The sequence below is a fragment of the Heptranchias perlo genome, chromosome 28 (assembly GCF_035084215.1).
Source record: "Heptranchias perlo isolate sHepPer1 chromosome 28, sHepPer1.hap1, whole genome shotgun sequence".
NCBI lineage: Eukaryota > Metazoa > Chordata > Chondrichthyes > Hexanchiformes > Hexanchidae > Heptranchias > Heptranchias perlo.
In genome coordinates this window covers 20,772,553-21,049,160 of record NC_090352.1, presented here as the reverse complement: position 1 = coordinate 21,049,160, position 276,608 = coordinate 20,772,553, and the positions used below count along the sequence as shown (strand labels likewise).

The following is a 276,608-nucleotide window of genomic DNA, read 5'->3' as shown; positions in this document are numbered from 1 at the left end:
AAACTCTATCAAGTTAGTTACACATGATTTGCTTTTAACAAATCCGTGCTGGCTTTCCCTAATCAAACCGCACTCATCCAAGTGACTGTTAATTCTGTCCCGGATTATCATTTCTAAAAGTTTCCCCATCACGGAGGTTAAACTTACTGGCCTATAGTTGCTGGGTTTATCCTTACACCCTCTTTTGAACAAGGGTCTAAAATTTGCAATTCTCCAGTCCTCTGGCACCACCCCCGTATCTACGGATGTTTGGCAGATTATGGCCACTTCACTTAACACTAGTCTTACTGTTGCTTAGTGCATGTCTGCCCCCTCCCTTCTCTTCTACGAAGCTCTTTGGGACATTTACTAAGTTCTAAGCACTATAGAAATCCAAGTTGTTGTTTATGTTGTTCATTTTCCTTTTGATAGGGAAATCTGTTGACCTCTTTTATTCAATATGTCTACAGACTCCACTTTCAGTACAATTGGAGTAGTTTATTCCATGGCCTGGAGTTTCTGCTTTGGACGCAAATTGCACCCGAAAATTGCGCCAGTTAGGTCACAGTTTGTGTTTCCGCTAAAATGTATTTGCATAATCACAAATGTAAAATCTTCCATGAACCAGCAAAATTCGGCAGCTTAATAGAGGGTAATCATTTATTTATTTTTTCTTTGCAATAAAAAATGTTCATTGATGTATTTAAGAGCGGTAACCTGGTGCAGTTTTATTAATACAACTGAAAATGAGTTTACCACAAAAAATGAGCATTGTTAGTAAGAGTGTCTAGGCCTCCACCTGTGAGTGACCTGATTTTAAATCACTGAAAATTACTTTAAAAAACTATAATGACCCATTCGATACTTTCATTGGTGTACACAAGTCAGTTTCTTAGTAAATTAAATATTTTTTAACATGTTAAAACGTGCCTACTAGTACCTTTGCACCTAAGAAATCGAGCTTAATTTATAGACCTCCTCGAACGGGTGCAATCAGCGGAAACTTGCCATCCTTGTTATTTTGATCGGGGGCGGGGCTAGCTTCAGCGCAATGATTTTTGAACCAGTGCAAAAGGTCGCAAAAACTCGAATTACACTGGACGTGCGTCCTGCGTAAACAGAGTTCCCGTGATCTTTTGCGCTGGTTCGGCTGGATTATGCTGATAAAAATAGCGCGTTCTAGTGGAAATTCTTCCCCCATATGTTTAACAATCCTCTGCTGTTAATTTCTTAGTTTAAAAATTATGCTTTAGTTTAAATTTATGCAAGAAATCTAGGGGTAGATTTTCACTGGTGCCGCTGGGAGGAACAGGGCCGTAGCACCCCTAAAATGGTGGGGAAAAGCTTAACGCCCTGTTCTCACTCCTAATCTATCTGATTCTAACTTCGGAAGGGCCTACCGCAAAACGGCAGGAGTGCTTGCCTGAGTCAGGTGGTAGACTCTTTTAATTTGCGGATCGAGGTCTTATGACATACCTAGGACCTGGATTGCCATTTTAGGACACTGGCGGGCAGAGCGATACATCCAAAGAGGAGCACAACAGGTAAGTTTTAATTTATTTTGGGGGGCTAGGAGGAGTAGGCATGCTTCTCTGGTCTCCACAAAAACAACCTGGGCTTCTGCTGCACCAGGTTCGTCCCCTCCCCAGAATGGACTCCACTCTCCCCATGCTTCACCAGTTGGCTGCCCGATAGTTAAAATCTACCCCGTACAATACTCATTACATTAAATATTTGAATCAAGCCTCGCTTTGTCAATTTCTTTTCTGAGAAAAGGGACAATGGAACAGACTAAGGTTCGTTCTTCTTATCTCACTGAAATGGCTTTTCAGATTTTCTATTTCTTGCCTCTAAGAAGACGAAATTGAATGACCAGAGTGAAGCTTCTATTTGTAAACATCTCGTTGCTACAAGGCGTACAAAAGTCTCTCTGCAAACCTGCTGGTGTAATCTATTGTTTGTTCAAAAATCGGGTTCCAAGTTTTTCAACAGGGCTGACCGAAACATTTGAACTTAGTTGAGCACAGGGTACCCAGAAGCCATGATAATCTTTGCACGGCCCATCACATCTATGTGGTCAATGTTATTTAACACCAGATGAGACGATTGAGACTAATTCTTCATATTTGCATTCCCAAATAAGGGATCACATGATGGAATTCAAAATTTGTGCTTGAATTTGTGTTACTGTTGTTACCACATTGTCAGAAGGTATCGGTGCAACTAGGAAGAAAAGAGACAGTAACCACAATTTCTGCAAAATAGAACAAACCTCATTCATCCTTAAAAAAAATCTATCCATCCTTGTTTGTACCCTGCGGATCTACAAAACACATTAGCAAGTAAATCTAAGCCATACACACTTGTGTATGGTGATGTTTCCTTTCTGTACTATAAATGCTTCTATAAATGAAAAAGTATTTATAATATTATTAAAATGGCCTATGTCTCTAAGTTATATGGCCGGTTGAGAAGTATATGGGAAACTAATAGCATTCAAAGGGATGGACTAAAGAATGACCTGCAGTACACATTGGAACAGGAAGCATGAAAATGATATAAAGAGGTGTTCATTAACAAAGGCAAAAATGGAAATGATTTGGATGTGGTAATACCTGTTGAAAGTATCCAAAGAATGCGATGCTGTTATTAACGAGGCTAATTAAGTACTGCGAGGCATCTTAAGGGTATTTAATTATATGCCAAATCTAGTTACTCTAGGCTTCAATAAACCATTGTGTGAAATTTTGAGCATTATGGGCGCTAAATCCTGCACAATATGAAGGAACTAATGGGGACATTTGTTTTAAGTCTAAATGGTTAAGAACTGATGATAATCTTTCCAGAATAGTAAAATGCTAATTGAACTCAAATTTCACAGGGAGCTCATTTGCATAATTGTTCACAAATTCCAGATGCACATCTGGCTGAGTGTAGAAAGCACACAAGTGATTGGAACAGATAATTGCATGTAAATTAAACTTAAAGGAATGGGACAACTAAAGAGAAGTGTCACAATACGGGACAAAAATTCTGAAAGCCTTTACAACACTGAGTGAAGTGTAACTCATGCTTGCCAGACTCATCAAAGACAGAGTAGGACACAGAAATGTATTAACTAACAGTACTTTATTAACAGCTATGGTAACATGATTAGTACCATCTTGAGGTTAAACTCTGTAAAGTAAATGCATATTTAATACCAGTCAACAGAACTTAAATCACCATAGGTACAACAGTAAATTAAGTGGTCAGCATTAGCTGTTGTTTGTTTAGTAGCAGCATAACAAAGTTATGTTTGATGTTTAAGATTACAGTACAAGCTTAGCGAAGTTAAACAATACTGTTTCCAGTATTACGGATGTCTTTCTTGATACTAGCATAAGATACGCATCCTCTCTGGTTGTAGAAGGTTGGTTGCTGTGGGGTTGGGAGTTCTATCTTTCCCAGCAGGAGAAATGTATTGTGTTAATTGACTGCCATAGTCTCCAGATCCTGTAGTCACAATCTGACAGCATTCATGGAAAGGGTGGTAATAGATGTAGGTGGGAGCAAGCTCCTAGGATATGATACTTCAAGGTGACAGCAGCCACTGTAGGATGTGAGATAATTGACATGAGTTAAATTGCTTCTGTAACAAGGAACAAGGTGTCATGTAATACTCCAAATGGCAAGTTTTGGGCCGGGATACCTGTTTTGGCTCTCGGTGTTTCAGCAAACTGTCCTGTTATTCAGCTGATCACACACTTTCCACTGCAAACCTTGAGTTCATTAAACTTCTTTTGGCACTGTAAAAGGGTCCTTGGGGTTATGGAGGCCCCACTCACAGCCACAGCCACCTCTTTCCACATGTGCCAGGCTGCTGCATTTGATGGCTTCTTCCCAGCTCTTCCAGCAACTACTTCCCTCCTTTCTCTGATTTCTGACAGCAGACTTCAACATCAGCCTCTGAAAAGTTAGATGCTTTCCTTTTTCCTTCTTTTGCAGCTGCCACTGCATTCCCTATCACCAGAGCTGTGTTACAACCCTTCAAATAAGGAAGTTGTGCCTCTGCTCTGCCCTTTCCTAAATTTTCCACCCTCTCCCTCCCACCAACTTTATGGAAATTAGCTGACCATGGGATTTCTGATGGGGTCAGCATCCTAGGATATCAACAGGTTTAAGTCTCGCCCCGACCTGGCCTTCCCCACCTCACTTTCGCTGCCACATCAGGGACCCAGAATTGCAGAGCTTTGCTTCGGAAATTAAATAGGTTGAACCCATGGTCGGGTTGGCAATTGAAAAGCCTGCAATAACACTGTAAGCTTATTTGAACTTGTGTTTCCTTGTATCTTTGAATTGCTCCTGGGGCCCCGCAGACCCCTCTAGTCCATGGAGTATCCTGGCAGAAGCCCCACAATCAAGAATTTTGGGATGCTTCTCCGTTCAATAGGCAAAGTCAGAGGAAAGGGAGCCTGGGGAAGGCTCCTCTCACCTCATTTGCATTGGTATTTTCTGTGCCTACTCCAGATGCCAGCTTAATTATATGAAATTAAAGAACCCTGAAAATCCCAGGGCAGCACTGTGAGGATGGTGACCTGACACAATGGATCACTGCCCCATCTCCTCTTCGCTATGTCCAGCACAACGAAGAGGAAATTCTCATACCTTTTGTAAGAGTTGAATGGCCTTTTCTTCCATTTGCAGTTGTAATCTTGTAGTAATGTAAACAGTAATAGAACATAGATGAGGTACCCATCATATAATTGACACTTTCCTTATATCCACCCTTGAAGTAACATCATATATTTTTTTCCCCTGCTTTATATGACACCAAAAAAGACTATTTAGGCCTGTCTAACCAGCCCCAGTGTTGTCTTTAATTGTACTCCTTCTGGGTTGGGAGAGTAGAACAACTAGGATTTGAACATAGAATATCCTGGTTACCAAGCTATTGCTTTAGCCCACTCTGTCACATATCAAAGCTGTATGATAGTGTTGAAATTATTAGTCTCCCACAGTTTTTTCAGCTTCCAATGAGCTTGCTCACTGGTGTGATAGAGAGCAAATTTCAATTGATTTATCTTTTTCTGCTCCTCTTTTCATATGTCAAGTTTCTTTCCATCTGCTTATCTGTTTGTCACTCCATTATTCTTAATGTGGAGATGCCGGTGATGGACTGGGGTTGACAATTGTAAACAATTTTACAACACCAAGTTATAGTCCAACAAATTTATTTTAAATTCCACAAGCTTTCGGAGGCTTCCTCCTTCCTCAGGTGAACGGTCACCTGAGGAAGGAGGAAGCCTCCGAAAGCTTGTGGAATTTAAAATAAATTTGTTGGACTATAACTTGGTGTTGTAAAATTGTTTACCGTTATTCTTAAATAGCATTACAGCTTGTGCCTGGAAGGTATGGGTCTCTAATGTGAAAAATTTAAATTGTTTAGAGAGATGTTATTTTATACATTTCAACATATAAAATATTGACAACTGTATTTCCAAGTAATATTGTGAATTCTGCTTATACAAATTGATGGTGTGTATTACCTGCACAAACACCATTGCATTCGCTAGGATACAAATCGAAAGCTGATCCAAACTTAGTCCAGCCGGATAGAGCAAAAATCTGTATTTTCAAGGCTCAGGCTCCGATAACACAAACTTTCAGCTTTTGTGGCTAAAATGTGCTTTTGTTGATTAAAGCATAAAGTTAAAATGATCAACTCAGGCTTGTACTTCAGGTGCAGTTTGTTTGTAGCACGTGGAAAGTGGCATTTTGCCACAGTGACACGAGTCTTCAGAGAAAGAGTATATCATGCTTAAGCTCTGATTATTATTGTGTGTCTTTTGAACAATTCCCTCCCCCCTTTCTTCTGCATGGCCTTTGAGAACCTACCATCCTAGGGATGATTGGATAGATCCACAGCCCAACAATTCATTTGATTTTCATTATGGTGATTACAATCTGCAGTACAAAATAACAGAGAAAAGTTAAACACACTTTTTAGTTGCTTTGATGTTCTTTCAGTTTTACATTTCCAAAAGAGTACCTTTCTGCAATCTGCCAATAACCAGTTCTGGGTTACAGCGATTGTTATGAATTATTTTTATCAGCAAGCTACCAAGTCTAGTTTCCCTTCTATTTTCATTTTACCTGGTGGGAGTGAAAATCGTCAAAAAAAAGTGTTCATGTATCATCCAGCATCCTGGATCTTGTGAAACACGAGCTTTTGAATTCTTCACAAGATTATTACAGATGAGAAGGATATTCAGTTTATCTATCCTGAAGCACCCTACAGTACCCTCTTGTGGAATCTAATTGTTTCTTAAATCCAAGGAGTTTTGCCTCCACCACTCTACTGCAAAGTCCATTCAAGTGTTGATCTCTGTATGAAGAAAAACTACCTGATGTCAGTCCTAAAGAATATTAGTCTGAGAGAGTAATTTTGGTAATACTCTTGTTAGAAGTGAGGAGTGTTATAATATGGCTAGTTGACAAATACATTTTAAAGCAGGGAATTGGCAAAAATTGGATCAGTAGTGGAAATAATGTAGCAATATAATGAAGAATCAGTCACAAGAGTTTGAAAGAAAAAAGACAATCAGTTCCATGTCAATTGAATTTGAGAACAGCGAACTGTAGTTGAAGACCTGACTGAGTTGCTGACGCTATTTAAAAAATCCACTCAGAAGATGAGCTACAGATCCATTTCCTAATCCAAGTCAACCTAGTTCTACAGATAATGCAGTGCTTGACAGACAGCCTTGGATTAAAACTGCCCATATCTCTGCTGAGATCGCTAGCTCTTTCTATAAAACCTTCTGGACCCTTTTAAGATGATTTAAAAGAATATTTCAGAGCAGGCTTAAAAAAATCCAACAATTTCTGAGAACAAATGTTAATTTTAAATATGTATCTATTTTTTAACTTACCAATAGTAGTCATGTGTATCAAGATGGCTATTTCAAACCCCCAGTCCAATTCTTATGATTTGAGTATTGCAAAATGTCAAAGGGTGTAAAACATATTACTGAGTGTTCTTCATATTTCAGCACTGACTGAGCCAGGTGATGACTAAATAAAATGTTATTTTATCAATAAACACCTCTCCCAGCAGTCATTCTTTTTATTTTTTTCATGAAATGCATGCTTAATGACTATTACAATTGATATTAGATGAGCATTTCTAAACAATGTCTATTTATAGCTGCATCTCAATCTATCATGTTATAAAAACATGCATTTCCTGGTTTAAACTATTTCTTATGGATGATTGAATAAAATTTTAAGGAGGTAATTTCAACTTCGCTGCTTGGGAGGTAACCTGGTGGAGCAGATCACCACCTCTTTATAAAAACCCATTTGATTTTCATTTCATTGAGTTCAAGGAACAAAACCTGGGCAGGTTCTACAACAGGCGGGCGATCTGCTCTGCCAGGTTGTCAACCAGGTGGTGAGGTTGAAAATTATTCCCAATATTTTTTTAAAAAAGCAGTGAGGAAAATCTACCAATAATAAACAGAGACTAATCCAATGAAATCAATCAATTCTCACAAGTAATCTGTGCAACACCTCGAAGCATATCTTTCCTCAGGCAAATGATGCTTTTGGGTGTGCTCGCCAATAAAAGAAGTTACCTTTACCCTGTGCATGCTAGTGAAAATTTTGGACAGACGTTGCCAAGATAGCAATTGATAAAATAAACTCTCAGCAGCCCTTTTGCAACAGTACAACCTCTGACTCTCTCTGATCTATGTCAAGGGATATCTGCTGGTATTCATAAACTACTGAAAAAAACCCAATGTATTGCAAAAAGATGAGATATTGAGGCCACTTTTCAACGTGGTGATTGAACATATTTGGAGTGTGTACATGTACACAGCAATTTCAGCCTATTCACACTAGTACTTTGTAAACATGCATGCTCATCACCCCTCCATGACCTACCTATATTCAGTGGTGACAAATGCAGGCCATTTACTTATGTGCCAAAAGTTTCTATTGATTTTAGTCCACAGATGGCGTACTGTTATGCTTGGCTCACCCAATTCTTACGTGCGCACAATACATTGTCACTTTACAAAAAAAGGTGAAATCCAGTGGAAGCTCCTAACTCTATTGAGACAGGAGTTTGGCAGGGGAGCAAGGACTGAAATCTCTTTTTCTTAGATTAATTCTACCTTTTGTCAACTATTGTAATATGAGAATTGATTCATGCTTCCCCTCTTACTGCCAATACTGACAACTAATCACGCTCCAACATTTCATTTATATGAGTGAATAATGTGCATGAAAATGTTGGAGGTTTAGGTACATGTTTTAGGTACGGCCCATTTGCTCACATTTTTGCATTGATGTATACTTATGCAGCCTGGGGGAGGGAGGGGGCACAGATGTTGCCAAGATAGCTATTGATAAAGTAAACTGAATGCAAATTAAAGATAAAGCTATATTTTTGAGAGCATGCATGTAATTACAATTCAGGTTTCGAAGCACAAAAACCCCATCAATAGTTCACGCTCTTTTGGGCACGTGTAGAGGTTAAGAAAAAATGTCAAGTTTACACCTGTGTTTCAAGAATGTTTTTGACTGCTCTGGTAAACATGCCTTCTGGCAATGATTGTAATCAGTTATTATAATTTATCCAAAATTAATTGCAGTTAATTACTCACCAATAGTTCCTGGGGTTTTGGGGGGGGGTGGGGAGATGGTACAAACATAATTGCTCTTTACTAGGCTTGAATTTGTGAAAGTGCTTTGAAGGAACATTTTTTATGTGATCAATATGTAATCACACCTTCGGCAGCTAACATTTGTGTAGGCTCAGATTTGTTCTACAACTGAGTTTAAAAAGATTCGTAACAAAGCTCTCTAAGGTGCATTTATTCTACAGGTTTAGTGTCTGTATAAAGCAGTTTTGCCTTTGTGCCAATACTAAACTTGTGTAGGCCAAATCCATTATTCAAGACCAAACTGATTCCAGAGTGATGCAGAATGAGACTCCCTCCTGCAGGAGTGTGACTCCACTTTTTCCATGTAAGGTTGGGCCTTGACTCTGGATTTAGGGTGCATGTACCGATTAGATAAATTTTACGAATACAAGCTCCCAGCACAGAGTCTCGTCCATGGATATTGGGAAATTGTGTGAGACCGCCCCCCCACCCCCATGTTTTTTATGATGTTAAAAATAATGTGGAAAAACCATGGAGAGTGTCTGCACAAATTCCCATTATCTCCTTCCTGCAGGCTGGGCCTGGGCCCTGGCATGAAGATCTCATTTGTAAAACTTACCCTTATAACTGTAATGTTGATGCACAGTGAAACTGTAGAGTCAGTGCAAAAGAGTTGTAGTGTTAATGCACCCTACGTGCACTAGATTAAATATAAGAAGCATGTTGGTATTGCTTCATAGTAAACATATGATTCTATGTAATATTGCACTATGGAATGCTGATGGTCTACTCAGGAATGTTTTTGCATGTTTGTGCAGCATTCTATTTCAAAATAAAATACAGGACAGTTATTTGAATATTAAATGAAATTAGGGCTGTCAACTAATTTTTAAAAAAAATCTCGTGATTAAAAATTTTAATCTCAGTTAATCTTAATTTTAATTGCATATTTAATTGATACCATTGTCACCGGCGTCACAAAGTATTTACGTGCCACCTTGACGATTATCGTTTCTGGTGGCCGTGTTTGTTATATTGGTGCCTATTTTGGCCTGTGTGCCGATATGTCAGCCTTGTCTTTACTGTTAGCAAGAGGGTGATTATAAGATGGATAAATTAGTGCAAGGAGTACTTGTGGTTATACAGAGACAGTCAAAGGTACTCAGCAATCTTTTAGCTGAATATTAAAGAAAAAGTAATAGAAAATTACTTTTCAAGTCATTCCCATGCTTTGGTAAAGGTAATGAGTTCCTGAGTAGAATGTTTGGTTTAACTGAGTGGACGGCATCTACTCAATCCTGAACTCTTCATTACATTTCCTGCATTACAACCATGACTGCACTTCAAAAGTACTTCATTGGCTGTTAAGCGCTTTGGGATGTCCTGAGGTCGTGAAAGGTGCTTTAAATGCAAGTCTTTCTCTTCTTCCAAATGGCAGTGGTTTTCCTGTTCTTGCCCTCGCCCTGCTGCCTCCTCTCTCAGGGTTTCTTTCCTTCCCCATATCGCGTCCCCACCTGCTGCCTCCTCTCCACTGAAGTTAACTGCGATTAATTGGCAGCCCTAAATGAAATCCTACATTATTTTCTCATATAGTCACAGAATCCTCTTTGGGATGCCTGTGAAGGGTCTTTAATGTCTGATGCTTTAATTAGCCTTTCTGACCCTGATCTCTGACAGCTTGCTACATATTTTGTTAAATGCGAGTTGAATTTTGACAGCACCACTCACCCAGAATGACGTTCTGTATAACGTACATTGTTATGTTTAAATTCTAATTTTGACTTTAGAATCTTTCCATTGTTAGTGATGAAAATTGTTATGGCAACAATTTAATGATCAGAAGTCTGAGGTTTCAAAAGGTGTGTATGCCAATAAAAGAAATGACCTTTACCCTGTGCATACTAGTAATCATTTTGCAGCTGTTGGAAGTATTAGCGAGACAAGCTTGAAGTCGTTATCCCTGCTTCGGGCCAGGGGAGTGGGGGCCAAAGCTGGTGGCGAATCATCCGGCCCCCTGGAGCGTGAGGCCTGGAAGATTTTAACTCCTGGGCCTCACTTGCATGCCCGGCCACTGACTCCCCCCTGAAGCCGGCAGGAATGACTCCACCACTGAGCGGAAGTCAAAATTCGTGGGGGTCTGGCCACCACTAGAGGCCTAAGAAAACAGTCCCCAGCAAAGTGTGGGATCAGAAAGTCCGCAATCGGGGGGAGGGGTGGGGGTAGGTTGTGGTAGGAGAGGCCCAAGGAGCCTTTAAAAATTAACAAAAAATATCACTTATTTGGGCCTCCTGTGGTCAGGTTCCTGGTGGGTTTGAGAATATGTAGGCCTTAGATAAACCCACGGTTAAAATAGTGTGCGCCTCCCGATGACATCCTCGAGATATGACTTTGTCGATGGAATTAAGCCCTTGCTTCTCTGGGGTGGGTGGTCTTTCTGTGCCTGAACTCAGGCTAGTTGAAATGGTCGCAGGAGGGAGGGGTGCGGGATTGTATCAGGAACGCAGCATTAAACCCCGCCGCACTGTTCCCTCTGGGCAGGCTGGGTTAAAATTGACCCTGTTGTCTCTGTGCCAGGAATGAGGATTCTAGACGCAGAGTCTTTCGCTTATAGATTTATTGGAGGAAATGATACTCACAGACAACACAAACAATGATGCGAAAGCTGCAGAAGACCTCACATTACAGTTACCGAGCTCAGTGGCCAACCCTCGATCTTTCCTTTGCATTACAATGTTATGGTTATTATACCTTCAGCTACAGGCCATTATATCATACGCCTTCCATGACCTTTACCCTTAGTTCACAATAACTTCCATTAGCTCAGCATTTCAGAGAATGGCTGTCTCTCTGGTAGAGATCCACAGCCTTCACTTGTAAGTTGCCCATCCAACTATATCCAGGGGATGGTTAAAAGCAACTCCTTATCTACCAGAAGGTCAGCACTACACAAAGAACAAACAACTACCTTTATGACTCCAGCTTGTACCAGCCGCGAAGGAACCTTAAGGGTCTGAGCTGATCCGGACATGTTCTAAATACTGCCTGCTGCAGCAGTTTTCTACAGACACAGTCTTTTAATCACAAAATGGACTCCTCAGCACAAAATGGAACTCAAACACAATCTCACAGTATAGGTTCTCTAATTCAGCCCATGTATGTGAGAAATAATTGAAGTGAAATAATAAAATCTAACTACGGTTAGTTTTTACCCTCTACTTTCCACTGCATAATGGATTTCAGAACAAGTTTTAAAGAAAACTATCGAACAAATACAATGTTGTTTAATAACTTCCATATATCTGGGGTGTCTTGCTTATTAAATACTTCCTGCCCTATGATTAAGTGGTCATGCCTGCAGCTTCAGTGTTTACTAAGCCTGGGAGCTATTTATTGGCACCTAAGCTCTTGACAAACATAAAGAAATCCTAAAAGACTGCCTTAAGTCACTCTGTGCCACTCATGATTTATCTGGTCTTTTGAACTCGTGAATAAAAAATCAATAATGTATCACCACTGGTGCAATACCATTATCACTAATAGAATATCTTATTTTTCTATAAATATGAAAATACTTTTGCTGGTAGTTTATTTGCAGTTATTAAAACTTTGTAAGTCTGGTAAGAAAAAGTTACGTAATATGAAATATAGTTGATTCCTTTTAAATTGATTATTTCTGTTGTCACATGTTAGGGCCTATTTTGTCTTTGTTACATCCTGGAAGTGGATGCAGGTAAAGCATGATGAAGCATGAAACCGAGCGAGATTGGTGTCAGCAGATCTCCACCCATTTTTCACATCGTTCATGTTTTTACAGGGATTTGTGGCAGGCAGCAGAATCCCCCCTCCCCCCCTCTGCAATAGGTGGGAGCTTCATAATCATATTAAAGATGAGCAAGTATTGACATAATTTAAATATTGATGTGATTTGGTGATGCTTACGATGAGGTAACACGAGTTCCTTATTGTGCGCAAATAACTTAAGCATCCACAAATCCAAGGCTTGCCATTTGAGTGCAAAAGCATTCAAAGGGACATGATGTTATTGGAATTTGCAGTTTTGTTCTTATTAAATTGTAGTTATTCTACAGTCTGTGTGCAAATTCAGGAATTTTGATGACCCCATTTTTGAAAACTATTGTAGCCCTTTGAGTCATGAGTGGCCCTATAGGGATCCTTCTTTATTTGGCTTACTTTGAGGAAGACAGAAGGCAGAATGGTGGTACAAGAGTAGGACTGCTCCTATCTGCTATTACCCTCCCAGCCGACTGTACAAGCCATGGGGCACATCCCAGGGTTTACCCAAACAGCAACGCACACAGAAGCTGCGCCTCCCCGGGGGACGCAGTAATAGAATTCTGTTGCTTGTTGCAAGAAGACCTCTGTCGATCTCCGGTGCAAACTCAGCACTGCCTGCCTGCAGTAAAGGTACTGCAGCCCTTAATTATTTTGGCCTCCAGTTGATTCCAGACTGACACAGTAGCATCAGCTGATGTGCAGTCTGTACAAGTATAAAGCATGTGATTAGCATGTTGTTTGCCAGAGAAAATAACTTCTTCACCTTTCCAACGGTCAATCAGAAATACAGGTTGAATGCAGATTGCACAAATGTTACCTTACATTTTGTTTCATAATCGCTCCAGTGAAGTGGCTTGGGACATTTTACTACATTAAAGGCGCTATATAAATGCAAGTTGTTGTTGCATTATCCCATCACAACAGTGAATTCTTCCTGAACTGCAAGGGCTTCCATTCATTGTTCAGCTAGCTGGTGACCACCTGCGCAAGATCCTGCTTTCCTGGCTGTAGTCGTGATGCCTTCATTTTACAATAATTCACCACTGCTCCATTATTTGATACTGGACAACAAGTGCAATATTAGCTCCTTGGAGACTAAGGCCATCTGCAGACCGTCCGACACCTGTGCGGCATCTACAAGCACTTGCCAAACACGGGTATAATGAGGTCCATGATGAACAAAAGCCATCATCAAACACACCATAGGAATGCTGAAGTAGAGATTCCATTGCCTTGATGAGAAAATCGGCCTTAAAGTTTGTACAATTCTCCAGTTTGTTTCAAAGTCTTTTGCAAAAAAATAGTACTCTCAAATTCTCCCAGGATGAGGGGACATGCTGTTCTACACTTTAACTCATCTAGCTGCACAGATTGCATGCTGTGAAATTCTGCAAACTACACATGCTCACAATGCACACATGTGGTTAGAAATGAGGTAAAAATATCCAGTCAAAGCCCAGCCTTTTGAGATGGGCTGAAGCCTTGAAGTAAAAACTTTAACAAACTGTAAAATACACAAAGGATAATTCAATGGGTAAATTTAATTGTTATTGTGAATATGATTTTTTAATTGTTTTACTTTGTTTATAAATTTATTTTGGATATTAGAAGTTTCAGTTCCTGAAAAAATGGCAGATAAATTCTGTTTCCATAAAGCATTTTGTTACTCAATTGGTTCATCAATAAATCATGACAAATTCCCATTTTTAAATACAGTTTTCCCCTTGTAAATATTTACATTGTTTTTCCATTGTGAAATGTTGATATACAGATTATCTATTATAACAGCATGACACAGGGGTAAGGGTAACGTGTACGGGAAGAGCACAGATTTTGCAATATTTTTACATATTTGTGTGTATGTATGTGTGCGTGTGTGTCTAAGACCAATCTTGGTCTTAGACAAGGCTATTTATTGTAAACAAATACTTCAGATGAGAAACTGGGAGGCAGAGCAAGTAATGCAATTCAGTGCATCCAGATTTAAAAGATTTTCATATTTTACTTAACTGGTCCAATAGATACAAAGATGGATAAGTTTAAAGCAATTAGTATAAGAACTAGAAACTAAAAGAGTTTACAGGTTTTTAATGCATAAACTGTAGAGCGTGTTGGTCAGGATAGAGATTTCAGGGTTACTGTGGATAAATCTCCGAATATGTCAGCCCAGTGCTTGGCTGTTGTAAAAAGGCAAATAACTTATTGGGTTGCTTTAGCAAGGAAATGGGCTGCAAATCACAATCACCTTTGCTGTATTGGTCAGACCCCATCTTCAATTAGTATGTGCTTAATTGTGATTATCTAATTGCAAGAAGGATATTCTTATCCTGGAGAAGGTACAGAGGCAACTCAATAAGATAATTACAGGTCTCAGACATTTAAGTTAGGAGAAAAGCTTAAGAAATTAGGCTTATTCTCTTTGGAAAAAAGGAGACTTCAAGATGATCTAATTGAACCATTCAAGATTATGAAGGAGACTGACAAAGTTGATTCTGTCAAATTGTTCTTGGTAAACAAGGGTTCAAATAAAAGTTAGAAATTAAATTAAGCTTAGAAAGGTATGTCAGACTGAACTTTTTTTTTGCACAAAGTGTAATAAATTTGTGGAATAAGTCATCAGGGAAGGCCATGAAAGTGAATTGAGTAAATAGGGTTAACTGTTGTCTTTATTGAAGAGGGAGGAAAATGAGAGACGGAAGGTGGTTTGGTGGAATTGAGATTAGCTAAAAATGAATGGGTTTGTTCGTCCTAAAGGCCTTTCCTGTTCCTAAAACGCCTTACATAACTTTTAGGATCTTTAAATACCCTAAACTCTTTAAGAACTAGAATTTCAAGTATGGTGTTGAAAGTAACTAGTTTTGGAAAAGTTAGGATTGAAAAGGTGGAAGTTGGGGATTGTGGTGGATTAGTAGTTTGGTCTTTCACCTCTGGAACCCAGATTCTGATCCAGTCCAGGTTAAATCTTACTTGGGATTCAGATGACTGGTAGTTGGAGGGGGAAGAAAGGAAAAATAAGGTAAGGAAATAGTAAAACTAAGAAGAGGAATGACGTAAAATGTGGTGGAGGGATGGTTGGTGGGGGAGTAGTGGCATTTGACATCACGTCACATGTTCCATTGATAGGACTCATTGTTGGCAAGCTGCCAAGTAATGAATTAAGAGCAGTGGTGTTAACTCATTATGGAGTTGGTTGAGAACTAATATACTTACAGCACACATAAAAACTGATTTTTTTTTTAAAGCTCCCATTATAATTTGGACTTGTGATTATATTGGAATGGGGACCTAGGAATAATATGAAAAATCTTTATCTTTCTGATGTTTTCTAAACCACAAAAAAAGAACATTTTCGATGTTGAGTAAGTGTTTAGTCTTTCAAAAAGGGTTTTGTTTCACCTACAATATGTTTTGCCCCTATAAGCTGTGCTTTTTGTGTGTTGCATGTTTAAATGGATTTGGATGTATTTTTGGTGATTGTTTCCTGACAGCCTTCCCTGCCCTACTATAAGCCATATAGCAGCGAGTTATAATGAAGCATCACCCATTAGTGTCACTGACATTTTCTCTCTTACTCTGCACATTTGATGTTTGTGCTATGTAACCTTAATAAATAATGAAGCCAATTGGAATGTCTCGGTTTTGTTTTGCTCAAGTTCTGCATAATTTGTTTGCTCATGCTTAATTTCTGATCTTGAGGTCAGAGAAATAGAAGACCTATTGTGACCTGTTTGTGATTGTAACAAAGTTAAAAGGACATGTAACAAGTTTATTGTAGCATGGTTTCTCTTATTAAAGCATTGACTTATGTACGTCAGGAATTTTCACAGCAATAAATAGTTTCAGGGCTAATTAAATGTTGAGGCTGAAGATATTCCCAATAAATGGAAGCTATATGAAATACTGGATACATTTGTCTTAAGAGTATGGCTACTATGAGGAAATCATTGGCCCATTGCAACCAGATCATGCTACACGATTCACTGCCTTAAGTCCATGGAAATCTAGGAATTTGGGACATTTTCCGCCCACTAGTCCTTTCTAACTAGGTAATAATGTGGAAACTCTTCTTCTACGTGGCCACCAGCATAAACTTGTTTATTCAATATCTTTGAATTTAAAAAAAACTTCTAGATTGAAGTTTGTCTTTGATCAAAGCAAATTTTCACTGGTAAAGGATTCAAGTGCCAGGGCACAAGTTTAAAAACTTTAAAAAAAAAAGGATGGCAGGCAGAAATCCTTTTATAGAAAGGGTGATGGACTTGTGGAATGTTACTGGGAAAGGGCATTGAAAAAGATAATACAAATGATTTCAACTACGTCTGTCTCTGGAGATGGAGGGTAAGATGTATAGGTGGGATTAAGATCAAACGCAAAAAGATGGTAAAGAACAGAGCAGCAAATGGGCTTGTTAGGCCTAATCACCTTTTCTTCTTAACAATACTTGTGTTCCTCAAGGGACTTTAACCAGCGGAAGCAGGAACTGAGGCAAAGGAACAATTGTCCCAAGGCAGTTAGTAAAGCTATCAATAAGAGTGATGAGCAGGAAATTTAAACATCTTTTTTTAGTCATTCATTCATGGGATGTGGGCGTCACTGGCAAAGCCAGCATTTTTTATTGCCTTTGTGAAGATGGTGGTGAGCCACCTTCTTGAACCGCTGCAGTCCATATGGTGAAGGTTCTTTCACGGTGCTGTTAGGTAGGGAGTTCCAGGATTTTGACCCAGCAACGATGAAGGAACAGCGATATATTTCCTAGTTTGGATGGTGTGTGACTTGAAGGGGAACGTGCAGGTGGTGGTGTTCCCATGCGTCTGTTGCCCTTGTCCTTCTAGGTGACAGAGGTCGTGGGTTTAGGAGGTGCTGTCGAAGAAGCCTTGGCGAGTTGCTGCAGTGCATCTTGTAGATGGTACACACTGCAGCCACAGTGCTCCAGTGGTTGAGGGAGTGAGTGTTTAGGGTGGTGGATGGGGTGCCACTCAAGAGGGCTGCTTTGTCCTGGATGGTGTCGAGCTTCTTGGGTGATGTTGGAGTTGCACTCATCTAGGCAAGTGGACTAAATTTACCAGCATTATATTATTATTACCAGATCTCCTGTGATATTGCTCATAGTGTCAGAGGATACATTGTTTTAGACCAGGGTATCAAACTCATTTTATACGGTGGGTCTGATCAAATATCCTGGCACATGTCAAGAGCCACATTCAGCAAAAGTTATTAAAAAAGAAATATGCGGCCCATGCTTCTGACACCCTTTTTTTTAGTCTTTGTAACGTACACCATGTTATCAGGGTCACTGATTTAATGTGATTCAATAAATCAAATTGTGTTTTTATTAGAGTATTGTAGATGTGTTAATAATATTTTCAAGTGCAAATTCCAGAAAATGTGTTTATTTACATAAAAACTGCTAATTTGTGGCCTTGATGCTACTAAAAATTAGTTTAACTTAGTAGGAGTATGATATTGTTGCTGTCACAGAGACATGGTTGAGGGAGGGGCAAGACTGGCAGCTCAACATTCCGGGGTACAGAATCTTCAGGCGAGACAGAAGGGGAGGTATAAGAGGAGGGGGGGTCGCAATATTAATTAAAGAATCAATTACTGCCATAAGGAGGGATGATATATTAGCAGGTTCCTCTAATGAGGCCATATGGGTGGAGCTTAAAAACAAAAAGGGGGCAAGCACTTTGATGGGAGTGTACCATAGGCCCCCAAACAGTCAGGGGGAGATAGAGGAACAGATATGTAGGCAAATCTCAGAAAATTGTGCAAATAATAGGGTAATAATAGTGGGATACTCAGAGTGTAAAAGGCTTAGAGGGTACAAAATTCTTAACGTGCATCCAGGAGAGCTTTTTGAGCCAGCATGTAGAAAGTCCTACAAGAGAGGGGGCGGTACTGGACCTAATTCGAGTGAATGTGGCCGGCCAAGTGGAAGAAGTGCTAGTAGGTGAGCACTTTGGTGACAGTGACCATAATTCGGTGAGATTTAAGGTGGTCATGGAAAAGGACAGGGAGGGGCCGGAAATAAAGGTTCTAAATTGGGGGAAGGCCGATTTTAATAGGATAAGGCAGGATCTGGCCAAAATGGACTGGGATCAGCTGCTTGTAGGAAAATCCGCATCGGAGCAATGGGAGTCTTTCAGAAGGGAGATTGAAACCATACAATGGCAACATGTTCCCGTAAAGGTCAAGGGTGGTTCCAAGAACTCCAGGGAACCTTGGATGTCAGGGGATATACGAGAATGGATTAGGAAAAAAAGGAGGGCTTTTGGCAGATACAAAAGGCTAAAGACGGAGGAAGCCCTAGAGGAGTACAAAAAGTGCAGGGGGATACTTAAAAAAGAAATTAGGAGATCAAGGAGGGGCCATGAAATAACACTGGCGAGCAAAATAAAGGAAAATCCTAAGATGTTTTATAAGTATATTAAGGGTAAGAGGATAACTAGGGAAAAAATAAGGCCCATTAGGGACAAAAATGGCAATCTGTGTGTGGAGCCGGCAGATGTAGGAGGGGTTCTAAATGAATTTTTTGCATCTGTTTTCACTATGGAGAAGGACGATGTAGACATAGAAATACGGCAGGGGGACTGTGATATACTCGAACATATTAACATCGAGCGGGAGGAGGTATTGGCGGTTTTAGCAGGCCTAAAAATGGACAAATCCCCAGGCCCGGACGAAATGTATCCCAGGCTACTGTGTGAGGCAAAGGAGGAGATTGCGGGGGCTCTAACACATATATTCAGAACCTCTCTGGCCACAGGGGATGTGCCAGAGGACTGGAGAACCGCTAATGTAGTACCATTATTCAAGAAGGGGAGTAGGGAAAAACCGGGGAACTACAGGCCAGTGAGCCTAACATCAGTGGTAGGAAAATTATTGGAAAAAATTCTGAAGGACAAAATTAGTCTCCACTTGGAGAAGCAAGGATTAATCAGGGATAGTCAACATGGCTTTGTCAAGGGAAGATCATGTCTGACTAATTTGATTGAATTTTTTGAGGGGGTGACTAGGCGTGTGGATGAGGGTAACGCAGTGGATGTGGTATACATGGATTTCAGTAAGGCCTTCGATAAAGTCCCGCACAGGAGACTGGTCAAGAAGGTACGAGCCCATGGAATCCAGGGTGCCTTGGCACTTTGGATACAAAACTGGCTTAGTGGCAGAAGGCAGAGGGTGATGGTCGAAGGTTGTTTTTGTGACTGGAAGCCTGTGGCCAGTGGGGTACCACAGGGATCGGTGCTGGGTCCCTTGCTGTTTGTGTTCTACATTAACGACTTGGATATGAATGTAAAAGGTATGATCAGTAAGTTCGCTGATGATACAAAAATTGGTAGGGTGGTAAATAGCGAGGAGGATAGCCTCAGTCTGCAGGACGATATAGATGGGTTGGTCAGATGGGCGGAACAGTGGCAAATGGAATTTAACCCGGAAAAGTGCGAGGTGATGCACTTTGGAGGGACTAACAAGGCAAGGGAATACACAATGAATGGGAGGACCCGAGGCAAGACAGAGGGTCAGAGGGATCTTGGTGTGCAAGTTCACAGATCCCTGAAGGCGGCGGAACAGGTAGATAAGGTGGTAAAGAAGGCATATGGGATACTTGCCTTTATTAGCCGAGGCATAGAATATAAGAGCAAGGAGGTTATGATGGAGCTGTATAAAACACTGGTTAGGCCACAGCTGGAGTACTGTGTGCAGTTCTGGTCGCCACACTACAGGAAGGATGTGATCGCTTTGGAGAGGGTGCAGAGGAGATTCACCAGGATGTTACCAGGGCTGGAGCGCTTCAGCTATGAAGAGAGACTGGGAAGATTGGGTTTGTTTTCCTTGGAGCAGAGGAGGCTGAGGGGGGACATGATTGAGGTGTACAAAATTATGAGGGGCACAGATAGGATGGATACTAAGGAGCTTTTTCCCTTCGTTGAGGGTTCTATAACAAGGGGGCATAGATTCAAGGTAAAAGGCGGGAGGTTTAGAGGGGATTTGAGAAAGAACTTTTTCACCCAGAGGGTGGTTGGAGTCTGGAACTCACTGCCTGAAAGGGTTGTGGAGGCAGGAACCCTCACAACATTCAAGAAGCATTTGGATGAGCACTTGAAATGCCATAGCATACAAGGCTACGGACCAAATGCTGGAATATGGGATTAGATTAGACAGGGCTTGATGGCCGGCGCGGACACGATGGGCCGAAGGGCCTCTATCCGTGCTGTATAACTCTATGACTCTATGACTCTAGTTAATTTTATCACTTACCATTTTCTCAAAGCCCAGGATAGAGAGAAAGATGATAGGGAAGATGTTCCAGTTTGCATGCAGGTAGGAGATAGGTTGTAGGAACTACATGCAATAGTAGTGAGGATTTGTGAGCTGTGTGGGTTGGTGATCATGGAGGTTTGGCAGCATTAGGGGCTACAAGGGTTTTGGAGAACTGGAAAGGGGAATTATTGGATGTGGAAGCACTGGGAGGCTGATCATGGTATTTGGGAACATTGGGAATGAGGTCTGGTAGGTGTGGGAGAAGAGGGGTGTTAGGATGTGACAGCAGTAAAGAGAGTCCTAAGATGTGGGGGAAGGGTCCCAAGGTATGGAAGCATTGGGAAGAGGAGTTGCTGGGTGTGGGAAACCAGAGGGCGGTCGGGGGTTGGGAGGGGGAGGTGGGTGGAGGCTGCAGACTGCTGCTGATGAGGACGTAGTGTAGGAGTTTTGTTGGGGGAAGATTGGCGGGGGAAGTAAAGACATGGGTCATCAGCATTGGGGAGTTGGGGGTGGGGGGAGAATCTGCTCATCGTGGACAGCCAGCAATAATGAGGGTTTCTAATCCTGGTAGGTGGGGGGAGTTTTGAAGAAGATTTTCCCAACAATAACTTGTGGAAATATGTAGGTACGGTGAGAGATTTGAAAAAGCTATAAATGTATTCACTAGAGCAGAGAAAGGGGTGAATTGAATAAATGTTCAAAGGGTTTGAGAGAGTGAATTGTGAAAGATTATGTCCACTGATCAGTGACTAGGGGACATAATTAGTACTGGAAACATAAAAAGGAAGGTTAGAAGATTTTTAACATTTATGTAAAGGGCTATTAGAATATGAAATATGTTAGATGTCATGATTCAGCCACTTCTAAGAGGCAATTAGAAAAAACACTTGAAGAAAAATATTATAAGATATAAGGAAAACGTAGGGAAATGGGATTAGAATAGATAGTTCCTGTGTGGAACGAGCACTGGCACAGGCATGGTGGACTGAACCCTACTCTGTTGAAATTTCTATGATTCCGTATGCATAAGCACAATGTCTAGAGCATGTGTCTGATCAGAATATGTCCACATATCTATCAGACTGTTCACACCCTTAATGCTACTGTCAATGTTAAATTTACTGGGCTTAACAGAGTTAACTTTGGATCCTGGTGTGCGGAAGGTTTGTAGTGCAGTAGCAGACTTTTTTTTGAGAAAAACATAATAGACGAGAGTGGCTTGGCTACAAGCACAACGGTTCTGTTACGCTTCATTGTTCTCACTACCGAGGGTAGAAATGTTCTGATGGAATTCAAAGAGCTCAGTGTGAAATACAGTTTTTTTTCTTCAGTGTTGGCACTGCACTGCTGCTTTCCAATTCTCACTCCACTGTGTTCTGCTGATTAAATGTGAAGCGGGATGGAGAGCCCAGTGAATTAGCTTTCTCACCCCGTTTCACAGCAGGTGTGCAGTAAGTAAATTATGCATCTACTCTAACGAGCTTAATAAGGCTGGAGTGACTTTTGGCAAGTAGGCCATTTTCTGTACAGTTTGCAAAGTGGATTTGTAGTAAGCCGATCAGAATAAGCCAGACTTTCATTGGCAAACTTGCTGGTGGCTGAAAGGACGAGCAGCAATAATCGCCAGGGTTACAACTCTGGAAATGTCACATGTCCGTTTGATGAGCATCCAATTATTAATTTGTGAACAGCTCAAAGTGGATTGTTTTGGGCATCTAGCTCACTGACATCTCAAGTGTATGTAGAAATCAGGAAAATTAGACAGCTGAGTTTAAAATAATTATGGAGAAATACAATAATTGGTTGTACTGATGGTGGTGGTGAAGGCTGTTGTAATCAAATGTCTCAAAGATCTGCAGTACCTTCAATCAACTTTGTATGTTTTTTTTAACAGAAGTTGGTACCAATATCACTATATATGGAAAGGTAGCAAACAGCAGATGGCCTGATGGCAAACGTCACCACCATGCAGTATGGGATTACTAAGCCATACAGAGCAGGTTCAATTGGAAAGAATATAGATACGAGTTATTTTAAAATGTGCTTTTAAATTAAAGCTTGCTTTAAAGGGATTAAATTCAGAAACCAGCAGGTGTGCGTCTGTTTCAGGTTGGGGTTTGAAACCAGCATTCTGGAGACAACGAAAGATAATTTGACGTTTCAGCTGTGACAGCCCTATTCATTTGAACCCAGCAGGGGTCATTGCCAAGTTAGGCTGGTGGACTCCACCCTTAGGGTGGGTTAGGGGTCGTCAGTTTTGACTAAAAGTTGACTCTGTAGACTGCTTTTTTAAAAAAAAAAGAGACCAACACCAGAAGTCAGTCTGGCTATTCGACACAGGACGCTGCACAGCGAGGCAGCAAAAGGCTGCAAAGCGAGGAAGTTATGTAGAGAGGTTATTTCGTTTAGGTTGAGTAAGATGTCAGCCTTGGCTCAGTGGTAGCACTCTCACCTCTGAGTCAGAAAATTGTAGGTTCAAACCCCACTCCAGGGAAATGAGCACATAATCTAGGCCGACACTTCAGTGCATTAATGAGGGAGTGCTACACTGTCAAAGGTGCCATCTTTTGGATGAGACGTTAAAATGAGGCCTCGTCTGCTCCCCCAGATGGATGCAAAAGATCCTACGGCACTATTCAAAAAGAGCAGGCAAGTTCGCCCGGTGTCCTGACCACCATTTATCCCACAACTGGCATCATCTTTTTAAAAAACGGATTATCTGGTCATTTATTTATTGCTGTTTGTGGGACCTTGCTGTGCACAAGTTGGCTGCTGTGTTTCTCTACATTACAAAAGTGAGTACATTTCAAAAGTACTTCATTGCCTGTGAAGCACTTTGGGACAGCCTAAGGATGTGAAAGGTGCTATATAAATGCAAGTTATTTCTTTCTAAGACGGCCCACAAAATTGGGATAGCCTCACGTGATGCCAAGTAGTATTGCTTGAACTAAGCAAATCTAAACATTACTGTTGATCTGTACATTTGCCTTTCTGTGGAATAATGATTCAAACAAAGGTTCCCTTCACCTAGTTTAATTCAGATAACCTTCAGAGAGATTGAAGAAATATATATGGATGTCCAGTCCAGATCGCAAGGCGGGGTTCTATTTTTACTCCCCTGGGTATCTCTACCATATAAGTAGATATAAGGCATTGTGAGTTAATTCAGACCACTGATGGGAATGACTGACTCCATTAAACCCGAGAAGGTAGCCATCCATAGCAGATCCAAATTTGTAACCACAAATCATGCAGACACTGTATTTGGTAATTGTTTGTATTCTCCACTTAGACCGGTAGTGTACTAGTGCTTTGTTAATGAACCATTTTGTAATCGGGTATTCTATTGATCATTAAAATGATAAATATTTGGACAAAGGACATTAAGCCATGATAAAACAATAACTACCATTGCCATTTCTCAGAAGATATGTGCTTGCACAAGAATTTGATGTTAATGTGATGCCGTCCCAACTCATTCTGAATACAGGTTTATTTCTTATGTTGAACAGTTACCCAGTAGCTTTTAAAGAATAATGAATGTACTGAATCAAAACAGAAATGCAGTGACTTTAACAACTAACTATTAATTTAAATAAACAATAAAATCACTTTGTATCTACACTGTCTCTCATTGTTTATGTCCAAAGCATTAGGTCTGTAACACCTCTTTTTGAAGTACAATGCTCCCATTCAGTCACTAATACAGTCACACGCCCTCTCTTTGACATGCTTTATCACCCACTGGAGCAGTTACTCTGCCTACCACTTATTAATTGTAGACAATTTTACAACACCAAGTTATAGTCCAACAATTTTATTTTTAATCCCACAAGCTTTCGGGGGCTTTCCCCTTCCTCAGGCGGTGTGGAAATGACATTTTCGAATCCTTCGCATTTTAAGATCACATAACAATGCCTGGTGATTACTGCCCGTTGCCAAGGCAATCACAGTGAGCAGACAGAAAGGTGTCACCTAAAAAGGCCACCGAATATACAAACCCCCCAAAAAAAAGAGAGAGAGAGAGAGAGAGATAAGGAAGACAGTCAATGACCCGTTATATTAAAAACAGATAACATTTGTTCGCTGGTGGGGTTACGTGTAGTGTGACATGAACCCAAGATCCCGGTTGAGGCCGTCCTCAACCGGGATCTTGGGTTCATGTCACACTACACGTAACCCCACCAGCGAACAAATGTTATCTGTTTTTAATATAACGGGTCATTGACTGTCTTCCTTATCTCTCTCTCTCTTTTTTTGGGGGGTTTGTATATTCGGTGGCCTTTTTAGGTGACACCTTTCTGTCTGCTCACTGTGATTGCCTTGGCAACGGGCAGTAATCACCAGGCATTGTTATGTGATCTTAAAATGCGAAGGATTCGAAAATGTCATTTCCACACCGCCTGAGGAAGGGGAAAGCCTCCGAAAGCTTGTGGCATTAAAAATAAAATTGTTGGACTATAACTTGGTGTTGTAAAATTGTTTACAATTGTCAACCCCAGTCCATCACCGGCATCTCCACATCATACCACTTATTAACCACTGGCAGAATCACTCCGCTTATTCATGTGTGACTGACTTGCTTTGATTTTTTGACACATTTTTAGACATTGTCATGGAAGCATCCACTTACATTATTGCTTGTTTTCACACCCACACTTGTATATGCTAACTATCTTGCCCATTCTTGTTAGCCCTAGAATAGTGGATCATTGTTTGAAACACTTGAAGCTGAAAGTTTTGGCCCCTAAGGGATGTTTCAGTATTTGTCTTCGTAACATAGTAAGGTGAATATTTTGCAGCATGGGATCTGAATGACCAGATGAAACGTAGCAACAGTGCTGCAGTCCCTCCATGGTCTCTCTGCTCCCTATCTCTGTAACCTCCTCCAGCCCTAAAACCCTCCGAGATCTCTGCACTCCTCCAATTCTTGTCTCTTGTGCATCCCCAATTTTAATCGCTCCACCATTGGTGGCCTTGCCTTCAGCTGCCTAGGTCCTAAGCTCTAGAATTCCCTCCCTAAACCCCTCCACATCTCTACCTCTCTCTCCTCCTTTAAGACGCTCCTTAAAACCTACCTCTTTGACCAAGCTTTTGGTCAGCTGTCCTAATATCTCCTCATATGGCTTGGTGTCAAATTTTATTTGCTAATCGCTCCTGTGAAGCGCCTTGGGACATTTTACTACATTAAAGGCGCTATATAAATGCAAGTTGTTGTTGCATTATGCACATACCAACATTGTGGTCAACAAGATAATTGATTTTTTTTTTTGGCAATTAAAATGTTGTATTGATTATGACTGGCTGTATTATAGTAGGCTATTAACTTTTAAATCCATGAAAGTAGTATCAGATGTCAGAAGTTTGTAATATTCCCACTGAGAAACACTCAATTGTCTATTCATCGTTTCTATAGCAAGTGTGGTCAGACATGTGTGGTGTAATATTCGCATCGACTATATAATGGATTACACGGGAAATATTATGGCTTTTAAAAAATATTTGATAGGTTACATTTATAATGTGGGCTGTTTAGTACATCATGATGACTTATGGGAAAAAGTATGTTACACAGAAGCTGCATTCATTAAAAAAATTAAGGAATAGAGCTATTTTTGAGAAAATAAAACCTGACATCTCTTAGTAGTGATTCTGCGTTTGAGTTTCTGGCTTTTGGCCCTGGAGATTTACTGTTAATGAGATTGAAATCGGCTTATAAAAGTTATTTGTAGTTGAAGGCAGCATAATCTGTTTACTATGGTCATATCGATATTTTCAGACATCTCATAGTCATTACTTGTCTATAAATGCTGGAAGTTGTACAACGGGTTTCACTAAATTATCTCTGCTCATCCAGAATGATTGGAAATTTCTCAGTCCTTCTGGCGCACACTTGCCTTACTTTGACAGAGGTGTGGCATAAGAGCCACAAATTAGGATAGTATCCAGATACACTAGCTTCTGGCCTGTCCTGCAGTATCCTGATGGCTTTGCAAGGGGCGGAGCTTCTGCCACCTCAAACTAAGTCATCAATGCAGGGGTGAACAGTTTTGGGGGCAGGGACCCTGAACATCAGAATGTCCATGTCCCTGGCCTCTCAGAGGCTTGACAGATATTCAGAGGCATGTATGCAGAGAAGAAAGAGTGATATCGGCCTCTTCAATGGTGGCTGTTGGGCACACCTTTGGGGAGGACTCCAGGCTTGGGTACTGCTCCAAAAATCCCTCTTCAGTCTGACTGGAGCTCAGCACCCCACTCAGACTCCTCCCTCCCCACGCCCAGATCCTAGAACACCCCCCTTCAGAAGCACCTAGACTACATTCCCAGTGCTCCTGATATCAGGACAATCTCCATGCTCCATGACCTTGAGACCTCCCTCCCTAATGCTTTGAAATCCCAGGACCCCCTCCAAAAATTTGCTTTTTTCAATAACTGAAATTTCTAATGTCCAAAAGAATATTTTAAACAAAATTTAAAAATTACTTATTTCACAGCATAATTAAATGTATCTATCAAATTGTGTTTCTGTATCTTTTAAAACCTATATTAAAGTTTTTAGTTGGAGGCCACAGCCTCTACTAAAAGCTTGGACTTGATCTTGATCATTTTTGCCCAGAGTTGTGATGCTGTTAGCTGAAGGGAGATCCTGCAGTCTGAACATGTGCAGTGTGCACAATTTCCCAGGATGCATCAGAAGCATTTACGCTCACCAAATGATAGAATTCTTTTTTATTAGTCTCCATTTGATTGATCTTCAAAATTATTTGAAGAAATGCTAGAGGACAAATTTCAAAAGCTTTATTCAGGTAAAAATGATCACAGAGTGGGTGACTGTATGTGTGTGTGTTTATGTGTCTGTGAGAGAGAAAGAAATATGATCGACTGTACTGATTACACATCTATTACAGAATTTGTTGTTTTTTAATTATAAATTCTCTCACTATGAAGGACACCTCCATCCACTTAGCCTGGCCCAGTGTCTATAGGGGCCTCCTTCCCTCTGTGCCCAAAAGCTGGGGTTTCCTTTGCTGAATTTTAGCCCATGGCACCACAATCAAAGAGTCTGTAAAATTGTGGGCTTGGAGCCCGGATGAAGCACCAACCTCAGACATTGTAGTGTCTTCAAATTTTTCCTGACAGAAAATGGCTGTTTCAGTTCTTCAAGCTGCTGCAGCAATTTAAATTTTGAACAGCACCGGATTCCTCTCCTCTTAGAGACCGCAAAGAAAGCCTGCCCATTGTATTCAAATAAGGTTGATGGGATCATGGCAGAGTCACATTGGCAGATGGAAGTTTCTCTTATGCTCTTGGAAGAAAAGGTTACATTATTGTTAAGGAATTACGGGATTGGTATGAAAATAGTTGCAGTGTTTGAAACCAAAAGAGGGTAACCAAGGATATGATTATAAGCTAAAGAAGTCATGAGCTGAACATAATTTGAGTAAAATATGCAGGTTTGTTAGTTTATAGACTAGATTTTCATTTGGCATGGGGCAGTGCTGACTTGGTTGTAACATTCAGAAGGAAATGGGCAGATGCATGATTCAACAGAGTAGAGAAAAATTGCATTGATGCCAGGACAGGAAGGAGATTAAAATGAACTGCATGGGTCCTAAGAGAGAACCTAACTAATAGGAGAAGTTGACTGGCTTTTTCTTGTTTCTCCTTATATTCTTATATTGAACATATGTTAAGTATCATACCTCGCCTGTTGTCCTGAGTTCCCGTTTTGAAACAGTTCCTTTCCTACATGTCAGGACTGCATATATTGATCATCTTGTATTCCTGTTGGAACATGAAACAACCAATGCAAAGCTGATCTTATCTATGTGGAAAATCTCTTTAAAATGGATTGCTACAGATAATTATTTCTGACTTACAGTGAACTATAAATTGTGTTGTTTTTCCTGATGTACAATTTATGCAAATAAATGCAGTCCAGCAACTGATTAAAATGATACATTCAACAGACTTGTTGAGATTGATTTTATGAGACCTTCATTATGATTTTTAAAAATTGTGTTTTGAAAACTAATGAGAATATTAGAATGCAAATGCACAATTTTACACTTGGCTCGAAATGCATTCAAACGACATAATTTAAGTCACTAGGTGAGAGGTATCTTTGTGGCACAGGCAATCATTGTTTCAATGGTCATTTAAAAATATATATGAATTCATCAATGTAAAAATTCTAATTTATACTGAGACAAGTACTTTCCGAACAATTTGAGATTTTACCATTTGAAAATAGTTTGAAAACTTGTCCTCAAGGTGGGAAAATTTTGCCCTCCAATTCACCAAATGTGAACTAGCATATATCACCGCAGAGACAGACTGCGACGGTGCAAGTGATTGCCAGAGTGTTTGTTGCATAGACGCTGGTAAATCAGTTGCATATGTAAGTGGCTTTATTTTAGCACAGTAAGGTGGATTTAGGGACATGCCTAATTTGTACCCGATCTTGTCTCATCTCAGAAATCTGTATCATAGGAGGTAATTGTTATGTTATCCAAGAATAGAGTAACTGGAGGTGAAATTTGTCTTGAGGGTGGTAGTGGAAAACTGACAATACCAAATCAGCAGCCCGTTTAACATTCCGTAAGATTTTCTTTTCCATTTCCTTATATTTTCTCCCTCTGGCAATGAAAGCATAGAGAAAATATAGCTGTTATCACAGTTAGGTTGTTGATTTTAATGCAGAATGAATTAATGCTGCTGAAAAACATTAAGGGTGTTCAAAATTCAGTTGAATGCTAAAATAGGAAAGCTAAGGTACCAGAGGGAAAAGCATGGATCGATTGAATGGCCTTTTTGATCCTTGACTTTTCTTATAGAATCATGGAATGATACAGCACAGGATTACAAAGAATGCACAGCACAGAAACAGGCCATTCAGCCCAACAGGTCCATGCCAGTGTTCATGCTCCACGTGAGCCGAAGGAGGACATTCAGCCCATTGTGTCTGTGCCGGCTCTTTGCAAGAGCTATCCAATTAGTGCCACTCCCTTGCCCTTTCCCCATAGCCCTGCAAATTTTTCCTCTTCAAGTATTTATTCAATTCCCTTTTGAAAGTTATTATTGAATCTGTTTCCACCACCTTTTCAGGCGCTGCATTCCAGATCATAACAACTCGCTGCGTAAAAAAAATTCTCCTCATCTTGCCTCTGGTAGTTTTGCCAATTACCTTAAATCTTATGCCACTGGAAACAGTTATTCCTTATTTACTCTATCAAAATCTTTCATGATTTTGAACACCTCTATTAAATCTCCCCTTAACCCTCTCTAAGGAGAACAATTCCAGCTTCTCCAGTCTCTCCACGTAACTGAAGACCTACATCCCTGGCACAATTCTAGTTAATCTCTTCTGGACCTTCTCTAAGATCTTAACATCCTTCCTAAAGTGTGGTGCACAGAATTGGATACAATACTCCAGCTGGGCCCCATATAGTGATTTATAAAGTTTTAGCACAACTTCCTTGCTTTTGTACTCTATACCTCTATTTATAAAGCCAAGGATCCCGTATGCTTTTTTAACAGCCCTTTCAACTTATTCTGCCACCTACATAGATTTGTATACGTACACCCGCAGGCTCTCTGTTTTTATGTCCCCTTTAAAATTATCATGGGAGTGTGTTGCATTGCCAATGTCCATACCATATACTGGAATATATCCACAGTGTCCCCTTGCTCCTACAGTTTGCAGGTTTTTAAAAACCATTTCATATTCTTTTTCTTAACCTTGGTGATGTCCTACATTATATCACATCACCTTGGTTTTTCAATAAGTAATGGTACATATAGGTAGTTTGTTGTTATGTCAAAATATCCTTAACACAATGCTTTTCTAGTCCAATGAAAAATCACTTCAATAAATGTCACATGCAGTGTTCTTATTTCATAATTCTGTTTCTATTAAACTGCACAGTATAATTTAAACACTTTAATTGCCGTTCATATTTACTTTGTGCTTGAGCGTTCTTCAGGTGGAAATGAAATGAGTTATATTTAATGTTACTTATTTAGTATTTGAACAGTTGCTTAGCTGCCCGTTTGAAGCGGTTTTATTCTAAACTAAGTAACCGCTTTTTAAACTGACAGCACACATTCAGCTCTGCAAAGGTTAAATTGTGGTAGCCTTCTGAAGGTAGTTCCACCTTCAATTGGTTTGTTGTATGCATTCACCAAATTTCTGAAGTGTTTGTATTGTGGTAGGTGACAGCTTGTTGAAATTTTAACAACAGTTAAGTAAATTGTTGAAATAATAGGCATGTTTGTATAGTGTTATTTGTTTACTCCATCTCACATTAGGTAGGCGGGGAACAAGACAGCAACCTGTACTCGAGTATCATGGATATTGGTTCTAAATACTATAGTTAATTATGTGCCTTTGCTTTGAATTTGTTTAAAATAGTCGATATTCCTGAAGAACCAGCCCAGTGCAGTATAATAAGTAGATATATTTCTTATAATTAAGAGAAAGAGAAGATTGATGCATCAACATCTATCTTCAGTGTAGATGTGGAGAACTCAGTCTGACATTTTCAAAATCAAACTTTGCCTGGATTTTGGTCAAAATTCAAAAAAAAAGTTGCTATTCCTTTTTATGTTAACTATAAAAAAGAATAATGTGCGATGCCCTGAGCGTCTGATTTTCAGCAACTCCACTCACCTACATACTAGCAAAACAATAGAATTTGATCATTATTGATTTCCTAAATAGTTGAGTAGAAGTGTTGAACTGACCCCTACTTGGGCAGTAATTGTAGCTTTTGCACAGCTTCTACCATAATTTTCCATTTTTGTTGCAGTCATAGAGTACTGCTGCCTTTAAAAATTCAAAGGCACATGACAAATTAGAATAAAATATTGGATAATATACAAACAATTATCAGGGTACAGTTCATTTCTTAGTTTATCTCTTAGTTATTTTGTCTTTCCATTTTTTTTGTTTTGTCTGTTTCTTGCTTCATTCTGTGTCTCCATTCCTCTTCCTGCAATCACTTTCTCTTCATTTTCATTCCTCTATTCTTTGCTACTCTTCTCTCTCTTCCAGGCTGTGACGATGTTTTCCAGGATATCATAGAAAGTTTACAGCACAGAAGGAGGCCATTTGGCCCATCGAGTCAATGCCGACTCTATGCAAGAACAATCCAGCCCTATCCCTGTAGCCCTGAAAATTTTTTCCTTTCAAGTACTTATCCAGTTCCCTCTTGAAAGCGACAATTGAATCTGCCTCCACCACCCCCTCGGGCAGTGCATTCCAGATCCTAACCACCCACTGCATAAAAAAGTTTTTCCTCATGTCACCTTTGGTTCTTTTGCCAATCACCTTAAATCTACGTCCTCTGGTTTTTGACCCTTCCACCAATGGGAACAATTTCTCACTATTCTGTCTAGATCCTTCATGATTTTAAATACTTCCATCAAATCTCCTCTCAACCTTCTCTGTTCCAAGAAGAACAATCCTAGCTTCTCCAGTCTATCCACGTAACTGAAATCCCTCATCCCTGGAATCATTCTAGTAAATCTTTTCTGTGCCCTCTCTAAGGCCTTCACATCTTTCCTAAAGAGCGGTGCCCAGAACTGGACACAATACTCCAGTTGTGGCCGAACCAGTGTTTTATAAAGGTTCATCATGACTTCCTTGCTTTTGTACTCTAAGGTTCTATTTATAAAGCCCAGGATCCCGTATGCTTTTTTAACTGCTTTCTCAACCTGCCCTGCCACTTTCAACAATTTGTGCACATATACCCCCAGATCGCTCTGTTCCTGTACCCCTTTTAGAATTGTGCTCTCTAGTTTATTTTGCCTCTCCTCGTTCTTCCTACCAAAACGTATCACTTCATATTTTTCTGCGTTAAATTTCATCTGCCACGTGTCCGCCCAGTCCACCAGCCTGTCTACGCCCTCTTGAAGTCTATCACTATCCTCCTCACTGCTCATTACACTTCCAAGTTTTATGCCATATAAGCGTGATATTTAATGATAGTGCCATTACAGTGCCCTGAAGAGGGTCAAAAAGTAAGTTTTTAAAAAAAAAATCTTAACATGACGTAATCCTTGTGGACCACTATACCTCCAGGGCCCTCTGTGAGTATATACCTGCTGCTTCATCATAAGCCAGTAAGATGCATGTTTGAAGTGTGGTGAGTTGGTTTACCACAGTTTGGCTGTCTCGTGAGCTTCTGGTGGCTCAGGTGGGAATTGATCAAACTCATCCATCTAAGGAAGGTGAATGGAGCTAATAGAAAATCCTGGTTTGAGAAGAAGGTATTCATCACACTTGAGCTACTAGTCTTCCCTTCAGTTCTACGGTATTTCAAATGTACATGCCTTGCCTGTTTTGCCCTATATGTACATACAATTGGAAATGGTGTCTCAAAGTTCAGGCACCAAAAATTTCCAAAAGTCTCGTGTGTGCTTTAGCAGAAAGATGCATGGAATCCAAAATCTATTAACATTTTCAAAATAATGCCACTAAAAGTTTTTCCCCCAATAAGTTGATCCTTCTTTGATTCATTGCTTATACCAGTGTTAAGTAGCAATGCTAGTCAGACACAGTGGGGTCAATTTTCGGATGGCCGAGCGGGTGCGTTCGTGACGGGGGGGCTCCTAAAATTGGGGATTCCTGGGGCTCTATTTTAGCACCCGCTATCGGGTGCGGTCCTGGCGGGGGGGCTCCGAAAATCGGGGAATCCCGGAGCAGGTTGGGAGCCCGGCTCCAGCCCACCCACTTCCGGGTCCCCCACACATGCGCCGACGTGCACGTGCAGCCCCCACATGTGGGACTCCCGCAGGCAATTAAAGCCAGCGGGGTGCCACTTGACAGTATTTATTTAGGTATTTCAGGTCATTAACAGACCTGATTAAGGGAATATGTCAGGAGGGGTGGGATTTTAGAGACAACTGGGACTGTTTCCCGTACTGGGGGAAACACTCCCAGTTGAAATGGACGTGTTGCAGCTATCAGCCTGTGGCAGCTGCAAAGGTCTATTTGACAGGTGTGGGGGGGAGATCCTCACTCATTGCAGGAGGCCACTCTGTCACTTGGGACAAAGTTTGGCCTCCACAAGAAAATTCACCAACTTGCACACTTACCCCGGGGTCCAGAGACATGTACCTACCTTGCAGACCCCCTCAGACGTACGTCTTCCGGATGGGGGCCGCCGTAGCTGCAGTCATGACCTCCTCGGAAGGCGAACAGCATCACCAGCCTCGCCGGCCACACCATCCACCTCTGACACGTGGAGCTCCACAACAGAGTGCTGTGACACATCCACCTGCACAGCAGGAGGGAGGGCTACCGCAGAGAGATGCGTCGCAGAGGGCACTACCCTCGCCACAGGGTCCACAGACCGAGGCTCAGCTTCCTGGACCTCTCTGAGCAGCAGTGCACACGGAGGCTCAGAGTCACTCGACATGTAGTCGTGGACATCTGCAGCCTCCTTCATGCCAAGCTGCTCCTGGCTGGCCCGAGCACCATCTACTTACCTGTCGCTGTCAAAGTCACCACTGCCCTCAACAACTTCTCCTCCGCATCCTTCCAGGGTGCCACCGGGGACATCGCCGACATCTCTCAGTCGTCTGCACAAAAGAGCCCTGCAAATACACCTACACCCACTCTGCAGTAACACAATGGGTGGCATCAGGAAAGGGCATTATTGCACAAACCAGACAAGATTCGCAAAGACGTGGCAGTAGTGGTGCCAATATAATATGTAATGTGAGTTGGTCAGAAATTCAATATAAGTAAAAACCATGACAAACCCTCAAACACCCTTGTGCATCCCCTTCATGCTCACGACACGTTTGCCTTACGCTGCCTACTGCACATATGTGATGCATGCCCTGTGGCTGCAGCACTGGTAGTGGCAGGTTGAGTGAGGCTGACTGTGAAAGAGATGCATGAGAGGGTGAGTATGAGATCGAGCCATGAGATTGTATGAGGATTGGTTTGAGTGGTAGTGGCGGGATGAGTACTGGTGAGGTGAGTAAGTGCAGGTAAGATGAGGATGAGCTTTGAGTGGATGTGAGGGGTGATGTGATCGGGTAGTATTGGCAGTGCAGAAGGAGATGCGGGGTGGGGACGGTGATGTGGCAGACGGAGTGTAGGGGAATGAGTAAGTGTACTCACTTTGGCTGACCTACTGAGGTCATTGGAGCGCCTCCTGCACTGTATGCAGGTGGGCGATATGTTGGTGGTGCAGGTGACTTCCTCTGCCACCTCGAGCCAGGCCTTCCTGGTGGCAGAGGCAGGCCGCTTCCTCCCATCCGCCAGGGGGAAGATCTCTGTCCTCCCCCTCCTCCTCACCCCATCCAGTAGGACCTGGAGTGAGGCCTCATTAAACCTGGGAGCAGCCTTCCCCCTGGGCTGCTCCATGCTGTAATTTTTTCTGTTTGTTGTCGCATCTGTCAGTGGAGGACTGCCCCTTTAAATAGAGCTCCTCCAGCTGACAGACCTTGCTGCCCATGCGCAGCCCGCCCGACGCGCAGATCAGCAGTGGGGAACCCGGAAGACTAGGTAAGTGGATCCAATTAGGCTGCAATCGCGCGGGGGGGCAGACTGATTTCACCGGGCGCGTTACCCACGCGCCCAATAGCCCCCCCCGCCGCGAACCCGCAGCCCTGGTAACATCGAGCCCCTGGAGTTGGTCCGGAGCCCGGCTCCAACCCGCCCACTTCCGGGTTCCCCAATGACACGAATCGGTGCGCGCGCAACCCCCGCATGCGGGACTCCCACCGGCAAATAAAGCCGGCGGGATCCCACTTAAGATTATTATCTGGGTACTTGAGGTCGTTGACACACCTCATCAGTTGGAGATTTTAGTAGGATTCGGATTTTGGACTACCCAGAGCGTGTTTCCCATGCTGGGGGAAACACTCCCTGTTTAAACAGACGTGTTGCAACCAGCAGCCCAGTGGCAGCTGCAAAGGTTCATTTGACAGATGCGGGGTAAACCCTCTTTCATTGCAGTAGGGCACTCTGTCACCTCAGACAAAGTTTTGCCCGCCACACCGTTGTCTCCACGCTCCAAATTATTAAATCAGACCCTAAACTCTGCTTTCCAAACACATTTACCTACTTTGTGGACCCCCTCACACTCACACCGTCAGGATTGGGGGGGGGGGTCCATTGCTGCATTCATCACTCCATTGGAAGACGAGCAACATCACCAGCCTCGCCAGGCACGTTGTCCACCTCCGCCACGTAGAGCTGCACAACAGTGTTGCACAACAGGCACCTGCACAAAGTAGTTGTGCGATTACACATACACCCACTGTAGGGTGACCCAATGGGTGGCATCAAGGGTGTTCATGGAGAACCTCATGAAAGGGCATTATTGCACAAGCCAGTCAAGAATGGCCAAGACGTGGCAGTAGTGGTGACAATATAAAATGTAATGAGTTGATCAGAAATCAATATAAGTAAAAACTTATATATGATAAACCCTCAAACACCCTTGTGCATCCCCTTCATGCTCACGACACGTTTGCCTTACACTTCCTACTACATATATGTGATGCATGCCCTGTGGCTGCAGCACAGGTAGTGGCAGGAGGGGTAAGGCTGACCGTGAAAGAGATGCATGAGAGGGTTAGTATGAGACAGAGCCATGAGACTGTATGGGGATTGGGTTGAGTGGTAGTGATGGGATGAGTACTGGGGAGGTGAGTAAATGCAGGTAAGATGAGGATGAGCTTTGAGTGGGTGTGAGGAGTGATGTGATAGAGTAGTGTTGGCAGTGCAGAAGGAGATGTGGGGTGGGGGCAGTGATGTGGCAAATGGAGTGTAGGGGAATGAGTAAGTGTACTCACTTTGGCTGACCTCCTTAGGTCATTGAAGCGCCTCCTGCACTGCATGCAGGTGCGTGATATGTTGGTGGTGCTGGTGACCTCCTCTGCCACCTCGAGCCAGGCCTTCATGGTAGCAGAGGCAGGCCGTTTCCTCCCGTCCGCCGGGGAGAAGATCCGGTCGGACTTGGAGTGAGGCATCATTAAACCTGGGAGCAGCCTTCCCCCTGGGCTGCTCCATGCTGTAATTTTGGCTCCTTTCCGCAGCATCAGTCAATGGAGGACTTCCCCTTTAAATAGGGCTCCTCCAGCTGTCAGCCTATGCTGCGGGTGCGCAGTCCGCCCGCTGCGCAGCATTCCAGCGCGAAACCCGGAAGCCAAGGTAAGAGGCTTCAATTTACTTGCGATCGCATCGGGAACCCACTGATTTTACTGGGCGGGTTACCCACGCGTCCAGTCGACCCCCCGCTGCCAACCCGCCTCCCTCCTAATATTGGGCCCAGTATGTCTGTTTTCATTGATATTGAACCATGTTACTGCTAAGAGTTCCAGTGCTGTTAGATGCCCTCCGAATGATCAACATTAATGGGTTTAAATTGAACTGTGCACTATTTTAGATCACCCATTAATGCATTTGCATAAATGTCTGTCTGCTTAATGCTGACGCAGATGTTAGCCCATTTAAAATAAACAGGTTAACATTCAGTTTAAAATAAGCAGACAGGAATATAGGTAGATGTGTGATGAGTGTATTAAATGCCTTTCAAATATAATTACTGCAGTCCTTTTGTACTTGAAAACAAGAAATCAATAGACAGAATCATAAACAGGAAGAAATGACCATAATAAAGACATCATTTTCAATTGTATGTATGTATAGGACAGAATAGGCAAGACAAATGACCAATATTCTTTTAAGAGCAACATTGAACATTACCTGACAAATTTGTATATTTTATCATTTTTCTTTTTCTTTTGTCAATTTTCTCCATATTTCTGATTTCCCTCTGCTAGAGGCCATTCAGAATATTCATTATGGACTCTATACTTGAGTTTAGATCCACAGCCAAAGGATACTCTACTATAAGAGTGCTCTGGAGTGGCCATGCTCTCCATGGTAACTCTACCAAGTGGTCACGTAGCACTACACTGATGGACTCCTGCTAAGTGCTTCCTCCTGCAACTCACCAGCTGAATCCCCCTGGAATGCATGCATGTGTGCTGGTGTTTGCCAATGTAGGAGTGAGTACTGAACGATTTTGTGAGGTGCTCACTTCAGGGCAGACATTGGGCTTGTATCACCTCCTCCTCTTGGGCACCTATAAAATATTGAAGAATAACATAATATAGATGACTAGCAGTAGGACTCCCCTTCAATCTAAGCTTACATGGCAAGACATTATGGTGTGGAGCATGTGCCTGTGTGTGAAAGAGTGCATGAGCGAGTAGAAAGACAAAGAATAAAAAGCAATGGCTGGTAGCCATGAACTTCTGGGAAGACAATATGCTTTCTCTCCCCATTTTCGCAGACCAAGAATTTGGAGGGCTCTACCCACAAGGAGTCAAAATGCCCATATTTGGAGAGCCACATCTGATAATGTATCTGGTTACATCTGTTATGTGTGACCTTCTTCTATAGGCAGATACAAAAATGACATATGTTGGAATTAGGAAGAGCAGTGACAGCGTCACCCAAGTACCCAGCCTAACATCCATTGTATATGAGTTCATGTGCATGGAGCATTCATGTAGCTTGTGTTGGCAATTTATTTGTTGTTCATAGCTTGCAAGATTTATGTGTGACAGTGCAAGTGTGATTGGCAAAAGAACCGGGGCGACATGAGGAAACATTTTTTTTCGCAGCGAGTTGTAATGATCTGGAATGCACTGCCTGGAAGCAGATTCAATAATAGCTTTCAAAAGGGAATTGGATAAATACTTGAAAGGAAAAAATTTACAGGGCTATGGGGGAAGAGCAGGGGCGTGGGACTAATCGGATAGCTCTTTCAAAGAGCTGGTACAGGTATGATGGACCGAATGGCCGCCTCCTATGCTGTAACATACTATGATACTAAGTGCATTTGTATTGCAGCAGTACAGAGTTCCCTGCAGAGACATGGACGTGCCTGTGAATTTGCGAAGTAGGTGAATTATTAGAACAGTGCTGGATACGTTTCCTCTGTAATGCTCCATTAACCTTATGGAGAAGTGCTGTTAGCATGATTGTAAGGCACGATTGTAAAAGTAGACAAACTGTGAGCACACTTAACTTGGCAACCTTTTGGAGCCAGGCAAATTTCTTCCTTATCTGATCCCAGGAATAATTCATATATAACACTACATTCATTTTTTTTCAGCAACTTCACTGCAGGTTGCTCTGATGCTGCTCTCCACTCCAAATAGGAGCACCCTTCTGTCGAGGACCTCCAATAGCCTCCTCAAACGCTGCAGTTCATCATCATAAGAGTGCCGACTGTGATTTCATCCTTCACATATCAAGGCAGCTTTACGGGTAACCAGCAGCCCTTGAAGAGCTGCTAGTGCTGGATGCCTTTCCCCTTGACGTTGGTGCGCTCTCAAGCATCATCATCCATGTGCCAGAGTGCACAACATCATGTAAACTAGCTGTCCTCTCTTTATACCAGGAATTCAGTGTGTAGTGCTGCAGGTGGGCACAGCCTCAAAGAGCAATGGTCCCACTACAGTTGTGAGGGGCCATGTATTAAAACCCTGAATTCTCACCAAAACTGTAAATAAATAAATGTCAATTCCTTCATTCTTATCTGAACTGGTTTCTATGAAGTCCTGTATTTTTTTTTCAATCAGGTACCTTGACAAGGAAACCCTCCCAAAGCAGTGTGTTGAGCCACAAGTATACCTCATTGAACTCCGATCCTGTTCAAGTACAGTAAATGGCTTTATTTGTAATGTGGAAATGTAAATTTAACAATGTCCCAGTTGATTTACTCAACTGGAAATATGGTTAATTGGATATGTTGGAAATTTCAGATTTGTCAAAACATACATTTAATACTTTTTCTTACTGACTGCAACATACAAATTGGAAATTAACGATAGGCATACTCAACTAATTATTTTTTGAATAATTATTTTCTTGCTATTAGGTGAAAATGGAAAGATTTGTGATTAACTAAAAAATTTCACTGATTTCAGGATGTTGCAAAGACTGCAGGGATATGTTATTAGGTAATACTGTTAGAGCAAATATGAAGTTATTATTTGTGATTTTCCTTTCAGATACTGAAACAGTGAGGGTCAATGTGTTGAAAAGTAATCCTGGATAATTTGCATGCAGTAAAGCTCCTGTAATAAAACCATGAGCGAGCTGGTGGAATTACATTTCCACATCCTAAATTGCCACAAATTAACTTTCCCCTGACAGACATAATATCTTGGAGGCTGCCAGAATCAATCAATGCCAGACCTTAATCAACCAATCACACATTACTTTTTCCCATGGTTTTCACATGAATTGGAGGCAGAAAAGTTTTAAGATGAGCTGATGGTTTCTGAGAACTGCAGTGATAGGTTTGTTTATTTCATATTTGCCTGAAATTATATATGACAAATAAGCTGCTAAGATGCATCTCTTAACAACTTTATTTTCCTCAATGGAACTTTAACCATTGTCGGCCGTGCCTTCAGCTGTCTAGCCCCTAAGCTCTGGAATTCCCTCCCCTAAGCCTCTCCATATCTCTACCTCTCCTCCATTAAGATGCTCCTTAAAACCTACCTCTTTGAACAAGCTTTTGGTCACTTGTCCTATGTCTCCTTATAAGGCTCGGTGTCAAATTTTGTTTGATAATGCTCCTGTGAAGCGCCTTGGGATGTTTTACAAAGATAAAGGCACTATATAAATGCAAGTTGTAGTTGTTTACAGGAATGACTGGCTGTTGTCTTATGAGATGGTTATTTTCTATAAGACTAGTTGCAGCCACATTTTGAAATAAAGAGCATATTTCCTAGTGTGCGTGCATTAACTAATTTTATTTGAACTTTCCTGTCTCTACACTTGCAAATAAAATAGAGTTGAGTTGAAGTGGTGAAAAGTTTTATTTAATTAAAAAAATATACACTGATGTTCTCATATTTGGGATGTTACTATTGTGATATAAAATGTGGATCATTGGCTTGTTTGTATGTGAATGGTTTACCTGTGTATGTTTTGTAACTTTGAACATTGTTTTCAGTTTATTTGAATATGTGTGGTGAAGATCCCATACTCCACCACTCTATCTGAAAGTCAATTCCATGTGTTGATCAGTCTCGTTATGAAGAATAACTTCCTGATATCAGACTTAAATTCACCTTTTACTGGTTTTAACCTGTGCAATACTATGTGCAGTATTTTAAACTCATAAGCATTAAATATCATCCATCACTGTTCTGCACACTGAAGGTCTTTCTGAAGTCAGTGGAAAAGAAAATCAAAGGGGTTGCTGATTTGCTATGCATTTTGATTTGCATTTTGCAATACTAGCATAAACCAATTTCACCCCTATGCAGTCTGCGGCTAATCCGAAATCCCCATTCTTTTAACTGTATAAAATCATCACTACTGTCTCCTGTGTGAAACACATTCAAACAGACACACAAATATAATACTTAGTGCTTTACTTTAACACAGTCAGTGTTATTACAAGATGCCTTATGTGGCCATGGCCTCCTTGTCTTGGCTTGGTCACATTAAGGATGCTGTTAGAAGGAAGACTTGCATTTATATAGCGGCTTTCACCACCTCATCCGAAAGATGGCACCTCTGACAGTGCAGTGCTCCCTCAGCACTGCATTGGAGTGTCATTCTAGATTTTGTGCTCAAGTCTCTGGAGTGGGGCTTGAACCCACAACCATCTGGCTCAAAGATGAGAGTATTACCACTGAGTCAAGGCTGATAATGTTATACTAAGTATAAGATCAGTATGTGGTTGGACAGAACAGAGTTAAACTGTTTCACTGCTAGGGTGAATTTATTTTATCTACTAACAATCACGCGATTCTTGTACATATGCATAGGTGTCTGAATAATTATATTTTCTTGCATGAATGTTTATGTGTACATCAAATTTACCAAAATATGATACAATACAAAGTGTAATGGATAAAAGTAACAGTTTGCAATAAACACAGTGGCTCTTTAGGGAAAATACTTCTCCCATGCTGGCTGTTGCTTATGTGGCTCCTGATGTCATGAAGCAGCGTGTTCCCAAAACATTCTGCTCTGCACCCAAAGTCAAGCAGGCTGCATTTATTCTACAGCTCAACTGACAGCGGTAGGGTTGTGAAGTCACCTAATGGAGGTGTCTTACATCTTCTTGCTATAATGGGTTGGAAATTGCTTTAAAAAGAAGTGAGCTCAACAGCGCTCACCGTTAATGGCCGAATGAAAGAGCAAGTTTCACATTTGCACATGCGCAGACAAACGTGGAAATCTGGAACTTGCCCTCCTAGTTTGCCAGTGATCTGTCAGCTTCGCGTTAAAGGGATATCGCCGACTGTAATCAACAGACCAGCGCCAACTTGCCCTTCTGCCTAGCTGGAAACTAACTAATACCAAAACAGGTACGCTTAAATATGCCAGGTCTAACCTAAGTTTTAACAGCGCAGTAGGTCTTAATAACTGCCAAACAACTAAAAATTAACTTTTAAAAATGTGGCATCTCATTGCTCCTTATTTTAATAGTTTTTGGTCATTAAAAAAATTGTTTCTGTCTCTTTTATTTAATTTGATTATTTCTTGCCCTGTTTTTTGCTGCCTATAACTTTTTACACACAATTTTATTGTTGTAGCTTTCACTTCCTGGTTTTTACATTGCAGCTTGCACTTCCAACAGTTTTGACTCTGAACGGCTTTTCAAGGATGCTGCAATCTGATTGGTCGAGGAGAGTGAACGATCCTCTCACTTCTTGCACGGGTCCTAACTTTGCTGGAGCTAACGCTGGACTCTTCCCAGCGTCCTATTAGAGGAAGTTCCCGCATTAAAGACAACAGTAAGTTAGTGGGTTAGTATAAATCTACGGTTTACGGGTCAACGTGTTCAGGAGTCAGAATGCTTTTTTGATTCTCGAGATGTCCTTCTGCTTTGGTGCTACTGAGATGTGTAAACTATGTTGAACCTGTATAAAAATGGTAGTGTAACTTCAGTGTGGCACTGAATTTCAACATTTAAAGGTATAAAATAAGTTAAAATAAGTTTTGGCCACTGAGCTACAGGGGAGACGTGGAAAAGGTGCAGAGCAGAGCCACGAGGCTGATTCCCATCACCAGAAGGTTGAGTTATGAGGAAAGACTTGGGCTCCTCAGCCTTGAAATGAGGCTACTAACCTCATTGCACTAGATCAAATAATAAACAGTACAAGAAGAAAAATCCCCACCATCACATCAAATTAAACCATGGCAGTAGGCCAGGATTCAAGCTGGTAAAAGGCAAATTTAGGAATGATATCAAGTAATTCTTCTGCACACAAATACTGTAATCAAATGACAAAATGAACCTTCGGGTAGAATAGTGCAGGAAAAAGCCTTAGATCATTTAAGAAACAGTTGGGTACTGCGATGAATGGACCCTTTCTGGATGGATGAGCTGGGTTTGGCTGTGTAGTCTTCCTTATCTATCTTGTGAAAAACAATCTTGACAATGGGATAAAGTCTAAAAACCAACAAGACTTAAATTCTAGTCTGAAAGCAAAGCACTGGCAATCTAGATTAGTATAAAAAAAACCTTGGAAAACCTGTAGTCATAAAATATAAGATTTGTTTTTAGATAATGCATACTGTGACTTCGATGCCACAGGCTCTTTTAGTACTTTTCCACTGCATGCTGGTATTATCATCACACCCTCAGCATGTGAATTTTGAAGCTTTGCTTTTCATTCGTGTCAACAGGAAGCAAGGATCATAAAAACTGTCTGTCTGGCTCTTTGCAGCATTTGTAGTTTGTCTTACACACTGCATAGAAAAAGTGAAATGATAGGCAGCTTCATTTAAAATTAAAAAACCTCCAGATCCTATTAAAAAGGGAAGGTAGAACTGTGCACTATGCTACATGCTGGCAAATGGGATTGCTATTACCAGTATACATGTAGGTTAGATCTGGGTCAGACGTCAAACATGATAAGAAAACTATCTTTGCCCACAAGCTTTATTATGGACTGTTCCATGCATTACCTTTGTAACATACATTGCTTTTCTCTCAAGTCTGAATGGTAGCTTTTTTTGATGTTCAACCTGACAATGTGACACATGCCAACTTTTTAGTCCATACAATAATTGCAGAATGAGTTCTTTCTCCCATTCCTGATGCTCAGGGGTTAGAATCTGTTGTTTTCTTGCATTATAGGAGCTAAAAGGTTTTGCATTCATGAATAGTAAAGTATGAAGTTAACCGTTTGACTCTTCAATGGTCAATGATGTGATTATCCATCTCATCACTGAAGTGAGATAGAAGAAGATCTTACATTTGTTAAAAAAAAAATCCAGATAATAGTCTGCAAATTGTCAATTCTTTTCCTCCTATCTTTAGTTTGGAGACCTTAAAATTTGGGTGTATTTGAAGCTGGAGTTGAAATCTGACCTGAGTAACAGTGGACCTGAGCTTAAGTATCTCTTCACTGTATCAGGGAACACCAACACATCCCCCTAGTGGGCCACCAGAGAATATAAACACAGACTTCTCCCATCAGTCTTCAGAAAGGAACATCTGCATCTGAAAGTGGTATTAATTAGGTTAAATCTGAGTCATTTTGGATTTCCAGTTCAGCCTGTACTCTTTAAAATACATGCATAAATAATAGAAAATGGAAGGTCAGAGATAACTAGTCAATAATATGAGCTACAGAAGGCCACCTGTATAAAGGTTGCATTTAAGATGTGGACTAAAGGAAATTATTAGAAATGGCCTGTGTTATGGAGAAGGTATTTTATTATGGTTTCTGTACAGCTTCACTTGTGTGATTGTTGTGGCTCTGACCACAACCAGACCTCCAATGTACAGTATGACCCACCTGAATTACATGTACTGATATGGCACTGCTTCATTCTGGCTCCAAATCAAGCAAGTATAGTATTTACCCGATGTAATTAGACCAGCTTCAGTTGTCCGCATTGAGCTTTTACACATGTAAAGCTTGGATTGTGGCACCAGGTCAGCATGTATCTGAGGCAACACAACTCCTTTGATGCTTCAGTCTTTCTATTCATTGCAACATTATGTAATGCATTTATTCAGTTTAGGATGATGCTGGGTTCAATCCCTAGTCTGTTTTGAACTAAGTAATTCTGGGGCAGCAGTAGTAGAGGTTCTGCAATTAGCCAGTCTCCAAATAGGTAAAAATCACCATCTAGTAAACCATGCTGAAGTGCATTTGTGGGCCAATTGAGAAGAAAGCTGGGCTTGACTGTGACAGCCCATCAGATCTCACTGTGGCTCACAAGTGAAGAATAGCCATTTGGATGAGATTCCATAGGGCCACTGCCATGTGCATGTGAGGACTCAGTAACAGTTCTGACCTGCTTTATAACCTTAGTTACATCTCCACTTGAACAGAAGTCTAAACTAGAAATTCATTTACAGATCAGAAATTTACTGGCACTCTGGTTATATTATGTGTGCAGGTATAGAAGCTATCTGGCACAGAATGATGCATGCTTCTCATAAATAGCAATAAAGTTGAATACCTTTTTTAAATAACAGCAGGAAAAGAATCAGTAAACATTTTGTCTTGGTGTTACACTGATGAAGTAAATGTGACATGTCTACTTTTAAGGAACTGTCTTAGAACAAATGACACTGTTTTATTGTGACTCTCTTTAAAACTGTATCCACTGAGATTTTATGTTACAGTTCAGCTGGCATTTTATAAAATAAATGTCTGGTTGATACCTAATTACAATATTCCAGCATTTTCTGAATAGCAACAAGAGGGGGGATATTTTTTGGGTGCTATTGCTCTTCAAATTAGTCAATCAAAACAGTCTTTACTATTTAGAATCATATACAAGTTTTATCGTTGCCCCTGAAGATATTTCTTGATCTATTTGTTTAATATATTATAAACCAATCTTTAAGCAATATAATGTATAAATAATTTGAACAAATTCATCACCATAATAAACATTTCACATGCCACGTGTTATTGTCTCAGTCTGAGAGTCTGTAACAGACCCTGATGTTAAATTAATTTTTTTTTGTTCAGTTCTGTTTTTTTTACCTATCAAAGTCCTACCAAGTTATCTTACAGCCTCTGTAAACATCCATTTCTAAAACCACTATAGAAAGACAACTTTACAAGCAATAATACAAATTGCCTCAGTATGGTGAGACTTTGTCAAATAACTCTAGCAAGGCCCCTAGTAACAGTTTCATTGCTTGGACAGAGTAGATATAATCTGTGATGTTGCTCCTACATTAGGAGCTGGTGGCACAGGTATATATGTGTATATTGAGCTCAGCACCTCCTCGGTTTGGGCAACTGGAGAAGCAGGAGAAGAAGATACTCTCCAATGCTGCAATAAGACATTCAATGCCATCCAAAAATCCATTTGTGCAAGGTCAGCTTCTTGTCTCCACCCCCCCCCCCACCCCACTGTATGCAGAGCACCTGATGCACAGTGGTTCCATGTTGTTGCACCAGAACTGCATTATTGGCCAAATAATGCACTGTGTTTTCTGTATCTCGTGAAAGGTGTGGTTAATGTTGACAATATTATACATTATTTATTATATATTATTTAGAAATATCTAGATTTCAGTAAACAGTTCCAGCCCTGGGAAATTGGTCATTTTTGCTCCAGTTTTCCGTCTGGAAAACAGGCACACAATGGTCAATTTCTACTCCGAAGTCTTTGAAATCTGCAATTCACAATGAACTGATTTGAATTGATTTATCTCATTCATTCATAATTTGTGCTGAAAATCTATTTAAAGCACTGACTACTTTATCAAACTAATCCTTTAGGATTCTGTTCATATAGAATGTTCTTTATTAAAAATCTGACATTAAACGCTCTGTCCTACAGTTGTGACATCCAATGTGCAACAGTGGATGACGGAGCTGTTCAAAGTACAGTATTTACTGTGTACAGAAGCCATTATTTACTTTCAGTGGCATGGCTCTCCGTGTAAACAGTGACTTTTGATTTTATAAGCAGGGACTGTTTTATCCCTGAATTCTTCCACAAACAAATTTAGAATGGCTATTTACAGGCTTATATTCAACACGAATACTATTTTATTAAAAAATAATAGAACATAAGAATTTTTATAAATCACACCTAGACTATCAGGCCAACAAGCCCAACCCTTGTTCAGAGATCAAATTGTCTACCAACAATCATGACATTAATGAGCCCTAATATTATTTCCAAATAGTTTGGATAGAATGTGACATGTTAGCCCTGTGTTTAGTCCATTAGTCAATAGCAACAGTATAGATTAAATATTAGTGCGGATGACACATTACCTCTTGGCTGCTTTGCATCATTGACCTTTCAAGAACAAATGCATTGTCTGTGTCATTTACAACATTTGTATTTTAATTAATGATTTTCTCCTGTAAATAATTGTGTACCTACCTCAAACACACCACCCCTCAACCAGACAATGTAAGACACAAACCTTCAAATGGCGGGGAAAGTTGGGCAGCGGATCACCCAATAAAGGTCACTTGTTTTTAACTGTGCGTTGAATCTTATTTAAATATCGTTTGTAGGCTTCTGCTCCAATCAACTTTCTGTTGATACAAACTGAATTATTCAATTCCAGCATAGTGTGGATTTATCTTAATAGATTCTAATAGATTCTAATAAATATGAGACAGTACAAAGACAGATAGTCTGAATGTGCAATACTCCACCAAATGTGAAACAGTTCAGAGACAGATATCCTGAATGTTTGGTATCCTAAAATGCATCCTAAGACAGTAAAGAGGCAAAGAGCCTTTATGTGTAATATCCAATCAAATGTGCAACAAGTGAGAAGTATAATTAGGTAATTGTAAGAAAATTCAAATCTGACACCAAATATGGTTGCAACTAGCCCATTTATTGTGTGACAACAAGTCTTAACATTGATCTTAGTATACACAATGTTCGAGCAACAGCATAAAAGAAAAGAAACGACAATTACCCCTTTATTTCCACGGGTAGAGGGAAATAATCTCATGGATTCATGTCCTGAACCTCTACAAGAATTCAAGAGTTAAAACACACTCCCTTATAGTAAGCCTGTCACGTATGCTGGAGTTGTTGTCCACAGCTGTCTGCTTCTTATCTCACTTGTTCCAGACTATGGAACGTGTAGCCCTCCTTTATCAATGTCCGAACTCCCTAAGAGACTTGTTTCTCAACCTTGAAACAGACTGCTGTAAAAACAAGTTTCAGAAGCATCCTTTGTTAGCTATTGGCTAAGGTAGATTGGGAAATTAGATTAAAAGATATGACGGTAGATAAGCAATGGCAAACAATTAAAGAAATAATTCATAATTTTCAACGAATATACACTCCCTTGAGGAATAAAAACACCATGGAAAAAGTGATCCAACTGTGGCTAACTAGAGTAATTAAAGATAGTATTAGATTAAAAGAAGAGGCTTACAATGTTGCCAAAAAGAGTAGTAAGCCTGAGGATTGGGAGGGTTTTAGAAATCAGCAAAGGATGACTAAGAAATTGATAAAGAAGGAGAAAATTGAATATGAGAGTAAACCCGCAAGAAATATAAAAACAAATTATAAGAGCTTCTACAAGTATGCAAAAAGGAAGAGAGTAGCAAAAGTAAACGTGGCTCCCTTAGAGGCAGAGACAGGAGAAATTAAAATGGGGAATAAAGGAAATGGCAGAGACGTCAAACAAATATTTTCACAGTAGAAGACACAAAAAGCATACTGGAAATAATGGGTCTAATGAGAGTGAGGAACTTAAAGTAATTAAAATTAGTTAAGAAAAAGTACTGGAGAAATTAATGGGACTAAAAGCTAACAAGTCCCCAGGACCTGATGGGCTACATCCTAAGGTTTTAAAAGAGGTGGCTGCAGAGATAGTGGATGCATTGGTTTTGGTCTTCCAGAATTCCCACGATTCCAGAATGATCCACATGGAATGGAAAGGTAGCAAATGTAATTCCACTATTTAAGAAAGGAGGGAGAGAAAAAACAGGGAACTATAGGCCAGTTAGCCTTACATCAGTGGTAGGGAAAATGGTAGAATCTATTATTAAGGACGTAGTAACAGGGCACTTAGAAAATCATAATATGATTAGGCAGAGTCAATATGGTTTTATGAAAGGGAAATCATGTTTGACAAATCTATTAGAGTTTTTTGAGTGTGTAACTAGCAGGATGGATAAGGGGGAACCAGTGGATGTAGTATATTTGGATTTTCAAAAGGCATTTGATAAGGTGTTACACAAGATTAGATCTCATGGGATTGGGGGTAATATATTAGCATGGATTGGGGATTGGTTAATGGACAGAAAACAGAGGGTAGGAACAAACAGGTCATTTTCACGTTGGCAGGCTGTAACTAGTGGGGTGCCGCAAGGATCAGTGCTTGGGCCTCAGCTGTTTACAAAATATATCAATGACTTAGATGAGGGGACTGAGTGTGACATATCCAAATTTGCTGATGATACAAAGCTAGATGGGAAAGTAAGCTGTGAAGAGGACGCCAAGAGCCTGCAAAGGGATATAGACAGATTAAGTGAGTGGGTGAGAATGTGGCAGATGGAGTATAATGTGGGGATATGTGAAATTATCCACTTTGGTAGGAAGAATAGAAAAGCAGAATTTTTTTTAAAAGTTAAGAGACTAAGAAATGTTGGTGGTCAGAGGGATTTGGGTGTCCTTGTACACGAATCACAGAAAGTTAACATGCAGGTACAGCAAACAATTAGGAAGGCAAATAGTATGTTAGCCTTTATTGCAAGGGGGTTGGAGTATAAGAGAAAGGAGGTCTTGCTGAAATTATATAGGGCTCTGATGAAACCACACCTGGAGTACTGTGTACAGTTTTGGTCTCCTTACCTAAGTTGGACATACTTGCCATTAGAGGGGGTGCAATGAAGGTTCACTAGATTGATTCTTGGGATGAGAGGGTTGTCCTATGAGGAGAGATTGAATAGAATGGATCTGTATTCTCTGGAGTTCAGAAGAATGAGAGGTGGTCTCGTTGAAACGTAAAAAATTCTTTGACAGGGGAGATGCTGAGAGGCTGTTTCCCATGGCTGGAGAGTCTAGAACTAGGGGTCATAGTCTCAAGATAAGAGGTCAGCCATTGAGGACCGAGATGAGGAAAATTTTCTAAACTGAGGTTGTGAATCTTTAGAATTCTCTACCCCAGAGGTCTGTGGATGTTCAGTCGTTGAGTATATTCAAGATTGAGATCGATAGATTTTTGGACACTAAAGGAATCAAAGGATATGGGGATAGGGGAGGAAAGTGGAGTTGAGGTAGAAGATCAGTCATGATCTGATTGAATGGCGGAGCAGGTGCGATGGGCCGTATGGCCTACTCCTGCTTCTATTTCTTATGTTCTAAGTCATGGACTTAAAAGATTCTCCAGCTCTCCTTTTACCATTATCCATCTTGTGGATACTCTTGCTAAGTATTATTTCTCCCCAGCCCTCCAATTTCATTGTTAGCTTAAAGGAACCCAACCCTGAATTTTGGAAATCCAAATTCTATGTCCCTCTTTACTTTAATTTCAATCCCTCTGATAAATACTAGTGTGTTTATTTCTATCTGATTCATTCATTAATAGTGGTTTCACTATGTGCCAGTGCCTTGATTAGAAGGTTTCTCACTCTCCTGAGCCACATTAACCATTTCATGTAGTGCTGTTGTCAAATAACTGACCGTGTCTGAGACCTGTTCTTCTGTATCTCTTCTTCATGCATTCTGCATATTATTTGCCTCACGCGCAGCATATCACATTTGCACACACACTGGTATCCCAAGATCATGCTTCACGTGACATCAGATACAAGCCATTCCTGGGCTTTCAGGTTCAAAAGATTGGTGGGGGCGGGGCTGTCTCTCCCTACATGGTCCCAATGTCTTGGATAGTGGCCAGGCTATCAAATGCAATGTTCTTGTTGTTCAGTATGGATAACGATACAAACATCTCCAAGAGAAAGCTATTAATTAACTATTCTCACCTACACTTTCCTGGAATGTACATTGATACCAGATTGAATTTGGTGAATTGTGCTCAGGTGATTTATGCTTCTCGTGGATGCACTCACACATCTTTCCCTAACCCCTTTTGGGTTAGTTCCTGAAATTCACCCATAACCACCTAAGAAAATGATCGTAGAAAATTCCCATTTGGTGGTGTAATTTTCTTGTTTCTATCTTGTATCCTGAATCACTTTCTCTCATCCAATTTTACACATCCCATTATATTACCATTTCATCTCATTCATGAGCCCTGGAGGAACATAACTGTCCAATAAACTATTCACAGTTTGGTCCAATATCTCAATATATTTTAGTTTATGATATATTTAGTTCACTCTTCTTGGACCTCTTTTTTTTCTCTCTCTCAAAATGACCTGCAATATTATGCCTGAGTCCATTTTAATCTTTTCAAAATTATCCTAATTCCAGAGGGCAGTATTGTTGGCATTACAGGACTTGTCAATGTTTCATTTTATTTCCAAAAATAACTTTCTTCCTTGATACACAGCATTGGATAGCAAAAATGTGATTATTCCTTTAAACATCAGGTAAATGATCCTTTCTCGAATGCTTGAACAGCAATTCATATCACTGTATCATTTCAATTTCAGAAACAAATTATGCCCAGGCTTGGTGGTATACAGTAAAGACAGAAGTGCTTGCAATTAATTTTGGATGTAACCCTCATATCTCCGCCCTTGAATACTTTGGGCTCGATATTAGGAGGGAGGTGGGTTGGCAGCGGGGGGTCGACTGGGCGTGTGGGTAACGCACCCAGTGAATTCGGGGTGCTCCGCATGTGGTCACAGCCTAATTGAAGGCACTTACCTTGGCTTCCAGGTTTCGCGCTGGAAAGCTGCGCAGCGGGCGGACTGCGCACCCGCGTCACAGGCTGTCAGCTGGAGGAGCCCTATTTAAAGGGGCAGTCCTTCACTGACTGACGCTGCAGAAAGGAGCCAAAATTACAGCATGGAGCAGCCCATGGGATAGGTTGCTCCCAGGTTCAATGATGCCTCACTCCAGGTCCTACTGGATGGGGTGAGGAGGAGGGGGAGGACAGAGATCTTCTCCCCGGTGGACGGGAGGAAGTGGCCTGCCTCATCCACCATGAAGGCCTGGCTCGAGGTGGCAGAGGAGGTCACCAGCACCAGCAATACTTGCACTTACTCACCTCCCCAGTCATCATCCCACCACCACTCAACTCAACTCTCATACAATCTCATGGCTCTATCTCATACTCACCCTCTGATGCATCTCTTTCATGGTCTCATCCAACCTGCCACTACCTGTGCTGCAGCCACAGGGCATGCATCACATATGTGCAGTAGGCAGCGTAAGGCAACCATGTTGTGAGCATGAAGGGAATGCTCAAGGGTGTTTGAGGGTTTGTCATGGTTTTTACTTATATTTGATTTCTGATCAACTCACATAACATATTGTATTGTCGCCATTACTGCCACGTCTTTGCAAATCTTGTCTGGTTTGTGCAATAATGCCCTTTCCTGAAGACCCACAACCGATGCCACCCATTGTGTCACTGCAGAGTGGGTGTAGGTATATTTGCAGGGCTCTTTTGTGCAGACGACTGAGAGACGTCGGCGATGTCCCTGGTGGCACCCTGGAAGATGTGGAGGAGAAGTTGTTGAGGGCAGTGGTGACTTTGACAGCGACAGGTAAGAAGATGGTGCTCGGGCCAACCGGGAGCAGCTCGGCATGAAGAAGGCTGCAGATGTCCACGACTACATGTCGAGTGACTCTGAGCCTCCGTGTGCACTGCTGCTCAGAGAGGTCCAGGAAGCTGAGCCTCGGTCTGTAGACCCTGTGGCGAGGGTAGTGTCTTTTACGACGCATCTCTCTCTGCGGTTGCCCTCCCTCCTGCTGTGCAGGTGGATGCGTCACAGCACTGTGTTGTGGAACTTCACGTGTCAGAGGTGGATGGCGAGGCCGGTGATTCTGTTCGTCCTCCGAGGAGGTCATGACTGCAGCTATAGCAGCCCCCATCTGGAAGATATACGTTTGAGGGGGTCCGCAAGGTAGGTAAATGTGTCCGCACACCGGGGTAAGTGTGCAAGTTTGTGAATTTTGTTGTTTGGAGGAGGGTGGTGGAGGCCAAATTTTGTCCAAAGTGACGGAGTGGCCTCCTGCAATGAGTGGGGGTCTCCCCCCCCCCCCCCCCCCACAACCCCCCACACCTGTCAAATGGACCTTTGCAGCTGCCACAGGCTGGTGGCTGCAACATGTCCATTTCAACTGGGAGTGTTTCCCCCAGTAGGGGGGATACGCTCTGTTGAGATGAAAATCCTACCCCTCCTAAAATATCCTACAAATCAGGTCTGCTAACGACCTGAACTATCACATTAATTGCCTTAAGTGGGATCTCGCCGGCTTTAATTGCTGACGGGAGTCCCGCATGCGGGGGCTGCGCGCACATCTAAGTGCGTCACTGGGGAATCCGGAAGTGGGTGGGTTGGAGCCGGGCTCCTGACCCGCCGCGGGAATCCCCAATTTTTGGAGCCCTCCTGACACGAACCCGCCGGCTCGGACGTCCAAAAATCAAGGCCCTTGACTCAGATGATAACAAATAACCTTGAATGGGTTATAGCTGAGCCTTTTAAAGGCAAAGTCTTAGTCCAAATCATCACCAGGCTGTGACATTTTTTATCTGCCAATATCTGCGCCATCAACAATCACGCTGTCCTGAAAACCATGGTAACCTGTTAAAAACGCAAAGAAAATTCATTGTGGCTCTTCTTGAGAGCCCAAGAGGTTAATTCCATAAAATGCATTCATCAATTCCTGATTTCCTTCTGTTACCGTGGGAAAATATCCACTCAAATTAAGAAACTTAAAAATGCAACAATATATGTTTACATTCAGCAATGTAAAAGTTATTGCTTCGTGAATATTTAAGCAGAGTTAATCCGATGCTAAAAAAAATTAAAATCAGTTGTCTGTGGAAGGGGTTAACTTCTCTGCAGTGAAAAGAAGGCAGATCCAGATATCGTCAGACTCGCGCGGCTTGCGTCACACAGGTTTCGCATACACTTAAAAAAACTTTGCCGAATGAAAAAAACCAAACTGCATTTTACTCTTTTTTTAATAAAGTCTCTGTGCCATTAAACAGTGATGCCTTGCACAAAGATTGTAGTACAATGAAATTCTGGAAAACACATTCCAGCTTCTCTGACTTCCAATTTTCAAAACATGAGCTGTGAAGGCACAAGCATTTTCCCAAACATTTTTTTTCATCCTTAGGAATTGAAAGTCTGTTAAAACAAGTAGAAATCATTCGTAACATCACTATTAACTTTAAACACATTCTTGTCAGGGAAGACAGCATTTTAGTTCGTTCATCTCATTTTGAAAAGAACAGGTTGTGCCTGGCCTTGTACCTACAAATGTTTCAGATTAAACTCCATTTTTTAAAAATTGATTTAGCATTTGTTTAAACGATACCACAGTTGTCACAGAGATAGCAGTAGATCCTGAGATCTTTTTTCCCCTGTCACTTTGCTTTGACCACAGTTATTCACAAGATCAAAGGGTGCTGTTAGTTTGCTCACAACTATCACATTCCGGGTACCACGAAGATGATTAAACAAGCAGAATCACCTCAAATCTCCCAAAATTTTAGAGGCACCAAGCCGAGTCAAAATTGATGCCCTGCATTGAACCAGCTTCCCCAGACAACAACTGTATTCACACTCTCCGATATTCAACACAACTCCAAACAGATCAATTACGCTCAACGTTAATTCCTTATCCACATCAAATCATTGAATCCTTGGCATGGGTGAGAAATTCAAAAATGCCAATTTTTTTAATGTGATAATCTCATGTCCGGTACTGCAGACTCTCACATAATTTACAATAACCAGAATTTTACCGTGCCCACAATATAAGTCTGGTTTTCCTAGTTTAATAGGTTAGTTAACCTTAATAACTCTAATTTAACTCAGCAATATCTTACACTTAACACAATACAGAACAGCGAAAATTATCAAAATAGCACATGCTTACAAAAACCCATTAAATTACGATATCTTTTTGTTTTTCAGTCGCCTTTCCAAATGAATGTAAAAATACTGAATATAACTGAAGAAAAAGTTAGCTTTCACAGTTAAACAAAACCTATGTAACAGTCTTACACAAAATGGATTGACGCATAATAAGCATTGAAGAAGAAAAAGAGGGCAAAGCTACAACAGTGGCACTGAAATATTCACACAGGCTTTTTAAAGAGATAGAACACTGAAATATTGCAGCCTCGTGCATTTTATCCTTTTTCCCTCAAACCAATTTTCAATTTCTGATATTTGCTACTTAACCCCATTCTGTACTGATTCAAAACCTCAAGCTCACCGTCCATGTTCTCCCCCAAGCCTGTTACCTCCTGCACAATTCTTAACACTCTTCTCTATTGGTATATGGGAGGGGTGTACTGACAAAGAGTGAAGGGGGAAGGGGATATTGAGGATCCAGTCGCGAGTCCCAGTCTTTTTCTCAGTTCACCCTCTGGAACCAATATGACTGCCTCTCTCTCTGCTGGTTTCATCATTCCAACTCCGATTCCACATCCTTTTAGACCATGTTTACAACTCCCACATTTTTGCTCAAGTTGGTCTTGTTTATCCTTGACTTCCTTTATCGATTTCATGAACAACACCTAAGATTGTTCTTAGGTTTCATGAACAACACCTAAGACTGAGCACCCACTTTGGCCACACTTCTCTGTGTACAGAAGTGAGCCACATTGCCGGTTTCTTTTTCATCCCAGGGATCAGCTCCTGTATACTGACTACGTCAGTCAGCTTCTTGTCTAAAGCTTTCATTGCTGTACCTATTATGTTTGAGGGAATTAACCCCACACCCCTCCCGAAATGGTTTCCTACCGAAACAAATTCAGTTTTTGTACAAGTCCCGATCGGCCCAGGTGCTTGGTGTCACTCAAGCAGGAGTGTTGCCAGTAAGGTCCTGCCGTGGTTGCCAATTCTAAGAAAATTCGAATCTGACACTAAATATGGTTGCAACTAGTCCGTTTATTGTGTGACAACACATCTTAACATTAGTCTTAATATACATAATGTTCGAGCAATAGAATGCAAGAAAATAAACGACGATTACCCTGTTCTTTCCTCGGGTAGAGGGAAGTAACCTCATGGATCCATGTCCTCAACCTCTACAAGAATTCAAAAGTTTAAACACACTGTCTTATAGTATGCCTGTCACGTACGCTTGAATTGTTGACCACAGCTGCCTCTTCTTATCTTACTTGTTCCAGACTATGGAATGTGTAGGCCTCCCTTATCTGTCCAAACTCCCTAAGAGACTTGTTTCTCATCATTGAAACAGACTGCTGTAAAAACAAGTTTCAGAAGCATCCTTTTTTAGCTATATCCCTCTGCCTTATGGCAAGTTTAATTTGACCATTTCTGTCTCTTTAGTTGTTTGTGTTAATGCTTAATCTAATTTCTATTAGCATGAGCTGGTTATATGTATTAGAATGCCGAACCCAAAAGTGAGTAGTTTATATGTTGAAAACACCTAATCTAAATGTTAGTTTTATATGCTGAAAATAATGACACGAAATAGGCTTAATCTTACATAATGATCTGAGCACTTCCCGTGTACCACTTTATGTCTATCTTCAAATCCAGCCCACCCAGTATGAAAAGCTTTCTCTTTTATGGCTGTCTTGATGTTGTGCATTAACAAAACTAATTTCCAACGAACACATTCCCACAGTATAAGGGGACCTGCACAGTCACAGCTGGCATAGACAGTACCAGGGAACCAATTCAAAGGTTATCTAATTAGCAAATGAATTTAGAACAGGGAGAATGATAGAGACAGAGGATGGAGGTATTCAGAGGATTTTGAGGAGTTATGTAGCTGGACAGACCAATGAACTTGACGATCCGGATTCTTTCCCCTCAGTCTGGTTCAGTAATAACTGAAGTCGAATACATTTTAAAGTCCAACACATCTTTAATAGCAGGGTTCTTAGTCTGCAGCATTGATTTGGACTCCTGATAGAGTCCCTCTATGCTGGCAGAGCAAGAACAAAAACATACAGAAATCCACACGTTTTTATACAGATGAATAGGGTTGGAACATACTTAACGAGGGTCAACACCAATCATAAGCCGGGCACAGGTTGCCATGCGAGGTTACATTATTTCCGGCCAATCATAAATCGTCCATGTGCTGATCATGCTGCTGTTAGACATCAAAGGGGATAACTTCCTCACTTTCCAACTTGGAATGTTCTTCCCTGTTCCTTCTGTTCCTTATCTCCCAACCTGGAATGTCTTCCAACTTTGGCTAAGCTCGTTACCTATATTGATCTGCCATAAACATGGAGACATTCAGACCAGTCCTTGACTCACATCAAAGACCTATCATTGATAAGACAATGCAGGCCTGCTGACTAAGCAAACATATGGCCCAGCAGGAGGGCCAGGCCACTTGTATCAATCTCAGTTACTAACTAATTAACCCTTTCTAACCATTTTGCATTCTGCTTCTTTGCCACGTAGACATTTTAATATTTTACCGAAAACTGACCATGTAAGGATTCTCAAACTGATAAAGTATTGCACATTGATTGAAAAACAATTGGATTAGAATTAGCACAGGAGGTCTTAGAAAGGGATGTGGGAATATCAGTGGAGTTGTCACTTTCATTATTAAAAAAAAAACAAATATTGTTGATCATCCCATAAAAAGGCCATGGAGAGGGTACACAGCATGCAACAAGAATAATCCCAAATTTAAAGAGAATGGGTAATTGGAAAATATTAGAGAAGTTCAAATTGTACAGTTTAGAGAAGAAGGTTAAAGAGAAATCTCATGGAGGGATATAAATATTAAATGATATAAATAAGGTAAACCCAGAATATTACTTCATAGTAACTCAGGCTAGAAGGACCAGAGGACATGAATTTAAATCAACGAGAAATATATTATAAAATTGATATTATTAAGAATTCTTTTACTCAAAGGTTGATTAATCTTCCAGGCAGGATCTTAGAGACAAAAAACATTCGGAGTGTTCAAAATGCAGTTGAATGCTAGGCTGGGGGAGTTAGGGTACTAAAGGGATGAGCTTCAATGAACCAAATGGCTTCCTTTCTTCATCCTTGATTGTTCTTATGTGTGAGCAAATAAAAGCTGACAGTTTTAATAAACCCCTGAATAAGTACAGAGGGAATGAAAGACTGCGCAAATTGAATTGCTTGACTTGGGGTTTTCTTTTCCAGCGTCTACCTGGAAACTTAATTTCTGTTTTTCAAGACATGATAACTCCAGAGGTAAACCAAATGCCATCTGTTCCCTCGAAAAAATCATCAGTGTCTGATCTTTGCGCTGAGCCACTGATAAATTCACGGGGAATTCAGAAGGGGCAGACTGGTGTTAGCAGGAAATGATGACTGCATTCAGCTGCTCACACATTTTTAGAGCCCTAACAGCTTGTGACATTGACCTACAGGAGCAATGGGCTGTAAATAGATTAGAATACACGTCGGGCATACTGTCTGCTTCAACAAGAGAGTGCAACTTAGCTTGTTACACAAAGGCCAAATTTCATATTCATAATCAATTCATATTTATATTCACATTCATTACCATCATTTTGAAGTTTTTGGATGAGAAATTTCACATGTGAAGCTAATGCAATAAAGGATGTTTCTGATTTAAAATCTTAAATTAAGGATCAATGGCCTTTTGCTTAATTTTTCAGCCAAGTTTTACTGTCGCGAGGGAATTAGTAACATTTGTTTGTGTTAATGGTTCTTTACTAAAAACCAGCTCACGGTATTGTCCACACACAAGTTTAATGTTTCTGAACTTAGTTGTAGAAAACGTTAATTCTGTGAAAGGATGGTTTATGGTCATACTCTGGATATACTATGTGTGCAATTGGTTGCTGAAATTCTTTTTGGACCTACATATTAAATATTAAATGGTGCTTAAAATTCAAGAAATTATATATTAAAAAAATGCAAGATTCTGATCTTATGTAGGTAGTGTACATTTTAAAGGATCAAATTTTAACAGAAAATGGCCTAACTTTAGTAACTGTTAAGTCATTTAATGCACCACACTAAAGATTAATATCAACAATACAATGTTGAGTTTACTAATTTAACCTCGTCTTAAAAATGAAAGAATAACAATTATGGCACCAACAACAACTTGCATTTACACAGAGCCTTTAACGTAGTAAAACGTCCCAAGGCGCTTCACAGGAGCATTTTCAAACAAAATTTGACATCGAGCACCTTAGGATATTAGGCCTCAGTTACCCTGAGACCCTGAAGCCATAACCTGGGCTTGGTAAATGAAGCAAGTGGGGTAGAAATTTTATGAATTGCGTCCTTTTTTGGGCATAAAACGGGTGCAGAGCATAACAATTTAGCAGTGGGCCCGGCCTGTGTCCAATCTGCACAGGTGTTGGTCCCACTGCTAAATTTGTGGGGCCAATTTTCAGGTGTTCTGGGTGGATGCCTAAAACAGGAGTTAGGTGTCCTGAATATATAAATAAGGAGCCTGACTCCTTTTGAGGACCCCTTTTTACGTGTCTTTGATGAGTGGGGCAGGTGTTGAGGCTCAGGAATTTTCAGCGGTCTTGGCAGCCGCCAACCAAAGATAGATTGTGAAAAAAAATTATTAAAAAAACAAATGGTCCTGTGGAGTCAGAGAAGCAGGTGTGCTCCACAGGAATCGCAATCGTCCCCCCTCTCCCCCTGCCCCCACCGTAGCCCGCACCAACACCCCCCCAACCAAGGGGCACTGCTGGCGAGGCAGGCGGTCCGAAATTGAAGATTTGCCTCAGTCGAGTTGCATACATCGGATTATAGGAACAGGAGTGGACCATTCAGCCCCTCGAGCCTGTTCCACCATTCAGTTAGGTCATGGCTAAAGGCACATGCTGGCAGCTCGCACTGGGTATGCTGATGAGACCCAAGGATCAATTTCTGTCAATCATCGGTCCTCTTGCTTTGGGCGTGTGCTGGTTGTGCAGTGCCACATCTCAGGCCCGAAAAGAATTAGAAAAGTAATCTAACTTTCACTGATAATTCTCAGAAGCGTACATGATGCGGATTAATATCTCCTTGTGACAACATATAAGGGTAAATCTTTCAGTCCCCCAGGCCAGTGGTGCAAGACTGGAATAGGCATTGGGGATCTGGAAAATATTTGCAGCTTTTTAGGGCATGCTGGAGCAAATTTTAACCCCATATGCAAATGTTTAAGTGACTGCATTTATTTAAATTTTCTCAACGGAGGGCTGCTGATTCAGCAATTTTTCACCCCACTCACGTTGATGAATTCCAAGTGCCAGGCCCAATATTCATGTCTGACTATTTTATTTAGGGATGATCAAAGAAAATCTCATGAGCATCGCCCAGTTTCAAATTCTTGAGCCTTAGCTTGCTGCTCTGTTTAACACCATTTTTGTCCATATTGGAAAGTGTAACCTGGAATGCTGTACCAAGATTTGTTTTGGGAATGTCATAGGTTAATGTCATTTGTATATGCCATTAATTTTCATAGAAGTAGAAAATATGCCTTTAAAACATTCCTGAAAACAAATTAGTATAAATAATGTATTATTTCAATTGCCTTTACTATTGGGAGTATAACCAGGAATTTCAGACCTCCCTTATGACTGTCATTTGCAAATGATGATGATGACATGGTCACTTTTGTTTCCCACATGGACCCAAGGAATATTTTGGATATTTTTCTCCCCTTCATTTTCAGTCCTGTATTTGTCCTGTTGACTATTGCTGTTTCGCTACTTGGTATTGATCAAGTAGCTTTTTTCAGATGATAACACTAGCTAGTTATGTCAGAGGTCATTCTGTACTGTTGCTGTCTTGTATTTTCCTGGCCACCTTTTCAACTAACATTAGGTTTTGGTTGTATGGTAGTAGCCTGTAAATGGCACTAGCTCCCTGGCAACAGCCATGCCCTATTCATCTATGCATTCCTGTGAAGCAGCAACCCTGAATTGTTTTTCAAACTTAACAGGGATGTATGATAATATGTTATATTCCTATTTCTATTTTCTGGAATATTTCAACACGTTCTGAATCTCTCAGGTTGGATAATTCCTTTTGAAGTTCTGGTTCTTTAAAGCTCACTGCTCATGACAGATTTTAAATCCTCTTGCACTTTCTACATTAAAGTTTGATTGACTGACTGCAACATAAAAAAATCCCCCTTTATTTAAAAACGTTAACATTGAACCTTGTGTTGGCCATTTAAAATTAACAATATAATCGATGTTGCATTTTAACACTGGTTTTATAAGACACCTCCTGGAAGTGTATCGGTCTGGAGCAATCTTTTGATGTTCAACTGCCCACCATCAGTAACTTTTTGAAAATTACATTTTTCAGAATATTAATTTGAATTATGTACTGGTGCAGTTATGCATTTTGTTTTAAGCTCATTTTGATCACTTGAGAATCAAAATGTTTTGTTGACACTGCACACGAGGGTGGGGGTTGGTTATGATCTGGAGCATCTATAAGGTTCTGTCCAATTTCGGTTGATCCCTATAACTTTTGCCACCCTGAGCTGTTCCCAATTTGAGGTAAACTAGAACAAAGGAAATCAATGTTTCTTTCTGTGATGTTGATTGTTTTGTTTGCTAATTTTGTGGTCTATGGGGTGTAATAATAGCATGTAGCCAAAGAGTACAAAAAAGAATTGATATCTTTTGAAGCTGACCCAGTGGAGTTTTCATTAAACTATTGGAAATCTATGATGTGTATGTAAACTGGTATCACAATACAATTTCTCCAAGTGATTGTGTATTGGGATACCAGCCTGTGTACAAATCATAGTTCGATGCAAACTTCAACCATCTTGCTTCATGTGGTGATTTTCGACAGTGTATTTTTAATATAAGCATACAGAGGACAAAGTCCCATGTGACAGCACCATTTGGAGAAAGTTCCATAGGCCCAAGGAAAATGATGTCCAAATGTTAGCATTTTGCCATTCTGTGTGGAGGGGAGTTGAGGAGAATTTTTTTCATCTAGAGGGTGGTGGGGGTCTGGAACTCAGTGCCTGAAAGAGTGGTAGAGGTAGAAACCCTCATCGCATTTAAGAAGTACTAGGATATGCACTTGAAGTGCTGTAACCTTACGGACCAAGAGCTGGAAAGTGGGATTAGGCTGGATAGCTCTTTTTCAGCTGGCAAAGACACGATGTGCCGAATGGCCTCCTTCTGTGCCGTAAATTTCTATGATTCTACAATTGTAACTGAAGAAAGTTTTCAACCTTTGTAGTATAGAGGTTATCAACTTGATCTTCTCAGTATAGCATTTGTCTATCCATTATTCATACAAACATATGAAAATGATGGGCAGGAAAAGACTATCTGATTCATTTAGGTCTGCCCACAGAGTCGCGATCCCTGAAACCTTGTGATTAGACACCCCTAACCCACCAGCAGCCATATAATCTTCTGGCAGAGGCAAAAATGCAGATAAAAACCTAAGGCCAATTAGGGGAAAAAATCTGGAAAATTCCTCTCCAGCCTCCTTAGGCAGTCGAACATTAGTGCAGGTGACCACGTTGACCATGCTTTTTTACCTGGTATTCCACCTATAAGACGTGATCTCCGTCCCAGCCAGGGACTGGTCCACCTCTCTTTTGAAGGTTTACAGAGGGTCAGCACTCATGCACGAGCTGGCAACTTGTTCCAAAGGTCTACTATCCTCTGGAAAATGAATTGCCCAACATCTAACCTATCTCTACCCTGACGTAACTTATACGCATGACCCTTGGTCTTCCGCAATCTATCAGTAGGAGCACAATACAGTCCTTTAACTATTTTATGTATCTCTATCAAATCACCCTGAGGTCTATGCATTTCAAAAGGGAATGAACCCAGTTTTTTAAGCCTGTCTGAGTGAGTAACGATTTTTGAGCTGGGAATCATTCTCAGAACATTTTCCATAGCCTCCATATCATCCATTATATGAAGGGACCAAAATTAGATGCAGTATTCTAAATGCGGTCTAACCAAGGTCTTGTACAAGGACAAAATGATGTGCTTTCTTTTATATTGAATAGTTGTATTAATACAACTTAATACCCTATTTGCTTTGGCTTCTCAGCATTGATCATGAAGCTTTAGATAATTATGAACTATAATACCAAGATCCTTTTCTCTCTCAACTGATTTCAGTCTGTTCCATGTAAAGAGTAAGCATAATTAGCATTGCCCCTGCCCAAATCCATAATACTGCACTTATTTAGATTAAATACCATTTGCCAGAGTTTGGCCCATTCCCTTAATGCATCTAAATCTGTTTGTAGAGATTTGTTCTCCTCCACAGTCCTAACACTCTCACAATGATTCAGTCATCTGAGCTGTTCCTAGTCTAGTGACAAACTGAAACAACGAAAATGAAATTTTCTTGGTTGTTACTTTCTTTATTGTATGTTATTTGCTTGCTTGTTTTGTATATTCAGATTTGGAGTTAATAACTCTGTAGAGGGTTTGTGTCATCAACAATAACTGTACATTGCTTTTCATGGCATACAGCAGATTATTGGTGATGATGAGAAACATGAGTTACGTCACATTCACTTGTCTTAGGGACCTTTGCTGAACTGTGAACTATTGTGATGGGAAGATGAGCAGACATTTATCATGGATCAATGGAGTAAATCCACCATTTTCAAATGGAGCATTGGTCGGAGAATCTGCGTTGTGAGTTTATCTCCAACTTTTGCTTCTTTTCTGGGAACATACGCGTGCGGAATTTACCGTCACTGTTTGGGTTACCTGAGATCAGTTATGCAGCTCAGTGGCTCTTATGATTGGAACAAAAGACAGGCTTCTCAAAGAGGCTGGGATGCCATTCCCCTTTGAAAGTTCTCTAAATGCCAAGACCTACTGCTCCAACATGACGCTGATGGTAGAAAGCTGAAATATATATTTGCCTTTGGTACAACTGGAATAAAATTGAAATATTCTGGCTGTGGGTACCAAAACATATGACCTTGATTCGTATAGTTAATACAAAGAGGTCTTCTACAATAGCTACACCCCGGCACTTGGATTTTAGATTTCACTAGTGTAGTGGAATGAAGTAAATGTTTTCAATTTACGAAGCAGCAACATATATTCATGATGTGTCATGCTGAAACATGCAGAAAATTGCTCTATTTAACGGCTATTCTAGCAGTTATCGTTTTCCAACATTTTAACCGGTCAGTAGTGTGGCATCCTCATCTGGTGACAAAAGTCTGTTAATAGCAGGCATTAAATGTGGGGAAACATTTGATTTTAAATGAACTGCCGTGTCTCCCTGCATTGCAACCACAAATGATCTAGTTAAAACATACTGGAGACTTTGGAGGAGTGCTGTGTGCATTAAATTGAAGATGTGTGGAGGCTGTAGCTTGGCTTTAAGATGTCACCTCTAATTGCCCTGACTGTATCTAATTTGCATAACAGTAATTTTGCTAATTAGAGTAGGTGACTGCAGTTGCTACATTAGGCGCGAACAATTTAAGAGTATGATTATTGATTTTGAGTGACAGCAATGTACCTTTTAAGTGCCCAAGAACTAATCTCATTAATCCATTTGTAACAGGTTTATATTAGATGGTGAGTGGGTGTAAAACTGGTTGTTTCAGCCCCGAAGAGTTGGGCCTATTGTGTATCAAATGCAGGAGATCATACAAAATATATTCAAACATTCCTGCCCAGTTATAGCTATAGGTCAGACAGTTTTGAAAAACTAATTTGCACACATCACATTAATTACAGTACACGTTATCGAGATACAAATAAAACTCCAACTTGCTTTGTTAGGTATACCCACATCAAGCTAATGCAATAATGGATCAGTTAAAGTACTACTTAAGAATTGTGCCTATTAACCAGCAAACACATTCCAAACTGTTCCGTGAACCCAAATATGAACACACAATGATGAAAATGTTGATTAGCATTTGAAAAAGATAATATCAGCTAATGTATCGGTTGTGACCCTTCATCATGGTTTATAAATGCATTTTTAAAAATCTCAGTAATGGTTATAGAAACCAGCAGTATTTTTCCTTATGGAGAATAATTCTATGCCTGTGTAAATGTTCCTTTTAATCAAATTCCTCCAATACATGCCCATTGAATGTAGTGATATGCATTCTGCAAAATAAAATGATTTTGAGGACACAAGTAATTTTTGCAGTCTCTATGAGGTCAGGTTACAGCCAGAGATTCCTTCTAATTTTGCCATTTTATTAGCAAACTCTGGGCAAATTATTGGAAACAATTCTGAGGTACAGTATTAATCATCATTTAGAAAGGCACAGATTAATCAAGGACAGTCAGCACGGGTTTGTTAAGGGAAGGTCGTGTCTGACTAATGTGATTTAATTTTTTGAGGAGGTAACAAGGAGGGTCGATGAGGGTAGCGAATTTGATGTAGCATGCATGGATTTTAGCAATGCTTTAGACACGATCCCACATGGCAGACAGGTCAGGAAAGTAAAAGCCCATGGGATCCAAGGGAAAGTGGCAAGTTGGATCCAATATTGGTTCAGTGGCAGGAAGCAAAGGGTAATGGCCGAGGGATGTTTTTGTGACTGGAAGGCTGTTTCCAGTGGGGTTCCGCAGGGCTCAGTACTAAATCCCTTGCTTTTTGTGGTATATATAAATGATTTAGACTTAAATATAGGGGGCATGATTAAGAAGTTTGCAGATGTTACAAAAATTGGCCGTGTGGTTGATAGTGAGGAGGAAAGCTGTAGACTGCAGGAAGATATCAATGGACTGGTCAGGTGGGCAGAAGAGTGGCAAATGGAATTCAATCCGGAAAAGTGTGAGGTAATGCATTGGAGAGGGCAAACAAGACAAGGGAATGCACAATTAATGGGAGGATATTGAGAGGTGTAGACGAACAGTGGGACCTTGGCGTGCATGTCCACAGATCCCTGAAGGTAGCAGGACAGGTAGATAAGGTGGTTAAGAAGGCATACGGGATACTTTCCTTTATTAGCCGAGGCATGGAATATAAGAGCAGGGAGGTTATGCTAGAACTGTATAAAACACTACTTAGGCCACAGCTAGAGTACTGTGTACAGTTCTGGTCACCACATTACAGGAAAGATGTGATTGCACTAGAGAGGGTACAGAGGAGATTTACAAGGATGTTGCCAGGACTGGAGAATTTTAGCTGTGAGAAAAGATTGGATAGGCTGGGGTTGTTCTCTTTGGAACAGAGGAGGGTGAGGGGAAATTTAATTAAGGTGCATAAAATTATGAGGGGCCTAGATAGAATGGATAGGAAGGGGCACAGATAGGATGGGGCACAGATAGGATGGATACTAAGGAGCTTTTTCCCTTCGTTGAGGGTTCTATAACAAGGGGACATAGATTCAAGGTAAAAGGCGGGAGGTTTAGAGGGGATTTGAGAAAGAACTTTTTCACCCAGAGGGTGGTTGGAGTCTGGAACTCAATGCCTGAAAGGGTTGTGGAGGCAGGAACCCTCACAACATTCAAGAAGCATTTGGATGAGCACTTGAAATGCCATAGCATACAAGGCTACGGACCAAATGCTGGAATATGGGATTAGAGTAGACAGGGCTGATGGCCGGCGCGGACACGATGGGCCGAAGGGCCTCTATCCGTGCTGTATAACTCTATGACTCTATGACCTATTTCCCTTAGCAGAGAGGTCAATAACCAGGGGGCATAGATTTAAAGTAATTGGTAGAAGGATTAGAGGGGAGCTGAGGAGAAATTTTTTCACCCAGAGGGTGGTGGGGGTCTAGAAGTACTTGGATGTGCACTTGAAGTGCCGTAACCTACAAGGCTACAGACCAAGAGCTGGAAAGTGGGATTAAGCTGGGTAGCTCTTTTTCAGCCGGCACAGACATGATGGGCCGAATGGCCTCCTTCTGTCCTGTAAATTTTTATGATTCTCCCCATTCAAAAGAAAAGGCTGCAAATGCTGGAAACTTAAAGTATAAACAGAAAAGGCTGGAAATACACAGCAGGTTTGTTAGCATCTGTTTCGAGAAAGGATGGGTTAAAATTTCAGGTATTGACCCTTTCTGTCAGTATTGCCTTTGTGAGGGGTTTACATCTGAAATGTTAACTCATCTTTCCCATTGCTGTTGCTAACAGTTCTGACGGGGTTGATTTAATTTTTCCCGCCGGGGGGGATTTTTCTTTCTATTAACTTCAATGGAAAGGAAATTTGGACGGGGTGTAAAACGGGCAGCCGACGAGCTGCTGCCACCTTCCACCCTGCGGGAACAATTAAAATCAACCCCGAGATGTATTTCTGTTTTTACTTTGAGTCAGTGGTGTCCAGAGGTCTTTGTCAAAAGTCATGTCCTCCTTGATCTTGCTGGTGCAGAGATTTTGCAGACAAAAGTAATGATCCTTTCTCTGCTAAGGACAAATGTGCAGCAATTACCATGAATGGTTTCTGTACGTGCATAAGGATTATCAGGCCAGGACTTCAAAAGGTAAAAATGCAGTAAATGCTGGGTATGTCTGAAGGGTCAGCAGTTAAATGCATTGTGTGGAGTGGTATTGAGATATACAGACCAATCCCTGGTCTGTACTGATTAAGTTGAGCAGTAGTGCGTTTACAGTAATTGGCCTCAGTGTCTACAGGATAAGGAGGGAGAAAAAAATCATCTAGTGTTCCTGCTGCTGATCGCTATCCAGTGATGGCTGATGTCAATGCTGAGTAAAGGCAGAATCGGACACAGCTGCAATAAACCCTGCTGACAATTTCTAGACTCATGTACAAAGAAAAGCCACTTGGATGAGGCACTTTTAGGTTGCTGCCACTAATAGAACATTACTGCAACAAAAGACACTACCTTGAAGAAAGGAAAAGAGAGAAGTGAAGGAAAAAAAGCAGCAAATATTTTACTTAATATTATCATTGATAATATTGCTATCAGTAAATCACAAAATTATTTTTAAAACAACAGAGGCCAGATTTTCCTGACTCTTGCCCCAGGCAACATCCTTTTCACCAGACACAAAGGTCAGGAAAATGGGGTGGAGACCAGGGTCTTGGGTTCTCTACTCCTCTGGGGATTTCACCCTCTGGGGGGTGGAGCTTAGCCTGGGCCCAAAGTAGGCAAAGGCCAGTTGGTGTCACTTTAATGAGGCGGGAGGGGTCGTTCTCAGATTTCCACCTCATTTTACTGATCACATGTCAGCTGGATGTTCCACTGCAGGAATGCCCAGAAAACATGGCACAGTGGGCTGCTCCCTGGATCCTTGCCAACTGGAGGGTCCAAGAGGGTTCCTTGGGCAGGCTGAAGCATTGTCTTTGTTCTTCACTGCTCACAGCCCCAATGTTGCACTCGATTCGGAACCTTCTGGCTGCTGATCTCCACCAGCAGTTAGAAGGCCCCAATCCTGAAGCCCGTGCATCACTTTGCTGCTCCCCCCATGTCGATGCTAAGCCATGCCAAGGGGGTATGTCTGTGTCAGGTGGTATCTCCAGGCCATGTAAATAGCCGGGAGTAGGAAATCCCAGCAATCTGCCGATTTGCTATCACCCGTTTTACACTACCTCACAAAGTCAAGATCTACCCCAACATTTTTTCCTCTACATGACTTAGTTGCCACATAGGGCTGGCTGAGGAAATCTAGGTTCAACCTCAGTTGTTGGTTTTTATTTTTTTAATTCTCAATTTATTAAACTCAGGATATCTTTACCCGTTCCTTACACAACAAGTAAGGTAAAGGGCAGAAGCAGGTATAGATTCCTGTACAGGGATGTAAGTCATAGAAGGGCAGAACTTGTTGGAGGAAATTAGTGGCCATATTTTACCCTACTAGACATGTTTGAAGAGCACCCTAGTTTAATTGATGTTTTTTTAAACATGAACATCAGATTTATTTATAAATTTTACCAAGTCAGACATCAGTTTATACACAAAATGAGATGTAAGAATGCTCATGTTATCCAGATCAGGAGTGCCCATTCTGCAGGACACATGCGGTCCTCAAGCCTTAGCAATCCACCTCTTAAATTTCTGGTAACTCGGTTCTATTTGTGCTTATATTTCTTATTTGCTGGTTTGTGCTATTGAATTTTGTGAGCCTGAAGGTTTGAAGAGAGCAGTTCTTAGCTCTCTTGCTTCATTGGTGGACAAAGTATAGATAAGAACACCAAGGCTTGTTAGCATCAGCAGATTGAGATATATGCAAGTTAATAGGAGCGTGGATTTAACTATTCATGCTCCATGGTACCTATGTGGCTCTTGAAGACAAAAGCTTGGATATTTCAGACAATCTAACGGGACCATCTCCCACTTCTCTCATCTGCCGCAAAAGGTATAGGTTAGTAATGGGGAGCGCAGAATGATTTGCTTACAATTGGGTTGGTATGGTGCGGAATAACAGTAAGGTATAAAAAACTGACAGAAGTTCAAAGTGCCAGAACTATTTAAGGAACCAGCTCTGAAATGTATTTTGATTGAAATGCTAATTAGATGGACAATTGACATGTCAGCTAACTCAAATGTCCTGTAATGTGCATATGATTACCAGGTTTCTGTGTCCCTCCCCATTAATGTTTCGAAAGCTTTATGAACCAAGCCAATCTCCCAATAATAAATTATGATACATTGCTCAAGCTTACCAGATTTTCTACAATCTTTTCTAATGTAAGGTATGCTATCAACATACCATACTGGTTAAGGATACAGTCACAATGTGAGGATGCAGTATAGTGCTTCTCATTTATCCAATTTTATTACTCAACAGTGAAATCAATTTGCAAAAATAAAATCCTTCATATGCATTTTCATAGCTTTGCTGATAGTTGAAAGATTTTGGGGTTAATAAAAGGAGAGTGATGAAGTATGACGAGGGCATTCCATTGTTCAGCCTAGTGCTCAGCAAACACTGGTGCATGGAAGAGATATATTTGGAAGCAAAATGGAAAAATATTTATTTGTAAATATGAGAAGGCAAAGTGGATTAATCTACTGCTGAAGTGTGCATTATCTTTAGAGACTAGAAAATTATACATTTAAACAGAATGGCTTTCATTACTAAACACTTAAAACATGCATTTCTACCTAAATCAGATCTGTGCACTTAACTCTTGAGATACTGAAAAACTATTCCAGATTTTTTACTTTACAAACAAAGGGTTAAAGTTCCTCCTTTACAAAGGGTGTCTATGCATAACGTGTTGTTTCTTCTGACCAGCGGTGACTTAAATGAAGATACATTAATATTCTGATTTTTTTTTTCCCCTTACTAACATTCTTAGATTTTTAACATAGTCTCGATTTGGACAACATGCTTTGATAGGACCTGTTCTAGTCGCATATGTTACAGTGCAAAACAGGTAAAAGCGATGCAGCCAGATAATGGCCTAAAATACTGCCATCCAAACTATAATCAGCAGATGCTAATAATTTAACACCAGGACATACGTCTGTTAGTTTTTCCATACTTTAGTTGAAGACTTCAGCTGCATGTGAATGAGGGTGATTCATAAATCACTCGGATGATGATGCAGCTGACTCCCTTTACTGGCAGGGTAAATAGTGAAAAACACTTAACGTAGTGCTTTGATGTGTGAGGGATTGGTTTTGTTGTATTAGTTAAGTAGCTTTGAGCAGGAGATTTACATAATCAGCAGGATGAAGCAATTTCATGTTTCCTTGTTATTTCTAGTAGAAGTGTCCTTTTTTTACACTGTGTTCGTCACAAAATAGTCGTGACAAGACAGTCACCAGATGTAGATGTGAGTAATTACATGATTACGTATACTGCATTATCCAATAAACTGGATACGACGAGTTAACATTTTAAATTTCCATCACCTGCCTATTGTCATAGCTGCAAGGAATATAGTGAGTGGCAATGGAAAACCATTAATGCTATTTTGAGATGCGTTGCTATTGCCTGCCTAAGGTTTCTAACGATGATATATTCACATAGTTATAAATTGCTACCAAAAGTGTATTTATTACGTAGCATTGTGTCTTAGACTAAAATATTGTCTGACTGTTTAAAAAATCACTTTGCCAAGTATTTGCATTTTATGCAACCAACTGATTTCATAATACAGTAAATGAGCACATATGGCTTTGTGATTACATTCATCAAAAAGATTAGCTCAGTAGGCATGTTCATTTCAAATCCTCCACCCTAGCCCCACCACCCCCTCCCAAAGGTAATAATGTATTTGTGTTTTTCCCGAGATTAAGTTACAGGTAGCACTAAAAATAAAGGAATGTGCAGATTTCTTGGAAAGGATATTGATACAAAGCACAGCTCACTGAGAGATTAATAAATTGGTAAAGCTGAATTGCTGGCCCAGTTTTTTTTTGATTGGACAAAAAATTGAGATAATTATATACCACATTCTAGATATGATATAGCAGCTGCTTAGTTTCATTTGAAATTATAATTATTAAAATCATTACATAAATATAATTTAATCTTTGCTGTTAAAACTGTTTAATGTACAAAAATAATTTTATTTTATTTTATTCTTCCATCTTTTTATGCTGTTTTTTCTCTCTCCTCACTCCTGTCCTGAAGATGTTGATTCCTTGATACTTGCTAGTGTAGGGATTTATGAATACCAGGTGCTGTTGTTTAACTCACCTAAGTGCCCTGACTATGAGTGTTAGCAGGCTGTTTGACTGCAGACGGTATCACAGCTCAACCAGATCCTGCCCTCACGCATGCACACTTTACAGTAGCAGTCGCAGGAAAGGGATCGAGAGTGGGAACCTTGACTGATTTGTCCCTCCCTAACCCAGGGACACCAAGGTGAATCATTATGCCCTTACTGCCAACACCCAGCTGTGATTAGTAAATTCAGCACAGATGCAGGATTGAGCCTGGCATCTTACTGATTTCTGTGGCTCAACTCTCACTGCCACAACCCGCTGAGCCATTGACTGAATTATTTAAAAATATTGAATAATAAAATCTAAATTGCATAATTTGGATAAAAGAAAGATCCTTACTTCACAGTATGGATGATACAGAAAGGTATTATTTTAGGCAGTCATAACATTCAGAAATGGTCATTTCAATGACACCCTGGTAGCTCAGATGTTTTAAAAACTTAGCCTGCCCAACTTTCAGACCTGTCTGCCCTCATCGGGTGAGCTTCATGAGTTCTCAGTCGGGGTACGAGGTGGAGCACAGCCCAGTATCTCGGCCAGAAACTAATATGGCTGGGAGAAGCTGCACTCTGAAGCAATACACCTTCCTGTCAGGTGCTATGTGGCAGCACTGCCGATGACCACGGAGAAGTCTGAAGCCCACAATGTCTCGCACCATCTGATGCAGCCTCCCAGCTGAAGGAGAACACAGGGTGACAGGATGCAGGGGTAGCGGCCCTAAAATGAGTGGAGACATAAAGAAAATGTTTTAATTATCGGGGTGCCCTAGTAGTTTTTCTTTGATTCTTTTAAAAGGTATTTTTGGTTTCTCTGCAGCAAACACCAGTCTCTGACCAGAAAGTAACCTGCACCTAAGTGTGGCATTGCTGCCTCTTAACACATTCCATAGATGCAGCACAGCAGTTCAGAATGAATTAATGTCGAGATTTCCTCTCTCAAGCATCGAGCTTGTGCTCAGCAGCTCCCCCTGACAACTCAGCTTAGATCATGAACTCGCTATACAAGAAATCGTGGGCACAGATCCATGCTCTAACTACTCTGTGGCAACCACATTGCAGGATCATTGCACTTCACCACAACCCTCCTGAGGTTTCCCTCATATAATGTTCACTAGTCTCTTCATAATCAGATAGCATTTATTGCCACAACTAGATTTTTTTGCGAAGCTGTGCATGAAAATCAAATGTTTACTTTTTGACTGATAATTATATTTCCTTTAAGATTTTAAACAAATTTGATGGAATTGTACTCTAACTTGGGGCCAAAATTCCTCAGGTTGCGATCCCAACAATTACAATGGGATTGCACCTGCCAGTGCCCCCCAGAGCTGACCCCACTGGAGTTTCACAGTCAGTGTGACTGCACCTAATTAACAAGGGCAGGTAGGCGCAAGCATCACTATGGGTGCATCTCTGTCACTTCCCTGCTCCATGCAGCTGGAGACTGGCATCCGTCCACCATGGAGGGGCGAGGGTGGGAGTGCGGGTGTAGTGTCCAGAGCCCTCTTCCCAATCATTTTCTTTGGCTCACTGAGCAAGGGGGCTAATCCAGAACATTTTTTTTTAAACGTGTTTCTTCGATGGTCCAGGCTACTTTCCCTGGCCTGGGCCCAACCAGTGGGGCCCACACTTGCCCACGTGAAGGCCGGTATGCCTCACCTTGCTGGTCATAGCATCCTGTAGAGATATGCTGGGTCTCAACTGAATCAAAGGATTGGGAACTCCAGCATAGGAAGTCCCTGCCCCCGCACCCTTGGCATCATTTGTCTTGTAAAGGCAGTGGAGGTTCTGCTCCTTCCAAGGCAAATCAGAAATTCCAGGGAATAGCGGAGAACCAGCGCAACTGGATGTCAGCCATTTTCCAGACGGTTCCATGCCAGCCATTTTCCAGGATGTTCCATCAGTTTCTTACTGAAGTTACAGCAACTAGTGGAAGACAAAGGAATGTCAGCCTCCTTGTATTTAAATGTAGAATATTGCACAAATATAAAACATCATTGGTAAATGTAAAACAAAATGCATTTGTGGGAAAGCATTTAATACCTTCAACAATTCAAATTTAGAAATTGTAGATGTCTAATTGCGAAATTTTTAATTGATACATTCTGTAAATATGCGATATTTCCCCTCTTCTCATTTGTGTTTATTGCTTGTTGGCTTCTAGGTCTTTCAACCTCATCACTCACTCAGCAGTGCACCAAGCTCTGGCAGGCTTTACCCTAGCTCAGCAGCCCAACAACAGCAGGCATATTAAAATTATATTCTGACCATACACATTTAAGTTACTTTAGGAATCATGTGAATGGTTACAAGTGATTCGGTGTTGCATATTTTTAACTGAGTTGTGGATATGTATGCATTTTAAAAAATGGCTACATAAACTCTTTGATAATTATGGTCTGAGTTTTGAATTAATATAGACAGCAATTTTTGCAGTTATATAGAAAATAATAGAAGTCTATGAGTAAAGTCGCAAGGCTGTCAAAACCTGCAAGAATGAGGTTCACGTGGTTTATGAACATTTCTCAAACCTTTTGAGTATAATAAAGTTTTGTACAGTCTCTGGTTTCTAGTATTTACGAACTTTTCCCATTTTTCTTCAGTAATTTTGTCTGTTTTAGTTCAAGGCTTTTCTTAATGTTGTCAGTTTTCTCCTAGTTGCTTTTAACTACTACCATCATGCCTGCTAAGGTGCATCCTGTTCTATAAGATGATGACATGAGAAATGTATTGGAAGAAACAGGAAGAAAGTAGTTTTGCAGACAAATAATAGATTGCATTGTATTCAGTTGTAACTCTGCTGTGTGTATTATGTATAAAGTAGTGACTGGCTGAGAGCGATTACAAGGAAATTATTTAATTGAGAAATTCAGATCATAGAATGATACAGCACAGAAGGAGGCCATTTAGCCCATCATACCTATGCCGGCTCTTTGAAAGAACTGTCCAATTAGTCCCACTCCCTTGCCCTTTCCCCATAGACCTGCAAAATTTTCCCCTTCAAGTATTTACTCAATTCCTTTTTGAAAGTTATTATTGAATCTGCTTCCACCACCCTTTCAGGCACTGCATTCCAGATCATAACTCGTTGCGTAAAAAAATTTCTCCTCATCTCGCCTCTGGTTCTTTTGCCAATTACCTTGAATCTGTGGTCTCTGGTTACAGACTCTTCTGCTACTGGAAACAGTTTCTCCTTATTTACCCTATCAAAACCCTTCATGATTTTGAACACCTGTATTAAATCTCCCCTTCTTCATAAATTACAAAAGTGAAGTTCAAGCTGCTTATTGGCAGTTGACTTCAATGATTGGATCATTTCTTTTGTAAAACTTGTCGTTTTTTCATAAGTAATGCCTGGAGTTGTTGGGGCACTTTTATTCATTGCATTTGTTTTCATGGTGGTGGTGTTATAACTAATGGCCAGGACACACAGTTGATGTGTGATAGCATGTTGAAGGGTTAAAATTACAATGCAATCACTAGAGTTTATCATAAATTAACCTGCAGGGAATAACAAGTTACATCATGTTTGATAAATAATATGGATCCATTTTTTCCCAATTGTGCTTTTATAATTAACATTAGAAATTTACAGAAATGTATTTCTTCAGCGTCTGGGTGATGGTAAAGTGTGTAATGTGAAGCTGTTTTGAAGAATAAGAACTGAAATAGTTAAAGATATGCTGCTGCATTCTCTCTGTCTTCCTTCTGTTTATTATTTCAAAATATATTTGTCTTCTTTACAATATGTTGCTTTTAGCATATCATTCGTTTTGTTCTGCTGTCTCCTATATTCATCACTACTGCCATCCTTCCTTCTCTCCTTATGTTTCTCCACGCCATCTGATAGGAGCTACTATGAGTTTAATCCTGGTTTACAGTACTGTGTGAAGTGCCTCATCTTAATTGAGCCTATAATCTGTAGTCAGGTCATTCAACACAATCCAAGGTGGCAATAAGCAGAAGGGAATTTTATTTAGGTGATGAATTTCAGTATTTGGGGGATCTATTGGAGTCAGTTACCTGCTCTAGGCCGACTCTTGTCTTTTTCTCTCTTCACTCTCACACCTGATTTTCTCTTCATTCCAGTGCTTCCTGTTTACTGCTTGGTTGCTAGCCACTGACATCATAGTCTCCACCTCTCCCAATCAATCTCTTGTACAGAGCGAGAGAGACACACACACGCACACATTCATAGGCTGAACAGCAGTATTAGAGAGATAAGGAGTGTCCGTGGCAGTGAGGCAGCATGCACAGGGTTTCTACAACTCAAAGTACATAAGCATCCTAGCTAACGCTGGAGATTGAGTTCTGCTGTGTGTCAGATAGGCTTCTCACTCTTGTTGCTTTTTGCCCAATTCAAAATTCAGGGTGGCTTTTTTTTTTCTTTCTTTTACTGTCTGCTGTGTTAAAAAGGGTTGCATGCATGACAGTCCGAAAAGGAGAAAAAATGGCCATAAGCATTCAGGAGCATATGGCTATTGATGTCTGCCCAGGTCCTATTAAACCTATTAAACAAATCTCTGATTACTTCCCTCGTTTTCCTCGTGGTCTTCCTGCAGCTGTGAGCCGCAACAACTCTGTGCGTTCCACTGTCAGCCAGCCCTCTGTCACCCCATCAGAGGCTTCAAAGGATGAGGACGATGTGGACAAATTATTTGGGGCTTACGGAGCTGCATCTGCTGCACCTACCAAACATGAAGAGGAGACGGAGGCTGAAGGCTATGAATCTGATGACTCCAGTAAGTCCATTACTTTACATTTTAACTAATTGTTGTGTTTGTGGTGGCATGCTATTGCTGTAAACCTTTTTTTTTTAACCAGCTAAAATATAAATGTACAACTGATTAGATTTAGTGCATTTCAGTAAATTCCAAAACTGTCTTTTAACCCTTTAAATTCTGTTGTGGTATTTCAAGCAACAATACAAATTTCAGTTAAAGGAGGTTGGAATGCAAAGTGTTAAAGCGAAACTTCACTAATGATAACTTAATTGAAGAAGCCATCTGCCATTAACCACTCCTTTCTCCAATCGCATTGATTTCTCTTTTTAATGAGCCTGGATTAGAAAACTACCTTGACATAAACCAAATCAGTTAATCAATATGGAAAATATTTTGCACTTTTCTTTTCATCAGAGATAACTGGAAAGTGAGTTACATTTTAATGAACCTGACCTTGAATGTTTAACCAGTGTGAACATTTTCAAGTTAAGATAATATCCATTTTGCACCCTAGACTGTTGACATTTCAGAGTTTGACTGCTGCAGGGCAATGGATTTTCTGGTTCTCCAGTCTTCAACTCTGGAAAATGCAATAAGATGATTATAAAACTGGGTGTATTTATTTATTTAAATACAAGAGTGCTGCATTTAATTATTTGAATTCCAGTGCCATTAATTTGAGAACCGTCAGACTTTCAAAAGGGAATGTAGAAATGCAGGTACTTTCACCTGAAATGACAGAGTAGCATAAAAACCTCTTCTGTTCAAATTATTTCAGAAAGCTGCGGGTTATACACCTGTCTTGCACACACCATGAAGAAAGAGAATGATAAAGAGAATGAGTGTTCATTTATATCTCAGGCAAACCAGAGCCATTAATATTGATTTTTTTTAAGTTGCATATAACACGGATTTGGATATATGCAATAGATCAAGCTGTGGTCCAGTATTGTGAAAATAGTAATTAATTGGGAATCATCGTAAGAGTGATGTTTTCCAGTCCTGGGGTTCTTTTAGCTATGTAGCTACAATATTTCTAATATAATATATTCCGTAACATTAAATTGCTGCAGGATAACAATGTATGTAATTGTCTCTCAAAATGTTAAGACTATTATTAAATACATTAATTATATTCCCAGTATTGATATGTAACAAGTGATTTAAAAATGTACTCTTGAAAAATACCACATCCAGATTTATTTATTACATAGAATTATATAGAATCTACAGCATAAAAACAAGCCATTCGGCGCAACTGGTCTATGCCAGTGTTTATGTTTCACGAGCCTCCTCCCACCCTACTTTATCTAACCCTATCAGCATAACCTTCTAATATGCCTCACTGTAAGCCTCAGCCCCCAGTTGCACCAGTGTGAATTTTTCCATTTCCCTCATCTTGTGATTTCTCTGAGTGGGTTTGCCAAATGAGTGACAAATTAGAGGCAGTTTTGTCTTTTGAACCCATGCCCACTAGGAACTGAGTTGAGGCTGCCCAAAATAATTTCATGTAGTACCTTTACAGCCAACAGAGAGAGAGAGAGAGAGAAAGAACTTTCAATCCATCAGTCCATGCAGAATTTTCACCCAGGCCCCAGCAGTTTCTAATCCACCCTGTTATCTTCACCCCCGCCTCCCCCCACCAACAAGTTTTTAAACTTCATTTTTCATCTTTGTATTATTTTTTGTGTTTTTGGACAGGATGTCTTCAGTTTGTTTATTACAAATGTATCATTGCTCTTTGAACGACAATGACCTACACAGACAACCTAGGATACGCTGAGAAAGCCTTATCCAGCCAGTTCCCATTAGGTAGCAATTCGGTGTGCTTCTTGATATGTTTGGCACAAAATCTGAGGAGCAGATTCTGCAGGGTGGATTGTAATACTGATGAGAGAAGGGACACAAATCTCCAAGAATCTTTTTTAATTAGTCCCAAGGAGTTAAAAAATCCAACTAATATTGATTCTAAACAACATTATGGAAAATATAAATTGCCGATACTTATTTTTACGTAGTCGTCATCCAATTTGAAGAATTACGCAGGTTGGAAATAGCAGACAGATTAGCACATCTGGTATTGGGTTGGGTCACTAAAGCTGTGTTAAGCTTGAATTTTCTCTAAAAGAAAAAAATTCTCTGCTCTTCAAGTCAGCTCTGAATGAATAGCAGACTGGGAAAGACCCAAGTTTCCATTTAAACTTTGATAGGAATGTTAGAGATTTATATCTAGCCTTGATTTCAGTGAGCTGGGATCAATTCTGTTTGAACAAAAACTTGCAATTATATAGTACCTTCAGTGTAATAAAAAGTCTCAGAGCATTGCACAGCGGCAGAAATAACGGGACATCAAGCAGCGATAGGAGAAAGGTTAGGGATGGATACCAAAGGCAGGATCAAAGAGGTCAATTTTGAGGAACCTTTTGAAGATGGGGAGATAGGTAGCAAGGTGAGGGATTTAGGCAGAACATTCCAGGATGGGGCCGAGGTGGCTAAAAGCTGTGCTTCTGGTGGTGGAAAGGAGGGAACGGGGAATGCAAAGGGGACCAGAGTTAGAATAATGGAAGGCAAACACTGGAATAGATGGCTAAAGGAGTTTGCAGAGGTAGAGAGGGGCAAGGCCATGGGGGAACTTTTAGATGGAGACATAGATTTTGATTTTGGAGGATGGGGAGCCAACAAGGTTGGCGAGAGCATGGGTAATCAAGGCACAGGATTTTGTGTTGGATACGATGTGGGCACTGGAGTTTTGTATGAGTTGCAATTTGTGAAGGATGGAATTGGGAAGCTGAAAATAAAGTGTCGGAATAAGTGAATTGAGGTGACAAAGGCAGCATTAGGGTTGAGATGGGCAACGTTGTGAACATGGAAAATAAGTGATCTTGGAGATGGCCAGAATGTGGCCACCCATCCTAACTGCTCAGCTACCTGGTCCGTTGTTTCACATACATTACTATAAAAGAAAACTGCATATCCATAATCAAGAAAAATAGTCTTGTCAGTTTTTAGTCATGCTGGGATATCCCATTAGAGTGTAGATTGGGGCACTGCATTATAAAAAGGACATCAAAGTCATCGACAGCACACAGTGTGGAATCACCAGGATGATGCAAGGGATGGGAAACTATAGTTAGGAGAAAAAACTTGAGGTACGGGTACTGCTTCCACTGGAGCAAAGAAAACTAAATGGTGACTAAATGGAGGTTTTTAACATTACAAAGAGTTTTGATAGAGTGCATTGGGAAAGAATCAGGGATAAGGGGCCATCAGTTTAAAATAATCACAAAGAGATTGAGGAGTGAGGTTAAGAGGAATTTCTTTACATAGAAAGTTGTTGAATGCTTTGTAACAGGAGGGAAATTTTGAGGCCTCCCACCTGGCAGAAATGGGGCAGTCGCTCCCCGAATAAGATGGGTATGACTTACTGCCTTGTTACCGCCAAAGATGTGGCTGATGTTATATTCTCAAGGCCCTACCACTGGACGGCCGGAGCTCCTGCCTGAATTAGGCCCTTTTAATGTGCAAAACAGTGTTCTATGATGTAATAGGACCCCAATTGCCATTTTAGGACTCGATGGGGTGGGGGAGTGGCGAGTGTACACGGCATATGCTCCGCCTAATTTCAGTTGGCGGTCCAGCCGAAGAGAAGCCCAGAAGGTGAGTTTTTATTTATCAGGAAGAGCAGGAATGCTCTGTTGGGCTCCACAAAAACTTGGACCACTGTCACCCCGCTTTCCCAACCTCCCCTCCCAGGCTGCCCAATATTACGATGGCCTGGAGCCAGTGGGCTGCCCCAGGATGTCCATTTTCCGGTCTCCCACCAGCACCATCAGACAGCCTGGGCAACCGAAAATCACATGGAGAAAAAACCTACCCCTGGGGAATGGTTGCAGCTTTTGCACCATTGCATCTTTTAAAAGAAAATTGGATAAATATTTGTAGTGTAGGAAGTTATAGGCTATGGGGAGAGAACAGGTTAGTAGGATTAGATTTGAATTGCTCCAGCAAAGAGCTGGCGCATACATCCTAAGCTGAATGGCCTCTTTCTGTTCCGTATACTCCTATGGTTCTACTGTAGACTGAGGATGGGTGAAATTTATCATGTGAAAATGTAGTTTGCCTGGGAACTTAAATGCCTAACTGTACAATTTCCAAACATGTACCTTTACCTGAGCACTGATCCTCTGTGTCTCATGGGAGTTAGCTGGTGTCCTATCAGAGATTATGATTAGATGACCATAGGTGGTTAATAACATTATTTGTGACTGAGTTGGACTGCCCAATTAGAAACAAATTAGATAATTCTGTCTTGAGCTGCCTGGGAGCTGGATTGAGATTTAGGATCCAATTTAGGTTCATTTTTCAGAGAGTAAGAGGCTTTCAATTCCAAGTGTCTAGACAGGATTCAAATCAGACTGATCAAGTGTAAAGTCTGCCCTAACAAAGTACCTCAATCGGAATTTCAGATGAGTTCTAGTGTAACATTACCAATTTCAATATTAACTATCTAATGATATTTTGGAGACAAACTGTCCAGTTAATCCTGAATTATAGACAGTCCTTTGTTGTGGATTGAAAGCTGAGTTGAGATTTACCATTACTCATTCTGTTTAGGATCAGCTATCAGAAAGGAGACTTCCATTCCATCTGTTTGGGTAGAATTCAAACTCAGTGCCCATTGACAGGGGGGTAATCTTACAATCACTGTGCAGTCTCTCGTCCCCTACCAAACCATGTCAAAAGATAATTCACCAGGGTACGACTTAATTTAATGAAACCTTGAATTCTGCTATTGGGCATGTTTGTAGGATATCCCCATGAAACAAGTGGGAACGGTAATTTTTCTGAAGCATGTTATTAATTTCAGAAATTTGAATTCAGCCAATAGTCTCAGCCACAAATCTGATCTATAGTTGAGGTTGGTAATAAATTGAATTTCCAAAATAAAAATCTTTGCTTGTGAGTTATGTTATCTGTTTTCATCTTGCTGGTGGGATTGCTAATGAAATAATTTGTTGAGCTGTAGGCAGTCTCTGACTTGAGGAAACCATGTCAAAGATTGACCTTTCATGTCAATGGGGCAAATACATTGACCTTTACATGTGCAGGCCTTGATTGGCTGGAAAAACAACTTCTATAGCTAATTTGCAGCCAATCAGGGCCAGCTCTTTTGGTATGGCTTCACCTCCAAATGGGCAATGGGATCCTGGTGGCTCAGGAAATTAGGTAAATAAACATCTAAAGCTAATGGCCCAGAAATTAGATGGCGATGCACCAGTTTTTCAGGTGCAAAATGGGTGTTTGGTGAAACAAGCGTTCGGCCCTTTGGATATGCAAACCTGGGCTGGACGCTGGTCACTCCCCCCACCTCCCGATCGCTGACACCCCCTTCGATCGATGACCCCCTACTCTCTCGATCGATGACCCCCTACTCTCTCGATCGATGACCCCCTACTCTCTCGATCGATGACCCCCTCCTCTCCCGGTCGATGACCCCCCTCCTCTCTCGATCGATGACCCCCTCCTCTCCCGGTCGATGAACCCCTCCTCTCCCGGTCGATGACCCCCCTCCTCTCCCGGTCGATGACCCCCCTCCTCTCCCGGTCGATGACCCCCCTCCTCTCCCGGTCGATGACCCCCCTCCTCTCCCGGTCGATGACCCCCCTCCTCTCCTGGTCGATGACCCCCCTCCTCTCCCGGTCGATGACCCCCCTCCTCTCCCGGTCGATGACCCCCCTCCTCTCCCGGTCGATGACCCCCCTCCTCTCCCGGTCGATGACCCCCCTCCTCTCCCGGTCGATGACCCCCCTCCTCTCCCGGTCGATGACCCCCCTCCTCTCCCGGTCGATGACCCCCCTCCTCTCCCGGTCGCCGCCCCCCTCCTCTCCCGGTCGCCGCCCCCCTCCTCTTCCGGTCGCCGCCCCCCTCCTCTCCCGGTCCTTGCCCCCTCCCCCCCCCCCCATCCTGATCGCTGCCCGTCAGGAGGGAATGGCCCTGGGAGTCCTCAACATTGACTCCGGACCCCATGAAATCTCATGGCATCAGGTCAAACGTGGGCAAGGAAACCTTCTGCTGGTTACCACTTACCGCCCTCCCTCAGCTGATGAATCAGTCCTCCTCCATGTTGAGCACCACCTGGAGGAACCACTGAGGGAAGCAAGGGCACAGAATGTACTTTGGGTGGGGGACTTCAATGTCCATCACCAAGAGTGGCTCGGTAGCACCACTCCTGACTGAGCTGGCCAAGTCTGAAGGATATAGCTGCCAGACTGGGCCTGCGACAGGTGGTAAGCGAACCAACACGAGGGAAAAACCTACTTGACCTCGTCCTCACCAATCTACCTGTCACTGATGCATCTGTCCATGACAGTATTGGTAGGAGTGACCACCGCACAGTCCTTGTGGAGACAAAGTCCTGTCTTCACAATGAGGACACCATCCAACGTGTTGTGTGGCACTACCACTGTACTAAATGGGATAGATTCAGAACAGATCTAGCAGCTCAAAACTGGGCATCCATGAGGCGCTGTGGGCCATCAGCAGCAGCAGAATTATATTCCAGCGCAATCTGTAACCTCATGGCCCGGCATATTCCTCACTCTACCATTACCAACAAGCCAGGGGATCAACCCTGGTTCAATGAGGAGTGTAGAAGAGCATGCCAGGAGCAGCACCAGGTGTACCTAAAAATGAGGTGCCAACCTGGTGAAGCTACAACACAGGACTACATGCATGCTAAACAGCGGTAGCAACATGCTATAGACAGAGCTAAGCGATTCCACAACCAACGGATCAGATCAAAACTCTGCAGTCCTGCCACATCCAGTCGCAAATGGTGGTGGACAATTAAGCAACTAACGGGAGGCGGAGGCTCGGTGAACATCCCTATCCTCAATGATAGCAGAGTCCAACATGTGAGTGCAAAAGACAAGGCTGAAGTGTTTGCAACCATCTTCAGCCAGAAGTGCCGAGTGGATGATACATCTCGGCCTCCTCCCGATACCCCCACCATCACAGAAGCCAGTCTTCAGCCAATTCGATTCAATCCACGTGCTAGCAAGAAACGGCTGAGTGCACTGGATACAGCAAAGGCTATGGACCCCGACCACATCCCGGCTGTAGTACTGAAGACTTGTGCTCCCGAACTAGCTGCGCCTCTAGCCAAGCTGTTCTAGTACAGCTACAACACTGGCATCTACCGGACAATGTGGAAAATTGCCCAGGTATGCCCTGTCCACAAAAAGCAGGACAAATCCAATCCGGCCAATTACCACCCCATCAGTCTACTCTCCATCATTAGCAAAGTGATAGCACTGTCGATGACACCTTCTATCAAACGGCACTTACTCGCCAATAACCTGCTCACCGATGCTCAGTTTGGGTTCTGCTAGAACCACTCGGCTCCCGACCTCATTACAGCCTTGGTCCAAACATGGACAAAACAGCTGAATTCCAGAGGTGAGGTGAGAGTGACTGCCCTTGACATCAAGGCAGCATTTGACCGAGTATGGCACCGAGGAGCCCTGGTAAAATTGTAGTCAATGGGAATCAGGGGGAAAACTCTCCAGTGGCTGGAGTCATAACTAGCACAAAGGAAGATGGTAGTGGTTGTTGGAGGCCAATCATCTTAGCCCCAGGACATTGCTGCAGGAGTTCCTCAGGGCAGTGTCCTTGGCCCAATCATCTTCAGTTGCTGCATCAATGACCTTCCCTCCATCATAAGGTCAGAAATGGGGATGTTTGCTGGTGATTGTACGGTGTTCAGTTCCATTTGCAACCCCTCAGATAATGAAGCAGTCCGTGCCTGCATGCAGTAAGACCTGGACAATATCCAGGCTTGGGATGATAAATGGCAAGTAACATTCGTGCCAGGCAATGACCATCTCCAAAAAGAGAGAGTCTAACCACCTCCCCGTGACATTCAACGGCATTACCATCGCCAAATCCCCCACCATCAACATCCTGGGGGTCACCATTGACCAGAAACTTAATTGTACGAGCCACATAAATACTGTGGCTAAAAGAGCAGGTCAGAGGCTGGGTATTTTGCGATGAGTGACTCTCCTCCTGACTCCCCAAAGCCTTTTCACCATCTATTAGGCACAAGTCAGGAGTCTGATGGAATATTCTCCACTTGCCTGGATGAGTGCAGCTCCAACAACACTCGAGAAGCTCGACACCATCCAGGACAAAGCAGCCCGCTTGATTGGCACCCCATCCATCACCCTAAAGATTCACTCCCTTCACCACCGGCACACCTTGGCTGCAGTGTGTACCGTCTACAGGATGCACTGCAGCAACTCGCCAAGGCTTCTTCGACAGCACCTCCCAAACCCGCGACCTCTACCACCTCGAAGGACAAGAGCAGCAGGCACATGGGAACACCACCACCTGCACGTTCCCCTCCAAGTCACACATCATTCCGACTTGGAAATATATCGCCGTTCCTTCATTGTCGCTGGGTCAAAATCCTGGAACTCCCTACCTAACAGCACTGTGGGAGAACCTTCACCACACGGACTGCAGTGGTTCAAGAAGGCGGCTCACCACCACCTTCTCAAGGGCAATTAGGGATGGGCAATAAATGCTGGCCTTGCCAGCGGCGCCCACATCCCATGAACGAATAAAAAAACTCCTCTCCCGGTTGCTGCCCCTCCGCTCCGGATCGGTGGCCCTCCTCTCCGGATCGGTGGCCCTCCTCTCCGGATCGCTGCCCCCCACCTCCTGATCGCTGTCCTATCTTTCCCAATCGCCTGACCCCTACCTTGGTCACCCTCCTCCCTCCCGTTCGCTTCCCCCCCCCCCACCACTCCCAGGACCTATCTGAGGGCACTGCTGGCCACGCAACAGCCCAAAATTGAAATCCTCTTTGCTACAAGCTGCCTTAGGTGGGCCTTGGGATAAGCTGTTTCCGTGCAGGGACCTGCGCCCAGTTTGCGCCGGCAGACTGACACAAACCAATTTCTAGATCAGCGTCTTTTAAAAAATAATGTTAGAATATAATGTATCAGTTATAAATAAATAAAAACATTGTTAACTTTAAAAAAGAGAGATTGGGAGAATTAAAGTGTAGAGATTAAAATAGTATTTCAAATGTTTTAGTTAATATTACAGTATTAAAGTTACTCTTGACTTTTCAACAGCTTTATTCCTATAATAGTAAGGAACATAAGAAATAGCAGCAGGAGTAGGCCATATGGCCCCTCAAGCCTGCTCCGCCATTCAATAAGATCATGGCTGATCTTCAACCTCAAAACTTTCCCGCCCGAATCCCATATCCCTTGATTCCCTTAGAGTCCAAAAATCTATTGATCTCAATCTTGAATATACTCAACGACTGAACATCTACAGTCCTCTGGGGTAGAGAATTCCAAAGATTCACAACCCTCTGAGCGAAGAAATTTTTCCTCATCTTGGTCCCAAATACAATCGGTCCCTTCATCTAAGTCATTAATATAGATTGTAAGTAGCTGAGGCCCAAGCACTGATCGTTGCAGCACCCCACTAATTACAGCCTGCCAACCTGAAAATGACCCGTTTATTCCTACTCTCTGTTTTCTGTCCTTTAACCAATCCTCTATCTGTGCTAATATATTATTCCCAATCCCATGAACCCTTATCTTGTGTAACAACCTTTCGTGTGGCACCTTATTGAATGCTTTTTGAAAATCCAAATATACTACATCCACTGGTTCCTCTCTCTACCCTGCTAATTACATCCTCAAAAAACTCTAATAGATTTGTGAAACACGATTTTCCTTTCCTAAAACTATGTTGATAATGTTAATATTGTTTGTTTCAGTGTCATGGTGTGTGTGATGTCAGTCTAGGAATTCTGTGAAGCTGCTGTCAGTCTAATATTGCACATTTGTGGAGAAATGAATTGAAGAAGAAATATAAATCAATTTAAAGTTTTGCTATAAAAACCATTCCACAACATAGTACATATTGTAAAGCTACTGCACCATTAGTTAGTTTAGAATTCAGATATGATCACTGACCACAGACTAAAGTATTCCCTAAGGGCTAGGTGGGTGAGTTTTTTTTAATATATATATCTATATCTATCTATCTATCTATTATTTATATATATATATATATATATATATATATATAAAATTACGCACGTATTGATTTTAAAAAGGAAAAAGTATTCTCTGCTTTTCAATCTAGTCAATTATCTTGTTAAAATAAAGACTTCATAATGTACATAGTATTTGAGGAGTTAAATCGCATGATTCTGCATCTGGGCCAATTTACCACCTCTCATGCATTGCTTTTGGAAACTTTTTGAAACTGATAGTTTCTTTTTCGATCAGCTAGGGATGATATGTAAAACCTATTCGTTATTGCCTTATATATCTTATAAGGCAATATATTCCAGTGGAGACATGCCATTAGGTTTTTCAATTGCTTGTAATGAAACATTGGCAATGTCAACAGTGTTTGTCAACATTAAAAACTAGCAAAGATTTTGTATTTTCTGTTGTATCTGGAACCCATTTGTGGGATTTTAGAATTTTAGCTATGTGTGTAATGGGAAAACCAGTCTCAGTTAAGAAGGTTGAATCTATTTGAGTCAAAACTGAATTGTTAATTAAGGGGGGATTGTAACTCCATCCACCTGGTGGAAACAGAGCAGCAACTAAGTTAAAATTGAGATGATCAACTTACTGCTCCACCGCCATATTTCCTGGGTCCTTCTGCTGGGTGGCCCAGGCACCTGCCTAAACCAGGCGGGAACCTCATCACTCAGTGCAAATTGGGGTCCTATGATGTACATAAGACCCCGTTGCAATTTTAATGGCCTACTCGGAGGTGTGTGCACGTGGACGCTCCTCTCAGTAAAGGCTGGCAGGTAAGAGGAAGAGGCCTGAAAAGATAAGTGTTAAAATTATTTTTGTGGGGGCAGGAGGAGCAGGGTTCCACAAGAATAATGCAGGCTTCTTAGGCTCCACCCCCAATCGTCCCCAACCCCCTTCCCGGACCTACATTTCTGTTGGCTGGCTCGGCCCCTGAGACTCCACATCTGGCGCCAGGCTGCTTGTCTGATACGCTGATGACGCATGCTATTCTGACTGGCTTCTCTGAAAGGGATGAAAATGAAGGTGATTTTGAAAAGTGGAGAGTGGAAAATTCATGGGAAGAGGAAAGTGGGAACAAAGGTTTACCTGGTTTTATCGGATGATTGGGGTGTGCCGCTCATCGGGTGTATGTGTATATGGCCCGGCTTTCAAAATAAATGGAGTCTCCCACTGCTGTTATCCAGTGGCCAGCTCACCCATTCTGCCAGCCAGTTGTCCAATCGTTAAAATTCCCCCTTTAGTATCTCTTTCCCCCACTTTATCTCACACACACACTACACACATACAATGGTCTCATCTTACTTTCATCCCACTAGCAAAAATATTATAAATCATATTATCTGTATTATTGCCCCAACACACAGCTCACTTCCCACACAATGTTTATGTCCCTTTAGTCCAAATTAATTAATTCAAAATCCCGCTCTCTGCCTTTCTTGGTTCCTTGATGCCCTATAATCCATGAGCCAGCCACCTTAGTCAGTTGCACATGAAAGGGCTGGATATATATTATGAAATGAAAGCAGTCTATATTTGATGACTCTTCCTAATGAGCAACTTGACCATGAAAAACCAGATGGAGTGAAAATGACAGCAGTACCAGAACAAAGAGGTTCTGTGGCAGATTTTTCTTTCTCTTCTTTTGTGGCAAGAATTACGTTATTACATTGATATTTCTTTTCATGGGAAAATAGTCCCATATTGTTCCAACATGCATCATTCACCATACCAAGGAAGGCTCTACTTCCAGTTTGGTTTCACTATAGGACATTGAATCTTGGAACATTTTGCTTAAAAGTTGCCCAGATATCACGTTGCAAAAATATAGCCGCAAGTTAAAATCCTCTATAATTCATATAATCGGAAATGACACCGTTTGTTCGCAATGAGTAAGACACTGGACAAAATTGCAGACTATAGAGCATAGTGCTGGGGAAAGCCCAGAGGAAACCAGAAATCTATTGGGAAATTCTCTGCTACTACAAAGGTAGTTTGTATGTCCTGAGTCTACCAACCTGTGGGTGTTTTGAGAGAAAGACAAATATATGAAAGGCCAGAAGATATTGAGCTTACTAGTGAAGTATTTTGAGGTTTGTCCTGATGAATCGTCGAGAATTGCAGCCAAGGAACAAGTTGCAATTAAAGTTGCCATCATTTCCAGAGATCTAGTTGTAGAAGAGGGATATTATCATAGTTCGTGTTTTCGTGACTATACCAGGAAAGGACAAGGACACACTAACTAAAAGTATCTGTGACTTGGATGAAGGAGACCCCAAAACACATTACGCATGTCAGGTATACAGAAACAATGATGTGATTGACTGGATCTTTGGAGACCCCGCACCTGAAGCTATCCTGGAATAACTAACATGCAACTATTGCAAGAACATGTATTAAGCCTATCCTGACATGTTTGATATGTAATAACCTTCGCACATTGCAAAGCTGCAGTAATCGGGCAACTGAGGATGACTCTGATGATGAGTTAACAGATGTTTTTGATGTGCAGGAGCATGATGAAGCTAGCACTTTTGTACCTCCTCACAACATTAATTATGCAAATAACAGTTGCAAAATCTTGCTTTCTGTGCACTTGCAAGTGCTACTGCTCCAATATTTGTCGACAAGAAAAACTTGAATTTATATAGTGCCTTTAACATAGAAAATGACTCGATGCTTTATTATAATATAATGTGACTTTTAAAAGTATAATGTAGCAAGGCTGGTGGATTATAAGCACCAATTAGAGAAAGATGAACTTGTTGCTGCCACCAATCTGTGAATATCTATTTTATTTGTAGATATTTCACTCATTTTGATGATGCCTAAAGCAACTTATACCATTATAAAGAGGGTCAAAGTCCATGTAAGGTGTGCTGCATGTACATGGGAACCTTTAATAAAGTTATGGGGGAGGGGTCAATTTTTGTGTGGAGCGTACATTGGGTGGGTGGTGCTGGGGTGCCTGCCTGATGCAGTTGGCGGGAGGCTTGATCAATTTTGATGGTTGGGCCTCATTAACATGGAATCGGAGAACTGCCAGGACTATTCGCAATCCCTTCTAGGCAGCTCACCAATTGGGAGGGCGGAAAATCTACCAGGGCAACTGCTACTCAAGGGCAACCAGCAACCCCTTAGAGGGGAGGTGCATTTTTCAATGGTGGTTGGTGGAAAGTGATTTTCTGAAGCAGTAGGCAACATGACTTTGTCCAGGATCCCTGGATTCTCTGATGCAGCCAGGGAGGTGCTTTTAGAGTGAGTGAGCAGCAAGAAGGAGGTCCTCTTCCCTTTCGGATGGTTGATGAGTACCCAGACAAATGAGTCAGCGGCAATGGAGAGAGGTGGCAGAGAAATTCAATGCCACCAGCATTGCTCCCAGGACATGGCTACAGTGCAGGAAGAAATGTAAAGACCTTAATTAGAACTGCCAAGGTAAGACTCCTTTTCAGCACTATCCGTCCTTTCTTCTCCCACTTCCCATGCCTCCCCTCCAATCACTATGGAATGATTCACTGCATCTCCTGCTTGCACTCACAGCTTCAGGATCTGCTATTGCCCTCACAACTAGTTCCCTCTCTTGGCCACACTTGCTGCTTCTTCCTCTCATAATGGACACTATACGAAGCTGCCTCAGACAGCTTCAAAACCATTCAGTATCATGGAATCATAGAATGGTTACAGCACAGAAGGAGGCCATTTGGCCCATAAAGCCCATGCCAGCTCTTTATATGAGCAATCCAGTTAGCCCCATTCCCCCGCTCTTTCCCCGTAGCCCTGCAATTTTTTTCCCTTCAAGTATTTATCCAATTCTTTTTTGAAAGCCACAATTAAACCTGCCTCCACCACCCTTTCAGGCCTTCACATCCTTCCTAAGGTGTGGTGCCCAGAATTGGACACAATACTTGTAGGGCATACGCTAGCCCATTTCCATTCTTCTTTCAAGAGAAGCTGGTATACAACAGAAGGGAATGTCCAAGAACAGGAGGAGGTCCTGTCTCTGTACACATCTGACACCAATGGAACAGGTGGCCATCAACATCATTGGCAGAGCGAGGACACGTAACATTGGAGATGGCCAGGCTGGAGGCCACACACAGCAGAGTATTTGGGCATTCTCCTTTCCTTTTCCCTTTCCACTTAACTCTCTGACTTACACAGTCAGAAGGACAACCTGGTGGGGCATTACACTGCCACTCATCTGCTACTGCTTACCCTTGTCATTGCGTGCTAACCCTTGTGCTTCTCCAGTATTTATAGGTCCATCAGATGTCTTGGACCTTGCTGGATCACAGACTAAGGGGAAGAACCCTTCCAAAGATGCACTGTCACTTGCTCTCACCCTTCCAAGCACTAACACAGATACTAGCACCCAGCATAATATAGATAGTGAAAGGGGTCTGCACTGGGTGCAGAATAAGCTACAGGAGGATTTGAATATACTTCAAAAGTGAAAGTGACCGTATCCCCTTCAGGCAATGCCACCTCCGTGGTGCTGGTCGCAACAGATAGCATAAGTTCATCGCTGCCTAATCAAGTGCCTCTTCTAGGAACTTCCGCAGATGGCTAACTGCTTGGTGTCTGCAGGAACCTCTTGTAATTAAGGTGGTCCTGTAACTCCTTTTGCTGTTTCATGAGATGGCTCTGCAAATGCTGCTGTCACAGCTGCTACAGTAGCTGGCTGGTCGGTCCTGCCCACATTCTGGCACATCTGTATTTAAGCAGAGGAGGGGTGGGCATGGGGAGGAGGCTGGATGTAATGGATGTGACATTACCCTGAGACACAACAATCTCATCCACGCCTAATTGAGCTATGCCCCAGCTCCTGGACAATCCCTCATCATGCCTGCAAAAGATTTCTTTCACTGCGAACTCATCTGCTGATGTCCATCGATGTGCCATGCACGCTATGGTGAACTGCAGTTCTGATAAGCCATCATGTACAATTGCATAGATGCATGCAAACTCCCACATAGATACCACCAACACCAGATGTAGCCGGGCATTGCACACAACTTCAAATGACTCTAGAATATGACTGAGCTACGTGAGAGTGAGAAGACAAAATAACAATAAATGGATGGTACTGGCTGTTATCTGATGGAGGCCATTGGCTTTACCCAGCCCACTGTCTCAATGGTCTTACCAACAACAGTTTTGACAGCTGACTCCTCAAAGGCACTCAATGAATTCAAATTGGGGTTGATCCATCTGCGCACTTACGTTTCTTTCTATAATGTACCAACTTATTTTACAAGCAGAAAAGTACTGTTGAGCTATTGGAGGTTTGAAGAATACATAAAGTGACAACCAAGTGACACATTGTGCATTCCACTGTGTGTTTGTGAGTGAAGGAATATGCATCATGCAGCTAGGTTTTGTTGGAAGAATTTATTTTTAAGGCACATCTTTAAAGATACAAGTGTGATAAGATTTCCAGTTGTAATTTGCAGCTGGAAAGTCTACCATGGTGCATTATGGACATTCATGTTAAGCAGCAGGCAACTGCAATGTTTGAGAGGTTAAGAGGACATTTTTTGTGGCAAAATTGCTTTGCCCATCTACTTGGTAAAGGGAAATATTAAATGCTTGTCTTCCTTTTGCATCAGCCTCCATGTGCACAGTGTGGTGTTGTTCGCATTAACAGTGGCCACCACCTCCTCCCAGGCACCCTTCACTCCTCCTGTAAAGGGGGGGGTGGGGGGGTGCTACCCTGGACTTCTGAACAAGACAGTCCTCCTTTAGTGCACCTTGTGCAGCTATTGTCCCACTTCTGGCATAGCCTGATAACTATGCAGTTTTTGCTTGTTTGCAGCTCCATCGTAGCTTCACTTTAAGTTTCAGCCTGTATATCCCTTTAGTAGTGACTGAAGAGTAATTACCTTTAAATGGCTGCTGCTGCCCTTTAAAGAACTGAAGTAGTGCAAGAAATGCCCACTCCCCTCTGTCTCACTGTGGACTGAATTCACTCTTTGATCTTAGCCTGCCTATGTAACGAATCCTAACCTAGAGGTTGGTATGTGATCGGAAATGCTGACTTTGGGCAGCCACAAACCATGCACACCACTGTTTGTGCTGCCTCTGCACACATTGCTGAAATACCACCCCAGCCAATCCTAAACGTGCAGCTTATAGCTTCTCAAAAATGGGCAATTTACCGGCAGAAGTTGTACTAATAGGTCAAATTTCAGGCCAGGGTTCAAGGACTGAAGGTGCTCAGCTGTAACACTGTAGGTGACAAGTAGTAGATAAACAAGGATCATAAAATGAAAAGTAGTACACTTTGGATGTAAGAATAGCAGATGGGGAAGCGCTGGGAGATGTAGGTGAACAAAAGGAGATAGGTGTCCAGGCACGTAAGTCATTAAAAACTAGCTTACATAAGCAAAAATTGATCGTAAAGACTAAGTGGATGCTAGGCTTCATCGCAGGAGCTTAGAATATAAATGCAAGGGAATACTACTGCAATAATACATGCAGAATACAACTCCTTTATTCTGCCGCATTATCTGCAGTTAGAGAGAGGCTGAGGCCCAGATCAGCTTTCCACATATAAGTAAGAGGTCAAAGGTGGAAGTTAATTCAGCATCACAGTATTTCAAACTCCATTTTTATCCATAAGATAACAACCTACAGTATAACATTTCCTAACAAGCCAGGATGATTTTGATCCCTATCACATCTGTGTCTGAATTCCATACTTTTTCTTTCTCGCTCTCTGTAAGGAAACCCCATTTCTTCCCACTCTATTGTTCTGTGCCCTTTCTCATCATCTGCATTTAATCCTTCCTTTTCCTTTTTTCTACATAAGATTCTTTTCTTGCTTTTTCTCTCTCACAGTTTCTCCTCTTGATTTCAATCCCACTTTTTCTTTCTTGCTTTCACATTTTTTTATTTTTAAGTCTCTGACCTTTCAGTTTATTTGTTATCTTTACTTCTTTTTCTCCTTCTCTGCTTCTCTCTTTACCGATGTTTCTGGTTTAATCTTGCTTTTTGTCCTTTGTACTCTTCTAACTATCTTTCTCCACTCCTCCCTCCCAAAGTTTGTGCGTTGTGCTTTAATTGTTTTTTAATCACATGTTCCATTATAAAACAATACTGCATTCATTACCACCACAGTGAAATCCACTTGAATACAGCTTTGATGTGTGCAAATCTCTGTTGTATAAACTTTCCCATGTGCTCTGAATAATATGTAGTCACTCGCTACTTGAGGAACATATTAAGTTGGCACAGAAGTTTTGTGAGAAGGCAAAACAGCCTTTATTCACTGTTTAGGAGGGAGGTAGGAAATGTTTAGTCATGATGCTCTGGCCGTCATGGTGTGGGGCAGGTTTTAGGGACCAGTTGGTCTTTTCCTGTCTGTCAACTTTGTACGTTCACATGTTCAGAAACTAAACTTTGATTATTAACGTTACTGATACTCTTACACAAAATGTGCAGCCATTCACACAAAGGGTAATTGACCCATTACAGACGTTCTCATTGTATGTATGTTTGTTTTGTTCTCTATTAATGCATCGCCCGTGGTGTTGGTCATGGGTAATCTGGTTCTGGAAGATTGTGATGTTCCGCTGCTAACCTGGCCTGTCCCTTTAAGGACAATGCTCAAGTATTCCCTATGGGGAAATGGAAGATCAAAATCATTTCCTATGGTAATCCAGATAATTGCTTGGAAATTCTTTGGGTCAATTAGAGGTCAGTAAATTGCTTGTAAATTCCAGGCTCCAGGTTAGAAATGCCTGGCTTTCTCTTTTTTTAAAAAAGATTGTTTTACATCTGTAATGATGTGTGACATATGGAGTGTGATGGATGCCAAGCAGATACAAGGCTTTTATATTTATGGTACAGCTTCTGGATTGTAGGGGAAAGATCTGATTATGGGAACTGCTGTTACATTGTTGAGAGAGAGATGGTTTTATAAAAAAAAGAAAATCATAATTATTTATCATTTTTATGTCATCTGCGCTTATATTTTTCCTGAGATAATAACATCATGATCTAGTGGCTGTCAATGGAACAGGAATAACAGGGGCAAAACAAGTGTGATGTTTATTTACTTACTGTGGATAACTAGGTTGTTCACTCTATGGTATATGTAATAAATCACCAACTTATGTTACACAATATTGCACATGCATGCCCAGCTACAAAATGAGAAGATGATAGCCATTTGTCAATTATTTCTTAATTTTTCCATTTAATACATTTCCTCATCACCGTTCCTAGTTATTAAACAGTGGCATTGTGCTGAGATTCCTCCTGATATCCAGCACCTTACTACTTTTTTAATACTGTAGATTTATATATTGTGTCAGAAGCAGCTTTCTGTTTATTTTGTGCAAGTGCTGTTCTCTATAAAGAACACAAACACTGGAGGAAGGCATTCTGGTGGTGTGTTTCACCTGATAAAACAATCTGTTTGTTCTGTTGATGCTATTACGTGTAGTGACTGCTAAACAAAAAAAACTGTGGTTCAGAGAGACCATGGTAACACGATCCTGAGCAGCCACATACCATTTGTAGATTGGATTTAATGTTTAGACATTGTGTGGACGTCTGGTGAGGACAGGATCAGGCTCAGCTGCCACCTTTGAATAGCCTGCCAACGCTCTCAGTCCAGTCTCACATATGAAGAGTGGCCGTGTGCCTGAGGTACTAGAGTGCTGTGGCTACTGCCTGTGGAACTTTGGGGGGAAAATGTCCTCTTTATTATTTACACTGAAGTTGTAAATTCAAATGTAAGAAATGCGATTACAATTTCACTACAAGTGTAGAACAGAGGAAACCTCCCCCCTATATATCCCAGCTTGAGTCACTACCTTCAAGGGAGGAGAGATGAGGGATGAAGGGAGGGCATTGGAGAAGGAAAAAAAAACCCAAATCTAGAACGGTTTTTCAGTCCTCCTGGCCATGTATAATTCATCTTATATTAAGTCCCATGTAACATAAACAACAACACCTTGCATTTATATAGTGCCTTTAGTGTAGAAAAAAACATCCCAAGGCGCTTTGCAGAGGTGTAAAGAAAATATGAGTGTCAAGACAATGAGTGAGGTAACAGTTAATATTGCCAAATCTGGTTGGACGTATTCTTGGAGGTTTCATCACATGACCTCTGGCCTCCAACTGCCCCGGCCAGTCAAACAGCCTTTTTTACCATCTCCAATATTTTTATAATGGATAAACTAAAGTATTCATAGAATATGAGGAAAATACATTTTTTAATGCCCTATGATCTTTCTCCTGTGTTGCTCGCAGCAGTGACCAGGAGATTAATACTTAGTCCCTGGAGACTCCAAGATAATCCAGGAGGAGGGGTGACCAAATGTTTGATAGAAGTAGTGGGTTTTAAGGAGAGTGTTAAAGGAGAAGAGGGAGGTGAAGAGGCAGAGGGAATTCCAGTGTGTGGGGTCTAGGCAGTCAAAGACATAGCTGCCAATGGTTGGGCAAAGAGGGGGGATGCACAAGAGGCCAGAGTCAGAGCTGTGGTAGGTGGGGAGGGGTGTTGGGCTGGAGGAGGTTACAGAGATAGGGAGGGATGATGTCATGAAGGGATTTAAACACAACAATGAGAATTTTAAATTTGTTGCATTGAGGGGTGAGGAGCCAATGTAGGTCTTTCCTGTTACTCCAGGTGCCTTGTATTGGATGGATAGCAATTATTGACAGAATCAGTGATTATCCCCACCCCAATATGGATATAAGCCAGTCATGCCATTCAAAGTACCTTAGCAACCAAATTGGATGGCTGTAGGTAATGCAACTATTTTCAATTTTTATTTAAACTGACTCTTATTTTGAGTTTTCAAACCTGGCTATATGGGATTTATCTTTAAGAATTTGGAGAAAAAATGTCAAACTTTTTAGATGAATTATTTATGACCTACAAATATATTTTCTTATATAATAATTCATTGTCAGGGGAAATAAGTAATTTAAAAAAAAATTAAGACAGACTTTATGAAATTCTTTAGAGTCTTTCTTTCATTCTGACCTGGGGTTCTCAGCAACTTTTGAATGAAAGCCATAATCTCAAATAACGGCTTGCTTGGGAGCTGCTATCATAAGTGCGGGCCACAAAATAACCCCACGTGCTTTTTTAAAACAATAACATATGCACCATATGTACATACTTAAAATGCCAACAGAAATCAAGCAGCATCGAATTATGAGCACGGATTTTCCTCAGCTTTGGCTTCGGTTTCGGTACACTGAGTTTGTTTAATTACTTTCCAGATTGTCAACATTTGCTTCCACACTCTAGTTATCTAGTTGTAAATTAAATATGGCAGGTCTCCCCAATCCTATGCACCTTCTCCATCCTAGTCCCAAAAGGAGGAATTTGGGGTTCTGCCTTCAAAGAAGCACCTTCGCTATGGATTTCTGGCTGTAGTGGGTTCCATGACTTTCCAAGTCGGCCTGCATCTTTTTCAGTCTCATTCCCAATCCCAACCAGGAGCATATGAAACTGGAACATTCTGTAGCTGGTGGGTACAGAGTTTTTCAGTCTCAGACAGCTTCTGATTGGGATCAAAGACCAAAAAGGCAGCTTAGTTTGCATGGAAACCAATGGAACAACTTACTGCTGGGACCCTGCAACAAAGTTATGGTTCTGTGAAATTAGGTGTTCTACTCATTAAGCAACAGGGGAAGATGACACTAGACAAAATAAGGGACACAGTACATATCCCCCCAAATAAATTATATATACAACAATAGATTATAAATTTTATACATTATCTAATATCCTTCCTGCTCATTCAGCCGACGTGATTGCAGTTTTCACTGAACACACTTTTTTTTATTCGTTCATGGGATATGGGCGTCGCTGGCGAGGCTGGCGTTTATTGCACATCCCTAATTGCCCTTGAGAAGGTGGTGGTGAGCCACCTTCTTGAACCGCTGCAGTCCATGTGGTGAAGGTTCTCCCACAGTGCTGTTAGGTAGGGAGTTCCAGGATTTTCACCCAGTGACGATGAAGGAACGGCGATATATTTCCAAGTCGGGATGGTGTGTGACTTGGAGGGGAACGTGCAGGTGGTGTTGTTCCCATGCGCCTGCTGCCCTTGTCCTTCTAGGTGGTAGAGGTTGAGGGTTTGGGAGGTGCTGTCGATGAAGAAGTCTCTCAGCTTTATGTACTGTTCTCTTCAGGTATTTCATTAAAAAAATTCTACAGATTTGGTGGCATGACTGAGAAGCAGCAGCACTGAGGCAGAATTATAAGTGACAAAACATTGGGTGGGATGTAAAGTGTGCAACATGACCAAGCTCACAAGTGCTGCAGTTGCCCTATGAGCATGAGTACTATGAGCACCCCTGTTGTAGACAGTGAACTATTGACAGTCTATAGACGTACCACAAGATTTTCAAAACATCTAAATGTACTTAAAAATAAAAACAATAGAACATGACTGATAAGATTATATATAAAGTAAATATTATGTGACAATCATCTAGGTTAATGGAACAACGGGGTCGTGTTTGCGCTCGTTCAGTGCAATCCAGGCGGAATTGGCCGAACCAGTGAAAAAGATCGGGGGATTTTAAACCATTTACTTTTGGGTTTTCCGTGATATTTCACGCTGGTTTAAGATTTAATTCACCCGCAACAGGCCCCGCCCACAAAACTGGCCACGCTCCCAGGTCGACATTGCGAGATTCAGCCGATTGCGTTGGTTCAGGAAGGCTCTTCAAATTGCGCTCGTTTTCGTAGGTGCACAGGCACTAGTGGGCATGCTTTAAAAGTTTTTACATATCAAAAAATATTTAGTTTACTAAGAAACTTACTAGTGTACACCAATGAAACTAGTAAATGGTTCAGTATAGTTTTTTAAAGTCATTTTCGGGGATTTTAAATCAGGTTATTCACTGGTGGAGGACTGGACACTTATTAAAAATGCTTATTTTTTGTGATGGACCCATTTTCAGCTGTAATAATAAAACTGCAGCAGGTTACCACTCTTAAATACATCAATGAATATTTTTTAATGGAAAGAAAAGAAAGAAACAATTACGTCCTATTACGCTGCCAAATTGTGCTGGTTCATGGATGATTTTACATTTGTGATTATGCAAATGTATTTTTGCAGAAACTTGAACTGTAACCTAACCAGCGCAATTTGGGTGCAACTTCCCGAAATCATAGAATCATAGAAAGGTTACAGCACGGAAGGAGGCCATTCAGCCCATCGAGTCCGTGCAATTCTCCAGTCCTCTGGCACCACCCCTGTATCTATGGATGTTTGGAAGATTATGGCCAGTACCTCCGCAACTTCGACCCTTACGTCCCTCAGCAACCTAGGATGCATTCCATTCGGAACGGGTGATTTATCTACTTTGAGTACAGCTAGTCTTTCTAGTACCTCCTCTTTATCAATTTTTAGCCCATCCAGTATCTCAACTACATCTTCCTTTACTGAGACTCAAAGCGGAAACTCTAGGGCAATGTGTGCAAGCATAGCAGTGAAACTTTTTAAATAATGGACTGCAGTGTTGTTCCTTAAAGTACAGTGAATGTATTTTGTCTCTTGTAGCCATGGTAGTATGAAGTTGGCAGGTCTTTACCAATGGCAGCTCAAAGTTGGCATGCCTATGTCAATGGCAGTGTGAGGTTGGAGTACCCACAGCAATGGCAGCTCGACATTGGCATATCTATGCCAATGATGGCATGAGGCTGGAGTACCTACGTCTTAGTTACGCAAGATTCCAGTATTTACAGCAATGGCAACATTAGATTGAAGTGCCTACAGTAATAGAAGCACAGACTTGGCATATCAGGTTATTTGGCAGTGCCCGGCATGCATGACAAAACCAGTATGAGAATGAAGTGAGCATTTTAAAAATCTATTTTCCATGTAGCTTAGTTTATTGCAATGAGTGGTTTGAATGTCTATCTGTGTTAGTGGTATTGTGTGCTTTTGTAAAAAAAAACTATTTAGCAATTTCAAAATTACAGTTTATATCAGTATCAATGTTTAATAGATTGATTTATAAATATATGCATAATCTTCATATGCAGTAATTATTAATAAGAAATAAAAGCTCAGATTTCATAATGAACAACTTTAAAGCTCTTGCTGCTTATAATTCTAAGTAAATTGGTAATTTCTTTGAAATGGGTAAAAATTAATTAATTCACATTTTTAACAAATCTCATAAGCCTTGAAATGACTCTATGTGAATATTAGCATAGGGATACTTAATCGGTGTCCATATGAGATTTCTTTGTCTGCAATTTAAATTGTAGGCATTAATACATTGAGAATAAATAGGTTAATGCCTCCATTAAAATAAAGAACAAAGCAATTTCATATAAACGTTTTACGCATTCATGCGTTAATATCTGCACAGTGCAACTTGAAGACCATAGGACTGAGAATAAAGAAATTCAGCACATAAAAGATTTGCACATTCAACTTTTTCCTACTGGTATGAAGTAAATACCATATTCATACTCATGAGTAATATTAGCAATATGCTCAGCACACAATTTCAGCATAAATAAATAATATTAGTTGTAATAGTGTCACCTAACACCTATCAAGTATTTCAGTATATTCTGCAATATGTTCAAAATGCTTGGACCAACTTATTACAAGACCTTGATTAAACCTCATTTAGAATACTGGGGTTGAATTTAACTTATCCTCTCCCCTCCCCCCCCCCCAAGCAGAAACCAGGCCGGGGTGAGGGGGGGTGGGGGTGGGGGTGGAGGGTGGGACAGTTGAATTGGAATGGGATTTTACCCACTCCTTCCCCTCAATCAGGCCGACGGCAATTTTAAATTGTAGGTGGCAAGGACCACCCACCCCAAGCTGATGGTGTCATCTTGAAATATGCAGATGAGGATCCAATGATGTCACGGGGCCCGATCTGCCAATTTAACCTGAGGCCCGAGCGGGGGAGCAGTGATGGCTTCCCCGCAAGGCCAAAGCCGATGACAACAGGAGCTAGCACCAGAAGAGGGCCCAGCAAGGTAAGGGTTTTAAATTTTTGTTTTAGTTTCCTTGTGGACTGACCAGAAGGAGCAGGAGTGCTCGTCCAGGCTCCACGAGGAAACCTGGGGCCTCGCCTGGGCTTTACCCCCTCCGCTGACTGGGATTCCCCTCCCAGAGCACTTACCCTGTGCCAGGGACCGTTACCCTAGTTCCCCAGCGGTTCTGCCACCCAATTTTAACTGCTGATCAGCTACTTCCCACCGACATTCCGGCCGTTTGGCAGGACGCTGGGAAAGAAGCATGTTACTGAGGCATGGCTGTTAAAATCGGCTGAGCTCCCTGCTGCTTCAGGGAATCAGATTGATAGTATTCCATAGCACCGGTTTGATTCTCTATTTTCAATGTTCTGGGCAGTGTCATTCCTGAGAATGCTACAGTATTTTTAGCAGCCGTTAGGAAAGTCAGCTGAAAAGATCTGTCAAATATATTGAATTTAAAAGCTCCTTGATGCCTTTAGAAATTGATTTAATGTCCACAATGCACTACTTGTAACTGAGTTAGTGAAAATATTAACTAAATCTGTCTTCACTGAGCTCTTAAATAGGCTGCTATTTTAATGTTCTGATCCGAGTTTCCATGTCTGCCAGTGTTATTTACTGGTCATATGTACAACAGTATATCGATTCATTTTGTCAAACTTGTGCAGACTGTTCTGTCTTGCTTCACTATTTATTAAAATGTCAACACCCAATGACTTTCAGGGGCTCAGTTTTGTCTGCTGTTGTGAATCTAGAAAGTAATAGTCATAAATCTATGGACTCTGATGCATCTGATTTCCAATTATTTTGACATCGTGTATCCTCTAGTGGCTGTATATTATGACTAACACATACAGATGGGACCACTATGAACGAGACTGTAAGCTTATTATCATTTTATTTTGGATAGGTTGGGTCGAGCTCATTTCGATTTGGAACTTGAAGAATATTTTTGGTCGGAAAAGATGACATTCCAGAACAGCATGCAAAGTTTCTCATTATAGACCAAATCGTTCTTATAATAGAATTTTTAGTCAAGCCATTCAAAATAATGAACTGATACTAATGGATCCATAAATATTTGAGTCCTAATAAAGCGTAAGACTGTAATTGCTTCCCTGCTGTTAAACCTGTTAAGTAGAGTTTAACACATTGTCCAATGCACATATAAAGTGACAGCATAGGAACAGGAGTAGGCCATACAGCCCCTCGAGCCTGCTCCGCCATTCAATTAGATCATGGCTGATCTGTACCTCAACTCCATTTACCTGCCTTAGCTCCATATCCCTTAATACCCTTACCTAATCTATCGCTCTCAGTCCCAGCATCCACAGCCTTTTTGGGGGGTTGAATTCCAGATTTCAACTACCCATTGTGTGAAAAAGTGCTTTCTGATTTCCCTCCTAAATGGCCTAGCTCTAATTTTAAGATTATGTCCCCTCGTTCTTGATTCCCCCACCAAGGGAAATAGTTTCTCTATATCTAACTTATCGAATCCTTTTAACGTTTTAAACACCTCGATCAGATCACCCCTCAATCATCTTCACTCAAGGGAATGCAAGCCAAGTTTATGCAACCTATCCTCATAATTGTACACTCTAAACCCCGGTATCATTCTGGTGAATCTGCGCTGCACCCCCTCCAAGGCCAATATATCTTTCCTGATATGCGGTGCCCAAATCTGAACGCTGTATTCCAGGTGGGGTCTGACTAAGGCTCTGTACAACTGAAGCATAATTTCCTCCCCTTTGTAATCCAGCCCCCTTGAGATAAAGAAAGCACACAACAGCAGAAGCTGTATGACAAACAAATTTAATCGAGCTTTTTGAAGAAGTGGTCGATTGGATTGATAAAAGGAATGCAGTAGATGTAGTGTATATGGATTTTCGCATTCAACAATGTGTTTCGCAAGAGGCTTGTTGAAAAAAAAACTTCAGGTATACTCTATAAGAAGAAATGTAACTGCATGGATAGAAAGTTGGTTAATGGACAGGAGGCAAAGAGTTAGGGTAAATGGATGTTGCTTGGACTGGAGAAGGGTTGAAAGTGGTGTACTGCAGGTGTCAGTGCTGGGTCCACTTGTGTTTTCTCTATATATAAGTGATTTCGATATGGGTACATGGAAAATAATCTTGAAATTTGCTGATGGCACAAAAGTAATAGGTTTGGAAAATAGTGAGGAGGACTGTAAAAGATTTCAGGAAGACATAGACAAGTTAGCAGAATGGGCAGACAGATAGCAGGTGTAATTTATTGTGGGTAAGCGTGAGCTAATGCCTTTGGCCAGGAAAAACAAGGAATTGGTGAATACACTCGATGGAAAGATACTGAAGGATGTGGATGAACAGAGAGACCTAGGGGTTCAAATACATAATTTCCTGAAAGTACAAGTGCAGGTAGATGAAGCCATCAAAAAAGTCAATAACATTTTGAGTTTTATAGATAGCGCATGGAGTGCAGGAGCAAAGAAGTAGCGATAAGGCTGTGCATGGCAATGTTTAGGCATTAGATAGAGTACTGTGTGCAGTTTTGGGCACCCCATTATAGAAATGACATTAAAGCCGTAGAGAGCGTACAACACAGTTTCGTTGGATGATGCCAGGGATAAGAAACTATAGTTGTGAGAAAGAAAGAAAGAACTTTCATTTATATAGCGCTTTTCATGACCTCAGGACATCCCAAAGCGATTTACAGCCAATGAAGTACTTTTGAAGTGTAGTCACTGTTGTAATGTCGGAAACACGGCAACCAACTTGCACACAGCAAGATCCCATAAACAGCAATGTGATAATCTGTTTTAGTGATGTTGGTTGAGGGATAAATATTGGCCAAGACTCCGGGGGAAGGGGGCTGGCAGTATTGCTCAAAGATACTGTTACAGCCCTAGAAAGGGATGATGTACTTGAGGGTTCAAAGACAGAATCTATTTGGTTAGAATTAAGGAACAATAGAGGAGTTATCATGCTGCTAGGTGTATACTATAGGCCACCAAATAATAAGAAGGAGATAGAGGAGCAAATTGCAGAAAGGTACAAGAACTATAGAGTAGTGATAATGGGAGACTTCACTATCCTAATATAGACTGGGAAAATAACAGTGTAAAGGACAAAGAGGGGGAGGAATTCCTGAAATGTGTGCAAGAGAACTTTCTTGATCAGTATGTTTCCAGCGCAATGAGGAAAGAAGCAATGCTGGATCTAGTTCTGGGGAATGAAATGGGGCAAGTGGAGCATGTTTCATTGAGGGAGCATTTGGGGAACAGTGATCACAATATCATTAGGTTTAGAGTAGTTATGGAAAAGGACAAGGAAAAATCAAATGTGAAAATATTCAACTGGAGGAGAACTAATTACAGTGGGTTGAAAAGGGATCTGACCCAGGTGGGTTGGAATTAAAGATTGGCAGGCAAGACAATAAATGACCAATGGGAGGCCTTCAAAGAGGAGATGGTTCGGGTACTGAGTAGACACATTCCAACAAGGGGGAAAGGAAGAGCATCAAAAACTAGAGCTCCCTGATGACTAAAGATATAGAGATTAAAATGAAACAGAAAAAGGAAGCTTATGATAATTGTTGGCTTTATACTTCACTAGAGAACCAAACTGAATACAAAAAATATAGGGGAGAACTGAGAAAGGAAATAAGAGGGGCAAAGAGAGTGTATGAAAATAGAGAAGGTAACATAAAAATGAACCCAAAAGTCTTTTATAAACATATAAATAGTGAAAGGGTAGTCAAAGGAAGGATGGGGCCAATTAGGGACCAAAAAGGAGATCTTCATGTGGAGGCAGAGGATATGGTTGAGGTACTAAATGAATTCTTTGCATTTATCTTCACTGAAGAAGAGGATGCTGCCAATTTCACAGTAAAAGATGAGGTAGTAGAGAAATTAGATAGGACAAAAATAGATAAAGAGGAGGTACTTAAAAGGTTGGCAGTGCTCAAAGTAGAAAACTTTGGTCCAGATGGGATGCATCCTAGGTTGCTGAGGGAAGTAAAGGTGGAAATTGCGGAGGGTCTCGCCACAATCTTCCAATCCTCCTTAGATATGGGAATGGTTCCAGTGGACTGGAGGATTGCAATTATTACATCCCTGTTCAAAAAAGGGAACGAGGGATAAACCTGGCAACTACAGGCCAGTCAGGCTAATGTCGGTGGTGGGGAAACTTTTAGTGACATTAACCTGGGACAAAATTAATCGGCACTTGGAAAAATATGGATTAATAAATGAAAGCCAACATGGATTTATTAAAGGCAAAACGTGTTTGACTAACTTGATTGAATTCTTTGATGAAGTAGCGGAGAGGGTTGATGAGGGTAGTGCGGTTGATGTTGCGTAAATGGACTTTCAAAAAGCATTTGATAAGGTACCACATAATAGCCTTGTTAGCAAAATTGAAGCCCATGGGATTAAAGGGGCAGTGGCAGTGTGGATATGAAATTGGCTAACGAACAGAAAGCAGAGGGTAGTGATGAACTCTTGTCTTTCAGACTGGGGGGGAAGTGTACATTGGTGTCCCCCAGGGGTTGATGTTGGTCTTTTTGATATATATTAATGACCTGGACTTAGGTATACAGGGTATAATTTCAAAGTTTGCAAATGACTCAAAACTTGGTAATATAGTAAATAGCGAGGAGTATAGTAACAGACTTCAGGAGTACATAGAAAGACTGATGAAATGGGCAGACATGTGGCAGATAAAATTTAATGTAGAGAAGTATGAAGTGATTAATTTTAGTGGGAAGAATGAGGAGAGGCAATAATAAACTAAATGGTATAATTTTAAAGAAGGTGCAGGAACAGAGAAACCAGGGGGTGTACGTACACAAGTCTTTGAAGGTGGCAGGACAAGTTGAGAAGGCTGTTATGGGATCCTTGGCTTTATAAATAGAGGCATAGAGTACAAAAGCAAGGAAGTTTTGCTAAACCTTTATCAACACTGGTTAGGCTCCAGCTGTAGTATTGTGTCCAATTCTGGGCACTACACTTTAGGAAGGATGTCGAGGCCTTAGAGAGGATACAGAAGAGATTTACTAGAATGGTGCCAGGGATGAAAGACTTCAGTTACGTGGAGACACTAGAGAAACAAAGAAACATAGAAAAATTTACGGCACAGAAGGAGGCCATTCAGCCCATTGTGTCAGTGCCAGTCGAAAAAAAGCTACCCAGCCTAATCCCACTTTCCAGCACTTGGTCCGTAGCCTTGTAGGTTATGACACTTCAAGTGCATATCCAAGTACTTTTTAAATGTGATGAGGGTTTCTGCCTCCACCAACCTTTCAGGTGGTGAGTTCCAGATCCCTATCACCCTCTGGGTGAAAATATTTTTCCTCAGCTTCCCTCTAATCCTTCTACCAATTACTTTAAATCTATGCCCCCTGGTTATTGACCTCCCCAAGGGAAATAGGTCCTTCCTATCCACTCTATCTGGGCCCATCACAATTTTATACACCCCAATTAAATCACCCCTCAGCCTCCTCTTCCGAAGAAAACAACCCCAGCCTATCCAATCTTTCTTCATAGCTAAAATACTGCAGTCCTGGCAACACCCTTGTAAATCTCCTCTGTACCCTCTCTAGTGCAATCACATCTTTCCTGTAATGTGGTGACCAGAACTGTATGCAGTACTCAAGCTGTGGCCTAACTAGTGTTTTATACAGTTCTAGCATAACCTCCCTGCTCTTATAGTCTATGCTTCGGCTAATAAAGGAAAGTATTCCATATGCCTTCTTAACCACCTTATCTACCTGTTCTGCAAGCCCCTCTCTTCCTCTTCACCTCTCAGTATTCTCCCATTTATTGTGTATTCTCTTGCCTTGTTTGACCTCCCCAAATGCATTACCTCACACTTCTCTGGATTGAATCCCATTTGCCACTTTTCTGCTCACCTGACCAGTCCATTGATATCTTCCTGCAGTCTACAGCTTTCCTCCTCACTATCAACAACACGGCAAATTTTTGTATCATCTGTAGATTTCTTAATTATGCCCCCTACATTTAAGTCTAAGTCATTAATATATACCACAAAAAGCAAGAGACCTAGTACAGAACTCTGCGGAACTCCACTGGAAACAGCCTTCCAGTCACAAAAACACCTGTCAACCATTACCCTTTTGCTTCCTGCCATTGAGCCAATTTTGGATCCAATTTGCCACTTTCCCTTGAATCCCATGGGCTTTTAATTTTTTGAGCAGTCTGCCATGTGAGACCTTGTCAAAAGCCTTACTAAAATCCATGTAGACTACATCAAACTCACTACTCTCATCAACCCTCCTTGTTACCTCCTCAGAAAATTCAATCAAGTTAGTCAGACACGACCTTCCCCTAACAAATCCATGTTGACTGTCTTTGATTAATCCATGCCTTTCCAAATGATGGTTTATACTGTCCCTCAGAATTGATTCCAATAATATGTCCACCACCAAGGTTAGACTGACTGGCCTATAATTACTCGGTCTATCCTTTTCTCCCTTTTTAAACAACGGTACAATGTTAGCAGTCCTCCAATCCTCGGGCACCATGCCTGTAGTCAGGGAGGATTGGAAAATAATTTTCAGAGCCTCCGCTATTTCCTCCCTTGCTTCTCTTAACAGCCTGGGATACATTTTATCTGGGCCTGGCGATTTATCTACTTTCAAAGATGCTAAACCCCTTAATACTTCCTCTCTCACTATGCTTATTCCATCCAATATTTCACGCTCTTCCTTAACTACAACCTCTGCATTGCCCCCTCCTTTGTGAAGACAGACGAAAAGTATTCATAAAGAACCATATCCACATTTTCCACCTCCACACATAGGTTACCTTTTTGGTCTCTAATAGGCCCTACTTAGTTATCCTCTTGCTCTTTATGTATTTATAAAACATTTTTGGGTTTTCCCTAATTTTACTTGCCAGTATTTTATCATGCCCTTTCTTTGCTCTCCTAATTTTCTTTTTAATTTCACCCCTGCACGTTCTATACTTCTCTAGACTTTCTGCAGTATTGAGCTCTCGGTGTCTGAGCTTCCCTTTTTTGCCTCATCCTACTCCGTATGCTTCTTTTCATCCAGGGGGCTCTAGATTGGTGAGTCCCACATTTTTTCTTTGTAGGAACATGTTTGTTCTGAACCCTCACTATCTCTCCCTTGAATGCCTCCCACTGCTCTGACACTGATTTACCTTCAAGTAGCTGTTTCCAGTCCACTTTTGCTAAATCACTTCTCAGCTTAGTAAAATTGGCCTTTCCCCAATTTAGAACTTCTACTCCTTTTCTACCTTTGTCCTTTTCCATAACTATGCTAAATCTAAGGAGTTGCACAACACCAGGTTATAGTCCAACAGCTTTATTTGAAATCACAAGCTTTCGGAGCTTTGCTCCTTCGTCAGGTGAGGAAGGAGCAAAGCTCCGAAAGCTTGTGATTTCAAATAAAGCTGTTGGACTATATCCTGGTGTTGTGCGACTCCTTACATTTGTCCACCCTAGTCCATCACCGGCATCTCCACATCTATGCTAAATCTAACTGACTTATGATCAATACCACCAAAGTGCTTTCCCACTGATACTCCTTCCACCTGCCCAGCTTCATTCCCTAAAATTAAATCCAGAACTGCCCCCTGCTCTTGTTCGGCTTGCTACATACTGGCTAAAAAAAATTTCCTGAATGCAATTTAAGAATTCTGCACCCTCTATACCTTTTACACTGATTGTATCCCAGTTGAAATCCCCTACTATTACTACCCTATTGTTTTTGCACTTCTCAGAAATTTGCCTTCATATTTGCTGTTCTATCTCCCTCTGACTGTTTAGGGGTGTATAGTACACTCCCAGCAGTGTGATTGCCCTGTTTTTGTTCTTTAGATCAAGCCATATGGCTTAATTTGATGATCCTTCTATCATACCATCCCTCCTCACTGCCGTAATTGTTTCTTTAAGCAATATTGCCGCTCCCCCCCTCCTTTTTTATCCCCCTCTCTATCTCGTCTGAAAACCCTGTAACCAGGAACGCTGAGCTGCCATTCCTGCCCCTCTATAAGCTATGTTTCAGTAATAGCTAAGATATCATACTTCCATGTGTCTATCTGTGCCCTCAGCTCATCTGTCTTATTCACTATATTGCGTGCATTGAGGTATATACCATTAAGCACTGCCAAACTCCTTTGTTGTCTATTTACTAACCTTTGTTTCCTCTGCCTTCCAAACTCACTTTCTAATTTTCTGCCTTCCATTTCCAGCTCTGCTTCTCTCCATCCTGAACTTACGCTAAGGTTCTCATCCCCCTGCCAAGCTAGTTTAAACCCTCCCCAACAGCACTAGCAAACCTCCCCGCAAGGATATTGGTCCCAGCCTTGTTGAGGTGCAACCAGTTCTGCTTGTACAGGTTCCACCTCCCCCAGAACTGGTCCCAATGCCCGAGGAATCTAAAGCCCTCCCTACTGCACAATCTCTCCAGCCATGCATCATCTGCACTAACCTCCTATTTCTATACTCACTAGCACGAGGCACCAGGAGTAATCTGGAGATTACTACCTTTGAGGTCCTGCTTATTCATTTCTTTCCTAGCTCCTTAAAATCTGCTTGCAGGACCTCATCCCTCTTTTTACCTATGTCATTGGTACCGATATGGACCATGACCTCTGGTTGTTCACACCCCCCCAAAGAATGTTTTGCAGCCTCTCAGTAACATCCTTGACCCTGAGACCAGGGAGGCAACATACCATCCTGGAATCACGTCTGCGGCCGCAGAAACACCTGTCTGTTCCCCTAACTATTGAATCCCCTATCACTATTGCCCTCCTGATCTTTCTCCTCCCCACCCCCTGCCATCCCGTACAGCTGAGCCACCCATGGTGCTGTGGACTTGACTCTGGCTGCACTCCCCAAAGGAACCCTCTCCCTCACTGGTTAGAGAGTGAGATGCACTCAGGGGACTCCTGCATTGTCTACCTGGCGTTCACCCATCCCCTCTTTGCCTGCACTCTCTTAAGCTACGGGGTGAGCACCTCCAGAAACGTAGCTGTCAGCCTCGCGGATACACTGCAGCGACGCCAGCTGTCGCTCACGCTCCGAAACCTGGAGTTCGAGCTCATCCAGCTGACGACACTTCCTGCACCTGTGGTTGTCCAGGTCACGGGAAGCGTCCTGGAGTTTCCACATGGCACAAGATGTGTATTCTGCAGGGACTGAGCTGCCCTGCCATGCCTCTATTTATTATATTATTAACTAAACTTAAGAGAAATAAACTTAAAGACTTAAAAAAAATTCACTAGAAAATGAAACACTCACCAGCTACTCACCAGTCAGCTCCTTGTCTTGTGCTGACGTCACTTTAGTTGTTTTTTCACCTCTCTCCCCGATCCCGTGCTCCGCTCTCTCTCTCCTCTCTCGCTCCTCCTTTTATCGCTGATCCCGCACTCCGCTCTCTGTCCTCTCTCGCTCCTCCTTTTATCGCTGATCCTGTGCTCCGCGCTCTCTCCTCTCTCGCTCCTCCTTTTATCGCTGATCCTGTGCTCCGCGCTCTCTCCTCTCTCGCTCCTCCTTTTATCGCTGATCCCGCACTCCGCGCTCTCTCCTCTCTCGCTCCTCCTTTTATCACTGATCCCGCACTCCGCGCTCTCTCTCTCTCCTCTCTCGCTCCTCCTTTTATCACTGATCCCACACTCTGCTCTCTCTCTCCTCTCTCGCTCCTCCTTTTATCGCTGATCCTGTGCTCCGCTCTCTCTCTCCTCTCTCGCTCCTCCTTTTATCACTGATCCCACACTCTGCTCTTTCTCTCCTCTCTCGCTCCTCCTTTTATCGCTGATCCCGCACTCTGCTCCCTCTCTCCTCTCCCTCTCTCCTCTCTCGCTCCTCCTTTTATCGCTGATCCCGCACTCCGCGCTCTCTCCTCTCTCGCTCCTCCTTTTATCGCTGATCCCACGCTCCGGTTCCTCTCTCGCTCCTTCTTTTATCGCTGATCCCATGCTCTGCTCTTTCTCTCCTCCTTTTATCGCTGATCCCGCACTCCGCTCCCTCTCTCCTCTCCCTCTCTCCTCTCTCGCTCCTCCTTTTATCGCTGATCCCGCACTCCGCGCTCTCTCCTCTCTCGCTCCTCCTTTTATCGCTGATCCTGCGTTCCGCCCTCTCTCTCCTCTCTCGCTCCTCCTTTTATCGCTGATCCCACGCTCCGGTTCCTCTCTCGCTCCTTCTTTTATCGCTGATCCCATGCTCTGCTCTTTCTCTCCTCCTTTTATCGCTGATCCCACGCTCCGCTCCCTCTCTCGCTCCTCCTTTTATCACTGATCCCACACTCTGCTCTTTCTCTCCTCTCTCGCTCCTCCTTTTATCGCTGATCCCGCACTCCGCGCTCTCTCCTCGCTGCTTTTATCGCCGATACCGCATTCTGCTCTCTCTTTCTCTCTTCTCTCGCTCCTCCGTTTATCGCTGTGAAACTGGGGTTGTTTTCCTTGGAGCAGAGACGGTTAAGGAGAGATTTGATAGAGGTGTTCAAAATCATGAATGGTTTTGATGGGGTAAATAAGGAGAAACTGATTCCAGTGGCAGAATGGTCAGGAACCAAAGGACACAGAGTTAAGGTGTTCGGCAAAAAAACCAGAGGCAACATGAGGAAAAAATTTTTCCGCAGCAGAATTGTTATGATCTGGAATGCATTGCCTGAAAGTGTGGTGGAAGCGGATTCAACAGTAACTTTCAAAAGGGAATTGGATGCATGCTTGAAGAGGAAAAATTTGCAGAGGAATGGGGAAAAAGCAGGGGAGTGGGACTAATTGGATGGCTCTTTCAAAGAGCTGGCACCGGTACATTGGGCCGAATGGCGTCCTTCTGTGCTGTCTCATTCTATGATTCTAAAGCAGAGTCTGCTCACCTTAAGATAATTGGTACAATAAATGGAGGGTGTTTTCTCAATAGGTAAGAAATGTTTCACTAATAATCAGGTAATTGTTCAAATGCCAATTAAGTCATAACAAAATAGCTACCACCTGTACTCCAGGTGACTTGCACAGTAAAAGGTGCTGAGTTTGATAAGAAATGGGCAATACTGACTCTTCATGTTGGTGTGAATTCTAATGCAAAGGATGTCTGTTTACTGGCAGCAGTGCACATTTCTTTCTGCTATTGTTCTATCAGATAAAGATATAAAGATACTGCGACAGAGCAGGGCAGTGGGGTTAGTTTTGGATTGTTGTGGTAATGAGCAGAATGGCCTCCTTCCGTGCTGTAAATTTGTGCCTACAATGGTGTACTCGCCTCTCCCAATCTCTGTAACCTCCTCCAGCCCCGCAACACTCCAAGATCTTTGCGCTTCTCCAATTCTGGCCTCGTGCGCATCCCAGATTTTAATTGCTCCACCATTGGTGGTCATGCCTTAAGCTTCCTAGGCCCTAAGCTCTGGAATTCCCTCCTTAAACCTTTCTGCCTCTCTTCCTCTCCTCCTTTAAGACACTCCTTAAAACCTACCTCTTTGACCAAGATTTTGCTCACATATCCTAATATCTCCTTATATGGCTTGGTGTCAAATTTTGTTTGATAACGCTCCTGTGAAGCACCTAGGGACTACGTTGAAGACACTATATAATTGCAAGTTGTTGTTGGTTCTTCTCTGGTTAGGGGCAGCTGTTGCTTCCCAACTAAAACCTTTCTCTTCCTAGGACACCAGCTACCAATTTTTTTTTTTAACAGTTCCTGATGCAGCATCTAAGTGAAAACACAGTGTAGCAGGCTCAGAAGGAAATGTAAGTGACTGCCATGAATCTTTTCAAAGCCAGCATGCAAAAAATCTCAGAACCTTACAGCGTTAATCTTTGAACACTATGGATAAACTGAGTGGGGGCAGTACCAGCAGATCTTCATAGGAAAAGCCGACATTGAAAAAAACTGAACTGCTGGGAACAATGCAAATAAGGGAAGCAACGCATCAGAAAAAGTAATCTATAAATACAGATACATTGAGACCAGAGGGGTGAAACAATGGGAGGGAAGAAGAAGGAAGACAGAGCTTCAGGGCAAGAGTTGGTTTGTGGGAATCTCCCTTTGAGTATAGCAACGGAGCTAAGTCCAAGTCTGAAGGCAGGCTAGGGAACAGACCTTCAGGCATGAATCTAAGCCAGAGAATATTGTTGCAGTTTTAACGTTTATTGATGCAATGGATCCCCTGTATTCGACATCCCAGGTAAATTAAACAGATCACCTGAGGTTACAATGACACTTAATAGGCTGAGTCACTCTGAAATTGTCTTACATTATGATGTTCAATATATATAGTGCCAAATCAATGAAAATACTAAGAACATATCTTGCTTCTTGTCTACTTGTTAATATGTGGTGCTATTTCTCAGGGTCTGATACTTTTCTGAAACATTAAATTAAGATAAGCTTCATTTCCTGCACTGAAAAAACCTCATGAAGGAAAACAAAAGCCATTTAATGTGAGGACCAGGTTGAAATTTGATTGGTGTTAGTTGGTCTGACAATGAAGTTGATTCTCACTGAATCACATTCTCAGTGTTAAACCACTTCTACCCATGGGTTCATCTACTTGGTGCATAGAGATAAAAATTAGTTGTACCATTTAAAACATACAGTGAAATCTAAAGCAGAAGTGTGTGCATGTGTGTTTGTTTGAATTACAAAGACGTGTGAAGGATGGATTAAGGATTGTGCTATTGAAAAACAGTCTGTTCAAATTTCACAGCTAATGGTTATTAAACTGAGTGCTTGTAGTCTGAACACTAGAATGTTTTTTTATAATTAAGTTAAGCAGTATTTTGCAGTTGAACAGATCTTGGAGAGCAAAAATAGGAGGGCAATCATATTTCTTTACAGACTAGTGAAGCAGAAAAAATATATAAATTTTAGTAATAAGGCTGTCCTGGTAAATTTATACACAGACACCAGCATCGCTGCACTAATCTGTTGTTCAGTTAAATTTCCAATAAACTCGGTTTTAAATTTTATATTAGTTATGCCTGCCCATTTTTTGCCTATTAATAAAAGTGCCCTCCACCCTTATGAATCTGAATGTTTAAGATACTATAATAACCAAATACCTATTAACTGTTACAAGTGTTCTATAATGGAACAGAATGTACCATTTTTAATATAAAATTCATTTTTGGCAGAGGGAGGGGAAATACCCATGGATCCTATTAAGAATGTGTGCACCAGCACAGCATTTAGAAGAAGTGTGTATGATTTTAAATTTGCTGTCTACACCCTTGTTTTCTGATTAATTGGCTACACTGAGAGTGACATACATCTTGAGAAGTTGATTAAAAGCCTACAATATGTGTGTGTGTGTGTGTGTGTGTGTGTGTGTGCGCGTGCACACATGTGCATGTGCACTGATATTCTTTTAACATTGATCTTTTTTTCTATAGACCATGAGTTAGTTTAATTTACTATAATACATCCATCCTGAGGGATATTGGTTTTTGGAAGCTCCAATATTATTGTGGTCAGGAAGCTTCAACAGAAAAAAAATATCCTAATAAACCAAGTCAGTGTGTGATCCTCCCTAGATTATCAAAGGTCACTAGTGCATGACTGGTGCAGGGTCAGACATTATTGGACACATTCCTATCCTCCCAGCTACCAAGGCCTTTAGAGAACACATTATAGGAAGGATATTGATGCTTTGGAGAGGGTACAACACAGATTCACTAAGATGCTCCTAGTATCAGGAAATACAAATATAAAGAAAGATGATAAATTGGGACTTTTTCATTTGGATAATGCAGATAACAGGGCAATATGATAGAAATGTTTAAAATTATGAGAGCATGGGACAGGTTAGATAGAATCGGATGGTGTGCAGTAATTGAGGGGTCTAGAATGAGGAGCCATAGATACAAGAGCTTTTGTACAGAGGGCAGGAGATACTTCTTTACACAGAATTGTGAGGCTGTGGAATTCACGTCCAGAGTTAGTGATTGAGGCAGAAACTGTCAACATTCAAGATTAGATTGGATAGATGAATGAAGGAAAAGTGGATCAAGGGATATGGGAACAGGGCAAGTACATATGATTAGGACCGTTTGCTTGATTGGAGGGTAAATACCCACACAGACTAGTTGGACTGAATGGCCTGTTTCCTTTTGTAACTTCTATGTATTTCTATGTATAACACAAACACATCCTTCTTCCTAACTGCTAAGGCTCAGCTACTTTCCATTAAACTACCGTGCCTTGCATTCAAGTCTATGGTTAGACTGCCAAGGAATATATATTTAGAATAATAGAATCACACAGCACAGAAGGAAGCCATTCAGCCCATTGTGCCTGTGCTGTCTCTTTGAAAGACCTATCCAATTAGTCCCACTCACCATTTATTTTCTCATCGCCCTACAAAGGTTTCCTTTTCGAGTATGTAACCTTTCCTGCCAACAAGCCATCAGGAATCAGAAATAAGCTCCCTACGACTAGTGGGGATTTGGTGGCACGTTGGGTTAGCAAACTGCTCTTTCATTTCTGCAACCTGGCTTGGAATCCAACCTAGACTGACGAGTTGGAAGCTTCTTGTGTGATGGTCCTACATGAAATGAACTTTAGCTATCTCTCCCTTTTCTTAGGGACAGTACAAAGCTGCTCCTGATTTAAAACTGACTTGGCTATTTCCTTCAGAACACAAGGATAGCTCGTGGGGGAAAATAGAAAATGTACCACTGATGCTGTAGGAGTTGCTGTTCTACAGTTCCATTCAAGCCCTATAACGTCTGACCTGACACAGCTGGCTGCCTGAACGATAACAAAAATTCATATTTTTTTTAAAAGAAACCTCTTACCACCATTCGGTTACTGAAGATTAAATATTTTATCATTTAAAAAAAATGAAAATTATTTTCTCGTTTAGCTACAGGTTTCAACTGCCAACTTACTGATGGCCATAATAATGGGACATGGAAATTGTCTATGCAATGGGGCATTTTGTCTTTCTATGCATGTACATGACCGCGGCAGGACATCAAAGCAGCTACTGCTCATGTTCTAGGGGAAAATTGAAAAATGTTCTTTGCATGGTTTGGAATTGGAACATTATTAAAATGTTGTTGTTATTTTGTATCACATGTCATACTTTTCTTCTTCCTCTCCTGAAGGCACTGACTTATACTGGAGTAGTTTCATAGTGTTTGCAACTAATGCACTGCTCAATGCCATTGGGAGCCTACAGTCATTGTCAGCAGGCTATTTGATCTAGGGATATCACAACTAAGCCTCACTTTGTCCACAAATGTGCACTTTCCAGTGCAAGATCGCTGGATAGTGATTTTCTTCCCAATGCTTAGCCCAAGGAAGCTGAGATCAATTATATCGTCACTACCATCACCGTTGCTGAGATCAACTAACTCAGCAGTGAGTAGGATCTTCATTTTTTTATGACTTCGCTCCACACTGAGCAGTGCATTTACCAACTGAGTCATTAAGGGAGCCACATCCTTTGTTTTCAAAAATGCTGTGGCCCTGAAAACCTGTGGGTTGCAATCCCACTGGCGTCAACCCTGCCAGATCTAGCAAGGTCAATGGATGGCACCTACTGGGCCAGCAGACGTCCGCTGCTGGGAATTATGGCACCTGTCCGCCCTAGGAGGGCCCTGCCCCTAGGCACCCCATGGAGTCCCCACTGTGTGTAAGAGGCCTGATCCATCAATCTTTTTTTTTAAAGACGTAGCTAACCTGCATAGTTCCAGGCTGCTTCCCTGGCCTGGACCCCCCGTTTTCCTCTGTGTGGGGGCCACTTGCACCCTTATGGAGGCCAGAATGCCTCATCTCTCTTAGCTCATCAGCCTCCAGACTTATCCCGGGTCCTTTCTGAAATTCGGAAGCGCAAACTTCCAGCCTGGGTGCCCCTGCCTTGGATCCACCCCCACCAGCTCCACTTCTTTGACCGAGTAAGGAGTGGGTGGAGTCCCATCTTCACCAGGCAAACTGGGAACTCCCTGGTGTACCTGGTGTATTCTGATTCCTGCCTATTTCTGGGATGTTCCACCAGACTCTCACCAGAGTTATGCAAGATTCCAATGGAATGCACAAAGAAATTCAGAGCCTGCTTTTTAAATTTCTGGCCCATGCACTCCACGCATCCTGGCAATGCAGCACCCTTCATTTGTGTACTTAATCTGATAATCATGTTGGAGTCACATGATGGCCGGGAAGAGATGTCTGCTTAATTGCTGAACTCTACCTGGCTCACCTGAACGCTGTTATTTTGCTATTCCAACCTAAACACAGGGGACAGTAAAGTCTTATAATTTGTTCCTGCGATTCTTCACTTCTGGCGCCTCAAAGAATTTCCCAACTTTACCCCACCTATTCCTCTGATAATTGTAAACACATGGATGATTAGTACCCCAACCCAATCGCTTATTCTTACTGGGAGAACCTGAGCTTCCTAAGCGTCTCCTCACAGATGAACGATCTCAGCCTGAAATTGTCCTAGTTGACCTTTGAACCTTTATCAACCACCTTAGATCTCAGATTGCTCCAGCAAAAGCAATGAAATAGTAAATATTAATCTTTTATTTTCAATATGGTATTATCTGCTCCATTCCTTTAGTGCAAACAGTTTATCCAAAACATGACCTTACATTAAAAATTAGACAGTTTGTAACTGAATAGAAAAACTCAAGTATTTTTATATATTAAATTGTCACATACAATTTGGCTTCAGGGAATTGGACATGAGCTATACGATAAGTGGAATAAAATTACTGAACTTATAGGTAACTGGATTTACTCTTATGTTTGCATGAATAATTGATTTATCTATTAGAATTAAATGTTAAACATTTCTTTCACCATCGGATATTCACTTCATGGGTAGTTGCAAAATTACATTTTTATTCAGTCTGTTTCTGTTGATGGTAAAGCCATCTCCTTTCCTTTTCCAGCCACCCTGGGTACATTAGATTTCAGTTTGCTGTACGACCAAGAAAACAATGCTCTCCATTGCTCAATAAATAAAGCAAAGGTACGTAACCTTAGAAAGTTGCAAATAACAAAGAATCTGTGTGTAGGTGTCACTGTCTATTAATTTTGCTTTGCATTTTCTAATGCATGCAAATTGTTCATTTATTTGCATAAAATATGCCAGATAATTCAATTGACAGTGGTCAACTTTATGGTAATATGGATCAAGAGAGAGCTTGATGAAGGAGTGAATTGAGTTAATGCATGCTGTACTGATCATTCTAATAGCTTACATCTGTCAGTCTTCACTTCCTGTATATTTCCAATACCAGAATTTATTTTCCTTGACTTTTTTCTGCTTGATCCCAAACTTAGCTTCCTTCCTATATCTAATCCATTATCAAGACCAATTTCAACCTCAAAGCATCTGCTGAAACCCTAAGCCACACATTTATCACCTCAAGGCTGGACTTCTCCAACGCTCTCCTAAATGGCTTCTCTGCTTCCAGTTTCACTAAACTGTAGCTTATCCAGAGCACTGCCACCAACTAAGGCCCACATCACCTTCACCCCATCCTTGCCAAGCCTCATTGGTTCATTGTGCCCCAGAGAATTGTCTTTCAGATTCTCTGGGCTCTCTTCAAATCGCTCCATAGCCTCACTCCTCCCAATCTGCAATCTCCCAAGTACGTGTCCCTGTGCAGACTCTCCACTCCTCTGACATTGGCCTGCTTCTTGTTCCCCATTCCCACTGCTCCATCATTGGTGTTGTTCCTTCTGCCACAAGGCTTGCTTTCAAAAGCTCCACGTTACAAACTGCACTAGATATTCTCTCAGGTTCAGTGTCACCGATCTCTCCCATAAGCAGACCCTACAGCCTTTACGTAAGGGAGTTTACCCTTACTGCCCAATATCTTGTCACGGATAGCATGACTCAGGGTTGTAACAATGAAACCCTTCATTGTGTATATTGGATACTGAAATCTTGCATGTGCCCTCGTGCACTTTTCCTATCTTCTGGAAGATGGACTGATCAGCATTCAAGTGAGACAAGCCAACAGATGGGTTTATTTTACAGAATGAACAGAATTAGATTAAAATTCACTGCAAACTTAATTTCATAACACTCCTCATAACATTGAAAATAACAACGCATACCACACTGTCCCTGTTAGGCGACTAATCTCACTGTACTGACTAGAAAATCCCTGAACTAATTGGCGCTAAACTTAGAAAGGGAATTCTCACCCTCTGGGAGGATTTTCAAGTGCCAGACGTCCTTTTATTGCCAGAAAAACAGGCGACTGGCAGAGGAAAATCTAGTGGGGACCTTGGACAGTAATCTGCTCAGCTGATTCAATTTTCAAGCAGGCCTTTAATTGGGCACTCAGCATCCCGTCCAAAACAGGCGGAAGGCTTTTAAATATGCAAATTGGGGTTAAAAAGCCAGTCGCAGCATGCCGATTGCAATTTTTAGAGAGTAATGGGCAGACTATGTGAAGTGCAAAGCTGGTCCAGTCCCAGTTTTTTCAGGCATTGTGTAGCCTAATCATCGGTCCTTAAAGTGACCACTGCAGGGCAATCAGAAAACTTTTTTTTGAAAGTTCCTTCCTGCCCCACAAAAATCCTCTGACCCATTCTTGCCCCTCTCCCTTGGGATTCACTCCCCCCTACCTGTTGGCTGGCTCCGTGCAGAAGCTGGCCAAACCTGCGACCTGGTACCAAACCGGTGAGCTGCAGTGAGCCACCATTTGGTGCCCACAGCATGTTGGTGACATTTAAATGAGGATCGAACCTGCAAATGGTTCAATGCTTCTGACTCTGGCCTTGGGTTGGCGTCGCAGGTGCAACTCCGATATCGCGCCCGTTTTGGACCCAACTTTAAAATCTTCTCCTCTCTGTGCTTGACTTCCATTCCAGATTACTGCAGAGTCACTGACTTCCCAACTAAACAGGAAGGCAAAGACTTGACTTACCATCCCTCCCTCAGCTCCCCATGTCCAGGAGTTAGCCAGGTGAGCTGCCAAGCAAGTCAACTACTCCCCTCCTAAGTGTTGGCTTTCCTGGCAACTATCCCCAACTGAGCTTCTTTGAGTGATGCCATTCCAGCATATTATGTTTGAATATTTACTGGAATATCTTAACGAACTTCATTGTCTCAAATTGATCTGAGATGCAGGAAACACTATTCTGGACAGATCCTTAGTCTGAATATATGCACATTCCAGAAGCTGTGTGTTGTGGATTTAACCTCTTGTGAGCTGAATTGAATTTAACAGCATCATCCTAATATAAATTAGCTGAAATTCCTCCTAGGTCAAAAAGTCAAAAATCCTGAAATGTGATACTTCCTAAAGGCTCTTGCCTTTGACTATGCTTTGTGACTTCCTAACTATTCTCTTCTCTCTTCTTGGTACCCACTTGTTGTCCACCATCCTGTAAAGCTCTATGAAATGATTCCTGTATGTAAGATGTGCAATAGAAATGTAAATTGTTTTGTAGGCCTATTTTAAATGTGTAATGATCTCATCTGGGTCATTTTCTTGTGAAATGCATTTACATGTTATTGCATTAATCCACATATAGATAATCCCACTTCTACAACAGCCTGTGTGCACAGAGATTATGAGATTACATTGGGTTATTGTTGAATGTGTGAAACTAACTTGAAATTGATGGGTCACTTGAGATGTAATGTTAACACCTTTGAGTTATTAAGATGTTGCACTAAAACATGTGCTTGGAAAATGTAGTCTTAATCATCACTATCCAAAGTAAAAGGTTGTTTCAGGTTAGAACTGAAGCCCCAGTTTGATGATGTGGCTTTGAGTTTTCATTGTGTCATAGAAAAAAGGCTAGACCTTTGTTCGTCTGTCTTGCTGTTGCTCAGCAACATCCCCTTCTTTAGCAAAATTTTTATTACCTTTTAGTCAAACAATCTGACAAGAATCTGTTTGATCAATATTTTAGAAGAAAGGGAAACTGAAGCATCAATGAAGTTTGCCATGACCTTTCATCATCAATTGTAGTCATGGCTCAAGAATTTGAAGTAATTCCACGATCAAGGCCTGCAGATCACACAGGTCTATTGAATTCCATTCTTTGATACTGTGTGTTGTCCACATTATTTCCAAAAGTCATGTTTTGTAAAACAAATGATCCACCCAGCCAACCTGTATTAAGAACAAGTTAGCATTTGCAAAGAGGAAACTTTATCTAAACTGAAAGCCATTCTATAAGGGAGGATGTTGCAATGGAATCAAAAGCTGCCATATAGCAATCTGGAGAGCTGTGATCTGATTGGAATGGTCTGAAAAGTCAATGCTGCACTGTGAGGGAATCGAGGAATAAACAAAATACAAATACTTTCCCTCCAATAAAAACTCCTCAGTTCCGTTTGCTGTCTTTAAAGTAGCTTGTTGAAGGTAAAAGGCTAATAATGCTTACACGTAATATTTTTCATCTTACGCAACAATGCTACCATAGTTCTCAAAGGATTATAAATTTCACTTGGTAAAAAGACTAAGGCCAAAGATACTTCAAAAAGAAATTTATATTGAATGTCTGCTTTGTGAATAATTTAAGCTCCTGAACACACAATTGTCATTCTGACATAGGCTTTCTTGTCTAAACAGGGTTCTTCTAATATAATTTGTGAATTTTACATGCTTTACTTAGTAGTTACTGATCAGCAGTAGGTGATGAGTGATGTTATAGGTATATATTTAGTTTGAGGATATAATTGTGTATAGTGGTGATAAGATGTGGCTTTGCACACTGGATGTTGTAAGCCTTCCTAAATGCAGAACGGCCTCCAAGAAACTGTCTTTCACTGTTGATTCCTCTCGTCACATTGATCAGCAAATTAATCTCTGTTATCCTTAAAGGAGCACACATTCATTATCTACTTTGTCAAATTGAATTGATCTACTGAATCAATAGTCCTTTAATTATTAATGGTGCTGGAACTAACTGTAAAACCTTCATGATACTCCCTCAATTTAGAGATTTAAAAGGACATTGTTATTGAGTTGGGGAGAAGATCAATTGGAACACCAGTTTAGGTTGCTACTCATAATACAGCCCAAGCCCCTCCCTTTAGTCTGTGGCCTTCAGTAGATGTGCTGCTTCCTGTGCCTCTGTCTGGCCCTTCATTAATTACCTGCCTGGTTGTGGCATATTGACCAAAGTGAAATCGAGTACAGAATGTTGCAACATTCCTGAAAATGACCATCAGCAAGAAGCCTTGTGGCCTTCAACAAAAAGTTAGTGAGTAACACTTCTAAGCTCTGATCAGTATCAATGGCAGTTTCCACCATGGTTTCATACTACACGTGCACTGTGCTCACTTTTTTGAAGAGTTCAAATAGTGCAATCTACATACAGAACTTCTCTTTGAATATTGTACTTCAAACTCTTCAAGAACAGTGCTACTAAAGGATCATAGCAGGTTCCTTGGGATTAAGTAAGGCGTTTGTCAGGAATTTCTGACATGTAGACCCTTTAAATGTGATCCAATAATGACTTGTTGTTAGTGACATTAGTTCAGATATAAACGCTTTGCTTGCACAAGAAATCAAATTGTAATTAATGCCAGCAACAATTGGTCGAACAGTATAATGACAAGCTCCCTTAATGGCTTAAATAAATACATCATACTGTGCCACATAAACCAGGAAGTTTTCAGGTTCGGTCCATTGTGTGTGCTCAATTAGTTGATCTCAGCTGTGTGTCAGTAGAGACTCTATACTTCACCTTGGTTGTGATGCCTCCCATAGTCAAATGGCTGTTGTCTCTTACTGTACAGGTTGGGTATGCAAGGTAGTCAGGGCACCTGTGGAACTGTACTCCAGTGTCAGTTACTACTTTCAGGAGAGGAAGGGAGAAATGTAATGGGAGAGAGAGAAATTGTAAGGACAAAGGGTGACAAAAATTACTTTATAGTTTTGCAATAATTAATATTAATTATTACTTGCTCTAGGACTCTAATTTAAGTTATGTCCAAAGCTTGTTCAATGTCCAAAAAATGTCCCCAGAATGTGAACATTTTAGATATAAAAAAGGAATGAAACATTTAAATTTTAACTTGAATCAATATGAGTAAAGCTTGCACATAAAGCTGGAGAAACTTTCTTTTCTTACCTTGTCCAATAAAAAGTATGATAGAATGTGACTCTCTCTTCCTTTTCCCTTGCCCCACATTTTTTATGCTGGAGGGAGAAGGATGGGGGAAAAATACAGCTTGACTATTGCAGCCTTTAATGGTGAGGAGCATTTTACTCCTTTGAGTGAAATGACAACATTTTACCTGTTTGAGATACTATTAAAAAAAATTATTTAGGGCCAAATTTTCACAGGTCAGAGCAATTTTGTGCAATTTAATTTTCACAATAATTAGGATAGATTTTCAGAGTCCTGGTTGATGGTGAAGTATCTGAACTACTGTAAGCGTGGGTACCTCACAATGGGTGAGGACTCAGAACATGCCAGTAAGATTATTATTAGGGCCAACAACAGTGAAACTAACCCATATATATAATATTTAACAAGTTCAACTTTTTAATTTATTGAAGGAAGGCTGCTTTAAAACATACCATAATTATGTTGTAGACTTTATTCTCATTCATTCACAACAGGTCGCACTGCATGTTTAGTGTCAAAGCATTGAAGTAAATTTGATAAATGTTTTTGCAAAGTGTCAGGAAAATTCAATACCGGAAGGATTAATGATTGAACATTGTTACTTCTCAGTCAGTTCTAATAAGTGTTCTTTGTTCACGTGTTGGATGCAATGATAGAATAGTTTTGCATGGATTTCTGTGGCATGCCATCTTTAAAACAATGGAACTCATTTTCAACTACAAGTGTAGGTCGTTCCAAATTTTTAAGAATTGGTGCGAATCCCACCTGAAAGGTCGAGTTCCATCAAAACTACAGTACAGGAACAGGCCCTTCGGCCCAAATGGTCAATGCTGGAGTTTATGCTCCATGCGCGCCTCCTTCATCTAACCCTATCAGCATACCTTTCTATTCCCTTCTCCCTCATGTGCTTATCTAGTTTCCCCTTAAATGCATCTATGCTATTTGCCTCAACTATTCCTTCTGGTAGCGTGTTCCACATTCTTACTGTCGTTTAGATAAAGAAGTTAAAGTGATAATAGCACTTATTTCTTTGGTGTTAACCTTATTTCTCTGGTGTAACCTCATTTGCATAATTATTCACAGTACCAGGTACCGGTTCCAATGGGGCTGATTTTCATCCCCTCTGCCAGGTAGGACTGGGGGAGTAGTGTGATTAACATAGCAATGCAGCACTTACCCCTCAACTCCTGCCAAGGTCCTGTTCCCTGCCATTTTGGTTGGAGCTCTGAAGTGGGCAGTCCAGGCACCCCCTGGAGACGTCAGGAACCTCATTACCCATGCAAATTGTGGTCCTATGACATCATTGGGACCCTGATGCAATTTTGAAGTACCAATAAGCATGGTGCACATTCCGGCCATTGGTACTTGGCATTGAGTGACCTAACCAGTGATCCTTAAAAGGACTGCTGCCGAACACTGAGAAATAGGAGAAATAGGTATCAGGAAGAGCATTAATGTTTCTCCAGGTTGCACAAAATCCACCCCAAGGCCGTCTCTCAGGATCTCCTTCGCCTACCCCCTGCCCCCGGCCCCTTAAATTACCAGAACCGGTTGGGCTCTGCGGTGGAACTGTCAGATTTTTGGCTTCTTCTGATCAGTGAGCTGCTCCAAATGTGTGATCAACTTGGTGACGGAATGGTATTGAGACCTAACTCTGAAAGTTGGTCAGGCCTCGGATCACTTCTGTTGGTTGGGCGGCTGACTCCCTCCACCCGCCTCCTCGCAAAGGAAAGTCACACAAAAATACATGCCAAACAGTGTAGAAAGCAGACTAGAGGTTGGAAAGAAAAGTTGTGTGTAAGTCAAATGTAAAGGCAATAATAGGAGGACAGAATGTGTCAGAATAGAAGGACAAATTTCTCCAAGCCTTTGAAGAGCCTTAAAAAGCATCTCAACTTAGTAAGTCTTTGCCATGGCTGACAGGGAATTAAGAACTGAAGGGAAATAGAACCTAGATACTGGCATGAGTTTGCAGACAACTGACTGAGCAGACCAGCATCCAAACGCTTGCTTGATGGCTGCCAAAGGCAAGGTGGTGTTGCACGAGGTGCTTGTGAGGAGGGTTTCCCGCTGTACCACTCCACAAGACCATTTGTCAACATGTCTGCAAGGGGATGCAGTCTAGACTGCATGATGCTACAGGTGGCCATGAAGCAGTTGGCAGAATTGTACATCTGCCTCTCTATGTTCCATACCCTGAGAAGGCAAGTCCCCCACTGTCTTTACCAGGTAGATGTTTCAGGACTTGCAGAAACGGTTTGTTGTATCTTGATGGGGTGGGGGGGGGGGGGGGTTACAGCCAACCAGGTAATATACACTCTTGATCACCCTGACATGGTTTCTTTCATACAGTACCACCTAAAGTATGACATGTGGGTGTCTCTGAAGAATCATTCAACATACTGTTTAGTCAGGTTTTCACATATCTCAGCAATACCATCAGGTCTACAAGCACTACACCTGCCAAAGAGGGGCCATTTCATCTTTATGCGAGATCACATTTGCACCTCAGGGGCAGCCTGACCTGCCTGGCATTTCCTCCGTAGGTCATCCTCTTCCCAACAGATCAACTCAAAGAGAAACCAATTGGTGCCAGTAACCATGGTGGAGCAGAAGAAATTATAATTAAGATCAACTGCCGCAAAGACAAGTGTCACCAGAACTGAGAAACAAATGAACAGAAATGGACCCAAAATGATTTTTGCATTCTGTGCCCTTTAAATTACCTCCTACCCGTCTGTAGACTCTAAGTTCAAACTTAGCTGGGCCAGATACGGGCCCTGATATTCTATGAACCTTCCACGAGTCCCACCATAACTTTGGCAGGAAACCTGCATAACTTCATTATACCACTTCCCTGGGGATTTCACTGGTCTCCCACCAGTGGGAGACGAGTGGACCCCCACAGAATTTTAGCCCCACACGGGGCTAAATCTTTAGTACTCCTCTTTAATCTGACAGTCACTAAGGCTCCAAATTGAAGAGAATTTTGATATTCTCAATCTACTTCCCAGTGGAATCAAGTTCACCTATGCTAAAATTTGGTGCCAGTTATCAGTAACTTGGCAGGTTTGGTCAGAAAGTTTATCAGTTTAAAGAGTATGGGAAATAGAAATGCATTTATGTTATCCTGGAGGTCGGTCTTCTAAATTTGGCATAGAGACACATTGGATTAATGAAATTATGCATCAGTTTGTAAAGAAGGTGTTTACCCTTTTGTTATACAAAGTGAATCCATTCCCATTTAGAATAATAAAGAGCGAGACGAAAGTTGATTGAGTTACCCCACGCTTGAACTGGAGTGCATAATGATACTGTCATTGGGTATAAATCGGAACAATATTCCCTTCCCCATGTAAGAATTTAGGAATCCAAAGAAAGAGAAAAGGCCATTTCGATCATCAACCTACTCCTTCCACAGACCACAATCAAGCAATCTAAATCCCATTTATTTAATATCCATGAGGAAAGTGCTGTGTAAATACTCCCTGATCCCCAAAAGTAATAATGCAAGACTACAGCATATTTATCCATCCTTGGGGAAGACTTCTTCTGTGCAGTAAACTGCAGTGAAATATAAATCATGTTTATGATGTTGCTACATTAAGCAGAGAAGGTCCACTGTGCCCCCTCCCTGCCCCCATCAGCACAATTTAACTTTACGATGCTGTCCTCTGCAGATAATATCCCTGTCCACCCTTTCACTCCCAATACTGGGGGAGTGCTGCACTGTCAGAGGTGCTGCCTTTCAGATGAAACTTTAAACCGAGGCCCCATCTGCCCTCTCAGGTGGACGTTAAAGATTCCAAGGCACTTTTCAAAGAAGAGCAGGAGAGTTCTCCTGGTGTCCTGGCCAATGTTTATCCTTCGACCAATGTCACTAAAACAGATTATCTGGTCATGTACCTCATTGCTGTTTGTGGGACCTTGCTTGCGCGCAAATTGGCTGCTGCAGTTCCTACATTACAACAGTGACTACACTTCAAAAGTACTTCATTGGTTGTAAAGTGTTTTGAGATGTCCTGAGGTCATGAAAGATGCTATATAAATGTGCTTTCCTTTCTTTTTCCCTAATCCCACTGATCCAGGAACCAAAGTGTCCTCTGAAACATTTCATGATCTTGGTCTACACGTTTACTGTGACCTCAAACCCATTCACGTCTACACATTTATCCAGCTCCTTCTTGAAGTAGTTAATTGATTCAACAAAATTGCTTCTGCTGAAAATCTGAACTGCATTAGAATCTTTTTCCTTTATGAACAAATACGTATCAAATATCAATTTGAGATCACCTATTGAGCAAATGACAATAGAAACAAAGAATCAAAATAATTTATAGAGCCAGTTTATTTCATAATGTAATATGTTGACAGTTACCAGCTGTTATTAGAACAGCTATTTGTGTGAAATCATTCTTGTAATAGATCAAAAGCAACATTTCAGTGCATGCTTAATCACTTTTAAAAGGTATGAAAGGATTCAGAATTTAGTGTGATTAAGTTAACTGTAATCAAACTACTGAAATCACCTGATCATTGTTCTTTTTTTTCCAAAAGGTTTTTTTTAACCTTTATACTTTTCTTAGAAGCTTGGTTATTGATATATTTATGATAGAATCCCACAAGATTGTTGGAGGTTAGTCTGATCTGTAGTGGTGATGTGATCTTAATGAATTCACACATTGAAAAAACAAATGAGAGACTGTTGGTCTTACTAAGCCCATTGCACCATTAATGTTATACCTTTTCTGTCTCATAACCTATTTTTGTTTCTCATCTGCTCATATTTCTTTCACTGCATGCTTTTTTGAGGAAAGGTGCCAAAGCTTTGGCACAAAAAGGTAAGGGTTATCACGCCATTCACCCATAGTGAACAAAGAGCTTATAGTTGCTGATAAAACGTGCCCCTGTTTCTCAGATACATGAAGATAAAGGCCTAGAAATTGGATCGTGCCCAAATTCGCGCTGAAAGAGGACCACGGGAAATTGGTCCGCTGCCTCATTTGTACATTACCGGTGAGCTGCAGGCACTAGAGAAAGCTCACTGGTTGTTTGGGGTGGGTGGGGGGGGGCGGGGGGGGGGCGCAGTGGAGGAAGTGAGATCGGCTGGCCGAGGGCAGCAGGTAAATCTGGGGAGGATGAGGCAATTGGGAGAGGGGGTCAGCGCGTGCTGCCAGCTGCCTGCAGTTTTAATATAGAGCCAGGAGGAGCACTTCTGCTCATTCAGATAAGTATAAAATTGTGTACTTACCCTTTGCTGGCAGCCTCCAGCAGTTTCTTTAAAAGCCATTGGTTTAGCTGCTGTGTGTCAGAGAAAACTCTGTCGTGATCCAATTTCGCAAAGGTGCCTGAAACAGGTGTTGGGCCCCCGATTTGCATAAGCAGTGGGCCTAATGCCTATTTCAGGCGGTCACCCTGGATGAAGGCCTTAACCAATATGGAGTGCAGCGCAACTCCGGCCCGTACTGAGCGCACGCACGCCACAGTGGACCTTTCATGCCCGTTTCTTGTCCGAAAAACCAATAATGCGCAATCGAATTTCTAGGCCAAAGTTCTTGTATCCGAAGGGATGTGATAGATTTCTGCTGGTGACTGCTAGTTACTTCTGTTGTTTTATGCAGAGTAGAAATATGATGCTTGGAGGTTCAGGTATTTAATAATGATAACCATAAAGTAATAGCTGCTAATAAATGTATGGCTTATTCTTTAAAATGAACATTTTTGTTTCCTCTCCTGAAACCTACTGAAAAGTTTTGTCATTTCCTGATTAGCCTGTTAAGTAGAGTAGTTTTCTGGTAGCATAGTGTTCCATTAGGGAGGGAAGAATTGAAATTGTCTGCCTTGCCAAACTGCTAGTTCATCTCCTCTCAGTTCTGAGGGAATGCATTAATGGCTGTTGCAGAGAAGCCAGATGGTTGGATGGAGGTTAGTGGCCATATGAAAAGAAAATAGGAAGAAAAACTGTAGAGGAGGATATATATATGATGTCACATTGATTACCAAGATTGCTATTCTTTTATGACAGTGAAAGTCCTCTATTCAGAAGTGCCTTAGGCACAATAGAGTAATGAAAGTTTTTCCCATGAGTTCAGAGTGAGTTGGCAATGTACAGTTACTTGGTGAATTGTTCTTTTTATGTTGTAGGCATTTCTGGCCTGGAATTTAAAATCACTGTGAAATGCTGTAGGCTGAATTGATGGTTAAATGATATTTTATATTTTTTTTATTTCCAGTTGCATTGATAGTTGTGTTTAAGCTACAGAACAAAAATAAACATGAATAAGTACCAGTATTTTAGTTGAGTATCTAACCTCCTGTAATATTGGCAGATGTGACACAATGTAAGCCTATGCCACATTGACTATTATTACCTTCTCTGTTATTTGGTTGAATCCAAGTAGGCTTATGACAGCTGCAGTAGTGTTCCAAATATCTTGCTCTCATCTCTTTTAATATCATTTGATGTACTGAAGTCCAGATCAAAATATGTGCATCTCAGGCAAAATATAAAAGTTACTCGAAAATTACTAATTACTAAAATATTTTTTCTCAGAAACCGTCATTAAACGTAGCTAGAATATCTATTTAATATTAAAGGAATTTATCTCTTTGATAATGTTTTCAGTGTTTCAGTTTAATATCAGATTTGGTATTTGTTGAAGGAAGAAAACGACCTCAAAATCTTCATCTATTTAATAGCTGAGTTATGCCTCAAGAAGCAGAAAAAATGAACGGTGATATTTCTGTTTGAAACAATAATAACAATGTTTTAAAGTTAACTTTCTGTCGTTACAATGCAAAGAAATCTATGTGCAGTCTGGACATAAACCAAACTCTAGGTGCATATGATCGCACTACAATACATATAGCAGAGCCTCGCACCAAGTCACATTCACCCATCACCCCCGCGCTCGCTGACCTACGTTGGCTCCCGTCCAACAACGTCTCGAATTTAAAATTCTCATCCTTTGTTCAAATCCCTCCAGGGCTTTGCTCCTCCCTATCTCTGCAACCTCCTCCAGCCCTACAACCCTCCGAGAACTCTGCGCTCCTCCAATACTGGCCTCTTGTGCATCCCCGATTTCCTTCGCCCCACCATTGGCGGCCGTGCCTTCAACTGTCTAGGCCCTAAGCTCTGGAATTTCCTCCCTAAACCCCTCCACCTCTTTCTCCACCTTTAAGATGCTCCTTAAATCTTGACCTAATATCTCCTTATGTGGCTCAGTGTCAAATTTTGTCTGATAATGCTCATGTGAAGCGCCTTGGAATGTTTTACTATGTTAAAGGCGCTATATAAATGCAAGTTGTTGTTGTTGCCAATCAGCAGAGAAAAGAGGCAGGATTATGTTAATAATGTATCAACTCTAGTCAAGCCACAGCCGTCAGAGCAGTCTACAAAACCTTATTGATTGGTAAGAAAAGTTGTTGTAATTTATATTTTATGAATTGAAATAACTCCAAAATGTAATTTATTTCCGACCTTGGGACTAATATAAGGCCACAAGGAGATATATTGCTATATGTGCTCCAGCCAAATTGTTGGGTAGTTGTAAGTATTTTTGGCAGACTCGCATATACACATCTGACAAATCTATTAGTATGAGTCTCCAGAAGAGACTTACAATAAAAAGGATATCCAGCTTCATAAATTATCCCTTTGCAAAAGCAATTAAAACATTGTTCCCTTTCCATTTATTACAGTGAGATGCATAATAAAATGCAATAAATAAAAAATAATACCAAGAGGAATCTCGGGCTCAAATCCAGCTTTACAAGTATTTAACTGGAAAGCACAATATGTTTTTCTGTTAAATTGGGGTCAGTACCTAAAAGCAGCTGGTTTGTTGAACTGTGTGATAAAATTACAAATGGGGAAATGTACCATACAGGAAACAAAATATGGTGCTGCATAAATTACACGCCTTTACATTGCAAATTATTTCCTGCAATCATATTGCAAAAAATCTACCAAATAAAAATGTGGTCTGAACACACACTAAGAAAGTAATTGGGGCCGTCATCTGTTGTACATACAAGCACTTCCACCGCCAATATGTTGACTGAAATAAAGTGTGCTAATTCAATAATATGTAACATTTTTAACTAAATGGCAAATCATAAAATTGGCCTTTTGTGATATCTTATGTTATTTCATTCCTGCATTGTAAAATAAGAAATTGTATGTGGTATTTCCCTCAATACTAACTATAGAATTACAAATGAAATTCAATTAATATATGCCAAATGTTTTTCTGCCTTCTTCTAAAGAATTTGTTTTTCTATTTGTTTCTTCCTCCTGTATTTCACTCACCACCTGACACTTTCCGGCTTGGGGAATTGTATGGTTTGAGCAAAAGTATCAGCAATTGCCATCCATGGCATTTTTATGATCAAATGGCAGAAGGCCTGAATCAAATAGAGGGAAACAGACATTGTCAGTTTTTCTTCCCCCATTCAACCCCAAGTTGAAAGACTTAATTTCTACATGAAATGCAATCTAGTGCTGAGAACTGTTTGGGGCAGATTTTTCTCTTCCTACACCTGGGGCTATTGGATCATCTGAATGCAGCAAATACAGGAAAATCAGGAGCCAATTCAATTGTCCGTCTTTAAATGGATGGACTTTAGTTGGGCTCCCTTAAGTGCGTTTGCTCCTCCTCACTTAACTTTCTTATATTCATTGCCCCCAGACGATCCAATAGCCCAGGTGCAAGAACAGGAACATTTGCCCCTTAATCTTTGGGCAAATTAATTCTCATGATTGACAACCTTGAGATTCAGACTTATGACCTCCTAGGTTGAAGTTGAGCATTGAGCTTTTTGAATTATGAAACCTGGGTGCATACAGTTTGTGAGGTGCTTATGCCAAGAGGACTACAATGCATTACTCTGAAGCAGAGATTTAATTAAAGTTTCAGATTTAGGAAAAGGGATGAGAAGAAAGAACAGGAACTACAATATTGAAATTGAAAAAAATGGGTTAATTTACCCAGAAGCTTGGTATAAGCCCCATGAGCTATTCACCAGTAAGGAATATTATTTAGCTTGAAGGTAGGCAGAAAAACTTTTCAAATCTTTGCTTCCAATGAAACCCCTGACCAAAGGATAACATATATTGAATGCTTGGGTGTCCCATAGTGTGCTAAAATGTTGAAAGCATGGGCATTTGTCAGTCTTTAGCTATGTTATTACTTAAACCCATGTTGTAAAATTGTCCTCTTTTGTCCATAGAACAAGCGATCTTGTATAAAATGAAATTAAACTGTTCACTTCACCCCAAACCTTTAGTTGTTAACTGCTTTGAGGAGGAAAGTCTGAATTTAATATAAATTGCCCTTTCGATCGGGATAATGATTAGCCAGTGGCTCTATTTGAAGCAATCACTGATTTTTGTGCATGACTTAGGAGGTGACTAAGTGGAAAACCTTTAATGAAAGCTTAGTCTAAATATTTATTTACTTTGCCAATTTTTCTGTCCTCCTCTTCCAAAGACACTGGGGGTATTTGCCAGTTTGGGCGCGGGTGGAAAACCGATGGTTGCGGATCAGCCGCCCGTTAAACACTCCGCCCGATTTTCATTTCCATTGGAGTCCTCCGTACAAACAGTCGTCCAGTTTTCCGCCTGCACCCGGACTTAAAATTTCCCCCACTGACTCATGGTGGGGTTTGGTTCCACAGTCTCTGGGTGCCCTCCAGTGCTTTGCCTAAGTGATCGTCCTTCATGTGTGAAATTTGGAAAGATAGTGCCAAGTCTGAGCCCGTTCTCACCTAACATCTGTACATGCACACTTTGCAGCATGGGTCACTGGATTATGATCAGATTTATGAACCCTGGCTGATTTTTCCCCTCCATAACACAGGGCCACTAAAGCTAATTGTAGTACCCAAACTGCAACCCCAACTGTTAATATAGACCTGGGATTGATCTTGGGCCTTTTCTGGTGTGTTTAGCTGTATTTGGTCATAAAACTAGATTAAATTCAGGGGCTGTAAATTTCTGATCCACTAAATGTCAGAATTTAAAAGATTAGGTTGTAGATTTTTAGTGTTGCAGGTAAGACAACAAATATATTGGTCTAGATGTTGCTGTTGCAGGGCATCTAATGGCGTCTGCTGTGTGTTAGACTTACCCTTCAGCTTAAAACACTTGTGCTCACTAAGTTGCTGAAAGTGCGAGCTGGTAACAGGGCAGCGAGGGAAACCGGGCATCTGGGGCAACCAACAGGGTATCTCCTTAACCAATGAGATTGAAGGATTCAGAAATAAACAGTGGAAGGTACTAAGAAGGAAGTGTAAATTAGAGTGGGTGAATTCAATGTCAAATCAAGGTACAGAAAGAGAAATAAAGAGAGGGAAAGAAAAATTGGATTGAGAGAAAAAAGAGACAGAAAGGAAAAGTTGAAAAAAAAATTTATATTTAAAAAGTCTCCAACAACAATTAATACCTGAAGGAATGAGACTCCATACTTGTAATAGTCAATTTTCAGTGCCAGAGAGGTTGATTGGCAGTAATTAACAATTATCATGTTGTTAAAAGGGTACTTGCGCTTGTAATGACAAGACATAACTTTCTGTGGCAAGTTTAGTTCGTATCTACCATCCAAATACGGCAACTTCACGCCATTCAATGCTTTTCAATGGTGAGGCAGACAGCGAGATGCCGTTTTCACAAAGGTGGAGCGGCGCAACCCAGGCAACTTTTGGATATTAGCGTTTAACTGCGCATCTGCCCCTCGCCTAAGGTTGCTGTACCATTTGCATATAAATAACAGCGAGCACCATTAGCCTCACCCTTATTATGACAGAAAAATCTGCCCTATTCTTTCTTAAGCTACTTAATGCAACTGGAAGTCAGTTCCAATAAATAGGAACTGATATTGGAACATAGTTTACATAATTTATTATTAGGTGGCTCACCACCACCTTCTCAAGAGCTATTAGGGATGGGCAATAAATGCTGGCCTTGCCAGTGACGCCCATGAGCGAATAAAAAAAAATCATTGTGGCATCACAGAGACAATAATCATTGCCTGATGCTGTCCTGTCAACATTTGAAAATGGAACAGCATTAAATAGATTCATTCTGATTGAAACTCAGTGGAATTTTTAATGGAACTAATGTTCTAATTAAAACTTCAAAAACACAATAGAATAGTTATTAAGCCTGAGAATCCCTTGGTACACCTGACAATAAAGGAAACCTATAAACTGAAGGAATCTGAAATTCTGTTTTTTCCATTATTCTAGGAAGGCTGAGGAGGTGACTAAGTTTATGACAGAAGCATAGCTCCACCATACAAAATTTCTGCATTATAACTTTACCAAATGAAGCTTTAGATAGACCAAAATATTCTGAATTTAAAAACTTCAGTTAATTAAGAACATAATAAATAGGAGCAGGGGTAGGCCAGACGACCCCTCGACTCTGCTTCACCATTATATAAGATCATGGCTGATCTTCTACCCCAGATCCACTTTCCCTGCTGAATTTTTTTTTGAAGAGCTCCCTTGTGGAGGAAAAGGGCAATGTACAAATATTGTCTCGGCATATCTAGATTTCTATGGGAACTGCCTGGGCAGCTGGATTCCTGGAGGGAAGGCTACGGGGATAGGGCGGGGGAGTGGGACTAGTTGGATTGCTCTTGCATGGAGCCGGCACGGACTCGATGGGCCGAATGGCCTCCTTCCGTGCTGTAACCTTTCTATGATTTATTACGTGTACTCACAAGTTAGCTGCCTCATGTCTTTGAATTCTTAAATACTTGCAAAACTTGTAGGTGACTGTTAGATACTGGGGGTTGGTTGTTCTTGGAGCCCAGTCATTTAATGTGCGAGTCAGGTGTCAAAAGAAACTCACAACAAGGACTGGAAGTCTGTTCTTACCCTGTGGGGGCAATTTTAACCTAATCCACTCGTCGGGTAACTGATGAGATCGGGTGCATCGCTGGTTTTACACCCTGCCCGATTTTACTCTCCATTGAAGTCAATGGAGAGTAATATCGGGCAGGGTGTAAAACTGACATTCCACCCGATCCCATGGGTTTCCTGCCCGATGGGTTAGGTTAAAATTATCACCATATGTATCTGAATGGGGAAAAATGATTAACAATGTGGTTGCTTGCCCAGTAGGAAAGAACTTCTTTGACCTTGGGTGATGGGTTGTTTATTGGAATGATATTAGTATTATTGGCTATCCCTGTTCTCCAGTTCCCTGTTTGATTACTAGTTTCTACATTGCAGAAGTGGAAGGGGCTCTGTTGAAGTGCTCACATTGTGTTCACCAAAGATTCAGTCAAAGGATTATGAACAGGACATTACGGTTTTGAACTTGTTATTTTCAGAATAGTTTAGAGTATTGTGTAAGTCAAATATTGTACTGCTGTTTCCTTGCAATATTTGTTTCTGTGCAATTTGAGTTCTTAAAAGTACCTTTGACTACCGATTCTAGACTAAATGATACGGTCTGACCACATGATGTTTTTCATCATTTGAGTGGACTGGAGATCCAGTCTCCAATGGGAAAAACCACAACGAAAGACTAATGATTTGTCTCTGAGCCTTCCATCCCTTCACTTAATGCTTAAAATTGCACGTTTCAGATCAGGGAAGGTATGGATCTGATTATGGAAACTGCTATTTTGCAACGGACATGAATGAGGAGTGCTGGGAGAAAGCCTGCATTGTTACACTGTTACTGAAAGGGGAGTGACTAACAATTCATTGCACCATTTGTGTCCGTTGGTGCAGCAAATGGACAATAATACATGATAAAAGCCCATTTTCACAGAACAAGCATAATGATAGTTCCTGACAACTAATGGTTAAGAGTGACTCTCTAACATATTATTGCAATAGGAGTGACAGCTTGGGCTGAGTTTGGCAACTTTGCTGTCTTTAACATGCTTTATAAGATGATCAGATTTAAAGCTTCCTTATGTGCAGCATTAAAATATTAATAATGCTTATTCCAGTGCCAATTATGTTGGAATAGAGATAGGGAGCAAAGCAACACTGAATTTTTTGGAAGAAAGGAAGAACTTGCATCTACATAGCACCTTATCACATCTCTTAGAAATGTCCATCAGCACATGTCTGCCTGAACCATACAGAGGGAATCTCAATTTTAACAGGGTAGGTTTTGTCAAAGGGTAAGGTCACCCAGCATGGAGCCTCACCTGCTGGGATCGCGTATTGGGAATTTGTGTGTACACCACCCTCCCCTCCGCAATCTTTCATCCTTAAAATTAACAATTGGAAAATCATGGGAGCACACACACAATTTCAAGATATACGTTCCTGTGCTGGGAACATGCATTCGCAAACTTTCTTGTCATGTCTCATTGAAATGACGGCACCTCTTACAATGCAGCAGTCCCTCCCTGAAGCATGAGCCTAGAATATTTGCTCCAATTGTTGAGTGGGGTTTGAACCCACAAACTTTGGCTCCACTTTAAGGTAGCTATTTTTTTAAAGTACCTAGTTAGGTAACTTTTTTTTACAAGGTACCTTTTGGTGGCAGCCTCCAACTGTCCCTGGAAGGACCACTCATTAGGCCACGTGTCAACCAGGTAATCCTGAATGCAGGAGGCCCATGCCTACTGCATTCAGGGAAAACCAATTTCTGATTTGGGTCTTACTTGGCCCCTTGTTAGCATATTGAAGGGGCCTAGTGCCTGAACCAATATGGCAATAGACGTATTTCCAACGCTGTTCAGGCACGGGAGATTGACCTCCTAAATTGGACCTTTTTGCCTCATTTTTTGCCCAGAAAATGGGTGCAATGAGGTCCAATTTCACCCCCATCGGCTTTTGCTACTCTGGCAATAGTATCTCAAGTATTCAATTATCTGTTTATTAATTAGTTTTATCCCCTTTTTGAAGTGAACTTTCTGATTCCACTTTCAGTATCCATACCACCAACTATTATTCCTGGCTGAGAGTGTGTGCAGATTTCCTGATCCTACCTCACTATCTGTAACTAGTCACTGAGGCCTGGACGGCATCACTTTTTGTCCTCCCCTCTTAATTTTCCTTCTTTAGAGGGCAGGGTAGGGGCATGTCACAGGACAGAATCATGGTTTGAGTTCTGATGCTTCCTTTGCTGCTGATGAAAATTAATTGAAAATGTTAACAACTCTATTATAAGACACAGAAGAAAGTGGAAGATGAGTTTCTATTTCTTTTTTAAATTGACTTTAGTTGTTAGGTTTGCATTTTAGGAATTTCTACACAGCCACTTAAAAACAACCCGTCTGGTTCAATTCCATACTCATAGCAACCCTAGTTAATTAAAATAAATTTTTGGAACACGAGAAAGCCATTAGGCCCAAATAAGCTGTCCCTTTCTCACAGGTCAACCCATCCTATCTCTCTTCTCACCCTTTCCCTCAATTCTTTCTCTCCGCAAAAATGCATCAAATTGTCTCTCAACCCCATTTATAGTATCTGCTCCAATACCTTTCCTAGTTATTTCACACCTCGATTACCCCCGAGGTAAAACGTTCTTACATTCTTCAACTAAAAGCATTAACTTCTATATCTCACATGCTTCTTTATTTGTTAGAGTTTCCCCATATGTGTTGGGGATAAGATTATAGCCAATGATTTTGAGTCCTGTTCGTAAATGCATAAATCTGTTTTTAATAAACAATAAAGGCATTATATAATAAGTGTTAGTCAATAGATTGTAAGATCGGTAGGCTGCCCCAATCCTGCCGAGCGAATTAGGTTAAAATCGGGGCTATAGACTTTCTCCTGGGCTAAGTTTTATATTCCTTGTTATCGGTGCTCATATAGTACAGCTGATCACATAATAAAATTGAGTTGTGGACAGAGTGTCTATGTGAAATATTTCTGTCAGTACAAATTTTATTCAGCTAATTTAATAATGCAATGGCTGTTCAGCCAGAAGTGGTTCAGTACTGTTTCAGGCATTCATTGAAAGGCAGTCAACTCCCAAAACTCTGTAGCTGCAGGTTAGATTCATGGTGGAGTTTGACCTTCTAATCCATCTGCCATCTGCATTTCCTTTTGCCATGCTACATATGGGATCTATATAATGTATGCTGCTCAGGGGAGCAGCGGGCAGTTTGGATATAATTGCTGCCCTGAATCTAATGATTGAAATTTGCAGCTGGTTCAAGACTGTCGGTGTAAGATATTGTTGCTGATGGGGAGAGCAGAGTAGATATATCTGCAATGTTTTTATGGTGCATTTTAATGGAATATAAGCCTGCTTAACATAGAAATGTGCTTTAATAGACAGCCCATCTTTAGGCAGGTATGTAGTTTGGCGCCATTTGTTTCCATAAGTATCAGAGTGAGAAACTTCAGAAAGGAGGGCTCCAATAAAAAGGCTATAAAATGTAATGAGGAGGACCAAACATTTTTTGTGTGCTTACGATGAGAGTCCTGAATAAGCTTTGTTTCTGCAGACCCTAGATAATGCAAGATCATTTAGTGTTTGTATACAATGTGCTGGAATCTATATTTTGCATTTTATTAAACCTTTCCATGAGAAGTTACGATGTAACACATGCCGGTGGCTACTGTGATCATGATAGTATGTTCCTAAGTTGTCACTTACTGAGTGCTGAGATTAATTGCAGTGGAGATTGCTTAGCAGCCTTTTGTACTCATAGAATCATAGAAATTTACGGCACAGAAGGAGGCCATTCGGCCCATTGTGTCTGAGCCGGCCGCAAGAGAGCTATCCAGCCTAATCCCACTTTCCAGTTCTTGGTCCGTAGCCTTGTAGGTTACAGCACTTCAAGTGCATATCCAAGTACTTTTTGAATGTGATGAGGGTTTCTGCCTCTACCACCCTTTCAGGTGTTGAGTTCCAGACCCCCACCACCCTCTGGGTGAAAAAATTGCTCCTCAAACTCCCCTCTAATCCTTCTACCAATTATTTTAAATCTATGCCCTCTGGTTATTCACCTCTCTGCTAAGGGAAATAGGTCCTTCGTCTCCACTCTATCTAGGCCCCTCATAATTTTATACACCTCAATTAAATCACCCCTCAGCCTCCTCTGTTCCAAAGAAAACAACCCCAGCCTATCCAATCTTTCCCCATAGCTAAAATTCTCCGGTCCTGGCAACATCCTCATAAATCTCCTCAGTACCCTCTCTAGTGCAGTCACATCTTTCCGGTAATGTGGTGACCAAATCATAAATGGTACTCAAAACAGAGAGAGAAATCTAGGGGTAGAAATTGGCATGTGTTGCGCCCAATTTTCGGGCGAATAACAGGTACAAAGCATACCAATTTAGCAGTGGGATGGCCTGTGCCCAATCTGCGCAGGCATTTGTCCCACTGCTATATTTGTGGGGACCAATTTTAGGCATCCACCAAAACAGGTGTTAGACCTCTTGAATGTGTAATTGAGGGGCCTAAAGCCTGTTGAAGGAATCCTTGGAGAAATTAGTTATCAATGGGCTGGGCAGGTATTGGGCTGCAAATAACAGATAAGTTTTAAATTTTTTATTTTAAAATTCCCTTTCTGTGGATCCAGGAGGAGTAGGAGTGCTCCATCCGACTCCATAGTCCTGGTGATCACCCCCTGTCGCCTGAGCCAAACCCCCTTCCCAGAGGATATTTTAAATACTTCAATCCAACTTTACAGGATGCAGTAAATCTAACCCTGGATTCATCATATTAATTTGTGAATGGAAAGGTTTTATAAGATGCACATACAATAATCCCAAACAGTAGTGCATTGTACATTCACAAAACAAATCTGACTCACTATCACAGCTATCCCTGTCCCTGACCCCATGGTAGTCCTGTAGCAGATGCAGGGTTAGATGAACTGTGAGTGTGCTGATTTAATTATTTGAAATAAACACGGTTCATTTTTAATAAATGCAGAAGGGATAAGTACAAGTCGGTATCATTGAAACAAAATCTTAAAAGCGAGTTCGGATGGTGTCATACCCAAACATGAACCTCCCTTTTCCTCTTTCAGATGCTGATCAAACTGCTGTGTGTTTCAGACAATTTCTAATATATGAGGCTAGGAATTGCTGCTAATAGCAGATGAATAGCTTAAGGAGCTCGAATGAGCTCCCTCTGTCTGCTATTTAACAGAGGGGTTAACCTATTTAAGATAACTGAGTTAATGCTCTCCATTAAAATAGCACAGTGAGGAAAATCATTGACTGTGTTAAACATTCTTCTGCTATTTATCAACAACAGTAATTTTTGGCCTATAATCTTCTGACTCAGTCATTTTTTTGTGTGCGCACTGCAGTCATTAAAAATAACTAAAAGTATGAAACATGATTTGCAGGAATGGGAGCGGCAGAATCTTGTGTTGTCAGGTGGACCTAACTGGCTGTCTGCAGTCTGGGGTTTGCAATCTATTATATTATTGGTTATTAATGTATCTCCTCACATCTCCCCATCGATGTTGGCTACTCTAATGGGAATGATGTAGGCTTTGCCCCCTAGTTACCACATGGCAACAAAGGGACCTCCACCATGAGCATGTCAAGAAGCTGAAAACTGCTTTTAAAGTTATAAAGCATAACTAGCTGCCACAGCCCATCCACAAATAAGCCAATAGTTTGCATCACACATCACAGTTGTAGTAAAATCCTAAATATGGGATATTCCGTGTAATTTTTTAAATCACCACCACTCCCTAATTTATTTCCAAACATTGGCAATTCCACAAGTGCAGTGAGAAGCGTGCTAAAATGAAGCCAGTTGCTCTACACACAGCAGGAACATCCTCTTTATCGAAAAAAAACAGTTACAACTAGTCTTGAAGAAAATAAAGCTTCACATGAGACAACTGCCAGGTTTGTGCTGTGCAAGAAAATTCCTTCGAAGATTTTTTTTTACAGCTGTGTTTTGGCAGCTTGCTTGTTACATAAACATGCCTGTAATTACAACTCAGAAACCATCAGCTCATCTGAAAACATTCCTGCCTCAGTTTTGTGCAAAACTACCAGTGGGAGAAAGTAACACCTGTTTATTTGTTTCTAACAAGCTTCTTGTTGCCTGCCCCTTTTCAATCCTTCATTCAGAAGATGGCTGGGCAGAGATTCTAAGACCTACTTCTTCTGGATGTCTCTGAAAATGGGTCTCCTTTTACTCATTGGGGGAGGAAAATGAAGTGGGAGAACCGTTAATGCCCTCCCCACCTCGGTAATATGGCTACGTCTTTTTGAAGCGTAACTGCTCTGCCCCCCCTTAGTGAATCCTCAGGAAATCCCTGGGTAACGAAAAGAGAGCAGGGATCCAGCATAACGGGTCTCAGTCATTTATTCCTCTGCTTTTCATGCAGTAACCGAGCAGTCCCAGGCAAAGAGAGGAAAATTGGCACTTTTGGTTTTATATTAAGTTCAAATTGAAAACTAAGCTTTGCTGTGTGACATATTTGGGGAAGAAGTTGCTATTATAAGTGGAAAAAGTTGGTGTGAGTATAAAGCATGTTTCTCAAGCTATACTTAAGTCTGCTTTTTCAATATCATTAGCAAATGGGGGAAACATCATACTTTGGGACTGTGATGGACTTAAGAAATGTTTCATCTCCACTAAGGAGATTCTTTTCCCCTCCAATTCACCTTTTGATTTTTTTGTCTCCCTTTTCTTCAATCCTGTCCTGAAGATGGTGCCTTGTGCTGGGGTAGTGCTCCACAAATATTGGTGACCCCCCAATACTTCTCACCAATGGCCATTCTTCACATGTGAGCCATGCTCTTTGACTATGTAGGCCATCATAGCTGATCTTGATCCTGTCCTCACTGAGGGCTGTGATTTATTTTTAGCAGCCTTTTCAGGTGAAAATATCATATCTTGTTTATTTGCTGGTGGCTTAAATAATGTAGAAATCAAGACACTTAATACATTTTAAGTTCATGTTCTTCTTTCATCTGTCAATACACAGGAATTCCTTTTCTGCTTACCAATTGGTAAAAGATAGTTTTTCTGAAACCTTTCAATTAAAAAGCCCAGGTATTTTGTTATTTTCTCAGCAGTAATGAGCAATGTGACAATATTCTGGTGAGAAAAGGCTACTAACAATCTCTCCAAAGCACTAAATAGCAGATCTCAAAACAGTACGGCAGTGGAAAACATTCGCTTTGAAATATGTTTTTGCTTGGTAAAGGGAAATGATTATAGTTCCAGAGATTAGAAAATGGAGGAGCACTCATGGAGCCTGGAGTTTTCCCTTCAAAGTAACGTTGGCATTATTTTAATAATAATTCAGCCCCCATAAACACCGCAGTTTTGCTGAATAGAAATGATTGAGTAAAATATATTTGTTACAGCCCCGTATAAATTGTGGGGCAGATTTCAGTGCATCAGCTGCAACATGTACATGGATGATCTTGTGCACGTACAGTTGCTTCCAAGTTGCTTTTGTGAGTTTAAGTTTTGGCTGGTACCATCTCCAATAGCGAGGGACGACCTGTATAGGTCAAGAATTCAGACTGTGGCTGAAACATTGGTGGTCTACAGAGGCTTAAGCCACTAGAGCTATATCTTTATGTTTGTCACCAGCAGTGCTGTCCCTCGAGTGGTGCACGGAAAAACAAGTCTCCAGATGGTACTCTGCCAACACAGCTACCAATGCCACCTCATTTATATTACAATGTTGCCATCAGTAATAATGCTGTAGTGTCAATGCAGCACTTAAGAGGCTTTTACTGTAGCTGTGCATTGATTGTTGGTATCCATACTCGCCAAGGTGATTTGAGTTATGTGCTCAGTTAAGGATGGCAGATGTAGTTGGAACATATCCCAAATGGTGGAACCTACATGAAATGGTAGTGACTAAAATGTCAATAATTTGATGTTGGCCAGCATTAATCAAACCTAAATTGTTTAATCATTGCACCCATGGCGGTGATAATGTAATTGCACCTTCTACCTTCAGCCAGCATGCACAAACTGTTACTGCTGATTAGTCAGCCTGAGCACTGATGGCATTTATTTTGTTGCTGTAATTGAATTGCAATAAATTATAAATGTCTTGTCATCGACAAAAAAAATCATACTCTTCAGGCCTACAGTTCCCTGTTGTATTTCTAATAATACATATTGACTCAAATGACCTTCATGTCTGTCTGCTTTTGGAAATATTTCCACCTTTTTATCATTCTTTTTTGTATTTGCCATTTCCCCCAATCTTCTCCCCCTTTCCATCTTTTTCACTTGCCCTTCCATGGGTACTGGCAGCTTCCTGTGCTTTGCCCAAATGGGCATGCTTAATATGTGAACTGAAGGGTACCATAGCTGAGCCAGATCCTGTCCTTACCTTACATCCACGCAAATTCACATTCCAACATGGAGTCACTGTATAAAAATCAGTAGCAGGAAACTCTGGCTGATTTTCATTTTTTTTCCCTCCCCTAATGCTGCCGCAACTGATAATCAGTAAATTCAGCACAAACAACATCTCAGTCCTTGAGCCTTCCTGACTACATTGCTGAATACCACACTGTATAATGCATTTACTCATTGGAGAAAGAATCATTCTAATGTTTTGTTGAAGTATTTGTCTGGATACATTATATACAAGACCATCACACAAGCGTAGGACATTTTGTATGACTAACAGAATAAAATTCAACAAATCAATAGAATTCTGGTAATCCGTAAAATACTGGTCATCAGAAGGATTTTAAAACAATCTTGAATCTTTTTTATGGAAAATCTGACCAATAATTGATAGGTTTCCCAAAGCACAATTATAATGGGAAGTTTATTGTAAGAATGCATTGCATGACAGTTCAGATTAAATTTTCATTATTATGAGACTTCCATGTATTCAAGTTACTAAGTGAGGACTCATAGTTAGTAACAGTAGGGCTTATAAATCAAAGTATAGTTCAAATGAAGGTATTGAAAAAAAATCTCTTTTGAATTTTAACTTTAAGAAGGATTCATGATCAGAAGTGTATTTCTCTTGTCCAAGATTTGATATTTGTAATTCCTCAAAGGCCACAGTTATTGGTTTTTTTGTAAAATTGTGCAATTTAGTTTTCTTTATTTGTAATGTGTTAGTTTTCCTCTGGTAATCAGCAGTCAACTTGGGTTTTAAGTTTATTTGCATTTCTGAAATTCTGCCAATAAAAAAGGGAAAATGTTGCATTCAAATAGCACAATGATTATGTTCCTGTATTCTTTCTCCATTAGTCCATTATTTGGACATGGCCAATAGGTCCTCTGCAGTGCAATTTTATTTTGGCAAATCTAATTAGCTCTTGTTCTCAACTGATTAGTGCCTCACAATCCACTTAATTTTGATATAGAGGCATTAAGCTGGAAAGCAATATCCTGGATTAAATTCAAGTATTTGCGTTTCCTCTGACTTTGGTGCGAAGAGCCACCTAGTCAGGCATGTCTTGTAGAAATGGCATAAGTATAAGAGGGGAAGTAATTCTGGATCAACAATTGTTATTTATTGATAAACCTGAAGAAATTAATTGAGGTTTCAGTTTAGGCCATTAATAATGACAATAAGTGTTCTCTTTTTTTTCCAAAGGGTCTTAAGCCAATGGACCACAATGGACTTGCTGATCCATATGTCAAATTGCATTTGCTCCCTGGAGCCAGTAAGGTGGGTTTATGGTTTAAAAGCAGAAATGTTTTCAACTGTTCAAGATGAAAGAGTGCAGATGAATCTTATCCATTATCATAATGTGAGATATGCTTTATGGGTTCCAAATCCAACTCAGTCCCATGGATAAAAATCCGCTTTGTTTGTTGATTGTAAGGACTCTTATGAAATAGTTGGACTGTTCTTAGTGGCCATGAATCTACTGCACAAAGCTAATTCTAATGCAGGAATAATTGGTACTAAATTGGCAATCTAACTCAGAGAGGTTACAGGCTGGCTTGTGTGGAAGATGAGTAAATGTCACAGTGGTGCACACTTCATCTAATGTTGTTTTTATACTGCAGCCACAACTCTGAGAACGTCAGTGACAGTTTGGGTTCCAGGCAGGCAGTACTCCATTAATACTATCTGACTGGAACTCTGATCTTTTACAAAGAATTACAAAGAATTTACAGTACAGAAACAGGCCATTCGGCCCAACAGGTCCATGCCGGTGTTTATGTTCCATGTGAGCCTCCTCCCACTCTTCTTCATCTAACCCTATCAACATATCCTTCTAATGCCTTTTCCTTCATTTGTTTCTCTAGCTTCCCCTTAAATGCATCCATGCTAGTCGCCTCAACTACTCCTTGTGGTAGCGCGTTCTTAGCACTCGTCCGGGTAAAGAAGTTTCTCCTGAATTCCCTATTGGATTTGTTAGTGACTATCTTATATTTATAGTCCCTAGTTCTGATCTCTTGCCCAACAGAGAGCTCTGCGCATGCTTGGGTACACACATACTTCTCTCCTACTAATTCAAATGCTTAGAGAGTGCAAGCTGCAGTGTCTACATGCTCTAGGCATTTCGGTTTTAAAGTGTCCAGAAGGGCACTTCACAAAATCAACCAGAGACATTTTTAAACTTGGTTTGAACAACACTGGAGTTACATTCCATGCAGTATTGAACGGAAGCAGTGTGAGCCATTCTCCTCCAGGGAGTCATGCACTGCTACTCTTTGGAGTCAGACTGGTTCATGAGTCTGAATTTATACTGCAAATTTAGCATTATCGCAAAGTGAAAATTACTTCACACTGAAGCTGAAGTTGTATGGAATAATTTTCTGAATATTGGCAGTGGGGTGCTTCACCTAGCACCAGATGGGCAATCATGCACAACGCACCCAGGATTTTCTGATGTGCACTGGTGATGGGCAAAGTTCATCACCATCAGTACATACTGAGAAAATACAGCCAGTGGTGTAAACGATGCTTTACCTGACCTCCAAGTGCTTGATGGTGATGCTGGGTATTCAAATGGAAGGATCCCATTCCATACCAATGACATCTTTCACTCTGAGCTCAAAATTGATGATATTGCATTTTTATTAATATGTATATGTGTTGAAGGTATGTTCACAGTGTTTTGAATGCCAGAAAAAATATGATGTTAATAGAGATCGATACTTGCACTGTACTAAAATAAGTCTGTACCGTGACATTTTCTGAAATATGTTGTGTGGTCAACTGCCATTATTATCGTTGACTTTATTAAATGTAATATATTGGACTATACATACATCAAAGAGTTTGACTGTTGGACTTCTTTTGATTCTAAGACTATTGCAATAATAATTGGACTTCCTATTATTTTTATTTATACCAGTTTATTTATACCAGTAAACTCCTTTTTCTATATACTACTGATTTTAATCCAATGTCATTTATTTCTCATTATAATTCACAGAGAGAATGAGTGCACAGTCATGTGCAGTGTAGCTGTATTTATGTATTAAAAAGTCATGCTTCTTTGACTTTTGCCCATAAACAAATGCCAGAATTGAAGGTAGCAATTCATCTATGTATTTGTATTGCCATCAAATCTTTTTTTTTTAAAAACCGAAAGGTTTCCTATCGTGGGTAAGTGTGGCTTATTTTCTAGTATGTTTACCAAAAGTTTATATAAAACTAAGTTTTCCAATATGAGTATGAATTGGGAAGGAACATTGTTGTGCAGGCATTGTGTCTGCCTGAGTTGCACACAAGGAAATCCCAACAAATCTTCTGGAGTCAGGCCTCATTTGTCAGTCAGACCGAGCTTACAGTGTGTAATCCACCAGTGTTTGGCAATTCGAGGGCAGAATGTCTGGCGCTGCTTTAAAGTGTATTGCGTTTTTAGTGGAAAGCCACTTTCCAACACTTGCTCAGTATTACGCACCGCAAGAATGGAACATGTCGAGCTTGTTGGAGCACGAGATTTCCTAATGCAGCAGTGGAGGTGTTGATGGAAGAAGTTGGGTACAGGAAAGCTGTTCTGTTTGGCCCTCCAAGGCATTCTGCTTCCTAGAATGTCTGGGAGAAGGTAACGCTCTGGGTCAATACTGTGTCTATCATTCAGAGGACTTAGTTGCAAATATCATAAAAGTTCAAAATCTGAGAAAATTAGCCGCCTTTATCTTATGCCAAGTAAATGAGCAAAGTACGCGTGCTACAAAGTGTCTCATCCCACTCAGACTATCATATAGCCTTTTGAATGCTTACCATGCATGCCTTTTCTGCAACAGGGCAAAAATTGCCATTGCAACTTTACTTGAAAGTCTTGACACACTGGTAAGTTAAAAGGCTTTCACCCAAAAATCCCATCTAATAAAATCTCGCTGCATGATGCGAGTACATACATGCTCACATCCACAACAGATGGGTTAGGCTATATAGCTGAGGAAGGAAGTGAACTCGCCCTCTGGCCAGCAGGTTCTTGCTCTTCCACCTGCTTCTGCTTACCTGTGCTTTGCCTCTAACACTTTCAATGCCTCAACATTGCTTCTTTACTTTAAGGACAAGGCAACACATAACAAAAGAGAGAAGACACGCACAGGAGGAGGGCTTCATTGCATTCAAAGAGACCATGGCATTGAATACGTAGGCAGAGTAGGGGAGGATGATGTCTGCGCTCTTTCCCAAATTCAAGGCTAGTATCATTCTTCACATTTTCATTCTTCTCGTCATACTCAGTGCTCCAAGGCATACACCTAAGCACAACACCATGTCACACAATATATTACCATGCAAGTAATATCTGAAGGAGTTTATGGAGTCAGCATTCTAACATATGTTCCTCTGCTCTTTCTATAGGCAGCCCAAAGGAACTTGCCACAGGTTCCAGTACTTCCCCAAAAGGCATCTCACAACATCCTGCATCATTCACTCTGCCCATTGGAAGCCCCAGCAGAGATACTCCCTCCCTGGCGCTGGATTTAAATAGTCAAAGGAAGTTCATCAGATAAATTACAAACCATGAGTAAGCAGGTGCAGGTGGTGATGGCAATGGAGGGGCAGGAACCTGCTGGCTGGTAGCCCAGTTCACATCCTTCATTAGTTGCAGAGCTCAGGGATTGACACCTCACGGGCCTTGCATTTAAAACAAGGTTGGTGTATGAGCACCAATGTCTTGTGAAAAGCAGCCTGCGAGATCTGGTGGTGAATTTGCAGGAGACCACTAGCCTCGTGTGCAGTCATAAATGAACACTTAACGGATCTGAAGTTAACCATGGAGTCGATGGCAGAACCAGGTCATCTACATCAGAGCCCCCAGTGAAAGATGTTCTAAGCTCAGTTGGAGTATTTCATATGAATGTTATATAGGCTAACTTATCCGGCAGCAGGCATATGATTGGAGTAGGTGAATGAGGCTACTGTCTCTCAAGGTGATGTGATATCTGGCATATCTAGCACCATCATCCTAAATTACAAAAGACATGACAGAAAGTGGCAGAACCAGCCAGACACCACAGCAATTGCAGGGCCATTTCATTGCCTCGCACAAGGAGTTACGGGCCACCTCAGGCCCAAGCCCAGCCATCTCACGTGCTTGTTCTAGGTGCTTCCCAAGCAAAGATTAGGATGTAGGGTACAGAAAACAGAAACAATCGCCAGCAGTAGCACCAGGATTAAAGATATTAAACACACATGGCTTTGAACATTTGTAGGGGAAATAAAAGGGTTTTACTTTTTTTACCACTTCATCCAAATAGATTCTTTCTACTGCTGCAGAATACAGTGCCAGCAAATGCCTCCTCCTTCTATCTTGCACCATTTAAAGAATGAAGTACTGTCACTGGATTGCTTTCAAAGCAACTCAGAGTATTAATTTCACATTCACCTTCAAACAGCACTGGACTAAAGCTTTCAGTTCAAGGGTCAGGAAATACTTTGGGAGACCAAAAGTCCTTCATTTGCTTGCAGTTCCATGCAAAATGAAGCTCTATTACAGAATGTGAGAGATCCAAACCATATAGGCGAAAAGTCCAATTGGAAAATCACAAATGAAGGGTTCCAGTGGATCCCTGATTTCCCAGTGCCTGAGTACTCAAATCCCACAAGTGGCAATGATCCTGCTAGATGGAAAATCTACCCTAATTGATTTATTTAAAATATGCTTTACTATCCCTCACAAACTCGTATCTAGAATTGGATATCTTGGCCAAATAAAGCCAATAGTTAACATAGCTCAAAGTAAAGTACAGTCCCCACCACTTAAAATGACCATGTTTAAAATGGGTAGTTGCTTATAACGGCCAAAAAGCGATAAGCATTATCTATTTACATTAACGTCAATTTCAAAGTTGCCAGTTATAGCGTCTTAAGTGCTCCATTTATTTTGAGCAGTAACAGCTGTGCTTACTCACTAGTTCGCTCAACCAGGCAATAATCAGCCTACTTGAATGGCTGTTGTCACTGTTACCACATTAGATCGAACTAGAACAGGAGTATTAGCTGCTCAATGATTGAAGGAGCGAATAAAACAATCAGTATTAAAGTGGTGAAGCTACATACACAGGGACCACTTGAAATTGACGTGCATGAAATGCAGAACCTCCAGGATTCCGACTGTTCTGTGAGATCAAAGATCAGTGTTTTAATTTCACGGCTATTTAGTATGTGACGGTAATGCTCACCATAAAGTCTGTCATGGTACAAGACTAAGACCAATAGCCAAATGACTGCGTGAGCTAATGAAGTTAAAGTGTTTGTTTAATTTAATTGTTTTCACCTTTTGGTCAGACAACTAGCCCTGAAAATAACCAGCTACATCGATGGTCTAGATTCAGTAGCTTTTTGAAATGATATCCTGTCCTGATGCAGTCTCAGATGCGTTGCAGTCATGGGACACGTTTGTTTGAATGAATGTAAAATTCGTTGGTAGAAAATGTCTTTTTGGAAGTCAGTCAAACCTACATTAAAAATGGGAAAGGCATAACCAGGGGCACATTATGACCTGAAGTATAGAATGAAATGTAAAGACTGGCTGGACATTTAAATATAATTGTTGGCTCAAACTCTGTCATTGTCACATGATATTCTATAGACTCCCTGTTCTTTCTTTTGAAATTGTTTTATATATATCAGTGTTACAATTTCACGGCTATTCAGTATGTGACGGTAATGCTCACCATAAAATCTGTCAAACGTTATACCAGCCATCGCGTTTAACATGCAAATCGCTTTTGCAGGAACGCGCCTGCTATAAGCGATGGGGGCTGCACCTCAATTAGTGCCTACATTTTTTTAAATCCTGGGGAAGCCTGCACCTGCCTGTTGCAGGTATGAGAATGACTACTTACCTCCCACTGCCGCTCATCCCCGCATACAAACAAACACAGACACATACTTTATTATACTGGCAAATAAGCTATTTTTAACTACTTTATGAACTTTTTTGGCTTTATAATTATTTACCTGCAGAAGAAATGGATAGAAATGTTTTATGTGCTTATGGGCAAAGGCCAAAAAAGTATGATTTCCAGCTCTAGTAGATTAATCAAAACCATAGCAAATTCTTAATATCTCTAATTTTGTCCACTCTCAACTCGTTTGTCAATTTGATATATATAGCTAAAATATTACAATGTTGGTGACAACTGTTTAATACTGGAACCCATGCTACAAAGGAACAAATAGTGGAAGATGCTGGACACCTTACCACCAGAGTGTAAACAGTGGTCCCTGCCGTTCAGCAGGCTGGCAGCATTATAATAAACCATTGGAGTGCCTTTGCAGTTTTTAAATTAAGCAAATTTCTGTCATGCATTATCTACCAAAATAATTTGCTCTAAATGTCTGATAATTCATTGTACATATTATATGACTAAAACGTTAACATAATTGGATGAAGAGCCATTTTGTATGTTGCTATTAACTGATGCCAGCAGAAAATAGTCCATCGTGAGTGATATAAATGGAAAACAGACCAAAGGTTATCACTCACTGATATCACAAAGAACACACAGAGGGTGCTTGAAATGAGTGAAATGTTTACTATATCTTAAATAAACTTAAGGATGCAACAAAGCAAATATTAACATTTAATTTTTTTTATACAATTGAAAAATTATTGACCTTTGGGTTGTTGAAGTGACCCAGATTGTGCAGCAGTCCTTCCAGTCTTCTATTTTGGATATTAGAACATGTTGGTTATTTCTGCTGCAATCCCAAACCAATTCATATTCAAGTGCAGATCATTATTTTCTGGTACAGCAAGGAATGTTAAATTCATGGAAGGAGTACAGAAATATCAAAGAGCAATATTGGTCAAGGCCAATAGTGCAAAATGGGCTGGTAGCAAATCGGCAGCCTGATTTACACCATGCCTGATTTTTGTTTCTATTGAAGTCAGTGAAAAGAGAGTCAGGCGTGGTGTAAAACAGGCTGACGATTTGCCAACAGCCTGTTTTGCGCTTACTGCCGATTCGGCATCAGCCCATTTTATGACAGAGGCACTGGCCAATTTCACCCATTAGTGACAAAGAAAGGCTTAACCCTGAAATAATGAGTGGGACCTATAAATAATCATGCAAGCTAATTATTTTGTGTGCCTACCTAACAAAAATCAACTACTCTGCAGGACTGAAGAATTCTCACCAGTCTTATTCTCCCTAGGTTAATTCATATCATGGTATCTGGATCTCATCCAGATGTTTGTTGTTGTTCGTGTTCCTCAGTGGATCTGTTGTCTATGCACAGCAGTGTTTTCAGCTGTTTAATCATCTAAGGGAACATCCACATAGTTTCTTCATAACAAAGATTGTTGATCAAAACTCAAAATGGTAACAGAATTATGGGATGGAAAAGAAATATAGCTGGATGTACGAAATGGCTGAAAAAAGGGCAATAAATGAAAGCCGGAAAAGAATCTTTAATGCATTTTACTGAACTAACTTGGGCATTCGGAACTACATGGCCTAACCCTGAAGTGACTTTCACCATGATCAGTAGTAATAAACAGAACATTGTATCTGTACTAGTAACTTTGAAGTCAGGACCAGTAACATCTATTCAGTATTGATCCTGAGCAAATGACCCTGCTCTCTCAAAGTGTTTGGACCTTGGTAATTGAGACAGTACTAATATCATCCTTCAGTATTAGGGGGGTATAGTTAACACTGAGGAGGACTGCGACAAAATACAGGAAGACATTAATAAACTTGCAGAATGGCCATGTAATTGGCAAACGAATTTCAATATAGATATGCGTGAGGTGGTACATTTTGGTAGGAAGAATAAAGGGGCCACATAATCCTTGGAAAATAAGAGTCTAAATGAGGTAAAGGAGCAGAGGGATCTGGGGATACAGATTCACAAATCACAAAGTAGCGACACAGGTTAATAGGGCCATAACAAAACCGAACAAAGCACTGGGGTTCATTTCTAGAGGGATAGAATTGAAAACCAGGGAAGTTAGGTTAAGCTTGGGCCACACTTGGAGTACTGTGAACAGTTCTGGTCTCCACATTATAAAAGGATATAGAGGCACTGGTGATGGTGCAAAAAAGATTTACTAGGATAATACCAGAACTGAGAGGTTATACCTATCAGGAAAGATTGAACAGGCTGGGGCTCTTTTCTCTAGAAAAGAGAAGACTGAGGGGTGACCTGATAGAGGTCTTTAAGATAGTGAAAGGGTTTGAAAGGGTAGACGTAGAGAAGATGTTAATACTTGCAGGGGAGACCAAAACTAGGGGCCATAAATATAAGATAGTCACTAATAAATCCAACAGGGAATTCAGGAGAAACTTCTTTACCCAGAGAGTGGTTAGAATGTGGAACTCGCTACCACAGAGAATAGTTGAGGTGAATAGCATAGATGCATTTAAGGGGAAGCTAGGTAAACACATGAGGGAGAAAGGAATAGAAGGATATATTGATGGGGTTAGATGAAGAAGGGTGGGAGGAGGCTCGTGTGGAGCATAAACACCAGCATGGACCTGTTGGGCCGAATGGTCTGTTTCTCTGCTGTACATTCTATGTAATTCTAAGTAATTCTATGTGATGGCAGATCAGGCACAATGCCTATGGACAGGCAGTGTGTGTGAGGCAGAGAGATAGCAAATTATGAGCCTCAGTGAGCCTCAACACATATGTTGTGAGAGCAGGCCAAGGAAACGGATGAGCCATACGCAAGAACCAGGGGAAAGCAGCCTGAGGAGGCAGGGAGCAAGGGCATGGAGTCTGAATTAGGACATGCACTCAGTGATAATTAGTTATCAAGACTCACTGCAAGAGCTGACGCAGATGCTGCATGAGATTGGGCATTAGCTATCTATTATGGAGCTTCAGTACAAGGACAGCATGAGTCATCAGTTAATGGGGGAATTGTAGATTTTCAATAAAATATAGATACACTGAATAGTAAATTGTTCTGGAACTAGGTATGAAGGCTAAGGATTTTCTCACTTTTTCAGTTAGAACTTCAATAAGATTCATCCTCATAAAGACTGAATACAAAATATGGTTTTGTATTTATACATTTCGAGTTGAGCATATATAAAATACCTTGTTGGGCTTCAGAATTATTTTTTGTTAGTTTACTCATAAGTGAAGAATAAAATTGAAATTTTTCACATTTATGACGAAAATAAATAATTCCCAACTGGCGACAAATGAGGAACTTTCTGAATTCCCTCAACAAAGTGTCTCCGCTCCATCTTCAATGTGTGGTCTTGAAGTATAACCGTAAACTTCAAACTGTCAGATAGTTCTGTGATGAATTAGGTGAGGAAGACTTTTATAAGGGAGGATAAACATGCATATCCTCTGTTTAGATTTGTCCAAGAATGAAAAAGACCATATTTCTTAAATTAGTAACTATAGCGGAAGATATAGGGTAGATTTCCAATGGGGCCCCTTGATGGGTGTCCAACAGGCAAAGTGTACCCTAGGTGCACTGTACCTGTAAAGGGAGGGGAGCTGGGCTTAGTGTCAAAATGCAACAACAATAACAACTTGCACAGAAAAAAAAATGTGTCAAGGCAATTTATAGGCACATAAAGAAAAAAATTGGTGCTAAGCGAAATGAGAGACTGGATGGGGCTTGGTAAATGAGATCGGGGGCCTTAAAGGAGAAGAGGGGATTGGACAGGCAAGGGAGTTTAGGGAGGAAATCCCACAGCGTGGGGATTAGGTGGGTGAATTCATAGCCAACAATGGTTGAGTGAAGGGAGGGATGCTTAAGAGCTGGAGCCAGAGGAATAGAGAGTTTGAGGACAGAGAGACCTGCAGCTGTGCTCCTGGCCACTGATATTGGGCATTCTGGCAGCTGCCAGTAGGTCCCAATGCCTGAAAATCATCTGAAGCAGGGGTATAAACTCCAAACTCAAAGGTTACTTGCATTTGATCTTTTCTTCAGGGTGCCCCAGGACTTCTGCAGACCCTTCAGTCCATTGGCGTCTTGGCACAAGCCCCAACATCTAGTTCCCCAAGTCCCACCTCACTTTGTTCCAAAAAAAACAGAAAGTTCTGGAGACGTGCAGCAAGTGCCTAAAGATACATTAACATTTCAGCTGTGATGATGGATCGCACGAAAGCATTAACTTGTCTTTCCCTCACAAATGCTGATCATTCCGTTGTGCATTTCCAGAATTTTCTGTTTTAAAATAAACCCCATAGTTGCACATATCTATTATATACTAAAAATGCTTGATTAATCACAATATTCCATCTCGGAATTAAGGTTGCCAACTCTGGTTGGATGTATTCCTGGAGGTTTCATCACATGACCTCCTGCCTCCAACCACCACACCAAGTCAAGCAACTTTTTTTCCTCATCGCCAATATTTTTATAGTTAATAAACAAAAGTTTTCAAAGAAAATTTTTAAAAACACAATTTTTTTAAGCCCTTATGATTTTTCTCCTGGGTTGCTCACAGCTGTGATCAGGAGATTATTCTTTAATTCCTGGAGACACCAGCACAATCCTGGATGGTTGGCAACCCTTCAGCATTGAACACTCCTATGTCATGCTTTGTCAATGGGAAAACCCACTTTAGAAATGTCAGTATTTACCTGTAGAAGGCATTGTCATTGGGTTTTCAATGTTAAATATCTTATAACATTAGCTACTAAAACAATTGCTGTAACATAGTACTCTGAGAGGTTATGGTTTAAAAAAAACTGGTTAACCAGCCTACTTGCAATTTCAGGCTCTGGACATCAGGAAGTTCCTCAGGGTTTTCCCGATTGGCGAATGTAACTTCGGTGCAAGATTGGCAGAAGTCCTGGAGAGATGCACAAATGGTAGCCAATCGGGAGAATTCCTGAGGAAAATCCCAGCGCTGGTGTTGCTATGGAGCAGGCTACGTCCCTGAGCCTCCCTTATTTATGCCATCAGCATTGTTGATGTAGGATAGTAACGGAGGGAAAGAGCAATTTTTACACAAAAATATAATTCTATTTTTTTAATATATCACCCCTTGTCTGGTTTTGTGGAGCTCCCATCACATTGGCTGCCTTTCCTCATGAGCCTTGCTCCTTGCTTTGGCAATCTCGACATGCTATCTCCTTCCCTCGGGTCTGTCTGCCACCCAAATCTGCTCTCTCTCATCTCTTATGGCCAATTCAGCCCCAAACCTGCCCCCACCTCTTCCCTTTTCTAAGGGAGCCACCACAGTTATCGTCCCTCTCCCTCTCCCTCTCCCTCTGCCCGCCTCCCCCGCTGTCCAATAATATCTCAGGCCTACTCCACCCCAACGGCTCCCAGTGTGGTCTCCCACTGCCTCCTCAAAAATGCTGTTTGGCTGATAAATGTCTGTGTTCCTCTCCCCCAGCCCCTGGCCTGTTTTCATTCCCGCATGTTGCCCACTCCACTACACCCGCAGTCTGCCTCTCCCCCCTGCACAGTTAGTGGCCTTTACTCCCTCCTCCTGATCAATTTATGTCCTTTTCCCCTCTCCCTCTATCCCATCCTCCTGCACCCTCCCTCAACCCATCCCCTCGCTGGCCTCAACCCATCCCCTCGCTGGCCTCAACCCATCCCCTCGCTGGCCTCAACCCATCCCCTCGCTGGCCTCAACCCATCCCCTCGCTGGCCTCAACCCATCCCCTCGCTGGCCTCAACCCATCCCCTCGCTGGCCTCAACCCATCCCCTCGCTGGCCTCAACCCATCCCCTCGCTGGCCTCAACCCATCCTCTTGCTACCCTCACCCCAGCCCTCCTTTCCCCAACCCCCTCTTCCTTTCTCTATCCCCCTCCTCCTTTCTCTCTTGTCCTTGCTGCCCCCACCCTCTCTGATTTCATTTTCTCCACTCCTCTCAACCCTCCCTATCTCCCCTATCCTCCTCTCTCCTCTCCCTTCCCACTGTTCCCCTGTTTTCATCCAATTATGCTCTTACATGCTAACCCTGTTTGACCAGAATATTGCCCTTGGTCTTGACTCCACGTGTGCAATGCCATGGGAGATCAAGTAGTATTAAAGTCTAAGGTGCTTTTAAGACTCTTAAGATTTGAATGACAGCATGAACAGCTTACACGTCACACCAGAGCTTATGTTATCGTCAAATGTCTCAATTGTGTTGCAGACTTGTAACACAATTCCAGCCATTGTTTTATTCTCCACATAGTGAATTGTGCTGTAGAAATTCTTTTCTCATATTCATACTGTGATGTACCTGGCCTCTGCTTGTTTTTTTATTCAGCAGGATCCTGTCAAGAAAATTAACTTCTTGTTTGTCTGGCCACTTCTGTTACTGGAGTGCGTAAGGTTAAAAACATATACTGATTGCCTTAATAAACCAGCATAAAGCAGCTTCTGATGCATATTGTAAATATGGATTAAAAGACTCTCAAATCATTTAAGGTGCAACTACTGAATTGTACCGCCCTAGCACTTTCATGTGGTAAGAAACTCGAGTTTTATTACAATTTACACATCCCACCTCCTGCCATTAGTTGGATTTTGTTTCCCACAAGCAGTCTAGGTCACAGCAGGTTACTTAATTATTAAGAGGTGTATCATTAAGTAATTTAAAAACCTCCACTGGTGTTTCCACTCCCTCATAGTGAGATGTTATGTTGGTCCACAGTGCAACATATTACTACACACATATACAAAGATTTTTTTTTTGTTAGAAATTGTCTTGTTGGTCGTTTATATAATCTTTCTGCTCGCATCATATTAATCAACGTGACTTCCTGTATACATGCTAGCTTAGCCCATAAAACTGCTACTTTGACTAACATAATATGGAACACAGATGGAATATTTTGTACTAGCAATCCCCAGTTGTGTTGCATCGATAGCTTACATTTCATAATGTGGAGGGGAAATCATATAAAATATCATTTTGTTGATTGCAGTACTGAAAAAGAAAAGAAAAACATAATTTAACCATTCTTTGTGCCAGTGAGGCCAGACGTGATCGAGTGCATTATGAAAATAAAAATGAGCTTTCTGCTGAGGAGCCCTGGTAAATGTACCAGCTGAACATGTAAATTTGTATTTGGATCTGCTTCCAGCCTGCTTCAGCACTGCCCTGCACCATATCAGATTTGGAGTGTGTGGAAGAAATGCCACACGCAGCTCTGATCAATTAAGGAGTATCCCCCAAAATAATCCAGATATGTAATAAAAAATGTCACTTATTCAGTAGCCATAAATCAATGACCTTGATAATATTGCTTCTGGTGCATTTTGATGATGAAATTGCCATTTTTTGGCATTGCTAAGAGAAGGCAGTTTTGACCACAGTGTATGAAATATCTGGGACCATTCCCTCTGATCTGATATCAGCTTTTTTACATTTAAAATTACACCCTAGAAACTCTGCACCTTGCCCCCTGAGCCCCTCCCCTTCCCTACTTGGACTGTTTTGGCTGCCTTCAAAATAGTTTTACTGCAGTCATGAATGATCGGGTAGGTCTGCCTTTGGGGCTAGAGGATGAGGGGGAGCATTAAAGAAGAGAGCAGGAGAAGCTGGGAGAGGAGCATTGTGCAGGAGGCCATACCCAAAGCAGTCTTCAGGGAGCACTTCCCCTACCTGAACTTCTCTGAGGAGCAATGTATCAGCTGCCTTTGCTTCACAAAGAAGGCTATTACCGAGCTATGTCACCTGCTGCAGCCACAATAGACTCCTTCCAGGCTGCAGCAGGTGAAATCACCCACATCTCTTTCCCCATGGACAGAGCAAAGCAGGATGGGACAGCACTAGGCTTCGAATGAATTGGAGGCTTCCCCAGGGTGCAAGGTGCAATAGACTGCATCCACATTGCCTGTGTGCTCCCCATCACCAGAATGGGATCTTTCTGCATTGAAAGTGATTCCACTCCCTCAATGTCCAGCTTGTTTGCAGCCACAGGCAGCATATCATGCAGGTCTGTGCCCGATTTCCTGGCAGCAGTCATGATGCATTTATCCCTGCGCCAGTCCTCCGTGCTGCCTTTATTCCAACCAGGCCATCAGGTTACTGGCTGGCTACTAGGTGACAAGGGCTCCCCATCAGACTTGGCTCATGGCTGTCGTCAGAAACCCAGGCACAGCTGCAGAGGTGGCCAACAAAGAGAGCCATGCTGCTACCAGAACCGTTATCGAGCAGACAGTTGGCTCAAGCAACGCTTTCGCTGCCTGAACCGTTCTGGAGGAATTTTGCAGTACAGTCCTGAGCAGGTATCCATGTGTGTTCGTCTGCTGTATGCTGGACCAGGGCCTCCAAGCAGGTGTCACAGAACCTGCGTGACCCCTCTGTACTTCCAGCCATTTCTATGTTTCACTGTTGTCTGCAGCCAGAGTGCACCTCCCCTTTAAAAGGTGTTGGCTGCTTTTAAGTGGCATCAGTGAAGCCCGTTTTCCCACCCCCCAAACTGGCGTGCACCCAATGAATAGAGCGGGTAGTGCTGAGTGGCTGGCTGCACGCTGTTTTCAGGCCCAAGTGAGTTTCTAGGCCAATGTTTCTAGCAGTCATTTTTCACTGTGGAAGTTCTGGAGAGTCCAAGAGACTAGACCTGATGACTGCCTGTTTCCTGGTCGTCTTGAATTGAAGGTCCTCCGTGTATATTGATAAGTTTCCTCCAGTGATACAGCAGAACATTACACTATTCAAGAATGCAAATGCTGCCGATAGACAAATTGACACATCCCAATAGTTAACAGCTATCCTATTGGCAGATCTCCCAACAGATGGCACTGTTTGCTATGACTCTTGACGCCATTATTAACCATAATGAAATGTTAATCGGACTACAAACAACTGTATCTGTGTTGGTCTTAATTCTGCATATTTTCTGAGATGGGAAGAGAACGAATGCATGAATAAAATTGAACCTGGAGTGATTCTATTCTGGGACCCAATATTCAATCTACAATTATTTTCTGCCTCAAAATTCGTGAATTTCAGTGAACATTTTCTCCTTGACCATCCCAGCTCATCCAAGAAGGTTAATAAACCTTACAGAAACTAGCAGGGCGTCTGTGGTCTGGAACACAGTTGTGATTTATCGTGACATTTTTTTCTCTTTCTTAAAAAATATTTTTTGCAGGGATAATTTTGTACTGTAGGCCCATGTTTAAATTATTTTTATGAGGGCAGTTTTGTGCTGCGGGCCCATTTCCATTAGGAATCGTATTGGAACTATCTAATTTAATTTCATTTAGTACCCTTACAACCAGCCTACAGAGGAAACATTCATTCATCGATCTGGACTGGATTTGAACACTGAAGCCGGTGACTAATTCATTGCACGACCTGGAGTTTCCCTGCAACTGTGCTTAATCTGGCCTGTCTCTTTAAGACTACTGCTCAAGTATTTCCTGTGGGAAGTGAAGTAAACAGGCAAATTCAGGCAATTATAGCTATTTACAAAACCCTGGGGTCAATTAGAGGCTAATTGCATGCTGCTTGTAAATTTCTCACCCCAGGCCAAGTTGTCAAGGTCAGAAACTGCCTTTTTTCCTATTTTTAAAATACTTTTAACACTTTGAAGTGTGACATTTGAAGTGTAATGGACAGATGCACATTAGACACAAGATTTTTTTTTACATATAGTGGATCGCATGGGGTTTCTCATTGTAAGTCAGATGATGTGCTGTTTTATTAGGACAGGAGCATTATGTTATGTATTTTGCTTCTACAGTACAGCTGCATTCCTTTGAGACTTCAAAATCTAATTGCAGTTAAGTAAACACTGGGTGATTTAATTGAGAGTTTAATTGCTATTCAGGCTGCAAGTTAGAATCCCATCTTTGTTTCTCCTGCTTTTAAGTGTGATTGATAAGGTCAATTAGGAAGCTTCAGACATTCTGAGTCCAGTGTTGCTATGCCAGGACCGCTGCTCATTAGGCACTCTGTGCCATTGTGCTGATATGTGACACAATTACAGCAATAGAAAGAAGGGATTTCAGTAAGGGTGATTAGGCAATGGAAACACTATGAGTAGAGTTAAGGAACAACAAAGGTTGTAAGCCTCTGGTAGGAGTTGTCTACAGACCTCTTGATGTGGTGGAGAGGATGAATAAATTCAGAAATCAGGGAAGCATGTTGCAGAAACAATGTGCTTATAATGGGAGATTTTGATTTTCACATAGACTGGGAGAAGTAGAACAGCTCAAGTAGCAAAAGCAACAAATTTCTAGAACGTAATGGGGACAGTTTTCTACAACAATATGTTTTAGAACCAACAAGGAAACAAGCCATACTAGATTTAGTAATGAGTAACAAATCAGAATTAGTTAACAATCTGAAGGGAACATCTTTCAAATAGTGAGCATAGTATGATTGAATTTGATATAAGGTTTGAGAGGGAGAAGGAAGAGTCACAAACCAAGGTTTTAAATGTCAGTAAACCGCAAAGGGATGAAAAATGAATTGACCACAGTAACAATGAGGGAATAGCGAAATATGTCCAAGTCAGGATGTTTTGTGATGTGGAGGTGATAGTGATTGTGTAACATTGCTGCTCTTGTCCTTCTCATTGGTAGAGGTCACAGGGGAGGGAGGTTCTGTTGAAGTAACCTTGGCGAGTGCATCCTGTAGATGGTACATATTGCAGCCACAGTTCATCAGTGATAGAGGGGCTAGATATTGCCCAGTGGCAGGGAACCAATCAAACAAGCTGTTCTGTCCAGAATGGTGCCGAGCTTCTTGAGTGTTGTTGCGGCTGCACCTGTCCAGACAAGTGATGGGTATTCCATCACACTCCTGTCTTGAGCCTTGTACATGGTGGAGAGGCTTTGAGGGTCAGAAGGTGAGAGACTCATCGCAATGTTCTACTCAGGTGTGTTCCTCTCTGTCTTTGTCTTGCTCAAGTAGATTCTCTTTCTGAAGTTGTGTCAGCTTGTTTCAGGTGCGGGCCCTGGACACCTATACAGGAGTCTTTACCGATATGGTGGGCGATGTACTTCCGGTGTGGAATGTGTGTGCCTGCGCACCGTAATGGATGCTTAGACACCCATTTTGCACCTTAATCATGGGTGCAGCGACAACAAATTTGTAGTCCAGTAAGTTTAAATCCTAACTGAGCAAGTTGTGAACCTGAATTTAAGAAATCTGGTCATTTGTGGATTAGCACCAGAAAATGACCATTAAATTGTTTAAAAATCCAATTGGTTCACTAATGTTCTTCAGGGAAGGAAACCTATGTGTTTGACTCTTAATGTCCCTAGGACAATAAATACTGCCTTGCTAGTGTCACCCACATCCCAAGAAGGAATAAAATAAAAGTGATCGTAGTTTATATTTTTCTGCCTTGAAATCACACTGTGCAATATTATTAACAAACACCTTTATTAAACAGAGGAATTTCATACAAATGTGTTAACGCACTTGTAACTAATATTGCATTTGAGGCTACAATTCTGCTTCGACACCATCAAATAATGCTGCTTGATCATATTCTCAATATATACTACTTTCACAAATGATCCTTTAAACCTCATGGAGACAATAAACTAAAGCTTGACATCTATATGCAGACTCAAGTTGACAGTGAAAAATGAAAGAATCAGAAATGATTTAAACTACATGAAGAATTTGAAAATATATTTGATTTATCAATAAAGAAACAGCCTAGCCCGTTTGTGGCTGTGGACTGTAAATTGTAATAAAGTACTGAAATACCACTGTTTGTTGTGTCATAAAATCTTGTTTCACTCAATTAACTGCCAATGCCATTTGGGATTGTTGCAGAAAATAAAGGTAAAGATTTTAATTTGTTTCTCAAGGCTGTATCAGCCACTGAATATTCCAATATGAAGTATAAATGTAAAACCATTTATCATTTCCTGTTCACTGAGTTCAGGCATATATGTCGGTTTCAGTTACAGGCCTACTACTACTTCTGTGTTGCTGCTACACTCATGGCAACTTGAAGTGCTGTCTTTTTTGAAATTGACAAGATTGCAGGAAAGCAAATACTCAATTTCCTGATTTCTGACCTGCATGACTAGAATTAGAATGAGTGGTGGATGAACCAATATATTACACCATTTAAGAAGTGGGTTTGCACCTGTGATTTCCTACACAATGAATCAGCAGGATGCAGAGGAGCCTGCAACCAGAGGGTAAATCACTTTGGACTGCTCGCACATAACTTCTGTGGATGGCAGTGGATATCAGTTAATTGTTAGACAAGCTAAATCTTACTAGCTATTTAATGGGGGAAGGGGGGATTGGTTTTGGGTGTGAAAATTATTTGGCAAAAAGTCAAATTGGATCTGGAAAAAAAGAGCTGAAAGTCAAAGCTGTATGGGATACTTGGCCCTTCTGTCATTCTTGTCTGACTATATATGACATCCTATACTGAATGGGACTGTATTAAAGATCCAAAAGAGAGTTTTAATTTTTATTCAAATAAACACAAACCTATGTTATTAGTTTCCAACCTCCAAGCCTTAATCCAGCATTCTTCCATTTGCCAGGATTGTTTGACCATTCTAAGCCTCGTTACCAGTTGCAGTCCAAGTTGCCTTTGGCAACTGAAGTAGCACTCACACTTCTATTTGGAAGTTGTGCTGCACGAAATATTGCTGTGTCCTTGCAGTATTGATCATATGCTGCACTTTTTGGAACAGAGGCTGCTTGTAAAGCAAAACAACACAGTCTTGTTTACTGTCTTGTTAATCTTTCACGAAGGGTTCAATTCAGTCAAGGAATAGAGAAGAAAGATGTTTCTCTCTAGTGAATGTAGTTGGAGTTGGTGGAGGCTCCAGCATGTTAGAATCGCGTGAAAGTTAACAGGATTCTCTGTAATTTGACAAACATCCAAGCTGATGGTTCTATCTTCTTGATCTCAGAATGAGAGGAAATATGATTCTCTCAAGCCAAGTCAGCAAATCAACTCCATTAAGGAGGAATGGGACTAGGAAAATAAGAACCTTTACAAGAAGTGTAATTTGTTCCATTAATCCTTCTGGCTTTGTGAAATGAAGGATGGGGACAAAACACAATTCTATCAATTAAAGTAGGACATCTGGTTAGAAGGATCAGAATCACCGACTGATTAATGGAAAGTCTGATTCTATCCAGGATATGTGGAGAATTACATTAGTGGCTTGAGTGTTTAGCGAATTAGAAGAGAAAATATATTTAGAATCATAGAAGTTACAACATGGAAACAGGCCCTTCGGCCCAACATGTCCATGTCGCCCAGTTTATACCACTAAGCTAGTCCCAATTGCCTGCACTTGGCCCATATCCCTCGATACCCATCTTCCCCATGTAACTGTCCAAATGCTTTTTAAAAGACAAAATTGTACCCGCCTCTACTACTGCCTCTGGCAGCTCGTTCCAGACACTCACCACCCTTTGAGTGAAAAAATTGCCCCTCTGGATCCTTTTGTATCTCTCCCCTCTCACCTTAAATCTGTGCCCCTCCCACTAGTGTGGCTCATCCATTAATTTGCAGTTGACGCTGGAGGGAAGGGAAAATACCACTCCTAGCTCGTGATGTTCATCAAATAATTCTTATAGATTACATTGATACATTTTCTTTTCACTGAAAATGAATGCTAATTTTTGCCAACGATTGGATTTAGACAAGCCTTTTATCACAGGTGTACACAATGCCCTCTTTCGTGGGTGGGAGGAGTGAAAGCTTGTAGGGGTGAGGGAGAAGAAGAATGCTAGCTTGAACGGAGGAGAGGAAAAAGGGTACTGGTTGGAACTAGGTTGAAGGGGGAGAAAAGTGCCAGTGTGATTGGGAGAGTTGGAGGAAGAGAGAGTGTCTCTATCAAGGAGTGAACTGGATCTGAAAGGAATAGAATGCCTCCATGAATGAGTGTGTGTGGAGCAGTGGATGTGTAAGGGTGACTGCTGAGGTAACTTTTGAAAAATTATGGTCTGGTTGGTTTGTTGAACACCCAAATATCACCTTGATTTTCCTTTTTGTAGATTAAAAATCTATTAATTGTGAAGTGTGATAGTTTAAAATTTACCCAACTGTGCCATTTTCGATGTAAAAATCAAATTTTTTGGAGGAGGAGGAGTAGGCTTGCACTCCCTCTTAGAAATGCACCAGCTGTTTTGTGCTCCAACATTTGTGTTCACCTTTCAGGTTTTCATGATATGTTGTTCTTTTCCTCCAATATGAGTGAAGGAATGTTGAGTTTACCGGCAGCTTAAGATACAAGCCAGCAGAACTATTTGTTTTCACATTTTCTAAGCTTATAAACAGGGTCATTCTTGACTGTCAGCTTTTTTGAAGCTATTGTTTAGCATTTTTTTCCATTGTTTTTTTTTTACAATTTCGTACAACTAATTTTAGATTCTTGAGGACCTGAGGGCCATTCCTACTGAAGGCTGTATGACCTGTAAATTGGACAAACTGCCAAAGTCCAGTAGCTTCAGCATCTTCTTAGTATCTGGGTCCACCTCGATGATCTCCTGATCCAGAGCAGAGACCTCTGGGACATAATAATCCCTCCGCCCTTGCTCTACATCCTTCAGTTTGATGGTGGTGCATCTGACAGGCCCACATTGGACACCCTTCATTCAGTGTGTCAGGTTTATGCTAGTTTTTTTTTAGGATGATGTGGGCAACCACCAACAGTTCTTATTGACTGATTAAATGTTTATGCAACATATACATCAAGCTGCTTCAATGGCGAATGATCTTGAAAGTCTGTTGGATTCTGTGGCTCCAAATTTAAATTAATTTTAATCTATAATTGGCGCATAAGTTGCAACTAATGGCACCATATTACAATGAGATCTGATAGGAATATTTGTTGATTCAAAGTAAATGGAGAGAGGAATTCCTCTGAGTAAATCCATTCTTTATAAAGGGGTTTACAGCTTTGCTGCACACAGAGGAATTTTTCCCCCACAAACAGAATGGTCCATCAAATTTGAAAGCCTGAGCATTACATAGAATTACATAGAATGTACAGACCAGAAACAGGCCAGTTGGCCCAACCAGTCTATGCCTGTGTTTATGCTCCATGTGAGCCACCTCCCTCCCTACTTCATCTAACCCTATCAGCATATCCTTCTATTCCTTTCTCCCTCAGGTGTTTGTCCTTAAATGCATCTATGCTAGTCACCTCTATTACTTTCCCCACTAATGAGTCACAAGGGTTCATTTTACACAAAGAAGTTGTTTTTAGTCATCTTTTCTTTGGCATCTTTAGTTTCCTAATGTTATGTTTGAGTTTGAAGTGATGATATTAATAAAAAAATATATCATACAACCTTCAAGAACATGGACTCAAAAAGTAAGCTTGTGACACATTACAAGAGAATGATTCAGACTAGAACGTCCTATGAGTCAACAAACAGGGTTATGTGTGTGGCATTACATAAAAAGAGCAGTGTCAGTGGTACTGTAAACTTCAATGACCCTATATACATTTAGAATATTATAAACTATAAATAATTGAATAATACTTTTCAGTGTTTTTCTTTCAGTGCAAACAATGCCTCAGGCTTTTTTTTATTTGTTCTTGGAATGTGGCCATTGCTAGCAAGGCTGCGTTTATTGCCGATCCCTAGTTGCCCTGAGAAGGTGTTAGTGGGTCTTCTCCTTGCACCACTGCAGTTCTTGTGGCGATGATGCTCCCACAATCATGTTAGTTATGGAATTCCAGGATATTGATCGAGCAATGATGAAGCAACGGCAATATATGTCCAAGTCAGGATCGCGTGTGACTTGGAGGGGATGGTGTTGCCGCAATATTGCTGCTCTTGTCCACCTCGATGATAGAAGTCACAAGGAAGGGAAGTGCAGCCAAAGTGAACTTGATGGGTTGCTGCAGTACAACTTGCAAAGAAACAACCTTGTGATGAAAAAGACTGAATTTTAAACTGTGAATTAAACTTTCAGTTAATACAGAATGAATCATAAAGTAACTCTGAATTTGTTTTACGTCAATCAATTTTTCTATCAATATCAGTTTAGTCACCGCCAAACTTTTGAGGTTGCAAGCAAAGCATTTAGCTGCTAAGACTGGCAATTACCATGTTATTAAATTATTAAAAGCCAAACCATGAAGCAAGTGTTTGACAAATCACTGATGATTTGAATTTATTTCCAAAAAAAAGCCGTCCTCTGCTGTTGTTGATTTGGGCAAAGATAATGGACTATTATGAGGAAATGAGAGGTGCATATAAGGAGATATGATTATTTGATAGTAGATCATTTGACTGTTCATAAATGAGAAAGTGCAGGGCAGAAGAGAAAAAAAAGGATATGATTTCCTTACAACATTACCTTTTGGAAGGAAACCAGTGTCTATGCCTTGCCCAACACATTGTCTGTTTCTTCAGTGGCACTGAGTGGAAAGGCCATCTGGCTGTGTGTGCTTGGCAGACACCCTATAAGTTTGTGTCAGGTGCTAACTCTACAATAATCCCTTTAGATTTTGTAGCAGTGATTATTAGCACAAGTGAATTTCTTCTGGGTTGCTCAGAATAAATCAGTGGACATGGTGTTTTATAATGACAGTGGCATTACTCCATAAAGCATACAATGGATTGTACCATAATGAGGGAAGATTTCACATCTTTACCACTTTCCTAAAGGGCATAAAGGGATTGCTTTAAGGAAAACTGTCTGCTAATGGTGGAGGTGTGTTTTAACAGGCTACAATGTTACATCCTGAGGTTTATTAGAGGCTAATTGGTGATGCTCAGGACCGTTTAGCCCCAAAATTCCTGGCCTCTGGCAGTGCAAAGCTACCATTATCTGGGCAAGCAAGCGAGGAATTGGTGCTGACCTGGTTCTGCTGGATCTCTGTTCCCTTTTTGTGTGCACTTCCAAATTCCGCCAGAACTAGGGTTACGTATTTCTTTTATCTGCCCCCCCACACTCATCATCAGAAGAGGCGGGACTGGCAGAATTACATCACCCACCGGAACTCTATAAATCTTCTCTCTATAGACCCCAATGCTAAGTGCACTTGAATATTGTAAGTGTACACAGAATGCCAGGATCAGGTCTGATGGAAATGGGGCCCAAAATGTGTGAAATGGTGTTTGGGAAAGAGGCAAATTTAAAAGTCAGCTGTGTGTGCAAGATTTGTAAATTTTTTTAAATCTCCTTGGCTGGCATAATGGCCCTATTAAGCTGTGACAAGATGCCACGGCATTATCTCTCCTCCCCACTGGAGGGCACATTGTACAAATATTTCTGACCCAGAGATTTTAGACAGGATATGGAACACTTACATAGGAACATAGGAACAGGAGTAGGCCATTCAGCCCCTCGTACCTGCTCCGCCATTTGGTAAGATCATGGCTGATCTGTGATCTAACTCCATATACCTGCCTTTGGCCCATATCCCTTAATACCTTTGGTTGCCAAAAAGCTATCTATCTTACATTTAAATTTAGCAATTGAGCTAGTATCAATTGCCGTTTGCGGAAGAGAGTTCCAAACTTCTACCACCCTTTGTATGTAGAAATGTTTTCTAATCTCACTCCTGAAAGGTCTGGCTCTAATTTTTAGACTGTGTCCCCTACTCCTAGAATCCTCAACCAGCAGAAATAGTTTCTCTCTATCCACCCTATCCATTCCCCTTAATATCTTATAAACTTCGATCAGATCACCCCTTACCCTTCGAAACTCTAGAGAATACAACCCCAATTTGTAATCTCTCCTCGTAACTTAATCCTTGAAATCTGGGTATCATTCTCGTAAACCTACAAGGCCAATATGTCCTTCCGAAGGTGTAGTGCCCAGAACTGCTCACGGTACTCCAGGTGCGGTCTAACCAAGGTTTTGTATAGCTGCAGCATAACTTCTGCCCCCTTGTACTCTAGTTCTCTAGATATAAAGGCCAGCATTCCATTAGCCTTATTGATTATTTTCTGCACCTGTTCATGACACTTCAATGATCTATGTACCTGAACCCCTACGTCTCTTTGGCCATCCACTGTTTTTAACTTTTTACCATTTAGAAAGTACCCTGTTCTATCCTTTTTTGATCCAAAGTGGATGACCTCACATTTGTCTACATTGAATTCCATTTGCCACAGTTTTGCCCATTCACCCAATCTATCAATATTGCTTTGTAATTTTATGTTTTCATCTACACTGCTTACAATGCCACCAATCTTTGTGTCATCAGCAAACTTAGATATGAGACTTTCTATGCCTTCATCTAAGTCATTAATAAATATTGTGAATAATTGAGGCCCCAAGACAGATCCCTGCAGGACTCCACTAGTCACAACCTGCCAATGTGAATACTTACCAATTATCCCTACTCTCTGTCGCCTTTCGCTCAGCCAATTTCCTAACCAAGTCCGTACTTTTCCATGGGCTTCTATCTTAGCTAACAGTCTCTTATGTGGGACCTTATCAAATGCCTTCTGGAAGTCCATATAAATAACATCCATTGACATTCCCCTGTCCACTACTTTAGTCACCTCTTCAAAAAAATTCAATCAGGTTTGTCAGGCACGACCTACCTTTCACAAATCCATGCTGGCTCTCTCTGATTAACTGAAAATTCGCGAAGTGTTCAGTCACCCTATCTTTAATTATAGACTCCAGCAATTTCCCCACAACAGATGCTAGGCTAACTGGTCTATAATTCCCCGGTTTCCCTCTACACGGGGTAAGGGTATGTTCTGCTCAGCCCCATTACTCTGCCCCAGGAATTTCCAGGCTTTTGCATCTAGATAGACAGCTGCTTGAAAATCTCTGGTTCCTCTCCTTTGGGATTCATCAATAAATCAAGGTCGCATGAAACCAGCAGGAAATGCCTGGTTTCTGACACTTAAAAAAAAATACAATTTGTTCATAAGTAGGAACCCTATCTATTCAGTTATAATTTGTTATTGTTTTATTAATATATTTGAGTTAATCAAATGAAAATGCGACACAATTTCTAACTGTGACATGTATAACATTTAGAGGTGAGACTTTTCTGGTAGATGCAAGGCTTTGAGACATCTTTCCAGTTGTTAAGGTACCATGTTTTTGTTGTAAGGCTGTCTTGTATAGACCCACTGCGGGGCTTTAATCATTGAGATGTGAAAGTAAATGATTAAATGACCCTGTTGGAAGCCTGTACTTATTCCATGGGCGTGAGCTGGTGGCTTCACTCCACAGTAAATTTTTCAGCAGTTGGGCTGTATTTTCCTCTATTCTGGAAAAACAGGAAAAAAGCTTCTTTCTTTTTGTTATCTTTGTCCTGCTATTGAAAATGAATAATGGGCTGTTTTCAAATGTGCACTTCCTGAGAATGTGTTTTCATTAGTGGGAACGAAGAATTAGCAGTTGATCATTACGTGCCTGTGGCAATGTTCTTTTTAACACTTATTAAGCAGCTAAAGAGCCACCTATTATTGAAGACTCGTGGATCCAGCTGGGGAGTGTACAATCTTTGTGCTAAATGGCTCAATGAAAATTGAGAAAATCCTGATTTAGCCAGGAGAGCCTTATAAAAGGAGTCTGATGTGAATGTGAACATTTCAGCCCTCCTAATCACCAGTGGCTGCAAGGGTCTGGGAGCAATTTTCATCCCCGTTTTCGGTCAGGAATGGGGCAGTTGCGCATTGGAAATGGGGGTGCATAAATTACCATCCCATTCCCTCTGCTGGACACAGAAGCAAGCGGGCTTGAAAGGGGATAGGGGGATGTGGGTGGTGAGGGATACAATGAAGTGGTCAGAGATGGCCTTTTCAGTGATGGATTCTGGGAGTAGAGAGGCCGTGGGAGATGGCAAGCTCAAGGGGTGGCCATGAATATGGGTAGGAGAGGTTATATGGAGGGGCGGGTGTAGGGAGGACAGTGAAGTCAAGGGAGAGCATTGTAAAATACAGTCCATGGTGTCTACTGAATAATCAAACTATCCTATATGCCAAAAAAGTGCATAGTAACATTCAGTGAACTATTCTGTCAGTTATAAGCAAACAAATAAGAAAAGATTGAATATTGAAAATAGTAAAGCTTAAATGAGAAACTATATAAACATTTATGTACGAATCAAGTTTTGAGATTTATTAAACCACACTGTAAAATTAAATTAAATTAAATTATTTTGTACTGTTTGGTTTTAGGCCAACAAACTAAGGACAAAGACTTTACGAAATACTTTGAATCCAGTCTGGAATGAGACTCTCACTTACTATGGAATCACTGATGAGGACATGGTACGGAAGACATTAAGGTAAAATTAAATTTTAATATCTTGAAAACTTTGAAATGGTTTAAATCATTTCAGATATCAAAGGGAAGGTCTGCTGAAGTTTAGGGAAAGGAAATTACTAAATGTTTGGAGAAACATGAGTTAATCCGGTTGGTCAGCTTGGAATTTTAAAAGGAAGATCGTGCTTGACCAATTTTATAAAAGCTTTTGAAGAAATAAGCGAGAGGAGACAGGAAGGAATGCAATGGATGTGTTTATATGGATTGTCAAAAAGCATTTGATAAAGTACCACACAAGAGACTTGTGGCATGGAATTAAGCGGAACATGGCCACGTGGATTGGGGAGAACAAAGGCTGGAGGTAAAAGGAAATTTCTCAAATTGCAAAGATATTGTGAATGGTGTACTTCGGAGATCTGTGATGGGGTATTAAGGTAGGAGACAGAGAAATCTCTCACTATCTTTCTCTGTCTCTCAGACCAAGGTAATCTGGGTTCTCACAGCCTATGTTTCAAAAGCCTGAGACAGCTTAGCTTTCAGAGGTTTATATAGTGAATGTTATAAAGTTAGTAAGTTGCATCTTTATTATTTTTCATAACCAAGGAGCATAGGAAAATTGATTGCTCTCCACATGATAACTTTATGCTGTTCACTCAGGCATTCAATGTAAAATGAATTAGTTGATGGTTTGAAGCTGGGTCTCACCTCGCTAAAGTACTACTTCAGTCGCATTCCATAAAGACTGGAGAATTCACATGGCATTGTGATAGATTTCAGTAGCTGGCATACAGAACAAATATGCTCTGTTACAATTTGTGCTTTGCTGTCATTTAACCAGATATTGGGCAGTAAATGGTGCACCCTGGATCATCTGCTAATGAGAGCTTCTGGTGACACTGAACTGGAGAGAATATCTAGCACAAAAATCCAAAAATTATGACAGTTGTGATAAGGTGATGGATTGTCTCCACTGGTTGATGAGATGGTAATGAGAGGGCACAAACTTAAGATAATTACAGAAAGAATTAAAGGGGAAGTTAGAAAAAAAATTGTAACACAGAGGATGATTATAATGTGGAATGTTCTACCACAAACCATTGTCAAAGCAAAATCCATATTTTTTTTTAAAAGATAGATGCTTGAAAGGGAAAAAAAATACCAAAGGACACAGGGAATGAGCGGGAGAATGAGATCCGGTTAAGACACGTGGAGAAAAGCACCTTCCGAGAATTGTTGGGCCAAATGGCATGCTTTTGTGCTGTAATATTTTGTGGACATTTTACCAAGAAATATATAGAAGGGTTTATTGGTGGGATAGGATGGGAGGGGGGATATTTTTGAAGTGATGTGCTTGATTCTTTTTAAAGTTTGGATATAAATGAATGTATTGCAGTCCCCTCAACCTATTAGATATACAAGAATGCTCTTAACCCTCTAACATCTTAACTGACAATGTTTTAAATTTGAATAATCAACCAATGCAAAATCCAATTAAACTGGCAGCTCCTCTGTACCAAATTAACTCATTGCAAGGTATATATATATATATAAATGTATATAGCGCAGGCAACTATTTGTCTGTGATAAAATGTTCTTCATGCATCTAGTAACCCTGGCAACTGACAATTGCACTAAACGACAGACCACTGGTTTCATATGAGAGGAAGACACTTCTAAATTCTAATTAAAATGACCTGTCCATTAAAAAGCAAATTTTAATGATTACAAACAATGAATAATTATCACATGTTGTGGTACAATGTTTTTTCAGTCCCGTCTTATTCACTTTAGAACTAATTAACCAGTGTCCCGCAGTTCTATAGTGTGGGGTTCTCAGGTTCATATATGCACAAAATATATTACATATTACAATGATATGGAAATATGTTTCTATTGGCAAATTGTGATATTTATAAAATCTTGACACAAATCAAAGTATTCCTATTTTGACATAATTTTTGTTGATTTCAGTGGATTTGCTCTTGAATTTACCAATAACTATGATTGTGATTATCATTGGAAAGTCATAGAATTTGTATCTTTCTTTCCAGTTACATAAAGAGCCTCAGGTTTGTAATAATAGGATTCCGTATTTTGTGACATTTAAAAGCAACTGTATCTTGTGCCAGAAAGGTCATACATCTCAGACTTCATAGGGTCATGCATAACGTTTTAGTTTAATTGCTTGGAAAACATTATCATGAGACTATATGTAAATTTATTGATGCATAACCAATACTATTGTATTAAAATGAAACTTTGCAGCTTACAGGATGCATCTTATGTTGAATTATAAGCCATAAGCCATTGTTTGACTATCATAGGAGCTCCTATGACTGTCCTTCACACCTGGACCCTAGTCGTGTGTTTCAGAATATCCAAAGTTGCTTTCATTGACTTGTTATGTATTGCAGTTGCAAGACGGCTTCCAAATTGTGGATGCTGTTGGTAATTCAAGGATTTGCTCATCTACCTTTTAATGGCATTTCCTCCATCAAGGGTCATATGAACATAAGAAATAGGAGTAGGAGTAGGCCAATCGGCTCTTCGAGCCTGCTCCGCCATTTAATAAGATCATGGCTGATCTGATCCTAACCTCCCACTACCTCCTCCAGACACTCATCTACCTGACGCCTTTGGCACTCTCTGGAGGTGGCCTGGTTACTTAACCGTGGCCCGGCACTCGGCATTGACTAGTTACAAATAGTACTGTCTGCTGTCATTACGGTAGCAGGGTTTTAATCCCTGACCTGACACCGATGAAGTATTACAGATATTTATATTGGCACTATATCCTTAGGAATTGTTTGTTGACTTCCAGATTTGCTTCCGTATTCACAGTTTTTAAAAGGAAGAGTCCGGGGTGGTGGGGTGGGGGGGCGAGGAAGAGACCGGGGTGGTGGGGGGGGGAGCGAGGAAGAGACCGGGGTGGTGGGGGGGGGAGCGAGGAAGAGACCGGGGTGGTGGGGGGGGGAGCGAGGAAGAGACCGGGGTGGTGGGGGGGGGGAGCGAGGAAGAGACCGGGGTGGTGGGGGGGGGAGCGAGGAAGAGACCGGGGTGGTGGGGGGGGGGCGAGGAAGAGACCGGGGTGGTGGGGGGGGGAGCGAGGAAGAGACCGGGGTGGTGGGGGGGGGGAGCGAGGAAGAGACCGGGGTGGTGGGGGGGGGAGCGAGGAAGAGACCGGGGTGGTGGGGGGGGGGAGCGAGGAAGAGACCGGGGTGGTGGGGGGGGGGAGCGAGGAAGAGACCGGGGTGGTGGGGGGGGGAGCGAGGAAGAGACCGGGGTGGTGGGGGGGGGAGCGAGGAAGAGACCGGGGTGGTGGGGGGGGGAGCGAGGAAGAGACCGGGGTGGTGGGGGGGGGGAGCGAGGAAGAGACCGGGGTGGTGGGGGGGGGAGCGAGGAAGAGACCGGGGTGGTGGGGGGGGGAGCGAGGAAGAGACCGGGGTGGTGGGGGGGGGAGCGAGGAAGAGACCGGGGTGGTGGGGGGGGGAGCGAGGAAGAGACCGGGGTGGTGGGGGGGGGAGCGAGGAAGAGACCGGGGTGGTGGGGGGGGGAGCGAGGAAGAGACCGGGGTGGTGGGGGGGGGAGCGAGGAAGAGACCGGGGTGGTGGGGGGGGGAGCGAGGAAGAGACCGGGGTGGTGGGGGGGGGGGGGGGGGCGAGGAAGAGACCGGGGTGGTGGGGGGGGGGGGCGAGGAAGAGACCGGGGTGGTGGGGGGGGGGGGGGGGGCGAGGAAGAGACCGGGGTGGTGGGGGGGGGGGGGCGAGGAAGAGACCGGGGTGGTGGGGGGGGGGGGGCGAGGAAGAGACCGGGGTGGCGGGGGGGGGGGGCGAGGAAGAGACCGGGGTGGTGGGGGGGGCGGCGAGGAAGAGACCGGGGTGGTGGGGGGGGGGGGCGAGGAAGAGACCGGAGTGGTGGGGGGTGGGGGGGCGAGGAAGAGACCGGGGTGGTTGGGGGCGGGGGGGTGCGAAGAAGAGACCGTGGTGGGGGGGTGGGGGGCGAGGAAGAGACCGGGGTGGTTGGGGGCGGGGGGGGGGGGGGGCGAGGAAGAGACCGGGGTGGTGGGGGGGGGGGCGAGGAAGAGACCGGGGTGGTGGGGGGGGGGCGAGGAAGAGACCGGGGTGGCTGGGGGCGGGGGGGGGGTGAGGAAGAGACCGGGGTGGCTGGGGGCGGGGGGGGGGTGAGGAAGAGACCGGGGTTGGGGGGGGGGGAGGAAGAGACCGGGGTGGGGGGGGAGGGGGAGGAAGAGACCGGGGTGGGGGGGGGGAGGAAGAGACCGGGGTGGGGGGGGGGTGGAGGAAGAGACCGGGGTGGGGGGGGGGGGAGGAAGAGACCGGGGTGGGGAGGGGGGGAGGAAGAAAGAGACCGGGGTGGGGGGGGAGAAAGAGACCGGGGTGGGGGGGGGGGGGGGCGAGGAAGAGACCGGGGTGGTTGGGGGGGGGGGGGGGCGGCAAGGAAGAGACCGGGGTGGTTGGGGGGGGGGGGGCGAGGAAGAGACCAGTGTGGCGGGGGGAGGAAGAGACCAGTGTGGCGGGGGGAGGAAGAGACCGGGGTGGGGGGGGGGGAGGAAGAGACCGAGGTGGGGGGGTGTGCAAGGAAGAGGCCGGTGTGGGGGGGGGGAGAAAGAGACCGGGGTGGGAGGTGGGGGGAGGAAGAGACCGGGGTGGGGGGGGGGGAGGAAGAGACCGGGGTGGGGGGGGGAGGAAGAGACCGGGGTGGGAGGTGGGGGGAGGAAGAGACCGGTGTGGGGGGGGGGAGGAAGAGACCGGGGTGGGGGGGGGAGGAAGAGACCGGGGTGGGGGGGGGGCGAGGAAGAGACCGGGGTGGTTTGGGGGAGAGGGGGGGCGTGGAAGAGACCGGGGTGGTGATGGTGGTGGTGGGGGGGGGAGGGGGGGAGGGGGGGGCGGCGAGGAAGAGACGTGGTGGGGGGGGCGGCGAGGAAGAGACTGGGGTGGGGAGGGGGGGGGGGCGGCGAGGAAGAGACCGGGGTGGGGGGGGGGGGTGCGAGGAAGAGACCGGGGTGGTGGGAGGGGGGGGCGGCGGCGAGGAAGAGACCGGGGTGGTGGGAGGGGGGGGGGGGCGGCGAGGAAGAGACCGGGGTGGGGGGAGGGGGGGGGGGTGCTGCGAGGAAGAGACCGGGGTGGTGGGGGGGGGGGGGGGGCGGTTGCGAGGAAGAGACCGGGGTCGGGGGGGGGGGCGAGGAAGAGGGTGGGGGGAAGAGACCGGGGGTGGGGGGCGAGGAAGAGGGTGGGGGGAAGAGACCGGGGGTGGGGGGCGAGGAAGAGGGTGGGGGGAAGAGACATGGGGGGGGGCGAGGAAGAGGGTGGGGGGAAGAGACCGGGGTGGGGGGGGCAAGGAAGCGGGTGGGGGGAAGGGACCGGGGTGGGGGGAAGAGACCGGGGGGGGGAAGAGACCCAGGGGGCGAGGAAGAGACGGGAGGGGCGAAGGAGAGGGTGGGGGGGGGTAAAGAAGGTGGGGGGGGGGTGGGTGGGAGGGGTGGAAGAGACCGGGGGGGGGGCTAGGAAGAGGGGGGGGGCTAGGAAGAGGGTGGGGGGGGAGGAATAGACCGGGGTGGGCAGGAAGAGGGTTGGGGGGGGAAGGAAGAGACGGGGGGGAAGGAAGAGACAGGGGTGGGGGGGGAGGAAGAGATCGGGGGCGTGGGGGCGCAAGGAAGAGACTGGGGGGCGAGGAAGAGACGGGGGGGCGAGGAAGAGGGTGGGGGGGGAGGAAGAGACGGGGGTGGGGGGGAGGAAGAGACGGGGGTGGGGGGGAGGAAGAGACGGGGGTGGGGGGGATGAAGAGTCGGGGGTGGGGGGGTGGAGGAAGAGACGGGGGTGAGGGGGGAGGAAGAGACCGGGGTGGGGGGGGAGCGGAGGAAGAGACCGGGGGGTCCTGCCGGCCAGGTGAGCTTGTTGGGCCATTCCTGCTCCTCTGGGTCCACAATCAGTGCAATAAAGGCACTCACCTCATGGATCAGGCCCTTCGTGATTCAGAAGCGATGGGAAACCCAAACGGGTAAGGTTAAATTTGTTTTATTATTCCAATACACAAAATATTAAGTACCTCAAGTATCTCAATGAGGTCCATTGCCCTTTTAAGTATCGGCCTGCCGGCTTTGAGTTGGCGGGGGGTGGGGGGGCGGGCGAACTTCCTGGTGTCTGCTCTCCACACGCAGACAAATCTGCCCGGGTTAAACCCGGAAGCAGGCGTGTTGGAGCCTGGATACGGTCCTGCTCTGAAAACGTAGGATTTTTATTCCCCATCCGTCCCCGGTCTTGGCATTTAAAATTTACCCCAAGGTCTTTGAAGCATAATGATAATATACTGCTCCACAGACCCATGGATCTATTGTTTCACTTAGAGTTTTGAGAAAAATTATTTGAAAATGAGAGGCCCATGTAAAAATCTGACACCAAACGTAAGTTTATTTAAGACAAAATAATGATCAAGGGTTTTCAAACTTTCAATCTCCAAAGAGAACAAAGTTAGCAAACACAGCAAGAATATTCTGGTTTAAGGAACTCATTGTAACCAAACATTTTCAATGTTTGTCATGCTGTTAGACAAAATACCACATAGTGAACAATGGGAACTTTGTAACTCTATTTTTACCAATATGAAATTTCCTATTGCACTCAGGCAATAGAGTACTAATGATAGACAGATGTAGATGTGACTTATACTGTAAATCTTATTGAGACTGGCAAAAATGAACATTAGAGCATAATGACCAGCAAGCAATTACAATTAAACAGAATTTTTTTTATTGGCCTTTAAATATTAACTGTGACTTATGTACAATTAGATACTGTGAGGTTTTGTTCATCCCTACATTTGATATTACTGATGTTGCCTATCCTGGGGTAGGGGGACTAGTTATAGGGGCAAAAAAGGTTGGAAAACTGGTCCCTTTTGGGCATCCACTAAGTGTCATAAAAATATACTTCTTGTGCTTTGGACAGATTATTAGGACAGTTATCAGATTGTTGAATGATAATTGTTGTATTTATCTGCCTTCAATTCTTTATTTATTTAATTGGCAAAAAAAACCCTAATTTTCTTCTTCTGTTGAATTGATTTTTCGAATCAATGGGTGTGAATAAACATTTTCTGCGTATTCTTTAAGTACCTTGCAGCAAAAATAAATCTATGTACTAGGAAGCTTGATGTGTTGGTGTGACTTGAATATTGATGTATATCTTTTTTATTATTCTCTTTGTGGATAGTGACTAGCTGGTGTGGAGGCGAGAGTACACGCGGGTGAGTTGCAATTGGTGTGGGACAGGGAAAGGAGCTGTTAAGGCAGGGATCACACATAGAGATGAGCTATCAGGTCAAAGAGGTTGCAGATGAAAAGTAACTGCAGGGGAAGGAGAATTACATAAGTACACATGGAAGATGATATCGAGAGATACAATCATCGTGTATGTTAAAACTTGTGAGCAACAATGATACTGGAAGTGTATTAGTAGTTGCAATCTAATTAGAAAGCTGTTACTATTTCTAATGTAGGTACTATCCTTGCATTATGAACTGTTGAGGGAGGGTCAACACTTCTACTTGCAGTTTTACCCGAACAAGAGAGAGTTAACAATGCCCGTGGTTGTATTGAGTGACCTGATGTGAGGAGGCCTTTAATCATTCTGAGTATTGATCTATTGTAGTAATAATAGTATACATTTTTGAGCTCTAATTATGCATGGTTTATAGAAGAAGCCGTTTTTTGGGGATGTATGGCTGTTTCCCATTCCATGCTTTCTTAAGTATTTAGTAGCTTTCTTTCATATTGCAATAACGTTGAAGACCCATTGGTGTGTGTTAGTACCCTGTCCTAATACCTTTGAGTTCTGTATTTGGCTGCAGCTCAAATTGATGGGGTAAAAGTCTCCTCTTTATCTGCCAGGTACAAGGTCTTACATTTTGGCTTCTTTTATTCTTTTTTACTCTAGATTTTTTTAGCTTCTATGTTTCAGACTAATCTTGTAGATGAGCCCTAGGTCCCTGCATCCTTGAGACTGCTTCCCTTTTCCCTCTTACCTAGTGTGTCCAGGACAAGAAACAGCCTGTGCAGCCTCCATAGGATCCTCCCTATCTTCAAAAGTAGCATAGTAGTACTACACGAAACACTGTATTGGGCATCAATTGTCGAAGAAATGTAATAAATAATAATGGAACAAGTGAATAATACTAGGAACATAGCATATATATTTATAATAGCTGCTAAACTTTACTAGTTGCTTGTAAAATAGAAAATAAATAGTTTGCAACTCTAATGCTAAAACTATGACTATACTGCAATTACTTTTTATGTAGTTTTTTAAAATCCTTTCCTCACCATCTAAAGACATTGTCTAGCTTATCTTATTCTCTTTTCAGAGGATCCAGATCAAACTCACTGGTTACACGGAAGTGTAAACAGACAAAAATCCACACCAATCTGAAGAAGGAGCTATTAGGAGAGGTGACTGAAAGCTTGATCAAAGAGATGAATTTTAAGGAGGGTCTTGAGGAGAGGGAGGTGGAGAGGCAGCGATGTTTAGGGAGAGAATTGCAGAGCTTAAGGCCTAATTGGCTGAAGACACAGCTGCAAATGGTGGAGCGAAGATGCTAGAGTTGGAGGAATGCAGAATTCTCTGAGGGTTGTAGGGCTGGAGAAGGTTGCAGAGATAGGGAGGGTTGAGGCCATGAAGGGATTTGAAAGTGAAGGTGAGAATTTTGAATTTGAGGTTTGGGGTACTGGGAGCCAATGTAGGTCAATGAGCACAGGGGTGATGGGTGATCTGGACTTGGACAAAGTTACGATACAAGCAGCAGAGTTTTGAATGAGCTGAAGTTAACAGAGAATGGAGGATGGGGAGGCCAGTCAGGAGAGCTTTGGAATAGTTGAGTCCAGAGGTGAGAAAGGCATGGATGATGGTTTCGGCAGCAGATGGGCTGAGCTGGGGATGGAAACGGGCGATATTACGGAGGCAATCTTTGTGATGGGGAAGATATGGGGTCAGAAGCTCAGCTTGCAGTCAAAAGTTTGGAAACAGTCTTGTTGAACGTGAGACAGTGGCTGAGAAGGGGAAGGAATTGGTGTCAAGGGTACGGAGGTTGGGGGGGGATGGGGAGGTCGAAGACAATAGCTTCAGTCTTCCCAATGTTTAACTGGAGGAAATTGTGGCTCATTTGGGATTGGATGTCAGATAAGCAGTCTGATGACACAAAGGCAGGGAGGGGCTGAGAGAGGTGGTGCAGAGGTAGAACTGGATGTCATCAGCATACATGTGGAAGATGACTCTTTGTCTTCAGATGATTTTTTAAAAATTTGTTCATGGGATGTGGGCGTCGCTGGCGAGGCTGGCATTTATTGCCCATCCCTAATTGCCCTTTGAGAAGGTAGTGGTGAGCGCCTTCTTGAACCGCTGCAGTCCGTGTGGTGAAGGTTCTCTCACAGTGCTGTTAGGAAGGGAGTTCCAGGATTTTGACCCAGCGACGATGAAGGAGCAGCAATATATTTCCAAGTCGGGATGGTGTGTGACTTGGAGGGGAACGTGCAGGTGGTGTTGTTCCCATGTGCCTGCTGCTTTTGTCCTTCTAGGTGGTAGAGGTCGCGTGTTTGGGAGGTGCTGTCGAAGAAGCCTTGGCGAGTTGCTGCAGTGCATCCTGTGGATGGTACACACTGCAGCCACAGTGCGCCGGTGGTGAAGGGAGTGAATGTTTAGGGTGGTGGATGGGGTGCCAATTATGTGGGCTACTTTGTTCTGGATGGTATCGAGCTTCTTGAGTGTTGTTGGAGCTGCACTCATCCAGGCAAGTGGAGAACATTCCATCACACTCCTGACTTGTGCCTTGTAGATGGTGGAAAGCCTTTGGGGAGTCAGGAGGTAAGTCACTCGCCACAGAATACCCAGCCTCTGACCTGCTCTTGTAGCCACAGTATTTATGTGGGTGGTCCAGTTAAGTTTCTGGTCAATGGTGACCCCCAGGATGTTGATTGTGGGGGATTCGGCGATGGTAATGCCGTTGAATGTCAAGGGGAGGTGGTTAGACACTCTCTTGTTGGAGATAGTCATTGCCTGGCACTTGTCTGGCGTGAATGTTACTTGCCACTTATCAGCCCAAGCCTGGATGTTGTCCAGGTCTTGTTGCATGCGGGCACGCCAAGGGGCAGCATGTAGATGAAGAAGAGGAAGGAGCTATGGATAAATCCTAGGGGCATGGCAGTGGTGTAAAGAGAAGCAATTGCTGGCAGTAGCTCTGGCTACACTTAGATAGGTAAGAGTGGAACCAAAGGAGGGCAGTCTCACTCAGCTGGACAATGGAGGAGAGGCGTTGGAGGAGGATAGTGTGGTTGACCATGTCAAAGGTTACAGAGAGGTCAAGAAGGATGAGGAGGGATAGTGCACCATGGTCACAGTCAGAGAGGATGTCATTTGTGACTTGCATTAGTGCTGTGGCAGAGCAGAAACTCGGTTGGAGAGATTCAATGGAGTTGCGTGAAAGATTACTCTGAATCTAACCTGTACTTTTCTTGACTTGATAATGTTTGATGCTGACACTATGTGACAGAAATAGAAAATGTCCCATTTTCAGCCAGACTTCCTTTACTTTGATGAACGCAAACAAAAATATAGAATTTTCTGCAAATTGTCACAGTTGTATATTGTAATGAGAATGGAGAACCAAAACGATTGATAAGTGCTATATAAATGCAAGTAGTTACTTCTTCTTAAGCCTAAGACATACAGCAGCAAATTCCGATATTATACTTCCCTGTATTCGTTGTGGGCATTGTCACATTGGCTCTTGCAGCTAATTATCACTATCAAAACAAGTCTAAGATGTGACAAAAATCTTTTATTATAGTTACACCGACCTTGCCTTATGGTTTAACTCATTTGGGAGTAAATGCAGCCAGTGCCTCAGGATCAGAAGTCCTGGTGCAAAATGCAGCCGGGATCGCAGCATTGACCCCATAATGTCACATTGCATAAAATAAACGTATATTGGGATCACTCACACTGCTTGGAAATATGGTTCCATTTCTTTCAAATTGCCTGTAATTTTGCCTCTACTCCCAGTGGATTTCCCCCCCAGTTAATTCAATGGCTCAGACAAGATGCCTTGAAATTCAAGCATTCTTTAATGAGATATCTGGATTGAAAAACAGCTTACTCTTACAGGGGCGTTGGAGACAGCAAAGACTGGGACATTTGATTTGTAGTGTATTGTTTGCCAGTTTGTAATAACACTCTCTATTAAATTTTGGAGATTGGTGATGATAGGAAACATTGACAAATGAGTATCCTATATGCCTGGTCATATATCAAATGATTCACTTTGTGGTGTGGTCTGAAATCTGTAGGAATGGTTAATGTGCACTGTGGACCTGATTAGATGGGGATAATTAGCTGGAAGTGCCAATGTTACGATATCTGCGATTAATACGGGGGAATGTATATTGGAATTTGGCATTGTATCTCGGGCTTCATATAAGATGCTATTTTTGGCTTATTTGAGTTGTCCTATATTACCCAATTTAAATAACATTAACTATAAAAACATTATTTTGCCAAAAGCCTGAGTAAAATGCAGCATTGGTCGAAAGCCATTTTAAATCTTTGCTTAGCCGAGGTATCAAGAAAAGAATACTTAAGTAGAGTTTTATCTCTAATATTTCCACACCGTTCACCTGAGGAAGGAGGAAGCCTCCGAAAGCTTGTGGAATTTAAAATAAATTTGTTGGACTATAACTTGGTGTTGTGAAATTGTTTACAATTGTCAACCCCAGTCCATCACCAGCATCTCCACATTATTTATTGACTACACCACCACAACAACAACAACAATAACTTGCATTTATATAGCGCATTTAACATAGTAAAACATCCCAAAGCGCTTATCAGGAGCGTATTCAAACAAAATTTGACACCAAGCCACATAACGAGATATTAAGACCGCAGCTTGGTCAAAGAGGCAGGTTTAAAGGTGCTTTTATAGGAGGAGAAAGAGGTAGAGAGGCAGAGGGGTTTAGAGAGGGAATTCCAGAGCTTAGGGCCTAGGCAGCTGAAGGCACGGCCGCCAATGATGGAGGGATTAAAATTGGGGATGCGCAAGAGGTCAGAATTGGAGGAGCGCAGAGATCTCGAAGGGTTGTAGGGCTGGAGGAGGTTACAGAGATAGGGAGGGGCGAGGCTATGGCGGGATTTGAAAACAAGGATGAGAATTTTAATGTTGAGGCATTCCCCCACTGGGAGCCAATGTAGGTCAGTGAGCATAGGGGTGATGAGTGAACGGGACTTGGTACAAGTTAAGATATGGGCAGCAGAGTTTTGGAGGAGCTTAGGTTTATGGAGGGTGGAGGGTGGAAGATGGGAGGCCGGCTAGGAGAACATTGGCATAATCAAGTCTAGAGGTAATTAAGCATGGATGATGGTTTCAGCAACAGATGAGATGAGGCAGGGCGATGTAACGGAGGCGGTCTTGGTGATGGAGTGGATATGTGGTTGGAATCTCATTTCAGGGTCAAAAAGGACGTCATGGTTGCAAACGGTCTGGTGGCTAGGGGACGGAGTTTGTGGCAGGGACCGAAAACAATGGCTTCGGTCTTCCCAATATTTAGTTGGAGGAAATTTTTGCTCATCCGGTGTTGGACAAGCAGTGTGACAAATTAGAGACAGTGGAGGGGTTGTCGGAGTTGGTGGTGAGGTAGAGCTGGTTGTCATCAGCGTACATGTGGAACCTGATGTATTTTCAGATGATGTTACAGAGGGGCAGCATGTAGATGAGAAATTGGAGACGGCCAAGGATAGATCCTTGGGGTACTCCAGAAGTAACAGTGCGAGAGCGGGAAGAGAAACCATTGCAGGTGATTCCCTGGCTGCGACTGGATAGACACATGCAGCCTGATTATCAAAATAATATTCACAGCCGTTTCAATAGTTTGTTATGACGCATAATTCATTTCAGCATTACAGAAGTACGATCTTAGCTGGGCTTAATTTAACATAGCATAGGTCAGTATTTGGTTTTGAGAATTACACTCCAGGGAGTTTTTTCAGTTTGCATAGCAACATTACTAATATCATATGCTTTCTATTTAAGTCTGTTGTACTAATAGAAAGGATTACAATCTCTTTGCTCCAGAAATAATCACATAATTGGTCAAAATTGAATCCTTCTCTCTGACTATTTCCATCTCTTTCTACAATATGCTGGTTATGTCCCTATCTACAATATGTTCATTATGGTATGAAGGTTTGGTCCTCTGTGAGTCCTTCACAATTGTCCTTTGTTTGCAATGGATCAGAGATCTTCTCTGATTCTCTTCAACTGTTACTCTATCATATTTATACTTTGAAAACATTTGTTATTCAGTCCACCTGACATGATAATTGTCAAACTTCTCTCTGAAAAAACAATTTCTTTTTCTAAACTTTTTTCTGCTTCAGTCGATCTTAGTCTTGGTCCCAGTCTAGTGTTGTCTGCCTTTCTCTCTCTGATCTTTTTAAAATTGAGGTAAAGCTGCTTTTTGCACCTGAACAAAAGAACTTGACTTCAACTAATTCAAATGTATCAATATCGGAGCACTTCCTTTTTGATCTCATTTATAAAAACATGTGTTGTACTTCTTTTTACTAGGAGTCATGATGCCAATTGGGGCCATGGTGTTTACTATGAATTATGTATCCAAAGTGTAAATGCAAGACTTCACTGCAATTTTGTCAATCTTAGGTTTTTTTGGGCCCTCAGGATTCCAGGGATGAGGGACTTTAGTTATGTGGATAGATTGGAGAAGCTGGGGTTATTCTCCTTGGAACAGAGATGGTTGTGAGGAGATTTGAGAGAGGTATTCAAAATCATGAAGGGTCTCGGCAGAGTAGATAGAGAGAAACTGTTCCCATTGGCAGAAGGGTCAAGAACCAGAGGACATAGATTTAAGGTGATTGGCAAAAGAACCAAAGGTGATATGAGGAAAATCCTTTTTACACAGCGAGTCGATAGGATCTGGAATGCATTGCCTGAGGGGGGTAGTGGAGGCAGATTCAATCATGGCCTTCAAAAGGGAACTGGATAAGTACTTGAAAGGAAAACATTTGCAGGGCTGCGGGGAAAGGGCGGGGGAGTGGGACTAGCTGGATTGCTCTTGCATAGAGCCAGCACGGACTCAATGGGCCGAATGGCCTCTTTCAGTGCTGTAACCTTTCTATGATTCTATTCCATTCACGCTACAACTGTAGTATCAGTGCAAAGTGGTTTTGCTTTGCACGGACACTTTTCAGTTATATTGTAAATTAAGCCTGAATCCAGAGTCATGGTCCAGACTAACACTGGAGCAAGGCAGCATATTGGAAGAAGTTTCACACTGCTTCATTCGGAATCCATTAGGGCCTTGACATTCAATTTACACACCACAATAGTTTAAACTTACAATGTCCAAATGTAACGTCCAAAGGGGCAAAGTTAGCCCTTTCCTTCACTCTATATTCCTCAATTCTAATTATGAAGCCTGCATAATGAAATGTGGACCGTTCCAGTTCAGTAATTGACAGATCCATCTTTAAAACTTAAAACTAATTAATAAAGACCTTATAACACACAGCAAATTCTTACTCTCTCAGGTCTGTCTGGTAGTGGCACCTTGTAGAGATTAAACATTTTGAGGGAGAGAAATTGGTGAGAGAATCACTTAGGGCTACTGTTCTCAACTTCCAGTTATGTTATAGAAATGGCAGAGCCCTGGAATGGGTCATCTACCCATCTTCCTGAATAGGAAATAATGCATGACAGCGGCAATGAAGAACTATAAGATAACGATAAAAAATAATAATGCACAACCATACAACTTAGTTTGGAAAGCAATTCATAGGCCTGAAATTTCCTTGTAATTTTTGGTGCAACATTGGCGTAAGAGCCACATTGCACCACGTTTTTCCAAGGAAATCTGCGGGTAAGTGACTTATGCTGGTTTTATGGCAGAACCTTGTTACACACGAATTTCCTTAACCATTTGCATGGCTCCAAAGTTATGTCTGTCAAAACCCCACTTAACTCATTAATATAATTCTGCCGCCACGCAAAAGACTAGAGAATTCATGTTTCCTGCATTTACGGCCAAAATTTTAGATGCAGCATGACCCCGAAGTTCCTATTTCTAGTGTCTTATAATGAATTTATAGTGATTTTTTTTTAGGCTGCGTATTTGCTTTACGCCTCCATTATGTGTGTTTCTGGGCGAAAATGTGCAGGAAGTTCCAGGCTACTGCGCTTAATGTGCATAAATGATGGTTTGATCGCGTCAATCTTTCATTTTCATAGCATCAAGATAAAGAGGGGCTTCAAGTAAGACGATAGCGTATGATCCGTGCTTTTCTCAGGCCCCGGTTGTTTACGCTGATTTCTGCTCGTTTTACGCTGGCTTTAGCAGTCTGGCGTATACTAATGAGATTCTCAGGCAATTTAGGCATAAGTTGCCATTGGTAAGATCGGCATAGAAACTGGAGTAAATTTTGGTGCAAGTCAGATCGAGGAAATTTAGACAAATTTGAACAAAATGTGACTGGTAGTGCTGATTTCCTGATCGGGTGCTCGCAGCAGGGAGCAGCACCCACAGGCTATGCTAGTCAAGAAATTGCGGGCCTGCAGCCCCTGATTTTCTGATCACTGAAATTAGTGGATGGAAAATCGATGCCTGCAATGTTCAGAACAGCGCTCCTTGCGATTACTGCTCCTTGACAGAAGCATGTAATCAGCTGAGTATTTCTAAGACTTTTTAAAATTCATTCATTTAGATTTTTATTAGCTATCAGTAATCGCAGCTAATAATGCACAAGTGTTTTTAACCTTTTTCTTGCACAGAACGGATACTTTTAAATTAATGACACTGTTATTCTTATGATAGGATGGAAATCATTTGCACTGGTAGTAAATAAAGCCTTTCATGATATAAATATTTTACTAAACGGCCCATCTACAATTTTTATGCAGGCCAGGTATGCATACTTCGGAAACATGTTCTCATTATTGCTTCTCTGTATGCAAATGTATGCAAATCAGTTTTGTGCGCAGAGATCAGTTTCTGCTTCAAGCATTAAATCAATGCATACTGCAGAAGCCTTGGGCAAGTTAAATAGCTGCATTTTAATGTTATTGAACTGTCAAGGCTTTAAAAAAAATTGGCAGATGTTTCCAAGCTTATCAGTGACACGGAATATTAACTACATCTTAGCGAAATATCATTCAAAGAAGTGCAGAAATCCTCTAACATAGACTTCTTCCCGTGTTGCTGACTGATAAGAAAGGAAATGCTCTGATGCTCAGTTGGTGGTGCTGAAGATGGTCCTATAATGTGAGCAGTGGGATAATGTTGGGTGGTGCAAAGTACTGAACAATCACATCAGTTTCATGTTGATGGTTGTTGTAAGGAAGAACTTGCATTTATATCGTGCCTTTCATGTCCTCAGGACATCCCAAAGTACTTCACAGCCAATGAAGTGGTTTTGAAATGTAGTCAAACGTGGCAGCCAATTTGTGCACAACAAGGTCTCATAAACAGCAATAAAATAACTTACCAGTTTATCTTTTCTGGCGGTGTTAGTTGAGGAAGGAATGTTGGCCAGGATACCAGAAAAACTCCCTGCTATTCTTCAAATGGTGCCATGGGCTCTTTTACGTCCACCTGAACAGAGACCAGCTAAAAGACAGCATTTCTGGCAAGGCAGCAGTCTATGAGGTGTCAGCCTAGATTAAGTCCTGGAGTGCGGCTTGAACCAACAACTTTCTGACTCAGAGGCTAACAGCTGAGCCAAAATGACACTGATCAAAGACAGCAAGATGTTGGACAGTGTTATGATCAAGAAAAATAGCAATTTGCATTTATATAGCACCTTTTCTGTAGTAAAATGTCCCAAGGTGCTTCACAGGACCGTTATCAAACAAAATTTGACACTGAACCACATAAGGAGATATTAAGACAGGTGACCAAAAGAGGTAGGTTTTAAGGAGCATCTTAACGGAGGAGAAAGAGGTAAAGTGGCGGAGAGATTTAAGGAGGGTATTCCAGACCTTAGGGCCTAGGCAGCAACAACTTGCATTTATAAAGCACAGCAAGGCCAGCTTACAAGTCAAATGCAGCTCTCCTGTCGCTCGAGTGCAGCTCTTCGCCCGTTCAACATGATTGATAATACCACAGCTGTCTGATTGGGCAGCAGCATCAGTCATAGGTGCTGCATTTGGAGAGGGAACTGCCATTTTCTGTAGAAGCAGAGTTTTCAAGGGAGCAGGACTGGCATTAGCAGGGAAAAGGACTGAAGTTTAGAGAGGAGTGGAGACAATATTTACAAGGAGGTCTGATGCGGGACTGTCATTTTCTGTGGGAGCAGGATTCTCAAGGAAGTCTGACCAGCATTCAGCAGGGTGCGACACTGGTATTAGTGGAAGTGTGATCAGAGCTTAGAGAGGAGCAAAGCCGATGTTTACAACTGGGATGCACTAGCCAATGTTGTGACAGGCAGTGGCTCCAAAAAAGGAGTGGCATTGAGAGAGAGGAGCAGCAAGCACAGTGGTGGGTGAAACCTGGTGGTGATATTATGAATCAAGGTCAAGATGGCCTTAACTTCAAAAGTATGACTTGTTGATAATTACGTATTGTGAGGTTTTAGAGTTAATAATGCTGAAATGCTCAAACTTTCTGAGATGTCAAGTGCTATTTAGTTAAAATTATTGAGCTGGGGAGTAAAGTGAAACCTGCTAAAAAATAAGATTCTCAAGGTATAAACGTAGGAAAACTCAAGCCATCATTTTCAACCCCTGCCAAGAATTCTGTGCCTATGCTATCAACTGCATGCCCAACCCTGACTCTTTGCTCAGGCTGAACTGGACTACACACAATTTTGATATTCTATTAGACCCAGATTTGAATTTCAAACCTCAAAATCTATCTATCGCCAAAACCACTTACTTCCACCTCCGCACCATTGCCCATCTCTATCATTACCTCAATCCCACCACTGCTATCCATACCTTCAGCACCTCTGAACTGGTTGGCCTGAAAATTCCAGCAGCACAGTTGCACCATTGGGAGTGCCCAGTGCGGAATTTAATCCTAGCTGCCTGACCTAATTGGGATCACATCCCAACTTCCAGGAATGGGGTAATTTAAATATTAGGAGTGGGGCCTCACTCCAGTACCACTGCTAATGGAGTACCTGCTCATGGACCTGGTGGGATTTCAGAGCAGTTCCATCATGGTGGGGAGGCGGGGGTTGGGGGGGTGGGGGACAGGAAAGTGACTCACATCTTTTTTCTGTTCCTCACTCACAGATGGGTCCCACATTTGAGTGTCAATGGTTTACCGCTGGCTTTATAGAGGTATAAATAGCAGAATTTCTGGAGAAACTCAGGATTAGCTGGACGTTCCCACTGAAGTCACATCAGGGTGATTGGGTGGAAGAAACACCCATCTCTACCCATCAGAAGTTCATATGGGAGTGAGGAAGAGGCAGAAACCCGACGAAAACAAGTACCATTCCACTTTCCTGCCACGCTATTGCCAGTACGTCTAATTTCTGCCCTGCAGAAAACTTCCTTGACAGACTTCCAAACTCCATATCTATAAGTTCCAAATTGCCCAAAGCTCTGCTTCCTGGATTCGGTACAGCAGTAAGCCCACTCACCCATCACTCTACCCATGTTGACCAACACTGGATGCCCATCCCTCAGTGGTTTGAATTTAAAATTTGTGTCCAACTATAAATCCCTCCGTAGACTTACCCCACCTTATCTCTGCAACCTTCTCCAGTTTTGCATCCCATTCTATGCCCTCCAATGCCCTGACACTGGCCTTTTGATACATTCCACTTTTTGCTGCTTTGCTTTTTGTGGTAAAGACTTCAGCCATCTTGGGTCTACTCCCTACTAGTGGTAGTGATATTACATTGTTTATTATCAAAGGTTATTGAATTTTGATGATTCTTAGTTCTTATTGTTAATTGCTGGAATTATTATGATTTTTGGAAACTAATAACCTTTAATTTAAGAAAATGGTGTCTGGAATTTTTAATCATAATTCCAACCAACAAAGAAGTGCCATAGGTTACACAAACCGAGCAGCATTCTTTACTAAGGTACTTTTATAGTATTAGAGTGCTATGGACTGAAGGCGAGTGGTTCTCTTGCTGTCAGCCACCCTCCTTGACCATAAATTGCCAGACCTTTGTAAAGCTGAGGACAGCAGAGAACTACTTTTAATGTCATTCTCCCAAGCCCTGAGCTGTAAGGTTAAAAAGGTGTGAACATGTGCAACTATTTGTCAAATGAAGTGTTCTTTTTATGGCTCATTAGCTGATTTAGTGAATTTAACATCCCAACTACTTTGCAGAGACAAAAACAGAGACCAAGCAGTGAAAGATTTGTTAGGGTAGGCCACAAAAGTCATAGTCAAAGAGTTCATTGCGAGGAGGCATTTGACGGAGAGGAGAGAGGTAGATAGATTATTGCAGAGGGTGAGATCAAGTCGGCTGAATGCTCAATCACTGAAGGTAGAGGGTGATGCAAAGGAGGCCAGAGGTGAAAAAGCAGAGGAAGTGGATGTAAGAGGTTGCAGAGGTGAGCAGGAAAAAGGTTGTGGAGGTATTTGTAAACAAAGACAAGGAATTTGAATGCAATGCATTAGGGGATAGGGAGTCAATGGAGGTTGACCCGTACAGGATGATAGAGGAGCAAGACTTAGTGCTGGATAGGATGTGGACAGTGGAGTTTTGGATGAGCTGGAGCTTATATAGGATGGAACTCAGGAGGTTGGTAAGGAGAGTACTGCAGAAGTTGAACGTTGAGGTGACAATGGCATGGATGAAGTTTACAATGTGGAAGAAGTAGGAGATAGAATGAAAAATGAGAGGCTGCATGTAACAATGCATTCATGCTGTGAAGGTTTAGGGGTCAATTTTAGGATGGCCGAGCAGGTGTGTTGGGGGCTCGTAAAATCGGGGAATCCCGGAGCGGGTCCGGAGCCCGGCTCCAGCCTGCCCACTTCCGGGTTCCCCAGCGATGCGTTCGGATGAGCACGCAGCTCCCGCATGCGGGACTCCCACCAGCAATTAAAGCCGGCAGGATGATAATTTAAATACTTATTTACTTAGTTGAGGTACTTGACAGACCTCATTGACAGGAGATTTTGGCAGGGGTGCAATTTTCATGGATCCTCAGCTTGTTTCCCGTGCTGTGGGAAACACTCCCCGTTGGAGCAGATATGTTTCAGCCAGCAGCCAGTGGGAGATGCAAAGAATTTTTTGACAGTTGGGGGAATACTTCATTTATTGCAGGAGGGCACTCTGTCACTTCAGACAAAGTTTTGGCTGCAATACCTTTATCTTTCCACTCAAAATTATTAATTTATACCCTAAACTCTGCTGTGCGAACACATTTATCTACTTTGCGGACCCTCTCAAACTCACACCGTCAGGATGGTGGGGGGGCGCCATAGCTGCATTCATCACTTCATCCGAGGAAGAGCAACATCACCAGGCACGCCGTCCACCTCTGCCACGTGGAGCTCCACACAGTGCTGCGCCACAGGCACCTGCACAAAATAGTCGTGCAACTACACGTACACCCACTGTAGGGTGACCCAATGGGTGGCATCAAGTGTGGGTGTTCATGGAGAACCTCATGAAAGGGACTTATTGCACAAGCCAATCAAGAACGGCCAAGACGTGGCAGTCGTGGTGACAATAATAATATTTAATGTGAGTTGAACCAAAATCAAATATAAATAAAAAAACATGACAAACCGTCAAACACCCTTGTGCATCCCCTTTGTGCTCATGAAACCTTTGCCTTACGCTTCCTAATACTCATACGTGATGCATCCCCTGTGGCTGCAGCAGAGGTAGTGGCAAGTTGGGTGAGGGTGACCGTGAAATAGATGCAGCAGAGGGTGAGTATGAGACAGAGCCATGAGATTGTATGAGGATTGGGTTGAGTGGTAGTGGTGGGATGAGTACTGGCGAGGTGAGTTAGTGCAGGTAAGTTGAGGATGAGGTTTGAGTGGGTGTGAGGAGTGATGTGATAGAGTAGTGTTGGCAGTGCAGAAGGAGTTGTGGGGTGGGGGCGGTGATGTGGAAGACGGAGTGTAGGAGAATGAGTAAGTGTACTCACTTTGGCTGACTTAGTTAGGTCATTGAAGCGCTTCCTGCGCTGTATCCAGGTGCGTGATATGTTGGTGGTGCTGCTGACCTCCTCTGCCACTTCGAGCCAGGCCTTCTTGATGGCAGAGGCAGGCCACTTCCTCCTGTCCGCCGGGTAGAAGATCTTTCTCCTCTTCCTCACCCCATCCAGTAAGACCTGGAGTGAGGCATCATTAAACCTGGGAGCAGCCTTTCCCCTTTCTCCATGCTGTAATTTTGGCTGTTTGCTGCAGAAGCAGCATTGGAGGACTGCCCCTTTAAATAGGACTCCTCCAGCTGACAGCCTGTGATGCGGGTGCGCAGTCCGCCCACTGTGCAGGTTTCCAACGGGAAACCCGGAAGCCAAGGTAAGTGGCTTCAATTTATTCGTGATTGCATGGAGAACCCACCGATTTTACTGGGTGGGTTACCCACACGCCCAGTCAACCCCCCGCTGCCAACCCGCCTCCCTGGTAATATCGGGGCCTTAGTGTCAGTGTCAAGCTGAAACTGCTTGGAGTCTAAATTTGGTGTGAAGACGGGAGCTGAATCTCAAGCAAAGTGGAGTGAGACTTCCTCCTCCAGGAGGTCTCGAACCGATTTCGTCTGGTGTCATATCGAGAAATTCAATGCGTTGTGCCCGTTTGTTAAGCGCAAAACAGGCGCCTAAGTATCCAATATGGCAGTCGGGCCGCACGGCTTATTAAGCGCTGGGAGTGTGCCACCCGCCATATTAGTGAAGTCAGAAAAAGAGGCGTCTAAGGCCTGTGCCTGATACAGGTGTTGGGTTCTTTGTATATGCAAATAGGGGCTTAACGCCTGTTTGAGGCACCCTTTGCAAAATTGGGCTGCTCACTTGAGCAGGAAACCATGGTGTACGTGTGGTCCTTAAAGGGACAGCTGGAGGCCGCCACCAAAAAGGTAACTTTTAAAAGAATGTGCTCTTCCTGGGTTCACTGCAGTGCCAGAGACCATTACTGGCCCCTGTGTGGCCCCTCACCCAATAACCCCCTCCCCACAACCTCTCAATCACTCTTCCCTCCGAATGCTTCAACCCTTACCTAGGACCTACTATATTGGAGAACTAGAATAGATTTCAGCTTAAATTTCCATGTTGACTGGGTTCTAGTTATTTACTTGCAATATTGTTGCTTGCTAACACCTTGATGAATTAGATCTAATGTTTGCAACGAGAGAAGCAATTAACAAATGACTCAAGGAGAGTAAACTATACCTGATGCCTGACACAACGGGGAAGTACAAGCTGACATCGACTCATAGCCACGGGAAACAAAATCTGACAAGCTTGTTAGGGCTACCTTTTGTGTCTGACTTTAGAAGATAAAAATTTCTTAGCATGCCCAAAGGCAAGAGATATAAGCCCACTGTATGAGGCAAATTTAATGGGCATGATTTTGACTCCGAGCCTAGAAGAGGGTGAGGGGCGGAGGGGGGCAAATTGCGGATGGGAAACCCAGAAGTACGGGTTTCCAGAACATCCTTACGATTTTGACGTAAGGACGTCTTTTATTTTGTCGGTTTGCCGTCCGACTGATTGACAGGCTGGTCTCAGTCGGACTGGTGACCAGGCAGGGAGAGGACGTGTTCAGGTAAGTCTTTGTTTGTGTGGATGGGGTTGGGGAGGGGTGGTATTGGGGCGTGGGTTGGCACGGGGGCGTGGGTTGGCACAGGGCATGGGTTGACACAGGGTTCACGTGGGGAGTCAGTCATGGGGGGAGGGATTGGGGGTCAGTCACGGGGGGGTGTCAGGATCGGGGGTCATTGCGGGGTCCGCGATGGTTGGGGGGGTCGGGGGTCATTGCGGGGATCCGTAGTAATTGGGAGGGACGGGTTATCATGGGGGCCTGCGATCGTTGGGGGGGGTCGGAGGTCATCCCGGGGTTCTGCGATAGTTCGTGGGGATCGGGGTCATCACAGGGCTTTGCAATTGTAGGGGGGCAGTCGGGGTCGGGGGTCCGCTATCGTTGGGTGGTCGCTGCAGGTAGGCTTGTTGGGCCTGGGGGAAGCACTCCTGCTCCTCCAGGCCCACAAGCTATGCCAGAAAGGCACCTACCTGTTAGTCTCAGGTCTTCTCACCTCCTTTCACGTGGCGTGAAAGAGAAGGCCCGAGAATCCCGGCCCCCCAGGGTTGAAATCGGAAACTGTTGAACAATGGAGGCCCACAGCTTCCTTGAAAGGTTTTAAGCCCCACCCCTCGTCCCACCCTGGTGAAAACTGGAAATGGGCGGGTTGGGGGCAGGTTTGAAATGGTTGCGATTTTGAATGCCCCCCACCCCCGCCCCCAACCCACCCGTTTTTCACTTTTAAAATCGTGCCCAATGTTTCGCATCATTATATCTATCAGGTCTAACACCAGTTGTTAGCCAAAAAGGACATTAGCAAGCATCTAAGGCAAACAACACTTCTATTTTATATTCTAGTGCTGATCCAGTTTAAAGAAAAGAATTGTTCTTCACCTTTCCTGAAAATTGACAAACTTTGTAGAATACCCTGCAGAAATTCTTTCAACAGAGACCGGGAAAAACTTCCCAATGAAAAATATTTTCATAATGATGCATTTAAAGCTGCATAGACTGATGATTTGCAACTTCGAGGTCTTAATCAAAGTTTTACTTTTAATTTTTGGGAAATAACATTTGAAATGAGCAGGCACTGTACGCGCCTAGGCACAAATATGCTGACCTCACTGGACAAGGCACAGTTCTGTGGCTCTCCACCTGCATCACTCGTGACATGCTGGGAGCACCAGGGCCGTAATGTCAGGCGCTAGCAGCGATGGACTATAATGGGGAGGAGAGGCACTGGGCAAGGAGCAGGGATGCCCAGGGTGCCATGGGCAGGGATGCCAGGACTTTTCTTTAATGGTGACCTCACCCTATCCAAATGGGTACTTCACAGCTGTAGCATTGCTCAGGTACTCCCATCACATTATTGGACCCCACCTAATTTATATGAAAGTCGAGGGTCTGATGAGACTTGTATATAACTTGTGCAGGGGCTCCCAGCCCACTTTGCGCACACCACATCTATTTTGGGTGTGCTGAGTTCCTTGGACAAGTTGTATGCCTAAGGCATTTGTGCACTTTAGTGCATCTGGCAACTGCCATTGTAATATTGTCCCCATAATTCTCTTCTCATATCATTCTGCTATATAATCTGCACCTTAATTCTGTGAAATACTGAAATTTAGACTGAATTCTTAGATTTAAGTAAGAAGAAAATGGTGTATTTTGTACGTATCCTTTCCTTTAGTGTTTGATATATTCCCCTCCTCCAGCTTCTGCAGAGATTATTTTCTGAATTTTCACTCCTGTCAGGGAGTCTCACCCACTGGGAGCACATATCAAAAATGTGAACTCATACTGGGTATGCATTTTCAACCATTTAAAGTAATTGTCTGCGAATCATACTCAGCTGCGTGCCTGAATTTCCAATATGCGCTGTCGATGGGTTAGACTCCCCACCAGGAGTACAAAATTACCCCTTATATATCAGCCTTGCAAATTCCATTCTCTGTTTACTGACTGTTACAATTTTACACAAAATCAAATGGAGACCTGCAATGACAACAGTTCCATGCTTAGAAGTGATTCTGGAGCCTAGTCTGCCAACTGCACTCAATGTAGCCAGCTTACCCACTGATTGTGAGAGACTCCATTTGGTGCCATAACAATAAAGTGGTACTTGCCATCAAAGCAGCATTTGGCAATAATAATCAACATTGACATAACCAAACCAGGAGTTCATAGCATGCTCTTTGGTGTTCAAATTAGGATCAGTTTCCAAACTGAGAGTCCTTCAGAGGTCATTATTAAATTTCATGGCAATATTGGCATCACTTCCAAAGCTAAGTATCCGTGCTGTGCCTCCCTTTCCCAAATCTTCCTACTTCCCTGAACTGATTCTGTTGGGTCCCAATTTTTGTCATGTTAACCCGCTCCAATCTCAACAGTTTTGGCTCCCAGGCCCTAACCTCACTATCTCCTGAAACACCAAGCAAATACCCTAACTAATTGAAGTTGTTCCCTGATCCTGAGGGAACCAGTCCAACTTCAATCACATCACAGAGGAATTTGCTCTAACTAAAATTTAGGACTAGGTTTGATTTTCTTTTTCCTTGGGTGTTGTGATTTCCAATTCAGTGTTATTTAAGAAAGAAAGAGCTTGCATTTATATAGTGACTTATCACATCCTTAGGTTGACCCAAAGCAAATCATACCCATTTCTGCCATGCCACTACTGCTGGGTATTGCCAGTACTGGGTGGTCCCGATTTTTGGACCTTGCTCAAATTATCAAAATTAGGCTGGTCCTAGAAACTGCTGTGAGGTCGGTTCGGTTGGCATCAAGCGAGCATGATTTATACTCAATCCTCTATCCGCTCAGGATTTTGCCTGAGCAGAAAATCTGGGACATCGCATCTGCATTATTTCATGGTTATATGGTTCTCATTCAAACAATTACATCAATTTACATCAAGTTACTTCGAGTCTACAGCACAAAACCAGGTCATTTGGCCCAACTGGCCTATGTCAGTGTTTATGCTCCATATGAACCTCCTCCCTCCCTACTTCATCTAAACCTATCAGCAAACCCTTCTGTTCTTTTCTCACTCGTGTGCTTATCTAGCTTCCCCTTAAATGCATTATTGCTATTTTCCTCAACTGCTCCTTGTTACCACTCTTTGGGTAAAGAAGTTTCTCCTGAATTCCTAATTGGATTTATTAGTGACTATCTTATATTTATGATGTCTAATTTTGGACTCCCACACAAGTGGAAACATTTTCTCTATATCTACCCCATCAAACCCTTCCATTAGCTTAAAGACATCTAGCAGGTTACCCCTCAGCCTTCTCTTTTCTAGAGAAAAGAACCCCAGCCTGTTCAGTCTTTCCTGATAAGTATATCCTCTCAGTTCTGGTATCATCCGTATGAATCTTTATTGCACCTTCTCCAATGCGTCTATATCCTTTTTATTATATGGAGACGAGAATTGTGGTCTAACCAAGGTTCCATACAAGTTTAACATAACTTCTCTGCTTTTCAATTCTATCCCTCTAGAAATGAATCCCAGTGCTTGGTTTGCCTTTTTATGGCCTTATTAACCTGCTACTTTTAGTGATTTGTGTATCTGTACCCCTTGATCCCTCTGCTCCTCTATCCCATTTAGACTTATTATCCAACCTGTATGTGGCCTCCTTATTCTTCCTACCAAAATGCACCTCCTCACACATATCTATATTGAAATTAATTTGCCAATTACACACCCATGCTGCAAGTTTATTAATGTCTTCTTGCATTTTGTTGTGTTCTTTGTATTAACTACCACCCCCCAATTTGGTGTCGTACGCAAATTTTGAAATTGTACTTCGGATTCCCAAGTCCAAATCGTTAATGTAAATTGTGAACAACTGTGGAACATCACTTCCCACCTTCTGCCAGTCTGAGTAGCTACCCTTAAGCCCTACTCTCTGTTTTAAGTTTTGTAGCCAGTTTGCTATCCATTCTGCTACCTGTCCCCTGACTCCATATGTTCTGACTTTAATCATGAGTCTACAATGCAGTACCTTATCGAAGGCCTTTTGAAAATCCAAATTTGTTACATCTATTACATTACCCTTGTCTACCCTTTCTGTTACTTCTTCAAAGAATTCAATAAGGTTGATCAAGCATGAGTTTCCCTTCTGAAATCTGTGCTGACTACTCTTCATTGTTTATACCTAGAAAACAAAAATGTAACGTGTTTCCTGGTTGAAAATCTGTTGTCATTAATAAAGGAACTCAAAGCTGGACAAGTTAAATCCTTGGGATGACAAGAAAGTGGCAGAGTCAATGGCCTGGATTCTCCTCTTTGGGCTAGAGTTCTGGTGGGGCGGGACTTCGGACCGCTCTTCTGACTCTGTCCCAAAACTGACCTATTTTCCTGGGTCGGGGTCATTGAAGATGCAAGGCAAGCTTCAAATGGGATTCTCACTGCCAAGTGGGAGCCCAATAGTGTCCGGCTGCAAAGTCTCGCTGCTATAGCACCAGAAGAAGCACCAGAAACCTAGGCCTCACCACTGGAATTTTCCCTCATTCTCTGCTGCCATTCCTTGCAAAATTGGGCAGGATGGTGGTGGAGGATCCAGGCTAATGGGTCTTGTATTAGAAACCCATTTGTTGTTATTTCTAAACTGGGACTCTGTAGGTATAAGTCGTAAGAAAATTTGGAGGTTGAAAACTAATTTCAGCTGTGGCTGTGTTTCTAAAGTTGACCAATTTAAGTAAACCAAATTTTATTCATTTCAAGTCCACGCATTTACTGATTTAAAAATTAAAGTATTATAATAAACAATAACTGGATGCTGTTTGAAGAATTGGACAGCAAAGTGATCAATGCAGTAGCAGCTCTGTGCTTCAAGATAACATAGTGAGTGTACTTGTTTTTTTTAATTCGCAATGAGTCAACTCCTGCATTAACGATAGAAAAAAACTTAGTCCTGGATCAATGAATCACTGTCTTAAAAAAAACCTAATTGTTTGCCATTCTGTTGGTTCTTAGAAAACCCCCTAAAAATCAATGCTCCATTAAACCCTCATCAACTGAGAAATAAATATGAGCTCTACACTACTTCAGTGTCAATCTCTCAGAAATATAATAAAACCTTAGCTAAAGCATCAAGAAAATTACTAAACATGACTCCTCCTTTTACTTTACGTAAGAATAAACAAAACTACTTATTTTCTTGACAAGGTGGCAGTATGCCAGGTGATATAATACAGTATTCCTGGGAAGGATTAATTGTGCTAAGATATCTTTCCCCTTTTCCCATGGAGATCATGACTCACCCTGGGATATAGTTTCATAGACAGGAGAAGCTTTCCTACACCATTGGCAATATTATATATCACGAGAAGAGTGAAGTGATTCATTTTCGTAGGAAGAATGAGGAGAGGCAATATAAACTAAATGGTACAATTTTAAAGGGGGTGCAGGAACAGAGAGATCTGGGGGTGTACGTACACAAGTCTTTGAAGGTGGCAGGACAAGTTGAGAAGGCTGTTAAAAAGGCATATGGGATCCATGGCTTTATAAATAGAGGCATGGAGTACAAAAGCAAGGAAGTTATGCTAAACCTTGATAAAATACTGGTTAGGCTCCAGCTGGAGTATTGTGTTCAATTCTGGGCACCACACTTTAGGAAGGACGTCAAGGTCTTCGAGAGGAAATTTACAAGAATGGTACCAGGGATGAGGGACTTTAGTTACGTGGAGAGACTAGAGAATCTGGTGTGCTTCTCTTTAGAGCAGAGAAGATTAAGGAAAGATTTGAAAGAGGTGTTCAAAATCATGTAGTTATATAAATAAGAAGAAACTGTTTCCAATGGCAGAAGGGTCAGTAACCAAAGAACACAAATTTAAGGTAATTGGCAAAAGAACCAGATGCGACATGAGGAAAAAGTTTTTTATGCAGCAAGTTGTGATGATCTCGAATGCATTGCCTGAAAGGATGGTGGAAGCAGATTCAATAGTAACTTTCAAAAGGGAATTGGATAAATACTTGGTGGAAAAAGTTACAGGGCTATGGGGAAAGAGCAGGGGAGTACGACTAATTGGATAGCTCTTTCAAAGAGCCGGCACAGGCATGATGGGCCGAATGGCCTCCTTCTATGCTGTATCATTCCATGATTCTATGAGTGTCAGCGGGCAATTCCATCATGGCATCACGGATGAACCTGAACATGTCCCCTCCCTTGATTACACACACGCTGGGAGTAATTTTATCTTTCAGCGATTATGGTAAAATGGACAATGTCGGAGCAGCTACCTGTTATACACCCCACCTGACTTTCCATTCCATTGAATTCAAAATTTAAAGTTAAAATTACTCGCATTCTTTCTAGCAAGGATCAGCAGGTTGAAACACTGGTTGATTTTTTTTTTATCCCTTGCTAACCGAGAGATGCGGAGGCTAAATGAACCCTACTGCCATTCTATCTGAGATTGGCTAACTCAGCATAAACCTGCGATAGAACTTTGGCCTCAATACCCTGGGCTAGGGAGGGGAGAAATCTAACACAGTTCCCACTTCTGATTGCAGACCAGTGACCCCTGCTAGAATGTAAGCAAATGTGGATTTCAGGTAAAGACAAGATCAGATTCTGTTATAATGCTTTCTATATGTGTCAGCTGTGGCTCAGCTGATAGCATTCTCATCTCTGAGTCAGAAAGTTGTGGGTTCAAGTCCCACTACAGAGACTTGAGTACAAAATCCAGCTTGACACTCCAGTACATTAATGAGGGAGTGCTGCACTGTCGGAGGTGCCGTCTTTAGGATTAAACGTTAAACCGAGGCCCCGTCTGCCTTCCCAGGTGGACAGAAAAGATCCCATGGCACTATTTTGAAGAAGAGCAGGGGAATTATCCTCGGTGTCCTGGACAACATTTATCCCTAAACTAAAACAGATTATCTGGTCATTATCACATTGCTGTTTGTGGGAGCTTGCTGTGCATTAATTGACCGCTGCATTTCCTACATTACAACAGTGACTACATTTAAAAAGTACTTAATTGGCTGTAGAGCAGTTGGGATGTTCTGAGATCGTGAAAGGTGCTATATAAAATGCAAGCCCTTCTTTCTTATAATCAAATAGCCTCCTATTTGATTATCGGAAGCATTATAGCAGAGTCTGATCTTGTCGGACAGGGGCCAAGAAATTCTTTGGCGCGCACCAGTTTCACAGGCGTAAAGCTGGTGCCTAGGCAATCAATATGGCGGGCAGCGCATGCTCGCGCATTCCATGCCGGAAGTGCGCTGCCTGCCACATTGGATTGGGCTCATTTTATTTTAAAAAAATAAAATCTCTATCTGCAGGTAATAAAGGGCCCCAGTGGAATGCTAATATTTTTTGACTCGAAAAACAAAAACCCTCTTTTGATCCAAATGATAGAGGTGACCACATCTGAAAGAATGTAAATATGTTGCCATAGGAACTGCAAATTTTCCTGTTGCTCATGGGAAACTCCTTTACAGATCAATGATTCCTAATGCTGATGACAGCATGCTGCGAGGAACCAGACTGTGATTTATAATCGCTGCCAACAAGGTTGACATCTTTTGGGTTTGCTAGAGTTATATGTGCAAAGCAACTGAGTTGATTAGGTGTTTTATATTATCTGCACTTTATTGATAAGACTTCAAATACTGCCTAGTGGCATACCAGGGCTGGAAGTGATGGTTATTTTATAACAAAATAACAAAGCACAGTCTACATTGTGGCAGCATTGATAAAACTAATATTCTTTACATTCTAAAAGAGCTTGGTTAGTGAGGGCACCTTCATTAAGATTTAATAAAATGCTGATTTAAATCACTTTTCCCCTTCACAGTTCACTGTTTTATCTGATAAAAGTGTCTCCAGAGACAATGGATCTTAGATCTCATTGTTGTCGAAGACAGCCTCAGTTTTGATGCCTGGGTTTGGACTAAATCAAATGCTTTTGTAGCTGTTAAATTCCTTACAAAAGTCTTTTAAAACTCGTAAAACAAGTGTAAGAATTATATGTTCTGTATTTCTTCTCTTCATGGAAATTATTCTGTCCTGCATTGCTGACAGTAATGGGGGGGGATTCGTCTCTGTGTTACCACCCTCCCCTCTCCCCCTCCCGATTGGCATGGATTTGGATGGTAAAAAGTGCAGAATGAGGTCCTTCAGGCTATTACCTCAAATCCACCACAAAAAAAACTGCACCTCCATTCTCATCCCAAAAATCCATCACTCCCCTTAAAGACCCACCAGACATGTTTCCACCCCCAGTAAATGGGATTAAGGGGGCAAAAGCCAATCCCTCTGACCAATTACTCTCCATTTCTGCTCTAAATCGGCTCCAAATAATTAACATCACTATAAATGTGGTAGTACAGATTGCAGCAAGTATCCCTGAGGGAGATACAGTTGGAGGAACCTATTTTGTGTGCTCATACTGAAGGGTGGTGTTTCTTTGCCCGCATTGCATTCTTTAAAGTACTTTGGAAGTTAAGTCAGGACTTTTGCTGCTACTTTTATTCAGCTCTGCTTAAAATACTGCTTAGTACTCTAGACATGGATTTCCCAATGGGAATACCTTTATTTTGTGTTATGATAAGGAAGAGGACATGCAAGGTCAGATTAAAATCAGGCATCATAGAAAGTGTCTCTTCCATACATGTGGATGCTCAGTCACCAAGTTCTGCAAACCAAAAAAGGTCTTACTTAGTCCTCTCTGAACATCTGTGCTTCAGAAAGCTGTGCTTCCCGCCAGAGGTTATTGGGGACTGGGAACATCTGTCGATTGCTGGCTGAAGACCTGCAATCCATTTCCATCAGGAAGACAGCATTGTCTATACCATTCCAGGTCACCACTGCCTTAAACTTCTTTGCATCTGGATCCTTCCGGGCAATATCAAATGACCTGTACCACATTAGCCAGTCACCAATTCACTGCTGCATTAAGAAGGTCACAGATGCTCTCTTCCGGAGGGCTACACATTTAATTTCCTTCTCAACTGAAACAGAGCTGTTCAGTTCTATAGGCTGGCTGGCTGGCTCCTCAAAGGTACAGGGAGCAATTGATGGAACTCATGCCACTCAAAGTGCCCTATGAAAACTCCCTTTATTTTATGAACAGAAAGGGCTTCCATTCCATCAATGGACAGCTAGTGTGGTGCTCATCACCTGATCCTACATGTCAATATCAGAACCCAGGGAACTGCCATGATTTTCATTATGTGGCAATTCACTAATCCAGCCTTCATGACTTAAGGTCGTGTATCAGGGTGGTTAATTGGTGCCCAGGGCCATTTCCTCCTCATGGCTGATGATTCCAGTGAGATTTCCACAGACAGATCAACAGATATTATGAGGCCAATGCAACCAAGCAAAGTGTTGTAGAGTAGACTACAGGCATTCTGAAGTCTCATTTTAGTTGCCTAGATAAATCTGAGGAATCTTACAACACCAGGTTATAGTCCAACAAATTTATTTTAAAATCACAAGCTTTCGGAGATTATCTCCTTCGTCAGATGAATGAATGAAAAGGTTCTCAAATCGCATATCTTATACTATGTTGGGACAGCATCACACCAATCAAATTTTTGTGATTTTAAAATAAATTTGTTGGACTATAACCTGGTGTTGTAAGATTCCTTACATTTGTCCACCCCAGTCCATCACTGGCATCTCCACATCATAGATAAATCTGGTGGAACATTGCAGTACAGCTCAGTCAGGCTCTTCAGGATCATTGTATCATGTTGCATTCTTCACAGTATTGGCAAAAAGAAAGGCTTACTCTTGCTGGAACATGAAAACAATGATGATGATGGCTTCTGCTGCTAGTCCACCTCCAAACTCGCCCTCGCTGACAGGCTTTTCTGTGCATCTGTCCAGAATTTGGAGAGCTTTCTCTTCCTGAGGATTCAAGGTCTTTTGTCATGTGGTCCTCCCCCAGTGATATTTCACTGGTGCTAGTTATAGGTCAGCTTTTCCTTTGAAAGGAGAGAAGACAACTACAGAGACCTGTGAGCGTCGTGGACACTTTCTCCCATATGAAAGCATTAATTCCATGATGATGAGAATTGGAGGTGCATTTTCCCTTTAAATGAAGTATTCTTGAAGACTAACAATCGCCCTTGTGACAAGCCAAGTAAATTGAAAGAGTGGCAGGTGAGTATAGATGGTGGTTAAGTGGAGGGAGAGGTTAGCCTTCGCATTAATGAATTCCCCTGAAACCTAAATGCTGAGAGAGTGTATGAGAGGTCAGGGAGTGAGTGAAGCCTCTATTGTTAGTAGAGGATGTGTGTTGGCACGTGTTCCTTGCCTTACCTTGCCCACCGTTATGAGGTCATTGAACCTTTTCTGATGCGTGGCAGTTCTTGGGGTGCTGGAGGTTGCACTGACTGCCTCTGCCATCTCCCTCCAGACAGCCTATACCACCATCTTATGGGGCTCTGCCTTCATTGCCCATCAGACGATCCCTCCTTGCCCTGACTTCTGCCCGCAGCACCTCCACAGATACATCGGAATACTTTGGTGCCCTTGATGTTGTTGCTGCACTCAAGACTACTGCTCCCTCAGCCATCTTGCAGTGTCTCGAGCTGTTAATGCAAGGTTTCACTGTAAATAGCTGTGACCTTTTAAAGGCTGCACAGAACAGTATTCCTCGCCTTCCTAGAGATGGTAAGCCAGTGAAGGGTGGTTTTCTGGCCTCCAAACTGTCCTGCATGGCTCTTGAGGGTTCTGGGAGGAAATAGTGGCAGTTCCACATTAGCGGTTTCACACTGGTGGACTTTAGGACCACCATGTCTAACCTACCAACGGGAGGAAAATCCAGGCTGATAGCTTTTTGACTCTGCCCAAACCCAGCAATTTGTAGCCCTAGGTTCTTCCCAGAGATACAGTGAAAGGTGCTGCACCCACTTGCTTTCATAAATACCCCTTCCTTTCAGTGTTTGGAAGCCTGTACATGTGGGGAGGAGGAGCGACATTTATTAAAAACTTCAAAACATAGATTTGTCACGGTGGTAACATCAGCATTTCAATGACATTGTAATTCTTTATATCCAACCACAGATATCATTGCCCCACCCCCACTTCAATTTCTCAGTGAAAGTCTGTAATAACTTTGATTTTAAAAAATCACCCAGGAATTAGCACTTTTAAAGCAGCTTAAGGAAGTCAATAGATTGTAGTGGATTAACTCAGGATTTATGTAATTGACCTAAAATCATAACAGTTAAATTGGAAAAGGGATACAGCATCTTGGAAATGTGGGATTATTTTTAAAATATATATTTAGGGCATTTAAAAAATTATGTCCAATGCTAATACTAGCATAACATTGTAATATCTCAAAGCACTTCACACAATCATTTACTTTTGAAGCTTAGTGACTGTTTTTATGTAGCATAAACACAACAGTTATTCCATGCCAGTAATATCTCTCAAACAACAATGAGGTAAATGACCAGTGATTTTGTTTCTTTGATGGCATAATTTGAGGGAGGTATTTTGGCTACGACACTGAGAGAAATCTCTGCTCCTTTTCGAATAGTGCTATGGGGCCTTTAACATGCATCTGAAACATAAGAACAAGCAGATGGGATTTCAGGTTATGGTCTCATCTGAAGGATTATGATGTGTCAACTAAAGATTCCTTGGTTCAATTTGTTATTGTTGGACTATTCTCCTGCCATAGCCATTCATCTCAGTAGATACTTTCTACAATGGGAATGACTGGACTATTAATTCAGCTGAAGTGATTGTCTACAACGCTCCTTGGTAACTCTGAATGAGTTGGGTATCATGTCAGCTTTGTCTATGAGCTTGAGAGCCTTGTTTAGTGTGCTGCAGTTGAAAAAAAGACTGATACTTAATCACATTTCTGGCATATTCTGACATGGAGCTCTACAAGATCTTAAATCTATAACATTGATGTTAAATGAGTTTAAGTCACAGTAGTAGCAAGCCAGACGTGGGTGTGCTATTGAATAATTAAGCAGAAAAGATTGCCATTTGTTTCAAGACTATGCAAGAATAATCATATCAAATAAGTGCTATTAAACAAAACAAGTCAGCATATTTTTCTTTGATTAAATTTAAAATCTCATTAATTTAAACCGATAATTGAATTTTTAAAGTATAGTTGCAGGACAGTATTTGTCTTCAGTTATACGTATTTAACTCAATAATATGTGCAAAGATTGATTGCAAACTGTAAAATAGTCCAGAAAAACATTTCCAGGGATTTTGATGGAATCAGATAAAGGAGCTGCTATGAGTCATCACTGAATACTTCCTCAAGGATCTGACACCTGAGTTTAAAAAAACCTTGTTAAATGTGTTTCCGATGACATGGATACTTGCCAGAATCTAATGCTGTGTCTGTTGGCCATTGTCATCACTCAATAGTTTGCTTCCATTCCTAATGGTGAATTAGCTGGTCGGTGAATAATTAACAGGGAAAAGTGTGGATTGTTAGTAACTGGTGAGTGGCAGATTTTATTTGGTTGCATGCCTTGCTCTGCCATTAAGTAGATTATTTGCTGTTAAAACACATAACTCCTGAAAACATCAGCTAGAAAGAGCCATGATAGATATTACCCAGCAGTTGAACTGCAGAGAGACCCTACACAGAATACAGAAAACATCAGATAAAGGTCTAAAATTTCCTCAAAATGACTTACATGTTGCACCTTTTCTAGAGGGAGATACACATGAGTTTCCTGGGTCTGCCCGTTTGCATCTCCATTGATGTAAAACAGGTGTAAGCAGCTGAACTACCTGGAACTTCTGTGCAGTCTTTAAGAACAAAGCAATTTTTTTTCTTATACTTGTACAGAATTACAAACACTCAAACGCCATCTGTGCCCAAAGAGCAGCAGGACATGAAACCAAGCCAGAGAAGAATGCACAACTTCATTCATTCAAAACTCCAAGCCCTCCTGGAGGGCACCGAAAGCAGGACAAACAGACTGCTGGCTTTGGGTACCACCAATTTACCCAGAATTATCGCTTGTGCCACCTAGAGGGAATTGGAACTGGCACTGACTGCCAATTCCCTCATTCCCAGAATAGTGCCACCAAAAGTTCCATATCCTCATCAGGGCAGGTAAGGTAACACTGTACCTTTCCCTCTTCTTCCTTGCCCAAGCTGGGCACCAGCACACTCTTCACCCTCTTAAAGCAATACTTGCTCAACTAACCTTACACAGTGCTCTTTGATTAAGGGGGGGCTCCAACTTGGCATCTTGCACTATAACTACCCAATTCCCCTCACAGGAATAACTTACAACCCTAAAACCTCTTCCTCTGCTGTAACAGCCTCATACCCCCACATCTCTTATTTCACCTCTCCCATGCCATTTGGTACAAACTCTTCACCTGCCAACCTTACCCTCTTTCACTCTATTTCCTTGCAGGACAAATTGGCACACAATGCCGGCCAAAAAAGTCATCCCCACCTTCAAACTCCTCACCCCAAGTTACTGACTGAACACCTGCCCTGTCACCCAGACAACCCTTTGAAGTACCATACAGACACAACCTTCCACCCTCTTCTCTGTCTCATAAATCCGAAGGGGAAATTCCTCACCCATTCTTAGCGTCTAACCTCCTTTCCTGCAGATCCACCACAGTTAAGGGCAGCAAAAGAGAAGGAAGTTGATGGTGGTGGAGGATAATGAGGACCAAGCCGCCCAAGAGTCACAGCTGCATCATACCGCCGTCTCTCAGGATGGCAACACATACCAGCCCGCCAGACATCCCCTTCATAGCACTACACCAGTGGAACATGGGTGGCGACAAGCTGCCAAACAGCAAGCTGACATGAAGCTTCTGTAGGGCTACTTGGCCCATCAGGCTTGTCTGCTGATTTGCTCCAATGTGAGCCTAGTCTAATCCCACTCTCCTGCTTTCTCCCCATACCCTTTAATATTTCTCTTTTCCATGCAACTATCTGATCCTCTTTTTTAAAAAACTTATGGGGCTCAATTTTGAAGCAGAGCCGGGAAGGGAGCGGGAGGGTCAATTTGAGCTCGGGAAACCCATTAGTACAGGTCTCCCGGACGTCCTGACGATTTTGACGTAAGGATGTCTTTTATTTTTTTTTTGTTGGTTTCCCGTCCGACTGACCGGCTGATTGACAGGCTGGTCTCAGTTGGTTGGGAGACCATCTAGGGAGAGGATGTCTGCAGGTAAGTCTTTGTTTGCATGGGGAGGGGGGGCACGGGTGGGCATAGATGGGCATCGGAGTCGCGAACCATGGGGGATGGGATGGGGGGTCAGTCATGGGGGGACGGGATCAGGGTTCCTCGATCATTGTGGGGGAGGGTCGGGGTCAGTAGATTGGGGTTGGGGGTCTGGGGACGGGGGTCCACGATCTGGGGGTAGGAGGCCCGTGATCGGCGGCGGGGGGGTGGGGTCTGTGATCGGGGTGGGGGGTGGCCGGGGTCGGTCGGCTTGTTGGGCCTGGAGGAAGCACTCCTGCTCCTACGGGCCCATAAGCTGTGCCTTTCTAGGCACTTACCTGCAGTCTCGGGACTCCTCGCCTCCTTTCACGAGGCATTAAACAGAAGGCCCAGGAATCCCGGCCCCCCCGGGGTTGAAATCGGGTATTATTAAAAATGGAGGCCTGAAGCTTCCTTGAAAGGTTTTAAGGCCCAACCCGCCCCGTGGGAGTGGGTTGGTCGCCCGTCCCTCATCCCGCCCCCGTGAAAACCAGAAATGGGCGGGTTGGGGGCGGGTCTGAAATGGTGGCAATTTTCAATGCCCCCCTGCCCCTAACCCACCTGTTTTTTAACTTTTAAAATAGAGCCCATGGACTCGATATAACAATGGTTTGTGACAGAGAATCCCACATTCTAACCACCCTCTGTGTAAAGAATTTATTTCTAAACTCCGCTCTTATTGACCTGTGGAAACCGTCTATCGCTATTTACCTTACCATAACTCTTCGTGATCTTGAAGATCTCCATCAGGTCATCCCCTAATCTTCTCAGCTTTAATGAAAAAAAGAATAACTTCTCAAGTTTCTCTTCTCAAGTGTGACCCCCTTATCCCTGGTAACATCCAGGCGAATCTACATTGCACTTTTTCCATTGCTTTTAAAATGGGGATCCCAAATCTATGGCCTAAGATCTTATACAAGTTCAACATTACCTCTGTATTCTATACCTATAGATCCAAAGCCAAGGATTCTGTTTACCTTTTTTATGCCATATCTACTTAAACTACCACCTTTAATGGTCTGTGTATCTGCATAACAAGGTTCCTCAGCTGCACTACTCTGTTTAAAATCTTACCATTCAAGATATATTTTCTTTTCTAAGTCTAATATCCAAAATGTATTATTTCATTTTTTTTACATTGAAGTGCATCTCCCACCTGTCTTGTTGGCCTATCTATGTTCTCCTGCAGTTATTATCTCCTAATAGGTTTCATCAATAAATTTTAATATTGTTCCCTTAATTCCCAAGTCTTTTAAATATATAGTAAATAACGGTGACCCCAAGATGTTCCCTGTGAAACATCACTCATCATATCTTTTCAGTCTAAGAAATTTCTTTTTACCTCTTACCCTTTGCTTTCTGTCCTATAACAACAACTTGCATTTATAGTGCGCCATTAAAGTAGTAAAACATCCCAAGGTGCATCACAGGAGCATTATCAAACAAAATTTGACACCAAGATTGGGTCTTAATGAGATATTAGGACAGGTGACCAAAAGCTTGGTCAAAGAAGTGGGTTTTAAGGAGCGTCTTAAAGGAGAGAGAAGTATTTAGGAAGGGAGTTCCAGAGCTTAGGGCCTAGACAGCTGAAGGCACGGCCGCCAGTGGTGGAGCGATGAAAATCCGGGATGCGCAAGAGGCCAGAATTGGAGGAGTGCAGATATCTCAGAGGGTTGTAGTGCTGGAGGAGGTTATAGAGATAACTATCTTTCTATCCATGTGTGATATTTCCCTAATTCCATGTGCTAGGAATTGAACCTTGGACTTCATGATCTGTATGATGATAGCTAAACCAATGGATGCCTTTACTGAGTTGGCCTTTGGACGAACTTTGCATCTTGTTTAATTGTTCAAAGGCTTAACTAATGTGGTACCACTATTGTACTCAACAGAACTAATATAGTTTGTTTATTGGCTGAAATTAATATTATTTTAATACTACTAAGCTAACTACTCCTACTTCTATCACAAATAATATAAAGCTGCATAGAAATTTTGAAGGGATAAAAGGATGCAGTTTCATATGAATCTTATTCAGAATCTGACAGCTGCAAATTTAATATCTGTTACCTGAATTGAGACAAATGCTGGTCTGCTTAATACCTTTGTTAGATTCAGCTGACGTGTTGGTGATTCACTGCATTTTATCAAACATAGGAAAGAACATTTTCTGTCAATTACCTTTCTAATGTTTGAGCCTTGCTCAGCTGTTGCATTTGATCACTTCTGATGTTTGCTATGATTCCGTTCTTGATTGTACAGGAAAATGTTTTCAATTTTTCCATAACAAAACGTCCAATTGCATATTTACTTATGCACCATTGAAGTGTAATGTAAACACACAGGCAGTTTTATTCGTTGGGGTCTGGAGAAAAATAACTCTTTTATTCAAATATTTGAGCAGACAAATGTAGAATTAGCAGGCTATTTTTTAGCCAAGTTAGATGGAGTGAATTGTGTCGTAAGTATAATGAGGCCATGCAATCAATACTTTTAATAGCATCAATCTCTCTCTTACTCAATTGTGAATCCTAAATTTTGAACAATTCTCTGTGACAAAGATGAAGTGATGCAGTGTGGCGGTGGCCTTGTATTCGATGTTATTGATGTACTCAAGACTTCTCCTTGAAAAATGGCTGCACTAAAGTGCATAGGTTGTAAATTGATTCCTTCAGAAACTTTGCATAGCTGTTGATCATTTTCAAGTACCGCAGAGCCGGAAGAAATTCTTTCCCATGAACTCACTTAAATAACATCTTTGAAGTTCTGCAAACATTTTCTAAAAGTCTTCGAACATGTCTTGTTGATCCATGTTGGTACCCACCTCTCCCCTCACTCCTTCTTTGAATCCTTCATTCCAGTTTCTGCCCTTGCCACAGCACTGAAACTACCCTTGTCAAACTGACCAATGGCATTGTGCCTGTGACCATGATGTTCCAGCCTCCTCCTTGTCCTTGACCTCTGTGGCATTCAACACAGTTGGCAACATCATCCTTCTCCTCCATCTCTTTTCTGTGGACTACTCCTGTGTAAATGCTGCAGCCTGGATCCACTTCTATTTGTCGGAATAAAGCCAGCACATTTCCTATGTTGGTTTTTCGTCCTGCTCCATAAGGTCAAGACTCCATCCTTGGTCCCCTTCTTTTCCTCATCTACATGCTGTCCTTTGGTGACATCATGCAGAGTCACGTTTTCACATGCATGAAGACGACAACCAACTTCATCTCTGTGACAACACTCTCGACTACTCAAAAATGTACTTGAACTCAACATCAGCAAGAACAAAGCTATTCCTTTAGGCTTCTACTTAAAACTCTGCACTTTAGCACTCCCTCCCTCTCTAGCCATTCCTTCAGACTGAACCTGACAGTGTGAACTCCTGAAGCTAAGCATCAAACACCACATCCTTTCAAGCACCAAGACAACATATTTCCACCTCTGTAACATTGATCGCCTCTGCTTCTACCTCATCCTGATTACCGTTGAAGCCTTTATCCATGTCTTTGTCACCTCCAGAAATGCTCTTGTTACCGGCTTCTTGAGTTCTGCCCTTCACTAATTGCAATTGATCTAAAACAACAAGGTCCAACGTCCTATCACACTAAGTCCTACTCCCCTATTTCTCTATGCTTGCTGACCTTCATTGGCTGCCTATCTGCCTGTACATAAATTTCAAAATTCTTGTCTTCATTTACAACTTTTTTTTTATTCGTTCATGGGATGTGGGCGTCGCTGGCGAGGCCAGCATTTATTTCCCATCCCTAATTGCCCTCGAGAAGGTGGTGGTGAGCCGCCTTCTTGAACCGCTGCAGTCCGTGTGGTGACGGTTCTCCCACAGTGCTGTTAGGAAGGGAGTTCCAGGATTTTGACCCAGCGACAATGAAGGAATGGCGATATATTTCCAAGTCGGGATGGTGTGTGACTTGGAGGGGAACGTGCAGGTGGTGTTGTTCCCATGCGCCTGCTGCTTTTGTCCTTCTAGGTGGTAGAGGTCGCGGGTTTGGGAGGTGCTGTCGAAGAAGCCTTGGCGAGTTGCTGCAGTGCATCCTGTGGATGGTGCACACTGCAGCCACAGTGCGCCGGTGGTGAAGGGAGTGAATGTTTAGGGTGGTGGATGGGGTGCCAATCAAGCGGGCTGCTTTATCTTGGATGGTGTCGAGCTTCTTGAGTGTTGTTGGAGCTGCACTCATCCAGGCAAGTGGAGAGTATTCCATCAGACTCCTGACTTGTGCCTTGTAGATGGTGGAAAGGCTTTGGGGAGTCAGGAGGTGAGTCACTCGCCGCAGAATACCCAGCCTCTGACCTGCTCTTGTAGCCACAGTATTTATATGGCTGGTCCAGTTCAGTTTCTGGTCAATGGTGACCCCCAGGATGTTGATGGTGGGGGATTCGGCGATGGTAATGCCGTTGAATGTCAAGGGGAGGTGGTTAGACTCTCTCTTGTTGGAGATGGTCATTGCCTGGCACTTATCTGGCGCGAATGTTACTTGCCACTTATGAGCCCAAGCCTGGATGTTGTCCAGGTCTTGCTGCATGCGGGCTCGGACTGCTTCATTATCTGAGGGGTTGCGAATGGAACTGAACACTGTGCAGTCATCAGCGAACATCCCCATTTCTGACCTTATGATGGAGGGAAGGTCATTGATGAAGCGGCTGAAGATGGTTGGGCCTAGGACACTGCCCTGAGGAACTCCTGCAGCAATGCCCTGGGGCTGAGATGATTGGCCTCCAACAACCACTACCATCTTCCTTTGTGCTAGGTATGACTCCAGCCACTGGAGAGTTTTCCCCCTGATTCCCATTGACTTCAATTTTACTAGGGCTCCTTGGTGCCACACTCGGTCAAATGCTGCCTTGATGTCAAGGGCAGTCACTCTCACCTCTCAACTCTGATCATGGCCTTATCCCTCCCAACCCATGCAATCTTATTCAGTCCTATTGTCCTGTTCACACCCTCCGCTCTTCCGGTTCTATACCCTCCTATGCATTGCCCTTTCTGCCTGCCCCATTCTTGGCTACAGAACCTTCAGCCATTTTGGTCCTGCGCTCTTGACTATTTCTCCTAAGCCTTGCTACCTCTCCCACCTCCTTCAAAAGCCTTCTCAAAACCTACTTTTTTGGTTGAGGTCATCAGCCCTATTTCTGCTTCCTTCATTTCTCAGGTTCTGGTCATTTTCTCCTGGGTAGTACTTTGGGACATTTGATTACACTGAAGGCACTATATAATTGTATTATTGTTGTTGTTGAATCCTTCAGATGTCACAGGAGAAGTAGAATTCTGATAATTCATATAAATTGTTGTATTTATAAATGCAAGTCTTTCATTTTAGATAAGATGTCATTAAAGTTATTATCACTATTGCAGAAAAGTATTTTTCTCTTCAACAAATGTTTACTTTATTTTCAATTGATGAAACCTTGTCCAGTCTGCTGTTGCTGTATGGGAAGATGGGCTAATGACACAATCCTATTCAATTCACTGTATTTTCATTTTTAAAAGAACTTGACATTTGACAAGGGAAAAAGGAAGTTCTACACCTGTATTGAATTGATTGTGCAGCAAGAATCACTGATATTGATTTGGAAATCTCAACTATGTGACGAATGCTTTGTGGCTTACTGTGATGACAATAATGAAACATTATTGTATTTTCAGTATTTTGAGCTTGACTTTTACATAAATACAGACCATTAATTGAAGCAACATCTAAATATTGTTTTTGTAATCTAGAAAACTCACATTTGAGCACAGAGCAAATGGAGCAACTAAAATGGTCACCAGCTTAAAGCTGAGCTTTTTTTTACTAGTTATGATTTGTGGATACTTCACTCTGATCACTGAAGGTTTCACTTTTAATTTGCTTCTATTACTTTTGAAAAATGACCATATTACCTAAAATAAATGCCTCTGATTTTGTCCTTAACAGTTTTGTATGAGCTGATGCATCTTTCAGCAATTAAATGGAGAACTATAAAAGTATATAGTACAGTAGGAGGCCATTTGGCCCATCATATCTGTGCTAGCTCTTTGCTAGAGCAATCCGAAACTGATCCAGTTGACTAGCTCTCTTCCCCAGTGTCCTGCATCTTCCTCTGTTTTAAATATTTATACACTTTTCCCTTAAAAATGATGGCATCATCTTGGTGAATCTACATTGTACACTCTCTATGGCTTTAATGCATTTTTTGCAACGAGGTGTCCAAAACTGCTCTCAGTATTCTGTGTGTTGCCTAATTATTGCCGTGCACAAATTTATCATTATCTCTTTGCTCTTCTACTTTATGTCCTTATTTATAAATCTCAAAAAAGCTATTGGCCTTTTTTTATGATTTTAAACTATCTGAACTTGCACTTTCAACAAATTACGTATTTGAACTTTTAGGTCTCTTTTTTTCATTCACACCCTTCAGCATCTTCCCATTAATTGTTTACTCTCTCCTAATTTTTCCTCCCAAAATGTATTATCTCACACTTATCCACATTATGTTGCATCTGCCACTTGTCTGCCTATTCTGTTAAATTGTAAACAATTTTACAACACCAAGTTATAGTCCAGCAATTTTATTTTAAATTCACAAGCTTTCGGAGGCTACCTCCTTCCTCAGGTGAACGATGTGGAAGGAGGTAGGAGGTAGCCTCCGAAAGCTTGTGAATTTAAAATAAAATTGCTGGACTATAACTTGGTGGAAGGAGGTAGCCTCCGAAAGCTTGTGAATTTAAAATAAAATTGCTGCACTATAACTTGGTGGAAGGAGGTAGCCTCCGAAAGCTTGTGAATTTAAAATAAAATTGCTGGACTATAACTTGGTGTTGTAAAATTGTTTACAATTGTCAACCCCAGTCCATCACCGGCATCTCCACATCATATTCTGTTAAGTGGCTGTCCTCCTAAGGCCTTGTACCGTCCTCCTTGCTGTTTTCCACGCCCTCTCCTTTTATGTTATCAGCAAATATTGCGCTGCTGTGCCTTATAAGAAAGACCAACATAAACTGCTCAAATGTTGCTCTCATGGCTTCTAAACATCATATGAACCACAGCCTTGTAATTTCTTCCCTGGAATTTAATATTGTATATGTACTGATTGAAGGCTTTAATTGGTTTATTAATAACATATCCTTTGAGGTGTGTGTTTCCAAGATAAATATCAGGCATAGTTTTCTTACATAGTACATGTATATTAATTCAACAATGTCACTGGTGCCAAAATAATTGCTGTCAATGCCTATATTTTTGTTGTTGCAGAATTTCAGTATGTGACGAAGATAAATTCCGTCATAACGAGTTTATTGGTGAGACCAGAATTCCACTGAAAAAATTAAAGCCAAATCAAACGAAGAATTTCAACATTTGCCTGGAGAAACAACTGCCCGTGAGTGTTAATTGTGTTTGTATTGATTATTCACTTGGAGACCATAAATGTAAGGCCTTCATGGTCATTAACCAACTAGACACTCATTTACCTTTCAGCTTCAAAATATATCCGGGTACCTTGAATCCTCCCACTATAAAGTACAAGATCTGTTTCTCTGGTACACAAGATGTGTGATCTGTACTGTTAGAGATCAGGGATACAAATACCACTGAAAGATATCCCATTTTCTCTGCGTCATTTTTTTTTCACTGTGTAAAATTAGAATGAAAAAAGTGGTTGATTACAGGTGACTGTTAATGTTATGCATCAGTAATATTCTCAAAAACCTTAAATATCCTGGTGCAATTTCAGACGTAAAGATTAACCTCATTACTATACTCTTTCTCAGAAAGCTTAATCATATTTTTTAGATCCAATGTTAAATACAATACAATTATTTTCAGGTGAAATACACAGCCCGAAAATCTATTAAATAGCACCTATTTCTGAGAAGCTGATATTAACCAAAAAGTAGATCCCATAGTTTTATTTTTCTCTTCACATTTGTTATTGATCACTGTTATTGTTTATCGAAATGTGTTCAGTTCTAGCAATATGTCATTACTTGGGAAAGTTCCAGCAAGTTTGGATTAATCCTTAATTTTGATTAAAGGTACAGAAAAGAATACAAAAACTAGGAGGATTTGCAATTAGTAATCACTTATATTCATGATTGATCAATTTCAGATTAAAATTGCTCTTCCTGCTCTATTGAAAACATCACAAGCTTCCTTTAATTACCAAACAGGTTTTTGCAGAGCTAGGGAAACAGTGGATTTTTCTACAACGGTGACTTGCATTTATATAGTGCTTTTAATGTATAAAAATGTCCCAAGGTGGTTTCTAAGACATGTAATCGGAATAAAAATGGATGCCAAGCCAAAGAGCACGATAGTCGGAGGGGTGACCAAAAGCTTGGTCAAAGAGTTGGATTTCAAGGCAGTGAGGAGATAGAGAGGTAGATGGATTTAGGGAGGGAATTCCAAAGCATGGCTGCCAGTGGTAAATTAAAGGGGAGGGTTGCAAGAGGAGGTTACAGAGTTGGAGAGGGGCAAAACCATGAAAGGATTTAAACATGTGAATGATCATTTTAAATTTGGGGTCTGCAAGCCAATGTAGGACAGGAGTGATGGGTGAGCTGGACTTGGTGTGGGATAGGATACAGGCAGCAGATGTTTGGATAAGCTGAAATTTATGGAGAGTCGAAGGGCAGGCCAGCCAAGAGAGCATTGCAATAGTTGAGTCTGGATGTGACAAAGGCATGGATGAGGGTTTGGCCGATGGGCTGAGATAAGGTGGGTGATATTACAGAGGTGGAAGTCGACGGGTCTTTGTGATATGGGGATTGGAAGCTCAACTCAGTATTGAACAGGACACCAAGCTTGCAAACAGTGTGGTTCAGCCTGAGACTGTGGCTGGGGAGAGGGGTGAAATCAGTGGCAAGGGTACGGAGGTTGTAGCAGGGGAGGAAGATAATGGCTTTGTTTTCCTAATATTTAACTGGAGGAAATATTGACTCATCCAGGACTGGATGACAGACAAGTGGTCTGACAATACTGTCCAGAGAGGTGGTGGCGAGTTGGAGCTGGATGTCACCAGCATAAATGTGGAAGCTAACCACATGTCAGCAGATGATGTTGCAGCATGTAGGTGAGGAAGTGAAAGGGGGCTTGGATAGATCGGGGGAGTCCAGGGTTAACGGGACAAGAAGAGAAGCCATTGCTGGAGATGATCTCACTACGATCAGATAGGTAATAGTGGAACAAAGTGAAGACAGACCCACTAAGTTAACAAATGGAGGAGAGACATTGGAGGAGGATGGAGTGGTCAACCGTGTCAAAGGATGCAGAGAGATTGAGAAGGACGAGGAGGGATAGTGCATCATGGTCACAGTCACAAGGGATGTCATTTGTGACTTGGATTAGAGCGTTTTGGTGCTGTGGCAGGGGTGGAAACCTGAATGGAGAGATTCAAACATGAAGTTGCAGAAAGATGGGTACGAATTTGGGAGGCGTCAACATGTTCACGAACTTTGGAGAGGAAAGGGAGTTTGGAGATGGGGAGGTAGTTTGCAAGGACAAGAGGGGTCAAGGGTGGGTTTTCTGAGGAGGGAGGGTGATGATGGCAGTTTTGAAAGGGAAGGGGACGGTACCCGAGCAAAGGAAAACATTTACAACAATGCCTGTAACATGAGGGCCAGGAAGGGAAGTTGTCTGTTCAGCAGTTTAGTGAGATTGGGGTCGAGGGAGCAGTAGATGGGTCTCATAAGCAAGATGCGTTTGGAGAGGGCATGAGGGGAAATACGACAGAAACTAGAGAAATACACGGGTGCAGGGCTGCAGCAGGGGAGTGTGTGGAGGAAGGTTTGGCTTGGTGGGTAAGGAGAAGATGGAAGCAGCAGAGGCAGCTGAACAGATCATCTCAATCTTAGTGACAAATAAGTTCATGAGCTCCCCACACTTGTTGGAAGTGAGTGTGGAGAAGGAAGGGGAGAGGGGTTTAAGGAGGTGGAGAAAAAAGGCCAGGGGATATCTCTGCTCTCTCGGATGATCCTGGCGTTTGCTGAGAAGAGTAAGACCCAATAGCCCTTGTTATGGTGCAGCCAGATCTGGTGATGGATGGCTAAACCAGTTGTGCACTATTTATGCTCAAGTCTACATCCGTTGCACTTAAGGGAGTGAAGATAGGAGCCATATCAGGAGCAATGGCCAGGAAAGGAGAGAATAAAGGTTTTGTTCTAAAGTTGTACAACTCAGTTTCCCAAAGTTGCAACTAATAATTTCTTGCGATTATATCATGGACATCATGGCACCCATTTACCACGTATTAATGAGGCTTCTGCCTGATTCAGGTGGGTGCGTTAGCAGCCTAAAAATAAAGCCCGGTAAAGATGGCGGTGTGTAGTAATCGAGCTGGAACAATGTGGTAAGTTTTTGCACAGCTATTTTAACTCTGCGCTCCTCTGTTCCTACCGAGCAGGGTGAGTTAAATTTCCCCCCTCCCCCCAAGAATTCTATTTGGTTGAGGGACTGATAAGAAAACGTAGCTTGCCCCAGGTGTCTGCCGAGCATCTCATCCTGTTGTTGGCATCTTTATCTAATCTCAATAGACATGAATTACAATGTAAGCAACTCTTAATGAAGATGATAGTGCTTTGAGAGTGAAGATAGAAAATAATACTTAACACAAAGAGGACTTGGATGACAATTTAGAGCAATAAAATACAACTTAGACTTACTACAGGCAGATATATTTGACTGCAACTTTTAGTTGGGGGTGAGAGGGTTATTATTTAATATTGTTACCACTTACCCTTGACAAAAAGGTGAATTAATACACATCATTTTTCAGTAATACATAGATATCCTTGTATTTGTATTGAGTCTCCTTTCAAAATCATTTATTTCAGAGGCTCATCAGAATTATTACTTACACATTGGGGGTAATTTTAACTTTGTGCGATAGTGTAAAATGAGTGACAGTGAATCGACAGCCCGTTTTACATCTTTCCTGATTTTTATTTCCACTGTGCAACGGAAATTAAAATTGGGAGAGAGGTAGAACAGGCTGCCGAATCGCTATCACCAGTTTTACACTATCACTCAAAGCTAAAATTCCCCCCTTAAGTGCTCAGTTAACAAATCCCTAGTTGATGAGTTCAGTTTAGCAAATGAAGCATGACCATGATAAAGTCTACTTGCATACCTGTCTGTATCTCACAGATTTCAGTATTTAACAGTGCATCCGCACTACAAGTTTAACATCAGCGTGAAGCGTTTTCAGCTTTGCACCAACTTGTGAAGTGTAAATTGGGTGTCAAGATGTGACAGACTCCTGAGTGATGTGGAGGGAGTCTTCTGCGCTCCAGTGACCGGTCTGACCCTGACTCGGGATTCAGGCTGTATTTACATCAGTAAGCGAAAATGATTTTTTTACCAATGCTACACTTGTAGTGTAATTGCACCCTAAAATAACTGAAAACTAATCGATTGATACTTTTCTGTAGGCCCTCTTGCAAATCATGAAATCATAGGATCATAGAATGGTTACAGCATAGAAGGAGGCCATTCGGCCCATATAGCCTGTGCCGGCTCTTTCTAAGAGCAGTCCAGTTATTCCAATTCCCCCGCTCTTTCCCTGTAGCCCTGCAAATTTTTTCGCTTCAAGTATATGTCCAATTCCTTTTTGAAAGCCACGATTGAATCTGCTTCTGCCACCCTTTCAGAATGAGAATTACTTTTGCATCCTTGCATAGTCTTTCAATTTAAATGATCAAAATTATGGGGTATTTGAACAATTATAATGTAAAAAATTAGTTTGAGTTTTTGCTTTCAAATTCAGCTAAGACAGGAATGTTGTTTCTTGGAATCAATTATCTGATTTGCCTCTGTGTTTTTCTCCATATTTGTTCTGTATTACTTTAGCTTCATTTGCATTCTTTGCATTCAATAGCATGATGTGCAATTATTTCCAATCCCATTTCAATGCTCCTAGGCCTTCATCTGCTGGCACACATCCCACATCAATGTGCTGAAAGCTGCTTGACACTTAATGAACTAGTTGCATGTGACAAGTATCTTCTAAGATGTCTCTTTTGCTTTAGCGGTTTGTCTCTTTCGAATCTCCCAATAGAGGCCACAAAAAATACTTTACTTGCCTCTGAGGTGATCTACTTGGCTCTAACTCAGAGAGGAATGGTTTATACTAAGTGTAACAATTTGTTGGACACAAATTCTGCCATGTTTTGAAGGAGCTAATTAGAGAATGCTTGTTCTATATGGTTGCAAGTGTTTAACTTCTCATTAGCTCCGAGTTTCAGGAGCAACAAATGTGTAATTTTGTCCGTCCTTTGACAACTCAGTACGGAAGGGGTCAGATTTTCACTGGCTCTGCCAGGTGGAAACGGGGCAGTAGTGCCCCAAAAATTGCAGGGAAAAGCTTACCACCCCGCTCCTGCTCATAATCTGGCCAACGTCATCCAGAAAGAGGCGTACCATTGGAAGGCTGGAGCGCCTGCCTGTTGTAGGCCCTTTTAATATGCAAATCGCCATGAACGCTCTGCCCAGTTTTACCTGCCGGTACAGCCGAAGAGGGCCAAAAATGGTAAATTGAAAATTATTTCTGTGAGGCCACCCCCCCCACCCCACCAGATCTACCTTGCTGTGGACGGCCAGGATGCCCGATATTGCGCTGGCCCGGAGCAGGCAAGCAGCTGCAGGGTGCCAGTTTGGTGCCTGCAGCCCGACAGCAGCATGGAAACGAGACCCGGCCCTCCAAATGGACTGGGCCTCTGACAGGAACTATCGGGCAGCTGGCCAGTGCATTCTGGTAGTCGTCCATCCAATAATTAATATCTACCCCAAAGTGTCCCACCATGAGAAGGACAAAAGACTTATGCTCTGGCATCCTGTGAATGAACACAAAGCAGCATCTGCCTGTGAAATCTTTTGGTTATTAGTCATCCAAACCTTTGCTCTCCTTGTCAGCATAAGTCCAATAGAAATTACTGACTAGTCCAAGTGTGGCTATAGCGACACTGTTTTAGCCACATGCACTAATTCTAGTGGAAAGCGCCTTACATAAACTCACACAATATGGGTAAATGTACTTCACGTGTGTATTTACTCAACAAATATCTACCACCGTTCAGTAACTAAGGAAGTAAAGCACTCACAACAATTAAAAAAACACTCGGACACTCTGCTTTTCATCTTACCATTTTACCAACAATGGCACAAAAAGGTTAAAGTGCACATGCATACGTCGTGTGAATCTTAGTATTGAGATCATGTGCTCAACAACAATGTCTATTATTCATTTTTTATTTACTAATCAGAAATGCAATTAGCCATAATCTGGATTTTCAATTACCACATATGGCTCGTGGCTAATTTGTTGGACAACACTGAGATAGGGTATAACTTACAATGCAGAAAAAAAATCAAAATTACAATGGAAAAGAAAAGAGGAAAAATTATCAACAAAAATATTATGTTGAACAATGATGTTTGAATATTTCTTCAATGAGAGAAAATTCCTTCTTGCTTTTCCCAAATCTTTACCTTTCTGTTCTTACCTTTGCGTGCTGTTTGCATGACAGAATCATTTTCTACTTCCTCTGATTTAGTTTTTACCAGTTCCTATCAATTTTGATTCTATCCTTAAGAATGGAAAGTATCAGATGTACAATCTTTATGTCGAGAATAATTATGCCCAAGTTGAAAATATAAGCCCTGAAATTCCTCTGGATGTTTTTTTGGGAGTGGATCTGGGGCGGAGTGGAACTTCCGTCCATCCCATGAATGCACCCTACCCCGCCCCACCCCACCCCAAATTGTAGAGTCAGGGCATTTGCAAATAGCTGGCGGGTGCCTGCACCATGTTTGACGCAACTGAGGCAGCCAGCTCAGGTAGGGGGAGGGATTTTGTTGCGACGCCTTGCATTAGCAGGACTATGGAGCTGTGGCAGCACTCAAAAAATTATTTTATGTCGACACTTTTGTGTTTTCTTGCTTTCAATTGCATTAGGGAAGTTTCCCTTTAAAATATAATAATTGAATCCTTACAAACCCTTGGCAATGTTGCACATCGGGTACCTATAGGTATCCCGTCCACCCAGTTTTGCTAAGGACGCAAATGAGGGAAATGTGTTGTATGATATATTTCCCCATCTGTATATGTTTATTAATGCACCCACCCATATATGGGCAGATATATTCTGTGTTTGGCACCAAAACCTACAGAACTCCTGACAGAAATGGATAGGACTCAGCATCACTGGGTCCCATACCAAATTCGTCCCTACCCTCCCAGGTGCTACAGTTTATTCATCCCCAGAACAGAGGTATTTCAGGGCTAGTGTTTAAAGACATAAGGGGTGAAACTGATCTTTGGCGGAAGTATGAAACAGGCGATAGCGAATTGGCACCCTGTCCTACACCGCGTTGACTTCAGTGGAGAAGAAAATCAGGCGCTCTTTCACCAAAGACCAATTTAATTTACCCCCATACTTCTCTTGAATGAACAGATAGCACTCAGTTGTGCATTTTGAGTGGATACGAAGATAAGGTTTCTAACAATATTGTCAAATATATTTCATAACAGGTATTTTTCAAAATGTTTTTGAGATTACATTGCCAACTGTGTTAATTTTATCTCTGATTTAGCTCAATCTTACATGACGATCGCATTCTTCACAGATTTTTAATGTGGGACAAAGGGAGAGAAAGAGAAATTCTCCATGGAGTTCGGTCTGCATTAGGCATGTATTGGGTGTAGAGTTAATCCATGTTTTCATTGCAAAATGGGCCAAGAGAAACTGCAGCAATGTGGAAAGCACTCTTCATTTACTGTGGTCTCCTGTTTTTCCCCGGAAATTGAACCAGTAGAACTTGCTACACTGCAGCACAATCAAAATGGTTCCATCAACTCAATTTGTCCATGGGTGCCAGACTGGGATTCCCAAACCTGTCTGCAGTAATCAGTTGCACATCATTAAATGTCATTTACTTCCTTCATCTTTTCTGTAACTCCCTATTAGGTTGTGGCAAGATTGTGAAATTTTCCATCGTTACTATTTTCAGGGTACTTGACTGATTGTGCCCTCTCCTCCACCTTACAGGTTTCATCTGCTTAAATAAAAAGAGTAATGATGCGGACACCACAAGTTGCTAGAACAGTCATTTTCAGCTGAGTGAGAAAATAAATAAAATTGATGTTTATGCGGTCAGTATCCAAGCATGCAGCCTTTGTGGATGTTCTCTGATGAACATATAAAGATAAACTTTCACTGCTGCTTCTCTCACTGCTGGGTCTCTACCCTACCAGGTAGTCTGGCTTCTCGTCCTTTCAGCTTGTACAGAGCTTAAAACAAAATTTTGGCTGTTGTACAAAGAACAAAAATTCCTTTAAATTGGTCTTGTTTGCACACACTTCCAAGAATAAGTCTGCGATCATTTGGGAGGACAAACTGATCTGCCTGCATTTCCTTCCGTCCCCTTGGATGGCTATTAACTTTCCACTGTCTACATTAAAAGGGTAATGATTACAAACTGGGCACAACCCCAGGATGTGAGGAGAGGGAAGAATTGGGTTCTAATTACCATTTCAGTATGTAAGGCAGTATCCCTGTCTGATACAAAGTAATTGTGTTGTGACAAGCTACTGTATTGATCATTGAAAAAAAATTCAGTTGTAGAAAACAGGGCGTCTGTAACCAGAGGGCTATTTTCCTGAAGTTCTACATGTGTAGGCACTTGACATTTCTCTGCATGGCTAAGACTGATGTTGGTTCAATTTAAATTTAATACCTCCTTGCAGATAGATAAAACAGAGGACAAGTCACTGGAGGAGCGCGGTCGGATTCTCATCTCCTTGAAGTACAGCTCACAGAAAACTGGACTTGTCGTTGGTATTGCACGATGTGCACATTTAGCAGCTATGGATGCAAATGGCTACTCAGATCCTTACGTAAAAATGTAAGTAACAAACTATATCTTAATACAGAATAGGACTCGTACATTTGGAATTGACCTCGGATAGGTTCAATTTAAAAACCATCGCTCATATATAAAAAATGGCGTGCATGTAATAACGTGTGTACTGACCACAGATTGTTGTGAAAGGACCACATAAGTTTGTTGAAACACATTAGCCATTACTGTGTCGTCTTAGAATCATTCTTACTCCAATGGGAAGGATGTTACTGTGCAATTTCAGAAAATGTTTAAATCTGAAAAATTATTCACCCACAGAATATTGCACAATCAACGGTGCATTACTGACATTTCTTCAGGTGTGTGAAAAGCCATTATAACCACTTGCAGCCATTGTACTTGTGAAGTAACTTTAGTAATGCACTGTGACACAATCACTGATGGAATACCGGGTTAGAAAGTCAGTGGGAATCACAAGATAAAAGCTCTTTTTCTTTGTTGATCTGGACAGGGTGGGAGCTTTGTAATTGAATAAAGTAGCACGGTTTAAATTTAAATGATTAAGTTTAAAAGTTTTTCAAAATGGTCATTGTACTGTTCAGTTCTGCAGTTTCTTTCTATTCTTCTCACTGCAAATGCCAGTGTGTCAATTGGACACCGACTTCAGTCAACTTTATTAAAGGAGTCCTAAACAATCATATAATTAAGGATATAAAACACAATTTCCCTGTATATTTAGTTTTTGCACTACAGAATATTTTACAACCTCTCCTTCAGATGTATGTCCTTGGAAAATGTATTCAAAATTGTGCAAAATGAGTTACATGCTTTAACAGCAGTCCCTTATGTTTGTAGCTTTGGTAAGGGTAAGCAGTCGGGTTTCAATATTATCTAATGTTGAGCTGTGAGAAGGTGAGATCATTCCGTGGAGAAAGAGGAAAAGTACTAAAGTGTAAGAAATGGTTCTGAGCATCGCGGCATGGTATCATTAGAGTTCCCTCCTCACACTACTTACCACTGTTCTCAAAGTGATTTACCAGACTATAATATTGACGGATTTCCTTTCATTTCTTGCTTTAATTCAGTCAGTTGGCAAACTTAGTGCCTAGAGAAGACTTAGTAAAATTTACTATGGTCCTGCAGTGTGCTCAAAATACCTAAAAGGAAAACTTGGATTTATATAGCACCTTTTACAACCACAGGATGTTCTAAAGCGCTTTACAGTTAATTGAGTACTTTTGAAGTGTAATCACTGTTGTAATTTAGGAAATGTGGCCACCAATATGTGCACAGCAAGCTCCAATAAACAACAATGTGATAAATGACCAGATCATCTGTTTAAGTGATATTGGTTGAGGGATAAATATTGGCCAAGACACCCAGGGAGACTCCCCCACTCTTCTTTGACAAATAATGCCATGGGATCTTTTACATCCACCTGAGAAGGCAGATGGGACCTCGGTTTAACGTCTCAACCGAAAGGTGGCAGCTCCGACAGTGCAGCACTCCCTCAGTACTGCATTGGTGTAGCAGCCTAGATTATATGCTCACATCTCTGGAGTGGGATTTGAACCCACAACCTCAGAGGCAAGAGTGCTACTAACTGAGCCACAACTGACAACTTGGAATTGGCATATAGAAAAAGAAAACTTTGGTTTTCAATCTTATTCTTGTAATTCCCAGTGCCATTATTGATAAGATTCAATTGCATTACATGTGGTTGGTACTGAAACTTGTTACACCTACCAATTCATTCTCCCTGGGATGCAAAATATATGGTGAGCTCATTGCGACTATTAATCATTTCAATATCCTGTCAATATAAAATACAAAATTGTAAATTTAATTTGCAATAATAAAGCATTTATGTGTTTACAATAGACTTAACTGACACTTCATGTTGCTTTAGAGGTTTTGTGTACAGAGGGGCTTTATAACAAATCTATAAACCTGAAAGCCAACAGTTTTATTATATATAAACAGAAATGTTCTAAAACACCATAAAGAATCAGTTAAAACTATTGTTAACATTTTATCAATCAGTTGTTAAATTTAGTTGTACCATTTCTTCCTCCACTGTTGAGATTTCCTCCTCTTCCTCATTCCCCTCCCCACAGTTCTAAGGAAATATTTTGATGTAAAGTAGAGGCATGCATCCAAATTGGTTAAAACACCCAGGCTTGCTTATGTATCATAAATTTTTGTGTGTAGGTTTCACTTTGGAGTCTGTCTTATGCCTTCTAAATGTAGGGATGCAATTTACAAACTGGAGTAGTTTGCAATGAGTTTAGTGAAAAGCAAACTGTAAAAAAGCTGATGGTTTACAAAACAGACTTTACATATACCTGATTCAGTAATAACATTTCTAATGTTTAAAAGAACATGAATTGCTGAAAACCATTTACAAACATTTCAGGCAAATGCGGGAGTATTACTGTGGTGTCCAACGTATTCTAAAACAAAATATACTGAGTCCTTCTGTCTCTTGCCTGAGCCTCAATATCTATTGTCTCTTGTTCAGTATCTTCACTGAGTTCTGTCTCACTCAGTATTTTCATCGAGTTCCCCTTCCCTCCAAACACCTGTCCCTCTGGCAGCCCTTTCAATTCCTCCATTGAGTGTATCCTCCATGGAGTGTATGCTCCAAAGCATTTGACCTTTAGTTTTACAGTTCTAATGTAAATTTGATCTAATGTAGACGTTTTGATTGTGCTGTGCCAGCACCACTGCAGGGCTAATTAACAGTCACAGAGCAAACCCATTAACAGTGGCAGCTGAACCCACAAAAGGGAATTGCAATAATTCCATCTAGCAACATTATTCATTTAGAATAATATATTTTCCTCACAGTTTGCAGCCAACAGAGATGTTTAATGTGATATAAAACCTCCAAATAGTAGTCTGTTTAAAAAAAAAACACTATTTATAACCAAACCCAGCTATATAACGGCTTTAATTATATAACTGAAATTGCGAGGCTGTGTTGCTGATGTGGCACCTCACTAGACACAAGCAACACAACACAGGCACAAGACACCAAGGCTTCTTCGACAGCACCTCCCAAACCTGCGACCTCTACCACCTAGAAGGACAAGGGCAGCAGGCACATGGGAACAACACGACCTGCACGTTCCCCTCCAAGTCACACACCATCCCGACTTGGAACTATATCGCCGTTCCTTCATCGTCGCTGGGTCAAAATCCCAGAACTCCCTTCCTAACAGCACTGTGGGAGAACCTTCACCACACGGACTGCAGCGGTTCAAGAAGGCGGCTCACCACCACCATCTCAAGGGCAATTAGGGATGGGCAATAAATGCCCACCTTGCCAGCGACGCCCATATCCCATGAACAAATACAAAAAAAGCTTGTATTGGAGATAGGACTACAACACTACAGCCCCTGATTGTGTGCCCATCACCTACATCCAGCAAAGCTCTGCATCAATAGCTCAGTCTCATAATTTCTACACTGTGGAGCACACTGAATACCTCTCAGTGAATTACAACACAGTAATCTGACCAGTGGATTCAGATGACATAATAATTTGGTTATAATATTTTCGAATGTGGAAGTGAAATACTTTAAAGGGCTGTTGTTTATAATTGAGGGCCCTATTGTTCAATATTTTACTTTTGAAGCTTCAACGCTTGGTATTCCTTTCTCTTTAACATGAGAGTTAGACTCCTTCTAGGTTCTCTAGTTTCCACACACCATCTATGTCTGAGCATGTGAATGGAGAGACAGGCAACTTGCTCCCACACTTCTGCCAATGGCACTTTGAGCTGGCCACTCAGAGGTATACTTAATTTAACTGAGAAATATTGAACATCATTTATAATATACATGATAATGAATATTTCTTCTATAATGAGTGTGCAATGCCATTCATACATCATGTGATGTTGGAACTCATGGCATTGTGATGTAGAATCTCTCCTTTTGGCAGGTTGTGTCCAATAGCACTTTTTGAAAACCACTGCCATGTATACTACAAATACAAAGAAAATATGATATACATGAAACCATAGTGTATTGAAATAGTTTTAAGTATTTCTTCCTAATTTTTTTGGATCATGTGCCCAGTTGAAAATAAAAAATAAATGGAGCGAATAATTCTTCGGCATCAAATTGAAATTACTTGAAAATACCTTATTTATATGAGTGGAGTTTTTAATAATAAAGAAGATCTTGTTTCTGTGGGCTGAATCTAGAAGTGATGCAAACAGATGTTAGGAGAAAGGTTTGTATTTATGATTTTTCACACCCATGGGTTTTCAATCTTTACGACATCTGTGAGAAAGAAGGGAAACACCATGTGAAGGTCAGAACTTCCCCACAAACAGTGAATATCAGAAGATAAGGTCTCATGGGGTTGGGGGCAATATGTTAGCATGGATAGAGGATTGGTTAATGAACAGAAAACAGAGAGGAGGGATAAACGGGTCATTTTCAGGTTGGCAGGCTGTAACTAGTGGGGTGCCATAAGGATCGGTGCTTGGGCCTCAGCTATTTACAATCTATATTAATGACTTAGATGAAGGGACCGAGTGTAATGTATCCAAGTTTGCTGACGATACAAAGCTAGTTGGGAAAGTAAGCTGTGAGGAAGACACAAAGAGTCTGCAAAGGGATATAGACAGGTTAAATCAGTGGGCAAGAAGGTGGCAGATGGAGTATAATGTGGGGAAATGTGAGGTTATTCACTTTGGTAGGAAGAATAGAAAAACAAAATATATTATAAATGATGAGAAACTATTAAATGTTGGTGTTCAGAGAGACTTGGGTGTCCTGATACAAGAAACACAAAACGTTAGTATGCAGGTACAGCAGGCAATTTGGAAGGCAAATGGCATGTTGGCCTTTATTGCAAGGGGGTTGTAATACAAGAGTAAGGGGGTCTTACTACAGTTGTACAGGGTTTTGGTGAGACCTCACCTGGAGTACTGTGTACAGTTTTGGTCTCCTTATGTAAGGAAGGATATACTTGCCTTAGAGGCGGTGCAACAAAGGTTCACTAGATTGATTCCTGGGATGAGAGGGTTGTCCTATGAGGAGAGACTGAGTTGAATGTACCTATACTCTCTGGAGTTTAGAAGAATAAGAGGTGATCTCATTGAAACATATAAGATTATGTGGGGGCTTGACAGGGTAGATGCTGAGAGGTTGTTTCCCCTGGCTGGAGAGTCTAGAACTAGGGGGCATAGTCTCAGGATAAAAGTCGGCCATTTAAGACTGAGATGAGGAGGAATTTCCTTACTCAGAGCGTTGTGAATCTTTGGAATTCTCTACCCCAAAGGGCTGTGGATGCTCAGTTGTTGAGTATATACAAGGCTGAGATAGATATATTTTTGGACCCTAGAGGTATCAAGGGATATGGGGATCGGGCGGGAAAGTGGAGTTGAGGTTGAAAATCAACCATGATCTGATTGAATGGTGAACCAGGCTCGAGAGGCCGTATGGCCTACTCCTGCTCCTATTTCTTATGTTCTTATTGGACCAGGCCATTCTCATATATCATATGGCGGCCCTCATGTATAACAATACCTCAAGCAGTTCACAAGGTTGGAAAGAACAATACCATGCATGCTCCACTGACCAGCTCCTCCCTGCCTCACTGACCAGCTCCTCCCTGCCTCGCTGAGCGGCTCCTCCCTGCCTCGCTGAGCGGCTCCCCCCGCCTCGCTGAGCGGCTCCCCCCGCCTCGCTGAGCGGCTCCTCCCTGCCTCGCTGAGCGCCTCTCCCCTGCCTCGCTGAGCGGCTCCCCCCTGCCTCACTGACCGGCTCCCCATGCACACCAATGTTGTACTTTATTCCTTTCCTCCAGCCAAACTTCATGGGGGTAATTTTAACCTAATCCGCCGGTCGGGAATCCCATGGGATCGGGTGGAATGTCACTCGCCGCAGAATACCCAACCTCTGACCTGCTGTTGTAGCCACAATATTTATATGGCTGCTCCAGTTAAGTTTCTGGTCAATGGTGACCCCCAGGATGTTGATGGTGGGGTTTCGGCGATGGTAATGCCGTTGAATGTCAAGGGGAGGTGGTCAGACTCTCTTGTCAGAGATGGTCATTGCCTGGCACTTGTTTGGTGCGAATGTTACTTGCCACTTATCAGCCCAAGCCTGGATGTTGTCCAGGTCTTGCTGCATGTGGGCTCAGACTGCTTCATCATCTGAGGGGTTGCGAATGGAACTGAACACTATGCAATCATCAGCAAACATCCCCATTTCTGACCTTATAATGGAGGGAAGGTCATTGATGAAGCAGCTGAAGATGGTTGGGCCTAGGACACTGCCTTGAGGAACTCCTGCAGCAATGTCCTGGGGCTGAGATGATTGGCCTCCAACAACCACTACCATCTTCCTTTGTGCGAGGTATTTGTCTGTCTTTATTTCAGATGTTCTGAATTTAGGGATTTTCTTTTTATCTCTCTTTGTTGGTTATTAATAATGAGATAATCAAGACAGAAAAATGGACACAAATGTGAATCTATTAACGTCTAACCTACATATGTGTAGTCTTCAAAATTTCTAGTCTATTTCTATTAATTTTATGTATAGCATATACTGAGAGCATTGAACCTGGAAATATATTTAGGTATGATGCAAAATGCTGTCATCATTTTCAAAGGGTGAAGCTCTGATCTTAAGATTACATTTATAGTATGGAGGGTTTCTACAGATTGAAATTTTTTTCTCTTCCAATTTTCTCTCTAATTTTCTTTTATTATCTCGCTTATACTTATATTAACTTTCTCTTACCTGATAGACAGTCCCAGCAGGATCACAAGATCGTAATCAGAGGTGATAGGGCATTTTTCCCTATTCTTAGCCCAGGGACACTAAACCCAATTGAAGCCATTCCTTACGCAGATAGTTATCCCAACCTTGACTGAGATTGTGTAAGACTGCACAGACCTGGGATCATACCTTGGACCTTCCTACTGCATCTTGTTCAGTGCCACACCACAAAGTTAATTTATCATTGGAGCCATTGGAGAACTGCTGTCTAGGATTGGATTTTTTCAAATCAGTAAAAGTAACTAATACAAATAAATGTTCGAAGCTATTGTCTGTAAACTGATTTCAGAACGTTGTGAATCTTCATGTCCAGATATAAATCAGGGTTAGAATAGACAGGCATTTAAATCTAATTACATCAATCACTTAGTCCCAACATGATGACAAGTTTTTAATTGGCTCATCTGGCCAGTTTTGCTACCAACATTTTCAAGCTCTCAATATTTGTGGTATTATTAAATGAAGCTGCAGGGTAAGAGCAATTGGCAAATTTCCCAGGGCAGGCTCAGACACACAATCTGTTTAGTACCTACGTACCCAGAAGCCTGTGTAAGGAAACTGGATTCATTAAGCAATGTCAGCCTTGTGGCACAGTCAGATGATTCAATTACACGAAGGTAAGAATTGAACACCTTTCAGTGAAAATCAGATAATCTTTCGTAAAGGTTTTATGCAGTGGAGCCAGTAAAATGGCCATGTGTGACCAGAATTATACCCTCTGAGTTAATTACTTAAAGCTTCTAATACAGAACCTGATTTCCAATGGACTGAAATGGGTTGGTGAACACAGCATGTAAGATATATTTGAAATGTAGTGTATATTATGTATACTAGTAGATCTCTCATTGCATTATCCATAGTGGCAAAGGTTATGCTATTGCAAGGAGTATGGAGGTGCGGGTGGGATGACCAAGGCAGATAGATGGAGTTAAGTTGTAGTTGAGTCATGATCTAATAGAATGAAGGAACAGGCTTGAGGGGCTGAATGGCCTATTTATGTTCTTGTGTTCTTAACATCACCACTGAAAGAATTTAGAAAGAAGCGCATGAGATTTCCCCTGAAATAATTAAGTGTTTTTGATTGTTTTCTGAAAAGTAACTAGTAGATAAATCCATTTGTTTCTGTCACACATCACACTTACATAAATAAATCTCTGCATGTAATATGAGGGAACAACTCTTTACCTTCATTGTCCATTTGTTGAGGGTACAACTTTTTATAGTAAATGCCAAGAAATATATAAAACTTAAGAAAAGATTTCCTTCTTTACCAAACATCTCTGCAACAATACTTAGTGTTACTAAAAATAAACAAACATTTAAATTCAGAACATTTATTTGGAACTTCCCTCCAAACTTAAATAATGCATTTCTAGAAGTTGCTTTGGTTGATAGGGACAATGGTTGTTTTTGAGGTTTGAGTATAAACATAAAAGATAAAAACACAGCTGGCATAATCACTTAGAAGACTTTGCAAAATATAAGGAGCTCTCCAAGTGGGTCCTGTCTAAGTCTTTTCCCTCCACTGTATCGGTGTTCACTCCTCTTACTGTTCTTGCCATCTGTAGTTACAGGAAATCAGTTAGAATGTAGCATACGCATTTTTGGTTTCAAACTTGCCTCAGAAAAAGTTGAACAATCCATGCATTATATTTCTTCATGTTTCTGACAGGAGTAGGACAGATTTATATATGCATTTGAATAATTTTTGTAATTGTTTTATGCTTATATGTCTTTATGATATAAAGTGAACTTTTACCTGCATGTTGTGGGCTAGCTGAGGTTAAAAAAAAAAGTATTTTGAAAGACTAATTTGAGTCATTTGATTTGCCTTCTTTTTAAGAAATTATGCATATTAGAAAACAATTGAGAAATTTGCATATGAGCCAATCAGCTGGAAGAAATTTGCATTGCACTGGTAGAAATATCAACCAATCAGCTGCAAGTCTATATTAGAATTGTGAACTCTAGCTCTTGCACAATCCCCATGATATATATGAAATAATTCAACACTTAACTTATGTTAGTTGAAGAATATCAGATGATCTCATCCCCCTCCCCTTTCACCAACATGTAGATCAGAAAATTAAAATGTGGATTACCATGTGATGTCTGAATTAGATTGCTTCAATTCATCCTACATAACCCATTCTGAAAGATATTGATTATTGACCAAACAAAATCTGTCAACAGCAGAATCACAATACACTATTGAGTGAAGTGCAACTTAACTCTTGCTTGCCAGAGGTATTAAGACTTAGTTGGACACAGGGATGCATTGCAAACACTACTTGATTTGACTATGAACATGAATGGGATTTGGTATCAGCAATTACAGTGCACACAAACTGATATCATAATCATTATAAGAATAATAGTAAACTTAATTTTAAGCACTACAATATCTCAGCATTTACTTGATTTCACTTGGTAATAGAATAACATAGTTACAAACAGCATTCAAGATTACAGTATGGACTTTGCTAGGTTAAGTTCAAAACCTATATTTAACACATCACTAATAGGATTCCAGTAATATGGATGCTTGCTGGCTGAATTTGAGCCCAGTTCCCAGAGGCAAAAAGCCAGAATCTATCTAACTGTGCTGCTCAGTTCCCCTTAAGTATTTAATTTTTATCTCTTTACTTAAAGTTCAGGATGCACAGCAATAGGGTAGGCAATATGTAGGAAATTGGAGGCAGGTCTGTGGGATTTAGCAGTAATGAGGAGAAGGGTTGAGGAAATTAGCAGCAGTTATGAGGTGTGCTGAGTGACAGTAACATTGAGTGAGCGGTTCTGAGGTATGGCAATACTACTCAGAGGGGGAAGCTGGGGTATAGCTCCATAAGTGGGGGTGAAATGAGAGACATGCCTTACTGGACCATTTCTAGGTCTGGTAGTAATTGTGGGGTGGGTTTTGAGGTATGGTAGCACTTCTGAACAGGTTGACAGGAGGCCATGGAACTGGTGGGATTGGGGGGAGGTACCATTGTATTACAGTGCTGAAGGCAGATGGTGCCAGGAAGTGGCAGGACTGCAAAGGTACTGGGGTCTGGAGCAGTGTGGGTGGTGCAAGGATGTGTCAGAACTGGGGGTTGCACTGGAGGGGGTGGAGATGTGCTCTGGAGCACTGGGAGCGACCTGAGCTGTGTCAGAATTGTGGAAGCAAGATTCCTGGGGCGTGCATGTACCAGAGGGGTCATTGAGCCACTGGGATAAGGGTCCCAAGATGTGGGAGCACTGGGAGGAGGCAGGCTGAGAATTACTCCCTGACATATTCCTGCCTCTCCTGACCTGTTCCCACCTTTTTTTCCATCCCTCAACCTATTCTTGGCGAATCTGGGCTTAAAGCCAGTTTTTGGTACTAAACACGCTTACACTGTATTTGCTGACTAAGAGACAAAGAATTATGGTGCACAGTATTATATTGAACCGTCAAGAAAATTATCGTGATTTGTTGCTCTTTCCATTTTACATCAGCAAGTGAATGAATATCAGACTGAAAGCTAAGCTAAGTCAATTTATTTTGAAAAGTCCTTATTGAAAAGTCTATTCTTTGATCATTGCTTGATTTAATGTCCATTCCCACTAATAACATAGCTCCTGCCTTAGTTTTTAGACAGACTAATATGTGAAAAAGTCTTGCCCAAGTATAAGTTGCATCCCTATTTCCAAACAACTTAAATAAACCATACTGGGGTAACATTGCACTGGTAAGGTCGCTTGTCTACATTTACAAGGCCTAAAAGTAAGAATGAAATAAAGACTATTGCATCTGATTTTACAGTAATAGGAATATGCAATATTAGAAGAATCTGTCATTTTCTCGGCTGCAGTATTGAAATGTTCTAAATGTCCTAATATTTTATTATATGATCAAACATGGCCTGCTTTCCATTATAAGCATATCAAAAAGTAAACCATTTTGTACTTTAAGACTTCCTACTGCTGTTATTACAGGACCATTTGATATATCTAATGACAGTAAAGAACCCTATCATTTTAAGAAATATCTAGGGATGCTACAAAACGTTTGCAGCCAACAGGTTGTACCTGTCTAGGGGTATGAGAATTGTGTTTTGGAGGAAATGGGCAAATTAAAGGTATCAATTCTCCTAAGAAGAGCATAATCCCAAAATTTTAGGGGCCTAAGGGTTGGGAAAGTGCCACTATCTGAGTGGGGGTGGAACTTGGGATGGGAGTAAATTTTGCCTGTCAGAAATTCTGATTGAAGTGCGGCTGGACACATAATACATCTGCCGACATTTGGTTGGGCACATAATGACACCATGGAAATGAAGGCATTCTGTCATACAATCTATTTTCTGTCACTCGCACCCTAGCAACATTGGGAGCAAGGGAACTCTGTGCATTCCTAACATCCAATGTTGCTAAGGGCCTCAGGAGATTTCAAATTTAAAAGGTGAGTTTCCCAAAAGCAATTGATCACAGAGTTAATTATTGATTTTGAGAAATTGTCCCGATGGAGAAGTGGCAGCACTTAAAGATACCTTCAATAAGTTGGACTGGGACTGGGGGCCCACTTATACTGAGGGAAGGCACCATGAACATATATAGTCCCTCTCTCCCACTCTTCCCACCTGAAGTTGATGTTGTAAATAGAATGAGTACACATCTGCAAAATGTAAATCATAGAATAGAATCACAGAATGATGCAGCACAGAAGGAGGTCATTCAGCCCATCATGCCTGTACTGGCTCTTTGAAAGAGCTGTCCAATTAGTCCCACAGCTCTGCAAATTTTCTCCCTTCAAGTATTTATCCAGTTTCTTTTTGTAAGTTATTATTGAATCTACTTCCACCACCCTTTCAGGCAGCACATTCCAGATCATATCAACTCACTACTAAATAACAAAACTTTCCTTGCGTCACCTCTGGTTCTTTTGCCACTTAACTTAATTCTGTGTCCTCTGGTTACTGACCCTTCTGCCACTGGAAACAGGTTCTCCTTATTTACTCTATCAAAATCGTTCATGATTTTGAACACCTCTGTCAAATCTCCCCATAACCTGCTCTGCTCTAAGGAGAACAACCCCAATTTCTCTAGTCTCTGCACATAACTGAAGTCTTTCATCCGTGGTACCATTCTAGTAAATCTCCTCTGCACCCTCCGAAAGCCTTGACAGCCTTCCTAACATGTACTGCCCAGAATTGGCCACTATGCTCCAGATGGGGCCTAACCAGTGTTTTATAAAGATTTAACATAACTTCCTCACTTTTGTATTCTATGCCTCTATTAATAAAGCCCAGGATCACACATGTTTTTTTAACAGCCTTCTCAATTTGTCCTGCCAACTTCATAGACTTTTGTACATATACCCCAGGTCTCTCTGTTTATACACCCCCTTTTAAATTGTGGCATTTAGTTTATATTGCCTCTCCTCAATCTTCCCGCCAAAATGAATGACTTCACACTTCTCTGCATTAAATTTCATCTGCCATGCGTCTGCCTATTTCACCAGTCTGTCTATGTCTTCCTGGAGTCTGTCACTATCCTCCTCACTGTTTACTACATTTCCGAGTTTCGTGTCATCTGCAAACTTTGAAATTATGCCCTGTATATCCAAGTCCAGGTCAATAATATATATCAAAAAGAGCAGTGGTCCTAATACTGACCCCTGGGGAACACCACTATATACTACCTTCCAGTCTGAAAAAAAACCGCTCACTACAACTCTGCTTTCTGTCCCTTAGCCAATTACGTATCCACGTAGCCACTGCCTCTTTAATCCCATGGGCTTCCATTTTGCTAATAAGTCTATTATGTGGTACTTTATCAAATGCCTTTTGAAAGTCCATGTACACAATATCAACCACACTACCCTCATCAAACTTTGCCGTTACAAAGATCTCAATCAAGTTAGTCAAACACAATTTGCCTTTAACAAATCCATGCTGGCTTTCATTTATTAGCCTAAATTTTTCCAGGTGCGAATTAATTTTGTCCCCGATTATTGTCTCTAAAAGTTTCCCCATCACCAACGATAGGCTGACTGGCCTGTAGTTGCCGGGTTTATCCCTCTCCCCTTTTTTGAACAGGGGTGTAATATTTGCAATCCTCCAGTCCTCTGGCATCACTCCTATTTCTAAGGAGGATTGGAAGACTGTGGCCAGAGCCTCAGCAATTTCCACTCTTACTTCCCTCAGCAACCTAGGATGCATCCCATCCGGACCGGGTGACTTTAATACTTTGAGTGCTGGCAACCTTTTAAGTACCTCCTCTTTATCTATTTTTATCCTATCCAATTTCTCTACTACCTCCTAGTTTACTTTGATATCAGCAGCACCCTCTTCTTTATTGAAGACAGATGCAAAGTTCTCATTTAGTACCTCAGCAACAGTACAGTAACAGTGTCTTTGATCGATACTGCCGCCCCTCTTCCTCTGTCTCCACAGGAAGATCTCCTTTTTGGTCCCTAATTAGATCCACCTTTCCTTTGACTACTTTTTACTATTTATATGTTTATAAAAGACTTTTGACTTCCCTTTTATGTTACTGCTAATTTATTCTCATACTCTCTCTTTGCCCCTCTTATTTCCTTTGTTAGTTTTCCTCTGTACTTTTGTATTCAGCTTGGTTCTCTACTGTATTATGAGCCTGACATTTATCGTAAGTCACTTTTTTCTGTTTCATTTTAATCTCTACATCCTTAGTCATCAAGGGAACTCCAGCTTTGGATGCCCTCCCTTACCCCCTCGTGGGAATGTATCTAGTCTGTACCCGAACTATCTCCTCTTTGAAGGCCTTCCATTGCTCATTTACTGTTTTGCCTGCCAATCATTGATTCCAATCCACCTGGGTCAGATCCCTTTTCAGCTCACTGAAATTAGCTCTCCTCCAATTGAGTATTTACACATTTGATTTTTCCTTGTCTTTTTCCATAACTACGCTAAACCTAATGACATTGTGATCACTGTTTCCCAAATGCTCCTCCACTGAAACTTGCTCTACTTGCCCCACTTCATTCCCCAGAACTAGATCCAGCACTGCTTCATTCTTCATGGTGCTGGAAGCATACTGATCAAGAAAGTTCTCTTGTACACATCTAAGGAATTCTTCCCCCTCTTTGCCCTTTACACTATTATTTTTCCAGTCTTTATTAGGATAATTGAAGTCCCCCATTATCACTACTCTATAGTTCCTGCATCTTTCTGCAATATGCCTGCAAATTTTCTCCTCTATCTCCTTCCCACTATTTGGTGGCCTAAAGTATACACCCAGCAGTGTAAAAGCTCCTCTATTGTTCCTTATTTCTAACCAAATAGATTCTGTCTTTGAACCCTCAAGTACATCATCCCTTTCTGGTGCTGCAACAGTATCTTTGATCAATACTGTCACATCCACAACCCACCCCCCACACCTTTTTTTCCTTCCCTATCTTTCTTGAAAACACTGCAGCCAGGAATATTAAGTGCCCATTCCTCCCCTTGTTTGAGCCAGGTCTCCGTTATTGCCAATATTTCATAATCCCATGCAGCTACTTGTGCCTGCAGCTCACCAACCTTATTTACCATGCTCCGTGTATTTATGCACATGCACTCCAAATCCATCTTCGTCTCCCTTGCATTTCCCTCTTGTCTGATCCCTCCTATTTCTGAACTACTCTTTATTTTAAATGCACCTGACCCTGCGATATGGGACTGGGTCAGGGGCTCATCCATGGGGTAGAGAAGTTCAGCCCTACACCAGACCCACTCCCAAATGGTGACCCCCGTGGAATCTGATCTCATGTATCTAATTCTGTTCTCTGACAATATTGTAACTGGAGTGAGAGACTACATAGTGGAAAATATAGAAAACTGAAAAGTTTTATTTTCCATTGAATGCTTCCTTCTAGCTTGAGTCGTTATATTTGGTGTATATTATCAGTTCATTCATATAAATAAAATATGTGTGTGTGATCTGAGTCCCTTGCTGCAAGATATCTCTGAGTTTTCATGTTAAATGTCAGTCCTGGGTAAAATGTATATTACAATGATTCTGCACCCACTTCAAATTCAGGTTCTAATATTTATCTGTACATCTGCTTAATGATTTTATCTGACTTCATTTTTACTGGGAAATATTTCATTGCTAGAAATGTGTTTATTTATTATCTACTCTGACCCTTTTGAAGTTTCTACTATCACCCCGTGCGCTGTGCACTACAATTGTACAACATTAGAAGCACAGTGTGAACTTGTTGCTAGGAGACAATCCCCTGTGATGAGCAGGTGTAAACAAAAGTAATTCGCATTCCCTTGGAACATTGACAAAGGATAAAAAGGCAAGAGATTAGTCCAACCAGAAACAGCAGCCAGCTTTTACAATGCAGAAACATTTAGTGACAAAAACCAACCGTTGTATTTTCGATGTGTGTGGATGTTTTGCTATTCTGTTTGTGGTGACAGAAAGCAGTGTTTGCTGGGGAGAAACATGCTGCAGAAAAAGGGCCCTTTTGGCATCCTGTCTGATAAAATTGAAATGTGGCTGTTCCAAACAGTTAAGGAAGACAGCCTGCTATTTTAATTCCCAAGAGGAAATGTAATGTGGAATTCCTAACAGATAATTTGTTTTTCCTCATTAATAAAGAATGTTATAGTCTCTAAACACGAGAACAATAAGGCCACCTGTTAGCCTAATGAAAGGTGCCAGCTCTTATTTAGTTAATTTCTTAAATTTATAGAAAACCTTGCAGCATAATAAACAATTGCTGGTCAGAAGGTTGATGCTTTTACAATGTTCTTCTGTATTGTGAAGTTCTAAAGCTGAAATGTAAGCAAGGAAATTCTTTACAGAGGCGGGTGCTGGAGGGAAATTGCGATCAGCGTGGTTAAGTGACGGTAGGCCTCACTGTCCCATTTCACTCCTTTCCTCCTGCTATCCAGCTCCAATTCAGGTGGGCTAGCAGAAGACAATCCACCACTAAAAGTAATTAAAACTGGTAATCGAAATAAGCAACAACTTAAGTGGCTTTTCTCAATGGTGGATAGCATAGAGGACACTTTGGGATTCAACTTCTAATTATCACTGCAAACTTTGCTCTTTGGTTTATGATGACATCTGAGCCCCTTGATCAGATGTCTTTTTGTAATTGGGTAGGAAGTGTCTAGTCATGGTGCTCCAGGCATCATGACTGCAGGGCAGGTTTGATGGACCAACTGGCCTTTTCTTGCCTATCATTTTCGTATGTAAATCTAACAAATCCCCTAGGTCCAATGGTATATATCCTGGGATGCTGGTTGTCGTGGAGGGATTGCTGAACGTTGGTATAGGGTCAGAGGTTATAAATTGAAATGAGTGATATCAGAAAAAAATTTCTTTACTCAACATAAAGTAAATATTTTATATCAACTGTAAAGCAAGTTAAAGAGGCAAAAACCTTGGAATTATGCTCTGGTGGAAGAATAATTGGACAAGGGAGGGAATGAGCTTCAATGATCAAAATCACCTTTTTTTCATTCCTGAATTTTCTCATGCAATATTTGTATGATTTTTTTTTAAATAACAAAAGCAGTGAAAAAGAGAGCATTCAGGTAAAGCAGTCAAAGTATAGCTGACTGGGAAACTGAAATGCTCAGGACTATTCTGGAAGATACCAGAACTTTGGCATAGCACTATATTCAAAATAGATAGAGATATTTTACGTAAAGTATAACTAATAAAATAAAATTAATCCCTACTGCTCCACGGAAAAGTTATCTCATCCAAGGCGCTGTGGATCTGTTTGATGTTAAAAACATTGGATTAAAGATTCACTGGCTCACATCAGTGAGATGACCATATTGAACCTTACACTTCTGATCCTCGATTGCCGGCCTTGCTGGACAATGGGAGCAGGAAGGCAGAGGGGAAGAGGTAAGTAAAGTATTTAAAACTTTTTCTAAAAGAAAAAAATTATAGGATAGATGAACATCATGGTATCGTAGTATGGTATAGCACAGAAGGAGGCTATTCAGTCCATTGTGCCTGGGTTGGCTTTTTGAAAGAGCTATCCAATAGTCCCACTCACCTGCTCTTCCCCATAGCTCTGTCAATTTTTTCCCTTCAAGTATTTATCCAATTCCCTTTTGAAAGTTATTGAATCTGTTTCCACCACCCTTTCAGGCAGTGCATTTCAGATCGTAACAACTCGCTGCATAAAGAAATGTTTCATGTCACCTCTGGTTCTTTTGCCAATCACCTTAAACCTGTGTCCTCTGGTTGCCGACCCTTCTGCCACTGGAAACTGTTTCTCCCTATTTACTCTATCAAAACCTTTCATGATTTTGAGCACTTCTATTAAATCTCCCCTTAACCTTCTCTGCTTTAAGGAGAACAACCCCAGCTTCTCCAGTCTCTCCACACAACTGAAGTCCTGCATCCCTGGTACCATTCTGGTAAATCTCTTCTGCACCTTCTCTAAGGCCGTGGCATCCTTCCTATAATGTGGTGCCCAGAATTGAGCACACTACTCCAACAGGCCTAACCAGTGTTTTATAAATGTTTAGCATAACTTTGTTGCGTTTGTACTCTATGCCTCAATTTATAAACATTTGCCTGAGGAAGGAGAAAATCTCCGAAAGCTTGTGAATTTAAAATAAAATTGCTGGACTATAACTTGGTGTTGTAAAATTGTTTTCAATTTATAAAGCCAAGGATCCCATATCCTTTTCAACAGCTTTCTCAATTTGTCCTGCGACCTTCAAAGATTTGTGTACATACACCCTCAGATCTCTCTGTTCCTGTGTTCCTTTTAAAATGGCACCATTTAGTTTATATTGCCTCTCTTTGTTCTTCCTACCAAAATGTATCACTTCACACTTCTCTGCATTAAATTTCATCTGCCAAGTGACTGCCCATTTCACCAGCCTGTCTATGTCCTCCACATTGGTTACTACCTTTAAGATTTTCATATTATCTGAAAACTTTGAAATTATACCCTGTATATCCAAATTCAGGTCATTAATATATCAAAAAGAGCAGTGGTCCGAATACCGACCCCTGAGGAACACCACTGTACACTTCCCTCCAGTCTGAAAAACAACTGTTCACCACTACTATCTGCTTTCTGTCCCCTAGCCAATTTTGTATCCACACTGCCACTGTCCCTTTAATCCCATGGGCTTTAATTTTGCTAGATTAGATTAGGTTATATATAAAGTTAAAATAATATAAACAGAAGACAGACAGAATGGAGAGAAGAAAACGCACTGTGAGCAGAAGAAAAGCATAGAAAGCCTTTTATTTTAAAATGTTTCTATTTGTAGTATATAGTTAATATTACTGTAATAATACAACTCCTGATATTTACATAGCTTTATTGTAATAGGCTTTGTTTCAGTATCACAGGATGTGAGGTAAAACATTAAATAAGAGTTCAGCCCGGGGAGCTGGACATTTCCCTGGAAGGTTGAGTTAAGAGAGGAGATTTTCCTGGGTGCATTGGATTGCCTGGGTACAGGGAATATCAGAAAATAGGATGGGTCCCTTTAAAAGCCGTGTACTCCAATCTGCCTGAATTTCCGCTATGCACTGTTCAGGCAATCCAGTGCACCTGCGCACAGACCAAGGAAAATCTCTCCTCGTGATTCATATTTTCAGAGCAGATGGTTCAATTTCTCACTCAGAAAAATGAGCACATTATTGAATCACCTTCGAAAACTTCCAAGGGAAACATAGGTCAATGTAATACACAAACGATTAAGGTGATTTATATTGCAAAGAAGAGGCAGAAGCCCACCAATTTATCATGACATTGTGAAACATTACTCAGTGATAAAAAACTAAACTTCTTTCAGACTTTTGATGACTGCTTTGTTATGTTGACACAGTTGTCAGCGACTCATGTCCACGCAGCCTGTAATTAGCATCCTCTCGAGTGTGATTAATGTAGAAATTTGATGTTGGGGGAAGATTTCACAATTTAGATCAGCACTGTTTGACGTGGTTTTTATGTTCCAGTGTTTTATTAATGGAGGGAATCCCCAAAACCGAATCAATCAATTTTTAACTGGACATGATTCTTGTGGTAAAAGCAAGGAGACACGTATTCAATGCAAGATTAATTTGTTTGGTATTTAGCAATATGTGAAACTGTTTTTCTTCATACATCATCCATGTGAATCGCGTCAAATTATTCGACAATACTGAATACTTATAAAAGAGGATAAGAATCCAAAACAGATCGCAACACAGACAACTTTTTAATCAATTGGTTTCTCTGAATTAAGTGGAAAAAAAAGTCATATTTCATTTCAAAATTGTACAGAAATGTCGCCACAGTACTTTAACCATGAAATCCTTGCTGATTAGAGCCATAGTCAGTTAATGGCTTTGTAGATGCACTGTGCAAGTCTGAATTTGTATGACGAGAAATTGTATGAAATTCTAAAGCTCTGCTGAAACTGTCAGTGATGAGCTTGTTTTCTGGTGATTTTAAAATAAGTACCCTATTTTACAGCAAATGGTAACATTTCTTAAATTTATTTAATTTGACCTAATGGCACATTAATTTTAAATATTATTCTGTGAGGGAAGAGTTGGTGGAACAATTATAAGAACTGTACCTTTAAAAAATGAACCAAGAAAGTGAGCTTTCTAGAATTTTGGAGTTTGCCAAAGATGATGTTAATTGAGAAAGAATGAATATATTGAATGTCATCCCTTATTATAAAGGCACAAAAAGAAGACGGAATTTTAATTTAAGGAGATTTAGAAAACCTGATTTTGTTAGCAGATGCTTGTGACAGGATGACACTGCATCACTTGCCCTTGACTTTGTTGGGATGAAAATAACACGCTGCTGGTTTGGCTGTTCATCCTTTCCATGATGAAGACAGTGCCTTGAGCTGAGCTTCCAACCCCATATCCTCCCCATCACAAAGACCATGAACTTCCATCTCTGTAAGATCACCTGTTTCCTCCCAGTCCATCTGCTGCTGAAACCCTCAACCATGCCTTTGTCACCTTCCAGACTCATTTATTCCAATGTTCTCCACCCTCCAACTCAACCAAAACTCTGCTGCCCATATCCTATCCCGCAGCAAGGCCTGCTCACCCATCACCCATCCTCACTGTCCTTCATTGGCTCCTGGTCCCCAAGCCCTCAAATTTAAAATTCTTATCTTCATGTTTAAATCCCTTCATGGCCTTGCCCCCACCTATCTCTATAACCTCCTCCAGTCCTACCACCTCCTTCTCCGTCCCTCTTACTCTGGCCTTTTGTGAATTCCCCCCTCCCCCGCCGCCTTTGCAGAACCATTGGCAGACATTCCTTATTCCATCTATGCCCCACCCTCTAGAGTTCCCTCCCTAATCCCCTCTGCCTCTCTACCTTTCTGTCCTCCTTTAAGGCCCTCCTTAAAACCCACCACTTTGACCAAGCATTTGGTCACCACTGCTAATATCTCCTTTGTCTTGGCATACTTTTTTTGCCTGATTACACCTCTGTGAAATGCCTTGGGACTTTTTTACTACTTTAACGGCACTACATAACTGCAAGTTTTGTTATTTTCTCCCCTCACATCCTCTCTCGAAAACATCGATATTTGTGAAGCAACAATTGCCCTCTGGTACCCTCGCCCAACGTGGTCATTAATCATATGTAAGCCTTGATAGTGAGTGTCGGTGGGTTATTTGACCATGGTGGGCACCATCAGAGAAAGTTCTGTTTCTAACCAGATGTCCACATTCGCACATTTTCAACAGCAATCGCTGAATAGCAATCAAGAGCCCAAACTCTGGATGATTTTCCACTCCCTAACCCAGGGTTTCTGATGCAGACTGTATGATCTCTGCCCATACCAGCTCAGCGTAGACAAATTATCAAATCTGGGATCTTCATAATCTGTATGGCTCAGCTACTCACTGGGTAAACTCGCTGAGGAGTCAGGGAAGCCCTTTAAGAAACATAACAAAACTAAATCATACAGTTCATGTAGTTTTTCTCAAGATATATAGTATGTAATAGTAGTTTTCCCAACACATTGCACTGAGGCAGTCTGAGACTTGGACCATGGTTTCTGATGTTTGCTATGGCCCCACAGAAGCCCTAACATAACCGTGGTTTGCCCATTGTCTAATACAGAAAAGATATTGAAGTAACATATCACATGCACGCCAGGAGGTAAAAATATTACACACACCACTGATGTGGAAAGATTCAATTATTTTCTTATAACTTGTTTTGTAGATGCAAGTTTTGTAGAATTTTCTAACAATGTTTTATGTATAATTGGAATGCAATGGCCCAGATTTTACTGGAGCAGGGCATATCATGTAGCGTGAAGTAGAAGGCCAGGGAATCCCAGCTCCCATGGGATAAATACAAAAAATCTGTCAAAATGGAGGCTCACAGCCTCCTTGAAAGCTTTTACTGACCAAGCCGCCTCCTGAGAGCAGGTTGGTCGCCCGCCCCTCGTCCCACCTCAGTGAAAACCAGAAGTGGGCTGGGTGGAAGTGGGCTGAGGGCGGGTTTTAGATTTTTAAAACTTTTACTGCCCCCCCACCACCAACCCACCGTTTTTCCCATTTAAAACCATGCCCGATATCTCCTTAACCAATGAGATTAAAGGATTGAGGAATAAACAGAGAATGGACTGAGAAGGAGGGTGAATTAGAGTGGGTGATTTCAGGTACAGAAAGACAAATCAAGAGAGGGAAAGAAAGATTGAATTAAGAGAGAGAGCAAAAAGAGACAGTAAGGAAAAGTAAGTTTTTTTTTAGAACTTTAACTTTTTTTAAATCTCCATCAACAATTCACAACCTGAAGGAATGAGCCTCCGCACTTTTAATTGTCCACCTTCCGGGCATGAGAGGTTGATTCACATTCATTAACAATTATCATGTTGTTAAAAGTGTACTTACGCCGTTAATTACTAGACTTAACTTTCTGTGGCGATTTTAATGGGCAATTAATGTGCAAAAGCAACAACTTCTTTAGAATCACTAAAGGGAGGTTAAGGGCGAGATTCCATTTTCGCAAAGCTAACAGCAGAGTGGTGCAAATCGGCCGGTAACTTGTGGTGATTCGCAATTCATGGGGTAACTCTTACTCGCCACAAGTTGCTGGCTGATTTGCATATTAATAACGCATGCATTGTTCACATACCGTTATTTTTTCAGCAAATTCTGGGCAATGTGTTTCAGTTGTAAGAAACTTTGTTTAAACGTATGTGACTGTTATGAATTCAGATCTGCCATAGACATCATCTCGGGTTCTTCCAATGAGTAGTCTGATCATTTTATTTTTACTGGAGTTGACTTACACTGCCATATATCTACTTGCACAATAAAGTAACTCCAGGACATAATAATAGCATCCTCATGTGTCCTGGACTGGATATTTGTGCCTTTTACATGGATTATTCTTCAATTTCTCTGAAGCAAACAGCTGGTGAAATGAGGCCTGATAGGAATCAATAAGTTGCTTTATTTCACAATAAGGTAATATACAGAGTAGCAGCTATGATCAGACTTGGTTTAAATATTGGAACTTATCTTCACATAATGATACAAAATAAAGAACAGACCACACTTCCCCACATCAGTGCTTCATCTTACTTGACTTAAATAAAGTGATTTCTAGTTATTCTCTAGCATTCCTGACATCTTAGTCCCCATGAAAGTCCTCACAGCTATCTCTTTAAAAATAATGACCGCCCACACAACATTCTGTTTCAGAAAGCTTCTCTCGTCCATGCTGTGCCCCAATCCCGTCTTATCTCCCTCTGTTCACAGGGGAAATAAGAGATCCAAGACTTTCCAGTACAATAGGTGTGAGGTGTTTATTCAACTGCTGAGACGGGCTAACAAATTGCTTGTTAATAACTACCTATTGTCCCAGCTTTTTAAAAAAAAAATTGCCTGAATACGTTATGTTTTTAAAAACCCAACATTAAAAGGCATTCTTTTTTCCCAAATCATTTTTCTGTGGAAAAACAATCAAGAAAATTGTGAAGCATTACAATGACTATTGATAATTTAGACAAGGTGCCAAAGAACAGCATGACCCAGTTTAGAAACAGTCCTTTCAGTTCACAAAGTAATGGAATAATTTTTTGTTCCATCGGATGGCTCCAAGGCTCCTAAATAAAATGACATGCAGCAGTGTTGATCCAGTTCCTAGTTAATACAAGTCCACAACAAAGAACTGCTGATAACTGACACAAAAAGAGCAGTCTCATTGAGAATTGTTACACTGTTGCAGTTGTGCTCAATGTCCTACTGAGGCTATCATTAAGGTGCATATTAGAGTAGTGTAGAGAGAAGTTTGCCCTTCATTGAACTTATGCAGTGCCTCACACAGGTATGCCTAATGTCGATACTAGATACAAAAGTATATTCTTTAATACAGACATCCCTCACTTTTAAAAAAAAACATGACTGATGCGTGAAGCAAAAACTTGCAATGATGAAGGAACTGCCATTCAATCCTTATGAATTGGGAACATAGGACCAGGAGTAGACTGTTCGGTCCATCGATTCTACTCCAATTAACTAAATTACTGTTAATCAATTTCATACAAAAGGAAATTGCTGCCAATACATGAGGTTCCACTTCTTCTCACATTACGGCCTTGATCTCTCTCTTGTACATATTCAAAGAAGTACCTTATGATGGCCCACAGCATGGCTATTGATTGCATTTTGCTGTCGCTGTTGCAGTCATCCTCAGTGATTGGATATGCAGTTTTGAATATGTGAGAAACCTTTAACTAGTCCATTGTACAATCTAAGCTGTTTTGCCACTAGTGTCAGTTGTTTTTAAGTACGCTGTTTGTTGTCAGACCACAGTATTCAAACGTTAGTCACTGTGTTGTCTCTTTGCTTACATTGTTTTGCAGTAGGGTATGATTTAGGAAGTGGACTCACACAGTTAAAACAAGTAATGAACCCCTTAGGCGTAGTCTATTTACAAATACGTAGCGAAAGGTTGAAGATTGTACAATGTAGGGGGAGCTGTGGCTCTGGTGTTCAATGTGAAGAGACTATGTAACAGAAATGATTGTTGAGTATTTGTTGACACAGTATTTGTATTCAAAAATAACAGTGCTTTTCAGTTTTATAGATATATACATAACATTTCCGAAATGAAACAATAGCATTTTTTTTCCTTATGAGCTTTCAATCCCTCCTTGGTTTATGATATATCTCCAGATCGTAGCCCTGCCAACACTAATTTGTATTCCACAGCAGTTGATAAGTGGCTTATTAACCCCTTTGGACATAAATTAGGGTCATTGAAGTGACAGATGCAGGAACGATTTCTGGGATTAACAGCTACTAAATTATTTATGATAAGACACTTTCAAAATTGTGCCTATGGGGTGTTGTAGTCTGAATTTCTCTCCTTTTAGAGAGATTTATTGGAAATGGATCACGGGCAAAGCTGCCACTGGTGAATATTAAGAACTGCTGGGCCAAATAGAAAACCGATTATGTAAATTGTAATATTTCACAGGATAAAGGCAGTAAATATTTCAGTACTTGTTTGAAACACTATTACATATTACTTAATTAAAAAGATGTAATACTCAGATTAAAAACATGATACATATACATGGAAATCATCTCAAAATAATATTGATACTAAATATAAAGAAACATATTACTGATATTCTTGGTTTAGCTTTGAATGCTTGACCCTACCCTCCAGATGTTGATGGTTCTTTAGTTCATACATGAACTTTGTATAAATATTGGCCAAGATTTTCTTCTTAGTGCAATTATGCAATTTTTATTTGCGCCAGTACTCATTTTTAGGATGGGCACATGAGGGCATAGACTCTGAGGCATGAAAATGAGCGCTGCACCAGCTCTTTGCTCCGGCCTCCTGCTATCCTGCGGAGTGAAGTCCTGCTGTGGGAATTCGCAGAATAGTTTTGAAAGATCAGAATTCTTGATCTTGCAAAACTATTGGCAGAGGTCCCGCCCACAGCAGCATTTCATTACTTGGAGTAGCAGCAGGTGAAGGGGAGAAGCTGCAATCTGTAAAGGGCAGGGAGAGAGGGTGGCCAGTGGGGGCTGAGGAGGGTGAAGGGAATGAAAAGTCTCAGCAGAAGCTTTTGCACCCTCTCTAAGGCCTTGACATCCTTCCTAAAATGTGGTGCCCAGAATTGAACACAATACTCCAGCTGAGGCCTAACCTGTGTTTTATAAAGGTTTAGCACAACTTCTTTGCTTTTATAATCTATGCCTCTATTAATAAGGCCCAGGACCCCATAAGCTTTTTTAACAGCCTTCTCAACTTGTCCTGCCACCTTCAAAAATGTGTGTACATACTCCCCCAGGTCTCTCTGTTCCTGCACCCCCTTTTAAAAGTGTACCATTTGGGTTATATTGCCTCTCCTCATTCTTCCTACCAAAATGATCACTTCACGCTTCTCTGTGATAAATTTCATCTGCCATTTCACCAGTCTGTCTATGAAGTCTGTTACTATCCTCCACATTGTTTACTACATTTCCGAGTTTTGTATCATCTGCAAACTTTGAAATTATACCCTCTGTACAAGTGCAGTTCATTAATATATATCAAAAAGATCAGTGGTCCTAATACTGACCCCTGGGGAACACCACTGTATATTTCCCTCCAGTGTAAAAAAACAATCATTCACCACTATTGTCTGTTTTCTGTCCCTTAGCCAATTTTGTATCTACGCTGCCACTGTCTCTTTAATCCCATGGGCTTTAATTTTGCTAACAAATCTATTATGTGATACTTTTGAAAGTCCATATACACAACATCAACTGCACTACCCTCTTGAACCCTTTCTATTACATCATCAAAGAACTCAATCAAGTTAATCAAACACAATTTTCCTTTAACAAATTCGTGCTGACTTTCATTTATTAGCCCATACTTTTCCAAGTGCCAATTTATTTTGTCTCGGATTATTGATCCTAAAAGCTTCCCCACCACTGATGTTAGGCTGACTGGCCTGTAATTGCCGGGTTTATCCCTTTCCCCTTTTTTGAACAGGGGTGTAATATTTGCAATCCTCCAGTCCTCTGGCACTGCCCCTATATCTAAGGAGGATTGGAAGATTGCGGCCAGAGCCTCCGCAATTTCCACCCTAACTTCCCTCAGTAAACTAGGATGCATCCCATCTGGACCGGGTGACTTTTCTACTTTGAGTACTTCCAATCTTTTAAGCACCTCTTCTTTATCTACTTTTATCCTGTCCAATGTCTCATCCTTTACTGCTACAATTGCAGCATCCTCTTATCTAGTGAAGACGGATGCAAAGTATTTATTTAGTACCTCAGCCATGCCCTCTGCCTCCACAAGAAGATCTCCTGTTTTGTCCCTAATTGGTCCCACCCCTCCTTTGACTACACTTTTACTATTTATATGTTTATAAAAGACTTTTGGGTTCCCTTTTTTGTTAGATGCTAAGTTATTCTCATACTCTCTCTTTGCCCCTCTTATTCCCTTTTTTAGATCTCCTCTGTACTTTTTATATTTAGCCTGCTTCTCTATTGTATTATGAACCTTACATTTGTCATAAGCCTCCTTTTTCTGTTTCATTTTAACCTCTATATCTTTAGTCATCCAGGGAGCTCTAGCAATTTAGTTGCTGTTTAATTTCATTTCTTTTCTTGGGCCATCCAGGCAAATTGACTCACAAACAAGTACACAGGACTTGATGTTCATGTTGAGAAAGAAAGTGCAAGAATGAAGTGATAGCTTTTGATGAAATATCTCAGCCAGAATTGTGATGGCACAGATTTCTGAAGTTTACAAATAATTCATTGTTAAAATTGCTCTCATTGCTTACCTACTCAACTCAAATATCATACAGCAGAATGCAAACACTACGATGTAAGCCAACATTTTCTTTAAATGTTATTTTGTCCATTGCTCTCCTCCTCTAAATTCTGACTTTCAGTGGGCTATGAATCCATAGGCACCCTCTAGTACCTTGCCCAAGTGGTCACTTTTTCACTCGAAAGTCTTGCCAGCAAGTATTCAACTGCAAGTGGCATCACAGTTTGTCCATGTACGTCAGGTGCCATTGGATTTAAGTTTCTGTTGTGCGTTCCTGAAGAGAAGCCATTTTGGAGAAGCATTAGATGAACATGATCATCTTTTGCAGGTGTGATGTCAGCCACACTAACAAACACGAGAACGAAACTAGCACATTTCTTAATCAGAATCTCCAGAGTTGAGCCTGAAGGTACTAAAATTCTGCAAAAATTTGTAAGTGGGAGTCATTTACACTAGAATGCTTGTGCCACCTCAGGCCACGTGCAATCCTACCTGGTTCAGTGGATGTTCCATTTGTTGCATGAGCATCTATCCATGTCCATTTTAGTATGTACTGCATTTCCATTTGGCAAGGAGCATGTTTGATTGGAACTACTGATTCAGCGTTTATATTATTCATGCGCACTAACTATCCATGAATATTTCAAGGGCATCAAACTTAAACTACAATATCACAATTTTGTTGTTTGTTCCATGATATTATGAAGTAAGGGATGTTCAGTGCATGTCACTAATTCTGAGATACCAGCTGAATCCTACTCCACTTGCTGTGCAGAACTGGTGCAGTGAATTTTCACTCTTACCACTGGGCCGGAAATGGGTGTTAGCGGATCAGCCACCAGTTTGACACCACCCCCCGCCCGATTATCACTTCCATTGGCTTCAATGTAGAACAGGCGGCCCATTTTCCGCCCGGTGGTAAAAATGAAAATTTGCCCCATTGACTTTCAATCCAGTTTCAGCCCCTCTGGCAGATATTGTGACCAGCTTCTAACATGTGACTATCACAACGTCAACAAGTCTGCCAAATAAAAATAACTACGTTTGACTCTCCATCAAATTCTACTAACATTTTACAGCTGTTAAAATGAAAAAAGTATTAATGTAGTCCAATAGCTGAGGAAATCATTCAGCACACAGAGGGGTAACGATTAGCACCTTCATCCAGCATTATTTGAATTTGGCTGCAATTACCCTCAGATTCCTGTTGCGCAGGTGATCAGCTTGCCAAGTTTAATAAAAAAGCTGTTTTGGACAAATTAGAGCCTTACAGTCAAGTACCAACTATAGCTTTTATACTGAGCTGCTTTGGTTCATAAATAGAACTGATTATGCTACACATGAGCTGCGACTTAATTATTTAAATCATTGCTTATAAGCATGAGAAACTACCGATTAAGAATTGTTTTCTTTTCCAATAAACTTATAAGGTCCTCATACAGACAGTTTAAATGTTAAATCTGTTATATTAGACATATGACTGTGCTTTATTAACTGCACTAGGGCAGTCAGGTTTTGTCAATTCGCAAATTAAACACAATTTACTGTAGTTTGTAGTCCCTTCCCCTTTCCACCCAAATCTCATTATTAGCTCCAATGCACAGAGAAGCTACATCCGACCTGTGTGCAAATGAGAAACGACAGGAAGATTGAAGTGAATCTGCTGCAACGTTTTTTTTCAAGTTGGGAATATCTGGCATTAGCGTAAAAAGGCATCTTTCATAGTTGCTGGGTCTGTAAACCATTTAAAAATCACTAGCAACTCAATTTAAACTTTAACTGATCACTAGCTTTTCTTCAAATAATTTTGAAAATCAACCAGAGACCGTTGGAGGCTGAAGGGAGACATTATCCAGTTGACGAAATACCACCGATCAATCATGGGAACTTGCGCAAACTGCATGTTCTCAGATTACCACCACTGCTTGTAACTAAGAGCATCACAGCTCTAGGCAAAAGTATCGGGTGGATTTTCCTCTCTGCTGCATTGGTTATTCCCAGGTGTAGCAAAGAGGGAAATGAGGCAAGAAATTGTGTTCTTGGCCTTATGCATCGCAAGATCATTGTGTGCCCCAGCAAAGGGACGCATGAAAAAACATGAACCAAGGGCCTGCATTAGGCCCCCGTGGGCTGGAGAGTCTATGGGGTTTCTGGGAGCAGGCTAAAGATGGAAAGGAGCCATCAGGAGCAGGCTTGCTGGTATTTAAACTGTACCCCCCCCCAACAATGATCTTTGGGACTTGGGGCCTTCTGGTTGCTGTTCCCCAGCAACAGCCAGAGGATCCCAATCCTGGTTGCCATTTTCCTTCCTGATTTTGTAGCAGACGGCTCAATCAGAGAGCAAGAGTCCATCAGGCTTGTTCCTGGATCACGAGGGAAATTGACCCCATCAAGTCCAAGCCGATGTCTTTGGGAGAGGCTGAGGCATTCAAATAAAAACTGTAATGAAGGTACTCAAAAGACAACTTTTTAGCTAAGTTTAATCATATTATTGTGAAATATGTAACTTTTTATGTCCTTTTTATGTTACTAACCTTATTTTGTGCAGTAGAAATTTCAGATACTGGGAAAAAATAATGTGTTTTGAGTGACTTGATTGGTGCACCTTGTTATTTTTAATTGGTTAATCAGCATTGATTGTTCTCATAAATCCTTAGTAATTTCTCATTGCTAATTTTCTGGCTACTTTCCTTACTTTTGATTAACATGTCCTCTACCTCTTCAGTTCTGATTTGCTACTTTGAGCCAATCAACAAAGTGTAATAACAAAAGGAAGACATTTCCGGAAGCAAGTGTGTGTGATAGAAGCAAGAATTTTAGTATATCATATAGGCATATCAGTAGGTGTACGTGCCAAAGTGTCATCTGCTTTAAAAGCTGAGCTATCTTATCACGACAGCCTCGATTTAGAGTAGGTCCAGGAGGTTCAACACATGCCAGTCGCTAGCAGAAATGCACATGTAGCCAAGGCTACAAACCTCAGCAGAACAAAAGCATGCATTTTAATATGAAAATCTGCATATGTTGAGGTGTTTGCAACACAGCCTTTACATAATGATTTTGGTTTGTTAGCTGAACTGTAGCTTGGGATTCCACTTTCATTACCTGCTGTATGTAGCTTGACTGAAGCGGACATAAGAGAGCAGGGCATGCGGAATGAATGCAATAAAAGTTGTACCTTGACGATAATTGTCTTTTGTGTTAAGCTCTCATGTTGACTCCCTTGAGCGTTTTGGAGCTTTTTATTATTGAGACGTAGAGCAGCTAAAAGTCCAGAGATAATACAACTGGATTTCTAATCTTTCAAGGTTCTCTGATTCTTTCTCGAGCCTGACAAGAATGCCAATGTAACTAAAAATCAGATCTACATAATGACGCCTTGGGACATAAGCTACTTAAAAATGGTTGAAAGTTTTATGCATTTGAATGTGATTCTCCAAACAGTATACTTTTTAATTGTGATCTCCAACAATTTCCTACAACTATGAACTACCAAAATTTTATTCCAAAATTCTCTTGCTGCCTTTTGAATTTCTCAACTGAGCTGCAATGTATTCTATCATCGACTGAGTGCATTGATGTGAGACCATGACTCAGAGCTAAGATATGTAGTAAAGAGAAATGATGCACTAGACAAGAATAATTCTAGTGCAAATGGACAATATTTCAGTTGTGGCTCTTTCATTTACATTTTAAATATCACCATTGTAGTAATTACTAGCTCCTAATCTATTCCTCCTCACACAAATGTGATCACAGGTTATCATGCAGTGAAGTAATTCAGATGACAACAGGGATACAATAATACAAACTTGGAAATATAAAGTAAAATATATCATCTTGATACTTAGCTTTTGAACATTAAGGATTAACCCTGCGTCCTCATTATTTTAGCTCTTCGTAATGGTGTAGATCTAATGCCAGGTGACCGGCTGCTCGCAAGTATCCAGTTCTAAAAAGATCTTGCAAACTGTTCCTTTCAGTTGGCCTATTGAGCACAGAAATGTCCTTTGGATCAGAATTTTTCTTTGCAGGGAAAAAAAACTGTTTTGGAGCTTAGTGGGCACTTGTGCTAGTGCACATCTGTGACAGTCAGTTGAGTTGGAGCTGTTACAGAAGTCAAGTCACTGAAGTACTGCGAGAATATTCTAGCAGTAATAAATATTCCATACGGCAGTTGCATGTCTCTGATGGTTACCACCGGCCAACTTTTGTTTCCTTTGATATTTAATGGCCCTGAAATCGCTCTGAGCGGTGAGCCAACACTTCTCACCGCTCCATAGATTTATACTAACCTACCGCAATCTTTATTGGGTGCAATTCCTCGAATAGGAAGCAGGGAAGAGCCCAGAGTTAGTTCAGGTGAAGCTAGGAGAAGCGAGAGGATCACTCTCTCTTCTCGATCAATCAGATTGCAGCATTTTTTGACACGCTGCGAAAATGTCTCTGCAGGCTTGGAACGTGAATTCCAGGAAGTGAAAGACACAACAATAAAGTAATTGTAAAAACAGTTATAGACAATGAAAATAGAGAGGGTAGGAAATAATCAAATTAAATAAAAGAGACAGATTAATTCTTAATTTTTAAAAAAAAAATTTATTGACCAAAAACTATTAAAATAAGGAGTAATGAGACTCCACATTTTTAAAAGTTAATTTTTAGTTGTTTGGCAGTTATTAAGACTTATCACGCTGTTAAAACTTAGTTTAGACCTGGTATTTTTAAGCATGTCTGTTTTGTGGCAATATTACTTACTTTCCAGCTGGGCAGATGAGCAAGTTGGCGCTTTTTCAATGATTTCTCTGGTTGCAGCGTGCGATGTCCCTTTAATTCAAAGCTGTCTTATCGCTGGTGAACCATTAGGAGCAAGTTCTGGATTTTCATGTTTCACAGCGCATGGGTGAACGCCGGAACTTGCTCCTCAATTTTGCCCCTAACAACAGAGAGTGCTGTTGTGCTCACTATTCTTTTCCCAGCAATTTCTGCTCCAGTATCTGCACTGGAGAGGTAAGCAGTTCAAAAACAATCACATCAATCATCTTTACAATTACTAGTATAAGATATCTATTGTACTTGTGCTATTTCAGCACATGGACTTCAATATAAGTGTTCAACAACAAGAACTTGTATTTATATAGTGTTTTTAATGGAGAAAAACATTGCAAGGTGCTTCACACAGGCATTAAAAAATGCTGATCCAGAGAAGGAAAGTTGGGAGGAGATAACCAAAAGCTTGGTCAATGAGGAGGGTTTGAAGGGGAGTTTTATTGGTGGACGGGGAGATGGAGAGGCAAAGAGGTTTTGGGGAGGGAATTCCAGACTGTGGGCCATAGATGGCAGAAGGCAGGACCACCAGTTGTAGAGTGAAAGGAGGAAGCAATGCACAAGAGGCTGGAGTCAGAGAAACTGGGGGTGGGGGGTGTTATTGTAGGACTGGAGAAGATTACAGAGATAGGAAGGGACAAGGCCAAGGACGCGTTTAAACCATAGGATGGGAATTTTAAATTTGAGGCCTAGAGGAAACCAGGAGCCAAAGTAGGTCAGCTAGGACCGGGATGATGGATGAGCAGGACTAGGTGGGGGATAGGCAGAGTTGTGAATGAGCTGATGTTTACAAAGAGTACAGTATGGGAGACCAACCAGGAGAGCAATGAAATAATCGAGTCTAGAAGTGACAAAGACACGAACAAGGGTTTCAGTGGCAGAGATGCTGAAGTAGGTGCGAAGGTGGACAATGTTGTAGAGGTGGAAGTAGGCAATCTTTGAGATGGAGAGGATATGGCAGTCAGAAATCCAATCCATTGTCGAACAGGACACTGAGGTTACAAGTTGTATGATGTAGTTGGAGACAGTGGCCAGAGAGGATGGCAAGGGTATGGAGTTAGTGGTGGCGGCTGAAGGTAATGGCTTTGGTTTTATCAATGTTCAACTGGAGGAAATTACAGCTCATCCAAGACTGCATATTGGACAAGTAGTCCAATAATCTGGTAGATTTTCCTCTTTGTTGCATGTGCGCAATTCCCAGGTACAACGAAGAGGAAGTGGGGGAAGACACCTATTCCTGGGCCGAGAAATTGAGATGCATTCCTCTCACAGCAGGCAGAGTGCACTTCCAGTGCATTGCACCTGATCTGGGGAACGTAAGTGGAAAACTGGCCCTAATGTGAGTATTTTTCCTGTATGTGGTAACCCCATACTTGCCTGCCCACTGCAAAATCCCAACTATGAATTCAGTGTTGATATAAGTTACAGTAGTGTAATGGTTATGTTACTGGACCAGTAATCCAGAGGCCTGGACTAACAATCCAGAGAATGTGTGTTCAAATCCCACCATGGCAGTTTGAGAATTTGAATTCAGTTTAAAAATTCTGGAAATAAAAAGCTGGTATCAGTAAAAGTGACCAAGAAGCTGTCGGATTGTTGTAAAAATCCAACTGGTTCACTAATGTCCTTTAGGGAAGGAAACCTGCCGTCTTTTCCCGGTCTGGTCCACATGTGACTCTAGTCCCACACCAGCGTGGTTGACTCTTGACTGCCCTCTGAAATGACCTAGCAAGCCACTCAGTTGTATCAGACTGCTACCAGCAGTTCAAGAAGGGATGGGCAATAAATGCCGGCCTTGCCAGTGACACTATCATCCCAAGAATAAATAAAAGAAAATTAAGAATTTTTTGCTTTTATAAAGTTGGTTACGTAGCTCAAAAGCAAAATGTAAGAGGGAACAAAAAGAGGATATTTAACCATCAAACACATTTTTTCACAAGCCATGTATAATTTTACTTAGTATGGACCCTACATCACTCATTTTATCTCCTGCTGGAAAGTATTGCATAAAAACTCTCTAATCCTCAAAAATAATCAAACCAAAACTTCACAATATTCATCCCTCTTCACTGCTCAATCCCACCCTGGTGCCCTCCATGTCCAGCAACACTGTTGCTCCAGCAACACAGCCTCCGTCACGTAATCTGAAGTATTTGATCATCTCAGTCTATACATAATCCCTGAAACCCCAGGCCCATTCCTAATGAGATACTTATTCGGCTCAAAGACTTAGTTGACTTCACATGAACTACTTTTTGTTGGGAACCCATTCCCCGATCCCCTTCTGTGTGGGCAGGGGGAGTTTTTTGTAGTCTTGTTCATTTTAAACCATGTTCTATATCTATAGTGGTACACAATCTCACTTTTAGCTGTAGAATGTCACCCAAAAATGTGCTATTGACCAGAGCACTCTCAGCCTGTTACTTGTAGCACAACAGTTGGCTAAATGCTAACTGTTGTGCCAAAGGAGTCGGAATGAGAGTAAACCTCCACAGCCTATCTTCAAATGTACAGCTTGTGTCACTGAAAGCCATTTCACTTGATATCAGTCATACGGAATGTGACTGCCTCTAGAGTAGACCTAATGTTTGTCCATTTGTTGTTTGCTCTCAAACATAACTGAATTACAGTTTGATAAGGTCAACTGAGGCCTCTGCTAAGAATGCACATTTATCACTGCTCACCAGGCATTTAGGGATCAGAAACTATAAAACAGTGATGACTGAGTTAATATAGTGGGCTGCTGTTGAAATTTAACATTCAGTAGACTTCTAACAGTGGGGGGAAAGAGGGCGAGTGCGTGACTGTAAAGCTAGAACCAAGATGATTCACAAGATATTTCCTTGAATGGAAATGGTCAGTTAATGTTTCTGAGGCAGAGCATTTATTCCAGCTGTATTCAACTGGCCATTTCTCTTCGGGATCAGGATTGTTTTTATCTCCCCCTTCGACTAACCTGGTGAGACACCGGCTAGACTGGTGAAATGGGCAGACACATGGCAGAGGCAATTTACCACAAAGAAGTGTGAAGTGATGCATTTTGGCAGGAAGAATGAGGAGAGGCAATATAAACTAAATGGTACAATTTTAAAGGGGGTGCAGGAACAGAGAGACCTGGGGGTGTACGTACACAAATCTTTGAAGGTAGCAGGACAAGTTGAGAAGGCTGTTAAAAAGGCATAGGGGATCCTGGGCTTTATAAACCGAGGCATAGGGGATCATTTAACGCCCAAGGACGGTGGGTTGGGGGGGTGGTGGGCGGGTGGGAAGGTAAAAATTGTAAAAATGTCAAACCCAGCCCCAACCCGCTCACTTTCGGTTTTAACAGAGGTGGGTCGGGGGGTTGGACGACCAATCCGCTCTCAGGAGACAGGTTGGTCACTGAAATCTTTTAAGGATGCTACATGCCTCTATTTTAACAGCTTTTTTATTTTTAACTCATGTGAGATTCCCAGGGCTCGTGATTCTCACCAGGTGAAAGGAGGCAAAAAGGGCTGGATCATCCAGTAAGTGACTTTATTTCACTGCTTGTGGGCCAGGGGGAGCAGAAATATTTCCACCAGGCCCGAAAGCCTACCTGCCAGATCCCACCCCCCACTCCCCCGCCCCAATCTATCCATGGCCGCCCCCCCTCCCGATGTCTCCAGCTCCGGCCCCCCAATCTCCAACAGCCCCAATGTCTGGCCCCCAACTCCCCCCCCCCCCCCCCCCCCAGCAAACGTCCGTCCAGCCCCAATCCCCTGATAACCAACTTACTTGGCAACCGCTCCCCTGCTGCTTTTCCGTCCGACAGGCAGCCAGCCTATCAATCCTGCTGCTGTCATGTGGGAAACCTGCTGAGAAAATGTAAAAGACACCCTACAGTTATATTCACCTGGATGTCTGGGGAACCAGACTTCTGGGTTTCCTGTCCAAAAATCCCCTCCCCCCTCCACAGCTCCGATTCAAAATCTAGACCATAGAGTACAAAAGCAAGGAAGTTATGCTATAAATCACTGGTTGGGCCCCAGTTGGAGTATTGTATCCAATTCTGGGCATCAACTTTAGGAAGGATGTCAAGGCCTTAATAAGAGTGCAGAAGAGATTTACTAGAATGGTACCAGGGATATGAGACTTCAGTTATGTGGAGAGACTGGAGAAGCTGGGGTTGTTCTCCTTAAAGCAGAGAAGGTTAAGGGGAGATTTGATAGAGGTGTTCAAAATCATGAAGGGTTTTGATAGGGTAAATAGGGAGATACTGTTTCCAGTGGCAGGAGGATCGGTAACCAGAGGTCATAGATTTAAGGTAATTGGCAAAAGAACCAGAGACAAAATGAGGAAAAATTTTTTTATGCAGCGAGTTGTTGTGATCTGGAATGCACTGCCTGAAAGGGTGGTGGAAGCAGATTCAATAATAACTTTCAAAAGGGAATTGGATAAATACTTGAAGGCGAAAAAAATTGCAGGGCTATGGGGAAAGAGCAGGGGGTTGGGACTAATTGGATAGCTCTTTCAAAGACCTGGCACAGGCATGTTGGGCCGAATGACCTTTTTCTCTGCAGTATTATTCTTTGATTCTATAACCATTTGTAGCTTGCTGGTATCTCAATTCAAGTTAGTTGAGTACATAAATCGAGCCTGCAGGGTGAGCAACAATGAAATACTGCTTTCTGTTTCACTCTTCAGAATTACTCCACAACTCATGCAGGGAAGTCACAAGTGAGTTATGTGCAGAATGTTCAACAGAATCAGCATATCAATGTGACATATCACACATCGATACTTCAACTGCCTTAATTACTTTGAAAGAAATACTGAAGTTATTTTGACTGAGAGATTCTCGTTCCAGCAGAGGGTGAAGGAACATGCTGTCACTATGGAGAGGCAGGCATTGGTTTCTATAGCAACCTGTGGGCTCTGGGTTCCATTAGCAGAGCAAACTGCAAGCTGAAGAGATTACTCGAGGTTTTCTTTTATTGGCTAAGATGTAGAACTTCACGCAGATGGCGCAAGGGTCAAGGAATTCTGAACCACAAGTAACTAGAAGTTTAGAACTATTGAGCCTATATTATTGAACTTAGTAACTGTAGCAAAAAAAAACGAAAGAGTGGTAGAGTGTTGTGAGAAAATTCCAACGGATGATTTGTATATGTTTAGTGTTGCTCTGAGCAGTTCTACCCCTCCAAAAAATGATTTAAAAAAAAACTAATGAAAAGTGAGGGGAAAAGATCAATTTAAAGCCAATGCTCAATGCTTGACCCTATTCTGCCTTTTCCTGCAGTGTGTGTATCTGCACTGGTGCATGCTTCAATAGGGGGAGCAATTACTGGTGCTCATCGAATGCAACTGGTGCTCCACTGGGTTCTCTGCTCTGTCAGTCGAGTGCGTAGTGTGTTATGGGGACATTAGTGTACATCCACTTGAGTACTGTATTGCCACTACATGCATAATTATATGTTTGTGTACAATTAGAGTGCATAGACAAGTTGATATATCATGCAAATCATAGTATATATAATTATGGTCTATACCAGTAGTCCTGCCCTCTCCTCCAACCTACACAATTGCAGCACCTTTTAAATTCTTTCTCATCAATTCAATCATAGCTTCCTCATATGGAGTAAATTCCTTAATGTCTGAGGACCCATCACCAGTTGGATGTTGTGCCTGTTCAACTTCCAGTGCAGCCAGAATTATTCGCTGCAATACAATCCTGTTCTGATACAGTGAACAGATAATGTTAAATTCAGCAGGAGCTCCACTCACAGGCACAGGAATGTGACAGTTCTGCCTTTAAACATAAGAGTAGTGGGGATTGAGACAAGTTAATTTGATCCATGAGAATTTCTGCTGCAGCCTATTCTCTTTCCCATCGTGGCATGTAAAATGTAATTCCTGTAATATTTGTTACATCCTTGCTAACTTTTCTCTGACAACACTATTTTTTGCATGTACCTTTAACTACTATTTTCCCCTCATTATCTCTACCTGTCCTTTGCTGCTACTTTATGGTAATATTCATGCTTTACCTTTGTATTCTTTTAAGTCAAGGACCTTTTTCCAGACCTCCTGCTTTCTTTGCATGTGGGCTGTCCTCCCCCACCAAAAATGTGCTCATATTATTCTATTACTGCGCTTGTTGAAATTGTCTCTTACCCTCTTGGTGTTCAGACATTTTCTGCAACAACTGTGTGCTCCAAAGCTGAATTATTGAACTTTGGCGTTCACACTGTGAAGCCCTGAAGGATCATTGTGAATGGCTGCAGATTTTTTGTTGCCTCTAATGGAATTGCATTCTCGCAAAGCGCGTGTTGAAAAGTTGCATGTTTCTGGAATTTCATTCGGATACTGTTGACGTTGGTGAAAAGTATGTTCTTCTCCTGTTTTTTTCATGGAAATAGGAGTGTGGAGTAACCGATAACCCACATATCTTTGCTTTTTTTTTGTGCATTTGAAACTTTAAAATGTGAATTTGCAATTTGCTGGGTGAAAGCACTTCAAAAAGAAATCAGCTCAACTTGAATTATGCTGGCAGGGTCACAACTGCGTATGTTCTTTCTGATTGTCTACAGTTTATGCAAGTCAGGGCTAATTCGTCTCTTCATCACAGTCCACGGATGTTTGATTTATTTTAAACTTTAACCCATGCTGCTGTAGTGGCCCAAGCTGGATCCCTCCTACTTTTCTTGTTTTAACTTTCTGCTGGCCCCAATCCTTGTCGTCTTGATAAGTGGTCCCTTCACTTTCCGGCCTGCTTTAGTCCTGCAGGCTCTTTATGCGCAGCTGAAGTACATAGAATTATATAGAGTCTACAGCACAGGAACAGGCCATTCGACCCAACTGGTCTATGCCGGCGTTTATGCTCCACACGAGCTTCCTCCTGCCCTGCTTCATCTAACCCTATCGGCATATCCTTCAAGTCCTTTCTCCCCCATGTGCTTATCTAGCTTCCCCTTAAATGCATGAACAGAAGGGAACAAGTAAGAGACAAGGAAAAGGGGGAAAGAGAAGAGAGGAAGAAGCTGGAAAGAGAGAGAGTGTGTGTGAACCAGAAGAGAAGAGGACAGAGAATGAGAGCCAGAAAGGGGGAAAGATAAAGACAGTGTGAATCAGAAATGGGGGGACCATATGAACATACTAAAAAGAGGGACATGTAAAGACCAGCTGGTCCATCGAGCCTGTCCTTTTTTGACTTCTGCACACCAGCATCCCCAGCCACCTCATTCCACCCAGGCAGCCGCACAACCTCCTGAGAGAGCTGAAAGAAAATTTAGGCAAGTTTAGGAAAAAAATCAAGAAAATTCCTCTTTGACCCCTGAAGGCAATTTCCAGGGGACGATGATCACAGTGTGACACATCCTTGAATGAGTCACCTATCTTCTATATGCAGATATAATGGCCACTTTGAATGCTTGCAGCTAATCTGGACTCACTGCACATGCTGGCAGCTAGCTCCAGAATCAACGACTGCAAAAAGAAGTACCTCCTGGCCTCTAACCAAGCTCTATGCTCATGTGACATATTATGTCCCCGATCCTCCCTAACCTATCTAACTTGAATAGCCTCTCCACTTGGGCCGAGTCTAATCCTTTCATTATTTTAAAGGCCTCAATCAAATCTCTTTGAAGTCTACGCTTTTCTAGATTCAAAAGCTCCTGCTCTCTAAGCCTATCATGGTAACTCAGGGCTGTTAACTAGGTATCAATCCAGTGCTCGTGCTATAAATCTTTACCAGGGTCTCCATATCATCAATAATGTGAGGGCACCAGAATTGGACACAGGCCTGACCAAGGCCTTACATAAAGATGGTGAAGAGCAAAGGCTATGGGCCCCGACAACATCCCGGCTGTAGTGCTGAAGTCTTGTGCTCCAGAACTAGCTGCGCCTCTAGCCAAGCTGTTCCAGTACAGCTACAACACTGGCATCTACCCGACAATGTGGAAAATTGCCCAGGTATGTCCTGTCCACAAAAAGCAGGACAAATCCAATCCGACCAATTACCGCCCCATCAGACTACTCTCAATCATCAGCAAAGTGATGGAAGGTGTTGTCGACAGAGCTATCAAGCGGCACTTACTCACCAATAACCTGCTCACCGATGCTCAGGTTGGGTTCCGCCAGGACCACTCGGCTCCAGACCTCATTACAGCCTTGGTCCAAACATGGACAAAAGAGCTGTATTCCAGAGGTGAGGTGAGAGTGACTGCCCATGACATCAAGGCAGCATTGGAGAGGCAGGGACTGATTAGAAACAGTCAGCATGGTTTTGTGAGAGGAAAATCATGTCTCACAAATTTGATTGAGTTTTTTGAAGGGGTAACCAAGAAGATAGATGAGGGCTGTGCAGTAGATGTGGTCTACATGGACTTCAGCAAAGCCTTTGACAAGGTACCGCATGGTAGGTTGTTACATAAGGTTAAATCTCGGGATCCAAGGTGAGGTAGCCAATTGGATACAAAATTGGCTTGACGACAGAAGACAGAGGGTGGTTGTAGAGGGTTGTTTTTCAAACTGGAGGCCTGTGTCCAGCGGTGTGCCTCAGGGATCGGTGCTGGGTCCGCTGTTATTTGTTATTTATATTAATGATTTGGATGAGAATTTAGGAGGCATGGTTAGTAAGTTTGCAGATGACACCAAGATTGGTGGCATTGTGGACAGTGAAGATGGTTATCTAGGATTGCAATGGGATCTTGATAAATTGGGCCAGTGGGCCGATGAATGGCTGATGGAGTTTAATTTAGATAAATGTGAGGTGATGCATTTTGGTAGATCGAATCGGGCCAGGACCTACTCCGTTAATGGTAGGGCGTTGGGGAGAGTTATAGAACAAAGAGATCTAGGAGTACAGGTTCATAGCTCCTTGAAAGTGGAGTCACAGGTGGATAGGGTGGTGAAGAAGGCATTCGGCATGCTTGGTTTCATTGGTCAGAACATTGAATACAGGAGTTGGGATGTCTTGTTGAAGTTGTACAAGACATTAGTAAGGCCACACTTGGAATACTGTGTACAGTTCTGGTCACCCTATTATAGAAAGGATATTATTAAACTAGAAAGAGTGCAGAAAAGATTTACTAGGATGCTACCGGGACTTGATGGTTTGACTTATAGGGAGAGGTTAGATAGACTGGGGCCTTTTTCCCTGGAGAGTAGGAGGTTTAGGGCTGATCTTATAGAAGTCTATAAAATAATGAGGGGCATAGATAAGGTAGATAGTCAAAATCTTTTCCCAAAGGTAGGGGAGTCTATAACGAGGGGGCATAGATTTAAGGTGAGAGGGGAGAGATACAAAAGGGTCCAGAGGGGCAATTTTTTCACTCAAAGGGTGGGGAGTGTCTGGAACGAGCTGCCAGAGGCAGTAGTAGAGGCGGGTACAATTTTGTCTTTTAAAAAGCATTTGGACAGTTACATGGGTAAGATGGGTATAGAGGGATATGGGCCAAGTGCAGGCAATTGGGACTAGCTTAGTGGTATAAACTGGGCGACATGGACATGTTGGGCCGAAGGGCCTGTTTCCATGTTGTAACTTCTATGATTCTATGATTCTATTTGACCGAGTGTGGCACCAAGGAGCCCTCGTAAAATTGAAGTTAATGGGAATCAGGGGGAAAACTCTCCAGTGGCTGGAGTCATACCGAGCACAAAGGAAGATGGTAGTGGTTGTTGGAGGCCAATCATCTCAGCCCCAGGGCATTGCTGCAGGAGTTCCTCAGGGCAGTGTCCTAGGCCCAACCATCTTCAGCTGCTTCATCAATGACCTTCTCTCCATCATAAGGTCAAAAATGGGGATGTTCGCTGATGATTGCACAATGTTCAGTTCCATTCGCAACCCCTCAGATAATGAAGCAGTCCGTGCCCGCATGCAGCAAGACCTGAACAACATCCAGGCTTGGGCTCATAATTGGCAAGTAACGTTCATGCCAGACAAGTGCCAGGCAATGACCATCTCCAACAAGAGTGAATCTAACCACCTCCCCTTGACATTCAACGGCATTACCATCACCGAATCCCCCACCATCAACATCCTGGGGATCACCATTGACCAGAAACATAACTGGACCAGCCATGTAAATGCTGTGGCTACAAGAGCAGGTCAGAGGCTGGGTAATCTGCGGCGAGTGTCTCACCTCCTGACTCCCCAAAGCCTTTCCACCATCTACAAGGCACAAGTCAGGAGTGTGATGGAATACTCTCCACTTGCCTGGATGAGTGCAGCTCCAACAACACTCAAGAAGCTCGACACCATCCAGGACAAAGCAGTCTGCTTGATTGGCACCCCATCCACCACCCTAAACATTCACTCCCTTCACCACCGGCGCACTGTGGCTGCAGTGTGTATCATCCACAGGATGCACTGCAGCAACTCGCCAAGGCTTCTTCGACAGCACCTCCCAAACCCGCGACCTCTACCACCGAGAAGGACAAGAGCAGCAGGCACATGGGAACAACACCACCTGCACGTTCCCCTCCAAGTCACACACCATTCCGACTTGGAAATATATCGCCGTTCCTTCATCGTCACTGGGTCAAAATCCTGGAACTCCCTTCCTAACAGCACTGTGTGAGAACCGTCACCACACAGACTGCAGCGGTTCAAGAAGGCGGCTCACCACCACCTTCTCAAGGGCAATAAATGCCAGTCTCGCCAGCGACGCCCACATCCCATGAACGAATTTTAAAAATGCATCGATGCAGGTCTTCATTAGTGACCGGTCCCCATGCAGAACCACTACCATTAATAACTATTTTCTATCTACAAGAATGCAACCAGTTCCTTATCCAACTCAAAATCTGCCCACTAATCCCAAAAGGACTCAACCTTATTTAATGGCCTTTTGTGTGGCACCTTGTCAAAGGCTTTTTGAAAATTAAGATGCACAATATCGACCGGGCTTCTACCAACTTAGTAACTGAAATATTTAACCAGGCTGGCGATACATGACCTTCTTTTCCAGAAACCATGTTGAGGGACTGAGTGTGAACCAGAAGGGTGGGGGAGGGGGGGTTAGTAGAAAGTGTAAACCAGAAGGATGGGAGAAATGAAATGTGAACCAAAAGAAGGGGGGAAAGAGTACGTGTGAACCAAAAACAGGGAGAAAGACAGAGAATGTGAATTAGAAAAGGGAGAAGATAAAAAGAGAAAAAAAAAATGAAGCAGAAATAGCTGGAGAGAGAATACAGGCTCGAAAAGGGCAAAGAGAGAAAGAATATGAACCATATAAGGGGGTCAACAGAGAAACAACCAGAAAAAAAAATAGTAAACTAGAAATGGGGAATAGAGAAAACCAAAAAAGGGAAAGACAAAAAAGTGATAAACAAAAGTAGATGGATAGATGGAGAGGGAGTGGAGAAAAGGGAAGGGGAGAGTAGAAAGAATGAAAGGAAAGAGAATGTGAGGGTTGGAAGGCGAGAAGGTGGAAAAAGTGAAGGGGAGGGAAGGGAAGGAGGGGAGAGAGAAAACAAATGAGAGAAAGTAAGAAGGCTAGCAGGAGAGAGAATTGGAAGGAAGAGAGAAAGGAGAAGGAAGGGGAGTACCCAATTGAAACCAGCGCACAGCAGACTTTACACACAGATAAACAACACTCATCCAACCCTACTGGATTACCTAACCTCAGTCCTCATTTTGTATAGAATCATTGAATGATATAGCACAGAAGGAGGCCATTCGGTCCATCATGCCTGTGCCGGATAGTGAGCTCCCCACCTTGGTTGGGCCTTTCACTGGGAGCTTGCCAAAGGAGGGTAATGGAATATTCAGTGAAATAGCACTTAAACGTATGTGTCCACATGCGAAGTCAATCAGTTCTAGTTGCCTATGCAAAGACTATTTCCAATTTTTAAAAATGGCTGGCAAAAACAATTAGATAACAATACAAGTGTGTAAGAAGGAAATGGATTGCTTGGACACGTAACTAATACGCTCTGTGAGTTTGATGGATGGTGAACTGGAGGTGTTGCTGCTTGAGGTGGTGCAAAGAAGGTTGCCCTGATAGGCATTCTGTAGGATCTCGGAACAGATGCAGAGACTATGGCAGACCATAAGAAAACTGTCAAAGTACAACTACACAGCAGCACCTTATACCCAGTAAATGGCAAAGTCACAAAGTGTTGGCTGTCAGCGTACTACCCATTTACTACTGGCTCATGCCAAGCTATCAGGCAATCTTACAACTCTTTCATTGCTTATTATGTGTACCTATACTCCAGAAGGGCACACGTTCAAGCAGCTTCTTATACCGGAGACCCTGGCATCTTATAAGGCTGAAAAGTTTTGGGACTTTTTGATAATTATTCCACAGAAAGGATTTGGAAAAGAGTTACATAACTCAGGAGGTTAGAATGCAGGTGGGTTGTTAGAACTTATTTTGTTTAAGTCACGAAGGAAGACCCACCGATGTGGAGAACCGTAGCATTTTCATTATTTTGTATAATTACACGAGTTAATGTTTCATTCTGGTCTCATCGCACTGAAGTGTAAACAGTCCACCTACTGAAATATCAGCAAAGCATATATGAGATCCCACCAACAAAAATGAGATGATGAGTTAATCTGATTTTGGTGGTGTTAGTTGAGGGATGAATGTTGGCCAGGACAACGGGTGAATTTCCCTTTGAAAAGTATCATGGGACTAGACAACACTGCACCTACCACTTAATCTTTTTTAACTTGTTTTTTCCAGATATTTGAAGCCAGATGCGGACAAGAAATCAAAACATAAGACAGCTGTCAAAAAGAAAACCCTTAATCCAGAATTTAATGAGGTATCAATACAGCTTCTCTTAAATACATAGGGGTCAATTTTAGGATGGCCAAGCGGGTGCGTTCGTGGCGGAAGGGTTCCTAAAATTGGGGAATCCCAGACCGGGTCCGGAGCTCGGCTCCAACCCGCACACTTCCGGGTTCCCCAATGACGCGAATCAGTGCATGCGCAGCCCCCGCATGCGGGACTCCCACCGGCAATTAAAGCCGGCGGGATGACAGTTTAGATAGTTAGGGAGGTACTTGAGGTGGTTGACAGACCTTATTGGGAAGAGATTTTAGCAGGGATGTGATTTTGGACTCTCCTCAGCGTGTTTCCCATGCTGTGGGAAACACTCCCTGTTGTTGCAGAACTGTTTCAGTCAGCAGCCATCGGGAGATGCAGAGGATTCCTTGACAATTGGGGGGAATACCTCATTCATTGCAGCAGGGCACTCTGTCACCTCAGACAAAGTTTTGCCTGCCACACCGTTGTCGCCACACTCAAAATTATTAAATCATACCCTAAACTCTGCTGTCAAAACACATTTACTTACTTTGCGGACCCCCTCACACGCACACCGTCAGGATGGCGGGGGGGTGTGGGCTTTGCTGCATTCATCACTCCATTGGAGGACGAGCAACATCGCCAGCCTCGCCAGGCACGCCGTCCACCTACAGCTACACAACACAGTGCTGCACAACAGGCACCTGCGTGGTGACAATATAATATGTAATGTGAGTTGATCAGAAATGAAATATAAGTAAAAACCATGACAAACCCTCAAACACCCTTGTGCATCCCCTTCATGCTCATGACGCGTTTGCCTTACGCTTCCTACTACACATACGCGATGCATGCCCTGTGGCTGCAGCACAAGTAGTGGCAGGTGGGGTGAGGCTGACCGTGAAAGAGATGCATGAGAGGGTGAGTATAAGACAGAGCCATGAGATTGTTTGAGGAATGGGTTGAGTGGTAGTGGTGGGTTGAGTACTGGTGAGGTAAGGAAGTGCAGGTAAGATGAGGATGAGGGTTCAGTGGGTGTGAGGAGTGATGTGACAGAGTAGTGTTGGCAGTGCAGAAGGAGATGTGGGGTGGGGGCAGTGATGTGGCAGACGGAGTGTAGGGGAATGAGTAAGAATACTCACTTTGGCTGACCTGGTTAGGTCATTGAAGCGCCTCCTGCACTGTATGCAGGTGCGTGATATGTTGGTGGTGCTGCTGACCTCCTCTGCCACCTCGAGCCATGCCTTTGTGGTGGCAGAGGCAGGCCACTTCTTCCCGTCCGCTGGGGAGAAGATCTCCCTCCTTCTCCTCCTCCTCCTCCTCCTCCTCACCCCATCCAGTAAGACCTGGAGTGAAGCATCATTAAATCTGGGAGCAGCCTTCCCCCTGGGCTGCTCCATGCTGTAATTTTGCCTATTTTCTGCAGCATCAGTCAGTGGAGGACTGCCCCTTTAAATAGGGCTCCTCCAGCTGACAGCCTATGATGCGGGTGCACAGACCACCCGCTGCGCAGCTTTCCAGCGCGAAACCCGGAAGCTAAGGTAAGTGGCTTCAATTTACTTATGATCGCATGCCAAATCCACCAATTTCACTGGGCGCGTTACCCACGCGCCCAGTCGACCCCACGCTGCCAACCCACCTCCCTTGTAATATCGGGCCCATAGAGTTAATGGTATGTTTAGCATAAAGAAAATAACTCCTACAAAACTGCACCAAAAATAACGAAGCAGTCACAACACATTGGTTACGCTGCAAACTTGTTTTTTTAATTGCAATTTTTTATGATCAATTTCCTGGGTGATAAATGCAATCCCTTCTATGATTAGTTAAATCTATATTAATTATAGTTAGCAAACTGCAGATAAAAGTATCCAGTATTCATTCGCTGAAGTGATAAGCAGATAGTTTGAATATTTCTATCTTGCAATAAATCAATGAGAAAATATACGACACAGTTTTGTATTTTAAAGAAGCTTAAACTAGAGGGTTAATAAATATTCATTAGACTTGTGATCAAGTCGACAGAAGACTAAGGGTTAGATTTTCAACTTCATCACTTGGGCAGTAATCCATCAAGGCGGATCCCCGCCCTTTCTAGCACCCGCCCAATTTTCATTCCATTGATTCCGTTTGAATGAAAATGGTCAGGCTGTATAAAGGATGGGTGATCTTCCCTGCTCAATTATCACTCAGATGGTGAAGATGAGAATCTACCCCTAAGTTTCAATCAGGATAAATTACCACAAGATTAGAAACTCATATCATTAATCATTTTCTTGATTTTTTTTTTAAATATAGGAATTTTGCTATGAAATCAAGCAAGCAGATTTGGCTAAAAAAACCCTGGAAGTAACTGTTTGGGATTATGATATTGGAAAATCAAATGACTTCATTGGTAAGTGAATTTGACTTCGTATTTTAATAACTGAAACTTGTAAATTTTTAAAAAAGTAACAAGCTGGGCTGAAGACACGAGTCTAATTAAAGTTTCAGTGAGACAACTCTCCATTCAACTCATCTACTTTAGTATTGTAATCATCCTTCTCCCTTAAAGGTATCTACAGTGGACACACAGTTATTATTTTCGATATTTGTTTTGCTACCTTTCTTTCCTGTGTCTTTCTTCCTTCCCCTGAACATGAAGATTTGCATAATCAATGGGCATTACTGTCCTGTGAATTTGAATAGCATGCTCATGTGTCTGGTGGGGTTAGTGCATTGATTTGAACCTTTGTAATACTTGCTTTCTGGTAGCTGGTAGATTTTCGGCTGGTTACCAGTATAGATTTCTGCAATTTCTCTCCTTATTTCACAGTGATTACTTCCTTTAGTTATTGGTCATTTCCCTGTAATGGGCAGTTGGCTCTACAAGGATACCAGACAATGGTGAGGAAACCAATGCAAGAAATATTAAACCTAAACATTCCAAAATATTGAAGCACAATATTAATTACGTAATCTGAAAAATGATTGAAACTTTGTGAACTGCAGTGTCATTTTATATCCATATCTTTAATGGGGAATTAAATTATTTCACTTTTGTTTATCCCAAGAATATAATTAAGTGGTTTTTGAATCCTGTACATTTTTCTATTTCTACCTTCTCTGATCACTAGATATGGAAATAGTCTATTTTTCCTTATATGGTAAAAAGAAAGCTGCATCATTTTAAAGTTGTTGGTCTTCCAGTACGCGGAAAATGGATAACGACCCTTACAAATGTTCTGTTTAGGTGGGGTGACGCTTGGAATTAATGCAAAAGGTGAACGTTTAAAGCACTGGTTTGACTGTCTGAAGAGCAAGGACAAGAAAATTGAGCGTTGGCACACATTGACCAATGAACTCCCAGGATCTATTCTCAGTGATTGATGCCAGGTGTCCGTTGAGAATCTTGCTCTGCAACTCAGCGCAGGACAAGTGAGGTTCTCTCCGAAAGCAGATATATTAACAACTGTCGCAGAAAGGTTGGGCCTTTTGCACTTTTCGTTTCAGAAACAACTCTCTCTAGGCCTCTTCACAGATACCTAACTTTGCCTGGTAATCTTGTGGCTTACATATTGGCTTATGTACATGTTTACATGCATTTGTGTATCTGAGCACTTGGGATAAATATCAGAGGTCTACCTTTGGATGACTTTTTATAATTGGTGTAACACCAAGAATTATCCACTTTTGATGATTAATACTTTTAGTGACCCAGGCCAAGCAAATTATTTACTGTTTTTGGGGTATTTAATTTTTATTACTACAAAAGAGAAAACGTCAGGAGCACTTAAATATAGTTATCCTCTTTATTGCAGACAGATGACCCAACTCTAAAAGAAGTTGCACAAAGGAATGGGTCCTGTTATGCGTTTAGTATTATTTTGGAGTAATAAAGTACTTTTGATACAGTACAGGAGAATGACGGTCATAATAGTGGCCAATTTTCCATAGGTTACAATTATTTTATTGAAAGCAAGTCTATTTTAGGTAAAGCTTGTCAATATTCCAAAAAAAAATGACAAGTTTTAAATGAAGCTAAAGATAGCACACACAAGATAAATATAGCGTGGTTCACATTTTAATTGTCGTCTTTTCGTCACTAGAATTTGAAGAGGATAGCGTAAGATACCGCTCTTCTGTATTGGAGGCCCAGATTTAAATCAAGCGCTGGGGGTGAATATTTCCGTGTTATTCCTTAATTCAGTTTTATGCATTTCACTATTAATGGGTCACTTCCAAGAATCTTATTTCCAGTGGAAATCCACAACACAAGACAGCTCTCAATTAACAGCTCTAGTACTGCAAGTCCTGAGTTGAATATGTGGAGATGAGAAATTTCAAGGGCTAAGTGTCAGGGGTAAGGGAAGTAGTTAATAGCTCACCATCTGAAAAATAATAGGAGTTCATATTTGCAGGGCTAGAACAGGGAAGTGGGACTAATTAGATAGTTCTTTCAACAGGCACAATGGGCCAAATGGCCTCCTTCTGTGTGTACAATTCTATGATTTTGGCTCACTAAATCTTTATGAATTTATCAATTTAGCCCACTCTTCTCCAGTTCATGGCTGAGAAAGTATCCTTCCCTTGCACTTCTCCCCTGGATCATGTCTCCAGAGCTGGAAGATGTTTCTTTAAGTTAGAAGTGTAGGCTGAAAGTTTGGCTCAATGCTTCCTTGTATTGGCACTAATCTGTGCTATTCCTGAGCCACAAGCACCTAGTCCAAGCCTGGTGATGAGGCAAAGAACATTTCCACCGATCAGTGCTCTCAAACTTTGTTTTATTGAGCACCATTACTAATTAACTGCTCAATACTCACGCACCATTCCTGAACAGCTCCACCAAGACTTGTGCACCCTCCATACATGCCACCTAGAAAACTGGTTAAAGCTAACCAACAGCTTCCAAAAAGCTGACACAACCTCACAAAAGCTGACAGGCCGAAAACTAGCCATAAATAAAGAAATAATTCAAGTTTATAAAGATCATCCTCAGGCCATTTCATAGTGCTTCGCAGCCAATTAATTACTTTTGAACTGCAGCCATGGTTGTTATGTAGGCATGAGATTTATTTTCGAGTAGAACCTTGGGACACTTCCAGAAAATCTTGATTTTTGATACTTTATTCGATGTGTTTTCTGACACTTTGGCCCCTTGCTGTGTTCTGCCTTTCAAGTCAAAAATAATTTCTCCTGGAAGGATCACTGATATTTTAAGTAAGAAAATAAAAGTTGTTGTAGGGACTTCAATCCAACTTAGCAGGATGCAGCAAATTTAACCCCAGATACATCATATTAATCTGTGAACTGAAATGTTTTCTAACATGCACCTTTAATAATCCCAAACATTCTGCATTTGCAAGACAAACCTGACTCACTATCACACCTATCCCTGTCCCTGACCCTGACCCCATGGTAGTCCTGTAGCAGATGCAGGATTAGATGAACTGTGAGTGTGCTGATTTAATCATTTGAAATAAATACCGTTCATTTTTAATAGCTGCAGAAGGGCTAAGTACAAGTCAGTATCATTGAAACAAAATCTTAAAACTGAGTTCTGATGACCAGTCATACCCAAACATGAACCTCCCTTTTCCTCTTTCAGATGCTGATCAAACTGCTGTGCGTTTCAGACAATTTCTAATATATGAGGCTCGGAATTACCATTGCTGCTAATAGCAGACGAATGCTTAACATGCACAAATGACCTCCCTCTGTCTGCTATTTTAACAGCAGGGTTAACCTATTTAAAATAACTGGGTTAATACCCTCCATTAAAATAGCACAGAGAGGAAAATCATTTGACTGTGTTAAACATTCATCTGCTATTACATATCACATAGCGTTTTCAGCACAGAAATAGGCCATGCAGCCCAACTGGTCTATGCCAGCATTTATGCTCCACACGAGCCTCCTCCCACCCCTCTTCATCTAACGTTCTCAGCATATCCTTCTATTCCTTTCACCCTTATGTGCTTATCTAGCTTCTCCTTAAATGCATCTATGCTATTTGCCTCAACTGCTCCTGTGGTAGCGAGTTCCACATTCTCACCACTCTGAGGGTAAAGAAGTTTCTCCTGAATTGCATATTAGATTTATTGGTGACTATCTCATATTTATGGCCCCTAGTTTTGGTCTCCCCCACAAGTGGAAATATTTTCTTTACGTTGAGCTTATCAAACCCCTTCATAATTTTAAAGACCTCTATTAGGTCACCCCAATTTATTTATTTTTAAATTTATTTATGTATCTATTTTTAAATTTATCTTTTTTTAAATATAACTTATCTATTTATCAGCAACAGTAATTTCTGGCCTATAATGCTCTTTTGATTCAGTCAAAAAGATTTCCTTGTGTGCGCACTGCAATCTTTTTTTTAAAAAAAACCTAAAATGTACGAAACATGATTTGCAGGAATGGGAGGGGCAGAATTTTGTGCTATCAGGTGGACCTTACTGGCTGTCTCCAGTCTGGGGTTTTCAGTCTATTATACTCTTATTTGTGAAGCTCCTCACATTTTCCCATGGATGTTGGCCGCTCTAAAGTGGTTGGTTTGGGCTTTCTCCCCAGTTACCGCATAGTACAAAGGTGCCTCCACCGAGAGCGTATGAACAAGCTGAAAACTGCTTTCAAAGTTATAGAGCATAATCAATCATTCACTAACAGCCCAATATCACAGTTTTACACTGCAATAAAATCCTAAATATGGATGGCTCAGTGTCAGGTGAAGTCCAGTATTACTGCAGTGCCATTCCCTAATTTATTTCCAAACACTGTGTAGTGCAAAATGCTCATATAAAGCCAGTTAATGTGCATACAACGAGAATGTCCTCCTTATCTCAAAAATGTAGACTCCAACTAGTCCTGATGAAAATAAAGCTTCCTATAAGACAACTGTCGGGTATGCTCAAGGATGTCCCTTTAAGGAAAATGAAAGTAAGACTACTGGCTCTGCAGTCTGTACTTGCCTATGTCTGTTTTGTCACCCTTTTTAAATGTGTGCACCACATTTCCAATCTTCTGGTGTCCCCTCAGTGTGCAATGACTCCCTCATAATATCTGCACCATTTTCCCGTGGGTTCCATCTCTCATCTACCCTTACTTGGATCTTGGAGATGGAGTACGCATCCAGATGAATTGCTAGATTTGTCCTTATTGCTTCCAGCTTCTTCATGAGAACTGCATGAGCTTATAGGTCACACGCTTTTGAGAATCCATGAAAGCAATGCAAATGGATTTCCTGCCTGAAGAGGGTGGGGAATAACCCGGCACACAACATGTAGAACACCTGTTCCAAGTTTCAGTGGTGCTCTTTGCATGAAACTGTATATCAATAGTGCCGAAGGCCAAAGAAGCAGCCAATTTAAAACCAATAAAGAGAGGAGCAGGTGGCGTAATGGAGGTAATACCTGAATAAAGAGCTCGCCGCTGAAACCAAACCATGGCCAGGGAAGCAACTGATGACATTTGGCCTTGGTAACCAATGGCATGGAGACAAACTGATTAGCCCTAACATCACAGAAAATAATAAGAAAATTCATTGGCCTGAATGAGAGAGTATAGCATGAAATTTGAGGAAGTGGTGATGTGTTGTGCCACAATATTAACACATTGCCCTTAATTTCAGTCTCCATTACACCCTGGAAATGGACTCAGATGAAGCACAGTGGAGCATGAAATTGGGCAGGATATCAGTCCTGACTGATCTCCACCTATTTTATGCACCATTCAAGTTTCTGATTGTGGTTGGGACAGGGCAGTGAATGTCCATTCTGAAACAGGCAGGAGCTTCATTTAAATACAGAAATGGTGTGGGACAACCTACATGCAATTCCTGGATGTTCAGCTGAGCAGGATGTCTAGTGTAAATAATTCTGAGAAAGCTTTGTATCCAGGGATTGAAAAGTCAACCACCAGTTCATTTAAAGCGCTGTTTTTGGGCCATTTCTGAACTAGTAATGATTTTTATTTTCTGCTGACACTTATGTTCTCATGAGCCTTTGTTCCTGTTGTTCTTTTTCTTGCATCTTGCACCGTTACTGGCACCAATTGGTTTCAATTGCTCACCTACACTGAGGTTTTTGAAAGAAGACCTCAGTATAAGTTTTATGTTCTTATTGGAGAATCTAGATCTAGGGGTCATAGTCTCATAATAAGGGATTGGCTATTTAGGACCGAGAGGAGGAAAAATTTCTTCACTCAGATTCACTTGTGACTCTTTGGCATTCTATACCCTAGAGGGCTGTGGATGCTCAGACGTTGAGTATATTGAAGACTGAGATCGATAGATTTTTGGACACCAAGCGAATCAAGGGATATGACGATCGGGCAGGAAAGTAGAGTTGAGGTAGAAGATCAGCCATGATCTTATTGAATGGCGGAGCAGGCTAAAGTGGCCATATCTTATGTTCTTAAGAAAAGTGCCAACAGTAGTATAACAGCAGTTCCACGAGAGATGCTCTGTGTCTCCTCCCCAGCCCCCATCCCCTGCCAGTACACTCACATCCATATCTGAAAACAGAGGTAAGCATACCTCAGTTTGGCAGATAATTAATGCACACGGAGGCTCCTATTCACAAAGAAAGCTGGGACAGCAGACCCAACTGCACCAATATATGTGAATGCCTGAATAACCATAATGTTGCTTCTTTGGATGCAGCCTCCTCACAGTAGGTCATGCATTTAGCGGCAAAGAAGACATGCCAGTGTGAACAACAGCTGATTGCCTACACCTACCAAGATTCCACCAACGATATCTGCAGACTCTAGCATACCTACCTGGGAAAGACTGTGGGGAACTGTTGGGTAGACTTTTGACTTGCACCAGTTTTATGCCTGGACAGTATCAGACGGCCGTTATAGAAATGGAAATAAAAGTTGTGCGGTTTCTGTGATGGGTGGACAATCAACGTTGCCAGTTTTACGCTTGGGCGAAAAGATGACAATCTACCCGTTGTCTTCGTAGGATCTGAGTGATCAGAGAACCAGATGCAGAACTGTGTTATCTATTGCAAGAACACGTGCAGCTACCATGCAACATTTGGTTGAAACTTGTCTCCATCTTCTTGTACGCAGACTGCAATGGTGACCCATTGGGGTGGTTCCATGGAGTGGCATAGAGGATCATTATCCTTGTAACCACCTCATGCAGCACCACCTCCACATCAGCAGCCATCAAAAAGGGGTTGAGTGCTGGCCTGCTCCATATTTGGCTGCAGTCTCACACTGCACTTTTAGTTTCCTGTCCCTTTATTTTTATTTGCAAATTCCTAGTCCCCTGTCCCTTCAGCCTTGAAAAATGCTTCTAATGGGTGGAGGTGCCTTTTGAGACTCACCAAAGGTTTTCAGAAATGAACGTCACCTTCAATTGTCTTAATCTCTTTGCAAGTTATCATTCCCACACTAGCAGCTCCCTGCACCCATCGAAGTTTGCACCTAGTGCAATGTATCATTATGCAAATCAGTGTATCCAAGAAAATTCATTGCTGTTAGCACTTTACTACTTTTAATCATAAATGGTTAATAAGTAACTGGCACCAGTTGTTAACAGTTTAAAACTGACTTACCCCAGTACATGAAAATCAGCTCCATTTCCTTTATAATGGGTAAAAATTGAATAGTGCATGAAGTTGGGCCTTGTTGAAGTGTGTGTTAAAAAAAATACATTAAAATTACTGGCAATCAAAAATCATCTCAGGAAAAAAAAGAAAAAAAATGCAGCAGACATTAAAAAAAATGCTTAACATTATTGGTTCAGCCAAAAGACCCCACCTGAAGATTAAAACATTATCTTAATTGGAAGAGGCAAAACAATAGACAGCAGGACATCATGTCCTAAGCTGCAGCTGTTATCTCATGGGCTTAAGTTTCTGTGCTGTGCTGATCCCCATTAGTGAAAGTTGGGGGGAGAACGAGAGTTAGAATATGCTAGAATTATCTTTCAAGGGGGCTATTGCAGTTGGTATAAGTTTTAAATCAGGATTAAGTTTTAAATCAATCCAGTAGTCTCTACAGGTGCAGGCTAATAAGTAAAGTACAAACATTCTTAAAACCTATCACCTGTCTTTAGAATGGTTTGTAGAATGACATTGAACCAATTTGAACATTTATTACTTTCTTCCTTACGAACTGCTGGTACCAAAAATATTTTATCCTTTCTGATTATGTAATAATACTCTGCATTAAAGCTGAAAATAAT

At 41.7% G+C, this 276,608-nt stretch overlaps 1 protein-coding gene across 1 annotated transcript; it reads left to right on the top strand.

The window, feature by feature from the left end:
• The first annotated feature begins 75,780 nt into the window (after positions 1–75,780).
• LOC137344911 (double C2-like domain-containing protein beta) lies at positions 75,781–269,797 on the top strand. Its single transcript, XM_068008186.1, has 9 exons — positions 75,781–76,096; positions 117,003–117,082; positions 143,664–143,738; positions 169,479–169,588; positions 213,725–213,851; positions 222,213–222,370; positions 266,363–266,444; positions 268,727–268,823; positions 269,661–269,797. The coding sequence occupies exons 1-9, from the start codon at positions 75,781–75,783 to the stop codon at positions 269,795–269,797; spliced, it is 1,182 nt and encodes a 393-aa protein (XP_067864287.1).
• The last annotated feature ends 6,811 nt before the right edge of the window (positions 269,798–276,608 follow it).

Bases quoted from the DNA above. Each gene is read 5' to 3' on its own strand.
- LOC137344911 (XM_068008186.1), top strand. From the start codon at position 75,781: ATGACAGTCCGAAAAGGAGAAAAAATGGCCATAAGCATTCAGGAGCAT. The intron at 266,445-268,726 runs GTATCAATACAG...TTTTAAATATAG, and splicing joins TTAATCCAGAATTTAATGAG to GAATTTTGCTATGAAATCAA. The intron at 268,824-269,660 runs GTAAGTGAATTT...TGTTCTGTTTAG, and splicing joins AAAATCAAATGACTTCATTG to GTGGGGTGACGCTTGGAATT.